Here is a 288,358-nt window from a genome sequence, read left to right as displayed (position 1 = left end):
ACTCAAGGGGACTTTGAACTACCCATTCAGTCGAAATGTAACAGAACAGTAAGAAAGACAAACAAGTGATAGGGTTTTGGGCATAGACTAGCTGAGTCAAAGACAGCAGTGCTACTGAGGGAGATCTCAGCTAGAGGAGTGTATGCAGCTGAAAGTGTTCAAGAAGGCTGAATTAAGACTGAAACAGGTACAGCAGAGGGTTGGTCACCATGTATGGGGGGCATGCTATTGGAAAAGCAGAAGAGACACCCTACTTCACAGAAGTTAAGAGAAACAACATAGAAAAGCAGATTGAGTATTTTCCTTGGATGAAGGGAATATTCAAAGAGAGGTAATAAAGGAAGTGTTCTTTGCTGCAAAAGTAAATGGATAGAATCAATGTGTATAAGATGTTCAGCATTTTTTCTTATATTTAGGCAATTAAAATATACTTAAATATAAACAAATGTAGAACAAAAACAACGTATATACAAAGACTTAAACTGTGCATCCCTGTAGCTTGCAGGTATATAAATAGTTAGGTTACTGCTCTGTATTACCATTTAATTTTTTTTTTTCTTAACGGTTCACTAAGCATTTTGTCACCTTGTTTGCAATACTTCACTAAGCTATAGAGGTTAAATTGAACACAGTAAATTGTGACAACAAATGGTGCCTTGTTTTAATATTTATTTGTTTTGTTTTTATGATTATGCTTTCATCTGTAACTGCATATTTTTCCACAACAAAGTATTACTCTACAGGAGTGTTGGTATATGCCACTCAACAAAACATAAATTGCCTTTTCATAGTGCTTTTTTGTCAAAGGTCATTTTTGGTTTAAAATTTCATAAAAATACACCAAAAAATCTCTAAGTCTTTTATTTCAGAACTGCTGAAAACTTGGATACAGATCTAGAAGCAATCTTACATTTTCATATATTATATATAAAAACTACACATGTAACATAAACAGTAACTTGTCAAGAATTAGTAAAGTAACTTGGGAACTACTTCATGTTGACTTTGTGTAGTCAAATGCAGCTTGTGCAACTATTTCTTAAGGTTCTTTAACTAGTAGGCTATCTGGGGAATGTATTGAAAATTGACAGTATTACACACATCTTTGAAAACATTTGAAAGTGTTCTGACAAATGACAATGCAAAAATCACTAACCGATGGGAAACTGCTATGTCCTTAGGGGTCTCTTGTTATACCTTGCATACAGTCATGACAGAGCATGGGAATGCAAAAGTTTACCATTTACACTCACTTCTTTTACTAAGTTCCTTATTAAGTCTATTAATTCTTGCCCTATTCTTATCCATTTTTCTACTTTTTTTTTTTTTTTTAAACCTTCCTAATTCTCAAACCTAATGATCAGTCCTGGTGAACTTCATATCACCAAAAAACACATGAAACTTGGTGAAAAAGTAAACAAAAAAAAACCACAATTACTTAGATTTGAATCCATGGTGCCTGGCAGAAATAGTAAAAACAATTATTTGGATTTCAACCCGAAGCATTGTACTTGGATTTGAAACTGCAGCATTTTATTTATTAAAAATGTGTTTTCTAATCCATGGCACTTTACTGTGGAAACTAGCCATACTGACACAGTAATTGTAAAATCTTATTTATTTGTGTAATCTTACCTCTAACCTTAAAAAGAATACATTTTCAAAAGATGAATGCTCTTTTGATGATAATGATCACCTTTAATTTACTGTAAACCATAAAAAATGTATACCTTTTTAATCATATCCATACCAATCCATAAAACCTTTTTTTCTTCAAGACTAAGCTAGAGAAAAGTATGTTATTCTTCACAGTGTTAAAAATCAGCAGGATTCAATAGCAAACACTGATGTATAACCCATATGGGTTATAATATTGAAAATACACAATATATGAGCATTTAAAGCAGAGGATGAGAATGTACAAATAGGAAGGCCACAATCTCCCCTGAAAAACTGTGCTGTAAGAAACTGATTTGAAAGGGCTATTATGAATATTTAAGTGTAAATATAAAAAATGGGAAAATTAAAACTGGTTGTTGCACATGATAGCAAACCAGAACAATATGCACGTGTACGTAATCTTAAATAAGATCAACAATGAAACTATGCCATCTTTCTAAAAATGAATAGGTGTGTTCAGAACTGCCTTTAAAATGCTTCTTTTGTCTGTTGACACTTAAACATATCATTAAGTCTAGAAGCAATAGAACACAGAATCACCTTTTTAGTCCACAAAATAAGCTTCTTAAGAGTTAAGAAACAAAAACTAGCCTAGTACATTTTGTCTGCTTTCCACTCTGCCTTTTAGAATGATGACCTCTTTTTTGAGGTTCTCAAAGTGAAAGTGGCTTATCAACCCTAGTGATTTTGTTTGTTTGTTTATTTTCTTTTAACTGCTTTACTCCCAAAACAGACTGGAAACTTTCATTTTCTATGTTCTATCACAAGAGTCACTCCCACTTCAAAAATTAACATGAAAGTGATAAATCATTAAAGTATATGTGACGTAAGGAAGGTATACATTTTAAAATGTAAAATGCTATTTTACTAAAGTATTAACTGAAATATAGACTTTTTTTTTTTGATAAAAATGGTCATTTGAGCATTATCTGCGGCAAATGTCCTTGTTGAATTGAGCTTTTAACCAAGAGAAAATTATTGTCATGATTATGAAAGTGTATTTTGTATCATTTTCTAGAAAAAAACTCATGGTTGTTGCAATTAACTGAATTGGCAGACAAAACTATATTTTTTTGTTAGAGATTAGATCAAACGTTTGGTATCAATTATTTCATCATACCATGTGAATGGTAGGAATCCAAAGCCCTCCTATTTTCACGATCAGTTCTCATCTACCCTATCCAGCAAACAGCCTATGTGTTTACCTATTGCGTCTACGGAAAACACCTTTCTCCTTTTTGCTCCAAAGTAATTCCAAGACAAAGACTAACGGAATTTAAATAAACCAGCTTTAGTAGGTCACTGATTTAACCAAGAAGTAGTGCAGTCATTGCCAGAGAATAATAAACACTTTTCTATTCTGCTGCCCCTAGACGCTGGCTAGCAATATAGTCTGCTACCCGTGTTGTCTGGTCCTTAACACGAGCTGGGCCCCAGCAGTTAGCCTGCACATCTCCTCTCCTTGTTCACATCGGCAACCCTCAGTCTCTCCTCCTCTCTTATCCCCTAGGCCTGAGCAGCATTCTGCCATCTCACAGCTGCCACCACCTTTCTGCACCTTCCACCTACAGCCCTCGTCTGAATAATCACTTTCCTCCTACTGCTACCTTCAGCTCTGTGAATCCTCTTGTCCCCAGTTCTCCACCAAGCTCTCCCACCAGAAACAACACTGATCTTGGTGATGCCAGAGTACACCTGTACTTTCTGAGCTCTGCAGCATGAAGGAATAGCAGCCTCCATGTGTTTGGATCAATCATATGCAGGTGAGATGCTGGATGAAAAAAAAAAAAGAGAAAGAGATCCTAGGAAAACAGAGGCAGGAAGAATCCACTGAGCTCTGTTGGCTGAATACCCTTAATCGCTGATAATTATTAAGGATAGGTGGATTCAAACTCAAAGAAAGTGCTGCACAGATATATCAGGAGCTGGCAGAGTAGTTCTCCTCTGAAGTCCTGCAAAAATTTTGCTTTGGCACAGTTCAGACACTTTTACTTGTAGGATCTGGGATCAAAGGATCTGGATCAAGAGGCCCTTTGTATGTCTGAGACAAAGCTGGAGATATTGCCTCAAACCACCCTCTGCTTTCACTGACTTCCATTCTTCGAGTTTTCTTTAAAAAGCTATCCTAGAATGGGTGATTACTTATGTAAAGGAGCCTTAAACTGTTAAAAAGAGGCATGTAGTTTAACACTCAAATTTCTTACACCCACATTTTTCATATATATTTTCGCAAGTAGAGAAGAATACTTTGAATATTGGGATTCAAAATTTGAGTAAAATTAGACAGTTAAACCACCAACTGATAGATGTGTATTTTTGTGCCCAGCAATCAGGTAGACAGAACACAAGGAAAGAAAAATGTAGGCAGATAAACCTCACACATGCACGAGCACAGTTTTATACAGACGCTTAAAAAGATCAACTCTTTATTAGAACCTAATAACAATACTGAACCTAACTCTTTTTCTATTATTATAAATTATTATAATTCACATGGAATTACTTGAATTGAGGCATAATCAATCATATTTTTCTATTGAAACTATAATTGATGCAACAGAGTATCAATTATAACTCTTATTAAAATGTCTGTCTTTAACTCTTATTAAAAAAAAAAAAAACAACAAACAAAACATGTTCTAGCATGTTGCAATCATGAAAATAATACCCCCAAAATAATGATATTGCATAAGTAATAAAGAGGTGGTCTATATCTAGACTGCTTCCTGAATTTCACTGTCTTCTTTGTTATTATCAGTCATCTAAATTTTATTTATTTATGCAAACTAAATAAGCACTTTTATATTTTTATGAGAGTAAATATACATTTGTATATTACACAAATATACTTGTATAAAAGTTTGTCTGCATGTTCTATGTATTCCTTTCTTGAGGTATACCAGCACCAACAGAGTTAAACCAGAAGCTCTGAAGTATTCCCTACCCATTCTTCGTGACTGACCAGTTTAAGATCAGCAGTTTTCACCTTTTTCAATTTTATCATAAACAGCATGCCACTTGATAGTATACCTATGTACTTTGAATTCTATTATCACAGTATTTTTAGGAACAAAACAAATAGATTTCATGAGAATTTTCTACAAGACTAGAGGACTGTTAAAAAGGCTTGAAAATGTGAATCTACTAAAAGCAAAATCAAAATGTAAAAACAACCTATTATTTTATATTTCAATCGCTAAGCATTGATGGGTGGGGGGAGGGTTTATGAAACAAAATGCAATCTTCTAGTTGTTCAGAATTTAATGTTTTCAAAAACAGCACAAAGGTATTTCAGCCACTGAAAAGGGCTGCAATGAATATTGGGCTTTTACCTTCTTCCAGGATAGTGGTATTCTCTATGAGTCTGAGACGCTCTCGGCTTTCAACCAGGCAGTGCCCAAATTCTTTTCTGCATGCAGTTTCTGTATATTTACACAAGTTGTCTCAGGTACTTCCTGCAAACACCAAACCTCAATTTGTTTTTAGGAAAGCTCATCACAAGGTAAGATGGCTTTCTACTCATCATATCTCACTAGCCTTCAAAAGGTAATGAACTGAGCCTTTTCCTGACATTATACCAAGAGCTGCTCCCGTTGAAAGGGTTAATAAGGGAAGTTGGAGTATTTGGATGTGAATGGAGCACTGCCTTTCAGTGTTCTTTTGCAATAGCAAGAGGTTTGCCTTAGACATAATAGCCTGACACATCAAGGCTCCTAAGGCCCAGTATATTTGTAAATACACAATAATGCAAAAGAATACAACTTTTGCTTTGCTAGCAGCAAAGAAATGAGCCAGGCTGCTCAGTGATGTGTTTCAAGACCTCCACATTATTGGCAGTTTAAGAATTGCATGCAGAGACTGAGACCACCTGCAGTTAAAACAGACACATTCTAAATTAAATTTGAGGTAAACGGAGTGTCTCAGCTTTGTTCTGGAAAGATAAGTCCTTTTGAAAGAAAAGGCAATGAAGCAATAGTTTTAAGTTTCTTTCTTTTTAACAATAGAGGCAGTTTTTATAAATACAGTGTTTTTCATCAACTCTGGCACAATGCAGTGACAAGTAACATCTTATCTATGTCCTGAAAGTGAAATATATTTCAATTAATGTTTTATTAAGATATAATTTTAAAGCAATTCGATGCAGATCCTTTTATGGGCATATGTGGCATTAATCTTCAACAAACATCATCTTCTTTGAAAAGCATATCCCTTTGCAATACACTTCAAAAAAAAAAAAAAAAAAAAGAAAAAGGAAGAGGTGTCTTTCCCCATTTTCAAGACTGTACTTGTGACTGTAATGTCGGTCATACTGCAATGACTTATATTTTATGATGTAAATCCAATGATAATGTAACAGTTGCAATGTTTTTGCTTGTAATGTGATGTATGCAATGGCAGGAATAATACTGCCCCCACTGCTGGGGGGTTGGACGTGATGTTCTCCAACTGACACCATTCTTTGTTTACCTGCTAGGGACAAGTAACCTCCTTTCAATAACATATTTGTAATACAAAAATTCTACCAGCTTTCCTATTCGTTTCATAGAGAATGTGTAGTTATACCTTTAGAATTACAGAATGCAAGAGAACTGGTGACATAAGCTCATTTACGAACAGTGGCAGTTTGGATAACTGCCTTCAAATCAAAGGGGATGAAGGATATTCAGTAAGATCATGGAAGAGACAAATGAGACCAGTGAGTTAACGTACCTCAGTAATAGGCACTACTCCATTACATACACTATTCCAAAAAGCACAGGATAATTCAAACGACTAGCATGCAAATATGCAAATGAATGGCTTATTCAAGAAGGACAGGTAGGGAATGCAATTCAACGCAAAGAATACACAAAGAGGTGTAAAATCCTTTATTTTACAAGAATGATATGGTACCATACACAGATATGGTATGAGACTGTCTAAATCAGCAACAGTACAGAAAAGCAATGCAAAAATGGATCTGGATATTAGTGTGCATCTCATGTAGTTCATCTAATGTAGATAAATGTAGTTCAACAGTGTCATGACGGTAAAAAAAAAAAAAAAAAAGTACCACAGAAAGGAGTACTGAAAGGAGTACTGTATCTGAGCTACACAAAGCCAGTATTTCTATTTATACAGCACAGCACTCAGATGAAGTGCTGAATCCAGTCTGGCATTTCAGAGGAGACAGGTATCAACTAGAAAGGTTCCAGAGAAAAATGATCAACAGGATCTGAGGGTAGAAAATTCAAAGTTTAGTTTAGCCAGAAGGAAAGCAAGGACAAATATGGCAGCCATCTTCAAATATAGAAGTACAGCTAAAAAGAACTTCCTCATATCCACTGAAGCAGACAAAGCAGTAAGGAATTAGGAGACAAAGGCTGATTTAGGGTAGAGCAAAAAGGCTGTTTAAGCAGTAAAACTGACTGCCTGGGAAAGCTGTGAAATCACTATGGCACAGGTATTCCATCTTCAGGCAAGGGGGACGGACTGGATGACTGCTCAAGGGCCTTTTTTTTGCCTATTTCTATGGTTTCCATGATTCTTCTCTGCCTCTAGCTCCCTCAAGGATGGGAGTAAAATGTGACATCTCTCTGCTGTACATGACATGAAAACTGACAAGTAACATGAATAAGGGAAGAAGATAGAATGCTATGCTAAGGAATACAGTAACCAATACAATCAAATTGTCCAAATATAGTGATATACATCCACTTCCCCCAGTCAGTACCTCTAGCAGTTGTAAATTATCAGATAGTTTAGTATAAAACTTCTCTGAATATTAGTGTGATCCCATATATTCTTTGTGCAGACACTATATAAAGGAAGACAAAATCAGATCGGGCTTTTAAATTGAATTTTAAAATGGTTTTAAATCACATAATCAATGAAAATATATTGTTCATTTAGTTTTTCTATCCATAACAAAATAAACCCCAAAACGTAAGATATTCCAAATACTCCCCTTCACCACTTTCAATTTCTATAATAGAAATTCTTTCAAAATATATTATTGTGAAAGAACGTAATATGGAAGAGAGAAACTGTGATAAAGTTACAGATTTTAATGTTATAAACAAACCATTACAACTATTTTATCTTTATCTTATCACACATAATTTTGTGTGTGTTAGACAACTACCATACCAAATTATGTGTCCCACTAATTTCTTTTCCATGAACTAGGAAAACTGTGTTCTGTTTTCAGTTATACTTTTTGTCTTTACTTATGCCATTTATGGTGATTATTTCCAGACTTAAGATTTTGCAATATTAGCAAACTTGAGAATCAGAATGTAAATAGTCCATATGTAGCTTGTATGACATAGGCTCTCGCTTTTGTCAAACTTCAAATAAAAAATTCACTTGTTCTGTCAAACATTTTTAAATACAAAAAATAACTACAGGAAAATCATAGCTTTAACTAGATCCTCAAAAATTTGGCCTCATAAAAAAAAAAAAACTTGGACTTTTTTTTTTTTTTTTTTTTTAAATTTACATTAAGGTTGGTACTTTAAAGGATCTCTGTTCCAGGAATTTTCAGAATGGTCCTTCCATTTCTTGCTGAAGCTTCTTATCCATCTTATTACAACTCAATAATATACTTCATATTCAAACTAGAGCATAAAAAAGTTGTTCCTGTATCATTTGCCATTTATCTTTTTTGTAATACTGTTCAGTCATTTAAACTCTTTGCTCATTTTAGTAGAATTTCTGATTGTAGTACTTAAAAGAAAAATTATTTAGTATTGAAATCGCATTATTCTTTTTAACATCTTGCAAGCAATAATTGATCTGCATAACTGCTACATAAAATAAGAAGATACCATTACCACAGTTGTATCCAGAAGGAAAGCTGAGTTTATATTCTTGCCCAATGCCACAGCTTGTATCACCTGACTGAAATCAGACAATAGTTCTGTACCAGTCTAATTTTAAAAGTTTTTAATTGTAAAATTCTTTGAAGGATTTAGGCATCTGTCTCAAAGGAGCTGTCTTACCATCTTGTTGGGAGGTAACGATTACCAGAAAGTTCTAGATCTGTGCTCCCTGAAAGCACACATATGATTATATATATGTGCTTCTAAAACATTTCAAAACAAGAAAGAGAAAAAACAAAGAAGTCAGTAGCTACTTAATATATCATCACATCAAAACAATTTTCTAACAAGCTGTCAGGCAGAGATTTACAGTGATAAAAGAAAAATTCAAGTTAACTTCAACATTTTTTTGACAGTTCAGTATCTTTGTCGAACCAGCACTATGATAGAAAATATTAAAGTACCCGAGAGAAATATAAAATTGTGTTGGCACAATTGATTTTATAGGGCTTTCTCCATTTCTGGTCTTTCTATTCCAATCCCCTTACTTCCAGAACAACTATCATCGTTAAAACAAATACAAAACATACCTTAATTGTACTAGTGTGTGCACCGGGATATTCTTTTTCCTCTAGTGTTGACCAACGCTGTATAAATTTTGACACCAAAGGATCATCATAGTCAACTATCTGAAATCCTGAGACATTAGCTCCTCCAAACTGAATTTTGGATAAATCTCCATCAGTAAATCCCTGAGCACAGAAAACATGTCTGTTACTCCAACAGTTCTGGCAGGTCTCAATAGCATACACATATGAAAAGTTACCATATGACTTCTACTGCAAAAGCGTAAGTCAAATATTTTCTTCAAACAGGATCCAAGTTTACAATCCTGGGCTGCCAGGATTAAATCAACCAACAATGGTTCTTGCTGCTCACTAGATATAGAACAAGTGCTGAATGGATCTATCTTTGCCACAATTACTTTCCTTAAAAAAACACTGTTAATTCCAATGCGACTGTATGGATTAGAAGGGCAGTAACAGATAGAGTAAGCTTATCCATGGCTTAGTCTTGTACCAGTTAAGGGCACAGTTGTTTTATTTTTTCATCAGGAACACTGAAGCATTTGGCAAGACTTACCATCTTCCCTGTCTCCCCCTCCCTAGTTCTTGATCTCACAACCTTTTCATGAATTTTGGAAGAAGGAAACAGTTTTTAAATCTCAGTTTTGTTTTGTTGTTTGTTTGTTTTTTGTTGTTTTGTTTTTTAATAAAATGAAAGCAGGTTAGACTAAAACAGTTCATTTTTGCAAATTAAATGAGGGATACTTAATTCTGTCTACCAATGTAAATATCAGATAAACTGTAAATATCAGATAAACTCATCACATAAGTTGTGTGGTGTTACTGAACACTTTCTCAGCCATTCCATTCAGATCAGCACCATTCTGAATCTTCAGTTGTCTTGATTCACTCCGAGTTATTTCCATATATCTACAAATGTATCTGTATCTAAATTATATATTTGTGGACTGGAAAGACTCTGCTAGGAATAAAAGCATGAAACACAAGTACACATCAAATTAAAGAGCTTTGCCAAAGTGAAAAGACAGATCTTGTTCACTCCTTATGAAACCAATAAGATTAAGATTGGATTTTTAAGTCAGCAATGAATGATTTGAACCTGCATTCTGAATAGATTATTTCTCATGTGTGCTCGCCTTTGTTGCTGTTGACCAGCACTACATACATTTTGATTTTTCATGTTTCATGTTTTAATGTGTCCCAAATAACCATACAAATGAATTTACAAGAAGCACTGATTTTAGACACTTCAGTTTAAATGAACCTTCTGAGTGAACACAAAAGTAGTAACCTCAGACCACATTATCAAACATTGCTACAATTGCTATACTAGGTATACTTCATCTTAGCAATGCTCATCAATGATATGTTGATGCTTGATAATATAGACACTTCTAAAGGGTCATTGAACTTATTGTGAGCTTAAAGTTTGCACATGAGCATTCATTTGACCCTTCTCCATTTATCAGGATGTTTTATTCTTAATATAGATCAATTTCTTGACTGACTGATCAGTCTGGAAGAGAACAACCTCACAGGAAGGAAGAAAAAAGATGGATTCAGCAAGACAATGATCAAGTACTAGGTACTTCTGACAGAAAGTAAACATTTTAAAAATCATTACCATATATATTTACATGATATTATACAAAAGATCTGCAATACTTGCATTTAAACTGCACAAACCTGTATAAGCAAATATAATACTAGGCTTTAAAATACGTGATTCAGCAAGTTTAAGATCTTATGGGCTTAAAGTTACAAACAAAGCAATGGCTACAATAACAACCAGTCAACATAATGAAATACACTAGGCAATTTTTCTAAAATATTTATTTCCTTTAAGGCCTAAAATAGTTGTACAACATATGCAAAAAATACAAATATCTAACAGGGAATTTTTCAAATTCTGTAAGACTTTTATGCTTGTTTAGTGAACATGCACTACCTTAGCTTTTCTGACCTAAGATTCATTTAATAAATATACAAATGAATCCCTATTGTTCTGGTTTTAAAGAGGCTTCCAGAGTATAAAGCTTCCTAACTGCTGTCTAGCAACATTCATGATTCCAGCCTTATCTGGAAGGGAGAAGTGTTTTGTTCAAAGGTTGGTAGGAGATGGAGATTATATGTGAAGCATGATACCTCTTTTAAAAGGACTATGGAAGACAAAGTGTAAATTAGAGCACTCCAAGGGCTCTGCTGAAATTTTTATCAGTCAAACCCTATCATAGTCCAAAAATAAAGAGATGAAAAAAATGATTACAAGGCACTCCCACCATACAACCCTCAAAGTTCTTTTTTAGAGTAGGATAACTGACATTCAAGCCTACCAAATTTGCTTTATCCGTTGGCAAAAAATGGATTAGATTCCTTGGCTGCAGTAAATAAGTATTGTTGACTTTAATGTCAGTAAAATGGCCGTTCATCTTTGGACAACTTCAAAAAATAACCTTGACAATTTAGTGAGTTTCCTGAACCTTCCCCCTTAGGAACAGCATTAGTTATACTGTCTGATTACCTGTGTTCAGAGAAATATTAAATCAAACTGATTGCCAAGCCAATGTGAGAAATGAGGATATGTGAAGCTGAGACTTACTAGTCCAGCAGTATCAGAACTGAGTGCTGTAATTTTTAAATACTTCAGAGGTGAAAGAAGAAACATCAGTTATCTGAATGAATGGATCAGCCTACAATCTGGAAAGCTGTTTTTTCCAATTTTCCTACCTCCCCTGACTTTTCTAAAGTAAGCAGGAAAATGGATGAACCTCTACTGGAGGTACTGAACAGTCTTCACTCCCATTGATGGGCATATAATAGGAAGCATTTAAGCACTGAAAAGACTGAGTCAATAAAACACCATCTGAACACATGCATTAATTTAGCAAGGATAATCACATTTAGCTTTTCTTTATTTTCTAAAACCCATTTAAAACAAAATACTAGATGATGTTCTTCCAGAAGCAGTAAAATGAGTATTACGGTCATAGTAAAACATATTAAAAAATTTGCTTACCAGATTTGCAATGATATAATGGTATCCTTTAACATGCTTACCGATTGTGATAACCTGTAAAAAAGAAGAAATACCCCCATAATGTAAATTCCATGTTCAGCTGATACATGGACAGACTCAAAAACTACTAAATGTCATACGATGTAGAAGTTAGTATTGCATCTGAAGCTCATAACTAAGTTTGTCCAGTGCTTTACTTTTTTTATTTTACTTAATGCACTACTGAATACACTTTCTGCTGGTAGAAATCAGTCATGTTGAAGTCCAAGCCCCAAAACCTGTAAGAGGAGGAGCTGAATGCCAATTACTGTGCTGTATATTAAAAGGCATGATCTGGACAGGAGGGAGCAAGTATTACACAGTAGAGGTACTAGAAGCACTGTATCTCAGACATTGCCGCTTAGCTGCTTAGATTTTGCTCTCTTTGTAGCAGAATTATAACACTCCTGGGGCTAAAAAACAAACAAACAAAAACATTTAAAATCCCACTGACATTAATGAAAATATCTGCATTATGAAGAAGTCTTCTGGAGTTCAAACTGTTTTTTGTTGCCTTAAGGCTTCCCTATAATCTCTCTCAAAGCCAGCTGGTAGTTTCCCAGAAGTCTCTGCTGGCAGGCAAGTAGCATGGATTCTTTCCCCATATAGTCTTACTGCGGATTATGTCTTCATGGGGAAGTTTGCATTTTGAAGCAAAACATTTCTCCAGAGAAAGGATATGGGAGCTAACAGGACTCTAGAGGTTTCTTCCATCTTTTGACCAACAATAGCAATTCAGAGAACAGGAATTTATAAATTGAACTAGTCTCAGGGAGCTGGTGAACTGAAAGTATTTTTCAATATTAACTTTCATTAAGTGGCTAAAATCTGGAGGAGAAACTATAGCACTGGAGAAAAACAAAAATGATGAAGCAACATTGAAAAAACATATTGTGTCAATACGATAATTCAAGAACTACAGAGCATTATGGGGAGAGCTTGAAGTTGCCACCACAGCTTAGAAAGTTACTGGGGTAAACCAAAACACTACTACATGCTTGTTCAAGAATACACATGGAAGAAAGCAAAGAATCTACTGTTCAATATATCAATATATCCTACTCCAATATTCAAGGAAAGTCCAGTCAACTGAAAGCCTGCCGCACTTCTCAGTAAAAAAACAGAGAAAAGGAAGAGAGATACTGATACTAAAGCTCCAGTTCAGAATAAATCTTGTAGCAAAGTAGGACCTGAAGAACCTCTTTTGCAGTTAGAGAAACAAATGAGAAGGACACACAAAGATACTCAGAGGACAAAAAAACTCAGATACTGACAAAAATCTTTATTTGGAATAATGCTTCACTTTAGGTGATGACGAGATAGAGAAAGTTAATGGAGAATGAGTTTTTAGATTTTATTTTAGACTAGAGGAAAATTAAAACAGATTCACCGTATTATGTAAGGAAGGGAAGTCAAAGGATCAGCAGTTTAAGAATAAAGTACTCTAAGACCAGACCAAAACTCCAGGGGCTGACAGGTCTTGCAAAGAGAATCTCAATGCTAAATGCATCAGAGAATGCACTTAGTAGTTCAAGAGACTATATTCCAGAACATAGCAGAAAATTATTTTCATGAGAACAAATAACTGGAATTATGTTAAATTACCAGTGTGGCTGATCCACAAGTATCTAACACTCTTACGTGACTTAGAAAGCAGATAAGCAGAAACAGTTTATCCATCCACATGCTTTAGATGTGGCACAGGGGATAAAATGATAAAATCTAAGTTTCAGAAAAAAAAAGAAAAGATTCACATCTATTAATGCACAATAAGAGCAAGAAAAATATCCTAGAGATGAAATCAAAAGAAGCAGCAGCCAAAGAATATCACAGGTTATTACTAAACAAAAAAGGAGAGTAAAACTGAATGGTAACTAAACCAAAGGGTTCTTGTCCTCAGAGCGGCAAAAGGAGAAACTGAAAAAAAATTACTCAGCCAAGCCTTCATATCAGGAAAGATATTATAATGAATATTAAGTATTTAATTTTAAAAGAACCTAGAGGATAATAAGACGATAAACAGCCAGTACAGTCTTGTCAAAATCAAAGTATGTCAAGGCTTTTTTTTTTCTTCCATTCTCTGATATGATAGCCATCCTAATGGATAACGAGGAAGCAGCAGGTACAACGCATCTTGAGTTTAATAAGGCTTTCATCCTGTGTGACATCATTACAAGCTCTTAAGGGAATTTGTACATAAGTCACCATAAGGTAAGCAAACAACCGTTTGAAAAGCTGTAAGCAGTATTTCTGTCAAGCACAGCTCCGTTCAGTATACTTACTAATTACATGGAATTAATCAGTATTTTTTTAATCACGATATTTATTAATGAGAAGTCTGAAAATATGATTGTTTAAAAAAAAATCTGCAGATGCTAACAGAGGGAAGTTGCAAATGCTGTGAAGAACAGGATCAAATTTAAACTGATCCTGAAAATTAGACAATCATTTTGAATTCATATCCACAAACTGTAACAGAGAAAAATACAGTGAACTCCATTTGAATGCTGAAATACAATGCTCATTGCCTGAGCCTCAATTACTCATATTACCCTCATAGCAAAGACCAAAATAACAACCCCCTCAAAAAAGCTTCTAACTAATATCCACCTAAATACATCTACATTTAGCTAATATATCCCTACAGATGGTGTAAAAGGTCAAGCTTAAACAAACTACCCTTATAATATTCCAATGTGCTCTGTATTAATAAAGAGGAAGCAAGATAAAGAGACAGCATGGAAAAGGACCTGCCTAGCCACTACTGTAGAGGTGGATATGGAGGTAACGCAAAATTTTGAATCCAAATGCTGTGATGCTGTTATAAAAAGAAAAACAAAAACAAAACAATAAAAAACACACAATTTTGACAAACAACCTATGTGGGGATGCAAAGAAGACATTTTTCTGTTCTGTTTAATGTTCTTAGGTCTTAGTTATGGAAGACAGCATCCAATTTTGGTTAAGACATTTTAAGATAGAGGCAAACTGAAGACAGACCCAAGGACAGTACAATAACAAAGAGCTTAGGAACATGAACAATGAAGAAAATTACATGAAAAAAGAGAAGCTGTTGAAACAGCCTTCTAAGATGTATAAGGTTTTTTTTTTGGAAAAAAACATTAGAAACAGAAATCATTGTCTAGTGTAAGGCGTACTAAGCCTTAGTCATTGTATAGCTATATTTGTAATGCACCATATATAATAGCATACAAACTACATATATGTATACTACCTAGACAGACTGTAAAGTAACCTTAAAGAGATTTTATTATTCTTATTATTTTTTTTTTTAATTATCAGGATAGTGAACCATATGGGATGATCCAGATAGAATTATCCTGCCTTTGAGTAGAGTGAGAGATTATAGGATTTGTATGTTCTCTTTCTGTCCAATGTGTATGCAGTCCTCAAATCTGTCACTTCCCAAATGATGCATAACTACCAAAAACATAGGATCAACTGAAATGATGCTTACGTTGGTCTTGCTTATAGAATATATCTAATTGTCATTGCTGAAAAAATGAGAATAGCAAACCTGATCAACAATGTCGTTGACTTTATCACGCTCACAGTCCAAAATCACTCGCCTTTCCTTTTTTACCTCTAGATCTTGAAATAGTGAACGGTAAGTTTCATCTTTTCTGTCATTGTTAATATTTCCTACGTTGATAGCAGTCACTTGCCATTTCTTTTCAGCTGCAGAATCCAGCACAGCTTGCAATGTTGATAAGCCTAGCAATGCACAGGAAAAAAACAAACAATATGACTGATAAAGATTCAGGAATAACAAGCTTCTAAGAACGTGATTTATGAAATTAGTTATTTAAGATTTCACTGTTATTCATTTCACCTATCATATGTTGTTAGGACTCCTCAGAAATGAAGCTGTGTGTGTGCCCAAATTGTTCTTACTGAGTGAAACTTTACTTAAACCATTGGAAGGGATCAGGATAGAGCCTTGTAAGGACAATCTTTTGATTTTGCTTCAACATTTTTCAGAAGGGGATTTTGCCAGTTCACTAATCCATTGCTGGAATTCTATAGACTGGGAAAGAGGTCTTCTAGGAGAAAAAACGATCCAATTATAGCAAGTGGATCAGTTATTTATTACAGAATGCTATTTAACTGTTCTGTACTTGTGAACCTATTTTAAACCCTGTTCTCACTGAGGCCTATGGCAAAATTCTCATGTCATGAAGTTATTATTTCTGTTGCCACACTCCCTGACTGTGAAAGAAAGCATTTCGATATATGTATTTTTCCATATAGATAAGCAGGCCCAGTGCCTGCAAGCAGTCTATAGAAGTTTGCTGCCATTTTATTCTTTGTGACATATTCCTGCCAGGAAGCTGTAGTCTCTGCACAGCTGAAATTGTCTGCAAAATATTGTAAAATCAGTGACAATTTTACATGACTGGTTTTCCTGTTCAAAGATTAAAGCACCAAGTATAAAAAAATAATTACTGCTAAAAAAGAGTTCCTGCTCTTCAACAAATACCTGTGTCCAACAGTAGAGCAACTTCAACTCGTTATGTTCAAATCCCTTCCAGAGAATTCTATAGATCTCTAGAGACAACAATTTTAAGGATAGCAGATAGTATTACAAAAAAAAAAAAAAAGTCACCAAAGCTGTCAGACTATTTCTCACAATCCAACTGACATTTTTGATCATTCATCTCCCCTGAAACCACAGAACACCAGGAGTAATTTCTTTGAGACAAATTTCTGACTTGGTATGTAAAGGAAGCTTTATGGATAACCCTCATGAGAAATATTGGTGGTTATGACCATAAACATAGAAAGTGCTAAGAATCAATTTGTTTCATAGCAGATTGGTTGGTGTTTAGCAATTCAGCTTCGTAAGTGAAAATGGTAATAACATATAGCAATATACAAGGCTGGTCATCAGCAAAGGAGGAAAATGGCAGGCTTCCAAAAACATAACTTCAATGATTATGTCAAGTAGGTCTGGCTTTTTGTACTGATTTTAAAGAAGACTGATATGAAGTTTCATATGTCACGCAACAAAATATTTTAAAATAATAGATCACTACATCCAAAGGCACATACAAACTGTTTATATATAAATATAAAGAGAAATGTAGACATCTGGTAAAAGGAAAAGATGAAAGATGTAGAGTGTACATTAGAACATTATAAAATACTAAAGTGGTTCCATACCTCAAAAAAAACAAACATTCTTAATAGTAATTTCCTACTTTCACCTTTGTTAACTCTTTCAGAAGTTCATGCAATTTCTGCTATGCCAGATTGTTTATTTTTTCCCTGACAATATAAAACCCACTGTCAATTCTGGTGTTAGATTTATGGTTTTACTTCCTGAATTCTTGCATAAGTTTTTTACTCCAACTTCAGAAGGAAATGTCAAGGCATTTTCCAGAGTAAGTGACAACATCTTTATTATTGTGCAACTATATGATCCTAGAAAGTCATCTGCAACTTGTTAAGTGGCTGAATAACACTGCTTCCTAACATCAAGAATAAGTATTATAAAAGGGAAATGTTATTTTGGGAGGAAAGAATATAGCTCTTCTCAGAAAAAAAAATATTTTTGATGCATTAGCAATGAAAATGTCAATGCAGAACTAGTAGGAATAAAAAAGATAAAGGGAAACTATAAACTAACTTTCAGAAACAAATGCTTCTGAAAATGCAAATTCCTCTATCATATATGGATGTATAGCTATGTAGTGTGCTAAGTCCTGAGGGCTTTGTTTAAAAAGGGATGTTTTGTAGTCTCTTTTCACTTCCAATAAGCTAAATTTCATCATCCTTCATTGTAAAATGTAATGTTGGCTTATCTTCATTTGCATATTCAATGAAATATCACCTTTCGTTACTATTAGCAGTGAGGACCCTATCAACGATCTGATAAATTTTGCAGCACATATTATTGCTTTAGTTTGCATTTTGTTCCTGTGTTTAACAAATTTGTTTATTCCACACAGACAAAATAAAATAGAAAAAATAAACATCAACAAACTGAAATGGATCAGGCAAAGACACTTGAATCTTGAATCACTTGATTCATGTAACATGAATCACTCTTTCAGATCTTATTGAGTAGATTTCAGGTCCTCCAATCTGTCTTTGTATGTCTCCTCTAAGACAAAAAAATCTCAGGCATGAATTTAAGGGCTATTAATGTTCATGCTAGGGCAAAGGGTTCCTCTGATCTTCCATTTTTCCTTGGGACTTTTTTTTTTTTTTTTGAGCACCCTCTGCAGACCGGTCTTCTTGTTCTTCAGAGGTAGGAGAGTTGTCATCCTCATCCAATTTAGTTTATAGTTTACTGTGATGTCAATAACACAATGAAAAAAAAAAAAAAAAAAAAGAAATCTTTCACAGCAATACTTTTGTGGATGTGGAATTATTTGGATAGAGGTAAAGGAAGTGGGACTCTGCAGAGAAGAAAACTCTTAACAACAACTGTTGCTGTTTTTGACTGCATGAATATTTCTGTTTGGGAACTGTGTGTTCCTGAACCTCTTGTGGTTATGATGAGACAAACTTAATTCAGTGAGCTCTGAAATGAAGGACTGAATAGAGGCTGAGTGAATTAGTGATTCTGTTACAAACAGAAACCTCCAATAATGTCATTACTTTTTCCAAACTGCACTGTTTAGTACTGGCAACACAAAGAAAGTAAGGAGGATAAAGGATGCAGTCACATTAAATGACATCAAGTGACATATTAAACCAGCAATAGCTTTGACACGCATATACTGAACGGCCTCACTTCTTATAGACAGGAAAAGATAGGAAATTGTCCCGCACTTCATCTAGTCAGCCTCTAACCATTGAGGAGCTGTAAAAGTAGCAATAAATTATTCTTTTGGAATAAGTCATTAAACTAATTTCTATTCGATTTCATGGAAACCATGAAGTCTATCTTTTATCTCACTCCTGGAGGAGGAAGTATCTCAAATTATACTTAATTCCTTAAATATACAACACAAACACTTATGCAAAAGTGGTGGAAGTGTGGACCCTGTATATTCAGGATCTGCTGTCAGAGTTGCTGCCTACACACTGCTCAACTCTGCAGGTTAGCCTTGTGTGGGAGCACTGAGGAGCAATGATTTACTCAGCATAAAGGTAGGAGTTTTATGCCTTGGAGTTCATTATCGCTGGGGTGCCTTGCCATAATTAAAGCATACAAATAAGGAAAAAAAAAGGCATAACCAAAAGGTGACTATAAGCAACAATTTCATGCTGTTATTCCTGACCAGATTCAGCCAGTGCAGCAACAAGGTGGTTTTCAGAATTTACTAAATATAAATCACATGCAGGTCATGTACTGCACACTGCTAGCTGATTGACAGAGGCTAAGCAACTAGCTTCACATCTGCCCTTTCTAAAAAGGCAGTGAATGTTTCTGATTCTAATGTGAATTTGGAAAGGATCTACCACAGAAATGAGCTTAAGGTTCATCATCACACATTACATTATTGTTGGAGGCTATATGCCTGCTTTAGTTTTTCTTATTTCAGGGCTCAGAACAGTGATAGAGAACTGTTTTTAAGAGGTCCCTTCAGCTTTTCTGAAGAACACTGGATAAAATGTCATCAAAAAGAAGAGAATCTAATGTCACCCCATAATTTAATAAACTATGGTGTGACAATATGAAATTAATCATCCTTCAAATCCAGCGGAATCTTACCATTTAATGTGCATTTAATTCTGACCAATGAACATGCAGATGAGCCACTAAATAGCCTTTTTAAAGAGAAGAGTTGAAGAAAATAAGTTAGCAAAGGGCTACTAGATAAGGAGAACTCGAAAAAACAGAATGAGTTCCGTTGGAATTCCAAATGGAATTCCAGAAAGGGTAGTCATAACAAAATGCTTTACAATGTTTCTTCTCAGAAAACTAGTATACCACAATTTTCAAGTAATTTTTCCCAGTTCATAAACTGTTACGCTATTATTACAACAGCCATAAGGGCATAATACTTGTGGAAGCTGTATCCTGGAGTAAGTTGCCTACAAACAGATGATTTGTGTTTATTAAAAAAAAAAAAAAAAAAAAAAAAACACACATCTAATCTTAACAGTGGAGAGAAATTTGAGTATCTGTCGAAGGTAGTCTCCAAAGGAGCAGGGACTGCATCCAAGATTCTTGTTTGCTTTGTGTCCAACTATTGATTTTGCATGTTGTTTGGAGTGAATCTGTGCTAGTAGACTGTCCTTGGTGTTCCCCAACTCTGTTGAAATACAGCTGAAGTACAACACAACTCAGAGGTGGTAATTAGGCATCCAGTACCTGGAGTCCCAACAGGGAGTTCAGGCAGTCAGCTGCAGTGGCAGTGTGAAAGCTAGCTGTTTGGTAAAATGAATGGTCTCACAGGCTTACTGATGTTTATGTTTGATTCTGTAGTTTTAAATACTTGGCATGCAACTCAAAAGTTAAGTGTAGATGATGAGCAACATGTTACATGCAAAAACATCCTAGCATTTTTATTAGCTTTTCATTTTTAAATCTTTAAAAAGATGATTCTTTAAAAAGAAAAAAATCATAGGAACCGTTTTACATATGAGTAATCTCTCATTACTTATCAGCATGCATGCTATTCTATTAATGCAAAATGTAATAATTTCATTCTCATATAAACAATTTTGTATTCTTTACTAAAAACTCATTTCTAAACCTAAGTTTGTGTTTGCTGCATGTAGGTATTCCTGTCCTCCTCTAAGACTGATTCAGTATTTCAGTGAGTTACATGTATATCTAGCAAACAGAATACAGGGAAAAAAAGTACCATATCTCACCTCTGTCACTGTCATACAAATATGCAAACTTGGTCCACTGATAGTATTCAATCAAGCTAAGAAGAGCTCCCTTGAGGTCAGGTCTCATCTGAATGACAAATGGATGTGTTCCATCTGTTGGGAAGCTTGGAGTTATGAAGGAGACATGAAGAGTCCCACAGAATGATGTTATGGTATTTACAGACTTCTTGTCATAGAATCCAAAAATAGCAAAGACTCCTCTTGAAAACTGGGAGCAGACTGGGAGGGAAAAAGAAAAACAGTTAGGTGGGAGAATTTTTTTTTTTTCAAAAAAATTATTGAAAATTCTATCACATATTTGAGAAATAATGAAGTTGTCTAATCACATACCAGGAGAAAACAATAATACCCTGCTAGGGAGATAATTTGTTAGTATTATCACTTAGTAATATAAAACTTCCACTAAAAAATAAATTCAGAGATGTATTTCTCATTCCTAGAAAATTTAGAAATAAAAGTTACAAAGTTATTCTTAAATTCAACTTATACAATAAAGAATAGCGGTATAAACATTATGGCAGCTGCAATTTATAAAATGAGTCATGACCACACGTACTATCTCAGAAAGATAACTTTTTGTCATTAAAAATAAATTGACTCTGAGATCAAGCCTCCTTGAACTTTTTTGCAAAATACTGTAAACATTTTTCTATTCAGGAAAGATAAAGTGAGAACTAGAAGCAAATATCTTAATAGCAGAAAAGAAGTTTCTGATTTGCTTTAAACCCCCTGATTTTCAGGCATTATTATAATTCCTGCATTTTTGGACTCAGCAAAAGCTGGTCTTTCTGGATGACGCTTGCAGTCATGCTGCACAAAGAATAACCTCATAGATGTAAATAATATGCTGATTCCTCTGATTCCTCTTTTTTTTTTTTTTAAATCACTTGAGACAATTCAAGCCAATTGATGAATGCTGCTGATCACTGCAGCCTGTAAAAGAGCTAGTTCTTCTAGGTCAGCCTGCTCTTTGACAATTCAGGTTATACTACTGCCTAGGTTTTAAAAGCAGAACAGACTAAGGAAAAAAACAACACTGATTAATTCTGAGATATCACCTATGCATTCTTTGGTTTGCATATTGTCACCTTGAACAAGAGACAGACCCTCCTAGAGAAAACATCTAGTCAGCCTCATTGCAATCCCTGCTACACCTGGCCTGCTGATAGATATAAATCACTATGTCACTGAGGCTAATTTTGCCTAGTGCACCAATCCTTGAATATGATTCATTGATAAGGGCAGAAATGAGTTGAATTTTTTTTTTTAATTTCTAAGATTTGAATGCTAACCAGTATTTTCTCTTTTAGAAGTTAATCACATTATTATTAAAAAAGACACGCCTTTGTACCTGTTATTATTAATTTCTATTCTCTTCTCATGATTTTGTTTATCTACCTTTGCTCCACAGTCATCTCTTACCATAATTATTCCTATACTCCTATATTCCTATATATTCCAATTAAAAGTATCTGAACAGCATGAGGGAAATTCTGGGTCCGCCAGTTTCAACAGTTATTTCCTATTAACTTTAATTAGGTCAGAATTTCACCTCAGGTGAGAGAACACAAATGATGGAAAAAACCTGACGAATAATACCCCTTTACAAAAACACACTGCAGGTATTCCAGAGTGAGAGTACAAGATGGTCAGATCTCTTCCACTTTAAATGCAAATCCTTACATAAAGTTGCAATATTTATCTTGAATGTTTATTAAGGGTATAGCTGCTCCTTGTTGAACAAAGGCTTCTGAAAAAAAAAAGCTGTTAATTTTCTGGATAGCTTTTCTGTTTAAGTTACTCCAAGTCCTTGTTCTATCCCAAATCACAGTGCTCTTGCTGAGACAAAAACAACACATTACCTCCCCACACACTCGTCAGCAATTGTTTTCCACCCACAGCAATGCCTAAATACTTTCTGAACTTGCTACACTCCAAGTGTTAATGTCTCATATCCCACCTTCAAACATGCATATTAGAATTAACCACCAGTTTACACCTGGATCCCTAGACAAGAAGACTTGGCCACCAGCACTCTACAGCAAGATTTTGTGTTAAACTACTTTAATGCCATGTGTGACAGAAACAATGATGCTGTCATCTCAGGATTGCTGAAGAATAAAGAAGCGTTATGCCAGTACTGCTGACTCCCAGGATGCTATTACATCTCCTGTCACAGGTTGCGTTTTGTCATTCACCAGCCAGTGGTCTTAAGCATAGATGAAATAATGCTGCATACCAGAAACTTGGAAAAACACAGACAGGGTCTTTCCAGAAGTACCCATGCCACTCCTATTAGAAGCAAGCCTGAGTATTTGGAGCCCCATACTCCAGTCTCCATCTCAGTTCCTCCCCTCATCATTCCCTCCCCTTTCTGATATAGGGGAGATCTGGACCCATCAGGCCTTGCCCAAACATTTTTGGGGTAATGAAGGTCAATCTGGCCCATGTTTGAGTTAAGGTTTCCAAGGTGGCAAGTTTCCAAGGTGGCTGCTGCTTGGAGACTGTTGGGGCATCACTCCGCCTGTGGGAGGGGGCATATGACTGCCTTCCCATCACTTGTTTTTCTCTTCCCTTCATTTATCAATCTGTCTGTATCTGCACCCACTAGTTTTCACACTTTGTCTCTCCCTATTCTCTTCTGTCTGCTGTGGGTGGGAGTGAGCCAGCAGCTCTGTTGGTGCTTGGCTACCAGTTAAGGCCAACCCAGGACAGGGCAGGTGTTATCCCACCTTCCACATACAGGACAAAGCTTTAAATAAATACCACTGGCCTGTGCTTGAATGGGTGAAGGAGCTCTGTACCCTTTCCACGATACAAATACGCAACCACCATACTTACTCTTCAGTAAAGACCTGCTTTTTCTTTCAAAGTGAATGCCCACCCTGACAGAGCATGAACTTGCAGCACCTCTTGCAGCACGAACTTGCAGCAGTAGTTACTGCTTATTGACAAAACAGCTTCCTTGGATTAGCACAGCAAGCAGCTCTCTGCTTACACCTGGTCTTTACACCTTTACACCTAGTACATCAGTCTATACATGTTATGTGTGAATCGGGGAAGGTGAGTGATGTCCCCTTGATCCTCCCTCCCACACCAAACAAAAGACAAATACCTTACACCACCTCTAGCTGAGTAAGTGATGTTGCTGCAGTTCCACTTCCAGCAGTAGCAGCTTAAAAGCTGAATTCCACAACATGTGTACTCAATCCCTACCAGTATTAAGATACAAGCAAAAACATTCTGTATTTTTAAAATGGTTAAGAAAAATGCACCACAGACATGAACTTTCATTTAATTCAAACAAGGCTGCCTGCATGTGAAAACAAAACTTTCTAACACAAATCTTGAAAGTAAGGACACAATGCACACTTCCAAATATTAAGTTATATCAATTACCAGAAAATCAGCATCAGCTTTAAAAGTTCATCAGCAGTGATCAGTGTTATGGCTGAACACTGAACATCATCAGTGCTAGTCTTCCCAGATGGGAAATTCCCATTAATAATCAGTGAGAGGGCACCCATGCAATGTAATAAAAGCTTGTTTGAAAATAAGCATTTAGACAGTTAGAAGACAAATTCTTGCAAATGTTTTGGGTCATTTGGTCTCTGAGGGCAGGAGGGAAAGGAAGGGAGGGTGTTTCTAAATATGTAACAATGATCTAGTGAATAATGCTGAATGTGTAGTTCTTTTGGGCAGGATTGCCACCTTAGATTAAGTCTACAGTCATTCTTATTGCTGGAAGATGTTAGTTTTTCAATAGTGAATCACAAGCAGTTCACAGTTATTAGATTACAAAAACTCATGATGATTAGGACTCATAAACCATCGAAACATTAAGGATATATTTAATCAGAGACATCAGAAACAACAGCCAGGATTAATTTCTTTCAAGCTCTTCTATTTCAGCTGTTACTTTTGGGGTTTATGTTGTCCTTTCTAGAAATAGTCATTGGCCTACTTAGCAAGAGAACAAGAATAAAATATGCCAGTTTTGTGACAACTTTCCTAGAGACACTTGCTTAGACTGGCAAGTATTTGGGAATTATGAAAAACAGGGTAGATAATTAAAGTTACCTGAAAAGTGTTATGTAAGAGTTCTCATTGCTCCTCTATTAACTAATAAGCAAAGACCTATTTTGCCCTTGTATTCCAGAACACTGAAAGTGTATCTTAGTCTCTCCCAAATGCTAAAGCCTTGATTTGTTAAAAAAGTTTATGCCTGGGATGAGAAATAAATGCCTTGTCAAAGGAGGGCCAAAACTACTTCACAGAATTCACTTGTGCAATTACTCCATTGATAACTACATTAACTACAGTTATAACTTCACCTGTTGCTGCTTAGGCCTTCTTTTCACCACGATGTATTCATAGCTTTCTTTCTTTAATACCTTCTCCATTATGCTATTCTGATTTGTCTATTAATTCTGTAAGTGGGATAACCTAATATTTAGCCATGGCCATTACTATCTCTCCAAAAACAAAGATATAAGCAACAATCATTCTTTGCCACCCATCAATGAGCAAATTTCTTTGATTTTTATACCTCATATAAAGAGACTCATATTAAGACTCAAGAAGTGTCAACTAAAGGGTACATCTGAAAATTCAAAATACAAAAACAACTGCAAATATAATTAGCTTTACATTATGAAGTGATCATCCCAGTTTAGGAATGACAGACATTCATTTTTGTAGTGACTAAATAATTGAATCTTTAGAGGCATAAAAATCACTTTGAAATAGTTGTATTTGAATTCATAGGTTTAAAACCTATTCCTAATCATTTTTTTTAAGCAAAGATTTCCTCTCCAAAGGGGCAGTAACAAACCCAATCATTGTTACATTCAAATACAAAGAAATTGGAAAAAGAAAGCTAGGAAAATGATTACTCATTAAACTTAATTATTAACTTATTAAAAGAAATGTCTCACAGTATTTTACCATACCTTCATGCAGGTAAAGATATAACTCTTAAGATTCTTCTAACACTTCCAATAACTTCTGTATTTGTAAATTCACTTTCATGCTCAGTCTCTGTCCAAAGGTGAAAGTTTTGAATGACTGAGAAGCTATTTGCCATTCACTGCTTAGATTTTAAATGCTCTTAACATGAAGGTGGCTTCACATGTTATTCTGTTACAGTATTATACATACTATATATATGTATACTATAATACAGTGTTATACTATAATACAGTGTTATACTATAATACAGTATATAGTTATTTTACTATAGTGCTAACAAAACTGTTCTAATACTAATATAGGGAAATAAGTCTTCAGCACATATTATTTAATCACATCCAATCATTCTCTTACTTTTAAGGGAAAGAAACTACAGCACTAGTGTGAAGCAACCATCAGGCATAGCCTCTGCAAAAGAGGAGCAACACAAAGGAGTGCTTGCTGGCCTGGGAAGATGACAGATGAGTCGGAAGCAGCCAGGAACAGGACAGAAATCGAATGCCCAGTTGTTTATTTCAGCCTCTGAAAGGGGACTTTAAGAACAGACAGCAGCAAGGAACCACAAACAATAGATTGAACAATAGTAGCAAAAAAAAAAAAAAAAAAAAGAACTACAGCTGCCAGAAGAATTCACATATGATTGAAACTGCATCAGAAATTCATTATGAGAATAAAAAAGTATGTATTGCTTCCAAAGCCATTTAGAAAATTGCAGCATAGCAGAAAGCACACTGTATGCACTTTTATAGACTACACAATTTTTTCTGTAGGGGTGTTCCATATAGTCTCCATGGTCTCTTTTACACATTCAGATTATTCTACTGCATTCTAGACACAAGTGGTAAATTTCTACTCAGAAGACTGAATGAAGAATAGGGAATCACTTAAGTCCATCTAAATTGCTATCTGGAACCATGGAAGAGTATGCATTTAACAGCATTACTTGAGATGCAGATAAGTTTTTCCAGGGGCATGGCAGGCTAACCAAAAATCAGGAAGACATAGCTCCCCAAGGCTCAAAGAAAAGCATAATAACCAAAAGATGAGATGATAGGCCAAAGCTTCATTCTAGAATTCAATACAATAAAACATGGACAAAGAAAACAAAGGCTGGCATTTTAAAGTCCTAAGGTATACTTTAGCAAAGCTGAGAGGCAAATCAATGCCAATTAAAAAATCAGTGGCAATCAGAACTGGAAATAGGCTATATTTCTGGATAACAAAACAACAATAAAAAGACATTTCTTTATGTCCTCCTTTATTATATTTTAAACCCAGCACCAAGTAGATTTTATTTTTTTTTTATATTTATATTTTTTTTATATTTTATTATGGATTTTTATTTTATTTTTCAGCATGTAAGAAAATACGCATGGCTGAAATCACAGTCATTCAATACTGATCCAAACTGTGTCCTCTTTGCAGGCTGTACATAAATACATTCTGGTAAAATATAACAAAAGTAAACTTCACTTGGACAGACGAGTATCAAATGAGATTGAGATCACACTGTGTTGGGTCTGTCTGAGCTGGAGTCACAAAAAAGGAATGGACTCAGTGATGAGTTCCTCATCTGCACATTCTGTGTAAAAGCACGAAGCACAGCTTCGAGCAGCAGCTAGGCCACTAAAGAAGCAATCCATAACAGACAGGAGGCCTCTGTTTTGCACAGACTAGGAAGGAAATTCTCACAGCCTTAGAAAGCAAAGAAAGCAAAATTTATATCCTGAATCTGGAATGTTAGTAGAGGACAGTTATGGCACAGCAGGCACCAATGATGCTTCTCCACCTTTTCTGGAAAATATGTGGCCTTCAGTTACTTACTGTGACCTGAAATATTTGGAGATTGTGTGACCGAATGGAACTTTCCGCACCATGTTATTAGCAAAAGAGGCTTTGATCATTGTGCAAAGTTAGAGTCAAAACCTGGGCTGCTGCAGTGCAAAACCAACTCAGAGACCAGGAGAGGCAAATTAATTTATTTCATCCAGTCAATCATGCTTCACACTGAGAAAAGAAACTTTGTGCCAATATGGGATATTTTAGGCAAGTACAAAAAAGCCTTCAAGAAGTTAGGGGCCATCTGTTAGAAAAGTACATGATCGTATGGCACAGCTTCTCTATATGCTAATGCTGCAATAATGAAGGTGGTAAATAAACATCATGTTCAGATTGAAACAACAGGTCAGAAAAAGCAGTCTGTTTCAATGACAGTTGCATTTAATTACATATTGCTTGGCAGTGCACTGTAAGCATTTTAAAATCTTTTTCATTGCTATGACAATTACCATGATGCAAAAGAAATCATTGCAAACACCACCGAAAGAACTATGATAAAACAATTATGCTTTTATGAATAAAATAAGATCTCTGTAATAAAATCAAAATGTAACACAAGTCTTCTTGCGAAGAAATTGCCCACAATCCAAGGAATCCTTACATAGCTCTTCCCAGAGCTGTTAGGATGCTAGTGTATTCATCTAAATCACCATTTCTAGCAGCCGAAGGGGGTTACAATGCTTCCTGATCCCTGAATCTGGTGACCTGGAAACTCTGTTGAGTAACAGAAATGTAATTTTATCTTGTCTCCAAAACACAGGACATTCTTCAGGATGCTTCTCTACACTGCCTCACTTCATTGTCTCCTCCCACCCCTCCCAAATAAAATGCATGCTATTTCCACTTGATGAAATTTAACTTTCATTTACTTGTTTCCTTCAGATCTAAAAATTCACCTTACAAATCTGTCTGCCTTTGTCATTGTAGTTGGGAAAAGGTATAAACACAACCTTTCAGTAACATAAAACTTGTCATTTTTCAGTGTCCAGCAAAGTATTACCTCCTAGATGTAGGGAGCCAGTAATCAAATCTAAGAGGAAGCTACTGGCTTTTTTGGCTTGCCACACTGTAAGCCATGGAGAAATCAGCTCTTTCAGAGTTAAGAAAGTTTAAGAGTTCTTAGTCTGCGCAATCAGAGTAATTCTACTGAATGTAATGGATCCAATATGATTTCCCCCTACTGAAAATGTGGTTCTCCATTTTCAGCATGACAATTTTCAGAAACGTTTCAAACCAGAAATGTTACGTACTCATCTCCTCTTCCCCTTAATCAGTTCTGTTGAACGCATCCCTTTTCTGCACTTCATTAAACTAATCATCATCCAGTTCCCATGAAAATTGTATATTTGAAAACTTGTAAAAGGATTTGGAAAAGGATAAATCCAGCTTGGTAGGTCCAACTACGTTTTATTAGAATGCCTGCAGATAGTTATTCAATTTATGAAAATTGTTTTCCTGTTCTTAAGCTAGAAGGGCCAACAGTCACTACTTAGATTGTGTCGTCTTGCTCAACAACACCCTATGCCATCTAAAAGGAATCACGGGTTCAACACTGAGTCCCTCTGTTACAGGACAAGGATAGGTATGGGAAAAGACCCTGAGGCTGTCTTCTAAAAGGAAGGCAGGAAGGAATCAGCATGAGTCTTATGGAAACTGCTAGAATGAATAAAGAGGATTTCCTGAGGCAAGGAAGGTATAGCTGAAAATATGTAAGAGATCTGTTACTCTCAGAAGACTTCATACTATAGTTTTAAAGGAACAAATTGTTATTTTCCAACTGGTCAATTGTGACCTGCAATACACATTCTGAGGAAAAGTCGGAAGTTTAGTCCTAGACATTTATTACTTATATATCTCCCTGAAATGTTGCAACTGGGAGCCTACCTCAACCACACAATACGCTGCAGTCTACACCTTGTCACTTCTGCACAGCTAGCACTGCAGGATCCAGCTTTACTGTGACTTGCTGTTATTCCTTCCTACAGTCTCTGTCCCCCCAGATGGCTGAACCTGATTTTAAAATAAAACAGATAACTGGAAATTTTGGCATAAGATACCTTTGCACAGAAGATCTTACACAAACTAATGGTTAATGTAATAATAAGCAAGCCTCATGAGACCTCAGTTCCCTGCCTAACAACTTTTACCCCCTCATAGCAAAACCTGTGGCTCTCTTCCACCTGGAACAACTTCCATCCTATAATGTTGCAACCTAAATCACTCACCCACAACAAAGGGTCAGTTACACTTGCATACGATGTTTTTCCCCCTGATTTTTCAGGCTGTAGTTCCCTATACAATATTCATTCGCTGTAATGTTACAGGTTTATGACATTCACTGGGATAATTAGCTGCTTAACTAACTGCCAGGCTTTATTTGGATTTACAAATGGTTTAAAACTCATCATTTAAAACACATCTTCCTACCTGCATGCCTTATTTTTCCAATGTGTGTTGAAATAACAGAAGCGTTGTTTATTTGTAGTACTGGTATCTGAAGTACTCAAATACCAGTCAATAAACATTATTAGTAAAGCAAATCAGAAATACAGTGAAATCCTCCTAATTAGGACACCCTAGTGAACAGCTTATTGTCCTGATTATACAACTCTTAATTAAGAGAAGAGTTTATTCAAAAATAAAACTGCATGGAGAGCTTTAAAATGATAAAGTAAAATGAGTACTCATTGCAAACACAGGAGGAAAATTCATATTCCCTGCACCTCCTCTGTTAGTTCCTTTAATCTTCGACAACTTGGTGCATTTCAACATACATTGAAAGTTCCTAACTTTTTAGCTCCTATTTAGGAAATTTCAATTTAGCATAGGTGGAATAAGTTCTTGTTTACCAAAATTTACAAATATGTCATAAAGTATATTACCATCTGCTTTAATAAAGCAATGATTATACCCCTCCTTCAGATGGAAACTACTACAATGCTTGCTTCACTGCAGCAGAGTTAATTAGCTCAGGTGAAGTTCTACATTGCTTAGCCTCTATGTTTTGCCTCTGTTACCTGAGCATCTGCATTGTACTGCAGGCTACGCACACACATGCACATACACTTTATCTTGAAATAAAATAAAAACAATTTGTAGAGGAAACCTGTGCCATGTCTGAAACCCAGCATGAAAACATCTTGCCACTTAGCAATCTGATGGCATCTGAGGGTCACAGTTTCTTGATCTCCAGGTTCTCTGATAGGTTCCGTGTAAATGTCAAAAATCTCAGTCTTTTTGCAGTTGACTTGTCTCTTTTTCCATTACAAGTAAGCCATCAACATCAAAACGCACACCATTGCATTTTGAACGTTGAATGGCAAACCACCTTCAAACTTCTCAGCTGTAGGAATTCTGCACTCGGAGATGCTACACTTAAGTACTTAAAACCAACAAACCCAAACAACTCTAAAAAACAAACCACTGAGAGGCACTGCTGTCACTCTGCTGGAAGTGTCAAGGAGCTCATAGCTAACTTAAAAAATGTAAACCTAAATAAATGAAAAGGAATCACATGAAAAATAAACAAAATAGCTCTGTTATTATTTGGGGGTAATGCAGAGAAAAACTCTTGCACAAAAACCTAGGTAGAATCCTGCACACCTCCAAATTATGCCCACCTGACAGCAAACCTTCTGTTATATTATGTATGCTCCCTCCCTGTGTAAAAGTTTTGCAGATGCTTTCAAGATTGGAAGAAGGTCCCATCCACACATTCCAACTGCTGTCTCCATGATGTGCACAAGAAGTCACAAAAAACTGAAAGACACTGCATGACTTCATAGTCACCAACAATACCTCTTCCTCTAGCTGAAGAGAGCAGACCTGAATGTCACAAAATTGTCTGCAGAGCATATGAAAACATACACATTTTTGGAAACTGAGCTTTTTCAGCAGAAGGATTTGTTTGCTTTAAAAATTTATCATAATTTAACTCAGATAAACAATCATTAAGACGTTTACCACTGCTACTGAGTAAATACTATAATACTTAGAAATTGCAAATAAAGCTTTGCCATTTCCCTTGCAAACAGTGATATGAAACTAACACTTAGGAGTTTCTAGACACAGTGTTAGACAAAACAATCTCTTTTTCAGGCACATTTACATCTCAGAAATGTAATCTCACTTTTCCCTTTGTACTAAATACTTTATTCAATACTTGATACAAAGTCTATGTTCCCACAAAAAAAAAAAAAAAAAGATGACATTCTGTTTATCCATGTTGACAACTCGTATGGTCCTTACTTTAGTGTCTGTTTTGGTGTTTTGAACTTCCAACTCACTGAAATAATCCTAAAAGGTGATATTTTAGAAATATTACTTCTCTTTTCCCCTGTTATTTTTAAAGACTCATAACATTCAAGCATGGGTCATGATTTGGATGTCTGCTTCATGAGTTGAACAGAAGGCAAGGGCAAAATACTGTAAATCATGCTGTAGATCTTGTAGACTAATTTGTTATCCTTACAAGAGGCTATTTAAAATCTCTATCATGAGCCAGCTGGAGTGGTTGCTGTGCACTGCAGACACAGTAGTCCAGTCTTGAGTAATTAGATTTCAGGGCTTTAAAACAGGACTGAGCTACTACAACCTAAAAAATTACTGTGCCGCAGCTCTACCAATATCCTGTGGTACTTTTGGCAAATCATATAGATTCTGTGTCTCAAACTGTTTTTACGTGCGGGCTGGAAACACTTCTTCCCTCCTCACAGAAAGGCACTTGTGGTGTAACTGATAAGCAAGCAGGTCTTCCCTACAGCTCTGCAGAGGATGAGAGTGACAAGCATAAAGAAAGGTACAGTAGAAAGCACTGAAGCAGGAAAAACTCACCCTTACCCCACCCAAAAAAAGAGTTTAGGCAGAAAGTAAACATATGAGGAAATGGATCTGTAGCACTCTAGAATTCCGTCAGGGATGAGGTCTGAACTCACTGGATGCATCCTGCCTCAGCATACATCTGACCCTGCTCTCTCCCATTCCTTTTCCCCACCTCTTCAGCCTCAACAAAACACTAAGAAAAATTTATATGTTCCAGGAACCAAGAGGGGGGAAAAAAAACTAAGGTTCTGTGCTGGGCTTGCTATTGCTCAACATGTCCATAATAACCTAGCAAAATGAGTAAACAGCGAAATGAAAAAAAAGTGCAACAACACACTATTTAAACTCCTCAGAATGATAAAGTTTTAAATGACACAGGTAGTATTGTTCCATTGAGGAACACAAGTTGCATAGCTAAGAAAAAACAGCTTGATCACCTGCTGAAGTTGAACAGTTAAGACTTTCGCTCTATCCTAATATTGAAGGGAAAAGCGTGCTTTCTAATGTTACCCGTACCTGAATTTTGCTAACTCTTTCAGATTTTGGAGAACATGGTCAGGAGACTGTGTTTGCTTGTTCCAGTATTTCTCCCATAGTTAAATCAGGAACCAACATTTAGATTGCTCCAAATGATGATGATTTAAAATATTATTTATTTCTGTAGGTCACACCTATTATATTTAATGGAAATGCTATCTATATTATGATAACATTGTTCAGGAAAATATAGCATCTCATACCGTTTGCCCAGAGTAAACAGTTTTGCACATACAGCATTCTAATGCATAGAGCATCAAACTTTTATAGTTGTTCCTACAAATACACCTGATCAGCATGTAATGCAACAAAATACAGCATTTTGTAGCATATGGCATGCAAAGTAGTGAAGTGAAGGGCGTGCCTAGATCTCAGCTGTGGCATGCCACCTAGTTTGCTCTGTAGCATTTATTTAAACATATGGCTCATCCTAGGCAGCATCCACCACTGAAGCACAGGTGTGTATTCTTTCACTTGAATTCATGACCCGTGCGACAAAGCTACGATCAGCTCTTTCAGTTGTATAATTTATGTCAATTCTGTTGTAGAAGTTTACTTAGAATTTACTACAAGAAATGAATGGAAATTCTGCATTACACCTGCATGTGACAAAAATATTTAATTATATCGAGCATTGTTTATACACTTTTCCCTTTAGAGAACAGGTCCTAATTAAAGCTCTTTGACTGTGCTATAAATCACGGAACAAGGATGCTGCGTTTTTAAAGGACAAATTTATAGTGCCTGACCAACAGCAAACGGGTTCCCTGACTTCCTCTGAAACAAAGTCATCAGTACGAAATCAAGATCTCATTTATTCTGGCTTGCTTCTAATGGTGGTAAACCCCAACATTTCAGCTCAGGTGTTTTCCCCAGTCTTGGATCTTCTATTGTTCTTTCTTCAGCACCATTTTGCGTTGCGAACAAGATCTGCCTTATTAACAGTCACCCTCACTTGCTTTCTACCTGGCTAGAAGCTGTTTAAAGAAGTCAAAGCTTACTAGGCTTTGTCCCCTAAAGGACCAGAAATTGACAGAGAGGCTTCTGTATTTCAGACAAACACTGCTGATTTGTTACACAGGAAATCTGCTGCTTCATAAATTAGAAAAGGTTCAAATCCACATAGACTTTTTTGCTGCTCTCTATGTTAAGGCACTCAAAAGATGTTGTAGATATTCTTATTTAAACTATTACCTAAACCAGTATTGGAACTTTTTTTTTTTCATCCAGCTCTTGCACCTTTTCATCAAGCATCATTTTTATCAAGCATTTTTTTTTTTTTGGAGATGCTGTGAAATGCTTTGCCCTGAAAACTAGAAATGCCCCAGTTCATCCTCTCTGAAATACAGAAAACAGACAAAGCTAATTTCAGAGCTGTCTTAAGCAGAGCTGGCATTTCAGTATCTGAGATTATCATTGGAAATGTTTGCTAGAACCACAATTTTATTATGCAAACATATGAAATATAGTAACAGCTTAATCTTATTCTCATTGGAGTCATTGGAAGTTTTGCTATTTACTGAAACAGGAAGCAGATCAAACATTAGAAGCTTAATAATGCAAGCTCACTCACCATTGTGCAAATAGCTCTTGATTAATTCAAAGTACTGCTGTAACACAGAGAAGAGCTCTGTGAAGGAGGAAGTGAAGCCTTACTCTGCACAGGGGCAGAAAGCTTTCCTACTCTGGGAGCTATCCCTCATGCTTCAGTATGCTGGTGCTGGTCAAAGAGCTGCAGAAGGGGCTCTGTGCCCAACACCCCCAGGGCACAGGACCCCTCAATGATGCATGAATGAAAGAAGGTCTGAACAGAGCAGTTAGAAGCCTAATTGTCTTGCAGGCACCCAAGGAAAGCCTGCTGAAAACCTGGTTCTCCAGCCAGCTCAATGAAACCAGTCAGTCTATACTACTGTGAGCTCACTCTATCAGGCCAAGCAAGTCGATGCATGTACGTTTGTTTTCAAGCTATCCAGAACAAAGTTACATTTTTATAGCCTTCAGCTTCATTAAAATATTTTACGTAACAGTGATAACAAACTTGTTTAGACAATGATAAATAACAAAGGAGATAACGTACATTGTGCTACCTTCTGTCAAATGCATGCTGGCCAAGTATGGCCTTTCTATGTAGACAAGACTGGCAGAATGGTACCAAAATTTGAACTTCTGTAAGAGACTTCAGCCATATGTCTTGATCAACTTATATGCAGATCCCTTCCCTCAGCAGAACTTCTTTGCACCAACTGTTAGCCCATATTGTTGAACTGAATCCAGAACAACAGGAATGAAGGAGTACTGTTCCCTTTTAATTTGAGGAGCGATAAAAATGCAAATCAAATAGAAGTATTATTTTTATAGCAGCCTGCAGGTTTTATATGTAGCCATCAAATCAGAAAAAGATGCATATTTACAGTTTCTAAAGAAAATAAATAAAGAATTAGAGACAAAAATAAACAGATTGTAAATTTAAATATAAATTGTGTGATATCTTGACATCTTACATGAAAAAGAACACGGGACAAGGGAAAAAATAGATCAAGAAAGGCTGCTGAAAGTCAGAAATAAGGCACAACTTTTCCTCCTTTCTACTTATCCTGAGGCTTGAAGTCACTACCTTGTAACATTTTAAAAGTCACATAGGTGTAACATTGCCAAGAATAATTCTGGACATTACTCATCCAAATATAAAGATAAGGTTTGTTTTCCCGATTACAAAATCTGCATGCAATGCACAGAATACATGCATACTTTGAAAATATTTTTAAATTTTCTTTTGACTATATTAATTAAGTTAAAAGGATTAATTTTTACTTGTTTTGAATTATTTAACTAAATACCATGTACATTGGATATGTATGGTTTATTGTACAGTTGCACACCAAAGGAAGTGTGCATTTTCCTGTGTCTAAAAATATAAAATATTTTATATTGCTTTTGTTACTTGGTTAAAAAGGTAGAACACACTGTAAAATATGCTAGTTATTAATGGAATTAACCTGAAATTTATGATTTATCTGTAACAAGAAAGCCAGGTTACTTTAACTTTCAGAGGAAACAAGTACCACACTCCACACTTAGCAATACAAATAGTGCTGCATTCCACACAATGCTGAAAGAGATGAATAATCCTCAGTGTAAAATAAAAGTTCAGAGCAATACAGAGCAGAAACAACGTAAGAGGTTAGCAACACTTCTGATGGCAAAAGGTTTAACCTGTGTCATCTTCTATTTTTTTCCACTACTAACACACAAATACAGGAGATGAGTGACCTTGTTTATGTAAATGCAACTAGTCACAGCCTTCCTTGACAAATTCAAATGACAACCATGAAAGTCAAATTTTGAGCAAGCATGTGCTAACTACCTTAGGCAAAGTATATCTCAAATATTATTCATCCTTTATGTAAAAAATATGACTTGACCTGTGTTTATCACACATACTCCATTAAAAAACCTACTCTGCCTTGGATTCCTTTTGGGGGATAGCAACTCAAGTGGTGAGACTTCATTAAAATGATGATTTGAAGAACAACTTATTCAAAGCATGGTTTAATGCTTGATTTTTGCCCTCTCTAATTTTTCAGTCCTTTCTGTTAATTACCATGGCAGTGCTGCAGAAACTGTTGAGTTCTAACCAAGCTGTCTATACGGCCAACTTTTTGATTGAGTCAAAAAATGGCCTACCACTTTTATACAAAGTCAGAGACAGCAGAGATGAGAAAGATCCCCAAATTCTAACCCAAATCACTGTCCTTTCAGGGCAGGATCATATATTTGACCCACTGGCATCTTCTGTTACACACTTTCACCATACAGGAAGGAGTCTCCCATCCACTATGAGAGCTAAGTCCAAACAATGAAAGCTGTAACATAATTGACAAAGCACATGAAAACTCTCCTATGATACTAACATACAGAAATGAATGGGGTTTAGTTTGCCAGAGCATGTCCTTGGTGGGAGGTCTTGAAATATACATCAACGTTATGACTTCAGCTAAGCTATCCTAATTTTGCTGTCTGTACCTACACAAACACACATATATATAGTTTTTTCAGCTACATATGAAGCATTATTTTTGCATTGGTAGACCTTCTCAGAGTTTCCAGTCACTGTAAAAAGGAAATCTTTTAACCTACTTATTACCCATTAACCTGCACTTACTGCACAGCATCTGCAGCACCTTTTACAGGGGAGGGTTTTACGTTTAAGTCCTCAGTAACATTTCATGAAGAAGTATTTTGAAAACAAATGTCACTTCTGGTACTTTAAAACAGTGGGTATATATATATATATTATTTTTTTTTTTTTTGAATCTAAGAACATGTATTTATAGAGAGATTACAAGCACAAATGATGCAAGAGTTACACCTTTTTTTTTAATTACAGTGTAACTCCCCTGTGCACTTTCTTATTCTGGAATACTCCTTACGACATAAAACTTCAAGTAAAAATAAAAATTAAAAAAAAAAAAGCTGAAATATTACTTACCTTCAAACACTGCAATAAAGGCCAAACAGTCATCATGTTAATTAGTAACCTAAAAAAATAATCAATACAGCATAGCCTAGATTAAAGACCTGTGCCATTACATGCTCATGGCAGACTGCACAAACTTTTCTTCCAGTACAATTAGATGTACCTTGTACTTATCTCATTCCACAGTGCAAAGATGTTTATGACAAGTGACTGAGTTAATACAGCTTTCTATAAATAAAGAAGAATCAACAAAAGAAAAACAAAATTGGACATGTTTTAATTGCAAAGAGGAAAGCAGATGAAACAGGACAAAAAAAAAAAAAAAAAAAAAAAGAGAATTCCTGTGACACCTGAAGGCAAAGCCAAGAAAGAACCGCATAATCATCACTGGAAAAGCATAATTTATCCACTTAAAAAACTTCCTTGCACATTCCTTATTGTTATCTCATGCCAGAGTTTAACCACTAAAGGTGTCCCTTTTCTCTTTCTCTACCTTAGCTAGTAAGACTGCTGTGCCACTGCTCTCAGAGGTGTTCAACTGAAAGTTCTGCATACACTGCTTTTCTGTCTCCCTTCACCATGACATGACCTCAACCTCTTTCAGTTGCAGCACCAAAAAGTTGCCCAGCCCTGTGTTACTGTTCTTCATCCCTTCAACTGTTAAGCTCTTTGGCAACCGGCATTTTTAGACTATCTGAAACTGTGAAGAATCCATACAACTTGATAACGATGCAAAGCACAAGGAAGTAGTGCCTTTGCTTTGCAATGCAGGAAAAAGACTAGTCTGCGTCATCCAGATGAGTCACACTAGCAGATTAAGTAAGGGCACCCACATCAGAGAATGAGGCAATGACAGTACAGGAAAAACAAAATGTTTTTCTAGATTTTTAAGTAATGAACGCAGCAATAATACCAACAATGGGACTAATGCCTTAGAAATCATTAAAATCACTGTAAGTCCTTCAAGGTGTGACTTGTACAACAGAGGAGATTAAGGAAAGGCTTCCCTTTGTGTAGTAGTTATTAGAAAAATCAATTCCATCTACAAGTGTAATGACAGTGGTGAACCACCATTACTATGATTGACTGTATAATCTTTAGTGGAGAAAGATATTCCATGCACAGCATATTTCAGTATCATTGTAATAAAAATGGAGGCATAGTTGAGTGCTTCAAAAAGTGGGAATCACAGGTGTGCTGTGAATAGAATTAAGATCCAAAAGAGCAAGTGTTTCAGGAAAGCCTATCTACCTATGACCATATCCCCACATCAGGTTCATATAAGGTACTAAGTGCTCGATCCAAACACCAACAGTTCAGTCAGGGTAGAAAAGCTAAAGACAAAAAGAGGGCATTAGGTCAGGCTCATATTATGTGGAAGAGGCAAAGCAGCTAAGAGCATCAACCCATTAAGTAACATAAGAAATGCTAAACTCCCTGTCAAGATTTTTATTTGCATTAGCAGAAATTTGCAATGAGCCTATGAAAATCAATAACACTGGGAAATGGAAAAGGGGGGTGATGAATATTTTTGAGTAGTCTTCTCAACAAGGTTTTCCAAAACTTCATGACTGTATACACTTAAATCCGAAGTAAGGAAACTGTATCAAATGCCTCACTAGAAGGCCTTGGGACAGCATGCTTAAAGATAAAAACTCCACTGGTAGAAACTACAGACTGTTAAAAATAAGACCCATGCAGCTAGTACACTATGGTCACATCAAAACCAGAAGTATCCACTGTTTGAAATTCCATTAGTATGTACACAGCAGCACTGCAACAGTTCCACAGATCATATCCTTGGCAATCCACACTAGTTTTTTCAGTGACAAGATGTTAGTACATGACCTTATAGATACAAATGTATGACCTTAAAGTGAAATACATTTGAGAGAAATTCCTGTCAGAGACATTCAGTCAATCCATTTTCTAGAAAGACGAAATACAAAAGAGAAGAAAGCTATGGAGATGTATATTTGCTGTTACAAAATACCAGCTGGCACCAGAAAATGAGCTAGCAGAAAACCAGAATAAATGAGACTTGTGGCAAACAACCTCTGAAGAAAATAATGAAGTGATAAATAAGAACAACACACTTCAAGGCAAACCAGATACTTCAAATGTAAGTAAAGGATTGAGAGTGGAGACCAAACTAATGGGGAAAAGATGAAGAGAACCTCAAAGCAAATCTGTCCAAACATTCTGGAAGATATCTGCAACTGATCTGTTTAAACCTAGAATAAATCAGTGACTGCTGATTTAGATAGAAAAGTAGAGTTACAGGTATACCTCCTGCTCTTCTGTCACCATCACAGGGTGCGTTCTGACCAGTGAGTCAAGGGAATTTTGGAACGTATTCTTAGCTTTACAGAGAAGTTGAGCATTAAAATCAACCCTTACTAATGTTATTTCTAGGAACACAGATTGGACATTTAATTCAAATCCAATTGCAAACAGGAGGATAGCACTGGTCTTTTTCATATCTCTTTTCTGTTTTACTGCCTGCTCCGTCTCTAGTGGTCCTTGTGAAATCTTTGAATTAGCTCCTTTTTTAGAATCAAAGAATCATCATCCAAGCTGGAAAAGAGAAAGGAGGAAGTAAAAATTAATTTCCCTAAGATAGAATTATTGGCTGAGGTTTAACATTGGGTTTGGAAAGTCTAAAAATGGAACTTGAATTAGCAGAAAAAGATAGCTCAAATTTGTATTCTCCCATCTTAGTCCATCATTTCTTTGTAGACTGCAGAGTACTTTTCCTCTTTCTCTACAAGCAGGAACCTGATATCCTTTGTGTCACTAACACACTGAAATAAATTTTATTTTAATCTAATCATATGATACTATAGCACATCAGGACTATCCTAGAAACATGAGTCTTGTGAACACTCTTCTTTATTCTTCTTTCATTACTCTTCTTTATATTTTGGAAGTAATACCTCAAATGTACTGCTCATTAAATGAGTCCCCTTTTTGCCTGATGACCACTACACTGTCAAACTACTTTCCAAGCTGACTGTCACACACAGAGAATGCAAAACTTTGGTTTAATAGCAACTATGCTATCATCTTACCTATACGTGGTTTACTGCATACCAAAAAAAAAATAGTTAATACAAAATACTGCCTAAGTTTTTTCAGCAATTAGAGAGACTAGAGAGACTACAGTATAAATTCTTACAGCTAGTCTTAAAACTGATTAGACTACTAGAGATTAGGTCTGAATTAACGTTACAGAAAACCAAGAACAGATGCTGGAAGCATCAGTGCATTTGAACACTTACATCTCTGAAATAACAACAGAAGCAGCAAATTTCTGGTTCCTGAGAATTCTGGTCAGATACTGGAAGGAGGACAAGATGGTACCAACTGAGGAAGATGAAGAGATCCCACTAAACAATGTTTATCTTGTTTAATCAGTGTTCTCCATCTCAAGTAGAAGTCTGGTTCCGTAACACTCAGCCTTTCCGATATGTGTATCACTATATAACACTGAATTCTTCACAGTTCCTCATTTATCAAGATGCATTTTAGCTCTGCTGCTTCTTACCACCTAACAGTTACTGTATTTTTAAGCTTCTAGTTATTACTTGGTTTGCTGACTGATAAGCTGTTCAACCTGCAAATGCTAAGTGGGAATCGAAACTATTCCCATTTTAAATGGGTGGTTGGATGATCATTTAAGATGATCTCAGTTTGATAAACTACAAACTGCAAACTGAAACACAGTTTCCCCCAAGACCACATGCATGTAATTTAATCACATTTTCTGTGATAAACAACAGCAATACAAAATAGCAACAAATAACAGGACTGACTCTTTCACAGTCAGCTTAATCCAGCCATGGAAGAAACCAATTTGAGAATTTGATTTTTCTTTTACTACTGAGAAACAAGTTGCTGATACAGGAACCAGATAAGCTCTGTAACCTTCTCGTTTAAACACATTGATCCTGATTAGTATCCTAACATTTACAGTAGCTTTCTACTGGGTCAACCAAAGGATACTGCTAACCTAATCAGAGGTCTATTGAAGACTATTGAAGAAGTCTGAGAACACCAAAAATGATCTGACGTCTTCCTAGACAATGAGAAAGTCGTTCAAAAATTAATGCAACATTGGTTAGCAGAGGAAAATAGTTCTGAGTTCTTTAAACTAGAAGGTCTTCTGCCATTTACATACAAAGAAACAAACAAACAAAAAAAAACACAACATACATTATATAGATATAGATATATATATAAACTTGTATCTTCAATCAGAATAATGAACAGCTATTGGGGACCAGAACATCTAGGATAACACAAAACATGGTAGGAAGCCTTTCACTCACTATGCACAACGGTACCAGAAGAGGACCATTTGTTAAAGAGAAGCAGCTTTATCTTATACAAAACAAGATTCTGCACAAACCCTTAAGAATCACATTTTTAGTGGTAGAAAATACATTCACTTCACTTGTTCTTTGCTGCTAGAAATACCTACTGACACCAATGGAATAAAACTGATAAGATCCATGCAAGATTTCCCAACTGGAAAATAAAGGCTTACATTTCATCTAGGAAGTAAAGGATTAACACAGATATATCATAGATCTTATACTATAGGTCACTCATTGAAAAGACCTTTATTCCATGGCCAGGAAAAGTCTATATTTAAGACCATTTCTGCAATAGTCTTGATTCTATGTTTGCCTTAATTACTTCTGTGACTTCATGGTTACCAGTAATCAATTCAAACCCTTGTTTATGTCCCCACCTGTAAACTCAGTATTAAATGGTATTGAGAAAGATTCTTAAAAAAATCATATTCATGGTTGCTCTAAAGTACATATACCAGAAAAATATATTTTATTAATTTTTTGTAAATCTTTTTTGGAAAGAGCCACACTGAGAGCATGTATAAGAGTTACTATTCTGCATGAGAGATAAAATTTTAAATGTCAGCAAAAATGGCCCTTCTACACATTGCCTGGAATATGATTCTTGACTGAAAACAATGTAATGCTTTTGTAAGCATTTATAAAACAATTAAGAAAATTAAGACTACTAAAATTCTAGAGTGGGATACAAGCATGATGGTGGTCGGAAACATTTTGATAGGACATTTTCTATCAGTTGAAGCTTTTTGTTGAAACGGATCTTCTCCCTAATTCTTTCTTCCCTCTCATCCCAAAAAAGAATTTGTAAGGTCCAGAATAGAGTTTTGGGCCAGACACAGAAAGGAAAGTGCAAGTGCTTCCGTAATTAGCACTATTTGAAACAACACATAGGTCAAGCACCTGAATCATGCAGAGGAGAAAGTGGTTCTGGTTTTCCATTTATACAAATGCTCTGGAGTATTTCTATCCCCATCTGTAATCTTCTCACATGTCCTCCTCCCCTCCCCCAACCCACCACCTTTTTTTTTTTTCTCCTTACCAGAAGATATTTCTAAAGGACTGCTTTCCCTCACTTATTAGAAAGGAAACCAATGTCAAAACACTGAATTTTTCTGTCAAATACAATTCTTGTTTTCTCTCCAGCCCTTAGGAAATCTAGACTCATTTGCGGCTCTGCTGTAACCATCCATTACAACCTTGAGCAAAAAAAAAAAAAAAAAAAAAAAAATTAATCCTCCTCCACCCCTTATTTGCACTGCATGTGAGAAGAGGGAAGAAAGTTCTCCATCTGTCTCGCTTGAATACTTCTGTTGTGAGCATTTTGGGCCAAGGACTGACACTTACTATACAGCTTTGCAACATCTAGTATACAACATCTAGTATAATAAACCTGTAATACCTCCTGGGACATCCAGCCATGAATGCAATGCAAATAAATGCAGATGATGCTCTGCAGCACGAACTAGATGTTATTTACAGTTGTTTCATGGTGCAAACCATGAAACTGTTTGCACAGTTGCTAAACATACAGCAATCACTCTTAATACCCGCTTACAAATACAGAAGTATTTTCAGGCTTTTGGAACACCACGCAAAGTGGTCTCAAATTAGCAATCTTGTATATTTTAGCAGTCTGATGCAAAAAGTAATTGATAAAAAGGCTATTTAGTTCAAATCCCTCAAAACTACTGACAGACGCAGACCAGTCTAAACTGCCTCTCATCATCTTCAGTACTCCCTTTGTCATCAGTGTATGACATGCTTCAGGAAATAATCTGGAATGAATACCAGGATTCCAGAGAAAACAGTGATACACAATCAGATCCTGAGCCTTTCATGTACACTGAGTTACAATGTGAGAGTAGTAATGGTGTGATTGATATGATGTGATTGTACATATGATTTATATCTGATTGATAACAGTGTGCATTCACAATCAGGATCCTCAGTGTTGTAATTGACTGGTTCATGCTATGCTGCAAGCTGACTGGCAGAAGCCCTTTCCTTTCATTGCATTTCTAGGAAGTAATATCATGTTCTAGAGCATATATGCTTCATTAAACTAGAGCATAAGGTAAACTAAGTCTTCCAGTAAATAATATTATAGAAAACAAAAACAAAGAAACAAACAAAAAACTCAAAAGAAAAAAAATGGCACACAGAATCACTGAAACCTGAAGACAAGTCCACTTTAAAAAATCAGTTAATTTAAAGCCTGGTGAAAAACACCAGCCCACACACTGAAAGAGAGTCTGTCTTTAGAGCAATGTAAGCCCTTGAATCCTACCAAACATTATTGAAAATAAAGGACTGGCTGATACTAAGAAGACCTCAAACTGGAGCTCAAAAAGCCTCTCTTCGCTTCAATTTATGTTTCTTCTTGAGGGGAAATATCAAGTCCCAGACTAGAAATACACACCACTGTGACAGTTAAAACAGAACACCAGAAAAATGCAAACAATGCTGTTCACATTCAGGACTAAATTAGACATAGTAAAACAATCAATTTCTTATATCAAACATTTAACTTCTGTTAATGCTGCACAAGACATAACACTGCAAAGACAACAACAGAGGAGTGCTCTTAAAATAGCAATGCATTTTTTCTCCCAGAAAAAGTATCAAGTCTATAACTTATACATGGATTGAATTTGGCAGCATGAGCATCCAAAACAGGCTCTGGGGTTTGTAATGACACTGGAATGCACTGCCAGAAGGTAACACTAATAAGAATTGCAGAAGAGCATGGGAAAGACTGCACCCAGTTTCCCTGAAGGATACATTACAATACAATCAGAATCTTTTGTGGGAAAAGTGTATGATGATTTTTTGGTAGCACAGTGACTTTTTTTTTTTAGTGAATTTTATTTTAAAATTAGCAGGAATTAGAATTAATGCAACTTGAAACCACAGAAGACTGCAACCAGAAAAAGGATTTTTGCATATTATCAGGAAATCAATGCTGTATCTTTCTCCAGCAATATATTTAGTTTAATGGAAAGAAAAAGACACTTTTATGGAATTTAAGTATTTTCATTTACACATTACAGAAAACATGCATGCTTGTATGTATTGGTTGCTACTTCCAAGTATTCCAGAGCAAGGGCCGAGTCATATAAAGAGAAAGCTAAGAGAGATACTTTGACCACCTTGCTGTGCTCAGCTCCTGGTGTGGATGGCAGTAAATCTGGTATTTTGATGTGAACTCAAGACTGTCCCTAATTATGGGAGGCTGATAAGGCTTGCCCTCCCCCACCTTGGTTCTGCAATGCAAACAATTCAAAGTGCTGCATTCCTGACACATGCCCATCCATTCCTGCCTGTGATGCACTTCTGAGAGACCATCTATTCTGGACAAGGAATAATCAGTGTAGCAGAAGATAAACCAGAAATGAGCATCTGAAGTCACCTACGATACACCAGGGTACTAATATCCCAGAGTACTGAATACAACAGCAATATAGCAAATACTTGGAGCCTCTACACATTCCCCAGCCATGCTGTCACTGGTTGGGCAGCTCACATCCAAATAACCAAGCACCTGTCCCTCAAAAGCAAGGTGGCCAACTCCAGATTGCCGACTGCCTGCTCTTCTCCTAACTCCTACCTGGACACTGGCTGTGGCACAGACCTGGTCCTGACACAGGTAGAGTAACTGAGGATATAGCCCACTACACAATAGCACCAGCACCTCCTAAAGTATTACTAGCAGTCAGAGTTTATTTGCCAGTTGCAAAATAAGTAGGAAAAAAATGTATGTAAAGGTGAAGTCACTCATGCTGGTCACTCATGCATCCTAAATGGTAACCCATAAAACCTTTATGCCACATCCGATCACTATGAATCACTTAATTATCATCACATATTTTTCCTAAACATATATTCTTTTCTATGCCATTGAAAAGTAACTTCAAAATATTTTAGAACTTAATTGCTCATCTTAGTCTTACACTTTTAAAAATAACTTCTAGTTTCCAGGACTCCACACATAAAAGATTAAGAGAGGTAATAACTTCTCTATCACCTCATGCTATACTTGCACGTATGTATTTTTTAAGCTGATGTGCCCTTGCAGTAAGAACCAACTATCTGCAACCTTCCACAGCCAGGAGCCAGTCTATGGCCCATGGTAAGGAACAGAAGAGCTCTCTTTTCCAATGCTGCTCTCTGACTTTTAGTCTTTCAATTACAAAACTGACAATAGGTTAAGCTGCTATTAAATGAGTATAGTCTTCCATGTTTCAGACCACACAATTAGAAACTAAAAAAAATAGTAATAATGCACTGCATCATGAGCATCAATCGTAATTTAAAAAAATGCATACAGTTTATAATGAATTACAACTAGATAAGACTAAACCTAAGCATTTTTCAAAAAGAAAACTTCCATGAAATTCACTTTCATAATAGATAGATTAATAGGAAGAACAAAGAAATCCTGAAATCCTCCCATAGTGCTGGGACAGTTTAGCATACCTCTATCTAGTTAATCGGTCTGGCATCAAGGTAATTCATGCACTGAACAGAAAGGTCATGAGAAATGACAAGAAAGGAAATTGGAAAGGAAGAGAAACTGGAAATAAAATATACATGTATTGAGAAAGAGAAGATGCTATGGAAAGAGTGAATGGGCACATAGATATAATGCAAGATAAATACAAAGAGAATCTCTCAGTACATAAAAAACGGTGAAAGAGATATAGACAGATGTATGGTTACAGATTATCAGTTAGAGAAGAACAATTTTAAATATAAAGATACATTTTAAAGCATACACAGTCCATCCTTCCTGCAGTCTAACCAACTCCAACAAGATTTCTCTTGGCTAAGTTCCATTTCAAACAACCCCTAGAATACTACTTCACAAACAAGCAACAGTTCAGTTTCCATCTTGACAATTCCCTGAATCGTTACAGGTTTTTTGTTGTTATTGCTGTTTTACTAACTATAGTTTATTAAAGCCAACTAGTTGGTATATGCCAAACTAACCCTTAAGAGCTAGTAGTATTGCTACCTACACAAATGGCATGATTTTAGTAAGGAGTGTGTGTCTACAGCTGGACAGCAGACCCAGGAGCCCTACTCAGCCCCTCATCTCCTGCCTGCATTCTGGGGGGTGCAAAAGCACTGAATGCCCCTTCAAAAACACCCTTCTGCACAGGAAGGAAATCCAGACACGTGAAACAGAAAGAAAGGTAGCACACACTGGTACCCAGTCTGCTTCACAGGATTAGTGTTATGGCCTCTACCTGTCATCAGCCTCAGTAATTGAGTAATATATAACTTATCATTTAATTCAGCCATCTGTGAACCCCCTGTAATGTCTATTTGAATACATCTTCTTAAAAGTCCAAAAGTTTTGCATATATTTGCTTTTTCATATTTACACAGCGAGCTAAAATGGGATGAACTGTTTCCAAATGCATGGAGAAGGCTGGGTCAAATCCTGTGAATCACAGCCTTGCTGAGCTTTTGCAATTCCAAATAACTGTTTCTGGCGTGCAAGGTACCCTGGACCTTTCAGGACTCAGCCTTATATTAGCTGTCAGGGAAATTTACATCAACTGAATAGAGAATTTGAAGGAAAATCTAGTAAACCTATTCCTGAGGGCTGCATAAGATTTTGCCATCACTGTTATTTCATTGCCTGTAAAAAGGTACAGACACACCAGAATAGGGCTGTTATATTTATCTTTGTCTTGATGCACTCGTTTGTTATTCAACAGCATATCACTACAGTTACTCACGCCAATTTGCTGACTTCCAGGTCTAAACTGCTCACTTTTCATGCTATTGATGAATAATCTAGATCTTCACAAGGTTTTTTGGTTTGTTAGCTTTTCTTTGTAGAAACAGGAAGCAAAACTTCACAGTTAATGAAAAATCAGCGTACAATATAGCATATATTAGGTGCCTCTAAAGGGCGATAGGAACGTATTTTCCTTATGCACATCACCCTAAATGGAAAAAGGGAACTTCCATTCTTTGTACTCAGTAATCCATGGAGAAAAAAAAAAAAAAAAAAACCACACAGGAGGAAACAACCTGAGTACTTTATTGGTATCACCTGTCTCCTTCATAGCAATGGATTGTGATATGAACACAACATTCCCTACATGAAGATTACATAGTTTTAAACAAGGTAATGTTATTTTATCTGGTGGCCAAAAGGAAAATGTCATTCCTACAAACAGTTTCACTTCTTATTTCCTGACCATCTTCTCAAGCAAATACTTTGGATGAAACAGAGCACACAGAGTTGATGATCCTTCATAGAAAACATCCTGTCAACAGCATCCTAATCTTTAAATCTAGTGACTATTAGCTTAAGTGTCCATGAATGCAGCTGCCACAGCAGTTAAATGAGAAGAAATCTCTATTGACATAGCCAAAGCTGAATATACATAGAACTCTACAGATTAAATGCCCTACCCTGAATTTAATCTAGAAACAATGCAGCCACCAGAGCCATTGGGAAAACAAGTACCATGTTGGTTGGTCATGGCCAATGAGGATTAAAAGAAAATGTTATTTTTTACTAGATAAAATATTCAGCATTGAATACCAACAGTAATTCCAAAATAGTAATGAAATATTTGAAAAAGCAAACAAAAAAACACACTGCAATCCCTCCTAAGAGTGGTGAAAAGACACTTCTGCTACAATATCAGGATGAAAAACATGGGTCCACCAATACAAGATAAAATGAAAAACTTCCTTCTAAAGAGAAATCTAGAGGTTAGTACAGCCATGAGCAAAAGTGATGTGATTGCATAATTGATTGCTTCTCTTTACAAACATTCAAGATATACTTCCTGCCCTGGCTGCAAATGTATTCCATTAAGTACAGGAAAAAAATCAGCTCTTCTTTCCCACCATCCTTCAAGATCCCAGACTCTTTCACCTCCTACTATACTGCTGGGCTATTCCAACAGAAAGGTGAAAGATATGCACAGTGTGCAGAGTACTATACAATCTGAGAGCTTAAATCCACAATAGTTGAGTAAGTAGCTTCTGGCCATTGATGCCACTTCCTTCATCTCAGAGCTGCAGTCAGTCACCCAAGACAAGGAAGGAACAGCTTTAGTATGAAAGCTTCAGTTTGAAGCTTCTCAACAGCAACTTTCTGTATTTTAGGCTAATTTATTATGTTTTCCATTAGGCGATAGCTGTTGCAGGTTTCACTGCTGGGCACCTAGCTCTCCCCACTCACTGCAGGTAACACAGGTGCTTTCAGCCTCGTTCAGTTCCAAGACTCACATTAAGCTCCTGGTTTGTACACGTGACAGTGTTATGCACCACTGCTACCAAGTCACTTTGTGGACTTGTATCAGCCTACTTTATGGAAGAGAAATGAAGACATGTCACCAGAGTTAGGAAGGACCCGCAGCAACCAAGGGCTACAGAACACAGAATTCCCAGAAATGCTATAAGCAACCTGACCTGCAATGTGCACACCTAACCACTGGCTTACAAGCCTAGAATGATGCGCAGGACAGACATGAACTGCATGAACTCCTCTTTCTGAAAACTCCCACAGTACAGCAGCAGTGAGATACGCCTCTCCCCTTCTGTCAAGCTATAGTCTCTTCTTTGGTTTGTCAGGCTCACCTAGGGAGCTGCTTTGGAACAAGGTGAGGTCTTTTGAGCTGTAATAAAGAAAGTGTTCATAAAAAAAAAATAATCAAAAAGACATTTTATACCCACCACTATCGTCATTATATCCCCACCTGATCTGTATTTTACATAAAATCAGTCCTTGAGCAAAGAGTTCTTAAACTGGAAACTGGAAAGCAGAGGACAATTCTAATGAGATGGAGGAGGGTTCCCGAACGTTGCATTTTTGGTATACTTAGCTGGCTGGCAAGGACAAAATAAAGAAAAGGAAGACTAAGGAAGGAACAGGGAAGGAGGAAGAAAAAAGAATTAGACCAAAATCAAAGACATTTAAATTGCAGTGCACAGAACAAAGCACACAGTTGGTAAGCAGCCTACATGGCTAGGTTAACCATGTTCCTACTAATACTGCTAGCTTCCTCAGAAAGCTTCAAGTGACATTTAGGAAATAAGACATTTGATTTTAAAGGCACTTTTTTTTTTTTTCCTATGGAGCCATTGTGTCAAAATTAAATAGTTAGCACAAATACTTTCACAGTCTTTTTAACAGCCCAGTAGTAGCAATGCTTGTTTTGGTGAACTGCTTGAGGCACTATGAGAACAAGAAAAAAAATTTGAGCATTAGGTCTGCGCTGTTGAAATATTTCACCTATATGAAGAGAGAAACAAAACAAGTGGGGTTTTTTTGTTTGTTTGTTTGTTTTTGTTTTCGCCTAATACATCTGGATTTTAAGGCAGTTGAGATGCACTTTGGAAAGTGGCTTGTAAATGATGCAACATACACATAGAAGTCACGTATCAATGAAATACAGTCTACGAAATTGTCAAAGTTTCTAAAAGTTGTTTGGGTCTCTACAGACATACTTTTTTCTCACAAGACTGATGAGATGGTTCATATTACTAAGCATATATACTGAGTGCTATTTTGGACACTGACGGATCTGAGGCATGCCTGTAGCTTGCCAGATGTAGGACTTAGAGGGGACAATTCTAGAGCATGAGGTCACCCAGGATAGACCAAGCATCACAAACTGGGTCTTAACATGTGTTAATTGCAAGTGAATTCAAACTGTCTCCACCAGAAATTGAGGAATATATTCTTTTTATCATATTGAAACAGATGTAAAGAGATAAGTTCAAACAAACATTAAGTGCTCCACCTGCTAAAAAGGCAGTATTTGAAGCTCGTTTACTTCTATAAGCTTGCTTACTTCTACAGTGGAAGTTCATTGCTGAGTTCTATGAAGTCAAGCCAAAACTCATTCTCTTACAACTAAAAAAGCAGATTAAAAATGCAAATTTATGCAAATATATTACCAAAGAATAACATCTATGATCAAATCCAATCAAAAACAAACAAAAAAATAGCAAACATGTTTTTCCTCTTTACCTGCACAAGCAGAGACCAAATCTTAGCCTTTTAACTAACAGTACCATTTGCAAATTTATAATAAATTTAGATGGACTAATAACTTTTCTATTTTCCATAATGAATCTTGCACTACTTTAAAACAAACAGACAACAAAACCCACGTACAATAGGGCCATATATGAGCACGTACCATAAAGTTTGAAAAACATTCTGCATACCCAATTGATGCTGAAATATTTCAGTACATTTCTGGAAGTGCTTAATCCCTCCCCTCTTTCCATAAGTCATCTTTCACCCTTATACATCATATGAATTTGGATTTGGTTTTGCTCCTACCATCAGCAGAAGCTTGACCATTTACATGACCATTTATATGAGAAAAATAGTGGCCTCATCACTCTGGATTCCTAAACTATTGGTAAGGCTTGCTGAACTAATCTAATTATTCTGCAAAAGGACTGAATGACTTTTCAGACAGACTTTCCAGAATTGCACCAAGATTCAGTCTCACCAAATGAAAGCACCTGAAAACCTGGCAGATGTAAGGCTGTGAGTGCAATTATAAATTTATACTGCAATTTATTATGTACGGTGACTTACTTCTCATTTATTTCCTGAGCCTTCAAATCTATCTAGTCTTTAAATATAACAATTTTATAACCATGACCAATATTTCCTGGTGTTTATTCAAAATGGCTTCAAAAGTTTTAAGCTATGTATAAATCTGGCCAATCAACATTTGTTGATTGAGTGATTATTTAAACTGATAAAGTTTCCCTAATGGTTTTATTTTCCTCTGTGCTTGATCATAACAACGATAGAGAGAAGGAAATTGTCTTCTGTTCTCAAAACCCAGAAGTTACTTCTCCCCCTTCCAGCATCAGGACAAAAGTAAGATGTTATATTTTCCCCACACACACCCCAAAAAAATAATAGAGTCAGGAAAAAGGACAAAGTGACAGAGAAGAAGATGGACGTCAAAATAAAAGTGGCCCAGGACTCAGGGTATTCAACAAAGATGTAAAAGGCAAAGGGTTAAATTCAGATCTTCTGCCTGACACAGGCAGGTATGAAGGAAAAGGGTTAAATCCTGGATGATTCTCCTAACCACTCACTGTAGCTCTGGTGTGGATCAATCCAGCTTTTGCTACAAGTAACACTGCTGTAGCTTATGTAAGTATCAGCCAGGTATACACTAGCCATGCAAATTGTTTACCCGGCTTTTCAAGTATTACAGCTGGAGTGAACTCCCTGGTGTCACCATGCCCACACAAGGCACAATCACACGGGTTCCCACATCTGTGCCAAGAACCCCTCTGAGGCTGTACTATTACACTGTTTTGGAATTTGTTACAGTCATATGAGGGAAAAACAAAAGCAAACAAAACAAAACAAAAAAAAAAATCAGCATTTTGGGTTGGAAGACATTTTGTCAGAAACTGACAACTAGTACCTGTGAGGAACATTCTCAGCAAGAAGACCCGCAGCATCCCAAATTTCTAAGATTCATGGTAATATCAAAAAAAATACTCCAACTTGCTCAGAGCCACACAGTCTGTTTTATTAGCATATTTTTGTAGACATTCTGAGATAGTTCACACATACACAAGGGAATGTAAGACATTCAACTATTTTAGATCCACACTACATGGGATTGTAAACCACGTTAGCCTCTTTGTGTTATGGATGTAAACCAGAGTCCTATAACTACCAATTTCTGCCATTCATAAGAGGCAGAAAACAAGAAAAATAATGTAAAAAAAAAAATCCTTTCATCATGCTGCAGAGCAATTGCAAAGCCATTCTGTTGAGCTCTCTGGCACGGTTGCTGACATGACCTCTGAAAGCAGTCTTCTCAGTAAGAATGACAAGAAAATCTCCACATTACCTATTGGGTTGCTGTTTCAATTACCTATCACACTGAGTGCTTTGTTATTCTGTTACTTGCAGTTTTCAAAGTGTGTAAAAGAAAATCAGTTCACAGTATATGCAATAAGCTGAGGCCTCTTTTCCACCCCAAATGGTGTTTTTGCACCTGTAAAGGAACACACTCACACTGAGAACAAATTACAGCGGTATGACAGCCTTAACCACAGCAGCCTGAAACAATGCAGCATCAAACCAAATGTAACATTAAGTACCTGAAGTCAAGATTAAGCTGAATAGGTGGGATAGCACAGCAAGCATGTGCTCATGTATCTGGTTTGAAGATTCTACACAACCAGCCACTGCCCCTTATTGAGCTTTGAAACTCTTGTACCAGTTGTGTGAGGATGCGTTGATTGAGTCAGGGCCAAGATGAACATTTTACACAATTTTGTCCTGCTCTCATTCATCAAAAAAATCATTCCCCAAAAAAAGGTGTCCATTCTAAATCACAAATGGCAAAGTACTCAGTTTCTTTTTCAGCAATGAAAAGCGCAAACCCATTTACCTTCTGCAGTTAAGTAATGAAAATACTATTTTGATGTGCAATAAAGCCGAGCAAGTCATTCAAGGACTAGCTCAAGTGATTGGTAATTCAGTTACACATCCAGCACCCCAAGCACACAAAGCAATCACACGCCGATTTAAGCTAATGAATACAGACCTGAATATCCTTCCCTGATATCAAATAAAAGAGTAGATTAGAGTTGAAATAAAGCACTTCTTGTGCCTGATTCTGTTGCCTTCAGTTGAACTGCATATAACATTTAAGGCCTCAAAAAGGCTCTATTGATTTCTCTAAGGTCAGGTTTGGAAAAACGTGTGGGGAGACAGCAGCAACTGAAGCTGAACCCTACCTCAATGCAGAACAGTAAGCAACTTTCTTGTAAATTTTTGAAATGTCTCATGAAATAACTAGCAATAGCTAAACACATTAAGTATGTGTAAATGAAATCAGATTCAGAACAAAAATGTTAATTCCATATTCATCTCCCAACTGGAAACTTTTGGGGGAGAGGAAAAAAAAAGTAATCTTTCCATAAACTGCCTTATTTGAGAATGTTTCTAAAGACAATGAAAAAAATAAAAAATTATTATTTTTTTTTAAATCAACTGCACAGAATTAAAGACATCTATACCACCCAGTAATTCCATTAAAAATTAACAGTTCTTGAGTGCAGATATTGATTTTAGGAGATACAACATGAATTTGCTCAACACCTGCTTATTTAAAGTCTGCTTTTACTTCTTGTTTAGCTGTTTTAAAATAAGCATTCACTGTGTTAGTCTGATGCTTTTTCTTGCTCCTTCTTGTTTATCCATAAAGAATTCAATATTGGAAGACCTTAGTTAACTAAATCAAAGCCCTTTTTCAGTTTTAGCAAGGTTACATCTAATATGTACCTGCAGTCAAGGCAGATTTTTCTGTAAACTTAAAGGAAAATGTTAATGTTTCAATACAAAATAACAAAGCTATACAAGCCTACATATTTCTTATAAAAACCCACAGATTTTATCCTGTACCTCTTCAGAAATCTGTAGTACAGAAGAAATTAATCTGCAGTCTTCTAAAAGCAGATGCCAGTGTGTTCATGTTCTCATAAATGCAATGAACAGTTACAAGAACACAGAAAAATCCTGGTCATTTCAGAAATGAATGCTCCAGTTAATTGTTATATGAGAAACTCATTTAAATATAGGTAAATACATAGTCTGATGTATACAACTGAAAAGATTACAAATTCAGGTATTTATAATAACAACCTTTAAAATAACAGCTTTTCAATGTTGTTTTCAGCCTGACCTGACATTCCTTGGCTTCGGTTGTAGGTTGGTTCCAGAATATAGGCATGACCCTTCAACATAAAATATTAGTAATTCATGCACTCAATTCACTTACAGGGGTGAGAACGCTGACTTGAAATGATAAATTATCTTACTAGTGAGAGCTCTGAGATAATCCTCTTCAGAAAATGGATTGTAGGGTTTAACCAATGTCCAGCTTTTTCTTTATGTGACATCCAAAGTGAATTGTTTTTCATTATATATATAAAATTACACATGAATTTACAGTTATGCATACACGTATATACAGACATACATATATGCACACATGCATTTATATTTACATTTATATTTTTTATATTTATTTATATTTATATTTATTTATTCCTTTTAGTCTCCTAAAAATTAGTACAACCAACACTTATTAGAGAATTATTAATTTTAAATGACCTTTTGCTATAACTTTTTTTTTTGAAGGAACAGTCATAGAATAGCTTTGCCTGTTCAATGTATTTTCAAAATAACACGTTACTCTTTTTTTTTTTTTTTTTAAATATATGCTTCCCCAGTAATGGCCAGCTATTCAAAAAGAATGGTATCTGTTTAATGTCAACAATATTAATCTCAACAATATTTGAGGTATAAAAAGCCTGATAAAAGAAATAAAGAAATCAGCAGTATCAATACTCCTTGATGCATTGGCCCTTGGTTTAGTATGTGTAACAAACACTGGATAGTACAGAAGTCCTATGCATGGCCAAGACTTAAATACATCCCCAGCTATGTGCACAATCAATAGTCCTGTTGAAGTCAGTGTAAATTAAAGCTTTTATTAGCATAAATGAAGAAAACTTCATACATTTTCATATATTAAAGATAAATAAAAGCTTATGTAAACATATGCATATATTGAAAAGGCTGACTGACATACTGGTTGATTTAAGAGTTTGACCGGAATATTTAAGGCTTGACTGAGATGCTACTCACAAACTGCTATTAAAAGGTTTAAGGTTTTTAAAAGGTTCAAGGTTTATAAAGAATATAAATCTATAGTATGTCCAAAACTGCATGGTAAATTTTTATTTCAGATATATGGACAACATTAATGCAGGAATCACGTAATAAAAATCTGAAAAGTCAAGTAGCCAAGCCAAAGCTGTCACAATTGTATCTGCTCACATTTTGGACCACATCTGTGTGAAAATTCTCTGCAAGCCAGGAGCAAAGAGGCACAGCAGGGACAGCAATGGCAGACAATAAATGCCTCAGGTTTCTTTAGGTATAACTCTCAGGAGAAGAGGAACGTTTAAGACTTGCTACAGAGCTTGATTTCAAGGGGAGAGATGTTCTGAGAGCAGCAAAAGCAAAAGAGTTCCTATTTTAGGCTACAACCTGCGTAAAACGTATCATTTTATTAAGAAAACACATTTCATCTTGTCCATTTTAATTACAGGGGAGTACAGAAACTATTTCATGAGTGCTCACTGAGCCTGAGAAATGTTTTATCATGAAAAAGAAATGGGAAGGACCAGGAATATAATTGAACTGAAACATAAGTATTTATTAAAATCCTTCTTTTACTTCAAAATTATTTTCATCATAAAATATGTTCATGCAAAGTCCATAGTAATTTTAATTCAAATAAACACACCTATATTTGTCCCATCACTACCACTACAGGATATGATTTTTGAGTTAATTTTTAATTATTTTGCTAGGAGTATACTGCATGCTTTTCCTTTAAGGATGCCATCTACAGCTTTATATTCCAAAATGGCTGGGAAAACCTTTATCGTGACTCACAAGTTGCAACATGCTAGATATTCATAGGTTTTCAAAGCTGCTGGTTGTAGATATAATGAAAGGATCTAAGGTTTATGCATGAATCAGCATCCCCTTGTCATAATGTCATGGTGCAGTGATCCCTGCAGAGCTGTAAGACTTGATTTAAGACAGAAAAGCTCAACACTGTCTCTTGAGCCAGCAGAATTAAACATCTAAGATCATTCATGTATTACATCTGCACTGAAACTACTATGTGAAAAACTTGTTAGAGTTATGGAGGTTTTATAGCACTCCATAGGAAATCTCTCTTTAGGACTCCAGTATCCTTTCAGTGTAAAGATATATGAGTACATGACACAACTATCTCTCGTCTGGTTGGTGGACTTAAGAGGAAAGGATTTCATCTTCACTAATTTCTTTTATTCTTTTGACAGAATTAAGAATTAAAAAAAAAATAAAATCCAATGCTACTTATGGTCAGCACTTTTCCAGTTAGACTAGACTCAATTACACTTTGCTGAAGGACAATATAGTCCAATTTCTGGATACCTTCCAATTCCACCCTGTGAATTAACTGCAGCGCTTGCTGTACCTTTGCCCCAGCCTTTAAAGGCCAAGGAGGCTCTGTTACAGTGATCTACTTTGTTAACATGTGCCTTTACATGTGCCTACATTGTAATCCTCTGAATCATCAAGAACTCAGAAAGAGGGCCAAGTCTAGCCCATTTCTCTTAAAGGATGCAATTAGAGCAGTGAACATTTCTCTTAGTTGTGCCATTGGGCTGCAGAAAGCACCATCCCTCCATCAAAACCATGAAGCCTCCTAGTGGCTCCACTCTGCGAGGTGGCAAACTGCTATTAGATTCCAACAGCTACTCCTGATGACCTGTCAGCACAGCTTCACGCAGGACTTGCGACAGCACAACAGCCTAAAGTGACTGTTTGTTACAGATATGCTGGGTGAGGAAAGGCAACCTATGCACTATGAAACAGGGAATCCACCCCTACTCTGCTGTACCTGACTGCTGGTACCTTTAAGTGACTGAGCAGCCTTACACCAATTCAAAACCTTCAGTGGTACATGAGCACAGCTGCCCTCCCTTCTGCAAGTTTAGGAACCTAATTTTAAAATAGTACCAGTAATAAGACTTGTTCATTAGAAGACCCCTTGCTCCATGAATAATCTCAGAGTATGTGCAGACAGTAAGGGTGAAGTTTCCTTGAGATAGTCCTACACCTTCTTTCTTCTTCCTCATCTGTTTTTTGAAGTGGCGGGAACCGCATGCCCCAGCTTTCCTGTCAGGATGGAAGCTCATCCTGCCAAGAGCCGTGCTGGCCTCCTGCAGGCCTCCTGCCCCATGAGTACGCCACAACAGAAGTGTTCCGCTTGGTGATTTTACAAAATTTGGTTGTTGTTCGTAAAGCAGAAAGAGGTCTTTACGTCTTTACTGCTGTTACGGTTTAAGCCTGTTACTGCTCAAGGGAACTCTTGGTGGAGTGAAATACCTGGACAAGCACTGAAGCTTTTTCAGCTCCATGTTACACCACATTTCTGTGACCTTCTTTTACATTGCTTAACTGTTGGTTGTGCTGGTTTTGGACACAGGTTTTTCATGCACTACTCTGAAATAACCACCTGCAGATTTTTCAATATTTCCAATAAAAATGAATCTAAAAGAAGAAAAAAAGAGGATGAAGAAAATGGATCCTCCTTAACCAGCTGCACACACAGGCCTCTGCAAATTTACCAATTGCTGAATTTTGCTTCTTGTCTTCAGACTTCCTTTTTCTCCAGCCACACCTTTCTTGGAAGGTAATCAAGGAAATACTCGACATATTTTTAGCATATAGTTCACTAGTTAATTAAAACCAACTGACAAGATAACTTCACTAAACCACCAGTAGCAACTAAGGTGACTAAAAAGCGAGTACCAGTTTATGTCTTAATTTGGTGCTCTCAGAACAGCTTGAAAATGTAAGCCTTGGACAACATTCAAAGGGAAACCCAAAACGTGGGCAGAAGACTCCCTTCTGCTGGAAGTACATCGCTGCAGACTACAGCCTACATGGGTCACCTGCATATTGCAAGAATTCTGCACGCACATATACACACGAGCAAAACTTGCCGGGGCTAGAGGAAAATGCAATTGCTTAACCTTCTCAAAGACACAGTCTTTGACACATATATGACACAGACATGTCAAGAAATACTCATCTCTAGTACCAGTGGAAAAACACACTCTGTTTTAAACAAACCATTTTCAGGATTTTGCTCACCACAGAGAATTGAGAAGCACAGACCATCACATTTTTGCAGAACGCCATGCAGACCACTACACAATACCCTACTTCACCGACAGACCTGGTAACGCATACTGCAGATTCAACCATGTGTCGTTCTGGTTGCTGGAAACCCTCATTAGCTGGGGATGGAAGCGCTCCCCAGCAGCTTGTGGGAATTAGCAGAGCAGCCCCAATGAGGCTGGTACAATGCTCCGACCTTTTCCGACTTGAGCCTTTCATGAGCTTTCAGCAACACGTATAAGGATGAGGAAAGTAACAAGGAGCATATTACCTTCTTTATCCCTCTGCTGCGTGCTACCCCCCATCCATGCAGCTGAAAGCTCCTTAGGTTGCCCTCTTGCACCACCTACCCCAGAGCCTGTGCCGAGACACCCCTCTTCATCACCGCCTCGCCTATCATAACGTGGCTGAATTTGGGGGGGGCAAAAGTAGGGGAAAAAAAAAAAAAAGAAAAGAAAAAAAAAAAGGTTGCCGGCAGGGGAAAATTGCTCTCGCTGTTAAGTAGCAGCCGGATTCAGCACCCCTCGTGAGGGACGCGGGGACGGGTAGGGGCTAGCAGGGAAGAGGAGCAGAGGGACCGCGCCGCTGGGGGGAGCCGGTTCGCGATGGAAACAGGGGCACGGGGGAGGGCGGCGGGGACCCCCGGCCGCTCCGGGAGCCGCTCGCGGCTCTGCCCGCTGCCGGCAGCCCCCGGCCGGGCCGAGGCAGAGGCAGAGCCAGAGGCGGAGCCAGGGTGCGGCCCCGCCGCCCGCCCACGCTGCCCGCCGCCGAGGGGGCTCCGGGGGGCTCGGCGGGGGGCTGCGGCCCCGGAGCCCCGGCGCGGCGCCATGGAGAGAGCGGCGCCGAGGAAAATGGCTGACGGCGCACCGCGGCTGCCCGGCGGGATGCGGGTCCGCCCGGCACGGCAGCCCCGGCTCGGCTCAGCTCGGAGGGAGGGCGAGCAGCCGGGCGGGGGCGGCGGGAACCATTTTAAGGCTCCTGCCTCCCTCCTTCCCATCCTCCCTCCCTCCTTCTTTCCTTCCTTCCATCCCCCGGGGCTCCCGCACCTGCCCGGCGGCTGCCCCTCGCCCCCCGCTACTCACAGGCGTTGGTGACGGCGAAGCTGTTGGCGACCTCCAGGTTGTCGATGTGCGGCGTGAGCCTGAACTCCGAGGTGGAAAACTGAACCATGCCTACCCGAAACGCACTGTACTCCTGGTCGGCGCCCCTCGGGAACAGCCCCCCTGCAGGGAAACACACGCACACACGCCTCGGTCAGCCCGGCCGGGCAAGGGCAGCGCCGGCACCGCCACCCCCGCGGGGATGCCCCCGAGCCGGGGGCCGGGGGGCGGCGAGGGGCCGGAGCGGGGCACGGCCGGCAGGAGGAGAGCCGGGCACCTACCGATCTGGATGCTGTTAGAATCCACCCCCCAGATCAGTCCCCAAACCACAGGCGCCAGGAAGACAGAAATATGCATAATCTTTTGCATTTCCAGGAAAAGTAGAGCATCCACGAAGCCACGGAAAAAGCCCTTTGCTTCCTTCTCTCCCTCTATCCTTCCTCCTCCTCGGAGCGCGCTCCTCCTGGGTGCGCAGCCGAGCTCCGAGGCGGGGAGCCAGCCCCGGGGGCAGGAGCGGGATGAAGCCGGTGCCCGAGCAGCCGCCGCCGCTCCACTGCTGGTCCCGGCTCCGGAAATAAGGCGGGGGGGGGGGGGCGGTGGTGGTGGGGAGTGGGGGGAGCGCGCCCGGACCGGCCCTGCCCTCGCTCGCGCGCGCGCCGGCGCGAGCAGGGAGCCCCGCGGGAGCGCGCGCGCGCGGGCACGCTCCTCCTCGCCTCCGCGCTCCCGCGCCGGCAGAATTCAGCACCGCGGACAGCGCCGGGAGGGGAGCGGGGAGAAGAAGGAGGAGGAGGAGGAGGAAGAGGAGGAGGAGGAGGAGCGGGGGCGCCGCGACCCGTCCCGATCCGGCCGCGGGAGGAGAAAATTCTATATATTTAACCCCGAATCCTGCTTTTTATTCGTGGGTGCTTTGTTCCTTCGCGCGCGTGTCGCTGGGCTTCACCGCGACGCGGCCGCCTCCCAGGTGCAGCACATTGCTCCGGCTGCTGGGCCCGGATAGAAAAGTTCGGAGGTGCGAGGCTGCCCGGGTGACCCGTGAGTCCTGTATCAAGGGGGTTTGCTTCTCAGGATGGGTCCCAGCGATGTTGGCTGGGCGCAGTACTTACTGCAAGCTAAATTTAGCCTTGTGCAGCCTGGCACACAGTCTGTGCCAGCACGCGCTGCACACACACGGACACACACGGACATACGGACACACACGGACACACGGACACACGCATCCTGGAGAAGGACAAGCAGGCTGACAATACTGTGGCTGTGGCATTAGATTTGCTATTAACCGACTATTTGCTGGAATATTTTTCAAAAAATGAATTTAGTGACAGAGGAGGAATATTCACATAGGAAAGAATGCTGATCCTGTATTGCATTTCCATTATTATTATTACTTTATTACTATTATTACTATTATTATTACTATTATTACTATTATTACTATTATTACTAAATTGTCCTTTCTAGAGACAAAGCAAGGTCTCAAAGCTCCACACACTCAGATACCAATATAAGTATATAACCTCAGTACATGGGAAGTATGCAGTTTGAGGCTTTTTACCCACCACCAATTCATGACAAGCCTAGTTTCACTCGAGCCATTTCACCCATAAATTCCGCACTAGTTTCTGTCTCTTCTCGTGCCATCACCTCTCTCTCACCACGGAATGAGATGAGCCTGAAAAAGAAAAGGAGGGAGAGCAGGAACGTGATGAGAGTGCAGACATTGTCACCTTGTTGGGGTGGCTGCAGCCCCAGACCAGCCCTCCCCATAGCCATCTTCTGTGCTCCATGATGCAACCTGCCACTGAGTCCTGTGAAAAGAGCAAACAGTACCACTGTGATGGCTGAAAGATTAAGATATTGGCAGAAAGCTTGCATTTAGGTCATCCTCACAGTGCATCAGGCAATGAAACATATAGGTATTTACTTCTAATAGGTGCTTTAGTGTGATATTGCCAATCTCCTTGAACAGGAGCACAGATACATCAGAAACTCGGGCCTTTTTCACCCAAGTCTAAGTAAGGAAGAGTCCCCTTATACATATCAAATGAGGTTAAAATGCAACAAAGATCTCGGCTGGAAAATTGTATTTTAATATTTTATTATAAATGGAAAAAAAAAAAACAAAAAAAAAACTGCCAATGTACATTACAGATGCATAATGAACTTAAATATACATATTTTTTAAATCTACAATCATGCCCACAAATAATTGAAATCTAGAACCCCCCACTCTTTGACCTAATTGTCTTTACAGGTATGGAAAGGATTTAAATCTCTAAGCTGGGTTTTGTTTTGTTGTGTCATAGAGAACAGTGCTATTCCACATGCATATCAAGACCTCCTTCAGAAACAGCAAGAATAATTCATGGCGATGCATGTTTTGTCTGGTTAGATGGTGAAATTGGATTTTATTATTTGCAGTAGACTGTGAATAAATGCTTGACTGAGTTTGGATCCCACTGCAGTAGGCACTACTCAGCAGCACACTCACCTGAGCCAGTATACAGGTGAAGGCCTCAAACCCACTTTCTGTTTTGTCAGCATCCTTGATGCACCCTTCAAACCTAAGATCTACACAACATAGCATAGCAGTTAGGTAAAATAAAGATGATCTGGATAAGAAGCTACTTGCCAATTACAAGTGGTTTTTTTGCACAGCTTATCTGTGATGAGTTAATACCTTCCATGGCAGTCACAGCTGATACCACTCCGGGCATTGATTTTCTAATGCGTATTTTTCCATTAAAGAATTGTGTGTATATATGTATACATCATGCATAATGTGCATGTGTCCGTGTATGTGCATGTGATATTCCAGATTTGCATCATCATGTTAGAATATGCAGAAAAAAATGTCAAGTTGGTAGTCACGTGGCCATATTCTACTGTTGGTGTGCCAGCAAAAACATAGAAGACTTCAACTGAGATGAGTAACTACAAAAGGACAGCATGGGCTAGTGAATCAGCAAGAAAACAGTTTAATCAGGATTTAATAACAAGGAAAAATGCCGACAATAAAATAAGGCTTTCTTCAGTGCTCCATGTTTTATAACAGTCCTGTGCTAATCAAAAAGATGCAAGCAGGCAATGAAGAAAAAAGAAATTTATAGGTGATAATAATTTATGACCATGTACTAAGAATAGACATACTCATTAACATTGTGCATAAAAAAATTAGACCACATTACTGAGAATCACATTCAAAACTTTTTTTTTTTTTTTTTTTTTTTTTTTAACAAGAAAAGGAAAAGGATCTAGCAAGAGGTAATTAAGGATTGGAATATTAAAAACATTATATTTTCATATGCATTCTTCTCAATCCACTATAAAAGCTCATATGAAAATGCATTAGTTCAGAATCTGAACAAAGCATCAACAGGGGAACTGTTAATAATAAGCATCAATCACTTGTTGAAAAGAACATAGCAGTGCAATAGCAATGAAAACAAAGACAGATGACAGAAGGCCAGATATCCAATAATAAGATGTCAACCTCCTAAAAAGGCTAAGTGCCTAATCCTGATTTCATGGAAGTCGAGGAGAGATTTGTTACCTATTACAAAGAGTGCAGGATCTGATCATAGCTATATTTGATCTAGTAGATTCCAGTCGACAATAGTCTGAACCCAAGGTAGAAGCCAGCGAGGTAGCTAAACGGGCTAATATATGTGCTAATCTGAATTAAATAGGAGTTTATCAGGAGCATTTCCTCAGCAATTCATCCTGGCACAATCCTGGCTGAGACAGTGGCTGCAGTTCAAGCAAATGTTCATATGTTTCAGCAGGTGCTCAGGAGACATGGACTGGAAAAGAACTGAAGAATGAGGAATTTTTGCCTCACACTCAGAAACAGCGTTGCTCCGTATGCTTATCAGTCAGGAATGACTTGGTGCTGTGGGGTATATACTTTAGGAAAGAAACTTGAATAATATAGAGAAATTAAAGAGACTGTAGTAGACTGCAGTAAAAAAATCCAGTATTTGAATGTTGATACTAATCATATTTGTATTAGAAATAAAATTTACATTTTGTTTTGCTGTTTTATCGGTGCTCAATTAACCATCACAACTGCATGCTGAGGGGTTTAGTGAGTTCCTCAGTACTACAATATACTCATTGAAAATCTGTTTCTTTTCCAAAAGTCCTTGTTGAAAAAGTTAAATTCTGACAAGACCCTTGGCTAGAGCTCAGACTAAATGGCTATGGTGAACCCATCTGGCCTTACCTGCTATCAATATTTTTATGCCTGGGATAATTTTCATAGTAAAAAATATTTATTACAAAAATCTTTAAATATGTTATTTTTGTAGATGCAAAAACACTGCACCAACGTGTGAATCCTTTCCTATTGCTGGTCATGAAATTCTTCCCTACCAAAAAAAAAAAAAGTCTTTGGATTTTTGAAATCTGCAGAACTTTTGCAAATACCATTAAATGTAAATAAAGAGGAAATACCAATGAAACTTTCAAGTTCCAAATCTTTCTTAATTTATTTAGTCCCATATGTTCATTTTGGATCTCAAGAGTCTTTTTAAAAATAAAGAGTACATCCTGATCTCCCATGCTCATTCTGCTTCCTCTGCTGATTAACAAACATGTACTGTTCCCATTAACAGTACATAACTAGAGATGAGGTGCACTGAGAAATTGCTTATGCTAACTCCTATTATGTGATTCTGGTGGTGAAAATAGCTACATCACTAGCCAGTAGTGTAACTAATTTAAATTAATTAGTGATAATCATACAATTATAAGTTCCTTTTGCTGAATAACTGAGACAGTATAGCTTGCTACTAGTTTAGCTGAAAAAAATATAAGGAATTTATATTGATTTGGGATTTATTATTATTTGTTATGTTTACCTGAGCTGCTTGCATTCTTACTATTTGCAAGAAATGCTATATTTATTTGGCAGATAAAATCACTTATGTATGTGCTGTCCACCCATGTGTGGAAAATCTCCTATAGATTACTTCACTTTTTTCCACTGATATTATAACAAACTGCATTAAGACTCCAAGAAAAAAAAAAAAAAAAAGGAACCAGGGAACCTTTTCAGATTAGACTGGATTCTGAATTACCATATTATACTAAATCCATGATTCTTGTCTGGTAATATTTTCCCTTTAAAAATTGCCAAGACTTCTTTTAGAAGTGCCATTTCTTCCAATAGGATAAAAAAACTTCCATTGCTTCATCTCAGTCCCAAGTAATACCTTTTTTATTCCTGTCCTAATTATTTTCTGCCTACCTGCTACCTCTCTTTTTTCTTGCTGTCTTCATCCTTGCCTGGTTTTCCATCTGTTTCCCAAGCATTGCCATCAGAATCTTTTTTTCTCTCCTGTTATTTTGATTTTACCGTCCGCATTTCCCATGTGGAGCACAGCTAATTCAAATGTGTTGGGATTTTTGCTTTAGACTGCAACAGTCAGCCTTGATCCTCTCTCTTTTCATCTGCCACCTTTCCCATCTGTTCCGTCAGCAACGCCAGCCTTGACTCTAGCCTTGTTTTTTATTCTCATCGTGTTCTTATTCCTTTTTCCACGTTGACATCTATGTTTGAAATATGAACCCTACATCCATTCTTCAGGTCAGTTCTTAATCATTGCAATTCCTCTTTAAGCCTCGCATCTATTCTGTCACCTGTGAGTAATGTATCACTCGTTATTCATAAAGAAAAGCCCCTTGGAGCTGACGAAGATGTAGGATTTCATATACTGGTGGACTGCACTCTGCCAAGGTGTGGTACTTGTCAAATAACCTCTCAATTTTCATTCCCTGCATTCATAAACCACACACTAAAATGTTAAAAGGCAAATAAAAGCCATCGATAATATTATAATGCACTGTATTTTGCTTTTTTGTTGTTGTTATTCATTTTTGTTATTCATATGTGCAGTTGTTGTTATTCATTTTTCTCACTTGTGACTTGGGCCCTTTTTCTGCAGAAAAGAAACAATTTTCCCAAAAGATGGGTGTTTTTCCCTCAGCTGTTGTAGCACCATGCAGTGGTCTCACATCTTCAGAATCCTAAACAATGCCTGTCCACAAATTACAGACAGGTTGAAAATCAAGGCTAGTATGTGCCACTGATGACAACACCTTGTATATGCTTGCTCAAACATTCCTTATGGCTGCACTCTGAATTACGAATAGCAGGAAGTTGTTTCTGTCATTACAGTAACAGAGTGCTGAGGCAGTATTTCGAGCAAGGATACTGGACAAATACTGGTCCGTGGGAAATGGCCCATGTAACGATCATCTATCTCAACATGGAGAAGGCACGTTCTCGGTTAACGTTTCATTCATAAAAGCTACCCATAAAATCCATGCCTACTCCATCTACCCTAGAAACATGGAGGAATCAGCTGATCTTTTCAGAAGTTTAACCTGTTACAGATCTGAAACCTCACCAAGGTCTAACAGCCTGAGAGATATAACTTCTTTTTATAGCCTGACAAGGCAAAATTAGTTTCTGAAGACTAAACTGTTCTGGAGAATGGAAGCCCTGACAGCAGTATTAATACACATCAATACAGTGACTTGTTTTGTGACCTCATGCGGGATTCATGAGGGCATTCAAATAAGCTTTGCAAAGATGCTTTCAGCAACAATAGAGCCAGTAATCCTAACTTTTATGCTAAACTCCTTAATCCAACTGAGGCAGCTTTTCTTAATGTTGCACAGTGCAGGAGCAGTTCTCTACTATGAGTTCCTCTTCCTTCATGAAACCACTACACCTATGCGATCTCCCTCACGTCCTTCTCACAATGCTGTGTTATTACAGCCTATTTTTTACTTCTATCATTTGATGGTTTTGTTAGGGCTTCTGTCACTAGGAAAATAAAGAGAAATTAAAGCCATAGTGAGTAACAGATTAAACACAGATCAATGAAACATGTCCTGTTTATATATATACATACATATATGTATATATATATAAATAAGAGCAAAATGATACCAATCATACAATATCTTTTCAGCAAATATTAAAATAATGCTTTTATTACATAAGTAAATAAAAGACAAATTGTGCTGTTGCATAAATTATACTATGGAGATCAAGCACCTAGCAACATTAAAAAGTAAATTAAGTTGTAGGAATAGATAGAATTGCATGAGACGAGATAATAATTCCTTTCTTCAGGAAATATCCAACAGACATAAAGATTTTTTTGTTTAATTACCTACTGCAGGCATTTTTAAAAGTATTAAGTATCACATTAAAAATAGGATATAAGATCAGAAGTCTTTTGTTGGAAACATCAGCTTTCTTATCCTAATTATTACAATCTTTAAGCAACAGAAATGTCTTTTGGGTTCCCTGTTTACTTGTTGGGCATCAAAAATTTTTATTTTCAGAAAATCTTTTTGTCAAGAAGCAGCTCACTGGAGTTATCACAGAAATGTGCAGAGTTGTGCTCAACTGAAGTTTATTTTTAGTTCTGAAAAGCTACTCCAGTGGCTCAGCCCCAGAACTAGTTCACAGTACAGATAAGAGATATTTTTACTCTCACCTCTGTATGGGCGTATCTTCCCAGAGATTAATTGTGATGAAATGTAGTATTAACGTCAAGCTTTTATAGAAGGAAAAAAATAAAAATAATAATAAAAAAAGAGAATTGTAAGGAAAGCCAAGCAATTCTCATGAGGTACTTAATTATGTACTTAGGACTAGAACTACATCTACATCACAGTAAATGCACAGAAAATTACTTTCTTCTAATTGCATAATTGCTTCAAATATAGGATTTAATTGCAGAGCTTATAATATAGAATTTTCTGCTTATATATATATATATATATTTTTTTTTTTTTTTCATGGAAAACAACCCAAATAATGCTGCTTGTCTTTACTGAAACTTAATTTACGCTGTGAAGGAAAGTTATCTTATACAGATTAACTGCTAGCCATTATTAGTGTCTATATAGATGTACTTTTACCTGAGGCTTACCTTATTCTTTGCTAATTGTATTGCCCAAATAAGATATATGCAGAGAGATGGTGTGCACAGATAGCTGGGTTCTCAGCATCTTCAAACGTACATGTATAGTTGCTTTCATTATGGGTCAGCATTCACAGCACAGTGCATCAAGGGCTTAAAAAGGCAGAGATCAAAAGCTAAGGCAGTCTCATGAGCAGCTCAAAGACAGCAGTTAAGACTACACAACAAAACCCCAAGCTTGAATTTAGCAAAATCACTTCCCTAAGTCTAAACCAACCAGAAAGGGAAACAACTTGCAGATGAAGAATGGGTTTATTCCACAGCAACAAATATGTGGCCAGCTTCTGGCATACTCCTACCACAGTCCACCCTCTATCCCAAATTCTGGCTGTCCCCCACCTGTCAGTAACAGCTGAAGCTACCGTGTGCTCTCTTTCACTGTCAATACAGCCTTTATGCCTTTCTGTTAACACAAACAGACCCGTTAATGTGATCTAATGATCTCAGTTTCTACAACTAGAACTATCAAAAGTGCTCACTGACAGTATCTGAAGAAAATACTGGTCCAGAATGGTATTTTCTGGAGAACCCTCAGCACTACTTGCATGTATTCCACTGGGTTGCCTATTATTCAGCAGCATAATAAAACAAAACAATAGCAGCAATTTTAGCAGTTGGTCAGTGATTGTGGCTAAATGTCAGGTGCAGTGAAATGAGCTTACCCAAAACACAGAAGACTTCCTCTAGGAAAACAAACAAACAGATGAAATGCAAACAAACCCAAGGGAAATTGAAAGAGAGCAGAAAGTTCTAGCCTCAACTGTGTCTCCATACTCTCCTGGTTCCTACCAGTGTTTGCATCCCAGAAAAGCGGTCATAGCTCTGACCTTCTCTACAGCAAGAGGAGTCCAGGTATTTGGGGCAGTTAGGGAAAACTGCGAGTTTCTCAAGCCCTCTGAGAGCTGCTGTTGAACAAGGCAGCAGAAAGGAATATTGCTTCTTTACAGCTGTTGCAGCACTGCACATAGAGAACTGGCTCTGGTCTAAATGCTATGCTTTGGAGCGGCATTTTCTCCAATCATCATCAGATTACTTTATAATTTTTTAATTACAGCACATCTCAAAACGGCATCTCATTAGGACAGCAACAACTTGGTTATATTGACAAAAGCTTGTGTGATACCTACGGATAATCAATTGCAGCAATATCCCATGAAACAACAGTGAACTGAAATGGATTGAAAATACCACCCATCTTGGGCTATGGGAAGCTTTTGATTATGGATGTAGGGTAGGCTTCCTTCATCCTGAAGAAAGCAGCAAGCTACCAGTGATTAATGTAAATGGATGGAATCTACTTCTAATTTCCAGCATATAAACATAGATTATATCTATGCTGGTGTGGAATTATTGTTCTATAAAGGAAAAATTGTATTGTCTAAAGTGGGCTTTCTATCTCAAGGATTGAGATAGCAAACCCCAAATGACGTCTATTGTTTTTGTTACCCATTTTATTAAAGTATTTTTTTTCTAGTAATTAACTTAGCAATATACTGGGTAACTACAATATAGCATTATTAATTTTAACAACCTAGTAAAATATTACCAACTTTCTTTTTTTAAAAAAAAAAAAAACAAACATCTAGCTATCGATTGCATTATATGTGACAACACTTGTTCTGAACTTCCAGCTGAAGGATTTACTCCAGTGTGTGATTTCATATCCATTGGCCCACATAGCTAACTTTATGCCATGGCAGCAGTTGATTTATTTTATATGGGACTGAAAAAATAAACAGTGTGATATTGATATACTTCAAAAATACTTGCCAAACAGTAGTAATGTTAACATGGAACAAGAAAATATTGCTACATTTTTAAATCCTGACAATCTGTTTTAATGAACAGATTCAGTCATACAAATGCTCCTATACTACATGTGGATATGAATTAATATATCCACCAAATTATAAATGAATAAATGTACCTTTATAGAAGATACCACTTTTTCATTTGCTATTCTGCAAATTATTCTGCAGAATTTGGATCCAAGGAAGGAACTGTTTGATTATGTTAAGAATTTATTTTGGAGATCAGAAAAGAGGAATGTTAAAGGAAGAATGTATACAAACATTCTTCCCTTTAAAGAAGTAAAGAAGAGTAAAGAAGAAACAAGTAGACTTTAAAACCATCATAAATGATGGGGAACATCAAGGACTTAAAATCAGAGGCAGACTACCTCCTGAAATGTTGAGGCTGGGGGACAACAAATACAGATGTCACTGCCGTATGTGACTGAAACTATTATTAATGATTAACATAATTTTTGTAATTATTTGTGTGCATCACAGTAGTGCCTTAAGGCAGTGTACAATACATAGCAAGAGACTCTATTCACACCAATCTAAGCAAAGGGCCCTTAGTGCAAAAGAAAGCAGCATTGTTATCACCCTTGATGCAGAGGAATGTAAGAAAACTGAAGAAATAGTATGCCAGGTTTGCACAGGAGGTCTGGGGAAGAGAACCCCCGGCTCTCTTTAGTTACTGGGTACTGTGTTTAGCTACAGACCCCCACTCACTAAGGATGTTCATAGTGTGGCTGCGCGGAGCTGTGCCACCAGTCATGCACCATGTGCCTGGCAGCTAGCAGCAGTCACCACACTGCCTGGCCAGAGAAGAGACAACTTCATCTGTTGCATTCTTGCATCATGAGCTGGTAGAAAAACCACACTGCAGGAGAGCTGCTCTCTTCTAGTAGACAGGACCGCCCAGTCTTTTCCATAAAGCTATCTTTTTCAGTTGCCAAATGAAAACTATTATAAGGTTCAGCGTTGTCCTGTCTTTAAAGGATGGATTCTCCTTCCAGCCAATATAATTTATTCCAATTGTCAAAGCTCATCAGCTTCTCAGCATGAGTCTTGCATAAATGGATTTATTCCTGGCTGTTTCATTTGCACACTCCATGAAATTTTTTTTCCACCTATTTAATTTCATCAAGACTTTCTTCACGGACAGTAGTAAACTTGCTGCAAGAATACTGTAATGTAAAATACACTACCTTCATCTTATATTCCTTTGAAAAAATAGGATAAACCGTAGTATGCTTTAATAACTCCTATGCTTAGAAATATTCCCATTTTAAAATGTTGTTCCTGAAATGGGAACAATATGGAAGTATATGATAAATAGAGCAATAAAGCATACTGATGGGTAACAGATGAGATAATAAAGTGCTGCCAACTTGGATATGCATTTTCTGTTTAAAGTCTCCCATGGTGAAATTCATAATATTCGGTATTCTACAGTAGTGGAATAAAACACTCCCATGAAACTGCAGTGTCTGGGAATATTACTATGGTGTTGTTGCTCTTATTTTTCTTAAGAAAGTGCCTCTCTGTTTAAAAAAATAAAAAAAATAATAAAAATTTCATCTAGTGACTGGTGACAGTCTTGAACATGCTATTGCTAAGGTGCAGGGTCTGGGAACTGCAGCCATAACTAGTATGTGGTGAGTGCAGCCACTCTCGGGAGGTACAAAGCACAAAATTCATCTCTGTGTGCTCCTGTATGGCAGCCACAAGGACTTAAGCAGTAGTAGATCCTCCAGAGCTTTCCTGGCTTGATGACCACAGGAAGGGAAGAGCTCTAAGTCCAGAGAAAACAAGCAGGAACTATTTTTTTTGGCCATGGTGGGCCAAATGCATTCTTCAGTTCTGTTATTTATGTGCGTTTATCCGTTTAAGAGAGTTTGTTTGTTTGTTTGTTTGTTTGTTTTTTAATACATTTTCACCTCAGTGAAACAGCCAACTAGAAAATAGGAAAAAAAAAAAAAAAAAAAAAAAGAGAGAGAAAATTTAGAAAATAGGAAAGAATAAAGATTTAGGTTTAATTCCATGAAGCATGAAGCTGATTAGAAACTGATCCATCCAGCTCATGCTGGATACTGTAAACTATTTGTATGTGCTTGAGAAAAAGATGGTTTCCACAGTTGCCTGACCCCGAAGCACCTCCAGAAGGTTCAACACCCCACAGAGGGCTGCGACCGAGCAGGATGGGTTGGAAGAAGGGGAGGTAGAAAGACCAGCTTTGTCTGATGCAGAAACAGATGTTGGAATGGTCCTGGTCAAAGACACCAGCTTTTACAGCCAGCTCCTGTCAGCATTATGCTTTTGAAATAGCCAGTCTGCAAATTAATATTTCCCAATGAGCTGGCCTTTGGGAGTCAAAGAAACAGACAAATGAATCTGGAAGAATGAGCTTGCCTCAGACACTGATAAATCTGTTGTGACAACGTAGTTAAACACTGAGAAATATATTTCCCTAGCCTCTGGGTCAAAAGCAAGTTTTAAGGTTAATAGAGAAAATCAACATTAAAAAAAAAAAAAGACAGATGATCTACTTTTTTATCCTATTCTGCTTTTGACAAGAAATTCAATACTCTGAACTAGAAAATGTAATGCATGTAGAGAGTTTTTATCCAGATTACATGCTACTCTGAGTTATAGGGACATAACTGAAATGGGGTGATGCAACTGGCATTAAAATTTGAAGAGCCAGGAAGCCCCAAGCCTCTTCATGTGTCCCCGATCATCCATTCTCGAGCACCGGGGCTGCATGGGGTCCTGTGCAGATCCTCACCTGGACTGTTTGAGATGAGAGGTGGGACAGCTGAGGCATGCTGGTGCAGAAATAACACCAGCTCGATGAAAGGAGTGCTTGGCAGAACAGAAAAGCTAAACAGTGCTATTGATTATCACGATGTACACTGCAGAGAAAGAGGGTGGAAACGCAGGGGCTGCCTACACACAGCTTTTCCTCTCAGCAGCAGCAGCAGTGTTTTCAGCAGGGATTTTTCTTGCAATTTGTGGCATTAGAGAAGGATTCCTCTGAGCTGGAAGGTCTTGTAGGAGGCAGTGGTACAGCAGCTTGGCCTCCTATCCTCAGGAGGGTTTATTGGGCCCCAAAACCTCTTGTCTTTGCTTCCCCAAGTGAAAAAAGACTCCCACTGTAGGTATTCATGGAAAGAAACAGACATGCACAGATAGGTATAAAAAACCAAGTTATCTACTGCCACAGCCCAAAGAACTTCTCAGGTAGAAAACAGTTATCCAAAAACTTACTCTTTCTACTCTACAGTCTTGAGACCTCTTTCTTTCAAAGTATATGATGACATATATGATAGCATATCTTTATATGGCTTAACAACTGCCTGGGGGGACAGCAGCTCCTAGTAGCCCGTGTTGTTTTACTGGTTGCTTTCTGCCCCAGAACCAGAGTTACGGGCAGCAATGGGAAAAGCCATTTAGGTTCTTGTGCTAAAAGACGTGGTTTATATGCCTGTTTTACATTTTGGATTTTTTAATGGTTCTTTTAACGTGTCAATGGAATAGTCTGTATGACTGAGGCTCAGTAGGCCACCACCTTCATGCTCAGGGGGCTGAATCCCACACATTCTTTCACACTTGCATTGGTTCAATGTGATGAGTTTCATTTTTGGAACTACCAGCGAACACTTCTGTCAGTACACAAAATCAAGTATGGCAGAAGTGCTGTATGACGTCAAGACACGTATCTTACGGTAGCATCTTTCACATCACCAGTGGGAAAAAATAATTCAGCTCCAGCCCACCGTGCGTCACACGGCATGCATCTACGTTTCACAGACACGAGCTGGCAAACACCCACATGAGCTGACTCCAAACCAAGTGCCTGAGCACAACAGGCAAGGCAGCATAAAGCTTTGTGGGGGTTAACACCAAAGTCTGCTTTTTAATTTCCTACACGAGCAGGTAGTCCTCTCAGCCTGGGCTTGCCGTTGCCATGGCTACGTTGCTAACGGTCCCCAAGTCAGTGAGTTTAAAGCTAATTTGGCTAAGCCTGCATTAGCTGCAGACATTTTAGTGACTGCAGTGTAGACATATTCATAGCATTGAAGGGTTTTCAGAAAGATTTCCAAACAGACCTGTGATTTTTATTTTTAACATCTACTGGCACTGCTACCACTGACAGAGTGAGGACAGGTTCTGGTAGGTGGGTAGGTGGGCGAGTTCCTGAAGTCAGCCAGAATGTCAGGGTGTGCTGCAAGCAGCCCAGATATTTTCTACAGCGGTATACACGTAACTGTATCAACGAGAATTCATGTGTTTAGAGATGAATTTGTTTTCTGTAAATACCATTGGCCCTCCTTTATTCCAGTGTAGAGTCTCCTATGGAAATAAATAGGTTTTGTGTCTTTCTGGCACCACAGATGAGATTTTTTTAATTTTTTTTTTTTTGACATTAATCTCTGTATTTTTATAAGGCTATAGTTATAGGATATTGTTACTACATCCAGCAAATTAAATTGTATACACAAAGAAAACTATTACTTAATCTCTCTGTACCTAAGTTCCTCTTTTTCTCAACATTATCTTCTTTAATCCCAGAATTAGTATACCAAAGCATTAAGTAATGGTGTCCTATCATTCCCTTATCTGCTATATACCACTCCTGTACTCATTTCAGCACTAAGTTATCTCTACAGCCTGACAAATCGCTTGACATTGCATACACTCAGGTTGCGCTCTCTTGGAAATAAATAATATATTGTTATCTATTCTATAAATATCCTCAGCACGAATCATCCAATAACTGCAATGGTAAGCTGCTTGAAGAAGAGACAAATGCTCTCAACTGTATTATAAAGTCTCTTAATAAATTAACTAAATATACATGACAGAATCTCTTAAGTAAGTTATTGTCTCTCTCCAGAGCAAAATATTTTAAAATAAGGTAGGATAACTGATAAGTGTATTTCCACAGGCAGATCAATCTTTGTGGGTCGTGCTCATTTTATCTACCCCAAAGGGCAACGTTAGTACATTATCTTTAATGGATAATAGGGCACTGAAGCAGCTTTCTCTTTACCCACAGATTTCCTGTTACCAAGTCCAAATTAATACAGAGACCTTAAAGGTTGAAACCTTACTTTCTAAGTAAGCGGTCAGTCTTCTTTAAGTTGCACTTACAGAAATAAGCTCCCTTTTCTCGCTGAAAAGCACACTGCTCGCTTTTACCATCTCAGCCAGAATTAACAGGAGACTGAAAAAAAGAGGTGCCCAAAGCTACATAGAGCTGCTCCTGCAACTGGGTATCAAATATGAGTCTAGCCAGCATCACAAAGAAAGGTGTAGATTTCCATCACACTTTGAGAATGAAGTCAATTGCTTCAGACAATACATTTCATGCATCCTAACAGGGTATTAATGCATAGCAGCTGATACACTTTTCAGGTCACATCTTTACTTACTGCATAGCTTGAATTTGTGGGTGAAGTTAACCAATGAAATAATTCATCTCCAGTAGCACTTCCAGTTGACAGGTCTGAATATGTTCTGAAAACCTGAAGCAGAAAGATACCTACAAGTTCATGACACTTTGAAGGAAAGGAGTGAGCCATTTGGATGCTACCCCTCCATGCTTAAGAGACAAAGAAATACTGAGGTTTATGTTAAGGGTAGAAATTTGTAACTCGCCTACCAGTCAAGAGGAGAACTTCAAGCAAATGTCAGCTGAAACACAGATGGTGTCTCCCTTAGAAACAGATTTTGCTATCATGCAGTTTGTTCAGACATCATGACTAGATAATCCAGTTACTAATGTGTTCTTCATAAGCCTCACCTTTGCTACTGCTTGAATGTCCTAATTTCTACAATTTTCAAATCATACTGCTGGCATGTTTCTATATCTTTCCATTGATTTTATGTCCATTTATTTTTAAATTATTAGCATTTTTACTTCATAATATAAAGTAGCATCCCTTACTGCCTATACAGTTTTATATTTGCACCTCTTCTGGAAATAAGTCAACAGGCAGAAATTAACAACTAGAGGGTGCTGGAGGACCATAATGTGATATGATACGTAAAACTTTCAATGACCTTTAGTGGAAAGAAGCAAAATAAAATAAATCAATTATTACTGCTCAGTAGGACAAGTTAATATATTCTGAGATAATACAAATACTGCAATATTATCTAGTGTAAGTAAAAATACTAATACTTTATAGCTCATACTGTTTTATTTTAAATTGTTTCAAATTTCCTCTTAAACTTTGTTTCTGACCTTAGTCTTTGTGCAGTAATGAAAGAAAAGCCTTTATCTTAATAGTACACATTCCCTTTGCTTCCTTTTGTGTGAGTTGGAAAGCAATTACAGTGTATTAGTGATCACATGTTTTATGATAAAACACAAAAGCCATCAAGTGAGCAGGTAAGCAAGAAGGAACAAAGATTATTTTAACAATAAAATCTATAATTGAGATTATACAGATAAAATGTGGACATTAATTACAGATAAATCATTTAATAAGAGTTCTAACAAGAAAATTATCTTCCAAAAGTCATATAATTTCTAACACAGGATCATTATTTTCTTGCCTTCCAATACTGTAAGAAAAAATACAAGTATGAGAATAAATAATGTGTATAAACATAGCACTCTGATTGTATATATAAAAGTTACCCCTCCTTTCCTTCATCTCTGTGAGTTATCTTTATTGCTTCTTAGAGTCTCTAACAATTCTGTAAATACCTTCAATAGGCAAAAATTCTGAAACTTTGAACTTAATGATATCATATTTTCCCCCAGTTCAACATGGAGTAATTTAGGATCTCTCTTCTGAAACATTTGGGATCTCCCTTATATTTCCTCTAATGATAAAGAAATCCAAAGGACAAACTGAGGCTGCCTAGCAAATAAATTCTTTGAAATCTCCATGAGAAAATGGCAAGGAAGCTGGTGGAAAGTGCGTAATCTTATTCTGAACCACAGATCTCTTCCACCCAAGTATGAATTGCTGTTTCTAGACTCAGGAATGAGAAACTTTTGTAGGAATTTGTCTCATGAGTTGTAAAAAGATGTTAGGTCAGTAATCACCAAGAATCTCAAAGATGGAAAGCCAACTGAAAACCAGTATTGGGCTATGGATCTCCATGTGGAGTTGGTTAGAAAACCACAGTTTCCATCAAATGAAAAACACAAACCAAGAAAACCACAGGATCCATCAGGTGCCTGGTGAAACCAGCATGACCTGGTTCTCTCTTTATATATTCCCAAGCTGACTTTCTGACTGTGCAAGTTTGTGGTACATGGACAATGCTCCATGAGCAGACAGCAACACAGAAGTGACAGGAGAGTCTTATGCCTTGCATGGGCTCAACACATAACAGTTAGAACTGCAATACAACACATGTGAATTTATCTGTTTTTACCTTATGGAATATTTGGGGTATGTAATTCAGTCATTTCCTCTCTTATGAGGAGCCAATAATCTGTATTGCCTTCAATGAATTGCCAAGTTAGTGAGAACTGGCATATTTCAATATTTTAACTTAATATTATGCCCCAGTTTTATAAATGGAAATGTGGTTCTCTATGGTATGTTGACAAGAGCTGAAGCATAGTCCCTATGTGTTCCCAAGGAACATATACTACTCAAATGCCTTACATACAAGAAGCTTTCATTTGGCTGTGTTTCACCTCATGACTTGCCCTTACAGAGGGGTGTACCCTGGCACTCATGCAAGACCACAGGTATGGATTCCTGCCCTACGCACCCTGGGGAGTTTGTGTTTCTGCAGTCTCCACGTCATATGGTTTCCTCTGGAAAATTGAGAGCAGCCTCTGATCAGAACTGTTGCATGCACAGGACCTTATTTTCCAAAAAGTAGCAGCCAGATAAATGAGCAGGTGAGGGCAGCCATTAATTAGCACATAGACACAAGCATTCATGATGCATTTAACAGTCTCAGGGCCTTAGACCTTTGGACTCTTTACTTCTACTGGTGGCTAGATGTTAGCTTTGGTCATAGGTACTACAACAGGCAAGCTTAAAAAGTATAACTAGTGTTAAAATGGGATTTCAACATGAAAACAAATAGTTTCTTTAAACTGAAGGCTTTCAAGACGATAAACAAAGCAAAATGAGTAACACATATCAGATTCAAAAAAAAAAAAAAAAGTAATTTTGACTTTTTTACTGCATGCTTGCAAGACAGTAGAAAAGATGGGCCAGAGGACAGACTAATGTAAAAATGAATAATATAACCTGATACTGAACTGCACCTTGTAATGCTTCTTCAACACTCTTGATACCTTTAGTCCAGAAAGCAGACTGTTTGTTTTTGAGATGCCATACCTAACTTGTGCCTAAGGAAATAGCAGTCAAAATTGGGCACAATGCTTTATTGTCAGCATATTCTCACACACTTTTGAAGTGTGCTTGCTTGACAGATACAATTTCTTTTTTCTTTTTCCTAAATGAGCTGATTTTACAAAATTAGCAATTCTCTGATCTTTATTTTTCCACATAGACAAGCTCAGCTTAATCAATGCTGCCCTCGCTTACAAGGACTAAATAATATTTCACAACTTAGCTTTTCCTTCAACAGCACCATCTAAAATTATACAAGAGCAAGATTTTTTTTTTCTCTGAAAGTCAGCAGAAAAGCTGTTAAATACTACATATACTAGAATACTGGTTTTAATAATACTTAACGTGCACATCAGTGTCATTGTCAGAAACACTTTAAATCTCTGTATAGTACTAACGACTGAAAAGAGTTATTCAGCTTTATAATGTCGTATGCATTATCTTTCATATATTCCTAAAGCAGGATGTATGCTGTACATTTATATACAACGTTGGCAGGAGCACAGACATTGCAGTGTCATGCTTTCATTCAAATTTCAGATGCCATATTTTCAGTACAATCGCATGGCATCAAAATGCAACATATTGCTTTGCAAATGCAAATAATTTCACACAGTGGCCTTCATGACTGGGAAGGGGTAATGAAATGGTATATATTTTACACATGAAAAATTTAAATAAAATATTTATCATAAATATATGGACCAGTATATGACATTGAAGAACAAGAAGCAAAAAGGAAACAGTGCTCTTGCATAAAGATCAATTCTCTTTGCTGCTGATGGAATGACAGGCTTGGGAGGAGGAGGCTTCTTGTTGTTCTTGGCTTGAGATTTCCCAAGCCCATTGTTGACTTCAATGGGCTTCCCATAACAGTCATAATTTGATAATTCAAAATCTCTTGGCAAGCTTCCAACTATGCTGAAATCGTTGGACCTCAGATCAGATTTCGAAGTGCAAACTTTTTTGCATCTGGTCTCACCAACCTATGAAATAAAGAGTGAGGGGAATCATGATCTACTCACCATATTTCATTAACAAACTTAATGCAGCTGCTAGAGAACACCACAAACAAACATATAGGAAATTACTTGTTGATAGGGATACATTACATCAGCCTAATTTGCTGAATGGTTGCTTTATAAGTACTTAAGGATGATCAGTCAATCATATAAACTAATCCAAACATTCATAATTGTGTAATTTTTCATGCACAAGGTGCCTCATGCTGTGCAACCTGCTATAGTTAGACTCCTTCATTTTAAGATGATGGAAAGGGAGGGAGTAATTTTGGAGAGAATATTTTTGGAAATAAGTCCTGTGCTGATGAATCTTCAGGAAAGATACTATTCAATACTTACATTTTTCTGAGACCTGGAAGATCCATTCAGAATTAACCCTAAAATTCAGTGTTTGATCCAAGAATTAAAATCTGTTCTGGTTCTACATACTACCCAGGTTGAGATCCTAAATCTCATCCTAGTGTGTGAAAGTACAAGGCGAGAAGGCACTTTCTTTGTAGTCCTTTGTGCCTCTCTAAAGACAATGAAGTAGTTGAGTCACCATTCAAGAAGGGACGTAGACATGTAGATGTGGTACTTAGGGCCATGGTTTAGTGATAGACTTGGCAGTGCTAGGTTAGTGGTTGAGCTTGATGATCTTGGAGGTCCTTTCTAATCTAAATGATTCTATGATTCTATGCAGCAAAGATGAGACACCTTTCTCCATGCTTCCCACTGGTACCCCAGAGAATGGTGTAACTGGGAAATCAAAATTGAGCAGATAAATATCTGTCTTTCTCACAGTTCCATCAACGATCTTGGTGATCAAGTACTACTGTGCAAAGCAGCAATCCCAGGTGAATCTCCCTCTGCTACAGACCAGACAATCCTACTGGCACATACAATGAATATTTAAAAGAAAAAGGTATTTGATGTCCTTCAAATGGAAGATTTTTTTAGGGGAAAAAAATAAAATTAAAAAAGGTTCTGATATTGCTTTCCTTGCATTTTAGAAAGATACTATTTCAAGTACAACAAACCTCTAAGAGGATCACCCTACACTGCTAGGTAGCTTGAAGGAATGTGAAGACTTCTTTCAAAGCACTGTGCTTTGTAACTTTGGTAAGTCTCTCACAAAGTTTCATTCCATTTGGAGTACACAGAAAAGCAGGAAAAAAAAAAGAAAAAAGACAGATACCAGTTATGAAACATAACTACATTATTAATGCCATTTGTTCACATATATAAACTGAGAGTTATTGCAAAAAGTGCTGGTGTACAAACCAGGTGTAAGACATGGGGAACTGACATTAAGATAACTTTATCCTGGGGTTTTCTGGAGTCACTGATCCACTAAAATTTGGTTCTTCCAAAAGCTCCCCATCTCTTGTTCCCAACAGTCTATCCCTCTACAACAAAGCCTTCAGGTATTCTTCTCTCAGCTCTCTCCACCTCTTGTTTCCTGCAGTTTTAGGCTGATGGTTCAGGATATTTGCATTAGCACATTTTGTAAGTTATTAAAATAATTAGAATGGACTATGGCACCAGACTTACATATGAATGAAAAATATTCTGGAGAATATTATTAGCTTCTCTATGACAACTGACAGGTTATCCTGAATAACAAGAACTGTGGTAGTTGGTGATCTGATAAGTTCCCCTCTGGTCTTAGATGTCTTCAATCAAGATGTGAAGCAGACCCTTGAGCAATGGAAGCGTAACTTGCAGGGCTGGACTGCATGTTAACTCAAGAGTCACAGGAATATTATTCCTTCACTACATATTTATCAAATTCCTAATTTTCTCACGGTCAAAACTAGTAAGATTTAGTAGGGCTGAAATGAGAAATATAATCATGTATGAAATTACAGGCTTTCTTTTGGATTTGCAAAAGTATGAGTCCATTCTTCATACTACTAGAGATATATTGTAAAACTCAGTGATACTAATGCCCACCTATATGCTCTCCTTGCACAACACAGAATATTCCTGTTCCCACTCCAGTATTAAAGCCTAAAGAGTATTCTGGTCAAGGCTTTGACAAATCAGTTCTCATTCACCTGCAGGAAGGAGAACTGAGGGAATAGCTTCTAGGTCACCTCTTCCTTACAAGTAGAAGATTGTTCACACCACATTCACACAGAGCTGTTCTTAGTTTAGTATCAGCTGTAATAGTGATTTATCAGGGTGACACAATTTTCCTTGTAAGAGCAACCTGGCCCAAATATTTATTTTCTAAGTACATGCCTCTTGTAAAAAAAAAAAATCCTTTCATTTCTCTGGGTTTACATCTCATGTGCTTCTACTTTCTATACTCAATTTCTGCCTGGACATATTTTTTTAATTTTGTCTTATACATCTCTTCCACTCCTCAGTATTTCTGTTGTTTTCATCTAAATCCTCTTCAGTTCACCTGCAGTCTTTCCTAAAACAAGTGAGGTAATGTATATTAAATGCAGTTTGACTGCTTTTTGTTAACCCTGTCTCTGTTTGTGCTAGAAGTGTAACAATATTCCTGATGCCTACCAAATGCTCTGAGGACCATCCTAATGGAAAATGATTCCATGGGACTTGATTTTAGAGTACCACATGAAAGATCTGTGTAGAAGGTAAAACACTGTTAAAGAGGTATGGTTTGTCACACCTCTTACATACTTTCAGCTTCATCCTGACACAGAAGTTGACCTAGGCAAACATTTGTGTAGTCTACCTCACCCTGCCTCAGCATCGTGACCTGTGGGCCAGGTCCAGCCTGCAGAATGCCTCCTCCAGACCTACTGCGCTGGGGACAGGGAGCGGCTGTCTGGGAAGGAGGGAGTGCCACTCAAATTGTGAATGCCACATCCCAGATAGAGGCAGGCAGCTGCTCTTCCTCCCACTGGTGCGGAGGTGGAGAAGGGCAGGAAAAGGCACCATGGCTCTTGGGGCCTGGCCCAAAATGCAGACGTAGTTCCAGTTTCTCACAGGAGTGGGCCACCTTGTCTGGGTTTATGTTTGACAGGACACCTACCCTTTGATGAACAGTTCAGAAATACCTAAAAAGGACTCCTAGAAGACAGAAGGTCTGTTGTGATGACCAATTCTCACCTTTTCAAAAATTTAGCTGAGGGATGCTCACTGCCACACTCAGCACCTGCCAATGCCCTGAGTGCTATGCTCTAAAGCGGCAGTGTGTGGACCACTTACACTAGATTTTCCTTCAAAAGAAAAAATCCAGGATGGGGATTTTTTTCCACAACCTTGTTCCCCTCAAACATATGTACCTTATTTCTAACCTGAATTTATTTGGCTTCAATTTTCAGTCACGAGGCATGACTACACTTAGCCTGATTAAGTGCTGGTACTTACAGATGGTAACAAATCTAGCCTTGATTTTGCATAATTCAGATGATGTAATCAGGCTGACAAGTGAAGCCAAATGTTCTTCAGAGTTTCTTACCTCCATACCCTTACCTCTGTCAAACTAACTGATAATCTTTTTTAAAAATATATTGTTTGATTAAATCAATAAACATGGAGATCATCTTTAATTTCACTGCCTCATTTAAATTTATTAGCTAACATGAGGCTGAATTATGAATATTAATAATAATACTTATGAGTTATTATTATTTGGCCCCTATTAGCTCTTCGATATTTTCCACTGATTGATGCCAGGCTTATAATTATTCACATAATTCCACTTAGCCTTTAAAAGTACTGGCACAAAGTTAGCTTCCTACAGTCTTCTGGAACCCTCCCTGTTTAAAAAGTTTTATTACAAAATCAACATTTATGTTTCACAGCAATAATGGACCATATCTTTAAAAAATCTTACAGGCAACTTTAGTTGACAACACGATTTTAAAATGTCTGACTTTAATAGGTACTGTTTAACATCCTCATTAGCTCCCGTCGATGGAAACTAGTTCATCATCTGACTGAATATATCTGGCTTTTCCCCAGACACAGACTGGAGTATTTGATAAACACTTCTGCCTTTTCTGCTAATTCTTGACACTTGCAGCACCTCTATCTAATACTGAGATAATACTCTTGTGGCTTTTTTTTTGTGTTATTGCTCTATACGTGCAATAACCCGCTATTGACCTCAGTTATGCTAAACATATATCCCTTTTGTCATTTTGTTGTTGTTATACTTTTTCTATTTCCAATATTTTATGGATTTCAAGTTCTATTATTTGCTATCCATTTCTCCTTTTGCCAGTAAGAAGAAAAGAGAAATGCTTGAAGCTGAGTTAGTTTACAGTCACTCAGTCACTGGGGAGTCTGTTTTCAGTTTTTCTCTTTTGTTTTGTTTTTAATTGGTATAGCTCTTCTTCTGGTCCGTAGCTGTCTTGAACGTTCTTAGCTCACCATCATCACTCATATTTTTTGTTTAAATTATTCCAGACAGGTGAGACAAAATGGTTTTCAAATTCATCAAATCTGTCCTTTCACAATACCAAGAATACTGCAACTAGACTAAATTTGTTTTGTGCAAACAGAAAAAAAATAATCAATTTTTCACTTGATCATTCATCCTGTGATCCCAATTTTGGATTTAGGAATTTTTGAGATGAGGAATTCATCGTATATAATTTCTAGCAAAGCTTTGAACATGCTATAGCACCGGCAGCCTCTCAAGCTCAGCACGAGCCCTGCAGGATGAATTGCCTGCCTGCTGCAACGCAGCATTCTCTGACCTACAAAGCACTTCTCCTCTGACATAAAATTTTCTCTTCTGTTCACCCAACCTCTTTTGGCATGCACATCTGTCTCTAGTCCTGCCACTTGTGCAAAAGTCCTCCAGATGAAGGTATAGTTGTAACAAATTCCATCATTAATCTTTCTTGCACTTGTCCTGTGCTCTTTTCCTGCTTTTACCATAATGATGGATTTAGATCATCAATAAAGTTAAGCATTAGTGGGTATTCAGACTGAGTATGTTTTATGGTGTAGGCAGGAGGAATTTGTTATCACATTCCAGATACTGTATTCCTTGTGAATTCTTATTACCCTACTAACTACAAACTACAGCACAAATAATACTTATACACAAAATATCACAGGATCCCAGCCTAGCTGAGGTTGGAAGGGACCTCTGGAGATCATCTAGTCCAGCCCTGCTGCTCAAATCAGGGTCAATGAGATTGCTCAGGGCTTTTACACTCATGTTCTGAATTATCTCTAAGGATGGATACATGAGTCACTAGAGCAGAAAGTACCTACTCTGTACCTGAAATGCTGTCAGCAACGATTAAAATAGACTGTAGCCTGTGGTTTTCCATACAAGATAAAATGTAAACTGGGTTTCTGGTGGTTCTACAATAAAAATCTGTGTCTGAGTCTCATTCAAAGTCAAAACACAATATGGGAAGATCAGGTCGTCGTGGGTCACCGTCAGTGGTCACGTATATTGTAAATCAGTTTGAGATGAACATAACACATATCAGGTTTCAGAGACTAGATGCAGCTCTGACAAGATAAGGCAAGCAACAACACTACTTCTCTTAAAAAATAACTGGGTTTAAAGCTAATACCACCACTTGCATATACCTATTCATCATCTGCCAGAGCCATTCTTTTAGCAAATGTTCACTTCAGTCATCAGTGCATTATCTGTGGGGGACAGCTTGATGGGCTTGATGAAAATGTGACTTTTCAAATGGAGGGGTATTGTTAGAGTTAACAGTGCTCCCTGTAATCACGCCACCAGTGAAAGAAAAAAGAAACTGATTCATCTTCAAAACATTTCCCTTTTTGCTTGTTTTTCTCACTGTATGGTGTTGCATTGCTAGGAAACAAACTCAAACTCCTACTGAGGATTCCCAATAAAAAAAACACTGCCTGCAGTTACCACCAGGTTGCATAATTTTCTCCTCTGCTTAGAGCAGCATCTACTTGCAGCCACTATGAGCTAAGGGAGCCAAATGGTTTACTTATGGCTTATTGCCTGTATATGCATAGCCATTACAGCTCCCACCAAAACTAGTACAGATGCTTATGTTGAATTTTCTCTTTTTTTTTCTTTTTTTTCTTTTTTCTACAGATTCAGGGCAATCTTGCCAGAATGTACCTGTTGGCTTTACTCAAAAAGACATACTGATAAACCTCTCTGAGCTGAAAATGGCACCGATCTTTGAAGGGTTTTTGCTGGACAGGGGTTGTGAGCCATGAAGCACTGACTCTGGGGTTTGGTGTATACTGGCAACAAACATCTTCTACCCCTGCCAGTACCCAGGACTTGGTAGAGAGGAGAAGCTATGCATCCATAGAAGGCTTTCTCCATCTTAGGCTAATTCCCAAATTGTGAACTTTGTTTTCATTCTGCCATCTTCGTTACCACTTTTGGTGGCCACCAGTCATGATCACTGACTGCTGACGTGGTGTCAGAAGTGCTTTCAGTTAAGAATTTCCAGGGAGACACTGACACACTTTATTACAGGGGACCTCTTCTCCTCACCTGGTATTACAAATGGCATCGAGTTTCTTATTTTTAGGATATATACTGAAAAGTTTATTCCTTTACCCAATTTCTAGTAATAAATGTATGTGTAAAAACATTGGTACAATCATGTCCTTTGTTTTGGCTCTTTTTTCAATAATACAAAATATGTCAAGTCTCCAGACCAGATGCCGTTTTAATCTTTCATAATTGGAATGAGCCCAATATCCCCCACTCATTTCCCTGTGCTCCATCAAATCCTCCCCAGGCCTGGGATCTTCCCACCCCAATACCCCTGCTGCACCTTACATACCAACCTCTTCCCCAGTGAGAGGCAGCAAGAGCATGACTTGCAGTTTGGGCAACTCCAGCAAACTCCTGGTCTTGGGTTCAGGTGAATTTTGAAGTGAAATAAAGCAATTTCTGTTTTTAAACTTTATTCCCCTCTAATTAAACTTATGACTATGTAACAGAATCTCTTAGTTAGTATCTTGTAATAAATAAGTGCTGCATTTAGGCTGGAGAAGCATTTGTAAATGGAATTATTCATGTTTTCTGTTTTCTCCAACTTGGAGTCTTGTGCTTTTAAGTTTTTCCTGTTGGCTTTACCTTTGAGCCCCATCTGGTCTATCCATTGCTTCAAGTCCAGCTACAGTGAAATTTCCAGCTATGCCCTTTTTCACTTTTTCCTTAGTACCACCTTCTGGGTTTCATGACATAGTGCATTTGGATTTCCATATTCCTCTTGTGAGGAAAGAATTAGAACATCCTTAAACATTTCTGAAGGATGCACATTCATTTCAGGGATGCAGTTCCAAGTTGTCCTTTAGGAAAATGTATTGGTTCACCTACGTCTTTCCAGATATTTATCACAGTATGTGCTCTCTCCTCACACAAAGTCCTACACACCCCTGATGAGAAACAGCAATTGAAGATCTGTGATGGCATTCTGGCTTTCCTGTTCTTTATGCCTTTCAACATACAGCTTTTTCCATTACCTGCTTCTTTAACATTTCCCTCCCTTGCATATTTGCCATATGACAAATGCATTCTTTACTTGATGGCCGCTAGCTCTCTATGGGAGCCAGCCAAATGTTGTGGGGCAGGCCTAGTTTTGGATTAGGAGTCAGAGCTACAGAAAGATTTACACCTGTTCTGATTTAGGAGTGTAGTACAGGCTTCTCCAATGTTAAGAACTTTCAAGTACTCCTAAGGGGTAGCTAGGTCAGAGAAGGCGCTTTCAGCTAGGTATATTTATAGTGTTCAAATAAATAGAACACTGTGCATCTGTAGATGCATGTAAGCGTCTAAAGTCATGTTTACCGATTTAAATGTATCATTCTTTTGAAAGTTGCTCCTGGAGATGTTCAACACCTCTAGAAGTCAGATGGCTTATTTATAACATCCAAGTATAGATTCAGTGATCCAAACATGTAACTTTGAGAAGTTAATTTCATCTTTGTCTTACTGAAATAAAATGTACTGGTCTGGTGGAGTGTTGCAGTTATAGGGTACATGCTCTATATGTGGTTCTGAGCCATTTAGCCTACTTTGACATATGCCAAATTGTTTGTATGTGATCAAATCTATGACAGTCAGAAGTATGTTAGTGTATTTTCAGTGTATACCTGAGAACAATTTCTACCTGAATTATTTCCACATCACCTAACCTGCCTTTGATTCATGTTCTCTTTTATGTTGCTGTGATGTACAGAATAATATAACCTGTTGATCTTCATTTCTTACCTTCTTCAGAAAAATTTTGTTCTTCTAAGCAAAAGGAAGCACTTCAGGAACAATATACTGCAGCCATTCTGTCTGTAAGTCATTCTGCTCCCCAGTCCTCAGATTGTCATTCACTTCTCATGTATCTCACACTTTAAAAACATCACTTCTATTTGGAACTGAACTCTGGATTATTAAGTTATCACAAGATGAATACAACTTTCTTGGAATTTTTCTATAATATAAAGCAATCCCTGGTCACATAGTTATGGAAATTGAACACCCTTCTTTGCCAAGTGACTTGAGCAGGCAGTCCCTGCCCTGCTGTTCCTTTGGAACTTCCACTAACTCTCAGCTCAGCTAGACTGTCATTGTCCCAGCCTTCCAATCTGTATCCTCTCCAGAATGCATCATGGCCATATAACATCCTGGCCCCACACAATTCATCTGTCAGGGCCCATCTTTCCTCTCAGTTTAGTGATCTCACTAAAGTGAGATCTCAGCAAGTCCCAGATCATATCACCCTTCCTCAAGTAGACTGTATTTCAAAGCAGGTGACTGGACACAAGCAATCACTGGCCATATGGGGAAGAGACCATTGAACCACATGGCCAGGTTTTATGTCATTGTGTACTTATTTCCAATATGCCTCAACAAACAAATGCTTTATATCTGTGTAAAGATCATCAGAAGCTACACAAACTCAGGACTCCATATAAATCGAACACAGATTACTGTTGCAGAGACTACAGATATTTGAATGCCAAAGGTCTTTGATAACAAACAGGGAGCACACTGAATATGGACAAATATGACATGCTGGACCTGACACTGCAAGATCCCAGAGGGCAGACTAAGGTTTGAATCTCAAAAGCCTTCTGCCTGCTGTTAAACACCACTCATGAGGAATGTTACTAAATTTTTGTGGGTAATGACTCCCCTTCCTCTGAGCCTTAAAATACACTGTATACTCAAGCTTACCTTCTTGGAAAAAATATTAAAAGATGACAGGATAGCAAAGATGGCAAAATTTATCACTTTATACTCTGTGTCTATGACAATGGTAAGCACCCTGTGCACCCATTAACGTGTACACACTGAGGAGAGTCAACAGTTTAGCAGTGTGCTTTAGTTCATATTATCAAAAGTCAAATTACCAAAAAAAAATTAATCTTGTCATTGATTAAGCTTTATACTTACACTTGTTAAATACTCCAAATAGGAATAAATAGATTTTATGCTGCTCTGCTGGACTGTTGCAACTATTTTGTCACAAGAAAGAGGTAAATTTTTGACCCACAAGTTGATAACCACAATTGTAACACATTCAGTTTAGTGGAAGCAAAACTGTGGCTAAGCCATCTTTCTACTCAGTTCCCATGTCACCTGGGGTTGGGGAATTACTTGTGATTCAAGTCAAAGCAGACAGTGGGTTGTTCTAAGCTGAGCCTGGTTGCCTGCCAAAACAGTTCCCAGGAGGCTCTATCAGATGAGAATTACGGTAGTCAAGTGCTCTGTGCTATCAGCAACTCCTCTGAATTGGGGGTAATTAGTCATGGGGCAATGCCAGATTTATACTAGGGCTGGGTTTCTGCCATCCTGGCATAAATGACTCCCTCCTTAAAGAAGCTTTAAAGTCATATGGTATGCTACTGATATTATCACTTGGATCTGGCCAAATAGCTTTAGTTTGCACATCTAAATTGTTGAGCCTTTGAAAACTATAAACCAAATTCATACTCCGCATATTTTAGCACAACGTATTTTCTTCTGTAGAATACATATCGACTAAATATTACTCAGGACTGGGGGCAGCTGGCCTGGAATGTCTGGTAACTCTTCGGGCATATGGAAAACTTTGGCCTGAGCTAAGATGTACATCTAATCTTTATCCACAGAACGAGCTCTGACCGATTTACCCATACTCTATCTGGCAACACAAGAAATGCAGGAACTGTTTGACAGACAAACAGATCGTCCTTTATTTACAGATGTCAAGACTTCTGAATCCCTGGCAATAGAGATTCTTCACATGCAATGTGGTGCAGCTGTGGCTGCTCCAAGGAAAGCAATGACATGTGTGTTATTTGAGTACGCTCTCAACAAATACTGACTGAAAGTCCTGTCCTCTGAATAGTTACAGTTTGACAGCTGCTATTTATTATTAAAAGAAAAATAGCAACTGTAAAGCTGCTTGCTGCTTTATTTACCTTAAGCTCAGCAACAACCATGGCACTAAGATATTAAAAGATAAATTTTTCATTTAGACATTTGACCTCAAATCACTAGGGACCAATTGGCCAGGTGGCTAGCCATTAATTACCAGTATGTTCTTAGTGTCTTGGCCACTTCTAAGATTAAGCACCATCCAAAGCTATTACAGCAGTGTATTTTTGGAACTACGTTAATAGAGGATAATGCTGATTTTGCGTATGCAGCTTGACAGCTCTTACCTGTAAAGTGCTGATGTGGACAGGAGTCCCCGTGCCGTTCACAGTGTTCTTTTTGGCAGCGTTTCCACCTTTCCCTTCAGCTTGCTCTGCCTTGGCAATCTTGGCTTTTTCAGCTTCAATTCTTTTGGGATTGTTTAGCATTACCTGAACCACTGCATACTCAACCAGTGATGCAAACCCAAAGAGAAGGCAAACAATCAGCCAGACATCTAAGGCCTTCACATAAGACACTTTGGGAAGTTCAGCAGCAAGAGTAGTACATTCAGATGCCAAGCTGAGAACTGAGAAAATACCTGCAAAGGGAAAAACAAGATAACAATTAAAGTGAACTTTCCCTTAATGACACCTGCCATGTTCTTCCTCTGAACCAGACAACACTGAATGATGAATCGTAACAGCAAATGGGACTTGACAAAGCGGTAGGCATATTTTGCAACAGGTATACAAAATGCACATGCCTTCAGTTAATGAGTAAGTTAAACTGAATATTTATGTAGAGTATTGTGGTTAATGATGAATTATTAATACTGAATACCGTCATTTTATAAATGGAGCAACAAATGAAGCTAAACTGGCTGCTGTGGTTCTCCTGCCCCACACAACTGCATCACACAACTGGGAAATGGGCTTTCCAGAGACTTATCTTACCATGCTCATCTAATTCTGAGAAGATGGAAGAGAAATATATGGTATTTAAATCAAAAAACTCCAAGTCCTTTAACTTAGACTTGAACAGCTACTGTTGTCCCAGAAATCTGAACTGTGCTTCAGCAGGAGACATCCTCTGAATGACCTGGTCACAAGTATAATATTTAAACTCAAGATGAAAGGGAATGTATCAGTGCATTAAAAAGTCTGTGTTCACAATTCACCACAAAGATGAAAACACTGAGGTGCCTGAGGGTCTATGAACACTCCTTGTTTGAGCTTCCAGTATCCAGAGAAAGCTTCCTAGATAAAGAGCTTTTGAGGAAGCCCTTATCATAAAAAAGTACATCTGCAAAGGCTGTTGAAAGGTCACACTCATCGTCAGTCTAGGTTTCAATAAACACTGCTCTTTACAAGGCTTCCAAACATCACCACTACCACAGGACTCACATCACAAGAGACAAAATGCAAGTCTGATCTCATAGATTCCCCACAGGCACCTGTGAAATGGGAATAGTAGCATGAACAGCTACCTTTTGAAAAAGCTAACCTTAGAAATGGTGGTCACATGGGGAAAACTTATTTTGACCTCCCAGCTAAGTTCCCTTTTTTTTTCTTGAATTTTCATGATAAAAATCACCTTCAATTATAAGTGGGTAGCTTCATGAAATGTAATCAACAACTACAGAAAATGTTGGCTGTAAGGAGATATTCACTTAGCCATAACTATGTTTCCTATAAAGGTCATACGTGTTATCCTAAACATTAAAAAAATTGTATTTCATAGAGAGATCATTTTCTTCAGATCCATTTAAAGTAAACGAGGATGTGAGAAGGTTAATAAAGTATCTGAATTGGCCTATACAAGTATTAAATTCTAGTTGATCATAAATATCAAGCTTTCTTTTGCTACTGTCCCAATTTAGATTTTAATAAGATTGGTAACATACTTTATATGGTATTAATCTCAGATGGGCAACTTATTAGCTGCTAAGCCACTGAAGAGGAAGTATAAAGAAATGACTACAGTGTTATGATTTTAAAATACAAAATCTTATGGTGTTTTATTTATAAATGTGTATTATCAACATAAAATTGAAAAGTGTTGGTTTTTTTTTGCCTTTTTTTTTTTTTTTTTGGCCATTGTGATCATAGAGAATGGCCAGGCGTCCTATGTTGGATCAGAATGACATGGCAAACAGTGTCCTCCCTGACTTCATTTCAAACTACTATATCTGATGCATTCAAGTACAAACATGCCTGGAAGTATAGAAAGTGAGCAAAGAATAGTCCCCATTTTTCTGTTTTCAGTGACCAACCAACTGTTTTTGGCTGAGCACTAATTATGGATCATTATGAACTGCAATAGTAAGTGCAAGTAAGGTTGTACTGTCTTTTAGCACAAAAAGGACATCTCTGCCTATGCCCATGTTTTTGCTGCTATCTTCTACTTGTTTGGGTTACTAGGATGAAAACTTCATTCTCAGGGTCAGAGAAACCACAGAAAACCTTCTGGGCTTCAAGGGAACTGTAAAGTAAGATAGAAATATTCCATCAAGCAGCCATCTGCTGCCAGATCAGAGCAGCCAGGCCTCAGAGACTGCTCCCTATAATGGAGCTCTAAGTTGCACCTCTGAGAGTGGCTGTACAAGGTACCTATCAAACACAATTCAAAGCTGAGGGCTCCAGCATGGGTGAGGAGAATGAATAAACAAACTACAAGATTAAATATTTAAAAAAAAAAAAAAAAAAAAAAGGAGGGTGGTAGGGATAAACTCCCTTTTCTTCTTTGGAAGCACTAAAGGGAAGGGACGTTAGTTCTTTCATCCAGACCTCTAATGTAAAGGGAATGTTGGCCTTTCTTGGAAATACATCTACAATTTTCTTCCTAATGGGGTATCTCTCTCAATGGTAAAGTACATTTGTTTGGTAGGATTGCACATAGGCAAAAACCTCCCTCTTTCTTTTTCAGTAGGTCACCAACATCCAGCCTTCAATGATCTCCTCACATACAACCAAACAATTTAAGTTTACAGGCTTATTTACAGGTAAGTTTACTAGATGAGACAAGCTGCCAACATGCAATTTGTAGTTCACTGATGTGAGAAAGACTGCATTAAATGCCTAATAACCAAATTATCCACTCAAAGAATTTTCTTCTTCATCCCTATCGCAAAAGTTAGTTAGCTCGCAGCTGAAAACATGATGGTGCAGAGTGACTATGTAAAAAATTCTACCAATGGTTACATATGCATAGTATCACAAAGTGCCAATCCAGCAAAGCACTTCAGCACATGCTGCCAGATAAATAAATCTCCCTTTTTTTGAATCCATCAAATTTAACTGGCCTCAGCACTATCTCTTGGCAGTGAATTCCACAGGTTAATTACATGCTGTATAAAATAGCGTTTTGTCTTTTATATTACTGCTTTAAAATAGTTCTGGCTCCATCTCACTGATGTTATTGGAAAATATAACATTCTGCCCTTCTTTCCTTATAATTTGGTATCTGTAATACATTCTCTTCTCTCATTAAATTTAGTAAACTAAAAGCCATAAGCTTGCCAATCCTTCTTCATACTACAGTTTACAAATACATGATCAGGTCTTCCCTTTGAGACCCTGTATTTGCAACAGTCTTATAAAATGAAATGAGTTGAACTGAAATAGCGCTGAGGGCAGGGCTGTGGAGGAAGGAAATGTCTGGCTGTCCTCTGCATGTGAGGCATATATATCACTGATCACTACTCCAAGCATTTAATTACTCTGTTGTACCCCCAAGTGCTCAGTCACAGGAGGTACTTTGTGGCATGTGGTTGCTTACAGCCCATGCTAATGCTCCATTCTTTCTGTGGTTGGATGGACATCTGAAGTCCCTCAGAAGCTTCCCTAGCTTCAGGGAAGACCTTACTCCCGTTGGGGATCACCAGACAATGAAGGAAAGAGAGTAGTTTTTTAAACAGATACTGGCACACTTTCCACTTTTAAAGAACTGGAGAGTCCTCTGTAGGGATCTTTAAAAGCTGAGACACTAACATGTAATTAAAAAGACAAACTCAGTGATGTCAGCCTTTATATCGCTTAGCCAGAGTCTCCAGATACATGTCCTTTGTGAGGATTTCCCTAACACTAGATGATCTAATTGAATACAGTGCTATGGGTAGAAAAAAGGCTTGCAACTTATTTAGCTCCTAGATGGACACACCCTTTTTCTTCAAACAGAAATACACCTTGTTCCCAGAACAGTAACCAAACTGCAAAATCATACTGAGGTTTCTTTTTTTTTTTTTTTTTTTTTTTTTTTTGCAAAGTATCTTGCATTCCTAAATCACCTGGAAACTTCTGAGATGAGACCTTTTACTAACTACTAAAAGTGTAATGACTATTAGTAACCCTTCTTTAGGGGTTCAAGATCATTCACTTGAAATGATTCACTTCACAGAAATGTTTATCTTGTTTGATTTCAAGGTCAAATTTATTCCAAGGATGTAGCTAGAAGAGTTAGATTGTTGCCCTCTTTCAAACTGCAGAAACATAAATCTTACCCCAGTGAGGGTGTTATCAACTTGCACTGCTAAGTACTGATGTATGACTAAAGGATGGTCAGATTTAATGTTTGTTGCTTCTCTGGGGATACAGAAAAAGTCACATAACCAAGCCAATGGTAAATATCTTTGAAAATGCAGTATTTCAGAAATGGTAATATATAAAAGGAGCCAATAAACACTTATAATAAATAAAAAGAGAGAAACACAAATAAATAAGCATGCATGTTTAGTCATAAAAACTTCAATGCTATACAAATCATCACCATGCCTCTTATAAATGTAATATATCTCTGATAAACCTGACTGGTCAGCTATTTAAAGTTCAGGATTACAAAAGCAGAAATACACTTCAGATTTTGATCATATTAGAGATCACTACATGAAAAATATTTTCAGTTCTTGTTTCTATCTTTTTAATTTAAAGCATGGTATATTTGCCTCAGACTGCTTTTTTCTTAAAATGCCTTATGTTTCACCTTGTGGAATGCATCCTTGCTACTTTTCAAAGTAACAGATTGTATTTGTTTCTTGCTATTAACTAATATAGATTGTGAGTCCTCCCTGATTACTAATAATTATTAATATTTTCAGATCAAGAAAAATAATCTTTGTATTTTGAAATAGCCCTCTGAAAAAAGAGATACCTATTAAAAATGTAATGAAAAGGTGTTTTTGTAAAAAGAAAAGAGAAAGGCAGCCAACCGTGGCAGAGAAGCCAAAAGAAGTACTCCAGTCATGGTTCTCCACATTTTGTGTAGCTCTTGGTTTATTTTGGTTGTTATATCGCTGGAGAAGGAATAGGCATGGCAGATGACCTGAGCAGCGGCACACAGACCTGGGCATTATGTGGGAACTTTTCAACTTAACAAAACTTGGCAGGAACCCTTCCCGCTCCCCAGGGATTACAGCTCCCCTCTACTGCAAGACTCTGCTGATCACAGACTGGGACGGTGATGGGGCAGGTCCTGACCCTACTGGGGGAATCATCACACGTTTGTGCATGTGAGGCTGCACAGGACTTATGTCCTGCGGGGATGTGCAGGTTAATGTGTAGGTGAGAGGTTTCCGAGGAAGGTCAGGGACTGGAGGGATGCTTCAACTTCATGCCTAGCATCTGGGAAATAGTTACAGTGAATCTCCTCGGAACATGGAGAAGATTTGGAAAATAAGGAGTATGGACTGGTGGAAGTGGGAATACCAGGTAAAGGGGGGGGACAAGGAGGTCAGAGCATGGGGAAGGAGCTGTCATGACATGGGGAAAGGATTACAAATAGAAATGTCAGGATGCCAAAGCCTGGCTCTACACATCACCAAGTTCCTGGGGACTGCAGGTTGGGCCACCCCCAAGCTGAAGTCCCATGTAAAATCTAATTAGTTAAGATAATATTGTTTTGATTAACTCTATGTCCTACAATCTCGTAATATATGAAGGGCCTGCCCACTGTGCTGTGCTACACAGCATGAAAGCAAGAGGCTGAAGTGCCTCATGAAATGAATCTCTAATGAAATAAAACCCATCAGGTAACAACTGTGCTAATTCTCTTCCAAACATCATTACATCATTCCATTTCTATTAGTCTTCAGAAAACCTGCTGCAAGAGGTAGTTATTTAGAGCCTTAATCATCATCCTGCTTTCTTACTTCAAACATTCTTTAAATGCTCTAATTCCTATAAACTGCAGTGTGACACAGTGTCTGCAGCATCACCCACACATAGATAAGATCAGATTTGTCCAGGTATCGAGAAGCAGAGAAAGTGTCCTCATCACATAAGTGCTGGAACCATTATCAAGCAAAGTTTCAATGTGGAGGTGGATTTTACAGGACTAGGAATGACAAGGCTTCAGTGAAAATGATGAGCGAATAATGGAAGTGAAGTTGCTTTCTGTGTCCAGTGTCATTTCAAAGCAACTGAGAATGGCTCGATGGTGCTAAGTGGACTGTGACAGTATGTGTGAATGCAGGTTACCCAGTGGGACTCTTGCAGCACTTGCATCAGGATTGATCCAAAATGATAGCCAGGACAGAACAACAATTAGCAGTGTAGGAGCATAAACACCCATCATGTAAAATCCAACTTGTCTTCTTAAAGTGAAGATTACTTCTACACAAGTGTAATAACCTTTAAAGAAATAAATGCATATTAAGGTTTAATATGCTTTGCAGGTCAACCTTTTCAGATTAGTATCTTCTAGGCCTTTTCTACTTATCCTAGGAGTAAAGGGTTTACTGATTCGATTTTTTTTTTTTTTAATAAAGTCAAGAAGTTCAATTTGAAAAACATTCAAAGTACGGATCAATGTAACCTACGACTGTGATTTGGCATGTCATACTCTCTGTAATCTATAAGGTACCCTCTGTCTTTTCACAGCACAGAAGTAAACAGCAGCTACAGCTTCATCTTGACACTGGCTTAAGCTCACCTGAAAATCCTACTTAGCATTAATTTGTGAAGAACATGGAATTAAAAAAAAAAAAAAAAAGTTAGTTTAGAAAGGTTAGAATGGAAAGAGGTGACCTGAATATGATTCTATGCAGAGATTTCCCCAGTACTGAAAGCTGGTATAGGTAACTTCTAAAATTGGTACAGACTTTGTACAAAAGACTCTAAAAGCATTAAATTTTGAAAGTGAAGAATATTGCCTCAAAGCTTCTAAAATGAGGAACTAAAGCACCAAATGTTTCCGAAAATGTCTAATAACATGAATTCAATAACAAATAAAGCCACAGATAGTAGGGATTTGCTGGAGATAACAAAAGGATTGGGTAGTTTGATAACCAGAAAACCAGCTGTGTTTCTATTTTCACTCGTTTAGCAGAACTGGCATTTTTATGTTAATATTAACACAATAACATTGTAAAAACATCATAAACTATTGTATTACAAGGAAAAGACATTTCTATGTTACATTACAACAATAAGAAAACCCAAGTCAGTATATATCTGTAAATAAAAAGTTTGTGCATACCTAATTTAAAATGTAGAATCCATCAAAAATATATTTATTTATCTTCTATCTTTTATCAACTAAGTATCCTCAAATGATAAGTCACCTTAAAATATTATTAGAAACTGCAATAATTAAAACAATAAAATGATAAAACATTAAGGACATATACCCTTGCTGTGTTGAAGACACTATATGGTATTTTACAGTTCATTCTATCCTAGTCAATGATCTGTAGTCTGGCAAATTCTACCTGTATAATTTCTGAATAGTTTCTGGGTGTTGGTAGGTTTTACATTCAAACAGGGGGTGATCTTTAAAATAGTTATTTCTTTGCTTTGTGCCAGAAATGCATTCTGTATGGCATTGTATCATCCTCCGTTAGGCAGAGAATATCCGTTGCCTTCACCATTCAGTTTCTGTGGACTTTTTTGGATCTGTCATACATTTTGGTAAACAAAGAATAGGCAATTTGCAAACTTAAATAATCAATTTATTGCCATAAAAAGTCACACCAAATTTGCTGACCCTCTTTCTACTTAGGCAGGTATTATAAAACATCAGTTGACATAAATGGGCGGAAAAGATTAAGTTCTTTGCAGCTGGCAAGAATCTCCTGCATAAGCTGTAATTTTGAAAACTTGCTTGTACATGCAACACTGCCTCTTGATTACCTGATAAAATCCTTAACTGATTTAATTTTAATTGTGTGCAAAAACTGCTTTTTGAAACGCCTTCAATATAAGAATTTAAAGTAAATCAAACAGTTACTGAATCCTGAAAATAGCCTTTGAAATATTTCAGCATACCAAAATGTTCAAATTGCATTAATGACATGTTAATTCCAGTCTTGATTATAAGATTAACATGGATAATCTCCAGTTTTAAACAAAAAGGATTAGCAACAAAAGAATTATGAAAACTTTGTTAAATGTAATGTCATTCCACTAGTTCTGATGGTTCTCTAATGTTCTTTCTTTAATGTTCAAATCACATGCACACACAACAATGTGACTATTGTGTTGAGCACTTTGTACAATGTCATTTTACCTTGTGACCACAAGGTGTTGAAACTTGAAAGAGCAATGCTAGTTTCTTTCCAGTTTAACTGTAAAGTGTGCAGTGATTAATTCTTACATTTTCCTTTAATGTACTAAAAATCCTAAAAATGCTTAAACTATCCAAAGATTTTTTAGATTTTTAATTTCAGACTTAGGACAAAACATAAAATAATGTTAAATTTGAAAACACAGTTACAAGATAGCAATGTGGAGTAAATATTCCCTTTTTCCCTCAAATAAAATGCAAATCTCTTTACATTGCATCCAATTTTCCCATGTTTCTGAATATTATTTGGGAACCGCAAGATTGATCCGTTTAATTTTCCATTATTTTGTAGCCTATTTTTTTCAGTAAAATCATTATTTATTTAAGACTAAATTATTTTTCTCACTCCTAAGTAAACTTCTACCTTTTCTAGACTTAGACTTGAATGCCTTCTAGTTATTGGTTATGCTTTCCCCAATGCAGCATTTTCCTGAGAACGGATAATTTCATACTATTTATAAATGTAAATACCTGAGACACTGAATTGTGTAGTTAGTAGGCTAAAAACTCACTCATTTTGCAGTTTAAAAAAATGAAATAAATTTTAATTATCTTTTTCAAACTAAATTCCGTAACTCCAAGCCCTATTAATGTTACCTGAGATCTCTCAAGAACAATTGCAGCTGAATAGTCAGCAAGAAAATTACAAAGATGCTTCAACACCACAGACACCTTTGTAGAGTTTTAATGGGAGATTTGTGCATATGATGCAACAGCACTGACTAAAATACATCCTGCTGACTTCAAGTATTATAGGAAGTCTTGTGTTTGCCACAGTATGTGAGCAGTTTGGATATAATTATAAGCAGGAATCAATCAAGGTAGAAAAGATTAATCATTAAAGCCAGAATACAGAAACCATTGTAGAAATTTGTACCTACTCCCAGAAAACAACCACAGGACTAAAGAAATATAGATCAAATAGCTCTGTGTTTAGACTGCAAACAGCTTTCTATAGTGACACACTTTCAAGAACACTTAGAGAAAGGAAGAACCTGCAGAGGGAAGCTTTTGAAGTTATACTCTAATGTTATCCACTTTTTGAACAAAAGTTTGACCAGAAAACCAAAATTATCCTTATTTGCTGCATATCACATAATTCCACATAAAATGTCTATCAGAAAAGTTCGATATTACAAGCATAAAAAGTTACCAGGACTATAGAAACAAAATGGTGATGGAAAGATCGGAAGATGTAAGCAAAGCCAATACAAACATTTAATTTCACCTTTAACTTAGACATTTCTGTATTTGAATTTGTTTGCAGTAATTATTATATGTGATTGTTACTATGATATGAACTACTGGTAAGTTACAAGTAATCTATTTCCTCCCATAAAATGTAAGGCAAGAACCCATGTTTATGGGTAATATCGATGTTTATGGGTATTAATCATTACCCATAAACAATAATTGAAGGATGCTTAAAGTTTTTACCAAGGAAAACACTTTAATTACTTACCTGTGCCTTTATAATACTTGGTACAGTTACCATATTCAATATCCTCCTTTTTAATATCAAACTGAGGCAGAGCAATTTTCTCTAATTGTACAGGATCTCCAGACTGCCAGATGAAACGTAAGTCATCAGTTGTGTAACCAACTACAAGAACAAAATGAAATAATAAAGACCATCTTAATCAATGTTTCCAGTATTAAAATCTAGCATGTATGTACCATTATTTCTTTTACTCTTTCTTTCTGCTTCCCATTCAAAAAATTAGACAAAACATGAAATAATATACAACTGAATTTTTATGTAGATCTAAATTAATAGATGACAGGTGTAATATTACGTTATTAGCAATATTACACTGATTAAGAGGTGTTCATGACAGTGCTCACTGTCCAAACAGATAAAGCAATCCACAGCTTTGAAGTTTACATATTCATTCACACTCTACTTCAGCAAAGCATGAAAAATATACTGAACTTCAACAACACTCACAAGTCCTAGGAACTTCAACAAAATGTAACAATGCACCTAATTACTGTGATGAATCTTGGCTTTTGTGTAAAACAACTTTTCTGCTTAGTTGTTAACATTAAAGGCCCTGATTGATGAAAGCACTGACATTTAGGAAATGCATAACCAGGAATTTAAGTAGATGCATAACCCTACTGAAATCAATTCAGTGCCTCTGTGCCTTCATGATCTGTCCTGAATATGGACGGACCTCCACATACATTTGAGTGCCTAAACCATGCTTTATACAACACCATTAAGTGAGAGGCAGTGAAAGTTAGGCTTATAATACTCAAACATAAAGCAGTATTAACTAAATATGCAGCCATAATCATGATTTTACATGTTGTTTTTCTGCTACCTTCTGTTTATTAAGGATTAACTGAATACAGAGATAGTGTGCGTTAAATGGGAACAGAGATGGGGAAATGTAAAAAAGACTAAGTTGGGATGTAGTGGTTCACAATTCAAAGACTCTGAGAAATGTTTAAGGAACCATTCTTGTTCTGGAGGCATTGGAGAGATGTTTTTTTATCTTTGAAAAATAGCTGTCATTTAAAAAATTAAACTGTCTATAATCCAACTTTTCTAAGATCAACAATAACTTAATAAAATCACATCTCAAAGCTCCATGATGAAAGTAATATAAAAAAAAAAATTACTTGTTCTAATGTTTGATTCATACAATCAGTTTCACCTCTTTACAACATGCAGCAAATCACAAACACACTAACATCTTTTATAATACAATTACTGGATAGTAAAAATCTCGTCTAAAGGGAATGTGTAGAATTGGTGATCATAACTGCAGATACAGGGAACTGTTTGGTAAAAAATGGCAGCCTCTTTTGTTTTGGAAATCTAAGAACCAGGAAAAAATGTGATTTTAAAATATTTTAGTGGAATAAAATTGCCAATGGCTAACAGAGGAAGCAGGCCCACCGCTGGAACTCGAAGGGAGACTGTGGGTCATGGGTACAATTCTTAGTTTAGACAATGAAATAAAAAGATAGAAGAAAGTTGAGTGCATAAAATCTTTGCAAATGAGCAGAAAATCCATTCCTCCTCCCAAATTTGAAAACAGTAACAAAGCATGGAGAGAATAAAGTTGTTTAAATAAAGTTGATTACAAAGATGATTAAGTTTGAACTAACTTCCATTGATATTACTAATTCTAGGTCAACCACAAGTTGATTTGAGTTTACTATAAGAGTTTACTTCAGCTAATGTATATACATATCAGAGACAGGCAAAACACTAATACTATGGACACATTGCACTTCTAAGGGTAAACGCTAGCAATTAAAAACTAAATGGTAGAGCTCTGATATCATTATTATTGCCCTGGTCCCCAACAGGATGCCTTGCTCTGCTTTGATTAACCTTGACGTTTCCCAGGAGATTCAAGTAATACTGTTCATCATCAATGCAAGGGGATAAATTGGACCCTGACAATGTACACAGAAGCACGGGTTGTGTAAGTTAAAACTGTTGTGTAAGTTAAAACTGTGTATTCTTTATTCCAAAAGATTTGTGTTTCCATTTGATTAAATTTAGTGTATACATTTTTGTAATACTTATCAGTTGTCATAGTCTTTGATAGCAAAAGCTAAACAAGTGCATGGTGCCATAGCCACAAGAAACATTTTTATAGGGAAATATATGTTGGTAGGAATCAGTGAATGCTAATTTCAAGATTCATTATAAAACACTGACACAAACAATACAGAATTGATCATTTTGGTTTGATTCTCAGCCATGCCTAGAAGACAACTGTTTTTATGCAGAAAAAGATTTACATACAGCTTTCCAATTGCATCTTGCAGCGCTGTGTATCCATAGGAAACAAGGTCAAATCCAAAGGGCATGACAGCGTAATAGACAATCTGAAAATACAGAAATGGAATTTAAAAACAGAGTGAGCTGCCCTGTAAGTAGCAGACTGCAAGAAGAAAAAAACAAAACAAAACAAAACAAAATAAAAGAAAACAAAAAAAAAAAAAAAAACACACACACCTTAGATATTTGACTTTCAGCTTCTAAAATAGTAGAAAAAATGAACAACAATTTTAAGTAGCAGTTTGCAATTTAAATATCTCTACCAGAAATTTTAAGTATCTCTAGTAGTCTGATAATACAGTTTTATATAGAGTGTTAAACATACAGTATTTCACAAATTATAGGACTAATAATAGATGGCAGAAGACATAATTTTTAAGAATAAACAAACCAAAGCTCCATACAGAACAGAAACCCATCTCCAGCAGTGGCTAGTGGCAGACTCCTGAGGAAGAATATGAGACTAGAGCAATCAGGAAATGACATTTCTCCAACAGCCTTCTTAAAGTTGTGCCTCAAGGACTTCCTAAACCAGAAGTGATGCTTTAGTATTTAAGAGAGCTCGACAGACTTTTGTCCTTCCAGAAGCTGCTTGCTTCCAATTGCTTTCTGGAATCCATGTACACTTTAATCATACACAGCATCCTGCAGCTAGGAATACACTATCCTGCACACCCTAAAGGTCTCCTTGCATCTGTCTTGACCCTGTCTCACAATTCTTTTACTGCAAAAAAAAAGGTGAATAATCAACATCCATCTACTCTTTCTGTGCTATTTGATATCTCTATACAATCACCTTAATTACTGTTTTTCCTGATGTGAAAAGACCTGCTTTGATTAGCTTTTCTTTATAAAGGATGCTGTTCCATATCTTTTCAACATCCTAGAATCCCCAGCACTTTCTCAGTGAATACTGAGCGGTTAGCTGACATTTTCAAAGAACTAAGCATTATTACCCTAGGGTCTTTTTCCCGCATGGTAATACTCAAACCCACCAGTTTATATATAAAGTTAGAATAACTTTTTCCCAACATGCATAATTTCTTAGTTATTTACATTGAATTTCATCTCTAACTTTGTTGCTTAGATTAGATTTCTCTGTTATTCTCCCTGTTGTCTCTTTCCTTACTATTCTGCATAACTTAGCACCATCACAAGCCCTCACCAATTCACTGTTCACCTTTTTCCAGGTGATTTATGTGGAACAGCAGAACAGATTTTTCTACAGGAGTCCACTACTTATTTTCCTCCATGTGAACACTGACTGCTTATTCCTACATTCAGTTTCCTAATTCCTCGTTATTTAGGCAGGCAACAACTTTCTCCCACATGTATCTTCTCATTCATATATGTTGATAATTGGAGATTCATTTATATGTGATAATACTTCTGTAAACTAAAAAGTCAAGGCATAGCAATATACATTTTTAAAAATGGTAATTTTAGTAGCATGCTACCAAACATAAGTATGCCAAAAATTAATCTTACCTTCATCAGTATCATTTCTGAACACATTGAATTAGTAAAATCAACAGAACATTTGTAGAGCTAGACATTATTGTCAAACTATATTGAATTTGATTTTGGCATATAGAAGTTTAAGGAGAAATATTTTTCCATCAGAAACACTTCTATTAGTATTCACTGAAAAATTTACAATCCACTAACCAAACACATTCACTGAAATAAGCTCATTTATAAATAGCTCCATTTTGGAAAAATGCTTGAAATGCTTTCATCATTTCACTTAACTTTTGCTGTTTCAAATGAGAAATTATTTTTGTAGCTGAAAGTGATTTTCCATTTTTGAAATAAGAATTTCAACAGACTTCAAAAACTGCAACATAAACAATTGAAATCAGAACCAGGACCTTTGGAGTGAGCCAAATGAAATGCTTCTGTTCTTCAATTTATTTCCTTTTCTGATTGCTGCCTACAAAAGTCTTGAGATTGAGTTTTCTCATCCTTGGATTTAGAATGGGCAAAAAACCACACCAGACTCTTCCCATTTTCTTTCTTTTTTTTTTTTTTTTTTTGGAGCCACTTCTACTATGGGAACAAAGAAGTAATGCTACCATAATTTCAGATGTTCCCTCTAAGTGGTAAAGTAGCAGTGATTTGGGGAAATCAATTCAATTTGTTCTTTTCAGTGAATGACTGTTTTTATGGCATAGTGTACACTGACAAATAAAATTAAAACCACAAAAAAGTACGCATAAATTGCAATAAAATTAAATATTTCAGGGCCTTCTATATCCACTAAGGCACAGACCTTAATCAGGATTATGTCCTAGTACTTTTACAAAACATTTATAATTCAAATTTTGTAATATCTGCCTTTCCTTATATCATTAGTAAGTAATCATCATTTTTATTAGTTGATGTAGAAATTCAAGTGGTGAGAAAATTACGTTGCTTTGCTGAAGGCTTTACTTCAGAGATCTCATCCATTTCATTATGCTTCCAGGAATCTTGTCAATTATCAACAGAGTTTAAATTTTGTTACTAATACTAGTATATTTAATGTGTTATTTTAACATGATAGATGAATGTATATACATTTCAAATTTTTAGCACTTGCTGGGCTATCAATTCACATTCTTTGAAACTCATTCTGGTTTATTTTCATACATTTCATTTAGTAGATCATTATTTAAAAATTGCCATATATATTTAAATATTAGCTAAAAACTGTAATGTGTTACTAATCTAACAATGTATGTATCTCACATCAAGCCATTAATTCACTAAAAAAAAGAAAGATTAAAAATATTTCAGTAAAATACCTCATGCTGACTAATACATCTCCATCCCGAAATATAAAGAGAAGGATATTTTCTTGAGTGACATCATGGAAGTTAGCATTTTTTTCATTTGCAAAGAACAAGTCTGGCTTCCAAAGACACTTAAACATTGTTGGGTCCACTGTCAGTGTGTCCGAACCCCTCCAATCATTGGGTAGTTTCAGTCTAGGGTCATTCCACTTCTGTCTTAAAAAGATGTTGACTCTATAATCCTAGCAAGAAAAATACATAAGTATTAGAGCAGCCAAAAGTCTATCCCCCCACCAAAAAAAAAAAAAAAAAGAAAAAGAAGACCTTTATATCAGATTCACTAAAAAAAAAATAATTTATGCCCTGATTTTTCTATCACATAGATAGTAATCACTATTCAAGCACCATTAATAAGTGTCAATTTTAATAAAATTTACTACAAAAAAAGTAGATTATGTCTTATACTTTGAATACAATAACTTTTTTGTTTGTTTGTTTTAAAAAAGGACCAAGTTGTCCACCCAGGATGCTTTTTGTATCCCCTCTGATAGTAGCCAAGTTACATAGGCATAAATAAAAGCAGGCAGCAATGCAGAGGGAGCCATAGCATGACTACACTGAATTACTGCAGCTGCAGGCACAGCATCACTTCTATCAACATATCCTGAAAGTGTAAATTCCAGTTTATTCTACAGTCAGCTAGGTGCCACACTGATGGTAATGTGCCCATCTATAAAAGCAGAAAACCCACCAGATAGATAGCAGATTTTAAACAACACACAGAGAACACATCCTTGGGACCTGTAATAGTGATTTGGGGCTATTTTTGTAGGAAAACTGATGACAGCATGCAGCTAAGGTAGCATGTATGAAAGCAGGTGAAGAAAAGGTCTCAAAAATCAAGACAAAATCAAGACTTTACATAGAGGAATTTTTCCTCTGAATTCAGCAGAAGTTTTACTCAAGTATGGACAGTAGTAGAGCCACGTTCAATGAGAACCAAATTTTGCCTTTGGGAATTGGAGTAGCATGTGTCTCAGGGCAAAACGATACCCACATGCGTTCTGTCCTCAGTGAAAGCTGTGTGCATCCAAAGGAAAAATCTGACCCAGTATGTCAGTTATGATTTTTCAGTCTTACATGTAAGTCTTTTTGCTTTTCACATTTACATTTAAGTCAATGCCTCTTGTTTATGTAAATGTAAACTAGGCAGATCACATACCAAGAAAAAAAAAAGAAAGGCATTGTTAAACAAAGTAAAACAAAAATAAAATTCTTTATTTAAGGTAACTGTATCTCTGGTCTTCCTATTCATATTCTATGGTGAGTTTTCTTTATTTTTTTTTTTTGTAATTATCTTTTAAGCACAAAGAAGCAACCTGAGATAGGAATTGCTACTGTTTTACAATTATAACAAAATGCTCAGTATCTGTGAAGGTTCTTGATATATTTTTGATTTATCAATGTATTCAACATGGCAAACTAATCTTATAAAGGCATGCTGTACAAGTTAGTGTCTTACACATTTTAGTGTTGATACAGAGCAAGTTCTCTTCTATAGTACTAACTATAATGCCTACATTTACAGTCCAAACCAAGTGCTGCATTTAGAGACTCATGCTCACTCCAACAGGAAGGATTTCATTTAGTTAAGACCTCATGTAGAATAGTTTACCCCACTGATTTATGTGGTTAATTGGAACACAGTGCCCACCTTCCCATGTCCAGTTTACCACTCAGATCAGCCCAGGTATTTCTTTACTACACTAAAATACTAAGCTGTGTAATGTGTTTTTCCACTACATTGTGATGAAAAGCAAAGGACAAAAACTAAGTGTAAAGATCTGAAGCAACATTTATTAATATGCATAGTTCTGAGAGAAATGTTACTCTTTAGCAGTCTGTTTTTGAAACAAAAAGTATATGTGGTCTGATTTTTCTTTACACAAAGGCCTATATCATCCTGTCAAAGTAAAGAAGCAGTATAAAATAACGGATGGCATAAACTGACTTAGTACTGGAAGGCTTTCACAGAGAAACTTCAGAATATGAGGGAATTCAGGTCATTATCTCAGAGTGCATCTTTTCAATTATATACAGATAATCAAAAAATTATTTGTTTGTTTCTGAAGTTCCTATTCCAGATGGACTTCTTGTCTCTGTGAAAACAATTATTTTCTACCATATGAGATAAATACTTACATACTGGTCACATTCATAAGCATAATATGAAAATCAATTTCCCCATAAACAAGTGCATTACCCTCATTTTAACAACAAAACAAACAAACAAAAAAAACTTACAGCCACAGGCAAATGATAAGCACTATCCAACACTTGCCTTCAGCTTAAGCATTGTGGTGGTTTTACCCTGCTGGGCATCTGAGCTCCACCCCAACTGCTCTCTCACTCCCCCTCCTCAAAGGGAAAGGGGAACAAAATATGATAGAAAGGGGTCAAGGGCTGAGATAAGGACAGGGAGATCACTCAACAACCATTGTGATAGGGAAAACAGACTCAGTGTAGGGAGATTAATTAAATTTATTACCTATCACTAGTGGACTACAACAGTGAGAAACTAAAAGCAAACTAAAAACACCTTCCCCCTTCTCTCCACTTCCTGAGCAGCTCAGGGGATTGGGGAATGGAGGCTGTGGTCAGTCCCTAATTCAGAAGAAGATGTTTAAATCACTGCAAATCAGAATGCACTGTCAAAATAAGAATTGGTAATAAGATCAGGTGGGTGGTACTTTACTTCTTTCCTTGCTCTATTACAAATGATCTTTAGTATACCAAACAATGGGCTGTAGTGACAGTTTAAGAACTTGATTCTATTCCCATTGGAGTCAATGGAAGAGAATTCCCCCTAAAATAGGTAGGTTCAAATCTACCTAAATGACTAGAAAACTGTGACACTGTACTTGGAAAGGAAGTTGACCCCATATTTGAGGCAATACAGAAAATGTCCAGAGAAGGAAAGAGATGTCAAGAGACAAAACTGGTGCTACAGACAATAATGTGCAGAAGGGCTTCTTTTTAGCAGAATACAAAATAATACAGCATATGGCAGGCTGTGATCTGGTATAATCCATTTTGGAACAAGCCTGCAACTAGTCCTCTAAGCCTTGGGAAACAAACTTTCAGATTCAGAATGTGCACTGCAGTTAGGCTCAATGTGTGCTGAAGAAATGTTCTGCATAAGACACATGGTCTTCCTCCTCCTATACATTTTACAGATGTTCTTTGAATATTGCAGAATGATCAACATTTTACAATAAAAGGGAGTCAGTCACATAACAACTGCAAAGCCTGAAACTAGGGTGAAAAAAAGAGTCACCATTGGAGTGAGGAGGACCTGGGAGGTAAAAAAGAATCACTAAATTGTTCTACGGGGCTTTGCTTTGCTGTGAAACTCCCAACAGAAGGCAAGTTGTTTTTCAGGGAGGTCAAAAGGGGAGGCCTTCTAGGAAATATTTCAAATGTAACCTACACAGTGGGCATATGGCCAGAAATACTCTTCAGGCCAGAATCTAGGCATAGCCAACACTTCTCTCTCTGCAAACTGGAGCAACACTAGACCATGAAAAGCTTTTTCTATATCAACTACAATGATACAAAGAAAGGAAGCATAAAAGCAGTCTCTTAACCGAGCAGGAGTAGAGCACTCTCTTTTAACAGAGCAGTAAAGTAGAAAACGGCATTTTTTTAAACTAAAGGAAGAAAACTGAAATTTATTTTAAGCACATGAATACTAAAATAAATAAATAAATAAATAAATAAATTAGTGAAAAGGTTTTAAAGTAAAGGAGAAAGAAGTGTTTTGCCATTTGAGTCTGAGAAGAAAGGTTACAGTGCAAATACAGACCCTGAGGATAGCCTGTGTAGACAAAGGGACAGATCATTAGTACAGCTAAAATATTATAGCTCATGGGTATTTATAACACAAAGGACCTATCCCTAGGAATCTCTGACTGGTCTGTAAGTTTCTAAGTGTGGCATAATCACTGTATTTTTCCACAAATCTGCAAGATCAAAAACAGAGTTAGCATGGGAATCCCAGACAAGTACTCCAAAGAACTAGAAGGAAACAAGTTACATGAGTTCAGTGAAGGGAGCTCACTGGAAGCTTTCCTCCATTTTAGCTGTACAAATTATTATTCACTCTGTAGTTAACTTTTTCCTTTCCTTTCCTTTCCTTTCCTTTCCTTTCCTTTCCTTTCCTTTCCTTTCCTTTCCTTTCCTTTCCTTTCCTTTCCTTTCCTTTCCTTTCCTTTCCTTTCCTTTCCTTTCCTTTCCTTTCCTTTCCTTTCCTTTCCTTTCCTTTCCTTTCACAGAATCACACAGAATCACAGAATTTCTATTCCTTTCCTTTCCTTTCCTTTCCTTTCCTTTCCTTTCCTTTCCTTTCCTTTCCTTTCCTTTCCTTTCCTTTCCTTTCCTTTCCTTTCCTTTCCTTTCCTTTCCTTTCCTTTCACAGAATCACACAGAATCACAGAATTTCTATTCCTTTCCTTTCCTTTCCTTTCCTTTCCTTTCCTTTCCTTTCCTTTCCTTTCCTTTCCTTTCCTTTCCTTTCCTTTCCTTTCCTTTCCTTTCCTTTCCTTTCCTTTCCTTTCCTTTCCTTTCCTTTCCTTTCCTTTCCTTTCCTTTCCTTTCCTTTCCTTTCCTTTCCTTTCCTTCCAGTTTACCTGTTTGATGCATGTATGAAAAGGTTGTAATTATCTCTACTACTCAACAATACAACATGAACCCTACTTTTTCTAGACATGGAGCAAATATTTCCCCTCCGGTTTCTTCATGGGAGTTTGCATAAAGCAATATAGACTTCTGGGCCATGCCTCCACTAATCTTGATTCAAGCTTATTGATGCTTTTGTACAGAGAAATTCCCTTCTCTCTTAAAACTAAGTGGACTCCACATCAGCAGAAGGTCATCTCTACCCTTTTTTGTTGATGATGAGCCAACTGCATAGCTAAGAAAACCAATAGTTCTGGGACTAGAAGGACAGAAAGAAAAAAATAATTGATCCCCATCAAAGGAGCAGAACAGGGAATGTGACATTAAGTCATAAAATCATTTCCCCTGTCATTAGCCAGTCAAAGGATGTTGATAATGACAATCAGTTTGATCTACTGCCGGACAACTCATGCCCACAGAGGACAGGCTGCAGAGGTCTGGTCCCAGTAAGACTGTTTCTGGCCTTCCTTGCCCTCAGTCTAGCCACACTTTTATTTCCCGTTTTAACCCTGAATGAGTAAAGTTCTTGTCTCAGCACCCACCTCTGCCTCCTGATCTGTCTCTGCTTTAATATACTGGCTTTTATCCAATGACTGCCTTGTTTTCAGCTGGAACAGATTGTGCAACCTGTCTAAACATGTAATCTTCAGCAGAATGCGCCCTTCTCTCCATGTCTGCTGTACTCATCAATCCCAGATGATGGAGACACATTATTGTTACATGAGGTAAAAAAAAGGAAATACAAAGCTAAGAAAAAATGCTGGTCCTTGTGTCAAAGATCAGTTGTATCAAGTTCTTATTGTTCATCATATTTTCTCTTAATGTCTGCAAAGAGCCCCCAGTCTTCAGCATTTATATAAGTTTAATGACACTCTTGAAAGTTTTCTAATACATGCTATTTTTGAATACATGTCATTTGGGATTTTTGGCCTGGCTACAGTTGGTGAAAAGACTGAATCACTGGTTACTGTATTTTTTAGAGAAACCGTGTCTGTGTGAGATTCCTGAAACTTTGTGGGATTCCTGAAATATGCAAGGAACCAGCCACCATGATATGATGACAAAGAACACTGCAGGGGCCTCTTTACAGGTTAGAGGTTCCAGACATTAATTCCATGGATAGAGTTGCCTATTTCAGAGAGTGGTCTGAGAGTGGATTAAGGTTACACCTTACTGAAGGTTATCTCCTTCTGCACTTCTTTAACAGCCTCCCGAACTGAAAGGAAATCTGCATACCTAATGGCCTTTTGTAACAGGCACTGCACCCATTTGTTTGTTGGGTCCTCCACCACCCCCACCACCTCATTTCCAATCACCTGGCACTCATGGTTATTTTCCCCCACCCTTCAATCACCCAGCAAAAGGAATACTGATATGATGCAGAATGTGCCTTTAGCTTGGTCAAACAGGATGTTTTATCCCCATGCAGATTTTTGCAGAAAAACTGAATTTAGCTAGTGCAGCCAGAAGTGGCTACAGAGCCAAAAATCACAATACATCATTCACTGAATACTTACAACTGTATTATTTCACAGCTTTTTGTATCAGTAGTGATATCACTTCAACCAGTTTAGTAGCTGCTGATAATTTTAGAGAATCGGTCAAGAAATCAATATTCCTCATGACTCACACTAATGCCCAACACAGTAAAGATGCAGACAGCTACCTTCTTCACCAGCACTGAGGAACCTTTTTCAGCAGTTCTATTACTGTGTGCAAATATCTCTCCTTTCTGAATTCAGGTGGCTCCACTGGTCTTTCATAGAACTGAGTACTCAGCTCTAGGAAACACTTTTTCTGTGATTATGGAGGTACCAGTTGTCTCCAAGACCGAGGGACTTGTTGCTGTCTGGTGCATTATCCAGACCATGTGAAGACACGTACCAGCCTATGCCCAAGAGAGCAGCAATTCCTGTATGTCCATAGGACCCTATACTCCAGGACAAAAGGCTTCCCAAGTGATATATGTAAAAACAAATCAACTAACTCTTTTGTCAGTGCCTCTGACAATGTCCTCTGACACATGAAGGGAACCGAGAAGTAAATCAGGCTTCACATTAACATGCTTAGATATCACAATGATGGGCTGGACATAGAAATCTAAATAAAAGCGTAAATTAAATTGAGGTTGGTGTCTGAAGCTCTGAAATATGAAGGAGCGCATGACTTATCTTGCTGAACATCCTAGTAAATTTGTGAGCAACGAGACAGGAATTCACAGGCAGGCATACATGCATTGCAGTGGAAAAGATGCTTAGTTTGGGGGGTCAAGGCACACCCCTTACACTCATGTTTTGTTACTATTTGGATGTGGGTGAATTGTAAAAAAGCCTCTGTAAAAGTCACTTTTTAAAGCATGTAATAAATTCAAAAAACTTGAAAGGGCCATCTGGCCTAATATACCTGCCATCTTAGACATGTATCTCACTCCTACTTTCCTATTCTTCCTCCCTGCTCCTTTAAACTTCAGTCCCCTTTTTGTTTTCAGGAAATAAATCTCAAAGTATCTTCAGTAAACTTACATTCTTTGTTTTAATATCACTTCCTGCTAATGCCATTTGCTGACTTGCTATCATTTGCAATCAAATCTAAATCCTTTATTCCCTCCTAGCACAGAAACAGAAATCTCTGTCCAAGCTGCTCAAAAGCTTCTTCAGCCATTGCATATGTTTAAATTCAAGTAACTCTGCAGTCTCAGTGAAACATCATTAGCGTATCGTGAGTATTTACTTCCATGTACAACAAGAGGTGGTTTATTATTTATTAGCCATATTATGGCTTATTGCTTCTCTGCCACTGGTACTAGGAATGCTGCCTTAACCACTGCATTAAAAAAGCAAACTGATTTGGGTAACTTTCTCAATGCTGGACACAGCAGATCACTGCAGCTGTTTCTACACTGGATGGTCTGGAAGTGCCTCAGGACTCTCCGGTCTCAGTACACACGTTGGCTGTGGCTTCCCACATACTGGTAAGACATGGTGCACTCCCATCTTTTTTACCCAAAAGAAAAACCCTGATCAGGTCATAACATCTTCAATAATTGAGTGTATATTTCACAATATTTTTGACAGCATTTATTGGAAAAATCATTACAAAAAGATCTTTAAGTCCCAGAATACTGGAAAGTGCTTTGCTGGAATTACATTTATTTTGAAATTGATTCTACTTTATATAACAACAACAACAACAAGTCAAAAGTGCAATGTGGATTATTTGGTGCTGTTATTGGCATGTTGAGATACTTTGAACTGAGAAAACTCTTTTAGAAGCTTCAGTCTATCTTTTTGTTTTCAGTTTATCTTTTCTCACACAGCAAATAAACAGGAGGAAGAGTACAGTCATTGATGGTCTGCTCTTTTTTTTCTTCTCCTTGTATTCCTCTATGATTTACTCCAGTTCTCAGACCAACAAAGAACCTACCTATATGCTCGAGACTTAAGCATGTATGTTCTTTCCCTTCTCATCTACAGTCCAAGTAATTCCTTTATTAATACACAGAGCAATATATTTATTAACTGTCAGGCATACTTTCCAAATGTGTTCTTCCTTTGAACAAAGTATGGAAAAAAAGTTCTTTTCTTGCATCTTAGAAACCACAGATTTCTTTTTATGTTCATCAGATTCTAAAAGCTACGGCAATCTGTGAGCTAAATGGATTAACAGGTTTACGTTTACAGCATAATGCACAGTCTATCACTAGCCCAATTAATTCGCTTCTCAGTCCGCGCAGTCAAAACAATCATTTATACTTTATAGTTCATAATCCTCACCCTGAAATTTAATTTTATAAGAAAATCTGCATGTGTGCTCCATTCATTACATTTCAGTCTTACCATAGTTGTCTCTTGAATTGACCCAAAGCTGTTAATGAAGATGTTTACTGCAACATCGACTGGAATTCCTTTTAAAAAAAGGAGAGATTTCTAGTCAGCTGCACAATCCAGAAAAGGCACACTATCCTTCATTTGAGGCTTCTTTGTACTGCTATCACAATAAGAATATTTTTCACAGCTTTATATTTTCAAATTAATATATACATGCTGTTTTCAAAAGCTATGGTTAATCTGTTGCCACTGAAAGTTAATGGAAATCATGAGAATTATTTTCATCCTAGTGATAAGGAAACATAAAAAAAAATCTCAGTCTAGAGTGCTAAGCTTAAAGCATTTCATAGCCCATAAATATGAATCATTTTCAAATTCCATGATTTTCAGCTATCACAGAATGCACCATCCAGTATTACTTTTACACACAGTACAATGAATAGAAGTAATTCACATTTCTAGCAGCAAACACATTTAACTGCCAAAGTCATGATGATGATCTATCATCCTAAATTACCTGTATGTGATTTATGATGACACATTTACTTACATTGTGAGAGGATACTACTTTGCACAAGTCAAGTGCATAAATGCACAAGTGTGCATACGGGGAGATAAAAATTGTTTCATGCAGCTTTCCCAGCTACCAAGCAAGAGAGAATCAGAAAGCTGCTCCATTTTACAATGATTACCAGTTTGCCAAGAAAAATTTTGAGAAGCCAGCAGCTGTGAAGATATCAAGATGTACTGGATTTTTTCTTCTTTTCCACAGCCAGGATTCCTGTAGCTCAAGAGGGATCGTGTGACAGCTGCCACATGTGCCCTCTGTCACCCCGCGGGAACTGATAGGCAGTCATTTATCTGGTGTTAACAGCGGGTTATCATGAAGCAGAGGGAAGTGGCCTGATGGTTTTGAGAACTAATTATGGTCCACTAGTTTTATTTAGCACCTGTATGTTGAGAGTGTCAGTACACACATCAGATGCATGCATCTAATCTCATTTACACTGTTACAAGTAATTCTTTCTGTTTACCAGAAAATAATAAAATTCCACTTGAAAAAAAGTGAATTTCACTGAAAAAGTGAACCTGTTTGTTTCGTTAAATCATATCAGTGAAGTGTAGTTCTTTCTGTTACGCAATAAACATAATCATTTAGTTCCTGATGTTTATGATGGTATACCCACTATGCCACTGGTAGCCAGGACTGTTCTGTCTCTATCAGATCTAAATAGGAAGTGCAGTCCAAGAAAATCAGTCATGCATGAGGAACGTTTTAACATGGGCAAATCACTTGTCAGAAAATGTTTTTTCTTTTCCCAGCTCCCTGTGAGCTAGCATTACATCTCCTCCCTTTTTCTTCAGTCTTGATTCTTAACAGACTGCCAGCAGGGATATCAAAAGTATAAATCAATCTGCAATATGCTTTGATATAACTAGCTTATCATGCTGAAGAACAGGTATAACAGAGGCTGGACATTTATTTTTTGTGACAATGTTCAGTGCTGAAATCAAATAAATATGATTCTACAGAGAATAAGAAGAAACTTGCTGAGAATCGGGTTTAATGAATTTATAAAATTTAGTTAAATAGAGCATCTGAAACTGATTTCTTCAAAAACACAACAAAGATTATAGATTTCACAATTTCTCAATATATTGATATGTGTGTTACAGTATCTCTTAACATATGTATAATCATGTATAGTTTTTTAAAAGAAAGAACTGATTTATGTAAACTGCAGTATCTTTAATGTAATAAAATTTCTGTCTTTTTCCAGCAGGGAAATAATCTAACTCCTGGAAAGTGTAATTCACAGTTGTATGATTACTAGAGGTTTTCCAGAGCATATGTATTCCAGTCTTTTTTGTACATGAAAGGAAATTACATTTGCCTACATGATTCCTACAACAGTTATCTACAAGAAAGGTATTTCAAAATCACAGAATATGTTTAAAATCATTACCTATTTGAAATCTCATATATGCAAGCTGTATTATTAACATATCTTTAAAGATATGTTCTGCATCAGTGTTATGGCTGATCCCAAATTTTATAAAGTCATCTTAAAGAACCTTTATACAGAAGTTTAGTGTTTTAAAATACTGTAAAACAGAGATACTATTTAAGCCAAATTAAAATGTAGGCATAAAAAGATATTTTAAAAACTTTTCCTACAAAACCTAATTCAATTTCAAAAAAATCTTTTACAAAAATGCAAGCATAATAATAACAAAAGCATCAGACACTATTATGATCATGATGTCCTAATATATTATCTTTCAGCCCCAAAGGGTAGATATCTCCTATACTTTCACACGGTAGGGAAATTTCCATTATTCTTAAAAAGAAACATAGACTGTGAATATCATCATAAACTTTTTATGTGTGAAAAGAGCAGAAGTTAAATCCCAAAGGTTAAATACAAAGGCAAAAATTATCTGACAAACCTTTGAAATTTGGTCTTATCCTGGGATCATAACTGAGCAATAGCCTATTCAAGATATTGCTTGTAGAATTAGCAGGTACCCTTGCAAGGTCTTCAGCTGATTGCTGGCTGTAAAAAAAGAAGTGTATTCGTTACTATTTAGACAGAAACAGCTACGTGCTTGAAGTTAAGTCATTTCACAAACAAACATTTTAAGGTTCCATACTGGATAGTCGTTCTTTGTGATGCTTTAGTATTTCTCAAGAAGCTGTAACAAACATGACAGTTCTCCTACATACTCTAACTGTAAACTCAATAAAGTCAATAGATAAAAAAATAAATCCTGTCAAATAAGTAAGAAGTTCACTAATTGCTCCCTTCCCTCTTAATACATATCCAGAGGGAAATGATTTCTTCATTAGGAGAAAACAGCCAGCTTAACTATTTTTAGTGACTGTCATATTAGGAACACAAGAAAACTGACAAGCACTTAGGTGACAAAACACGCAGCGCCTTTTGGCAGCCTCTTGCTTTCAAATGTCAGAGGCAGCTAGTCCACTGAACTGCAGCCCTTGCATAGTCTTATTGGTAAGTACTAATTGGGGGTTTGTTACAGAAAACAAGGCTTTGCACTCTGTTTTTTTTTCAAGGCACTTTAAAATATTTCCATTTATCTTGATGTCATTGTCTTGGGTGTTAAACTAAAGCCATCACGAAAATTAAAAAGAACCTGTGACAGGTCAATATGGATACAAGAGTAACATGAAAGTGAGAGGAATAAAAAGCAAGAGAAAGGGTGCACGGTCCCCACCCCATGCACTTTAAGCACCTGGCAGGCTGATGATGTCCTGTAAATGAATTTCTGTACTGTCTATAGAACCTGTTCAGTGATGATTTTCAATTTTGAACTCTGTCTCATATTCATCTTTCCCTCCATTTTCTGAATACTCTGCTAACCCTCTGTCTTTATGTCTTAATAATCAGGATGCCATGTAAAAATAAGACAAACACCCTACAGAGGCATGTCATATATATCAACACTATTGCCTCCGGCAAGCAAATGTACAAATTTAATTTAAAAAATGATCCAGTTAAATTTCTAAATATTTTCCTTAACTAGTATCAGCTGTTGTTGTCTCTATTACCCCCCTTACCCTGCTTAATTCTTCTTTTGCATTATTGTTTCTCATATCTCATATCAATGTCAGCTTGACAGATCTATGGGTGATTCTTTATCGCATTTTGGCTCACTGCTAGTTTTCATCTCATCCTTCACTTTTCTTCATGTCCCCTGGGACTTCTGCATTATTCAAACATTTATTGAAGATAATATTAACTCTCCAAAAGGCTTTTGGCCATTTTTTTTTTTTTAATAAAATACATCCTGATTTTAAGATGTCTATATTCCAGTAGCTTCTGTTCAGCATCATTCTTATTGACTACTGGAAAAAAAAATCATTAAATAATTAATTAATTTCTGAATCACTAAAACAAGGAACTTTCTCCTTCTTGCAGTGTCTTAACTTCCACTAGTATGTCCTTACTGTGTACTATAAAACTCTGATAATTTAATATCGGGGAAATTAAATACCAAGAGGGTTTCTCATTTCTTCAAATAATTCATAAATTATTTGATAAATAATTGATAAATAATTGATAATTTCACCTTCCAATAATTTTACTAGGCTTTTTATATTTGACTCAGATTTGAAGCATTAAGTACATATATGTAAAAGAGATGATTTACTTCTGTCACTTTGAGGTTTGTTTTCAGTTTGCAGTGTTGACCTTGACCAATGAAGAGGCTACTACAGAAACATCATTCACCAGCTTTGTATGCTTTTCTCGCAGTTGCCAATAATTCAAAAGAAAAACACAAATTTAAATATTAAGATTATTTTCCATTTTGTAGCAGAAACAGGGTTGAAAAGAATGTTCATTTTATTGTAGAAAAAGAAAGGCCAACATTCTGTGCACTCTCTCTGACACAAAAAGGTTCATGGCACTGCTTCCTTGCAGTCACACATCTTAACACCTAACACATCCACATCAGGTGGCTACTCAAATTTTATTTATTGTATTCTCTGTAACACAAGCAATGCAATAGGGTTCATTTCTAAAACATATATAACCAATATTAGTGAAATATCAAAACAAAACCAAACAACAACAAATGAACAAACTTAAAACCCAATTTGTTTTATATTTCTCTTATGGATTGTTCAAAGAAGTTCATTAAATAGTAATAACGGTAATAGTCATTAAATAGTGATGATCTGAACCACATGGGACAACTTGACAAAAATTAAATACAGATGCTTGCAGAATGTATTTGCAAACAAATCCAAAATAATAATAAGAAGAAAAAGAAATTAAAAAAATGAGCATTAAACAGCGATAGAAAGCCAAACACAGATGGCATTCTGACAGGTTTATTTGTCTCTTTAAGTAAAAGGAATAAAGCTGTAATTTTGTGAGGTCTGTGTTGCACTGCAGAAGGATGTTAATACAAATATGTGCTCAGATTGTTTCCTCACAGGTCACACAATGGACATTTACTGCAGTGGGGGAAGCCACTGATGTGAGGAAGAAACGTGGCAGCACTGCTTTCTGGTGAAGAGCATCACATTTACTGCAAGTCCTTGGGTAGTGTTTTGAAGTTGTGTCATATGCACACATTTTTCCTCACTTTAGGAACCAAGTGAAGTACAACAGCATTGGCTACTTTGAGCTGGGAGAAGAAGCCTGGAGTCAGTAATCACTAGTTTTTTAACAGTGACTTTGAACGAAGTGGTGGAATGGAAAAAGGCTTTGCTAAGTACTGGGTGTGTTTTCACTGCAGTCCTTCACAGTATGCTGTAATTGAACTACCATCACTGAGTAGCACTTATGCTACCAAACATCTTCACAAGGACTGGATTTCCTTCAGAGAGCCCTGCTGATCAAAATTTCACTTGGAAATCAATAAATCATAAGCATAACTTCTGGTAAGCTCAGACATTATGCCGCTTGCAGAGTGATAAATTAGCAGAAGAACTAAACGCTGAACAGGGTGGGCTGGGCGCATGGAGTAACTGGCTGAGATGATTCATTGAGATACCCATCTAAAGCCACTACCACCCCTGCCTACCTGGCCATTCTGCAACAGTGAGCTTTGAATTGATGTGTAGGCAACATGACAGAAAAAGAATTGGAGCTCAAACCTTCCTTCCCAGAAGAAGCAGTACTTCAGTTTTCTAAAGGCTAGTTCCCACAAAACACCACTCACTCCAACTGAAGAGTTACTTACCACCTTTCTTTATCTGACCTAGGATTTTCATATGAGAAGCTGATAATGAGCCAAAGGTTCCCCTTAAATTTCCACTAGTTGCAGCACATGTAGCAATTTTAATACATTTATTTCAACCTGCGAGGAATGCATGTGTAGCTGCTGGAAAGCATTAGGAAATGGAAATGTAGCAATGTAGCAATATTTTTCAAAGTAATTTATCAGTTCTAGTCAAGACACAGTACATAACAAGCAAAGGGTAATGCAACTGAAGTCTCACAGTTGTTATAAGAGGAATTTAATAGAAAGTAATAGTAAAGCTAGGAATTGCCTTATCAAAATTTTGCCTAAACCACATTTTTTTTTTTTTTTTGTGGGGGAAAAAAGTAAATAAAGCACAATGTCTTCTGATTTTCTGCAAGAAAGGAGAGAGCAATCAGTGTTCTCACTTTATGAACAGTGCTCTCTAAAGCCAGAAAGAAAACAAAATACACTTAGTCTGTCAGCACAACATCTCAGTGGGATATGACTGGCCTCTCTCCAGTCTACTTCTGGTATCGTTGACGAATAAAAGAATGACTTTAAGTACTGCATTGCATGAGATACACAGGGAGGTGTCCATCTCGTCTTTCTTCCACTGCAGCTGCACACATTTTATTGCAGCCCTTGGAGAACATGATTAACATTTTAAATTAATGTCAATAGATAATTATCTTCATAATTCCTTAATCAAAATCCAGAAGTTTTGATAAGTAGATATGCATGAAAAGAAGAGGCATACTCCTGGTTGAAACTGATATAATAACTTCTTTACATTTGTGTCAAGCAAATGTGTCAGAAGACATTATGTCTCTCTCCGTTGGGTTATCATGACATCTAGCCTCCCAGAGCTCACTGAAGTTACAAGGAGTCCTTATCGCAGACAGTGCCACATGAAGATGGCTGGAAAAAAGAATATCAACACATTTATTCTACACAAATGGGGATGGAAACCTTCACTGCTGTTGTTTTATTTCACCTATTGCCCTGATCCCTGTTCTTAATATGCCACTATGCTGAAGAATCTCTCATTTTAGAAAAGCACATTACTATATTTTTTACTTATGGCATGGCAATCAGGGAAAAAACAGGCACATATCAGAGGCAAGCTAATTCACATCCCATCTTATAATATACTGCAATCCAAACATGCTGCATGCTTTTTCTATTGTCAGCATTTACTTAGAACTCATAGCTTGGATAACCTAGCATCAAGCTTTGCCTTTGCATAGATTACTGTCTGACAGATAAAAATACATATATTCCAACTCACCCTGTGATCTCCAGCAAAATGTCCTACATAATGCCAAAACAAGAGATTTTAGTACAGTTTATCTAATTTATGTGATGGAAACTGACACTTTAGTCACATAACGTGGCAGTAGATATCAGGGAATGATAAGAATAAGTTTGGGGAAACACAGTACCTGTCATCTTGCCATACACTGCATGTACTACTTCCTTGATACCTATCAGTGTTCTGATTTGTAGGCATTTGGTTTTCGGAGTGCAGTAACTCAAAGCACAAAAACAGGTTAATACAAATCAAAGAGATACTATATAATTCCTGTGAGCAATCTCTATGATCTCAAGCATGCTCAACAGCCACATTTTCAAACTGTAGCACCTGAAATCTCTATTACTAGGGAGAATAATTATGATGCCTCCAATGCAAAGTGATGTCATTCAAATTACATTAAAACTACAGAAATCTCAGTAACTTTTTATGCATGCTCACAAAATGCAGTTGACAGCTAAACACTTACATTTAGGTATGTAACTTCAGTCCCTGCATTTGGAAGTAATCCAGTATGGTGAACAAAAAGAAAGGTTCCTTCATAGTGCAATACAAAACATAAACCCTGCTAGGACAGACTGAATAAAATAACTCCTCTTTCATCTGCTGTGGTAGAAAGCCCAAAGAGAATAGGTCGCAATGGGCATGCCAGCAAGATTCCTGAAGCTGGGTGATGTGAATAGTTCAGCTAGGGCCACTACTTCAGTCCTTGACTAGCAGAACCCTCTAAGTTCAGCTTTGGTTTCACATTCAACATTGGACACGTTGAGGAGTGTTTATGGCATTCCTTGTTATTTTTCTGTAAGCTTGAGAAAGTAAGACTATTCATCTGCCCACCAGAGGCTACAGCCCTGAAACCCACAAAACCAGGTTAGTACAGTACTTCATCCAACCCAACTCAAACTGCTCACAGCAAGTGAATGGTGCTTGCTTGCTCCCTGCTTAGGGACCTCTGCATCCTACTGAAGTCACCACCCAAGTGACTTTTCCGCAGAAATGCCGTTCTGCTGTGTGCTGGCATCACAAGCATGCATGAAATATTATCGGCATATGATAAACAGAACTACAGACATTTGTCCACCTCAGTCCCAATGTCCCTATTTCTTTTCTAAATAAACACTGAGACGAACAAGACATAGGTCTTGATAAGAGCACCATCTTGGTTAGAAAGCATAAATGGAGAGACATTTTTGGAATTTGTCTTTCAAAGATTCATCTGGTGGCGCTGGGAACAAAATGTAGTCTTAAGGTTTTCCTCACACTTAGGCTCAGGGGAAGGAATTTAACCTGCTGATCCACATTTTTTCAGTCTGCAGGCCATATATGAATTAGAGTGCTCAAGTCTGTAACTCTTCTGCACAGTTGTATTGTCTCATCACTACAGTGTTCAGAATGGAGTGAACACTGCTCACTTGAGAGGAAGAATTACTGAAAGTGAACCAACTTACCATAGTTAATTACTGTTTTACAAGATAACTTACATTTTGCTTATACAGCTTTATCTTTTACTCCCCAGCATGCTTATCCACTCTGAATACAAATTCCCAGACCTCCTGGAATGTGGCCCTGTCTGTCTGGGATCATGGCTTTCCATGAGAGTTACATGCTACAGAATAATTAAACCATTGACCAGTTGCTGTCGCTATGGGGCAAAAGAATTTTTACAGGAACCAGACCTGGGCTCTGCAATGTCTTTATCTTCAGAATGACTGTGAAATATAACTGCCTCCACAACTAAATTCAGGCTGTTGTTTCAACTTTCTTCCATCTTCCCCCACAAAGTATATCAAACCTACCATCACATCTACAAGTGAAGACATTCACAAACCATCAACAATGTCTTCTACAAGGCAGGAATGACAACAGAGTCGATTCCACTTTCCCACCATTTACATTTGGGGGATGATTACATACTACAGATAGAGAGGCCATGTATACCCAGACACGTGGTGAGAAAAACAGTCTTTGTCCACAGGAAGGTGGAGAGGATCCAAGATATAAGACTTTGAACTTGCTTTAGTCTTTATGGGAAAAGCTTGGCACAAGCCAGCAGTTAAGCAAGAGAAATGTATAGGACAGACCTTCATACAGTTCTATGCTTTGAACACATCAAAGGCTTTTTCTCCAGTTCCACTGTCTTTTGTTGTTATTTTTTAAAATCAGCTGTTTATTGAACCTTGGCATTTGTGACTTTTCTAAACTTCTGCCCTGGCAGATGGCACAAGCCATGTTTTCTGGAGGGCTTCGAGGGCCATTTTGCAGTTTCTGAAGTAGCTGATATGCTTTATTGAACACAAGCCAAAACACGATTTGTACTCCTGCTCTGTGGGTAAAAAAAAGGCTCTGTAGATAACATACAGTATTTATTTAATCATTTACGTGTATATAAATCCCCACGTGGGAAATGCACACCAGTGGGGAGGGATGTTATTTAAAAGCAGCCTTAAGATCAAGAGAAAGGAGTGAGATTCAGTGATCAGTGCTATACTCTCAGCATTAGACTCCCTGTGGGATCATTGGCAATTAAGAGCGTGCAGGTGAACAGCCGAGTCATACTAAAACTGTAATTAACAGGGATAGTTGGGATTGTGAGCACAGTTGTAACTGATTTTGTTAGCTGCTATTTGACACACACGTCTCTTTGCTTTCTCTAACAGTCATAGCAAGCTTGCCTTTCCTTATAATTTAATTTGTCTAGAGATCTTGCAAGTGGCTTTGAGGAGAGAACTTCTGGCTTGCCAAGGACCGTGGGATAACAGCAGCAGCTGGAACACTGTAAAATAACTGAAGTATTTATTATGACATAACAAAAGGAAAAACATTCTTTCAGCAGTGCTCTTAGAAAAAAGTCACAGCTGCGTGTCCAATATGTTTACCAGAAACAGGTATTATGAGGAATTATGAGAAAGTTACGCTAGGGAAAAGTAATAGCATTAGACAAAATCTGTTTTGACCACATCTTCCATCCCAAACATGTCTGTCTATATATTTTATCCTCAACGTTAGCGCTCACCATGACTAAAATGAAGTATCTTCTTAAACTTCCTCTGCCATCTGGCAACTTTTGCAAAATAATGACAGTACTAGAAGGCAAATAATACGTACCTATTCAAAAAGCTGGCTGGGCCTGGGGCAACTGTTTAAACAAAATGCTCATTTTTATCTGTTCAAATTGCCTGAAACATTCAAATAAGCTGAATTCACATTTACAAGAAACATGCAAAGCAGTCACTCTTGTGCTTACCCTATGTGACACACTCTGATAAAGAGCTGTAGTACTTAGAAACAACTACCCATTCCATATTCTGTTCCAGGCCTTAAACTTCAAACACTATTTCACCAGAACCTGCAATGAGACTTCACTGCTCACATTTTCCATTCCCCAGGGACTGGTAGATCACTGCAGAAGCACAACAACTTGGAGTGACCTCCAAACAGTAAATAACAGTGGTAACATGGCTGATGGATGGTTTAAAACCAACAAACAGATCAAGTGGCTAAATTCATCAAGGTCATCTGCATTCAGTATAGTGAATTTCAAAATAATCTTTGTAAAGAGAATACTGTAACCCTGTTAAAGGATTTTCTTGAAGAGGTGGACCTGTCTCTTTCTTGTTTGCTTTCTTTTTTTTTTTTTAAAGATATTTTCCATGGAGACAAAAGGCAAGAGTTTTGTTACATTAAAGCTTCATATTTTATTGCACTACGCATCTGTGGCAACCAGCTTCCCAGACTTATGCTGCAAAACTCCCTGTTGTGGGCTTATAGGTCCAATATATCAATTTGTTTCTTAATCAACAAACATTCAGGCATAAGACATAACTACTCTCTGTTCCACTAGGAAAGCCTGAGGTAAGAAAGAAAATGATCTAAATTTAAGATGTGAAATTTTACATCTGTCTGAGGAAGCCTTAAATCAAGATAAGAACAAGTGATTAAGCATCAGCTTCTTGGAACACCTCAATAAAAAAGCTGGGAGAAACAGTTTCAGAAATAAATGAAAATCAGATGGCCTATCAAGCCACTGTCACACAATACGCAGAGATGCATTATGAATAATCACAAGTAAGAGGTTTTGCTCCCAGATACAAGATAGAATTTTCCTAATTGAAGGAAGTACATATCTGTTTATGAGACAATAATGAACTTTTTATGTGTTTTTTAATCAGTTTGGTTTCAGCTTTTTCTGTTACAGTTAATTTCATGCCAGAGGGGTATACTTAGCTAAAAGCTTGTGTGCTTGATATGCATAAAAATTCAGGTGTGCTCATTCTTCATACAAATTCATGCTAAAGTCCAAAATTATAATTTATAACAAGTGAGACACCAAACCAGTCCTAACACCATCCATTTCTGAATGTCAAACTAAAGAACCTAAGCAGTATTATTAGGCTCAGCATAAATCTTTCCTAGGAAATTATTTGCATACATTTTAATTCCATTATAAAATTTGTAAAGTTTGTTCTTTATGTAATTACCAGTGGTTTTTATTTTCTTGCGGAGGTAGAATTTAACTTTTCAGATGTTGTAAGGAAACAAGCAGCAATGTATTCTACAATAAAGCTTTAAGCCGTACGGCACTAGTAACCAAAGAAAATTAAAGGTAGATTAAGGTTTTAACTTTTGTATGTTTTCATTAGGAATTTGTACCATTCAATCTTATAAATGACATAAAATCCTATAAACCTTCTTGAAAAAGATAAAATGCTTTCTTTCAGAAGAATTCCTCTGTGCTTTACAAGTGAATTTTTCATTCAGCCACTTTCTCTGAGACTAATTTTGATCAACCCTCACATTGTCACTTAATTCCCACTCCACTGCATTGCGTTTTGGTTTGTTTCTGAAGAAATATTCATCTTTTTTTTTTTTTTGCACAGGAAAGAAAACATTAAGAGTAGGCTTCCTCTTTTACAATGTATAGTGTCATCAACTACAGAAGTTTTGTGAAAGGCTATAAAAAACATGTTGATGGTTGAAAGTTTGTCCTCAGCAGCCTGAGTTATGCGAGCATGACAGAGCTCATTCGGATTGCTTGTTCACCTCAGAGGCTGTCTATCTGCCAGCCACAAGCCCAGTGATCCTGCAGCTCCACTACCACAAGTGACTGTCTCAAGCTGTGAACTTCAGCCAAGTGAGACACCAACAACTTGTTCGCTATTCAGAAAATGATAGAGCTCAGTGCTATGGCAATTAATTCTAACTAGCAGCACGGCACACGCGGTATGTTAAACAAACACGGGATCACACTAGGATTTTCACAGAAAGCTTCTACTGGCTGGAATGTAAAAACTTCACCTAGAAAATTATAGCACTTATTCACCAAGTATAGTGGTGACAAATGAAGTCATATTTATAGTTTGTAATATTAACTGGTATCAAGAAGAACAGAATACCAGGAAATCCTGTGTTGAAGAAAAAACAAACAAACAAACACAAAACAAAACTTCTGAAGATAAAATGCCATCAACTTTCGGAACTCTAATTAAGATCAAGTCCCAAATGAGGAAAATGCGGGCTGCTTCGCTGAGACCACGGCAGATCTGGACTCTGCTCCCAGCTGTGGAACTTCCTTCCTAAGGACTTCAGTGCTCATGTCTGTCTTGGAACCATGGTGTTTCTCTCCTTGCCAGAAGTCCTTATAGTAGCTCACACTGAAAGCTCCATACAGAGCTCAATGTAACTTCACAAAGGAGACAGAATGAATATGGGTCATTTCAAATGAGTCACAATCACATTAGAGACTTGTATCTTAATGTTTTCAAATACAAAGACATATCTCATTTTTTAGGGCCAGTATAATAGATAACGAGAACACTCACTGCAGGTAGAAACTTTCTACAATTCAATGTTACAAATAAACATCACTGTTGATACTTAAAAAGAGTGGGACTTTTAAAAGTATCATTCAAACAGTGCTTCATTCTGGATATTCCATTATTTTTTTTCTTTTCCTTGCAAAAAGTCTTTTAAATGTTAGCTAGCCAGTCTCAACTTCCAGTCTTCTTCTTTTATGGTCTCTGAAGAACTGTGTTTTAAACCTGTCTGAGGCACTTCCATCATTTAAGGCACATTGCTTTTCTACATGTATTCATAAATCATTATATTCCATCCATCTTTTCTTCAGATATTTATACCATAACACTAAAAAGATGACCAAGGATGGCCATGGAAATGACAAAAAAGACTCTCCAAATAAAACTTTTGCATTGTCCTACGGATCAACACAAAATGTGGTGGGTGTCAGAAAGAGAAATTCTATTTAGTGTGAAGCAATAATGGGTGTCCTGAACATGGTCTCTATTCAGCTGGGCAATCATCAATCAGTGATTAGTTTTAGTTTCTGTATTTTTACAGAGAGATTGCACTATAAGGGCCTTTTTATACCAACAACCTATCCACCTCCAGAAAAAATACAGTACTGTAAATCACTGATGGAAGATGCTAAGATATTAGTTCTATTCAGCATGTAATAAGAATGTGAGTAGAACAATCCCTCTTTTACAGAACTAAGCTAACCAGAAACTGAATCTCAGTAAGATAGTATACTTGCAACACGATGCTAGACAGCGTAACATTACAGAAATACATTACTCTGTGCCCACAGATAGCAAGATACTGCATTGGAATCTCCCCCAAATATTTTTATTCATTGTTAAGAATCTGTTTACTATTGTTTAGATTTCTCTTTTCATTGAAACAAAGGACCTGTTGCAGAAGAAACAGACCGGTTGACAGAACTTTGCTATGTCACGGGTTAAGCCCTCTTCTCACTTCCACCCCCAAAATCCCTCTTTTAATGGAAAGCACCACCTTCCACTTCAATTCCCATGCAATGTCCAGTCTTAAATATATGGCAGGATCACAATCATGCAAGAATGCAAAAGAAACACGGAACGTACGATGGGCAAAGGTATTGCTTCTTTTTCCCCTTTCCTTTCTTTGAAGACTTCTCTTTGGAATATACTTCTTCCATCCATAAGGAGAATGAGACCAAAAAGAAAACCGCTAGTAAGAACTTCATCTTGAAGGTTAAGCTTCAAAGAAACCTTCGGTCTATGGCAAGGGAAAAGAAAGAGGTTTATGTTAGTAGGGTTAACATAGTAGGTTAAACAGCAAAGGGAAACATATATGTACAAAAAGTAAACATTTTGTTTTAGAAATTCAGTTTGACACAGGAAAGTCTGTTGAGGTGTAAATCTGATATGAAACCACTTTAGGTAATTTTGTGAGTGTCAAGGAGCTTCCCAAAGTTAGGAGAATCACAGCGAGGAACGGATTTAAGTGTGAGTCCAGTGTATTGAAGACATAAATGTGATGTGATGACCTTCAAAGGCTGCCTAACTCAAAATCCCCAGAAATGTGGAAGAGAATTCCTCACCAAAGTACCATCTATCGGCTCCATTAAAGGTGGCCAACCAGCCTTTGAGAAGCTAGAGAACTGAGAGGCCTCTTGACCTCTGCACACCTCAAACAGCAACAATTTCAACGCCGGTTACGAGAAAGGGTTGCAAATTTAATTTCATGGATGAAATTACCCATAGATGACTACTTTGCACGGACTGTAGATGCAGCATCAGCACTAAATGGGATCTGCAAAGGCGGCTTCTGGGCACAGCCCGGAGCCCTGGGCACTGTCCCACTGCACCCAGTCCCACCTGGTGATGCCCCAGGGGCTGCTGCCCCCCCAGCCCCCGACCACCACCACCCCCGGGCTCCTTCCACGCCTTTCCTACGGGCATTCCCAGGCCCCTTCCTTAGGCCAGGGGCACTGGGGGCTCCCTCAGCGCCAGCCGCATTCCGCGTCCCAGCCGCTCCCCGGAGAACGCCAGCCCCTCTCCCCGCGCCGCCCGCAGGCAGCGCCCCGTCCCCGGCCCCAGCCGGCGGGGTCCCGCCGCCCCCTTCCCGCTCCCTCGCCCCCCGGAGCCTCCCCCGCCGCAGCGGCCCGGCGCTGGCCGAGGTGCTGACGGGGCCCTGCGCTCACCGCCGAGCCGAGCCGAGCCGAGCCGGGCAGAGCCGGGCAGAGCCGGGCAGAGCCGAGCGGGGCCTCCCGATGCGGGCGCGGGGCGGAGCGCAGGAGCGGCGGCTGGCAGCGAGCCCTGCCTCCGGCCCTGCCTCGGCGCCCAGTGAGCATGTGCGGGGCCGCGCCGCCCAGCACGGCTCGGGCACGGCTCGGCCCCGGCGCACCGGGCACTGGGGTTGTTCAGTCTGGGGACAGGAGGGTCAGGGGAGGCTTTGTTGCTCTCTGCAGCTACCTGAAAGGAAGCTGTGGGGAGCTGCGGGTCGGCCTCTTCTCACAGATAGCTAGTGATAGCACCAGGGGGAATGGCCTCATGTTGCACCAGGGGAGGTTTGGGTTGGAAATGAGGAGACATTTCTGCTCAGAAAGAGCAGCCAGGCATTGGGATGGGTTGCCCAGGGAGGTGGTGGAGTCACCGTCCCTGGGGGTGTTCAAGGAAAGGTTGGACGTGGTGCTTAGGGACATGGTCTAGTGGGTGATATAGGTGGTAGGGGGATGGTTGGACCAGATGATCCTGGAGGTCTTTTCCAACCTTAATGAATCTGTGATTCCCCATACACAGCCAGAGCTTCTGTCTGCACAAAAATAAAAGAGCAGCAGGACCTGGAGATGTATAAAAAACACTTCATATTCTTCAGAACAGGAATGGCAATTAAGTGTGATGCATCAGTGGATGCTTTCTGCAGTGCCCTGTAATCCTTATCATGCTGCTATGAAGCACCACTTAAGCTGGAATATAAGAACAAAAAGTGGAGAAAAGCACAAATTTAGCAAATGGAAAAGGGGAAAATGACCTGGTGAGTTAGGCCATGGCAGGCAGCAAGAAGTGCATAGATTCAGTAATACCCAATGCCAGGGACCCTCAGCTGCACCTTTTGAGCAATGTTCCTATCCTAACTGACTTACAGACACTCTCATAATACTCCCATGACCTTCCAAATGTGCTGCCAAATGGTGTACATACACAGCCATACATGAATACAGCAGGTGCCTGTTGGTTGCTGTTTCCATTTTTCTGCATTTCTGTTGTGTTGCTGAAGATAGGGCCATGAAAATTAAGAGATAGGCTTAATCTGAGAACAGATTGGCCCCAGTTTATGTTAAGAAAGCATTAGCACAGAAGAGCAGAACAAGCATTTACAGAAAGGTGTAGCGGCAGCAGCAGCAAATCACTATGAGCACTACTGCAGCCACGACAAGCACGTCTTTCTGCACTCTGCGTCTTGCAGCCACAGAGCCTGGGTGCTTTTTACCTCCTTTTGTACTCAAAGTATGTAACTGCCTCTGGGCTTCCTGCAAATCTGCTGGTATTTGCAAGTGCACCCAGTTGCAGCCATCAGCATAGATACCTAAGGATGGATGAATATTTGTGGTACATCAACAGGACAAAGCATGAAATAGACATAAGTATTATCCACCCCCTGGAGTCACAGAAAATAAGATCACATGGCTAATATCTTTCCAAAGCTAATAAAAGCGAGATACATGTGACACAGACTAGATAAAGGAGATGCTTCAGTATGATATCTGTGTAATATCTTTACATGTCCAACACCTCACAAATAATACCAAATATTGTAAGAAATATTTCAGTAGCTCTTGATTTTTTTAAATGCACCTGAATAAATTAGCTGTCAGCTATCAGAGGAGTGCTGATAGGGAAGGGTCTGTGGGAAGAAGCCTCTTCTCCCATCTCCCCCCTGTAAAAATCTGACCAAGGTCATAGCTTATTTACCTAGCAGCACCTTCTTGGCAAGCCAGCAGGGCCAGGATAATCACACTGTTCGCTCCACCGCCTCGCACAGCACCTGCCAGGAGAAGCCAGTGCTTTCATGCATGCAGGATTTTGAAGGACAGTCTGTGTTTGTTCGGGTGCTGTATCGCAGTGCTGGTTGGCTTCACAATGTCCATATAGGAAGTAGTGGGGAAAAAAAACTCCTGCTCCTGGGGCCAGGGAGCCAATTGATCATGAATAATGGGCCAGGTTCTGTGGATTGTTTTTGGTGGCGTTTTGTATTTCAGAGATGCTATTAAAGAGAAATTTAAAAAGTAAGCAGAAGTTTTACTAGTTAATGAATGTGTAAGGGCAAAGCCAACTCTCTGCGTTCATTGTATTACTAGAGCACAGGGGTGTACTTGGCTATCTTCTGCACACAGCTGCTGCTGTATCAACTGTTGGGAATACTTGTGCACATTTCTCTGATTCAGGAATAATCCCCAGGAATTCCTGATCTTAGGCATTATCCCGATCAGTCAAAAAGAGTTGTAAAACACAGGCAGAATATAGCAAGACCTCACCTAGTGATCAGCCCAGGGATATTTGTCTTGACTTTATTTTGCAGTAGTGGAACACGGAGACATGAAAATCCATCAGTCACTCAGAAAATATTTCACAGTTGTATAAGAGAGAATTTCTTTGGCTTTACTGTTCTTTTTAGTCTGCTTTCTTAAGGTAATGAGTTTTGTGAAGTCATACTCTGTATGCATGCATATTTCAAATGGTTTGTTGCAATCCTTTTTTTTTCAACAGATTGATATCACATTAAAAAAAATAAAAAAGCTAAAAACTCAGAGATACTAAGTCCTGAATGTTTTGTAAAGACAGCTTGCTGAGAAGAGAGATTCAGTTAGTGCCTCTGCAGAAGGAATAAAAGGAGGAAGAAAGCAGACTGGCAGGAGTGATTGGTAGACATCAGAAAATCTGCCTGAGAGAGAGTTTGTATAAATTATTTAAACACAAATATATTCATTCATAAAGTATTTGCTTTACCAAAGAAGAAGTTATGACCGAGGAACTTCTACTGTCAAATAGACAAAATTTTATTAAAGTCTTTGTCAGGATTTTTTTCAGAAAAGTATGTATTTTTAAATTTCTAACAACAGAAGAACCCATGCTGCAGCTTTCAGATTAATTTAGTTTAAAAGCCAGTCAGCCACAAGAACCACATGGATTGGAAATCAAGTTTTATTAGTTTCAAGGGTCGCAAAAGATGCATTTATTTAATACACACAGTTGGAAAATACTGTTTTAAAAAGGACTTCATGTTCTGCAGCCTTTCCAATTACAGGTGTTTTTACTTCAACCTGTCAAATCTTGGTGACTGTGGTGATCATCCAGAAGGTGCTCCTTTACAGGGCTCCTAAGAAAGGCAGAATTCAGAAGGATGCTAGAAGCTTTTTTTTTCTTGTTTCTTTTTCTACTGTTGTAAAGAGGTGTATATACTCATTTCATAAGAAATAGAGACAAAATATGAACGTAAAAGGTTTTCCTTCTGGTACCAATGATCAGATCTATGAAATCTGTGATTTTCCTCATTCTGAAAAGACTGGTGATTGTCATTCCATCTTGAATTACAAAAACATCAAGTAACAAACCCAGCACTGAACAAATTGACAAACAGATGAACAAGCAGATGAAAAACATCATAATCTGTCCTCCTTCATGTTCCAGTCCCTCATCTCTCTCTCTGTTACAGGTACTGAGTATGACCAATGATTCATACAGGGGGGATCTGAATGCTGGCAAGTTCAAACTGCTGTGCTTTGGTGGAGGCTCTAAAATGAAGACTTTAGAGAGAGATGTATGTGCTCTGAAGTGTCTCATTTATTAAAGTTGAATGAGACTGCAGTTAGAAACGTGCACCTTCAAACATGCTGGCAAATGTAAGAAGCCTGGTGTATACTAGGCTTTCTGTGTTTAATGGATAAATAGCATATATTGATTATATCAGACACAATCATACTTAATGCTTGTACTTTACGGGAAGCAGCTACATGTCTTATCGCTGTTGTGAGCATGTATAAAATCGGGTCATATAAGATGCCCAAAACATATGTTCCTTGAAGGCATGATCATTGTATTACTTAAATGTCCTATGTAACTGCCTTTAGTGACAGATCTCCACAAGCAAAGCACTGCTAAGCTGTGTATATGACTTCAAGATTTTTCCCCCACTCTGTTATTGGTAAAAACGTATGTACCTTTACAGTGACCCCAAAGCTGAGATGAAACATAAAGAACAGGGTACATTTCCTGTAATCACCGAAAAGATTGTTCCATAAGAAAAGCAGAGGTGAAGTAGCATACAAACAGCCATGTATCACGTGGAGTTTCCAGACAGGGAGGTGTAGGTGAGTAGTTGTTGATTCCATGGTTCTGTGGTGTTATCACTAAAGAGATTAAAGTTTAATCCTAGGTCACTGAAGCTAATAAGATTTTCATTACTCTTATCAGTGGATAAAAAAATTGTAGAGAGTTTTCAACATAATAAACCATCTCCAAAGTGATTAAGTTTATAGTTCCTGTTGTTATGCAAATAAATCTGGGGCCTAGTACTAATTATATTGCTATGTTAAGTTCTGTGTGTTCCTAAAACAGCTTCATCTGTCTGAGAAATGTAATAACTGTCAAAAAAAAAGTGTGTTTTTCACCTCTCCTTTTGTTGGAATATTTTACAAGTGACATTGAAGTAACTTTAAACTCTCATTATACATTACAGCAACCACAGTACCTTAAAAAACTATTTTACACAATCATAGAAGTGTTAAAAGACCAGCTAAACCTCTCTTTAAAATGATTCGTGCTCATTTTCTACATGCAAGGTAATCTTTTAGAAAACTTAGAAAGATTGATACACCAATCTTGGGTGAAAGCATTAATAACTCCAAAAATGCCAGTTTGTATGCATCCACACTCACATTTTTCAATAGAATTGTATAACTGTGTAATTAATTGGCTGAACGCACTTAGTGCCAACTTCATTTCTCTCGTGGATTATACCATCATTTAAGAATTGAGATACAAGTCAGTGGGGAAAAGGATTAGCCTGTCAGCTTTAAAGCTCTTAGCGTCAGTGTTTGTTCATGCATAAACGGTAGACATAAATGACTTGTGAAGAGTTAATGCATGAGTAGTAATTGTTATCAACATGCTACAGGCATGAACTGCATGCCTCATGAATAACTGTACTGCACCTATGTCTGTATAAATGAGTAGAAGAATATAGCTACACATTGAAAAGAATTTTGAACAGGAAGACAGTTATTATTGAAATGTCATTCAACAATGTTATATACTTTCTGCAACATAAACACTTTCTAAAGGCACTTATAGCATGCAATGTGCTACACGGGATTAAATGCCTGTCATTATTTTCTCGACTTACAGGATCGAAAGAAGAGAAAAGACAGATGCCTGGTTGTGCAAGTCCAGGCAATTCCAGCTAATAAAAGTTTTAAGTATGACTTAGGATCCCTCCTGGCTGACGAAATGTAGATGTTGCTGAGGACAGAACTGAACATCCTACAGCGTCATGTTAACATTTCCTTTTCAGCCACCACAGTGCATGCATTCTGCCTAAATCACACTGTTGATGTGCTTTACTGTACTGCTCCTTACTTAAATTCTTCTTGATTTGCACTGTCTGAACAGCTGTCAGCTACCTGCTAGACATATGGTGCCAAAGGCCTGCAGGGCAAATTTCTTACAATCCACAAGATGCTCACATGCAGTCTCTGGAACACTTCTAGCACACTGTCACTGTCTTATAAGGAATGGTGCTTGTCCCAGGCTCTGACTCCAAACTGGACTAGAGCCCCAAAATTCATCACGTTTCTGCCACCTAAAAAAATACTTTATTTTTTCCCTTTCAGATAGCTGCTTCAGCAAAACCTCCTTATAAAGGCATAGTTTGATTCTTAGTCTGGAAAGATGGTATTCTCTACATCTATTCTATAATCAATCATAACTTCAGGATCTCTTTCCTCATCCAGATTTAGGAATTCATAAAAGGGACATCATTACAATAAATGCAGTTTCTAGGCGAATGTCTATATTCACACAACACCAGGGTGAAGAATCTGTGCAGATAAAAGGATCTGCCTTAGTAGATCCTGAAAGTCACTGTTAAATTTACTCTGAAATTAAAGATCTGTGTTTTTTTTATTTGTGTTTGTTTGTTTGTTTGTTTGATTGGTTGGTTGGTTGGTTTGGTTTTCTTTCAGAAAACCCCAATGCCCTGATGATACCAGACTCCTTACCAGATTCTCTGGATAAGGAGTGAAATGAAGACTTTAGAAGAACCATTATCACAAGTACCGGAGAATGAATACACTCAGCAAGAAGAACAACGCCTAAGGCACAAATGTAGGTATGTGAGACCCTATTTAAAGGGATATTTTTCAAGAATAGGGAATGTTTGAGAAAATTAGTAGTTGGAGCAATCACTGTTATATGAACCCTCTTGACTGAACATACTTCTGAGAGGTTTGAATACAACTACGCACACAAGAAAGGTCATGTCCTCCTAGTTTGAAAAATACATGTCAGAGTAATCATAATTATACAGTTGGTGCCTAGTTATTACACTACATGGTTTCTCAGCAATTATAATAGCAATTAATAATTTCCAAAATAGAAACTTCCAAAACCATGTTACCCAGAAATCCCTGTAGAAATTCCATTCATGCTACAATGGCAGCTTGTTATGGAAACAAGTATTTTAGACATTATGCCCACCCAAAATGTACACTGTAAACGATGTACCTTACATTGACATTAAAAATAAATCTAACACTGGAAGTTCAAGGAGCTGTGGCGAAAGCTCTGGTGCTGCTAATTCTATTTGCATGTCTAACTGTAAACAGAGATGACAGAGGTTTTAGCATTTGTGGTCACTCTGTTAAAGAATGTACTGACCTTTTGCTGCATCCTTAGCATAATTTTCTGTCCTCTACAATATTGCCCTTCCTGTCTTGAACTAGGAGAGACTCATACCTCGTTAACCTAACAGCAGTGTTGCTAGGGATAACTTTTCTTTAGTCTGGAAACAACCTGGTTTTGAAAACATATTTCCTCCTTTTCAAGTTATATCTGATTTTTCTTTTATTTTTGCTTTTATGTATGTAAAATACGATATTGGTTTAGTCCAGTCAGGAGATCCATTGTCTTTAGCAGAGCTAAAATTCATATCCTTTAGTGTGATTTGAAATACTTTATTGGATTTGGTGTCTGTATTTTATGTTAGTCCTTCTCTGGAACCCAGTGATTAACATCACAGATCCTGTGGTCACTCTGAGTGCAGAACTCAGTGGAAACTTGATTTTGAATATTGCCTGCCCAAAAATATAGTGCCAAAGTACCATTCTATTATTCTGTATGCTATATAATTCCATAGCTGTTCATATAAAGACCTGACAGTCATAAGATACTTGATGAAGATTGTCAAATGACTGCATAGAAGCAGCCAGGCCCACATTGTTCCTTCCCCGGCACTAGGCCCTGGTCCCTCTGACACCGGATTGTTTGGACCTTGTCTACTGCATAAACTGTGCTTGCTTTAGTCTCTATTTTCATCCCTATGGTCAGAGTAAGATTCCTTTTTGTTCGGATAGGTAACAAAGGCCTCCCTGATTAAAGTCAATTTGTTTTGCTTCTACTGTATTCTCTTGTAGAGTAGGTTGGCACCTCTGTCAAAGAACAGTTGACTTGGCAGATTTTGACAAGCCTGTATTGTGTGCTTCTTAGCTCCTCATCTTTGGGGTGTATACAGTTTATGCCCTGTCCCTGGATACTGAAAATAGTGAGCTTCCTAGGATTTCACATTCCTCCTTTCTTCTCTTTTCATGATAGTTTAATAAAGTAGAACAGGCATAGGCTTCACAGTTCCAGCACTGCATTTAGGCCTGTTCTCTACCTTCTTGTCTAAATTTGTAGCTAACTTCCACAAGTATTAATAATTGCGGATTCTTTGAATTTTCAGATCAGTAGCTAGGTTAGTCATGCCAAAAATGGAGTGACTTCGTTTTCTTACAGTCTTAAGTCCACTTCATGCACTAGACTTTTTGCATAAAATGGATGCAAGAACACTGTGACAATGCTTGACTCAGCTGTTTATTTTGGTAAAAGCATGTAAATGAACGGAACACTTTCTGTTAATAAATACCTTGGTGTGGAGTTTTATAGAACTACAGATCATAGCAAAATGTAGAAATGTTGAAATTATCATTGCCATTTCCTACGAATGGGAAACCCACATATAACTGATACATTTCTATGCAACATGCTGCCATTATCTGTGAAATGCTCCACTGAGCTTTCCTAACGAACAACAAACCAAAAGAGACTTGCTGACTAGTTCAAAAGCATGGACTGTCCTTGCTCAGTCACAGTTAATGGAAAGAAATCCCTTTTAGTTTATGTGGATCAGAATTTTGAGCTCTAATTATGGAATATCACTGTAGTGCATTTTAAATTATTTTTATTGCTGTTTTCCTTGTCTTTCAAAACACCGTGGTTGCCAGTCAGCTATTTACTGCACAAGTTCAGAGTAGCAGTTTTGTTATTAAAACAGAAGTAAACTAATGCAAACATAGAAGTGTAATGAAGTATAGCCGTAACCTTTTATTAGATTAACTAAAAGTTAGGCCACATATAAAAGATCTTTATTCTAAAAACATGTTTTTCCCTAAAGCTCGCCACTGATGTTTACTGATGATTCAGTTCAAATACGAGCTGCCTTTGAACGTTGATTGACAAAACACCCAAACCTGGCCTATACCTTGGCCTGATCTGGCCGCATAGCAATTACATGGAAGAAGATCCAGCCATCCAGAGCAGCACCAGCTCTTCTCACCCAGTAATTTCCCACCCAGATCTGCTGGGAGACAGGGCTGCTGGTTGCTGATTTCTGGTAAGAGATGATTCCTAGCCCTGAAAATACTGTGGAAGCCGGTGGAAGGCTACACAAAACTAAGCTGTTTGACTTTGCTTTAGGACAGAATTGCAGTACTTGTATATCCCAGCAGTGAATTCAACTCAGAAGTGAGGTCAGGTTTTGTCATCTCCTGAATGAACTTGAACCCTGACTGAGATCTAATTTAGACAGTAAAGGAAAAAAGAAAAAAAAAAAAAGAGAGAGAGAGAAAGTAAACAAAAAGAAAAAAATAAAAAAAAAAAAGAAAAGGGAAAAGAAGGAAGAGAGAAAATGAGAAAGAAAGGAAAAGGAAAAAAATGTATTCATCAAAAGGACCTTTGAAGAATCTGAATGATTTGAATGGACACCCTATACTTGCCCTTTTTCCCCTTAACTGTCACCATTAATGGGGAGAAAGACTCAGGTCCAGGCCATTCTTACCTGTTCTGTAATATTTCTCCATATACTTTTGACCCCTTTAAGGCATTTCCTTAAATCTGGCAAAATATGCATCTCCCTTCATGTTTATGGACTACGCTGAGATTTGGGTTTCGTTGCTAGGCTGATGCAAACTGGAGCCATTCTTTAGACGTGTTGTTCCTCTCCAGTGGCTGAAGATCTGATTTTATTTTAAGGGGCACAGAGGTTGCAATTATACTGCTGACTGGTGCAGAGCAGAAAGAAAGGAACATGGTTTTGATGTGCTTTAATTCTGTGTGGTTCTAGGACTGTACGTGCACACAGCATCCTTACCAAAAATAAGGGGTGTGCTAATAATCTGATTGAAGGCACTCAACACACATGCATGAAGGGGTAACTACATCCTGTATTGTAAGTGTGATGAGTCAGTAGCACTCCGATGAAGGACTTCTACCTTGGTTCCACCAGGAGGGAAATCATTTCCCAGCACAGCAGTTGTACAGTGTGGTATCCTGCAAGACTCCAACTGCGAGTGCAAGGCAAATTCAACCCCTCTGGTACACTAAATCACAAATGTGCAGCCATTCTTCCCCTAGAGCGAAACAGTCATTTTGAGTTAACTTCACGTAAGCCACTTAGTGTCAGTAGAAGAAAATAACAGTTCTTTATCTGTTTCTCTCTAGGCTGTGGGATAGGAATAATCTATTAAAAGTCTACCACGGCAAATGGTTTTCTCTTTCAAGTTAGTGCAGTCACAGTGACCCATACACTGGGGATATAATCCCAATCTTTGTGAACACTTCTCTTATTCTCTTGATGGTTAACCAAGAGACACATCATGCTCCTCCAGCAGTGTTGCTCAATAAGAGAAACATAAATGTGCACAGGCACTAACTTCATTTTTTTTCAGCCTAAAGAAGAGAAGGCTTCAGGGTGACCTTATTGCAGCTTTTCAATACTTAAAGGGGGCTTATAAACAAGATGGAGAGCAACTTTTTGCTCAGTCAGATATTGACAGGACAAGGAGAAATGGTTTTAAACTAAAAGAGGGGAGATTTAGATTAGAGGTTAGGAGGAAAGTCTTCACTCGCAGGGTGGTGAGGCACTGGCACAGGCTGCCCAGAGAATCTGTGGATGCCCCATTCGTGGAGGTGTACAAGGCCAGGCTGGATGGGGCTTTGGGCAACCTGGTCTGGCGGGAGCTGCTCTGCCTATGCCATGGGGTTGGAACTGGATAATCTTTAAGGTGCCTTCCAACCTGAGCCATACTACAATTCATTTTGAATTATTTTGTTTTAACAGATTTGTTTGTTTAGAATTCATATTAAAGTTGTGAAAGTCTGTTCTTTTGGTCTACAAAAGATTGCATCCTTCCCGATCTATACAGAGACTGTCTCTGCCCTGCCACCAAACTCATTTTTCTTAATGGGCTCAATCCACTGTCAGTGAAATCAATGAAGTGCATTTTTCATCAGTCTTAATGGGAGCTGGACAAGGGCCTATGTTTCTAAATAAAGCTGAATACTGGGCAGATTCTGTATTCAGTTATACCCATGTAAATTGGAAATCAGCCAGTTGGCAACTTCTTTTTTCCTTTATTCTCTTTTGTGTTTTGCAGTAGAAAAAAAATATCCCATTTTATTAGGGTGGAAAGAGTACAACAGCAAGATTACAAGGATGAAACTTGCAGTTTTCTTTTCAAGCGATGTACACTTGATCTGTATTCCTTAACTCAAAAGGAGCTTTATAAATTATCCTGAGTTCAGCATCCTGAATAATTTACAGAAGCCTTAGGGTTGATAAGACTTAAATTCAGCTGCCCACATATTAAAAAAGACTTTTCTATTACTGACTATTGGCTAAGTATAACAACACTCAAACTATATGTCTTATGTGGCACCTATGCATGAAGCAGGGAATGTGAAGTAAAGCTATCACATCTGTTCTATTCACCCCATACCCTCAGGGATTTCCCTTCATTTATTTGCTTTGGCAAAGTAAAGAGATTTTTTGCAGTCTCTGGCATCTCCATGTATCTAAGGATATTATAACACAACCCCTGAATCTGACATACAGGTGGATTATGACAATGGCTTATACAGTGGAGAGCTTTAAAAGCAAAAATGACAACCTGTTTAGTTTTCAGAGTGGCAGTTTTCTCTGCAATACCTTACACATAAAAATGACAGAAAAAAAAAAAAAAAAAAAAAAAAAAAAAAAAAAACAACTGTGGTTGAGAACACAGTGAGCATTGCCAATGACCTCACTCCAGCTACCTCAAAAAAATTGAAAAGACAGTCCAGTGCCTGGTGAAATTTCCTTTCTCCTTTATTCTCTGCCAAAATTACCTCTCCTCTTTAGCAAATGTTTAGTTCTCACATATTACATCTAGAAAGCCTGATAATAGGTTTCCCTGCTTTATGAACTTTACTCAATGAGATTAAATCATTAGCGGCAGACTGATAAACTATAGTTTCATTAACTCTCCTCCATCCTCTGAGTTCCTCTTTGAAAAATGACGGATGTCATAACAAGTCTAACATCTCACAGGAAAGTCACGGCACTTAAGCACTCTGTATTTTTAACTCTTTCCAATAGATGCAGATGCAAGGATCAGTTTTGACTGTTTCTTGATGTGCAGCTTATAAAAAGAGAAATGGCAAAGAATTTAAAGAAATTATCATTTAAAGGAAAGAGCAAATGATAGCAATCACAAAAACTGGCATGGGAGATAAGTGACCAGAGAAAAGCAGCCCTCCATGGCTGGCAGGCATTGGTTAATCCTGTAATCCTTCCACTCAACAGAGAGGTGTGGACAAATACTTTCTACCATCCTTAAGACCGTAACTCCACTGGCAGATTCTTTCTGTATTGTTCTGTATTTATCCATTAAAGTGTTTGCAAAACACAATATGCTAAGGGCCTTTTTTTTCAAACAGGGCTAAATAAAATAAGATAAAAATAAGCCCCGAAAGTATTCTCTCACTGCCCTGTTCCCTGCTCCTGAGCTTGCAGGCAACTCCTGTTGGTTTCCATGGAAGTTGTAGTCATTGATAGAGCAGTCAGAAATAGCATACACAGAGGAAATGACCTTTTCTTCACCACCTTCCACAGCCTCAGTCCTTTTGTGTGGGCTACAGGCACCCATCTGGTTACAGACACAAAGCCATGTCAGCTCTCAGCTCCATTCAGTTCCATTCACTGGCAGTGCCTGGCACTGCCAAGTGCCCCAGTTGCAGCCCCCATGCTCTGACCCAGCAGAGGGATGGGTTCACTTCAAATCTCCCAGGCTCCAGCGGATCAAGTTTTGACATTTAGGAGGCAAACACAGCCCCACATTTTAATTATTTGAAGAGGAACCTGTGCAAGAGATTCTGCTGCAATGCTTACTGGTGACTTATAGGGGTCAAAGCATGTTGAACAAAGCTTCTGGAAAAGTTTTGTAATTGTGTTTCAAAGGATTGTGATAATTAAATAAGTGACGAAAACATTAGCATGAAGTATCAAGAGTCATTGTCTTTCTTCCCCATAGGAATTAATCACAAGTTAGATAAACCCTGAGGAATAAAGAATACATACCTTTCCCAGTAAGAAAGTGAGAAAAAGTTTTGACAAAAGGATAGCCTAGAAATGCTTCCCAAAATACCTACCTGCAGGGTTGCAGGCTGAAAAAAAATCTTTTCCGGCAGTTGTCATGATGGTGATAAGATATGTCATTGACCTACAAAATGGGAGTTTACCAGTTCAAATTACCAAATTTTCTAACTTCTGTCTTGAATGGAATTCAAGAGAAACTAGACTCCTTTTAGAGATAAGTCATACTCAGGCAAAAAATATTGTTTGCACTGTCACCCAAGGTGATGGATTTTGCAAGAGTTGTGTTTCATCAGTTTGTATAATTCTTCCAGTGATACTTCACTTTTTAACCGCGATATTTGCTTTTCATTCACTGTTTCTCCTTGATTCCTAACCTTCTACTAACTATTTCTTCTGTTTAAAAGTGAAAACATTTTACTTATAGATAGGCTGAGTTTGACTGCACATATTTAATTGACAATACATATCAATATATACCCCACTTCTTTCTTATTTGAGGAATTAAACCGACCCTTTCCTCCTAGTCAAACCAACAGACTCTCATTATTTCTTTTTGTTTTGCACAGAAAAAAGTGATGAATGATGCAAGGCCCCACCAGTGAGAGAACTTTTCCATATGGAAATTCTATCTCATGGCAGCACTTTCTAAGCTGTGAGGTAACATTTTCACAGCCACACAGTTTAGCCACATGTTTTCCCTGTTTTGTAAGCTAAAAGTTTTTGAAAAATCACATTGATGGGTGTGTCCCTTATGAAATCTAATTTCATTTAGCATTACTTGTTTTTTTTTATTCAAAAGCTCACACATGGAGAATGGCTTCTGGTGATATGGAAATTTGAAGTATATTTTGCCTATGTTTTGCTGATTATCTTTAGTTGAGATCATATCTACAAATAATAAAATAATTATTCAGTGCTTAAATTTTATTGGATTTTTTTTTGTAGGAAAAAAAAGCAAACAACTAAACAAAGTCACTTTAATCATTCATGGACTTTAGAGGTACTCATTGGAACAAATCTTTGATTTTAAATTATTTGAAACTAGTAGCTGAAAGTATAATCTCAGATTTTTATTATATTGGAGGCTAGCTGACTTTTTAACCATGATAAATAGTGGGGTATACAGAGCGGTCTGCTCTAGTATTAATTATTGGTCTTGGACCTGGTGCCAAGCATAATCTTCAGTCTGAACTGAAATGTTGTGACTTCAGGGAAATTTTGCCAGGAGTTCTTTATGAGCAAGTCCCAAAGTAACATCATGAAAAGAAAAGGATGTAAGAAAAATGAAAAATGCTGGCTAAATTCCCATCACTGCTTACTAAAATTGCATATACTCCTGATAACCATGCACACAAATACTCTGCACTTCCCTACTTTTACTAATGCACTCCCACAGTATTGTGCTTGTACAAGTAATTATTATTTACTTTTAGGTTAAAAAAGAAAAAATGATTTTAAAAAGATAAAAAAATTGCTCAAGCAGGTTTTGTCCCTGCAGGAGAAACACTGGCCACATGAAACCTCATGAAAGGTTACCATAAAAGCTAAAAACAAACAAGGATTACTCGAAAATATAATTGCTCAACATACCCAGAACTGCCAGCAGCAGTTTCCTCTTTAGGCTATTGACTTCATAACCTTACCCAACCCTTCAGAAATTTCCTGGTCAACAAGACTTTTCGGAAGCTTTGTGGAAAAAAAAAAAAAAAAAAAAGGAAAGAAAGAAAAGCCATTGGTTTTAATCAGTTTCCTTAAGACTGAATCACCTCACAAGAAGTCAGACTAAACAATTGTAAAAGTTACTAAAAGTAAACTAGTTTATCCCTGTAGAGCAATAAAAACAAACAGGCAGACAGGAAAGCTTGTTGGAAACGACCTCTTTAGACTACCAAATCAAGGGAAGATTGAGATTACCTACTGAATCTGTTTCACTGTGTTACATTTTTCAGAGACCCTCACTGGTATAAAACAGTTGAAGGATTTCAGGCTGAAAGGGTTAATTCTTCGTGAAAGTTTGGGTCATGATTATTCTTTTTTTAACAGAATACTATATTTACTGTACTTAGAATCGTGATTATATAAACTCATAAAAGTGGTTCTAAGGATAACAGCACAAAGAACATTTTTTAAAAGTGTATTCAAATTATTACACAGAAGAGAGAGGGAAGATATTCTGTCAGACCATGTCGGCTCTTCACTTACTGCTGTTAGTATATTCCCATCCTCAGGGATGGCCTTGGTGGGATTATTTACATGAAGAAGTTCAGACAGACATGTAAATATTAGCACTACTGGACTATGTGTCTGTAACAAACAGGGCCCAATCTCATGCTTAATTATAGTTAGCGATTCATATTTGAAGGAGTGGCATAATTTAACAAATAAAATTTACCAAATCCAGCAGATTGTTTAGGTTTAGATGAAGATGTTGGGCTCCCTTTTCAGTAAGGATGCTGTAATCTTTTTATTTACATAGCAACTTGGACAACTGGCCTGGCTGCAATCTGTTTTGGAGATTTAAGGCCCAGATATCCATATATCCATATGGATGTATGTCCATATAACCATATATATATATATAATATGTATATTATTATATATATAATTTCAGCCCTAGGTTGTATGAAATTAGTCTTACGAGGTACGGTGAAGAGGTCTGTATGGAACAAAACACAGGAGTTACCTTTTATTTAAAGGGTTTCAATGATTTGTAGAAGTCCTCCCATCCTTTACCAATGGGAAATGGTCAAGATTTCACAGATACTTCTTTCCAGGTTTCAAAACTTAAATTTGACTTTTAAAAAGCCACAGAAAAATTGCCATAGAAATGCTTGTAACCCATAATGTCTAAGAGAGCATTATTTTCTTTCAGCAGAGGCCTTTTCAGTCATGGAAGAGGCCTCCACTGTGCTGAATAAATGTGATAGAAAAGGCACCATACTACACTAGTTGAAGTCTAATGAAGACTAAGTTTCTTTCTCGCTCTTTTCCTCTGCTCGTTGGCTTTTGGAGGGATCATGGAAGAGTCGATAACTCAGTGTGTTTCATGAAGAGCTGAGGGAACAGATGATGCAGACCTTCCTTCTCCTTTGGAGTGTTATCTGCATGGTGCCTGATATAAAACAATTTCAGGCAAGGCCTTGGCTCTGTGCTCAAATACAAGCCCATGCAAAAACATTCATTTTCTAGCAACAAGTCCCCAACTGTTGTTTTTTTTTGTTTGTTTGTTTATTTCATTATTGGCGTTTACTACCTATTATTTTATTTGAGAGAAGTGTAGGATGTTTTTAAGCAAAGAAAATAATAGTTAAAATAAATGAGAAAACATCCTACCAGCAACCTGTAAGCACAAATAAAGTTAAATTTGTGCATTTCCATTGAAAGTGCATGTCTTATTCTGGCTCCCTTTGGGTCTAGCAATTACAAACTGTTAACTATGCTTATAGGACTTTAACATAAATCACTGAAGAGAGCCAATCCCGGTGCTCACTTTATCTGGGATTTTCATTTTAACAAATGTTTGACGTTGTGGTTTGAGAACACAAAGCAATTTCTTACAGGCATTTTGCATGACAGACAAAGCTAATCCCTGTCTGTGACTTCTCATTCTTCTCCCTGTGGAGAGCATGGCTGCAGAGCCATCAGCAGCTAGAGTGCTGATTGAGTTGCAGTAGGTGCTGCTCCTTAAAACACGCTTTGAAAAAGTTTTGTTTTTCTTTAAACCTCAAAGTCTTTTCTTGCTTTTCCTGCTTTAATAGCCTATTGCAAACTTCCTGTCTACCTGCCACAGGCATTTGATTATAGCTTTTACACCCCTCCAAAGTATACTGAAATTCCTGCCCTGAAAGCTGGCAGTTGTGAAATGAAGGAAGAAAACATGCTATTGTTCAGCCTGGAAGTGTCTGCAGCCAAGAACAACAAAGGTTCCTCTCCAGCCATTTCTGTCACCAACATTCACACTCCTTCCTATTCCACTTTAGGATTTTATTTGGAACAGGGCTCCAAAATACATAAATAAAAAGATAAAGTCGGAGGGCCAGCACAGACGACCAGGGGTCAGGGAAGGCTCTCCTGGCAGACCAGACGGAATAGGAACAAATGGGAGTAAACAGATGTTACATAACAACAATTTTTCTAAAATTATTTTAACAACACAAGGGGAACCTTGGCAGTCTTAAGACATTTAATCAGTCAGACTTTCTATAAACAAACATGTGATTTAATTTTAAATGTCGTTTTGTGCTAGGGTTCGGTTTCAGGTTGTTATCACACAGGCCTCCTCAGGGAGAGAGTTCAAGGACAATTTCTGAACACAAAAGTGAAAGAGGACAAAAAGTTCACTTGATCCTGAAAAGTACAGTCCCATTTTGAATAGCAACGTATAAGCCAGGGGAAGACCAGGACTTTCTATGTAATGGTGATGGATTGAACAAGGCTAGTTCTATAACTAGATAAATGATGCCCTGAAAAACTCTTAATTAGCCAGAAAATGCATTTTCTATATTCTTAAGATTCTGTATTATAGAACCTGAAATCTTTGAGGATTTGAATTACAAAAACTAGCAGGGTACAATAAAGCACTGCAACTCAAATAAAATATCTTCACGTATGGTAGAGCAAATTCTGGAGTAAAAGCTGAGGAGCATCCTTGTCTCACTGTGTAAAACAAGCCTGTTCCTGCTGAGGGAATTTCAACTCATAGGCTCAGAATTAGAAATGCAAGACTTTGTACTGATGCACAGCCTTTTTCTTCTAGTTCAAGGGCATCACAAAGACAGAAAAATGTCGTGGAGAGAAAAATACATTCATTTTCGTCAGATAACTACGTTATTATCTGCTTGCTCACAAGCATCCTCATTTTTTCTTGCCTTTTGGAATAGAACCTCCTTCTGGGCTACTAAAACCAGGGCACTGAAACTCACATCTGAACCCAAAACCTCTAGGGTCAGCGGGTAGTTTGTCTCCTTGCATGGCACCTGGCTGCATTCATCCTGTATAGGTTAAGTTATCCTCTATTGCAAAGTGACTTTTTTTATCAGTTATAAAATAATAAACAGATTACACATCCAGATAGATTAAAACATCAGAAAGGCACTAGGGAGCTCACTAATAAATTTATGCTCAGATTAACTGAACTGCTTGAAGACTGCTTCGTCCAAGCAAGGTTTCAATGCAACCAGTTTTCAGGCAAAATTCATGCATGTCCCCAAAAGAAGAAAATGTATATTCTACACATTTTACAATCTTGAGGCAAGGTGCTAAAAAAACCTGTCTGCTACCTCTGTTAGTACTTTAAGTTTTGATACCATTAACGTGGTTCATATGACCTCATTCTTTTAACCAAGGGGGCACCTAGCAGTTATATTTTACAGCTTCCCTAGATATACAGTGTGACTTTCTAATCGGTTCTTTTGGTGAAATTAACACACGTCCAGACAGGATTTAGGAACACTAAAATTGGGTCCATAGCTGTGGGTGGAACGGAAGGAAGTTGGAAGATATTTTTAACATATCATGCTAAATTGCTCTTAGTGCAATACTCCAACTGTAGTCATGTTTGAGCAGAGCAGATTATAAGTCAGATATCTGGATATTGGTCAGTGCAATTAATACCTTCAAACAAAGGATCATGTAGTAGTAGTTTCCAGGATATTTTTTTCTAAGCAACACTAAGGAGGTTCAAATTTTACATTTTTGTTGATGAACTGGGCATGTTTGAAGTTTACCCAAATTAGTCAGACATTGTGCAAATTGATGTGGGCTAGAAACCTGTGGCAATAGCCTTTTTTTTTTCTCTCTCCAATATATATTCAACATTATAAGCCACAATTACAATATGTTTTCCTTAAGGTTTTTCAGGATAACAAATTATGTTCTTAAAGTGTAGAAGTGAAATGAGGTATAAGGAATATGCTAAAAAAATAGATTTGCAAACCAGACTATGCCCATCCATAATTTCAAAGGGTATATACAGTTATATAAAATTGGTACCATGTGGTATAAAGATGTATCCTCATGTGTAATCAGAATTAAAATGCACATTTACTTTTCTGTCTGTATGTTAAACTCATTAGTACTACAGACCAATCTGAGAGTAAATTAGATTATCCTTTGACCTCTGTTTCTTCCAGAGAATTAGTTTAGCTGCATGATCATGTTTACCAACACTTCAGACTTTGAGATATTACTGTTTTATACTCTACTGGTGATGTCTGAACCAAAAATACCACTCAACCCTGTAGGATTTCCCTGTAGGATAGTGGATTCCCTGTACAGATTCCCTGTACAATTCGGTGATAGGATGAATGGGGAAATTTTCATATTAGCATTGAATATGAAACCACTGATGCAGCGCTTCACTGTCAGATTGGACTTTATTCAGGTGTCCAGTTTTGTAGAATCCCCCAAATGTGAGAGTCATTCCTGTTGAGGATGTTGCCCTATAGTGGATATACCAGAAAATTTCCCAAGCTAGAAAAATGATCTCAGACTTAATGCTTTGTTCTCATTATAGGAAGGAACCTACAGACGTTCAACACTGCATTATAATAAATCATATATCCTATATGCCCAATCTACAGTAAAATAATTTATTTTTTTTATTTTTAAGTAATTTATTTTGTAATTTTATTTTATTATAGTAATTTATATTAATTAATATTATTTATTTTAATATATAATTAATATAATATAATTTATATTAATTAATTAATTTAATAAAATTTAATTTATTAAATTTTTTAATAAAAATTATTTTAAAATTTATTAAATTTTTTATAAATTATATTAAATTAATTAATAAATTAATTAATTTAATGTAATTTATATTAATTAATATTATTAATTTTATTATAGTAATTTTATTTTGTATATACAGAAAAGAATGATTTTATGTGTACTTAAAATTGTCCAGGTGTTTCCAATTTCAAGATGTCAAAGCAAGGCACATCTAAACATCTAAACAAAGATTTATTTAAATTTATTTTTTGTGCGTGTGATGGAGCTGGTGTCATCTTAGAGTACTTCAGTCCACAAGGAATTCATAGTTCTTATGAAATTATTGAGAAACCTACGATGGAAAAAGGAGGAGACAGATTTCTGCTACTTAGAGACAGTAACAGGTTTCCTAAGCCATAAACTACCAGAATTTCAGTCTGTGTATGGTTTTGGAAAGATTTTCTAGTTTAGAAAGCGGTCATGTTAAAAACAACCAACCAAACAAAATTACACATTTTTTAAAAGCTGTTAATACTCATTTTACTCTTAGTTTTGCTCCTCGTTCTGTTTTGTATTTAATTCTGAATAGGCATGTAGGTATCTGTTGCAGATCAAGATGCAATTAATGCTAATACTTTTCTTCGTACATCTCTAAAGTCTGAGTATCAGATTCCTTTTAAATGTGAGTGGCCCTTTTCCCAAGAGAAGCGAAAAGGAGAGACAGTTCATATTAGTTATGATTCTATTCTGGCAAGAAGTTAAACCATTTCACTCTGGACATCCCTTTTTTAGCTCAAGTAATAAAGACAGGTCTGGAAATCCAATTACTGTCTCTTGTCTGTTTTTTTTTATTTATTTATTTATTTATTTATTTATTTTTTTTAAGGACTTAGAAAAGGTCTCAATGAGGGTGAGAGAGACCCAGAAAACTTTTTTAAAAGGTTTTGTTTTTAAAGTGTATTCTTATAATTCTTATATCCTTACTGTTTAGAGCTTGGATTTTAAGCGATGTGATTACAACATAAATACACTATATTTTAGGACTGTTAAGCCTTTTTTTTTTTTTTTTTTTTTTTTTTTTTTTTTTTTTTTCTGTCTGCAGCACCACAGATCACAGAAACAAGTTACTGGTTTTCTGCATTCTCTTTACTTCTCTGGTACTGACCTGCATCTCAGTCCAGATGACAATGGCAAAATTTTATGTTTATCTAGAAAAAAAAAAAAAAAAAACGCTTTTAAGAATAAAGAGAGAGAAGCCTTGTTTCACAAAATTAGTTTTGGCCATACATAGGTCTCTTTTGATTTTATTCCTAAGATGAGAGTGAAGGTGTGTGACAAGAACAGGTGCAGAAATCCAGGGTTTTGTAATGTCTGGAAGGCCAATTTCAAAGCATGGCAGAAAAAAACACATCAAGCTTACAGTTCTTGTTCAGTCAAAACAAAGAGGCACATTTTAAACAATAAATATTAGCAATAGCTATTTCACACATGACCTGGATAAAAGGTCACTGAAGAAATAGATTCAAAGAAATATGTTATGCACAGAAAATGTAGGAAGAACAAATGGAGACAAATTCATTACATGGAAGGTTAATGTCATTATGTTGAACATTTTTAAAAAAGAAGAAAGTTCTGCAAAAATGGTAGCAGGACTGATAATATTACTTGACTTGAGCATCTCTGAGATGCTAACATGAGGTTTTGACTCTCATTAGTCTTTCACTTCCAGGTCTGTTCATGACATTTTTATGTATCTCTATTCTAGGGGAAGAAAAAAAAATCCCGAAAAAGTGGTTTCTTTCTAACTTCAAATTACTTTTGGGATCCACTTCTTTTGACTCACAATGTGAGTAAGACTGGGAAGTTCCAACATTTTGTAACTTTAATTTCGTTCCAGTGATCTGCAAGCAGAAATTCCAGGAAAGTTCCCTATTGGAAACTGTAGTCGTGGTGTTTGGTAAGCCAGCTGGACTCCCTCAGCTGTTGGTTCCCTGTCCCTGAGCCCATGTGTGGGTTAGGGCTTTCAGAATGGCTGCTCACAGGGGGAGGTGGCAGAGTCACCACATTTCTCCTTCTCCTCAGAGGCTGAACCTTACGCAGAGCTACTGCTGCAGATTACAGCTGAAAATGAATCTCTAAGCCAGCCTGGCTGTGTTGGTGAGACAGAGCTTTCTGATCCCCTCTTTGAAGCTATGACATTAACAGCAGCGGCCAGGCCAGCTGCCCTGTGGTTTTATGGCTCTCCAGCAATGGTGCTTGAACACATCCTGGCAGATCTGCTCTGGACCTCTGGACCCTGGAAACCCAGTCTGCTCATCAGCACATGAAAACATCAGAGATGTTGCTGTTGCTGCTGCCAACCTGCCTGGCAGATCCTGTAGGAACCCTAATAACTCCTACTTGATTAAAGTTAAGGGAAGCATATACAGTTTCATCAAGAAGAAGTTACGAAAATTGCTGAGTTTTGGTGAGAAAATGTCAATCTGTCTTAAGTGAAGGTTTAGTACCTAACTCATGTCTGTGGTTCTCTTCCAAACACTGGATAAAGTAAGATTTGGTCTCTTAGAAGCATTCCCTCAGTTTTCCCTGAAACACCTTTTCAGTAGCACAAGCAGCAAGCTGATATTTAGGTAGATGAGTTCATTATTGGCTTGGATTTTTAAGAATGACTGTATCATGTAGTAGTTATGAAACTACTTTTCCAGACCTTTGTCTAATCCAATTTTGCTCCTTGTTAAACTGCAAGCCCTTTAGGAGCAACAATCTTTTTCTTCATTTGTTCTGCTGTACATTATTTTAATATAACATGAATCTGGTATATACTATTGATTTTTTTTAATCAAAAAAACATTGAAATATATCCTTCTGAACAGAAATATGAAGCTTCTGGAATGTTAATTATGTATAGCTCATTTAAAGGTTCCAAGATACAGCTGTAAACAGCCTGGTTATATCCATCCCATAGCTAGAACATAATCTGGTAACTGGCAAAAGGTTAAAAAGATAATTACTTATCCTACGGTGTCTTAAACTAACTTTAGATATGTGCTTCAATAAGGTTTTGAATAGATATTTCCCTTGAATGTTCTCTATTTCCTTAATGACTTTGGCTATGTGTTAGCAAAAATTGCTGATGGAGTTGGGAGGAATTACTAAGAAGGGACAGAATAGCTTATTATACATGAAGAATGACCATGAGATTTAGAAATATAATCGTGAAAAGAAAAACAGTATGAAATTGAAACTCGGAGAAAAAGGCATTAATAAGAATTTCTGTTATGAGCCTATTAGGATTAGGACTATTAGGATTTGCATCACAGAAGAGATCTGAATACATTAGCAATATAAAGGACTAGCATTGTATAAGGTTTCCAACTAGATTCAATATTTCAGGCAGTGATGAAGAAGTATTAATAAAGGAAGCAACAATCTCATCTGGAATACTGGGGGCAATGTTGCAGAAAATTAATTCTAAAATACAGCCCTCAGATAAGGGAGGTCATGGTGATGCAGGGAGTCTCTTCCAGGTACACATTTCTATGCCTCGGGCACACTTCACTGTATAATTTCATTATTTTATCTTCATTAAAAACCTGTCCAGAAAAGCAAGGAGAAATGGATCTGGACTTCTGACTAGAGCAAGAGAGCAGGCAACACTGATATTAAAATAACTCCTTATTTTCCTTATGCATGTGTTTGCCCATCTGAGAAACAACAAAGTCATTTTCCCAGTATTGTAAACATAATTAAGCTAATTAAATACTCATCAGTCTGAATGATGAATTAAGCACACTTTGCTCTGTCTCTGTCCGGTATCATGACTCACAACTGTCTGACAGTACAACCGAAGTAAACAAAAACAACTAGCTTTAATCTAGGCCTTGGCAGCACCTAAAGTTACTGTTGCCTCCTTTTTTATGAGATCTTCAAGCACTTCAGATGCCCAGGGCACTGCTTCTGTCCAGTATCATTCCTGACTTAGTAGATTGCAGGTGTCCCAGGAGAACAAGCAGGAGACCAAGTGTTTCTCCAGCAAAACCCATGGAAGGGGCCCAGCAGTACAAAGGATAGTTTCCACTAAATTTTAGCAGGAAATATGCAATTCTAGCATGAATATGGGCTTAGTATTCTCCTGTCCACACTGAGCAATGTTAACTAGACTGAGGGAGCCAATGCTTCTTTCCTCTCATCCAGTGAAACTGTTTTTGTTACTACTGCTAGCATCACTTTAATAGGCAGTGTAGAGAACGTTCTCATCCTCATAGCTTGTCTGATGAGGAGAGGTGAATAGGCCACCATCAGCTAGCTTGAGAAGACAATTAAACCCAGTTTTTCTGATTACTAAGTACTCAAGCCACTAAGTTGGCAGCAGCAATAACTCCCTGAGGGGCAGGCAGGTCAGACATAATCCCTTATGCTCGTCCTTTGGGTGATTCACACCATAGGAGGACATGTAATGTACCATCTAATATATCGAGACAAAGAGCCTGAAAGCTGAATGATGCACTGCCTGTTTCCTCGGGCCCTTAGCTAGAAAATATGATAGGATAATCTCCCAAATCTCATAAATTCATGAATCCTATGTGTTTTTTTTTTGCAGTATTCCAGACATCCTTTTGGACATTTTCCAGTCATTGGAATGTCTTTTTATCCTAAAATACCACAAAAGATTAAGGTGATTGAGAAATCCTCTCTGCAAAGTGGGTGTTTATTTTTAGAAAAACCTTCAGATGTCAGCTTTAATAAGTACATGATGCCTGATCTCCATGGTCACATTGTGATGAAACTTAAAAAGACCTGCTAATCAAACAAAGTATTTTTAGAAGAATCCTGATGGGAATTAAGTATTTCAGCACCTTATTAAAATGTTCTACCATGAGGTGGTCTTTGCAGTCCCGAGTTAAGTGCAAAGGCTCCCCTTCATGATGTATGAGAAGAACTGCTACCTAACATTTGGATTCCCAACCGTGCATATTCTAAAAAATAAATTGATGTGGATAGCTAGTAGGTAGATCCATAGAGACAGATAAGATCTCCTCTCTGCCTCTGTACAGAATGTCAGACAGGCATGTTTACAGCTGAAAGTATTTTCTCTCTCTCTGTCTCTCTCTCTCTCTCTCTCTCTCTCTCTCTCTCACACACACACACACACACACACACACACACACACACAGAGTCTTCCTAGGGCCTAAACTCCTTCTGTTTAACTGCATATACATTTAAATGATGGATGGAAGAACAGCTGCCCATACTTTCTACTCAGTACCTCAGTGGTTACCACCTCCATACACCACGCAGAGGCCCATGTTCACCATGTTTCTCAGCCTTACTGAATTTTGACCTATGACTCCTAGTGCAGAGCTTTAGTTACCAGGCAAGACTATTTTGGGGGGGGCACCTTCATGATTATTTTTATATTCAAGAGCAAAATAATCATGAAGGTGCTCTTGAGAGGTACGTTCAAATCCTTGGCTAAAGGGCTTTGTAGGCATTGTGAGAAAAGGGGGACCAGGACACCATTTTTTTGAATTGTCCACTCATTCTTTGAGTCCAAACCAGCAAGATTCACAGCACCACAGCTGGTCATACAGCCAAAGTCAGGATTTCACTGAATTCATAGGATACAGAGGTGGTTCATCATAAAAACCTATTTGCAGGTGTGGCAGCTGTCCCTCTGGGCACTCTCTTATTGAGTAGACCTTAGATAGGAAGGTTCACTCTCCTGATTTGTAGATAATCAATGCGGTTTAATATTATCCTAATTTGGATGCCAGTGTGATTCCAAGTAATTAAAGCTTCCTACCTGGTTGGAAGTGAACTCTCCTCAATGACAGGTCATATTAGATTCTGTTTGTAAATATGCAGACTGGGACATGTCCTGTCCTCATTTCACAGCTGTAAGTAAAATGATTCTAGCTTTATAGCAGTGTCGATGAGAGCAAGGTTCCTCACCTAGTCCTTCAAGGGTCAGATTTTAAATGGCGTCATTTGGTATTGCTCCTCCGAGTCCTGTACAAATGTGCTGAATCACGAAGCTGAGCACTTATTGCAAGATGCTCTTCTTGCCTTCAGCCCCAAGGCTCCAGACTGGTCTACCTTCTGTTTTTTGTTGATTTTACATTCCAGTCTTTTAATCAAAATGCTTTGCAGTACCACATTGTACACTCAAACTTCTGTGAGGCATTTTACATCAACACTATTACTTCTAGCAACTAAGTGTGTAATCTCATGAAAAAAGGTTGAATTAGCTTGTTAAGCTCTATCTGCCATAAACAGTGTTGAATGATTTCAATTAATGGATAGAAATATAATCACCTTTATTTCTCTACTAATTTATCAAAGTCACATCTCTTCTTACTTGTATCACTCCAGTCAATCTTTTTAAGTAACTGGGGATTTACCAATAAGAAATTCAAATTCACTTTGCAGTAGGTCATGATATGGCAACGACTATGTTATATCCCATTCCCACTGAAACAGAGCTATAATCACTTGCTTTTTCCAGTTTTCCAAAGCTCCTCTACTAGTCCAAGCTTTACCGAAACTTAATACAAATATTTGTAAGCCCTTGAGACAAGGTTGGGTGTAGCTCATTGAGACCTGCCTCTTTAGGTGGTTATTTTTCGTACCTGTTGCTTACCAACCTACTCAGTTGCTGTTGGAATAGAAAGTATTTAATTGTAAGTATTAACATTGACTTTCCCATAACAACAAAAGCACTCATTTTTTCCAGCTGTTGAGAGTATCTGGAGGGATAAATAAGCTAGAATATAAGCATTTTGCAGCATGACTTAGACAACAGTAAACTAAAGTCCCATTGATAAATCCAGCTGAGGATCCACAGGAAGCCAACACAGGGAGGGAGATGATTAGGCTGGATTTAAGCTGAGCTGGACCAGAGGACAAAACCTCAGACTATCTGAGGGGACTGATATATCCATAAGGCAGAATATCATACTGCAATTATCTACCAGTTCACATGCTAAAAGTCGCATGGCCATGCTAGCACAACTTTGCATGCAAATTGGCTAGCCCTTGTTTAATCAGCCCTTAGTGGCTTTCTCTGGGCTGAAATTTTCCATTCTGCTCTCATTTTTGTAGCTGTTTTAGCAGATCTTAGTGAATATATGTCAGATGTCATTTGGTGGTTCTTACACTTCACTCACTTCACTTTCTGTCCCTGATATACTAGGGGATGAGTGATGAGTGACTACTGAAAAGGGAATGTGTTGCTGGGAGGGTTTATTTTTATTTTTCCTTTTTTTTTTTTTTTTTTTTTTTCCTTCTGGGTGTTGCAACCTGCTATACATTAAAATGAACAAGTTCATATCTGCAAAGTGAGGCGTGAATGTTTATTTTATTCACTGTTACTTGACAGATTCTCAAGATTATTAACTTCCAAAACATTATACACTTTATTATATTGCTTATTGTCTTTGTATGGTGTCATTGCAAGTTAGAACCTGAGTTAATAACCTTGAAAATCAAAATGATATTATTTAACAGCTGTAAACATCATTCTACAAGCATATTTACCTAAAATAACTCAAAATACTGCCCTAAGCTATTAATGCACTTTGTACTGAAAAAAAAAAATAATATATATATATGTCTGTGTTTATGCGGTATTAGAAAAAAAAATACAAATCAAAGCTAACAACCTTGGAAAAAGAAATAGAAGTTTGCAAAAAGCATTTAGAATTTTCCACTGTTTCAACATGAAGCTGCTATTCCCAATGTTATAATATGCACATAAGAATTAGCTGATACAACAACTCTGACTTCAGCCTGATAACTATATTAGCAGTTTTGAATTAGCCTGTGCAATGAATAATATTGTTCTAATTTATTCAATTAGCATTAAATTCTCTATGTTACCTAAAGCAATATATTTGTCTCAACTAAGATTGTGGATGTTAGAAGTACATTTGCAATAACTAGGTTCTTACTGTACATGGATGTTTGGCTGACCATGGTTTGCAGGAAGAAAGACCACGATGACTGAATTATCTTCTTTCATGCAGCGGCTAGAGTTGTCCTAATTTGATTGAACTGCTCTCACAAACAGCTCTTCCATAATATGAGAATCTTCTGCTGGAAGAATAAATATGGCCCATGATGATAAAATTCGTAGAAGAGATTGAGAATGACCTTAAGATAGTAATTAGTCTCTACTACAAAATGAGCACTAATTTCTCTTTACATCAGCAAAATTCTGTTGAACAGTGGCATGTAAGGGATAGATAGACTACTGGCTGTCACCTGCTGTCTTTACCTAATAAAATGCCTACTGCTTTCATAAGATTTAGCTTTCCACTGATGGAAAATCTGGTATTGTAATCACTTGTTTCTGCAAACAAAATTTTTCTTCTCGAAAGGTATGAAACATAGCAAACAAGTTTATGTGACAAATATAGGTTCTGTAGGGAGCAGTAAGTACAAAAACATGCAGTTAATAAGATGGACAAACCAAACCAAACCAAACCAACCAAACAAACAAAAGAATAGAAATGCATAGGTCCTGAACACTGAGGGGGGAGATACAAACTGAAGAACAAAGAAAGGCAATAACTTTTCCTCCATAGCTTTACTCAGCTCTCAGAATGATCATCCTGCTTTGGTATGATTTACTTGATTATGACCAGGTGTAGCACTGAAATGAGAGGTCTCATTATTTTCTTCATCAAAAAGGATCAAAATCCATTCATTATGCTATAAACAAGACAGCTGAACAGAATGCAGAGACCTCACCATCAAACTGTCTTTCTCATTAATTTCCAATTACATGAAGGACTGAGCATTCTTTCGTAGCATTATTTTTGATTTTTTAATGAATATAATGGAACTAACATTATTCAGTTCAGTGGTTCACAGGATTGAGCAGAAATGTGCTGAGCTACAGAGGATCAAGTCTTATTTGCTTTATTTAGGCATGAACAGGCTTACTGATCCTATGTATGTGATAGGATTCCTCATGCAGCACAGTTTTTAGGCTCTCATCCAATAGTGTAGTGGGCAGGATCACAGAATTACAGTATCACAGAATGGTTGAGGTTGGAAGGGATCTCTGGAGGTCAGTCACTTGCACAGTATAAATGTGCTTCCTTAGATACACACTCAGGCACATAATTTGTTCTGGGCATTGCTGTGCTTTCTGAACTGCAGCCTAATCCTGTGAGGTGCTTCCAAAAAGATGCTAACAACTTCAGATCCTGGTTAAATTGTAAGCTATTGACAGTAACTAACATGCTCATGAAGCACTAGGGGATGACATCACTACTTATGTTTACAAACCCACTCTGTGTACCTAACTAGAGACAGGTCATTTTCTAAGGAGAAAATTATATATATATATAATTATATACATATATTATAATATTAATCATATATACAATATAATGTCAATTATAGTTATAATTATGTATATATAATTATATATATTCATATTTGTAAATTTGGACTGTAATGGAGTGGTATTCTTTTCAAAATGGATTGTGACAGGGCACAACATACAACAGTAACAAAAACACAGTATGAAATAAGTACTTCAAAGACTTACTGTCAACCTGAATGCATTTTATAGGATGATCTGTGATCCAGATGGTAGTGAAGCTGAAGTTCTTATTTTTTTCCTGGTGCTGTGGGAATAAAATGCTGTGAGTTGATGCCAGTGTGTGATCAATAAAGAAAAATGTTGGCAATACATCGGAATATTGTGCATTCTTAGCTGGATGACGTGAACTCCAATGATTAATAGTAGGATAGCTTTGAAGAATTACTGGAAAAAGCTTTAAAATTATTTTCCTTTGTAGTACATTTCCATTTAGTGAATTGGCAAGGAAATAACAATGAGAATTTACTGGTATGAATACTGTGTCATTTGTACATTCTTTATAGTCTTGTCCAACTGGCAGTTCTTAAGCTTTAAATTTTCTGCAGCATTACCTGGATTTCCAGATATAAATAGTAATGCTTTATTCAAAATATTAATGCTAAAGTATGCTTTTGTCTATGATTTTATACGGTGTAGTTAATGAATATCCACATAAAAAATTAACTTTCTTCAGTATCTCACATCATTCTAATCAATTTTTAATCTGCAAAAATTCTACTTACTTACGTAGGAAGGGGTAGAAGGAAATTGGTAGAATTAAGCTCCTAAGCCCTTGTCTATAGCATTTTCATATTAAAAAGTACCTGTAGAACCTATACCTGCTTTTGAAACATATTAATGCACATGTTTATGGATTCTAAAAATATTAGAATTGTTGCCATATACTAAGGTGACCTGATTTTTTAAAAGACTTTTCCAATTTCTGAATTTGGAAAAATGCATGGGATGAAAGTCTCCGTGCACCAACTTGAACCTTGTTTCTGCCAAAATAATTCAGATAGTTCTGTGAATGAGGCAGCTGATGAGAAATTCAGTGTTTATGAGTTTCTATGCCTCCCCCATGTTAGAGCTTTTTTTTTTTTTTTTTTTTTTTTTTTTTTTTTCCCAACAGTTTCCATTGATTCCAGGCTTTAGAGAGTGATTTTTTTTTTTTTTTTTTTTTTTTTTTTCAAAAACACGTGCTTACTGCTGTTTTAGGTAAATTTAGGTAATGTGGAAAATTACAATTTGCATGTGATCAGTAAAGACATATTTTACAGATTGGTTCCTTGGAAGCTCTTCACTTCTTCTCTGGTAAAACTCCAGATGGCCTGCATAAAATTTTGGTGTGCTTCTGTAGATGTTGCCAAGCCTAGATTGGGCTGAATTGATAGCATACATTCTCTCCAGTTGACTCCATGTAATGTGGAACAGGGAAGCTGCCTTAGTGAGAGGCAGAAAGAGTATGTCAGTGAAGTGACATACAGACCATAGATTAAAATAACAGAGGAAGGGCTGGGAAAAATCGATGTGGCAAATGAGACATTGGGTATGTTTGCATTAGGGTTTTATTTCAGATAAGGATGCTTTTGAAGTATCTCTCTTACCATTGATTACTGTCTCACAGTGGCCTTGCAGCATTTGAACTTTCTTATGAGAGTGTACTGAAAGATCTCCTCCAACATCCATATAGTGGATGCTGGATCTGTAGTACCACCTCTTTTGCTCTACTGATTTGCTTCTCCTGGCTATTGCAAACTATTCAGTGCCACGAGAGCCTGACTAAAGGTGTGGGAAATTCTCATTCCATGAGACTGGCAGGAGATAAGACAGGGCAAAGTACAAAGAGGAGACAAATCTGGCAGTATTGGAGGACTAGTTATGAAGGCAAGAATGTGGATTAGGAAAGCTAGTACTAAAGTGTGGTGAGATAAGATTAGGAGGCCAAGGCTTTAATTAAATAATTAATTGAGAGGAAGAGGTGAAAAAGGGGAAGAATAAGGAAGAGACACGACTAGGTCAAATGAGAGGAAAGGTAATGTAATGTGTAAAGACATTTTTTTTTTTTTTGAATTTGAAGTTAAATACATACTTGTCTCATCAATACTCCTGCTGTTTGTAGAATTGAGTACCAGAAGAGTAACAATGAAGTGCCATATGCATATTAAAAACATAGTTCAATTAAGCATACTCATGGGTCAAAGTTATTAGTATCAATAATATCCTTTAGTATATTTAAAATAACTATGACACCAAAGCAAATGTTATTTTTCTACTCAAAACTCAATAAATGTAAATATTCTATTCAAATAGCTAATGTGACTGATCTTAATATACATATTTGATAGATAGTCTATACATTTTGATAGATAGGTACGTTACAAACATTGGCAGCAAATTATGCCACTGCCCCTTCAGCTGAGCTTCATTTCGCTGTAGAGCAGCTTCAAAGCCATTATATTCATATATAAATAGCTTAGAAACATGTTGGTATGAAGAAAAAATATCTCATAAAGCTCTAAGAGTTTTTACAGGTGTATGAAATAATTCATTTGTATCTACATATGTTTTGAACAGCACAGCGTACTATTAATTTTACTGAATTTGGATACAACTGTCTTTGTGATATGTACTTTTTTTTTTTTTTTTTTTTTTTTTTTTTTTTTTTTAAACAGCAGTTGTTAGGAATGTCTGGAACTACAATCCAATATTTGTATTCTGGTTGCAAACCTGTATCTTGCACTGCTTATCAGACAGACAGAGAGAGACAGGCAGAAAGACTAAATTCAATAGTTATTCAGAATTCAGTAGTTATTAAGAGCCATCACAGAGAAGTCTTATGCTATCTTCAGTTGTGATCATGACAGGATTTCATGTATGCTGATAGACCCTTAGACGTTATTGATCAATAATTGCTGGAATCTGAATAAAAAGCAGCCAGAAAATGTATCTGCCTTCTGACCTCAGCAAAGTCATCAGACACACTGTCATAAATAAGCAAATATTCACATGTGCATGAGCCAGACTGCCATTTGGGCACAGGCCTTTGTGCACTTACTCAAGTATACTCGTAAGAGCACATGGTGTTGGAATACTGAGCAGCATCAGAATCAGGTGTAGGTCCTAAAGATCACAGGAGTACTCTACTCTGAGGGCATACAGGAGAAGAAAGTGAATATTTTGAGTACCCATGTTCCCAGCATGCCCCATGAGATGATCCAGACTTCAAGACTGGCTACTACTACCCATTCAGGTCTCTGTACGGCTTGCATTGAAGTTCAGCAAAAGTACTACAAGGCCCAGGTGATTTACCTGCATTGTACTTCCTATTCTTGCTGACTTTGGAAGCCCATCAAAACCCAAATAAGCTACCAGGTGCCCGAGGTATGTATAGCATTCTTTTAGTTTGGGAGACCTCTAGTGGGCCTCCTTCCATCTTGTCTCTGGTTGTAGCTCCCACAGTCAACGTAAAACAAAGTTAGAGTCTGCACATAGCTTGGACTAGATACATGTGTATGTATTTATTAAAAGAATTGTAATCTAAATGGGACCACTGTAAACCAACACTTTTAAAGTACAATAATGAATTTGGTTCTCAATGGTTTGAGTTGATTTGAAAAATGGTCACTTAAGGTATGCACATGAACACATACCTAGAAGTACGTGTTCAAATACTTATCTTTAGGTGTATTTATAAGTCACAAATCACATTTTAGTATTTGCAGTACAGAAATGGCATTTTATATGGAATTGTGATCCAAGTGACTGAATTATCTTCAAAGCTCTTGTCTGGCTGTGTCTGAGCACTGTATAACATCAACATTACTGAAGCTTCTTTGGAATTCATTCTTATATATATGTGTATATATATACACACATATTTGTTTGTACATTTTTATATAGAAAGAGGATCACAAGTCTCCAATTTGTTTACAAATTCAGTAGGAATGGACAAGAAGTCTGGAATACTAAAAGTAAGTAGATAATGAAAGGAAGGAAGGATCATGCACCAATTACAAATGGTTTAGCAATTATGAGAGTTTCATAACAAAATTTGATGAAAATTGTCAGTTGTTTAATGGTAAATAACGTCACGTTCTGACTTGCAGTTTTGCATTGTTCCTCAAGGAGCAGTGTTCCGTTATGGACATGAAAGGACAGCTAGCACTCTGCAAACCGTCTGGTATACGACAGAAACCAAAGCAGCCAGTTGTATTTTCAGCAGAAAGAACAGATTAGTCAGGCTGCTATCACGTATGTAATAAACTAATAAAGTGCATAATAAAATAAATAAATAAATTCATGCAAATCCATTGCAAAATATTTACTGCTACCTCCTTTACAGGAGTACTTTCTAACTCAGGAATTATTTTCTGTGTAATTGCGTATGCAGCCTCTTCATCTGACATTTGTAAGATCAGGAGTTGTGTTTATTTGTACAAACGTCTATTTTTTACTGGTCAGTGATCATGAAAGCAGAAAGTTGTATTGTTTTTCTGAAAGACAATTAGTGTTTCTACTGCAGTTGCAGTTTTCATGTTTATCACTCATCCATAAAAGATTTCATACAAGCATAACACTTAATAACTGTTTAAGACTTCTCTGCACAGTTACAAGTAACTCCATAATGTGATACAAGCATTTAAACATCAACCCTATTATGCCAGCAACCAGTTCATATGCAACTACACTGAAATCAAGAGAACCTTGCATGAAAGCAGACATTTGACTGTGTTCCTGGATGAGAAGATGTACGTTAGTTATAAATGACACGCTAAGCCTTTCAAAATGCTTGCTTTTCTTTGGTATGATCTCTCAAAGAATATATGGGTACTTTCACAGTATACAGGAATACATGTACATGTATACAGGTACATATACATGAATTTCTTTTTCCCCCATTCATGATAGAAAATGAAATGAGTGGTGGGGAAACAAGGGAATCAATCTTCTTTTCCTAACAGTGGATCCTAATCCTGCCAACAGTTAGGTAAATACCTAATTCTAATTCTCGTGAGACAGGAATTTGATATTGTGTTTGTGGAGCTACACATGTCCTGAAGCATTTTCCTTTGGTTGTACATCATGCATAAAAATGGGTTTATGTCTTAGCCTTTTCCTGTTTTTCCCCAAGATATGTACTCCTCACCCTGTACCTCCTCAGAAGAGAAATGCTTACCTCATAGCATACCTTGGGGGGGAAAAAGAAAGAAAGAAAAAAAAAAGGTATTTCTGAAGACACCCTAGGGGAAAAGGAAATACCTTCCCTACAGAACTCACTTGGGATATCTAAAGCCACCTGAAATCAGTTGGGGTTTTATGGTATAATTTCAACTCATAAAGGACAGTGCATGAACTTCTGTGCATCACACCAACTCCCATCCATGCCAGTGGATAACTGTGGTGAGACCTTGTTGCAAAATGCTGATGGAACATTGGGTGGAATGTACATAAGTCACAGCACCTCTGTTGGTGCTGTGATGGTATTACGGCACTGGTGTGGGGAATTATTTTTGTTGATGAAAGCGTAGTTTGTGAAAAGTGTGATGTGTATACTTTAATGATAATTCTTCAAGTTAATAATCAGGGAGAAAGCTTTCTCATTCCAATGATTTTTGTAGTTCAGGAATACAAAGACTGCACACCATCACAACGGGTTTCTGGAGTCCTAACAGGCTAAATTCCCATTGCTTCCTCTGGTTGCTTTGCCTCAACAGCATCATTTCTGGAATTGGTGCAAAATAAATTCTTGTGGGATAATCCAGATAATTAAATTTTTATTCGTGTACTAGAAAATCTGCTTTGAAAAGTTCTAAATGAGGATGTTGAAAAAATAACAACAATAAAACAATCTGAAAATTTGACAAATCATTGTGGCTCCTCTACAGAGCAAAACTTGTGTCTCAAACTATTTCAGGATGACAATTGGAGAATTGTGTGTGGCAATATTTGAATGAAAAAATACATGATATACAATTTTAGACTGTATTACAAAATCTGTGATTTTTTTTTTTTTTAAAGGAAAAAAATCCTTGATACACCATCAAAAAGACTACATAACGTAAGCTAAGTAGTTGTCACATGAGGTATACCATTGTTTTGACAAAAGTCATAGAAGCCTGAAGTGTAATTCTCAGCATGGAGAAAAGTCAAGAATAGAAAGCTTTGTATAGCTTAAAGCATTTATTAGAGATGAAGAAAATAAAGTGAATGCTGTGGTAGTGAAATATGGATGACTCATAATAAAATCCAGAGAAATATGTCCTGGGCACTGGAATCGCTGTAACTCTTAGATGGCTTGGCACTGTGGTCCCATGTGAGCTTCAGTATTGGTAATGCTATGTGCACTGGCAGGAATGATCTGAAGCATGCCTGTGTTGGTTTTCTAGCCATTCAGAGTATTTGTAATGACAATACTTCTGCAGATCTTTGCAAGTGTAGATCCAATAAAAAGATAAAAGCATGCATAAAGAATGCTTTATACAATAAAATACTCTATGTCAACTATATATGTTAAGAGTAGACCTTCACTTGAATTTTGTGTTCTGGTGTCCTACCCCAAATAAAACATAACAAAAAAAGATGGGACTTTGAAAGGCATAGAGGTATAATCAGACGGAAAATGTAGTAAAAATAGCTAGTTGGGAAAGGATATGATAAGGCTGTAACACAGAAAATGAATGGAGAAGTGAAATATTTTTTATTTACTTGTTTTCATAATTCAAACATATAAATATAGCTGATGAAACTGGAGAGCAATAAAATATTAATATTTTAAATATTTTAATATTTAAAATAACCATAGACACCTGGTGATAAATGCTCAGCATGAATTTCAGAAAAGATTGGACATTTATGATGATAGGGATTAACATACAACATTTTGGATGTGATTAACAATATTAGCATTTTTGAAAAGATGTAGAGTCTTAATGATCAAAAATATACCCTGATTTGTAATTACAGGAGGTTTAGAATAAAGTTTTCTCTTCAGTGTTATTCCATATTCATCCACTATGGGGGTTCTTGCATTTTCCTTTGAAATGTCAGAGCCAGGATGCCAGATGAAACACTGGTCTGATGCAGCCTAAAGCTCCCAAAGCTATGGAAAATGTTGGATGCTTTAGCTTTCATGTGCATAGTTTGAGACATTAGGTCCACATTTTTTGGAGGAAACTCATCATCAGTCCCCTGAAATTAAAAGAAAAAAAAAAAAAAAAGAAAGAAAACAAACAGCCATAAAATCATCAGGCAATGGAGGTTAAATTACAGTGCAACACAGTGAAACACTTTATTTACTTGATTACAAGAAGCACTACTTGTAATCATCAGTTTAGGAGACCTGGAAAGCTGTACTTCTTGTTTTTCTTTCCATTTTAAAATGACAGCAATGACAGCCAAAAAATTACTAATGACAACAATAATAATAATAATAATAAAGTTAACTGCCCAGCCTGTTTTGTGCAGTCACTTTATTTCTTCACACTCTGTAAGGGAAGGGTTGCTATTTATGGTATGCTCCAAGCCTGCCTTTCAGAACACAGCCCGGCTTGGCTGGACAGCTTTCAGTTGCTACTAGAAATATGTCACTTATTAGGAACAGAGGGGATGTTTATCACTGTCTCAAGGGTTACTTTGGCTGAGGCAAAGAAACAGCTCAGTTATATAATGGAAAGAGCCGGGTCAAAGGATAAGACATCTACGTAGTGTGTACTCAAGATTCCAGTAGTACAGACTCAGTTTCTCTTCCGTGTCTTTCTCTGACAGTGAGACCATGGCTACACAGTTCTTCCCACCTGTCCCCAAAACTACCTCAGAGTTATGGGGGCTGAAGTCACTATTAAAAAACACCGCCACGACTTCTCAGCTGAGAGAAAAAGATTCATCCTATTGCTTCTCTTGCTGTGATGGTACCTAGTTAGCATGCAGCCCTGTTACCCTGACCCATCACATAGTCGTGGTTCAAACCTGAGTCCAAACCAACTGGAAAGGTTTCCAGCTCCAGCAAGGATGTTTGAACACTGTCTTAATGGTTGCTTCATGTCGTCAGTCCTTGAGTCCTCACTAGTGGTAATGGGGGGGATACCCCTTGCTGTGAGCTCAGTTCTGACTTCTGAAGCCAAGTAGAAACAAAGACCAAAACAGACCCTGCCTAGTTTACAAATAGAATAAAGCAGACAGTGTGCTACGCAGCACTTCAGCAAAAGAGAGCTGTGAAGTGCCAAAGAGAAGAAGGCAGGGGCTCTGTTTTTTATGTGGGCACTACAGGTCTCACTAGAAGGTAGCTCAAGCCGCAGGTTCTGTCAGAAGATAAATCATCTGCACCCAGAGTCTTTTGAGTCTTTTTAAAACATTCCCTTCGTGTTTCACTTCCCAGGATCAAGGGAGCGCCCTGTATGAGGTGTTTAACCCAGCACCAGATCTTAGGGCTGCAAGAACCTGCAGGACCCCCAGACCCTCAGCCACAAGCCCCATCCCCGCAGTACCACCCTCGGGCAGACAGCCCCGGGCAGCTCAGCAGAGCCTCTCGCCCCGGTTACCGAGGCCGGGGGCCTGGCTTTTAGGCAGGCCCGAGCCGCGAGCAGCCGGCTGTGCGCGGAGCCCCGGCACCTGTCGTGCCTCCAGCCGGCCGCGGGCAGGGGGCAGCGGCGGGGGCCGGCTCGGCTCAGCCCGAGGAGGGCTCGTCCTCCCCCCGGGCTGCCCCGGCTTGGCGGGCCGGGGGCGGGCGAAGGTGGGGAGCGAGGAGGACGCGGGAGAGGAGTTTAAAGCTGGGGAGGGGGGGGCTGGACAGGACCGAAGGGAGGAGTTTAGGGAGAGGGCTCCTGGGAAAGGGAGTTCGGGAGAGAGGTGCGGAGGGGGCTCCGCGGCGGCAGGACGGGCGCCCGGCGGAGCCTCCCCGCTCGCCTGTGCCGGCTGCTCGCCCCGCCGCCACTTCCCGGGGGCGCCGGTGGCCGCGCCGGGTGCCCCGCAGCGTGTCCCGGCGGCGGTCGGCGGGGGGGAGCCGGCGGCCGAGAGCCCGGCCCGGCCCCGCGGCGGGGCGGGAGCCGTCCCTGCCCGGCGGCCGGTGACAGGTGCGCGCTCCTCGGCGGCAGCGGCCCCGCCGCCCGCCCCGGCTCCTCCGGCCCCGAGTTGTTTAGTCCTCGGGAAGCTTGGGCTGGGTCCAGGTTTTGCTTTGATCCTTTTTTTTTTTTTTTTTTTTTGAAAAAAAAAAAGCCCAAGAAAAACAAAACCTGGAGACGCAGAGAAGGGCTCTAGGAAAAAGTTTTGGATGGGATTATGTGGAGACTACCCTGCAGCTCTCTGCCGCCGGAGCAGGCTCGGTGCCGCCTTCTCCCCCGCGCCCGGCGCTGCTGAGAGACGCCCGGCCCCCGGTGCCGCTCCGCCAGCGCCCGCTGCGCGCAGCCCCGCGCCCCGCCGGCCCAATGCTCCTCCTCGGGCTGCTCCTGCTCACGTCTGCCCTGGCCGGCCGGAGGCAGGGGGCCGCCGCGGAGTCCGACCTCAGCAGCAAGTTCGCCTTGTCCGGCGCCAAGGAGCAGAACGGTAACGGAGCCCTTCGGGGAGGGTGCGGAGCTCCGCGGAGCGCGGGGCTCCGGCGGTGGAGGGGAGGGGAGGGGTGGTGGCAGCGGCTTTGCTGCCCCCGGGGAGCCCGGCCGGTGCCGGTGCTGTGTGTGGGTGAGCGGGGAGTTGTGGTGCCTGGGGAGCGGGAGCCTCTCCCGGGAGTACCTGGGGTGTTTGGGGAACTCTCAGGCAGGCGGCAGCTCCCCCCTCCCCGGCTGGAGAAAGGAGCCTTTCATGCAGCACGGGCAGCTTGGGGGTGTGTGTGATTTGCTTAGCCTCTGAACTCCGTGTGATTTACGGTGTTCAGCTTTTAAAGCGCCTTTCCTCTCGATCGGCTGTTACGGAGCCCTTTTAAAGGGTATTTCACAAAATGAAACGCTACATACCGCGTGAAACCACTCTTCGTATAAAATATCTAAAGTTAAGGCCGTTAGCACACACTTACGGAAACCATGGTGCTTAACGTAAGGGGAAAAATAATAATAGTATTTTGCATGTCAGCTAGAATGAGCTCTCTGCCTGGGCACAGCCAACACAAAAGGAGAAGCTGGGAGTGCTCAAACTTCTGCGAATGGTAATGAAACGCAGCAAATACACAGACTTGAGACCAGTTCTGTCAACTTTGAACTTGGGACTCCCCTGATAAAAGCGCTCTATGTCATGTCTTTAATAGAAAGCAAAGATTTGGGGATGTCTGCAAGCATTTTGCGAATTAATAGGACACACAACATGCTAGCAAATCTAGCAGGAGAGCTTAATGCTGCTGTGGCCCGCTAACGTGATGATATATGGCACCTGCGGGCTGCCAGCACAGCTGATCAAAGAGCAGCACCGGGATCAATCTCTAATCAGAGCAACTGTGCAGGGCCAAAGGAAAGTGATCAAAAGACCCAGAGACCCAGCTGCTCTGACAGGAAACCAATCAGACTCTGTGCACAGTACAGGAAATTATCTGCTCTGTGTGAGAGAAATGACTCCCTCGCCCCCCACCCAGTTTACCTGGTGTTTGGAGGATTTGGGGCACTGGTTTGTGACAAAAGGGCTTGGTGCTAATGTGCTCAAACTTTGTAATGCTGCAGTCCATTCAGTAGGCATGGTGTGCGACTGAAGCATCTCAGGATGCGCAGAATTACCCTTGTTTTGCTTCAACTTTGTCAGGACTGGGAGGAAACCTGCTGTGCGGTCAGCCTTCTGTAGGAGGCCTGGTGCTTGGTAATGCAGCTGGGCCTTCACAGGTCACCGGGGCCCAGCAGTGAGAGTCCAGCGATGAAGTGCCCAAGGGAGATCGCGCTGCTTGGCAGCAGGACTTGTGTAAATGGGTGTAAGTGTACATGGCAGTGTAAGCTGGATTCTCTTCACGTGCATCAGAAATGCAGCTGCCTTGGGTCAGGCTTCAACTGGTTTGCAATGCGATTTGGCATGCTCTGAGATACCGTCACTGTGTCTTACAATAAATGCAAATCCAGGAGAAATTAAAAGTGTGCTGAAATTGTGTTCTGTGGTAGTTCATACTTCCAGACAACCCAGGTTATTGTTGTAGTTTACCTGAAGTTTGTTTTCTAGTAGTTCAACTACAAAACTTTTCTCAAATATTAGTACAAGTTTAAGTACAATTAAATACCAACTCCTGGCTTTTCTTAACTGACTTTAATTATTTGGGGGATCAGTAACACTGGTCAAACCAGTTCTTACTTGGTTTAATTAGAGTGATTTTTACACTCTACTGCAATCTGAAGATTGTATAGCTTTTAGCTAGAGGCAGGTTAAAACTCCCTGGAGTTTGAGAATGAGATATTGCTGTTCGCATGCCAAATAATCTTTGGTCAGGAGAGAGGGAGCTTTTCCACTCACAGTCTACAAATAAAAATTCTGTCCTCTACTTGTAAAACTGCTAAATGGCCAAGAAGTTTTGCTGTAGAATGGATTACAGCGTTGCTGGGCTGTACTCAGGGGTGCTGTAGCTGTTGGTTTGAGGTGATACCGAAGATGTCTATGGTCTGTTATTAAATCAATGGGGCTACTTGTGTTACAGAAGGTAAGCATGTGCTTAAGGGCTTCTTTTTTTCATAATTGGAGGCTTTTTTATTTATTGGCTAAATGAGTGTTAACTTAAGAATCAAGGTTTGACTCAATTGGCTATATTTGCTAAATGCAGACATAAGTACTCTTGTTTCTCTTGCACAGTGCGTGACATTTTGGGTGGCAATTTCCTAGGATAAATATTTCTTTGTACTTCTAAATTAGATATACTTAGAACACAGTCTTTTGCTGGTACCTTCTGAGAGTTCAATGTGATGGTTGTTGTGGGGCTGGTATAGCTCCATCGGAAACCACTTAAAACTACCTCCTTGTTTTTATTGGACCTCTGTGATGGTCAGAGTTCCTTTAAGAAAAGGTTTATTTGTAAACTCTGCTCAACAGTAAGGGAGTTTATATGATTTTATTGAAAAAATATTTATCTTTAATGTTTTTATTTGTAATTCAACTGAGTAAATATTCATCTGGAGGATCAAAGGAGTTTATGCAACCATCTTCTGGAAACTGAAGTAGTAGTAGTAAGTGGTGCATGTAGTGATGGCTCCCAGTTAACGGCTTGGATTTGACTTCCACAGTTCCTGTGTTGAAAAACAGATTATGCTTGAATGGATTTTCAGACTTAGGTGGCTTTGTCAGTACTCTTAAGTCTGTCTGGCATATTTATTACCGTTTTTCCATTTTGCAGTAAGGAGTTGAGAAAATTGGTTCTTAGTTTCTTTTGAGGAATAAATCTCAATCTCTTGTGTATTGAATTTGATTACTTGGATGGTTTACTTATTTCATCTTTCTATTATAGTTCTTATTACTCATTCTATTATTCAATACTATGTTTGTATATCCTCTTCAGTCTGTTTCTGTAGTTTCAGCAATGTCTGAGGGAGCTTTATATGAATGACCTAACTCTAGCGGCCTGAGTGTACCTGCTTATGTGATGCTATTAGTTTAGGCCAGACTTGATTACAATGTGAGATGGCAGGAGAATCTAAATTCTGTTCTCTTGGCTGTCTTAGGAAAGATGTGATAAATGTCCACAATAATTTTACTCAGCTACAGGCATCAGGTGTTAGAATTTCTATGAGAAATATGAAGATGTCTTTTAGATAAGATAATGTAAAATCAGGTGCTATAAGAAGCGGACAGTATAGCTTATGTAGCATGTATGTTTAGAAAGTAGCAATGAATGCCTTCAGAAGACCAAAAAATTGAGGTCAGTTAGCAGTTCACCAGAACCAACTACCTACAAAAGTTAATTTTCCTGCAGTCAGTTTCAGGTGAGAATCACAGAATGGCTGAGTTGGAAAGGGACCTCTGGAGGCCACCTAGTCCAGTCCGTGTTCAGTCAGGGCCATCCAGAGCAGGGTGCCCAGGACCACATCCAGGTGTCTTTTGAAGATCTCCAAGGAGGAGACTACCGCATCTCTGGGCAGCCTGTGCCAGTGCTCAGTCACCTGCACAGTACAGAAGTGCTGCCTGGTGTTCACAGGGAACCTCTTCTATTCCAGCTTGTGCTGAAAAGAAGCTGTCTCCATTCTCTTTGCTTCCCCAATGCAGGCATTTACAGACATTGATGGGATCCTTCCTAAGCCTCCTCTTCCCTAGGCTGAGCAAGCCCAGCTCTCTCAACCTCTCCTCACATGAGAGATGCTGCAGTACATTCAAAAAAGTAATAATAATAATGATGCTGGAGTTTGAGACATGCCTATCTTAGGTTGTCCCTGGGAAGACTTGCTGGATGCAAGTAGAACTTAGCAAAGCACTGAAGGGCCAGAGGGACCTTCTGTCTTCTCTTCAGCTTGTGCATGGCCTCACAACCACCTGGTTGTTTGAGCATCTTCAAAGGAGCTTGCAGCTAATTCATGGACAGGCACAGAATCATGACTTGGGGTTTCTGATGAAGATCATTTAACTCAGGCTTCAACACCTTAAAGAGCATGTTTATGTCTGAGGGATGCAGTTCACTCAGTTCTTGGAGGTGAGAATGTCAGTGCTTTTGCTGAATTTGACTGCAAAATTATCTCTGATAAAACAGCATACTTGAAAGCAGTGGAAATCAATGCCACTACTGCTGAGGCTAGCTGAACTGATGAGTGCCAGTACTGCTGGGTAGGAGAAATTTCCTTTGTTTTGAGAAGAAAAGGAAGAAGAAAATATGAACACATCATCTGAAGGGAAACATGATAGTGATGCAATTTGTCCCAAGTTTAATCTATTTCTGTTTAATCCAAGACTTGTTTTGAAATGTTTTAAAGCTCTTTTCCTGGAGAGTGAAGAATTGTACCACATCCTCTTTTGACTTTAAGCAAAAAGATTGTGGCAAATTAGAGAAGTTCTTCAATGCTGTGATAAATTGCAGTGCAAGATGGTTTTAAAAACAGGTTTGTGCCTTCTAGTTGCCTTTTGGCATATTGCCTGGCGCTTGGCAGAATCCTGCTTGGAACTGCTCTGTAGTCCTGCTGCTTCTCTCATTTTTGTATTGCAGTTAAAAGAGAAGGTATTAAAGGTACAGACTATTTGCTACTTGTCCCAGAAACGTAGGCGTTCTTGCCTTTCTTTATGTTTGTTAAATATTTAAATATTTTGAGTTTAAGGGAGAAACATGCAAAAAAAAATGGATTTTACAGTAACTATTTCTTATTAGGTTTGCAGAAGTGATTTCAAGGCCTTGTTGCATTGTTTTGGGGTTTTTAGTTTCTTTCAGTCATATATGGTGTTTTATAACAGAAATAGCACGGGATTATACCTTGAGAAAGTGACAGTTATACAACCAAAGGTGTTATGTTAGACTTTGTCTTCATATAAACATAACATCTTTTATAGAGGCCAAACATTATCCAAACTGTTTGTATCTAATTATTACATAGTCAACAAGTAATAGCAAAGTGGTGGTTTGCACCCCACACCAGTGGTTTTGCTTTATAGCTGGGTGGTTTTGGGGTTCTTGTTGATGTTGGGTAGTTGCTTCTTCCAGTTTTTGCTGTGCCTGGCAGATCCTGATTACTAGAAAGAGCACACACTGTCCAAGCTTGATTTGCTTTTCTGGAAGTAAATTGCTTTACAGATAGCCCTTTGCTTTAATAGAGAGCCGTGCTTTTGCTTTTAGTTGCAATATGTGTGTCATGGAAAGTACGCTTCCCAGTGTGCAAGTTTCTTAGAAATTGTCCTGTACAGGAATAGATTTTTAGAGGAAACATGTAGGACTTCTTCAGAGTTACGTAACAAAATGTGATTAGCACTGCCATGTAGAACTGCCGTTGGTGTTGTAGCACTTATGTATTTGTGTGAGTGATTAGTTTTTTAGGAGTTACTGAGAAATGAGGAACTTAATTCTGTTTGGAAAGCTGGTGTAGCTTGTGCTTGAATGTGAAATGCATTTTTCAAGTAGCTGAGTGAAAATTTTGTAATGTGCTACTATGAAGATAAAACATAAATGTCATGTTTCCTAGAGGCTTTGTTAGATCGTAGGATATTATTGTAAGGTGGCAACATCAGGAAATATTATTCATGCCTCCATCCACAGACATCCAAGCCTTAGGGTTCATCTGTCTTCTGATCTTGTCTTCTGAACATCCTTGTGCTGAGATTCTATAAATTTCCACTGTTACTGGGTTATCTGTGGATGATTTTGTGATCCTACAGAATGCTGTGTGCTAAGCAGTTTTTCTTTATTTGAAGATACCCATCTTACTTAGCATGTGTACAGTAGCACCTCTACATGTTTCCATAACTAACCAGTTTCTAAGCAAGCTGGTGGGATGGGTAAGAAGGGAGAAGGCCAGAAAGATTGCCAGACCCTTACGGAGAAAGTCTTGTACACAGAGAGTATAAGTAGTATCAAAAACATTGATGTGAAGGAGACAGCCCAAATAATTCCTTGGTCTTGGATCCTTGAGGCCTTCTGAATCAAGGTTAGCAAGGCCTGTCTGTCTTAAGAGTTCAGAAGACTTGTTGAGTTTGTGAGAACTGGTTAGTGATTATATTAAAACAGTATCCAGATGTAGCTCTGGTTGAGCACCATTGTGCTTGATGCTCTATGGATGGCATGGTACGTGCTGAGGTTGGCCAGGTGGTGGTGGGATGTAGGCTGTGTTCCCTGCTGGCCTCGCCATGGGAGGTGTGGCTTGAGGTTTTTGGGTGAATGGTGCTGTTAGCTAGGTAGCCATTGTAAGGGGACCTCCTGTAGAGAACCTACAGCACTACAGGCCTACTGAGAGTGAGGGAGAGTGGCATAGCCTGTGATAACTTCAGATGCTGGATCAAAACTCCTATATCACCCTTCCTCAGCTGTTCTTGACATGTGAAGCCTGTCTTGCAGAAAGCAAAAGATATCTTGGTAAAAGGAAACACTGCTGCTTGTGTTTCCTGTACTTCTAGTCTTGTTTTGTATTGCTTTTGACATCGAGTTGGTAGCACAAGTTGGTAGTAAATTACATAAGACTGTTAGGGAGATGCCAGTGATGCAGCAGGTCAAATGCTGCAGTTAACGAGTAAGTTGGTCCTGTAATCTGATAAATTGTCTTCAGATTGGGCCCAGGCACTAGAAGGGGCAGGAGTGGTGCCCTTGTAGTTTTTGGTACTCTACAGCTTTAAACCATTACTTGATTTGGCATGTATCATCAGCAAAGCAGTAAACTTTTGTCAGGAGAAAGTCCAGGTGTAAAATACCAGGGATTGTTATACTTGAAGAGTAAGTTATGCTGGAAAAATGTTATTGGAGAAGCTTTGGCCATACCTTCAATGTTAATCCAATCCTGTTAATTCCTCTGCTGCCTTTTAAGTGTCATTTGTTTAAAAGCCCATGAGGTGGGGAAGTAACTTGGCTGGAAGAGGTTCTATTTTGTGAAATAATGGATAATGCTATTGCTGATCCTAATCTTTGGCTTTAGTCTTTCCCAGAAAATTCCAGTCTGTTATTAAGCTGTTATTTGGGAAGCTTCACTTGCTTCCCCCCGCTCCGTTTATTTCACTACATCATAACTGTCCGACTGCCTTCATACCTGGTAAAAGCAATGGGAGACCCAAGTCCAAGTGGCTCTATGTTCCTCCTCTGATGGACAGGAAACCAGCATGCATTTTTATACAAAAGTTAAACACTTAAAAAAGACATATGGCACAGGAAATTCTTCTGCTGTGTGTGAAGGTATGGCATTTCCAAACTGAAAGTGTTCTTCTGACTCCTTTACCGGTAGTGGTGAATTATATGAGGCCACTTCCATCTGCAGAGAGTCTGTTTCACTTGCTTGTGGTTCTGGGGCTCATTCAAACGCTCTCAAACAAAATAAAAGGAATGGATGTAATAACTTCTTTATGGAAAAGTCATAAAAAAGCTACAGGGCCATGTAAACAAATTGGGTCATTTACAAGATGTTTAAGTGATGGATATTCAGTCCAAATTCAAAGGTGTGGATTAGATTTTACAGTCATCTTGACTGAATTTTGCCCTCAACAAGACTTTCTTTTTCTGCCAAAATGTCTCTGACACTATAGATGACAAATTCTCAAACAGTATTTTCAAACATTTCAGTGCATTCAGGCTGAGGCAGAGAAATAGAAGAACAATTCAGTAGTATAAATTGATCTTTTTTTTTTTTTTTTTTTTTTTTTTTTTTTTTTTTTTTTTAAGGTAAATGAAGGCTCTTTCTTGATACGCCTGGTTACACTGTAAAGCTGTAGTGGAACTTTGTAGTGTTCCAGGGGAAAATAAATTAAAACAGTTTCCCTCCTGGATTCAAACATGCCTGAAGTAATTACAAAGCAACCGTTTTGGCTCTCTGCTCTGTTCATATAAATAGGCTTGTACAGAACAGCAGCAACTGTGGTCCAAGTTAAACTCTACTAGTCGCAGAAACTTACATTGGACCAAATTTAAGTACTGAATGTTGTATCTGTGGCACACAAACTCACAAGACCTTTGTGAGCCATTTAATCATGTTTCAGAAGGTACTGAGGAAGTGCAATCAAATGCGAAAGAAGATAACTACTATTTTTGCATATTAAAAAAAAAAAATGTAGACTTATTTACTTCAGTGTAAACGTAAGCTTATCTCTACAATTTCTTCAAGTTTAGAGAAGAGGCATTGGTGTCAGTTACTGTAGGGTGCCTTCTTGTGTGAAGTAAAGCCTTGTCATTGAGCTAATAAGCAATAGCTTCAAAACAAACCTGATTCCTAGACAAGGAGATGAAACTGTTGTATCTCATCTTACCTAAATGCTACTTTTAAAAACGACTAAAGATTCTTGCTGGGTCTACTTTCTGTTGTGTCAGAGCAAAATTGCAAGAAAATAGGAAAAAAACAAAACAAACAAAAAAAAAACTTTGTTTTATTAGCATTTACTGCCTCCTCTTTAATAATTTCTGAGAATAGGCATTCTCTTATTTCTAGTATAAATCTCAAACACCAAAATAGCCTTTCAGTCTCCATTGTAAATGAACATCTTTCAGTCTCCTTCAGACTTTTCCCTTAGTGTGGGGGGGGAAAAAGGAGGAAGGTATTTTAGTGCCATGTCTTGCTATTCTGAGCTTGTTTGTTTCCATCCCATATTTAATAGTTACGGGGAAGCTCCCTCACTGGCTGTCTTCCCAATTAATCTTTGTCAGACTTTCATCATTCCAATTTCTCTAGAGTTGCGCACTTTAAAATTCATCAAATAGAAGAAATATCTCTTTCTCTTCCCTCCAGCCTATCAGCTGTGGTGTTTCTCCTCCAGTAGATGCTGTAAATGCTGTGACAAACTTAGTTCAGGACTTTTATCTTGCTTAATATGCATTACAATCCTGTATGTACTCCTAAATAGATAGGAAACAAACAACAGAAATGCTGTGTGTTCTGTAGGAGATGAGTAGTGTTTGTGTTGCTTGATAGTTAAAATTGGTAATATCTGTTATCAGTTAAAATAGTCTGTTCTATCCTTGGAAGGCATAAGAACTAACAGACATGGGCTCTTTTGTAGGAATACACATGCTCTCGCAACGTGAAATGACTTTCAGCTCTCGTGATGCTGACTGTATTGTTCTCACTCTGCTTTCTTGGCAGATGTGATGAAGATGTTTGTATGTTTATGCATGCCAGCATTGCCTGCAGTTTATTCATAACACTCAGAAATGCCTGACCCCTGGGAGCACTGCGCATCTATAGTCAGATTAGAGTCTACAACTCCAATTTCTCTTAAACTTCTGCTAAGCAGTCCCTATTTTTCTGGTAGTACTTGCTGGCATAGAAATTCACAAAGTATTTACCTGCAGTGCTGGTTCAGCCTTGTAGTTATTTCTTCTGAAGTGGAGGTTGAATCTGTGCTGAGCAGTATCATTACTGGTAAGAATCTGTGCCAGCAGAGTGTTTCAGAGGTCAGTACATCTCTACGTACTCTAATAAGTCTATTGCATCCTTGATAACATAAAGACTCTCATGAGATGTTGGGAACAGCCACCTTTTATGTTTTTTCAACTGGAGATTGCTACTTCATACCAGATTATCAACAAGAAGCAGCATGTGGGTGGGGAGGTGGGTGTCCTGAGTTGAGTCCACCCAGAGCTGCCAGACGTTTTGAGTTCCTTAATTTTCGTCTCAAGGGAGAGCTCTGAGGCTGTTTGCAATCTCACCTAGCACCTCAGGTGGGCCACATGTTGGTTCTCTAGAGCACAACAGCGAAGAGAGCTCTCTTACTTAAGCATCTGTCTGCTTTGCAAAATCACCTTACTGCTGTGGGTGGAAATAGGGTTTTGTGTTGCTGTGAAGTAGAAATATAAACATCTTTCTGATGCAGGTGCTTGCTTTATCAGTGAGAATCTGATTCTCTAATTTGTCTCATTAGTCAAGTTACACTTGAAGGTGCTGTGTAACAATGATACCTAACACCTGAAACAGCTGGGAGATGTTCCTGCATTGTAACTGCTTTTAACACAATCACATTGCCAAAATGGGGACCTGGTAGAGTTCTTTGCATTAGGGAAAAGAAACTAATGTTGTGGTACATCTGATGCTGTCGTACAGGATCTGTAGTGTCTCTTTTCAGCTTAAGCTTTAGAGTCTACACCACTACCTCTGAGAGTACTGGGTTGGGATGGGAACAGTGCCCTTGCATAAAGCTGAGTTCTCTTGCTCATTATTTTAAAAACAGAACAAGAAACGCCTGATCTTGTGATTTGTCTGAAAATGTTTAAAGCACTTCACAGTGGAATGGATGCTTAGTTTCCTTGTGGACAACTGTAACAACAGAGCATTTATTTCTAGCAGCAGTTGCCTAATGGATGGTCTTAAGTAATTAAAATTTATAGCTATGTGCACTTGTATGTGGTTTATTCTGACATTTTTATGTATGTGTGTGCTTAATATTTGTTTGTTCTAATTCTTTTTATTGAGGTATATTCTTGGGTTAGATTGACTTGTTCAGCATTTTTCACTTTCAGGAAGTGCTTATTAATCTTTCTGTTCAGTATGTGCATTTCAGATGAGAATGTTCTCTGTACCTTTTAAAAAGCAAGAACTCTTGGTTTTAGTTGATGCAGGCAAGCAGTGGTAATATTGGAGCTAAAACTATTTTGACCATATTAAAAGTGAATTAGCAGTATGTTAAACAGATGCCCAAACATACAAGAAATGAAATAGTGTATGGGTTAAGTAGTAGTCTTGCTTGTAGATATGAAGATCAACTACTGCTAGGTAATATGACAAACAGTATTTACATTTCACTTTCATTTTCCAGGGTGAGGGAAAAAAGGAATCTTCCCTGCTCTTCTGTGTGTCAGCTGTTCTCACGTTCATTTATTTCCAGGCAGTGGGGGCTGCTGAACATGTGGATTGTGCCCAGCGCGCAGTTCGGATGTGGCTGCTCTGCTCCGCAGAGGGATAATGTCTCATCTGTGTGCTGCAGCTGGCTCGCTCCATCTGGCTTCGGAATTTGCATCTGCACCCAGATGTTGCTCCTGAGCGCAACTACTTGAATAGAGTAGCTATTGATTTCAGAGCCCTGTCACCCCTGCCTCTCCTCAGGATCTTAGAAACCAATGTGGAAGAAGTTTTTAAACCTTTTCATTTCTTGTTGTTCTTTAAGTGAATGGTCTGATAAATAAATCACGATACCCTTCATCTTTCTCTTTTGATGTCTACTGCCTTCCCTTGGCAATGCAGTGCCAAAGATAGCAGTACAATGCAGTTATATTTTAGTCACAGGTAGCTGATTTTTCAGTAACACTAGTTCCTTTCCATCTTCATTTTCAGGATATTCATTGCTTCAAAGTCTACCCTCGGAAGATTTTGTGAAGTAATTCCTATCTGTGGTAATAGACTGCATTTAGTTAACTGCTGCCACTGCTTTAGTCAAATCCTTAACATAAAGGCAGCTCTAAACATGCTATTTCCTGTAATGCGCAGTCCTATGCACTAGCAGTTTACTGTACTTACTGTTCCCTTAACAATGAATATTTCCTTACAAATAGTTTATTACTGGTTGACTAACTCTAGTCTCTGAATTCGTCCACCAACAGCACTTTAGGTAGGTGTCAAAGATGCAAAGAGTTCCTCACTAAGGCACCCAAGAAGTTGCCTCAGTGTATGAGGAATTGCACTGAAGCTGGGAAAGCATTGGACCTAGTTACTAGGAAGAAGTGACATGATGCAAATTTGCAAGATCAAGCTGCTGCTGTTAATTCAAAGCCTGGAAAAAGGAAACATCTAGCAAGACATCTTCTTTTTCAGACTTGATTATATTCATAGAACATGAAATTAAACAAGCTTAGCAATTGTATTCATGTTTGCTACGGTGCTTGTAGTTGTCTAGCTATAAAAATCAGTTACAGCATGTGGATTGCTTTCTTATCTGAAAAAATTAAATCTAATAATGATTGAAATGTAATAAAGTTTATTTATGGAAAGTAGTGTTTGAAAGATAAAAGCTAATCATACTTCCATATTTCGAGCATTATTTTCTTTTATAGCTCTTCCAGCGCCTTTCCTAAGCTGTATGTAGGACTTCTACTCCATTTACATTTTCACTGATTAAAGCACTCAGACAGATGTGAAACTGCAGCTGATAAGAAATTACACAAATTTGTTTTAAGTGTTTCAAAAAACAAAACAAAAAACATTCTTTGTCTTTGCTGAGGGAGGAACAATCTCTTCTGCGGTTTGCAGGACAGTGAGAACATCACTGGCTGTATTGTAATGTAGAGAAGTGGTGTATGTTGAAAGGGATGGACAGATGTGAAAAGGAAATTAATGTTGAAAGCTATCTACTGGAGAAAAAATGTTAGCAGTGAACCACACTGCGTAAGAAACACTCTTTCTCTGTAGCCTTTTTGTTACTATAGTAAATGGCTGAATGATGATTACCAAATGTGGTCAAATAGTTTTCATAACGCTGTGCTTGAATATCTTTTATTTTAGAAGCCTGCTAGACACATCACCTGATTTTTACATCATGCCAGAGTATTGAAAAGGGGAGTGGGAAAACTTTTTGCCCTGAAAGGATGCAAAGCTGAAAGTAGCAAAGATTGCAATCTGCTTTTCATATACAGTGCAGAATTGTGGTGTGGTTTGTTCTCCAGCATGGGTAGCTATGAGATCTTCAAGATGCTGCTCCTCACAGTACAGGATTTGTGTGTGACAGACTTCTCATGCTTCGTTAACAACATCCTGGGGCAAGTCATGGGCTTTCGCGTTACTACCCTATGATGATCAACCTGAGCAGAGATTTACCTTTTTGAGAGGAAGAAATGAACTCTTCATGTTAATCAAAGCACTCATATCCAGGGAATGGAAGAGCAATCCGTACTTTGACTCTTTTTTATACTGAAACATTTTTCAGTGTTATGCAGGTATTTTTGTCTGATGAAGTACAGAGAAGAGTTGCAGCTTCTTAGGCTTTTTATCAGCACCAGAGTCTCAACATGAGCAATCTCCATGGTTTTTCCTATTTTCTCCTTGTGCCCAACAATCAAAATGTCAGATGTGGTCTTCGAATTTCTTGTCTTTTATGTGTCTTCAGTGTAGTTTTAAGAGAGAACTTTGCACCAGTAGTTTTCATTACTTAGAGCAAATGAGAATAGTTTTAAAAATCTGGATCCAAGTGCTGGGGTGGGTAGAACACAACTTAATGGCAACAGAAAAATCATGCCCCTCTCTCTCTCTGAAAATTGTCCCTGTGAATTTTCATCTGGCACATCCTTATGTGGCCACTAGGAGCTCCGTCCTTAAAGCAAGACGAGAGAGCATAACAAGCTGTGCAGTGGCACCTTGCTGCTTAGATGGGTGCAGGGCAATCACGTTTTGTTTTTGTTGTTCCTGGCACCTTTGAAGCATGTCATTTCGTAAGGATTGAAATATGTCTGAGGAGAAATGAGGTTGCCACCAAAACCTCTTCCTTTCCCTTAACTTTTAATTATTTGCAAGGGATGAGGAGCTCTGCTCAGAGTTTGTATTACGCATGATTCTGGTAAGCAGTAATTTGTAATTCGTCTGTAATTAAAATAAATAAATAATAATAATAATAATAAAAAAAAAAAAACAGTGGGACCATAATGCCTTCTTTCAAGAGTTGTGTTTACAGTTAAGAGTGCCTGTATTTATAAACTCTAGGGAGGCAGTCTTTGTGGACATAAATTGCAATTTGTAGGGCTGCAAAGAAGCTTGTGAGAATGTAAACTACACTAATTACTTAAAGTCTTCAGTAACAGTAGTTGTTGTTTTGTCACAGTGAGCATTGAGTATCACTGCACACCAGTTTCTAGATACACAGGTGCTTGGTCTAAAACTCTATATTATACTTGAAAACTATTTGATTTTCTGCAAGTAGCAATAACATCTGATAAACTTTTTTTTTTTTTTTTTTTTAATATTTTCTGATCTCTTAAATGAAAGACCATTTTATGCCTGACTTCATTTATTGAAAGCCTTCTCCCTGTTGTGATGCACCAAGTGACTATACAGGTCAGCGGGTGGTTTGGTTAAAGAGGGAGTAGTGGAATACAAGTGTGTTCCTGTGGTAAGATGGTGGGAGAAGGAAAAGGAAGTAAAAATGCAAGGGGAGCCATTTTAAAGCTCTTGGGAAAACTGTAGCTTTAAGTTTTTTTTCTTGTTTGTTTTGTTTTTTTTTGTTGTTTTTTTTTTTTTTTGGAGTGGTGGTGATGTGAGACTTACTATTTTAAATAAACTGAGCCCTAAGGGAAAAGAGTGTGATCCAGCCAGTGGTTTCAGTGTTCGTTTTTGGGTGGGAAGGTCAGCAGCTTTTACCTGCCAAGAAGATTCCTTTCAGAAAGGGCTGGGTGTGCACTTACGTACAGATGGGGTAACTGGAGGAGGAAGAGGAGCTTGGATAACTTCTGTGAACTGTCCTGAAGCCCCTGGAATCATCTTTTGCAGAAATAAACATTTTAATGGTCAGCATAAGGCTTTCAGTGCTCAGCTATCATCTGCCCATTGGTGCAGCTGGGTTAGAGGGAAGAGTCCCGCATATAGCCAGAGTGGTCTACATTTTGGCTGCTGAAAAATGAACTGAACAAATCACTCCTTCTCTCCAAGATCTCTTGACTACGAAGAACATGCTGTCGATATAATGTAATCAGTTGCTCAGGGGACCAAGCTGTTTCCTACTACTACCTTTAGTAGGAAACAGTAGAGAATCTCTATAGGAAAGCTTGTTGAAAATAATTATAATGATTGGATCAGAACTTGAATGTGGTTTTTAAATAAATAATCAAAAAACCCATGTGTGTTGTAGAGATGTCAATCAAATGTTTACCATATTCAGCAAGTAATTTTTCTGCAGTCACTTTACATTAAGAAAAAAACAAACAAACACCTGATTTTCATCTGGGTTTTGTAAATAAGTACTTTCTCTGCAGTGTGGGAAGAGATGCTATTAAGATGCTGTCTTCTGCAGTTCCATTGATACTAGCTTGAAGTGGAAGTGACAGAAGCCAAGCGAAAGACCAAGCAAAAGAAACAGTATTATAAGAAACTTAAGCCTCTGTAAGACAATGAGATCCAACTTGAAGAATCAGCTTTCATTCTCTGACATTTAGGTTTCTTTTTCCTTAAGACAAGGGAACACATCTTAAAAATTCTTGCTATTCTGGGATTTCTTTACCTTATGGAATTGTTCTTGAAGTCTTCTGAATATAGTACAGATACGGCTAAATGGCAGCTTTTGTACAACCCAACTGCCTCTAGCTCTCTTCCTTCTCTTTTTCCCTTTATGTACACAATACCATATTCAAAGAGGTTGCATCTAGAAAAATTCTCTAAGTGGCTTCAGATGATGATAACTCACCATTGCTCTTACAGTGATTTCTATGCCAATAACTTCTCAGGCTTGGTATGGTTCTCTTTTTTTTCCATAGCTTTCTCACACACACAGGAATTACTTAAAGACCTCAACTGAAACTGGTAATGCCTTAATCTAACTGCAGGGTGTTACCGAGTGGTGTGAACGCCACCCCAAGGACTGACTTGTCACTCTACCAGCTACATTAGGTGTCAGGCAGCGTTAACAACTTTCTTGAAGTACCTGCAAAAATCATCCAGGATCATCAACTAGAAGATGTCTTTATCGTTTCCTTGATGCAAAAATATTCCCAGGGGCTTTAGGTAATGACCATCTATCAGCATAACACTTCAGTTGTATTTCGTATTACCTGAGTGATGCCATGATATTGATAAAGCATGAGCAGTGGATAGCACAAAGTCTAGTTATTTATCCTGTTCTGTTCTGTAATTTACTTGACATTGGGTTTCATTGCTAGTTGAGCAGGCTGAAGAAATATAAATTAGAGTGGGGATTGGAGATGCTGTGATAGTCCCCACTGTACCGAAAGTGACAGGGTGGTGCTCCTGTAGTTGCTGGTTTTGTCTTGTTTTGTGTGTGCTTTTCTTTCCTTCTCTCAGGCAGGAGGATTGAGATGGTGGCTGAAGTTGCCTACCATTTGCAGCAGGGCTGGCATGCTGCTCTGACCAAATTCAAATTGAATAATTGCTCTTAGGTCCCATGAATTCCTTCCTAAATGCTTAATTTTCTTGCTGTACTTTTCATGAAAGTGGTTTAGAGCAGTCACTAATTAGCTACTTTTTGAGTTGATTATCCCCCTGTTGGATCTTTGAGAATATAATTGCTCTTCTGTTGCCCAGTCTTACGCAACTTAAGATATATTTTAGAATTGTTTGGGATCTTTACATGAAAGATGTGATTAGAATGATGTGATTAAAGATAACTATTTATTATGTTTCACAATTAACCTGTTGTGGAAAGCAGAGGAGAAGAAGCTGTAGCAGTTGTGGCATGGGGATTTGAAAGTATGGCTGAGATCTTTAAGAAGAAGAAGGGAAATGGATCTGAGTTATGGGCAGAACAATTAAAAAGCTTGCTAACATTTGGCTCCTATTTAATAAGAAAACTTTAGTTAAGAATTGCAAAATTACCTTCTGAAACTGGAAATTTTTAAAGATGTAAAACTGAGGGTTAATTAGCTTATTAAAAATTAGGCTAAGGAGAGCTCAAGAAAACTATTCCAATTGTACTGAAAAAGAAGTGCTTTGTATTTGAGATGAAACAATCTTATTAAAGGTAGGCAAGGAAAAGTAATTAAAGATATGGAATAATATGTGCATTTTGAATATCATCAATGGTAATGAGGCCAAAAGGAAGAGATAAGGTTAAGTATAATTCTGTGATCTACAATACTGTAGATTAAAAGAAAGTACTAGTAATGTGGTCTGTGTGCCAAGGCAACTCCCTGAGAAATATCTAGAAGGTATTAACAGGTATACCAGGCCAAATAAGAGGTCTGCTTAGCTCAGTGTGGTACCCATCCAGGATATAATGATAATTCCCTGGTCTGTTATCCTATTCCCTGATCTGTTATTCTACCTTCTACTAATTTCACAGACAGAATTTTCTTAAGAAAGGTGTAAACAGATTTTTGTTTTTTTGTAACCCAAAATATTTCAAAATGTAAAGTTTTTCTATCTCTGTTTTCTGGTGATGAGAAATTCTGTAATCTAACCGCATCCCAGATAAAGAAATAACTTATTTCAGTTGCTTCACATATAGCCTTGGATAATTCTGTTCAATATCATCTAGCTCATTTTTGCTTGCGATTTTAAGATTTGACCTGCTGCTGTGGAGCCTTAACCTGAGATCTGCTCCAGGCTTTGGATTTTCCACGTTTTCCTCCTGTATAGTGTGTGTGTATGGTAAACACTCATATGTGTGTGGGTATAGTAGGTAGGAATAAAAATGCATATAAGGTACGTATTGTCTGGCTATCCAAGCATCAAAAAATATGGGAAAGCAATGCTCAGGATAGGAGTACACTGTTAGTCTTCTCTGCAGTAGCAGTCTTTTCTCTGGTTCTCTGTGTATTTGTTGCAGGTTTGTTGTACTCGTTTCCCTTTTGGCAGTGTTATCCTGTCACTGAAGGACAGGCAGCTCTGCATGTGGAAAAGATGCTGAGAAACTGCTTTCTGCTGTGCTCGGACCTGGGAGTGCTGGGAATGACACTGATACGAAGCCACAAATTTCACGGGAACAAGGTGATTCCATGTTCTGCTTCAAACATAGCATTGTTAGTGCTGGTAAGAGATGTTGGCATTCAGGTGGTGACTGTAAAAATGGGAAGCAAACTTTGTGAAGTGTTCTTTCTTGAACGCCAAGTTGTGGTGTCAAGTGGTGATTTGTTTGTTTTGGCCTTGCTTTTTTTTTTTTTTTTTTTTTCATTTGGTTTGTAAACCTTCAGGACCCGAATATACTCCTCCATTAATACTCTAAAAGCAGTGGAGACTTTCTCCTACTTTATCACAGGTCCAGTTCCTCTACTAGTGTGTTTGAAGAGTCCTTTACAGTACTGGCATCAGTGAATGGCAGCTTTCTAAATGAAATGTGCAAGTGGCATGGAAATTGTGACCCATTTGCTATTAATGTGAGAGAAGGACATATAGGTGGGTGTAAGAAAGTTTCTGTTGCAGAAGACCTGGAGATGCTTGTCTTAATCATAATGACAATAAATAATTTGTGCTTTTGATTATTTCAACTTCCCAGTGTAGAAGTAGTCAGGATCTTCAGTGTAGCCAATGATACTTAGATCTTGCAAAGGAGGTGCTCTTTTCTCACCCTTTTCCTTTGCCCTCTATCCTACCTGAATTATATGTCATAGAACCACAGAATGGTTTGGGTTGGATGGGACCATAAACACCACCTAATTCCAAACCCCTGCCATGGGCAGGGACACCTCCCACCAGACCAGGTTGCCCAAAGCCCCATCCAGCCTGTCCTTGAACACCTCCAGGGATGGGGCATCCACAGCTCATCTGGGCAACCTGTGCCAGTGTCTCACCACCCTTACAGTAAGGCAGTTTACCAGTGAGTTTAATGCTAATGTCATATGTTCTGTCTACCTTGTGTATAATGGTGAATGAGATTTTTCCCCTTTTTAAACTAAATATTTTCTAGGACTCTTCTTTATTTCTAAATAAAGAGAAGCAGATCCTTTAGATTACCAGATGCTTCACCTGAATGTACCTTAATCATTTCTCTGAAATCATCACTTGGCTGCCATTCTGTATGTGCTTTGACTACAACTGAAGTAAATACATGTTCTCAGAAAAGTATATTAAAAAGGAATCTTGTGCATTTGGTGGCTTCTCTGATCTGAAGTGCTGGTGATCACACACAAAAAATAATACCTACTTGGTGGATAATTTCCATTAACCACATGAGGTAGAGGTGAAAAGAAAAGCACAAGATAATAGCAGCTACTTGTCTTCTGGTAGTATTTTTAAATTCTGCAGTTCTAGATGTAATGTTGATGACATAGTTGAAACATGATATGCTTTAATTGTAGAACTGAAAGCTCAGCTTTAAGCTTACACTGGGAAGTTATTTGGTAAGCATTTTTGCCTTTGTGATGTCTTACAAGAAATAATTTTCAAGATTGCTTTCTATGTTTAAAGATAGCCTGCCAGCTGAATTTCTAAATTATTAGTTCTCTTTTTTTCCTTCTTTGTATGGATTCCTAGAGGAGGAACAAATGTGGGGTAGGGCCCCCCTCGACTGCAGCCATCCAAGCCTGGCTCCTCATGGGGACCATGAGCGATGTCCCCAGGGATGAGCTGGTGGTGTGCTGTTTGCCAGCAGGTCTCATCCTCAGGAAACTTCAGAGGGGAAGGCACTCACCATGAGATGCTTCTTGGTTGCTGCTGCATCCAATACTGACCAGCTGGGATTTCTTCCTTGGCCTCCGACGAGGGGCTAAGGGTTTTGGGGGGATGAAGGAAGAGAAATGGATGTCTGTTACGCTAACTGAAATGTTTATAAAGCCCTTCCATGTTTTTTTCTTGATTTGGAGACTATGATGTGGTTTCATTCACTAAAATAATCAGACTTCTATGAAAATACAGGCCAAAGTGATCCCATGCGAGGGGAAATGTAGTGGAAATCTCGGATCGAGTTGCTGGTACTTCCTTTTCTGGCTGGCTTTCAACTGTGCCTGTGAGCGCAAAGGAATGGCATGTATTTATACATTTGTAAATAGGATCCCACACATTTTCCGCTTGAGAACATGCACTCGGACCTTTTATGGTCAGGAAGGGGTGTTTCCCCCTGCCTGCGAGCTGCCCGGAGAACTACACATTTCCAAGTATGCCGCTCCGAAACTTGGAGATAATACTTCCTAAACTTGGGTTTAAATAAAGAGCTTTGGGGGGGGGGTTGAAGGCAGAAAAATCTTTCTCTTTTTGCAGTAGAAGTATACTTTAGAATAAGAGGTTTTTCATTCTGTGCTCCTGGTAAGTAGAGGTACCTCAGTCAGCTTTACTTCTAAAAATAACACTTAGATCAAGCTCCCATGACCATGTTTCTTCTTTTCAAAATGTCTGCTTATCAGGAGAGACTCAACTGATAACTGCTTATTAGGGGATTGAACTCTTCCCGACTGTTCAGTGTTATTTGATCATAGTAGATCAACATACTCTAGCAGTAATGTGATTTTTTTTAAAGTTTACGTATGAAAATATTCAAAAAATAGTAACTACTACCAGGCCTATACTTTCACTTGTCAAAGAAATCTTTGATTCAGTTTCTGATATCCAGCCCGTTAATTTGGATGCAGAACACCTCAATGTCAGTGCTACTTAAAAATGAAAATACTACAACATTCAGTGATTATATAGAAGGCACAAATGAAACAGTATTGATGAAACAAGTTAGCTGCAGAGGGCATAACAAATGAAATGTTTTCTTTCTTTTGTATGAAATGGTGAACTGCTTTAGGGAAACTGTAATGTGCAATACAAAAAATGTGCCCAGGTGGAATTTCATTTTCCACTGACTGTATGACTTTTGATAATCACAGCTTTGAAGACTGCAAATAATCTGGAGTGGATCATTTAAAACACTTGAAATACCCTTCAAGACCTATAGCTTTTTTAGCTATTAAAAAATGTTTTCAGTGCTCGTGCTGTGACACACACAGTGCTCCACTCTGGCTGGTATACTAAAAGGTTGCAAATAGCTTTTCCTTCAACCAGTTGCTTTCTGTCTTCAGATAAAGCTGTGAAACTTTAATATTTGTTGGAAAAGAGGGAAAAAAAATGCCTACAGGAGGAGGAGTAATCCCTTGCCAGTTACTGAAAGGGGTAGATTGCCAAATTCTCAGTTAGTTTCCTGGAGGTGCCTTACACTGGAAGATGTGAGACTTGCCATTACTTTTTCAACTTCTGGCCTGTTTAATTAGGTCAAAATAACAATATTCAGCTTGCTGTGATTTTAAAAAACAGTATGTCATTATAAATAACAAGAATATATTTTGAATTCTAGTGCTCTCAAACATTTTACATATTCAGTTGTGACGTGAGATTAAGTGTTTTGGTAGCTTGCTTTGTTGTACTTAAAAAATAAAATAAATATATCTTATGGCTCTGTTTCACTTAAGCTGTCTCTGATTGTACCGTTCTGCAAATGCCCAGTTGGCTCATGCTTCAGTTTAGACCACAGAAGTCTAAATCTGCTGTGTGTGTGTGCGCAAGTTCTCTGAGTCAGCCAGTATGAGTGGGGATTCAGGCAAGAATTAAATTCCTGAGGTTACCTTGCAGATGCTTTCATGATCTAGGGAGCTTTCTCTCCAAGGTTGTGTTCTTGCATTGCCCAGTGTTTATGTAATCTTTTTGAAAACATGTAGTTAAACACTTCTCAAGGAGTGAGAAGGTAGTGCTTGTATTTGCTAGTCCTTGCACAGGCCACAAACTCTTAAGTTTTGTGGGCCGTTAGTCTCCTCTTTTAATAAGGAGTAAAGGGTTGGCTATGAAATAAACTTTGTCAGGTTGCATGCCACCAGGGGATTACTGAACAGAGAAAAGGGCTGGGGGGAGGAATGATGGCACGACACCCAAGAAGACTGGATTTGCCAATTCTGTCCTATTGCTGATTTACTTCCAGGTGAACTCTCACCTGCAGCTTGCCATATCTTGCTCGCGAAGCAGCTGGTAACACATGTTCTTGTCTAATTTACATGTGTGAAAGTTGGGAAAGCTTTACTGGGGAGAAAATAGTTACGTGATGATCTCTTGCCTTAAGATGAGCCAAAAAGGCGATTTCTGTTCTACAGAAGCAAGAATCACTGACATAATAGGCTTTCTAGGGCACTTTCTCAACTTAGCTCTTCATTACTTTGTGTAGGCTAAAAATCCCAGAGCCACTAGTTAATTAGTGGCGTAATCCTGAACTTTGCTCAGCCAGAGGCAAGAAGCAAAGCTATTATTTAAGTGTGGAAATAAGTGAGCCAGATTAAAACAGAGAAAATTGGGCCTCAGGGGGATCTAGTGTATTCCTAGAATTCAGTTATTGTTGTCACTGAGGGTGTTCCAGTATCGCTCCAGCCACAAGGTGTGCCATGTGTCGTTAGCTGGAGTTGCACGTAACTTAAAAAAACAAAACAAAACAAAACAAAAAACACAAAAAAAAACAAGATGAGTTAAATGCCTTTTTACTGATGTTAGACTTCTGTGAAGTCTCACTCTACGAGCCAGGACACCATTTTGCTATTTTACCTTTTTTTCTTTTTTTTTCCCCCCCCTCCTCCTTGCCTCTGCATATCACATTGATTCCCTGTTGTACTGTTTTTCCTACTTATAGCCTGTCGTGATTGTTCTTGGTGGCTGATTATAGGAGCTGTTATTTTCTGTTCTGTGTGGTTTTGTAGTTGATGGTTAATGATGTTGTTGCTGAAGGCAAGAGGATGGACTGGGGACTACTCAAAGGTCATATTGATCTGTTTCCTGTGATTGTCTAGGAAACTCGCTCCACAGTTAGCCATACACAGTGTCATGGAGCCCATTAATGTTTTACATGAGTATCACAGTCATGTACTATACATTCATACTATATAGGTTTGTTACATTAGGGCATTCTGAAATAGAAGCATGTGCTGCACTATACCATTGAGCTTCTAGTGTAGTCAGATCACAAACTGGGACTACAAAATGCTAGTTTGCACCCGACTACCTGTACTTCCTGAACTGGAGAGCCCTTTTCTGGCTGACTTATAGTCTATCTCCATTTAAAATCACTTGTTTCTCTGAACTGCACAGGAGTGGGTTTGGGTTTGGTTACTTAAAGACTGCCTCTTGCTTGGAATGACGTTGAGGCAGATGACATTCTCTATAATCATTGAAGCTGAAAAAGTGGTATGTAGAAAATAAAGGAGCAAAACTCTGCAGTTCTGGAATTATCAATCAAAAGCCCCACAGACAAAACCTTTCCATAGTTCAAAGTCGTGTTAGAAATTCCACAGGCTTTTTGTAGCCTAAGTTGCGATACTGAGCTATATTTGTAACTGCGGGAGCTCTGGCTGTAGTGACACCAAAGGGTTAAAATTCAGCCTATTTTCAGATCTCTTCACCTTTAAAGCAGTAGGTCATTAGTTTTTATGTTCCATAGATGTTGTCATTTTTACCTGAAATTAGGAGATGAATAATTCTTTGCTGTCAGAGCCCTGAAATTGTTTGCACCGCCAAAAAAAACTTAATGCAATTTTTGTGATGACCGCATGTGCTACTTTATTGTTCTTTCCAACAGCAGTGTGATCTGCTTTTTATTACAGCTTTAGGATAGTCTTAACAGTCTTTTTATTGTCATTGCGGTTAGTTATCTGAAGTCCTGCATTTGAGTGAAGAGAAAGTAATCCAAAACCTTCCTTAATAACAGGAAATATTTGCCATTTCACCTCCAATACAAAAGAATTCATGTTTGCTAAAGAGCTGGGTCCTTCTAAAGGTCAGAACTGTGAAGCTGTTGCATCTTTTGCTTTCATAACTTCTTCCAGTTCTGTCTGTTTAGAATCAACCTCTTGTATTCACAGCAGACAGTAACTTTTTTTTTTTTTTTTTTTTTTTTTTTTTATTTATTGTATTTTTCATAGAATATTAAATAGGATTTTTAAGCTTTTGGACAGGAAAACTGAAGTACTGTTAAACTCATGAGGCAGTATTACTAAGTATTAGCACATTAGACTCAACTAAAGTAGATTTTATTGCCAATTTTACATTTATAATAGTATGTCTTGGTTACTGCTCAAGTTCAGGACTAAGGCTAATTTATTAAAATTGTGGTGAAACAAGAATATTTTTGAACTTACATAGTTCAAAGTTAATGTAATCGACAGAGGTGTTTTCTCTGTCTTTGTTAAAGTTTGTGTGTTGCACAGGATGAGCATGAGGGAAGGTGAGGTTTTGTTATACTTAAGGCACTTGACCTTGGGTTGGAAGCCTGCTTCATTCTCTAGATTTCCCAGGGTTTTTCTCCTGTGATTCTGGCTAAGTATTTAAGGTCTTTTCCAAATATCACCTTCAACATCTTAAAATGGCTGTCTTACATCTTCCTGCTGAGACATGAGCTAGCCCTGGAGGTAGCTGACACCTCTTGATGCCCTAAGTAGCAGTAGTTACTGACTGCCTAAAGCTCTGCTCTCGTGCATATCCAGAAATACCTCACCTCCAGCAAGCTGAGGTGATGCTTTGTCATCACATGAGCTGTCTCCCAAGGCAGGTGATGCTCCTTGGCCGAACTTCTCACCTGGGCTCTAACTGGTAATCATGCTGTATGTCATGCTCATTTTACATGCACATGCTCTCCACAAAGCAGTGACTGCCTATTTCATTCATACAGCCCTGAGTGAAGCTGATCTGCTAAAATAACAGCCCATACTGGGGGAAGAAAAAGCACAGATCTGTGGAATATGGTTTTGAGAGCTATGTTTATAGTGCTTCGTTATCAAGGAGCCTGTGAAAATATATTCATACAGTAAAGTATTTAAATTCTTAGACTTTGATAGTTCACATATCAGTATCAACAGATAGTATTGCTGCTAACGGGCTGCATTTTTAGCATCTTACTCCACTTGATAAATACAAACTTAGGAAAGCAGCTGTACTCTGGGCAGAGTTAGTCAGTTCAAACTCTTGACTTCATTTCACCGTTATTTCCCTTCCTTCAGCATTTGTCTCAATAATACATCAAATTTAAAAGAGAATCTTATATGGCTTTAGTATCTAGAAGCATGCAAACAAAATAAAACTGAGATATAGTGGGATACTTATGAGACCCCTTTATGTATCCCTAGTACGTAGGATACATAGTGAAGTCCCCTTCTCATTTAGGTACCTTGTGTATCAGTGGAGATAAAGCAGCAAATGAGGTCTAGTTTTCTGTTGTACGAGCATACTGAAGCATAATGTGTGAGTTTTGTAAACTCATAAATATAAATGTGGATAAAGAGCATCATAGCTGAACAGCTTTCACATCCATAGTTCTGGAGGACAGACCTCTAGAAGAGAGGTGTTGGAAACTGTGGCTTGATGGCTTTTCTGCTGATTTATTTTCATTACACACACACACACACAAAATAATAAAAGTAGTTTTGGCCTTACCTAAATGGAAAGAAAGTAAGCTAAAACAGTGTCCGCTGGGACTTACAAGATTTTTTTTTTTTTTTTGTAGTCCATGTGAAGTTACAAACGTACTTGGTTGAGTTGAATTTGGAGTTGGGATCGACTGTCGTAGTCTTTTCCCAATTTAGTGCTGAATGTAATTGCCGCAAGTTTGGAAAGCTCTGTTTTTATATCAAAAAGAGTTGCAACGTCTAGTAAGGGTGACGCATAACTCCATTTTCCAGTTGTTACTAAAAAATTTTCAATTTTTTTCCATTTTACCTTAATGTAAATACATCCAAGTAATCTAAGTATTCTTAGAATAGTATTCTAAGATACTTCCATATTTTTTTCTCATCCCCCTGCCCCCCTCCCCCGTCTTTTCCAGTGCAAATCTTTTCTGCTTACAAACCAGTGCAAAGAAGTGTACTGTTAGTACAACACTACTATTAAGAACTGCAGCGTGGATAAACATGTAGAAACTCAGTGACCACAAAACTCTAATTGCATGACAAGCATGAGAAAAGCTGGATTTTCATGTAAGCAACTTGTTGAAGGCTGTTGCAGCCAAATTCTCATGGAAGGGAAGCCATCTATTATATAAACCCACGGCGTGATACCATAAAAGGAGAGTTTTCTTGCTTTAAATTGAGGAGACATTAAACCAGAGCGATAAGAAGATTTAAAATTGAAAAGGCTTTTAGTTTATCATCAAAGGCATGCTGTCAGCATTAAAATACTGTGTGGACACGAGAGGCGGATGAGCAATGTCCTCTGGATGTGAAGCAGTGCAGCACTGTTCAACCAAGCTGCCTTTTCCTCCGTAAGAAGGCACAAGCAAAATCCTGTTGGGTGTGTGTATGGAGGCAGAACTAACCCCTGATCTTTGGCATGCAGCTTTGTACAAGAACTGGGGTCAATCACAGCCAGTGGAGTCGATCCCGATGAAACGCCGAGGAGCTTACAGGCTCAGCGTCCTAATATCTTATTGTTGAAGTGGTAAATTGTGGCCCTATGTTATGTCCACACATCTAAAAGACCTCTCACATTGCTGTGCTCTGTAAGATCATTTCTACCCTATAGGTTTAGACTGAAAGCCAAGAAATAGTTTGGAACACCTGGGGATCTTAAGAGCCCTGATGTTACGTGTGAGTTGAGTTTCTTTTCCTGTGCACGAAGGTGAAATGAATGACACTGAATGCACTGAACTGCCATGGCTGGTACTTCTTATTGACACCATTACTCTTTTTATTTATTTATTTATTTTTTTAACTACTTCTCTTCTGAGTTGGCAGGCATCAGAACGTGGCTGGAGTCCTGAAGCCCTGACCCTTGCTGACACCAGCGCTGAGCAGTTAGAGCTATTTACAAATTGGACAATGTGTTTACATCTAAAACATGAATCATAGGAGTCTCATCTTTCCCCCCCACCCGTGCCCCCTCCACACTTCATTATCTTTCTTTCTCTGTGTTTTTTTTTTTTTTTTTAATGCTAGTTTTATTACTAAAAGTTGAGCTCACAGAGGTGGTCCTCTCAGAAGCTCTAAAAGTGGTTGGTTGAGCAGTATGAGGAGACTACTTGAATTATGCTGTTTTTTACATTTAGTACTGATCTTGCTTAGAAACCAACAGATAGGATGTATGCAAGACAGCAATAAATTACACATAACTTTTAAAATGTTTGGGATATGCATGAAATAGAAGATCAGTGCGCGGGCACAGATTTTCTCATGAGGGGTATGTTTCTAAGGTATCCGGTGAATTGCTTCATCAATCTTTGCTGTTTACCCTTTAATAACAGTAATAGTTTACTCTACATATTATTTCTTTGGGTAAAACTTGTTGAGTAGTCCCCAAGATCATATAAGTGGTTGATGAAGTTCCATTTCTAGTAGTAACAGCTTTCCTGGCCTAGAAGTAAAATCTGAAAGTTGCTGAGATCTAAATTTCTGTCCCACACATTAACTTTGAACTGTTGCTCTAGTTTATAGCATGCTTGTAATGTTCTCTGGCCCACGAGCTTGTGTTAAAAATCTATTTTTGCATTCCTACACTTCTACTGTCAGTGAAGTGTATATATATATATACATGTATACATTAAATATATACTCATCAGAGAAGCAGCAGAAACAGGTTCTGCAAAAATCATAAATGCTGAAAATAATAGGAAATTAAGAAAATGTGCTGATGGAATGGTCCTGCAATGTAGAATATCTTGGACAACTAAACTGGAAACTGAAAAATCCCAAATATTCTTTTGCAGATATTATTGAAAGTCAATGAAACTGGTAATATTTGCAGAGCTGACTACTTTGTTGGTTATGTAGAGCATTTTGTCGTGATTTGTAGGCACATCAAGATGTGCTGTTGCAGTTGCCTGATAACCTGGTGGAGATGCAGATCAGTTTGGAACCTGACACACAACAGAAAATAGAAGCAAGAGACATTTTGAAGCATAGTTATCATGGGGGGGAGCTATTTTTAGCTTGTTTTTAGGAAGGGGTATTTGGTTTTGGCCAAAAAGGTGATAAAATAAGGCCTGGATTTTTTCTTTGACTGGTGTGTATTTTTATGCATGCATATATGTGTGTGTGTATATATGTAAGCATATGCATGTATATACGGCATTTCTGTGGAAAATGCTATAACAGCAAAACTTGGTATCACCCCCACACCCAACAGCTTTGAAGAAAAGCCTTTGAAGATCCCTGGAACCAAGCAAAACTCTCAGAAGTAACAAATGTAGTGAAGTGACAGGTGACGTGTAATGTACTATAAATTTGGGGTCACAGAATCTTAAATTTGTGCATATGGTTGAATTTTTAGTCCCATAAATATGCTAGTGTACACAAAACTAGCAGTGCTTTTGAAATTAAGTGTTGCAAGCCATTCCATTCCAGATTGGTTACAAAATATTAATTTCTATCCCTATAAAAGCAGGAATTCACTGAAAGAACATGGACAAATCCTTAGTGCTAGAAATCTGAGCAGCATCCGTATAATATCGTGCATGCTATTTAAATAATCCGTGAATTAGTCACACGTTTATCAGTTTAAAGTTGCGCTATTCAAAGCTTCACACTGGGCTGCAAACATTGAATCCCATGCACACTTTTCCCAAAAGCTAATATGGAAAGCCTTGCTGCTTATTTTAAAATAAGGGAGTGCCCCTCTCTGGCCCCCACAAATGCAGTGAAATAGTACAAGGCTTGTTAAGAATATTTTGAACTGGTTTTAAATTCTTATGTCTGCATTAATCTCAGCTTTCAGTAAAGTGCTGCTGTTGCATTATGTACTCCATTACTTGGGATTTAGACCTGATACTGACCTGATGTGGAACAGATAGAGAGCTCTTTCCCAGGAAATAAAAAGATGTCTTTTTTTTCTCGCCTTCTGCTCTGCATGGGCACAATTGCTGTGGTGACACAGCAGCAGTTGTGCTACCTACTTTGCCAAATCTGTAGCTGTATGGCTGGGTCTGGTCCGAAGGAAGGTCTTATGAGCCAACAGAGGCTGAGATAGTTGCAGGTCAGTGCTAGGTGTTCCTAAAGCAGAAAACTGTCTCGCCACGTGCTGCAAGGAATGGTTCTGCTTTTGCTCTGTGCATTGGCTGTGGCTGTATCTGAGGTGGGTTCTGCTTACGGGCATGTTCACAGCACCAGAACCATCCTCATGACCACAGAACGCATGCTCACATCAGCAGCTGATCATCACCACGGACTGCATTAAATTTCAGGTGCCCTGAAATTTACAGATCTCATAGTCAATGCCTGTGATATAAAACACGGAGCAAATTTGCAAACCACAGTGGATACAGCAATGGGCATTTATCTTTTTAAAGCTGATACTATTATTCCCTGGTCTACCTCCTAAGTAGCCCTTTCCAGAAGAGTTTAAGGGACAAAGGCCAGAAAAAATGTCAAAGACACTTGGTTTAAAATGACTGCCTCAGCAACTTGTAGTGAACAAACAGCAGCCTTGCCACCTTTGCAGAATAAAATATGGAACGAGTGTCTTGTTTTGATGCTTTGATTATTTTTTTTGTCACTTGAACTTGAACCTGGTGTTTTCTACATAATTTCAGGCTTGTTACAAGAATAAAATTGCTGTTTTTTTCTTAATTTCATAAAAGTCACAGATTTCTTCTTACTTCCAGAAGTTAGACTATTAAGAGGCATGATAATTTCAGTGTCACTGTAACACTGCCTGTACTATATCTTCTGCTAATGCTAAAATGCTCTGAATCGTGTGTACTTGACTCTGATAGTAATGACCATCTTCTACATGTTGAAGCATGGTTCGTATCTGTTTCGATTGAGGGGGCTGTAGTTCATCTACAGCATGTGTGAAATTGTAGTTAATTCTCTTGAAGATGCAGAACCACAAAATTCTGTTCTCAGATGGCTTTGAAAACCATTTCATATTTCTTATGTGAAAATAAATCATATATAAATCATCTCAGACAACTGTTTTTTAAAAAAATATACATCCAAAAACAGGAGGCACAAAAGGGTGGTCGAGCCATCAGCTACGCACAGTGCCTGTGGGCACACAGAATCCTGCTGAAGTCACCGGGGATCCCTTCCTTGACCCTGAGTGGTGCTTGTGCTGCTTGGCCCTCTCTGATACCATGGCTCTGACAGGAGGCCCTGCTTGTGAGTCCCTCAGGCAGCAGTGACACAGAGAACAGATCTTAAAAACCACTTCTTCCTTAACGATCACAAGGGGATTTTATTTTATTTTATTTAAATTTTTATTAAATGAAGTTGCTGTTTGATCTCCAGGTGTGTTGGCTGGCCTTGGACAGGTCATGGTGCTCAGCTCCTGTCAGCAGCGGGCTCTGCAGCAGAGGCCCACCAGGCATGCTGCAGCAGGCCTTCCTGGGGAAGTGTTCCCTGCTGGTTTAATCTCCACAGAAACCCCAGGTTTTGGGGAGAAACATTTTGGCTATATATGCATTAAACTGTTCTCTCCTCTTGCAAACAGAGTGTTTTCTTCCCATGCCTTGTGAGGGGTTTGTGATGTTCCTCGTTAGCGTGGTCAGTGCCCAAAGTGAAGCTGAATAATTTTATTTTTAATTTGCTTTATATCTCACCTGCCCTTGTTCCTGCTGCTCATTATTCCTTCCAATAGCTGGTAGTACAGGACTTCTTTGTCTTTCTTGTCCTGTATAAAGGTTAAAACACACATACCCTGTATTTTTATTTTCTCAAATAGTGTAATGGGAAATTCTTGTGAGCGACAGGGTAGTTGCTTGAGGAATTTTGTGAGAACATTGAGTCTGAGTCTTTAAGTGGTGAAGAAGAAAGAAGCTGAATTCACAGCAGGAAAATGTTCTTAAGAGAAGTAGAGCATTAGCAAGGGGTACTGTGGTGGTTGAGGGTAATTTCTGTGCCTTCCTATAGAGAGGAGAATACCCATCTGTATTGAGAGATCGGGAATAAAAGGAAAAACTTAGTTCTCATGTTTCCTTTCCATCCGATCAGAGAGGATGTGGAAATCAGAGGAAAGAGAAGGTTTATCAGTTCCTTTCCTATTCTGTGGAGGAACAGAAAAATGAAAGAAATGGCAGATTCAGAAGAACAGATGCACGTGCCGATAAATTCATCTGCTTGGGAACAGCAAAATGGTAAATACTCTAGGATGGCTGGGAGAAGACTGCAACTAATTGACATAATTGGTCCTGTTCAGTCTAAGCTTGCAGTGTTTTTTTTTGTTTGTTTGTTTTTGTTAGTGTTGTGTTTTTGTGTTTGTTTTAGTTCTTATAAGCCAAAGTGTATAGTCTGTTTTTTTTTTTTTTTTTTTTTCCTTTGTTTGTTTGTTTGTTTTAAAAAGCTGCCAGTATGCAGCCATACGGTGAAGAAACTGATTGTCAGGTCCCATTTTGAAAGATAATGTAGACTTGCCTTTTTAGCAATGCAATTTCACACTTTGCTTGTTACTTCAATGTCTTCATATCACAAACACTATTAATCCTGCTTCCCTTCTTTTGTGTCATCCTTTTGCAAAGGCAAAAGACCAGCCAAGAACTACACGCAGTTTCACATGTACTTCAGTTACTTTATTATTATAGTTATTCAGTATTTTCAACTAATATGTATTTTTTTCTGTAATGTTTATACATAGAAGTTTTCTGAATAACACAAACCTTAAAAATAGAATACAATTTATGATTTCCTCAGAATGACAAATATAAACCAGTTGTTCTTAGCATCAAGCAATCATTTTTTTTTTGGCACTGGAACAAGTTTGTTAAACTTTGTTCAAGGCAGACCAACTTCCACTGCAATGTATCTGGATTTTTGCTAGATACACCTGGTATGTGGAGGAAACGTCCTTGTATAGTACATGGCATGACATTGTAAACCTGAATTTCCTTTCTTTTAAAAATGTTTAAGTTGTTGTTTCCTGGCAACATTTGAAGGAATTGAAGGAATCCACTTTTTTTTTTTTTTTTTTTTTTTTTTCCTCCTCTAAGAACAAGGAATACCAGGAAACACACCTGAAATGTCAGTGATACTTCTTGTGAGGTTAGCTGCTGTCTTCCAGTGCTCATATATTAATGACTTTTTTTTTTTTTTTTCATAATCCTATAAATAAAACTACATGGGGGGGGAGAGAGGATTTGTGTGATTTAGTTTTTTTCTACTCTGACAATTTTTGTTTTCTATGGCTTAAGTGTACAGTTCAGAGACCACAAAAGCTTGCCCTACTGCATAACAAGGATAAGGAACACTACAGTCAAGTACAGATATGTAGACTTGAGCAAATTTCTGAGTTATTCAATATTGTATGTTTAATTTGTAAGTCCTAATCTTGGATTACGGCAAAATGTTTCCTTAGAGTGGACTTGCATGTGTTTTTAGTCTTGAAAGGCTCCAAAGTCCAACTAACGTAAACCATTCATCTGTACTGAAGGAAAAACTTTTGGCTGAAGCATTTATAGAAAATAAAAGGATTTGGAGGACATCCCAAGCTGAAATAGGAAAAACAGCAACTTTTTTTTTTCTTTAAATTGCTGCATAGTATTTTATGCAAAGATATATATTAAAATTCACATGAAAAATTGTCTTTAAAAAAAAAGTTTCCATTACATGGGACGACATTTTTTCAAAGCAGTACTTGATATTGAGTTGTTGTTCTAACATGTTGTTGCTATATATTTAAGTTGTTGTATTCTTTATGTTTAATTTTCTGTATTCATTTTATTTTTTTTTCCCCTGTGGAGCCTGAAGTTTGTATGAGAAGAAATTTGATAATGTGCAAGTGAAGGCAATTATGATGCCTTCTGCCAGCTTTCCCCATGGAACATTATCAGTGACAACAGAATTTTTAATATATAAGGGGAAAAACTCTGAGCACTGAAGTACTGCTTAGTCCTAATGCCTTACAGTCAAGTGTGAAGTGAGCTGATTAATTTATATTTGCATAATTGTCTTAAATGTTAGAATGAAATAATGATGTTTTGTGATACTTTTTTCTTTTTAACCTATTTTTACTGATAGATAAGACAAATGAATATATGTTGGTGTCTTACAATTAATTCTTGAAAAATCAGGAGTTGCTTTAAAAACAAGTTGAAAACATTGAATTTTGTGAGTGCAGGATTAGATTTGGAGATGGTGGCAACAGAGGTTTATATAAAGGGACCTGCCTTTGCTCCATTAGAAGCATTTTAGAGCAGTAACAATGATAAGGTTTTATAGTCTGAAACTTTCATGAATTAGTTTCTTCTCTGAGCAAAACAGCAAAAGGTTATGCATCTGCAAGACTGCTCTGTTTGCTGAACCATAGAACTTTATTAATGAGCAATTCACACTTTTTGTTGCAGCAGGATAAACTTTTAATATCTATATTTAAAGGTTCTTTTTTGTCTCAAATTCCTGTTTGAAGATTGGAGGGAAATGGAAAGTAGAGAGGCTGTGAGGAAGGATATAAGGAAATAGAGCGAAAGGTTGCTACTCAGCCGAACTTACTTCATGCAATATGGAGATCAATGTTTTACTCGGACAGATAATGACTGGACAAGGAGCAATGGCTTTAAACTTAAAAGAAAATAAAAATTAAAAAAAATGGAACTGGATGGGCTGTAAGGTTCCTTCCAACCCAAACCATTCTGTGGTTCTGTGAATATTTAAATTAGGAGTCAATTCCAATTCAGTTCTTCAGTTCACCTGAATCTTGGAAGAGCAAAGCTGACACAGTGTTGACATTGCATTGTGGTGTTTTGATACTGTTCTCTTTCTAGTAAAAGTGATGAAAAATGTTATTGCAGTAACATAAATAACATAATAAAATTTACAGCAGAATCCAACGTTAAGAATGTCTCTGAGTATTTCCCAGATCAAAAAAGCTCACAGATTAAAAGATGGACACCAAATAGCAAAGAACTGAGAAAAGTGGATAGAAGACAATGTTGCTCTTTGAATGGCCATGTTCCAGTCATATCAAGCCAAGGAAGAAGCAGTGAAAATAGCTGTGTCAGGGAGGACTCTGAAAAGTAAGTGGAAACTTGTGAGGCTATATGGTAGTAAAGGAACACTCTTTCAACTTAATGTATGAAAAGCAGAGATGCTGGGCAATTGTAACTTTACTCTAGAGCATAGCACCCTAGGGAGCTGGGTTTTGGAGCTAGATACTGTTATGGCTTGGATAAAGCTCAAAGGAAAGTTGCAGAGTTATTTATAGGGAATTAAGAGTTGAATGTGTGCATTTTAGCTAAGCAATACCTAAGGCAAATGTAATAAAGCTTAAAAAAAAAAAAAAAAAAAAAAAAAAAAAAAGTTGAGATGACTGAATTTCTAAGGGAGAAAAAAAGTTATTTAGGTATGTGTGAGGAAAAACTGGTAACTAAACAGCCCTGTGCTGCATCCACCCAGAAGGTACCGAGGCTGAGGAGAGTGATGGGGTGAACTTCTGCCATGCATTGCATATGTTGGGCTGTGTAGTTTCTGTGGCCTTGCCAGACCTTTAAAACTGATTTCCTCTCCTACTCCTGTTGATTTCTAAATGGTATTTATTTATTAAAATTCAAGCTACCTTACACAAGTGCACTTCAGAGTTCCCTCTGGTTACAGAGAAATAGAACTGGAGACTGCCGGCTGGCTTAACTTGTGCACTAGCTCAGTGAAAACCTCAAGTTAGTACTTCTTTACTTGCATGCTTGTTCTGAAGACACAGCTTTATGTGCTACCAGTGCTGTTCAGAATTGATCCAGAGTCAGTTCACTAACAGTTCTTAGTCTGGTTTTCTAAGTCAGGTTTATTCTAAGCTTTTTGATTAGCGTTGCGAGGTTCATCGCTCACTGCAGCTCCCCAGGAACTGTAAAGAAAATGATGATAATTAAGAGTTGCAAACAAACTAAAAAGCTTACACAAACATTTTTAAGCTGGGAAAATCATTTTTCTCCGCTGCCTCTTACTCTTTAGAGGTTAAGAAAGTCTTAATATATATTTTATATGTATATATATTATATATAGTTTTTAATTTTAAAGAATATTAAAGGGATGCTGAAAGCTGTGAATGCTGATTTTTTTTTTAATTTATTTCGTGTGTGTGTTGTGTTGTCATGCCCCATCCTGTCCTCCTGCCAAGAGTCATCTAAGATGAAAACTACCAAGGGACCTTACAGAGTGCTTATTCCCAGTGTGAAGCACTGGAATATACATCAGCTTTCTCTTTTTATCAGGCATTGCTTTCAGGGAAGCTGCTGATAATCATTTAAAGACCTCTTACTAGGACAGGGATACATGATCTGAGAAATGGCTGGTTTACATGCTTCCCTTGAGATTTCTGTCAGTTGCTTAGCTTCCTATGCTTCCTGCCTCTGCATTTTAGAAATACAGAATGAAACAGTATTTTATATACACTGTTATGCTGCAAAAACACAATATCCTACAAAAAATGTATTATAGCAGGTGTTCTAAGGCAGGTGTTGTAACCTTTATCTTCCTAAAGGAAGCAGAGAGGGGAAAATCTAAAATACGTTGTGTTCATTAAAGACAGTTCAGAATGGTACTTACACCCCCATTAACATCCCTGGTACAGGGAAGGAGGGAAGGCAGTGCAGGCAGCTGAGCATGTTAACCCATGCCTTTGAGAGATTTGGTGAAAGATACTGTTGAGGCCTTGGTCCCTGGAGTGCTAAGAATGACTTACAGCTTTATATTTGTTTTAAACTTCTGTCATTCAATATACAGTTAATTAGAAAGTGCAGAATGCAGTACTGCTGATGTTCATCCTCATTTCATGATAAAACACATCAAGTTTTCTTTAAAAATAACGTAAGATTGAGCCATTTTAGTGGCCACCACAATTTCAGCAGTGGTCACTGACTGATGGTGCTGGTTTTGGAGCATGCTCATGATCTGGGCAAGTGGGGCACTGTCTTTTCCAATGGAAGAAAGCAGTAGGGAGAACTTGGTGATGTTTTACCTCCATGAGCAGCAAACCAGGTGTGAGTTGCACTTGAGCCACTGTCCTTCAGTGTAGATATTCTAAAGTTCACACCATGTGAAGTCTTGCTTTAGGGGAACTAACGACAATCATATTTTTTCCTTTTAAAGAGCAGCTGAGTTCATGGTCATTTGGAATAAATTCTGGTGTGGCTGTTTTATTATTTCAGCCCCCAAATATGCCTGAGTGATACCTGCATTCTCCTTTTTTAAGGAATGCTGCTTTTTAATTTACCTCTCCAAGAACATCATAACATCCACGAAACTCTTGTTTTAAAGCAATATCATTAGGTAAGTAGTAAAATGCAGGTGTTGGATTTTAGTTGTGTACTTTTCAGTCTTACAAACCGCTCATTGGTGGAGAAAAGACATTTGATTTTTGCCTTTAAAGCTATGTGTAATTTAGATTATTGCTTATGCTACATGTGAAAGTATGTAAATGGATTCAAATCTTTCTATAAATTAATGTTTCTCTATTTTTTTAGATGTGAAGTTTTCTAAAGATGGTTAATAATTAACATTAAGGTAGTTTATAGCTAGAACTAAGAGGGTTTGGTGACTATTTTGGCATTGCAGTCAGCAAAAGTATTCACAAAGTTTTCTATCTGAAAGCTTGTTAAATATTTAACAGAGTCTGAACATCTTCAAAAAGTGTTATTGCAAGGGAATGTTTTATGAAATAGGTATTTAAAATCATGACATAAGCTTCACGTATATATAGCATATTGGGTTCCATTTTCAAAACTCGGGTTTGTGTGTTTTACATTAACTTACTAAGTGGAATTACGCACTAGGTTTCTTTCCTGTTTTCAAGTTGGATCTGGTTACTCTCTTGTTCTGAATCTCTTTGAGAATTAAGAAGCTTCTTAGGCTTATTTGAAGGTAGTTGATTCAACAGCCTTCTGGAAAATACATTCAAGTTGTCAAAAAGGAAGGGATTAGACATCATTAACGGTTCAGTGGACCATTCAAATTTAATTTGAACCATTTCAGGTTATCCTACCTTTTATCAGTAAAACGCTTAGATACGCTAAGATTGACTTGTAAGACAAATATGACTACTTACAGCAAAGCAAGAGTTATTGAAGTCAAAATTAGAGTGACAGCTGCGTTCCTCAAACTTCAAAGAAAAACCTTTGTCCTCTCTGAAGATTTACTAACTATAAATCAACTTGTCTTTCCTGTATTTTCCCCTTAACTGCTTACTGTGTTTAATTATGATGCAGTTGAGTTTGAGAAATTTACCTTGCTTCTTACCCACCTTTTCTATTTAGAAACGTGTAATGGTTGTGTGTGGTATGGGAAAAACCTGGATTGTGAATGGCTCCTTCCTTTTTAGAATACATGGAATTAGACAAAACCTTTTGAAATTTAAACCTAATACTTAGATACACAATGACTAAACCTAATACTTAGATACACAATGACTGAACACTTAAAAAGAAATGACTGAAAGGTAGTGAAATGCACCTGCCACTGGACAAATTGCATCCTCTAAGGAGGTGTGTTTCTTTGGAAGCAGACGAAATAAAATGAATAAACGATGTGACTGATAGAATGAATCTGGGATATATGCAGGTTGGTCAAGAGCTTCATGTGGAAACTAGCAGTTTAAAACGCATTGAATTAAGGACTTTGTGATGGTGTTCAGTTCAAACCAAGCCTTCTAATAGGTACCGCGTTTCTGTTCTTTGATTTGTCTGTAATACAGCCATGTTTCAGATACTTAACAGGACTGAAGCAGTGAGTCTGAAACTTTTTCTAGTGTGTTTGTTTTCCTTTCAGACATAAGTGTTTTGTGGAAATCCTCTTTATTTCTCATTTTGTGAAGTTATGAGATATAAATTCAGTCTTTTGCTTAATGCTTTCTTTGTCTGATACGTGGTAAGTGATACAGTGGTCGTGAGGCTGCAGCTCTTAATTCAAAGTTGCATATCACAAATCATGCGGGTTGGCTATACTAGGGGAATGAGCACATGTTTTAACACACACCCACAAACAGTTCCTGAGAGATTTGAAAACCACAAACAACATGAAGTGAGGTGCAGCAATCCCCACTAGTTGTATTTTTTGTAACAGAACTTCTTCCTTTTTTTCTTAAGTTCCACCAATTCTGTGCTGTAAATGAGGAGAAAGGAGAAGGGGGGAAACAAAATACTCAACACTGTCCTTTTAATTTCCACTTCCCTTAAAGTGAATTACTTACGCTGTAGAATATGGTGGCTCAAACTGCACGTTTCTTGAGACTTCTTTCTGAAGGGATGCTGTTAAGAATTTATGGATATTTGGTGATGTTGAGGAAACTCACAAACTCTTTGTCTAGTGACTTGGATTTCTATTGCAAGGCTTCCAAAGAGCTCCTGAGTACAGTTTGAGCAGCTCCTTGCAGACAGGGAAGGCAGAAGTCCTGCTACTGGCTTTGGAGGATCTGAGAGCTGTGGGCTGTGGCTGGAGGACATGGACATGCCTGGAGCACTCTTGAGGCCAGAATTAAGATTCCCAGCTCAGCCTTCCCTGTTAAATTTAGACAGCAGCTTAGCCTTGTCCTCTAATTAGGAGGAGCTGAGATAGGCGAGTTTGCTGCTTGAGGAGCACGCGGTATTATAGTCAGTGCTTACAGTGGGAAGAAGAGCTTCAGCAGCTCGGGCTAAGAATGGATGTTTGTGGTTTGGGTGCACATGATCCTCGCATTTGAAAGTGGTGTGCCCATTGTTACGGGTTGTAAGGAAGATGTTCGGTGGCGTTGGATGTGTGCGTAGCAAATCTGAACTTGCTGCTGTGTATTACTGTTTGAATTAGAAAGTAATATAATACATTTATGTCCAAAATAAGCTTGCATTCTTCAGATTCTGCTCACTGTGGCTTCTTCGAGATAGGTAGGTTATGTGCTTTAAGAGGAAAGTCTCTATCTAAAGAGACATGGGAAAAAAAAGAGCAATACTTCCCATGGATGTTGGAAAAGTAGGTCTCATCGGTGTAGCTGGACCACAGAAGGGGTTTTGAGGGTGTTTTTTTTTTCTGTGGGGGAGAAGAATGCAGATCTGGCTAGCCTTCTGTATATGAAGCAATGTGAATCTGAGAAGTCTTTAGCAAAGTTATTTCCACTCTGTATATTGTTAATCTGGTAGTCTGTGGGGCAAGATTTTCTGCATTGGCCACTTTGCCCTACTGAGCAGTTAATGCAGGGCTCTGTATGCTGAACTGCTGGAGCAAACCTATTTTGTTCTGCATAAAAGGAGCCCGTGTATTCCCGAGAATACTTTGAACCCAAGCTCGAACATCAAGTTTGCACAGGAGACCACCACCCTTATTAGTCAAACACTTCTTGAAAGAGAAGAGTTAAGATTGTTTGCTGTCTCCCTCCCCCTGTTCCGCAGAGGTTTGAAATATCCTTATCTTCAAAGCTCGGGGTAGATTTGAGGCAAGCCCTCTGAAGGGCCCTGTTCCCATCTGCGCTCTTCTTCAACACCTGCATTCCTCGCGCTGCTGCCAATCGCTTGGTGCTGCTGCAGTAGTAAAACTGCAGAGGTTGCAAGCCTGGGGAATTTATTTTTAATGGATTTTGAATTAAATAATTTATTTTAAACAACAGTTGGTTAAAATACTATAAATATTGATCCAGGGCAGTCTGCCTGAAATTAATTGGCTATAAACAAAGTGTGGTTCTTTTTTATGTTTTTAGGTTTTTTCTTTTCTTTCTTTTTTTTTTTTTTTTTCTTTTTTTTTCCTAAGAAGAACAAATAACAACAACAGAAAATGATTGTTTCTTAGCCTAGAGTCTGTAGTTCATTTTTAGGACCTTTTCATGTACTGGCGGCTAAATGTCAGTGAAGGAAGCCAAAGTCATTTGTATCGCATTTTGTTTATAAATTGCATCTCAATTTCTTGTCAACACTGGCTGTATTTTTGTGGTTAAGTAATGCATTTTTTTCATCATAGGCAGCAGGAAATATGTAGTTAGTTATCTGCATCAGGCTGAAAAAGAACAGGCACTGTCTGCCCTGCATGGGTAAAAATAGGACCAATCAATTATTTCTTTACTGTTTCTGATCTTCCTTCTCAACAGGAGGAAAAACCTAGTGCCTTGACCTTCCTCATTCCAAAACGTAACAGTGATCAAATGCCCGCTTTAGCATAGGAGGTAGTTTTAGATGCAATTTTCTGCTTTTCTCCTAAGAGAGAGAAGGCTGGGGAAGTGGTGGTCCTGCACCTTTTTTTCTGTTTTTCTGTAGGGGCACCAGAGAATGCAATGTTGAGGTGCTTGGAGGGAGAGCAGAGAAAGGAGCTCCGCTGTGGGCAAGCGGGGAAGGTGGTCCTGCTGAAGGCAAAGAGAAAACAGAAGGGAGTGCATATGTAGTTTGGAATATATTAGGCCTCTAACTTCTGTGTTTAAGCATCCTGCGTTTGTATTAGTGACTGTGATGCAGTTTACAGGATGGTACTTAAATAACCTGATGGTCATCCTTTTTCTGCATTTTGCAATGTTATTTAATGGAGTTATGATAAATAATGGCAAGGTACTCTTAATTCTGATTTGATCTGAAACAATTACTAATGTAAAAATCAATATATTTCATATCCATTACGCTAGCCTCTCATTTAGGATAATGGAGACGGTGGAAGTTCAGTGGTGATGAAAATGTGGAATATTGGAAGCAATTAAAAGAAAAACCAGCAAATATATAACTCATTCTGCAAAACATGGTCATACGTGTGTTCAGCAGTCTGCACAGGCCAATGTTCCCTGTCTGATCAGTGTCCAGAAGTAAAGAGATTGGGAAATCTATAAGAGAGTAAGTGTATACCATCACTGAATTTACCCCCAGGCTCTAGTTGTCTGTAGTTCAGAGACTTTGTGAGTCGTAGGCAGTTTCTCTGCACAGTGGACTTTGGTTACCAAGTCCAACTTGCCCTTTAATCTATGTATACTTTCAGTATTCATAGTACTCAGTGGCAAAAATGTTTACAGGTTAGCCATGGATTTTCATGAAGAACAACTGTCTTGTGCATTTGCAATTGCAGTTCCTCAGTGGCTGGACCCCTTCTCACCCATCTTTCTGTGAGCCTCCTGCTCTGCCTGCTACCATTTATTGTGACTTTTTCAGGCTGAAAAATCCTAAGTCATAGATTTACTTCTTCCTTGGATAGAAGCTGTTCCATAGCATTCTTGTTGCCTTTTCTAAACTTTTTTTCTGACCTTGCAGCACACTAGCAAGACAGGAGCTGTAATGTCCTGAGGACAAGCCAGGGTGTGCTTCCCAGGGGGGCTGAAAGCAGCCCCTTGTACTGGTAAGGGCAGTGGCTGGAGAAATGGTAGTACCTGAGGAACGCAAACCCTGCCTCCTCTTGGCTGCTGATGTGTCTGGTGCTGGTCTGCAGGATTTTGGTTGCTTCCAGCTAACCTGAGAAGTGACTAACCCAGTGGCCCTTGAAAGAAAAAAACATTACTCACTTTTTTTTTTTTTTTTTTTTTTTCTGCAGATGTACTTGTCAATCTAGTTGAACATAGAGATACAACTGAATCTCTTTAGTGATTTGTTGGGAAGGAACGTGAGGTGACTGAAGCATAGGCTAACTTACAAGGTTTGACTTGTTGAAATAGCAAATGGAGGTGCTGTGCAGAGAGAATGTAGGAGTAAAGGAAATGAAGGCTTCCTGCAGGGCGCGAGCTGCTGAAGTGCTGTAAGGGTAATTTTGCAGTGAAATTCTTGTGTTTGAAATACACATGTATTGAAAAAGGGGGGTTATGAACTGTTTGTGTGGGCTGTTGTGTGAATGTGTTTGCTGGTCTATTTCTTAAGTCCTTCACAAGAGAAAATTCATTTGGTGGAAATGCTTTTCCTGCAGTGCTGGTCCCAGGAGCAATGACCACAGCATGGCTTTGGGGAAAATGTGTTAAAAGCTACAGTCCCTAACCTCATTTGGCCATCCTACTGTGGGACAGCTTGAACAGCATGCTGCTGTGCAGTGCTGAGGAGCTGGAGTTTCCATTGCTTCCCTCAGCCCTTTCACTAACAGGGAATGAATGCATCGAATGTCTGCGGAACGACAGATGCCTTCCTGCTAGAATCCTTTAGTTACCTCACTTTTTCTTTTTTATGACCAATTCTATTTCAAGGAAGCAGAAATCTAACAAAAGCTTACTGAACAGAATTATACTCTTCACGTGTTTAATGAAGCGTAGTTTACTATAGCTGCCTCCCTAAGCCAGTTTGTTTTGTCTACCTTTAGGAGTACTACCCTGTAAAGAAATACAACACTTTGCAGTTTCCTGTTGTTCATTTTGTTTAACTTTGGCTATAAATTACCTTTGGCTCAATTACAAAGCTTTCAGAAGATAATCAGAAGAAAAGAGTCAGGAAGAAATAATACCCGTTTGTTTTTATTCTGTAAATCTGCTTTACTGCCAGTTAGCTGGGCATAGCGTTAGAGGCAAGAGGATCCCAAAGAGCGACACTGTTTCATGTTGGCAGCACGCTGTGGCTGATTTGGTACACTTAGTCTAGAGGACTTTGCCCAACCACCTCTGCCAGAGTCTCTGCTGCATTAGCAAAGAAGAATCTTTACTATCATATATTTTTATTGCTCATTTGTCTTCAGCCCTGTTGCATATTTTCAATACCTTTGGTATGTCACATTAGTATTGATTGATTGGCTATTCCTAACATTATCTACGGAATCATAAAGTTTGTGGCTCCATACACTTACTTTACAATTTATCATGGTAATCTAAGGGCCCATTCCTGTAGAAATCAGCCTGTGAGAATAATGGTATAACAACTGCTAGCAGGAAATGTCTGTGGTGTTAAGCATTAACTCAGATATGACATAAGGGATTGGAGGACGTAAGATAAATGGAAAAAGACAGAAGGTAACTTGAACAAACTGATTGAACCATCGAGTTGAGTGGATATTTCACTTAAAATCTACTTGATTTGCACAGGCATGTAAGTCACTGCTAGAGACTATATAAAATAATGAGTTAATCCATGCCTGCAATGTCACTTTGCAATTTCTCATCAGAAATTTGAATATAGAATATTGAATATAGAAAGATGACATCTTATGCAAACTAAGATTTTTTCTTCTCCATTTTGGCTCAAGAAGCTTCACACCTTATGAGTCGAGAGAAATATAGCTATTTTGTCTTCTTTTAGATAATTTTGGATGTAATCAAGCAGTCTCTTTTTGCACTCAGGTTCAGTTAAATGTGAAAGCCATGCAGAAACTAAGTGAAAAAATATGGTAATTAAAGAAAAGGCATAGTTAGATCACACTACATTGTATTTTTTTAGTTATTAAAAATAAAAATTGACTTGCTTTTTTGAGGGGAGGAACTAGAATGGTGGCAAGAAAGGTCAAGCTGTGCATATTGGTTTCTTCTGCAGTTTTACTATCTATCTATCTATCTATCTATCTATCTATCTATTTATCTATACAACTGGCCTTTGGGAATGTCTCAGTGTTGATATGTAGGTAGGAATCTTCCGGCTGGTGGAACCAATAAATTCATCCTTTTGTTTCTTTGGAATATTTCTATAGCACATACATCTATGAATTCTGTATAAGGGGGAACTTGTAATCTTTGATCCAGCTACAAAGGTTTGATGAATATGCCTACATCATTTTTAAGCAGCATGTGCAAGGAATGCGTCATTTCTTGCATCTTGCATTGTCTATTGTTTCCACAAAAGGAGTTGAATACTTGGAGGATGTCTTTTTGGAAATTTTCAGAATAGTTTTTTAAGCCTGATGAGAGTGTCAGTTGGTAGAATTTGTCATAATTTTGTCATAATTCTGAATCAAAGTATTAACATCTATTAAAAATTCTGTGAGGTGTAATCATAGGGCTTCTGTTCACTTTTCTGCTACAATACATTGTAAAACATGTTGGAAATATATTTCTGAGTTCATGAGGGAGAAATGCCAAGGATACACATTTTCGTACTCTTCTACTTAATTCAATTTAAGGAGATTTGTTTATTTCAAAGCTGCTGCATTTCAGTAGTAGTTTTTTAGCAGTTTCTGTTACTGTTCTGTTACTGTTACTTAGTAGAACTTTACAGACTATCTTGCATAATTTCTGTACATGTTGCTGCATGAGATAGTGTAACCTTAAATGGGAATGAATGTCTTGTTCTTGTGTTTTTCAAAGTTGTCTTCCTATAATACATGTTTTACTAACTTTCTCAATATTCAGTCCTATGGTAAATCCTGTTTGTGCAAAATTGCAGACTTCAACTACTAAGCATAATCCTGTTAATGCAGACAATACTGCTCAAATGTCATTCGCATTATAAGCAACACCTGCTTTTCTTATCAGAGGGACAGCTACATTTACTAATAACTTGCATATAGGATTTTATGGTTTTTCCTTTGAAATATAAAAGTCAAGTCTGTTCCCTCTTCAAGATTTGGGGGAGGGAGTTGGGAAAAAAAAATCATCCCTGATTTTGATTGTTGCTAGTGTTTATCATTAATACATAAACACAGATTTTTCCATGTATGCACATATATTAACATATATAGTATTTCCATGCTATGTAATTATAGCTTGTTGCTGGTGTTTCATGTGAATTTTCAGTGTTAACTGCATTGTTTTACTCTGTTTTGCTATAACACAGCTTGTGAATGTAGGAGATATGACTTCTACTTTGGAAAGTGTAAAACAAGGCTTTCTGCAAGGTTTTGTGTTCCATGAAAACAGACCACTCAAAAGTTCAAGATTAAGACTTTTTCCCCTTATATTTGCTTTAATATTGTGGGTGTTAAAAGTAGAAAGAATCAAACCCGTGGACAGAGCCTTTTAGGTACTTTATCTTTTTGGATTCACTATTTAAATTCCTTGTGTTTTCTTTCTTTCTTTCCTTTTTTTTTTTTTTTTTTTTTTATTATGAACAGAATTGATGTCAAGGGTAATCTAGCTCCGTATTCGTCTTAAAACATGCCTTTCTCAGTAGTTCGACATACAACAGCAGTAGCATTTCTGAATGGCTCTTTGTATTCCGGATTCCCATTTATATTTCTTTATGATAACAGCCTGGAGCATACAGGAAAAGCACACATGAAAAGATTTGGCCTTACATACAGTCACCTACTTAATCATCAGATGTTTCAGAGCTTTGTCCCTATGCCGACAACACCCCTAACACTGAGTGTCTTAGAAGCCGGTCTGCAGAGGTAATGGGAAGATGTGCCTCAGAAAGCAGGTCTCAGGTATAACTGTGCTGGAACAGTTTGGAGTCTGAAGAAATCAACTTTGTTGTATTAATGAGTATGACAAGTCCATTTGTAGCTTTTGAAGTTGTAATCTGAGTCTTTTCTGGCTTCATGGAATCATACTGAGTATGTTACATGTTAGTCTTCAGAGAATCATGTACTCGTTTAGTCTGGAAGACAAACGTAGAGGTTACCTAGTCCAGCCTCCTGCTCACAGGAAGAATTTCCTGGGGCTGCTCGGGGTCCAAAGATGGAGATTTACAGCCGTCTGGGAGACAGTCCCAGTGCCTGACTGCTTCATGTGTTCAGTCAACATGTCTTGTTGCCGTGTGTAGCCACTGGCTTTTTTCCTGCTATTTGCACCCCTGAGTCATGGTCTCCTCTGTCACCCCACTTTAGGTAGTGGAAGATTGTGTCTTGATGCTGCCATGGCCTTCTTCAGGCTGACCAAACCCATGTCCTTCCTTCAGCCTTTCCTCCTGCAACATATGCTGCAAACACTCCTGGCTGTTTTAGTGGCCCTCCACCAAACTCCATGCAGTTTGTCAACATCCGTCACACTGGGCACAGGTCTCTTGATGCAGTATCATGCACGAATGCAGAGTCAAGGGGAGTGATCCCATCAGCTTGTTTGGCTGGGTATGTGTTTAGCTCTCAGTGCATCCTCTCATCAGGAGGTTCTCAAGGGGCCATTACTGTAGCTGGCTGAAGCTTCTCTGGCTGGCAGCCCTGCCCTCTGGCCTGCCTGCACTTTTCTTCCTTTTGTTTTAATTTTTGGATGTGGTGAGGACCTGTTGCTTCCTTTTGCATAGGCTACTGGTAGAAATATTAAGCAGCTATCAGCCCTGATATGAATTCCTTCATTGACCACTACCATTTGAGCCTGAAGGCCCCGTCAGTTTTTCACCCACCTTGTGGGTGAAAACTGGATGGGTGATACCCATCCAGTCGGTATCTCCTCATTTTGACCACAAGGAAAAGTGCAGTGTCTTCTTTGTTGGAGAGTGTTGAAAGCCTTGCCAAAGTCCAGGTAAATGAATTGGCCTGCTGCCTGCTCTTCCACAGAGCCCACCAAGATGGGTTGCTTGAGAGCATGCAGCCTGCGTAAGGGCATAGTTGGTTCTGTGAGTCACTTTCCTGTGTCTGCAAATAATTTATCTTGGGACTTGCTCTGGTCGTTTCCTGGGAATTGAACTGAAGCTGACTGCAGCTCTCTGGATCCTTCTCCTTGCCTTTTTTATTATTATTATTTTTTGGCATAACATTCTTACTATGTTGCTTATGTTTCTGATCACAGCTCAAGTTTGACCTGCTATTTTCAAAGGGTCTCCTTAGAGATACTGTTCCTGAGTGTGCCTAGATGCTTAATATATCCAGTTTTATCATTGGCAATTGTGAACTATCATCTCAGCTTCTCATGCTTTTGGTGTTTTTTATAAAAGTTGACTGTTCTAATTAACCTTTTTTCAAATCTTTTTTATCCTGCTTCATAAAATCACTAATACACTGTCAGCGGTGCTCCCAACACTGTTTCTTGTTTTATTTTTTTTTCTTAAAAAAATAAAAAAACACATACCTGTCCTTCATTTTCTGTCTTTTACCAATTATTAATCTTTGCAGGAACCACTACTGACCTGAGGCACTATTTTATGTCATCTAAAAATATATATATTTTTTTAATGAAGGTTTCTATAGATACTCTATTAAAACAAAATATATTAAAAGCAATTTGCTTGTGTGCTTTTTTGTAGATATAACTGTACATGCATGATTTCGTTGGCCTTTGTGGTACTGACTGCAGTTTTTAACATGAAGCGCATGAATAAGTGCTCTCAAAACTGAGGTTGTAAATAACGAGCCCTTTCACAGGGAGAAAAGTATCTTATTGATGTGGTTTTTTGTTTGTTTGTTTTGAGGGATTTTGTAAATTTACAGTCCATATAAAGAACTATTAAAGTTGCCATTAACATACCAAGGTGTTGCAACATTGTTTTCTTATTTCAGAGTGATCAAAATTAACAGCACAGAATAATCTTCAAAGAACAAAAACCTGCACTGCCTTTTGCTCGTGGTTGCTTTAGAGAAATAAGACCTGCAAGTGAGGATCCCCTGCTAAATACCAGACTTCCCCCAGCTGCTGCATGCCTTGATATTAATTTACTTCAGTACCTTTCAAAGACATTGTTGGGTGTTTTATATAAATAAGAGAAACGTTTCCAGTAATGTTTGATATTTTTGGCTCAACTGTTCTTTGTCTGTGTCTGTCTCATTATTAAAATTATCTTATGCTGGAGACATTACATTATGGATTTGCTTCTAAAGACTATGATGTTTGACTGCTGTTGAAAGCAATCTGTCCCATGTACAACTGGCAGGCTTTGGAAATGTCAGCTCTTTTCATATGCAGTCTCCTGGAGACCATGTGTGCATCTTGTCCAGCTAGCTGGCTAATTCTGATCATGACTGTTAACCTGCATTGTTTTATAAATGCCCCCAGAAATCTAAGAAAAACACAATTAGGAACGTTGGATTAAGCTTATCCCATTTTTATCAACAGGAGCACGATAGCTTGATAATAGAACTAAATTTTTTGCTTCAGTTGAAGCAGAAAGGGGAGAAGGAGGAGGGGAACTCTTTCACAGCCAGGATGGTGTCATTGACCATTTCTGTTGCGCTTTCTTTGTGTAATGGACTTCTGAAAAGTTAATCGATAATTAACGGCTTTTGTAAATCATGTGCACTTGAAGTCTAGTTCTGTACATTATGCACTGATTCTCTTATGTATCCAGCCTATCAGTCCTTAGTGGTAGTAGCCTGTACCATTATTCACTGTTTGGTTTCTTTTCATAAGCAATTGACCAGATTAGCCAGGAAAATGACTTAAAATTAAGCACTGCAGCTTTTACACTTGACATTTATTCTACCAACACAGTTCCAGTTGCATCAAAGTGGATTAGATGTCATTCCTCTTTGTAGTGGGTAGAGAGAAGGACATTGTCAAAGTACCTCCTTTACGTGGGATATTAATTTTTTTTTTTTTTTTTTTTTTTTTTTTTTTTAAGCACCATATTCTTATGTTGCTTAAATTCAGGCATTAAACTCAGACATTCAATTCTTCTGCAGACAGTACTTCTAATAGCCTTTAGAGACTTCTTTAAGAGATTTTGATGCTTATTCTTAAAATCATGTTTGCAAGTGGCAAAAAGAAAGGTAAAGTGTTTGTATGCAAGACTAGAAGCTATGTTGGTATTCTAACTAGAATGAGTCAAGAACTTGAAATTTTCAGCATTGTCAGGACTTGATTGGGATGCATTAAATCTCCAACATCTGATTTTGAACTATTTCTTTAGAGTCTTAAACAAGATACTCTATTAATGTTTAACTAGTCTGTCACCTAACTACGTATTAATTTCATGTGAAGACTGGAGACTTATTAGACAAAAAGCAGTCTGCCTTGCATCATCTCTAAGCACGTACACTTCTTCTAGTAGAAATATTCTATTGGTCAGAAGGAGGACTTCATATGGAAAATAAAAATTTTAATGCCAGGGAGCCATCCGGTACAACCAGGACTATAAGACTTCTGAATAATGCCATCTGGTGCTCCTGAAGGCTGCTTCAGAAGTATTTGGCAGTTTACTGATCTGAGAGTGACATAATGACCTGATGAAGTAGAGTGGAAGAAAATTGGGCTTCCTCCAAGATTCTGTCTTTCTATTTGGAAACAGTATTTCTATCTGTTGATTTTTTTTATTGTATTTTATTTTTCCCAGAACTAGTAAAAGAGGATAAAACTTTGTCAGATGTGCTTGCCATTCTGGTAGAAGCTTGGCAAATATCAAAAGATGGATTTCTTTTTTCTGTCCCCCCTTGGACTTGGTTGTATGCACAGTAAATTATGGTCTTTACAAATGAAACACTGTCAGAGCACATGGATTAAAAGAAAATAAATAGTAGTATAAATCTTTTACTGGCTTTGGTAATTTTTACTCGGAAACAAGAGATGGTGGTAGTCCTCTTTGCATGGGATTGAGGAAACTGGTTGGTTCCTAGCTGAAGGAGACTTTCCCAGGATTTTCCCCATCTCTATTTTCCCGGGAAGAAAGCAGTGCTTAATTGATAGAAGTGCCTAATGCTTAGCTGTAGTTCAAGTGTTCGCCCCCAGAGCAGGAGCCGAGGCTTGGCCATGTAATCGTGTGCGCCGTGCTTCTCCTGCCAGCTGCAGGCAGTGCTCTCCCCTGTGGCAAGGACCACAGGCAAAGCAATCTGCCTCTCACCATTGCCTGATGCTGCTCAGCATGAGCATTCAGCTGGCACTGGGTGCCTGTGGGCGTTGTGATGCCCAGGACCAGGTGAGCAAAGTAGTTTCCAGGTTGGCATCACTGGGTTCCCCCTCTCCTCACGTGGGCCGTGGTGGGTCTGGAGTCTTTGCGGGATGGAGCTGATGTGCCCACATCACTGCAGGGCTGGGGTATCTAGTCTGTTGAGAGTACACCCAGAGTGGAACAATACCAGGCAGTCTAAAGCTACAACTTGTTCATAATCTGTTATCCAAGACAGACATCTTTTTCTTCTTTTTCCCTCTGCTCAAATTTAGGGTACTTTTGAACTTATGCCTTTTTTTTTTTTTTTTTCTGACTTGCAACCTCATGTGAATTACTCTACTATGCTTACTCTTGGAAGCCTCAGCTGCTGTGGAGTGAATGCCAGCCTGCCTGCTGATGGGCACATCTGTTATATTTTATCTGTTTTGTAATCCAAATCTTTCTGAGACCATTTCTGTCCATATACAGTCAATCCAGTTGCGCCATTAGCATTTGAGTACAGATGGCAAGTGTGCTTATAATAACTTTCCAAACTGTAACTTGGATTCTGTGAAACAAAAGTTGACTCTTTCCATTTGTGAGCCATGCAAATGCAGGTTTTACTTCATTTTTTGGTTATATTTTTTTCTTCTGGAATTCAGGCAGATGTAGTCTGAAAGAAAAGTTTTACTCTGAAGAATTATTTTTTTTTCTTTGAAAATGTTGCTAATTCAGCCGCTCTGATACTCCTGAGGAGCACATCCTGGTAGGCTTAATGATTATGAATAATGTGTTATTCTGAGAGTAGACCCCAGGGAGGTGGCAGAAGCTCTCTTTGTGCGTCATTTAGATTTTGAGAGCTGTAAGTTGCAAGAGTAATTACAGAAATCAGAGACCTCACAAATAGTAGTGAGAATAAATACTGGGATAGTATTTAGACTGGGTAAGCTCTCAGATATTTTATACAGATTTATTTAAAGTGTATTTACATAATACAGCTATCAAAAATTATGAATATTTACATACAGCTTGACAGAAAAAAGGAGGTAACAGCAGGATGTTAGAGTCCTACTAGGTTACCCCCGCAAGGGAGTAGAGACAGCACCACTGCATAACAAGGCATACGGATCTAATAATTAATCTTGAAAGTTTGGGAGGTGTTTTTTATTTTATTTTTTTCTCTTACTAGGAACTGTTTTTTTAAAAAATCTCCTTATCAGATAGCACTGCAAAAAAAAGGGAAATGACCTTTGTTGTTGGAAGCATCTACTGAAAGTAATTTGTCACTATGGATGCACATTAGTTAACACTGTAAGCGCCATTCTGATGGACTGAGTATCACTTGTTAAATTACCATGGCAGTTATTTTGTATATTACAAGCTTCAGAATGAAAGTGACTGATTACATCTTTTAGGGAGGGGAAGAAAAGTGAAAACAAAATAGTTAATTGTCGTGGACTTCTCATAGCTTGTCCAGCTGTAGTGAGAGCATGAAGACAGCTGCAACAGTAAGCTGTACAAACAGGTTGTTTAGCTGCTCTGTTCCCTAACTGCATGCATGTGGTACCCTGTCCTGCAGGCTGACCCTGGGTGCCAAAATGGTTCATCTTTCTCTCCAGAAAGCATTTATTACTCTTTCATGTTTGCTGCACAAGTGCCCAGATAGTAATAAATGAAATTAAATGGCAAAATACTCAAACACTGTAAGCACCTGTGCAGATGAGTTATAGTCTACCCTGATACTCTAAGATAATTATGCCAATATTACTGCAGCTCTTAGGAACTTTTTTGGTCCACTGTGTTTTTAGACTTGTCTTGTAGTTATGCAGAAGGAGGAGAAAAGGTAAGCTTGTAGAAGAAATGTCTAAAAAAAATCTTTCTGAAGCAAAGACACAGCGAATAAACTTTGGAGTGTTATTGTTTTGCAAGCTGTAATTTGGAGTTGTTTATGATGGGTAAAGGTGTTTTGATCTATATTCTGCTGTTGTCTAGATTTTTATCTTTCTGTAGAGATGAAAGTAGCTTAAATTAATCTGCTAAAAAAAATGGAAAGCAACTTAGTGTTGGCTTTTTATTTATTTATTATTTTAGAAAATGGGGTTATTCTGCAGAAGGTAGGACAGTACATCTCTCCCTTTGCTTGCATAAGTTGGTTAAAGAAAAGGCCTTTGACCTCTATGCTGAAATGAGAATATCTAGGATTTTATGTGCTTTCCATGGAAAGCTTTAAATTTGTCCCTGTAAGTGGAAAACAACAAATGTACTGAAATTTATGCCTTATAGTGAATGTTCATGCTAGTACCTTTATTATTCACTGTGTCAGACTGCATTCAGCTTCTTATTTACACAAAAGTGCTGTGAGAGCACCCCGCGGTGGAAAACAGGAAAGGGTGATACAGAGCTGGGCAGCAGCACTGCGGAGAGCCCACGCGATGGGGTCTGCCTCCAAATTCCTCCTGGGTGCGGGTGGGCTGGGGCAGGCCATCCTCCACAGGTTAGGCAGAGCAGGGTGCTCTCCTGGGGTGTGGTGTGTCCCCACAGATGCCCTCAGAAATAGGGTTACTTAGAGTCATGTGTAGGATAATTCATGTATATGCCTGTGTGTGTGTGTGTGTGTATGTACATAGAGAATGTCTCTTAATTTGGCCAAAAGCATTGACTAGGTTCTGCATCGTAAATGGCAGATCTTCTTTACTGGTGGCTTCCCCTCCCTTCTTTGCAAAGACACCAGTCTTGGGAACAAGTATGATGACTAGTAATTAAAATTTGGCAAAGTCCATAGTGCCATTCAAGATGAAATTGCTTAATCACAAGTGGATATATTTTTATTTTTTTCCCCATAGTCTTTCCTGGCAATAGAACTATAGCAGTTAAGTATTGCTTCACGTTTGGTGTCTGTGTTTGGGCATAAAGAATTGGAATCATTTTTTACCATCCGGATGTAAACTGTCAAATATACCAGGTTTAACCAGATTGTATCCTAATCTGTCATTGGTTCACTTTCTAATTCAATATTGGTCAAATACTATTTTTCATATTTAACATGTATGCAAACACTGATATTTGATACTTCTTATTCTGTTTCACAAATCTGATATTAGCATGGTACTAAAAACAAAACAAAACAAAACCAACAACATGAACTTTCTGTATAAATTATGCTTAACATGGTTGTATGCTGTGCACATATTAATGTTCAAGTTTCATTTATTTGGGGTTTCTTTTTTTTTTTTTTTTCATACTTTGACCAGTCAGGATTTCCACTCAGTCTATCTAAAAACTGTATTGTGACTGGAAACAACATGAGTTCATGTTGAGGCAATGGAATGGGAGAAAAAATAGACTTTCATTTTCATTAATGGACTAGGATGGCAGGTTTAAACAGGATTTGAAGAGGCTTGCAAGAGAAGGGTTGATCAACTTGTATGTAGTGCTGTTGTGCATGGATCAAAATGAAAAAGTCAAATACAGTGAAAAATGGTAATTCACAGGAAAAAAGCCCCTGAAGTGATGCACAAAATAATACAATTTTTCATTAAATGAATAACTGGATAACCAACTGGTACCCAAGTTTAGGTCAAGATCATAGTTTGGCTGAGGGTTCCTTTTGGCTGCTGTTAATAAGGCATAGCAGCTGCCTATTTTCTTTTTTTGGTGCACTGCTTTCATAGACAATGACAATATAAGCATTTTCTGTGTATGAGTAAAAGCACTGGAGGCTTAGATAGAAGTACATTTGCAGCTGTTTTACATAACATCTGGATTTCTTCCACATTACCAGCTGTAATGTAAATGGAATAAAAGAGGGCAGGAGCAGATGAGAAGGATTCCATTAGATAGTGTCATCAAATGACTGTGGCTCTCTTAAACTTTCAGGTATTAATAGTGAAAAAAAGTCTCAGATTACTGTTTTTTTGTTTTGTTTTGTTTTTAAATAATAAATAATTTTAAAGCGTGTTGAATATCTGGTGTTCTGATGGTAAGATAATAGTAAAATCTAGACTTTAATGCTGAACTGTTTAATACACATAGAAGAGCAGTTTAATGTGTGTTCTTTAGATTTGGAGGTCATTAACTGTTTTAGGTTAACATTGTGATTTGACTTAAGACAACGAAATCTTACACCATTATTACAACTGAATTTATGTTAACAATGTAAGATTGGTCTTCTAGCCCAGACTGGTTGGTAATACGAGCCTGGTGAAAAGATAATTACGTGCTGTGTTGAAAAAGGGGATGGCTCTCATCAGCTTTCAGGATTTATCTCTGTGAGTAGATAGACACAGCAAGTATTTGTCACTAGTTGTTTTTGTCGTTTATATTTACACGGGAGTTAGAATCAAAGGTTTAGAGACATTCTGCCTTTTAACATGGAGAGACGATAGTTTTGGCCCAAAACCAGAATTTGAATAAATATTATTAAAATGAAATGTACAACAGCAGTAAGGAAGCAGGTTTTTCTCTCCTCTTCTTACAGTAACTGTAAATACTGAAGCTGTAAAAGATGCATTTAACAAGTCCCTGGGCTATGTAATTGGGAAGTGCTGATAAGTATTGATATGGCTCGATTCTTCTGTGCATCATTTTCCAGAAATACCAGGGAGGGAGTTACAAGACTAGGAAATCCGAATGGTTGGAACTGAATGCTTTTGATTCAGGAAACAAGGAAGGACTTGGGGCTGAGCTGTGAGGGGGTGTCCAGTTTGCTGGCTCTGTATCCCCAGTGATGCTCTAGTCCCATAGCAGGGCACAGGGGGCTAGGGGAATGGTGCATGCCTGAGAGTGAGTGAGTGTTTTTGTTATCAGCTTGAATTTTAGCAGTGATTGCAAGGAAAGCAAGTGATTTTGTAAATGGATAAAGCAGGTTTACTGTCGTCTGCAGGATGTACTAGCAAATGGAATGAAAACTGATTTTCTGACTGTTGGGGGTTGGAGAGAGCTGTAAGTGAAAAGCTGCCAAAGTAAAGAAAGGAGCTGTGCTTCCAGCCCCTTTATTAATCTATACTATTTTTACTTTACAAAGGTTACTTTGTTTCAATTGGGCTTTTGCCTAATATTTCCCTAGATTAGTCCCTAGAAGTAGTAAGGATAATAAGCAACGCTGGACAAAGTGCAAATGCAGACTTTTGTGGAAGCTTTCAGTCCTTGTGGAAAGTCTCCCAGAGGAAATACTATCAATAAGCTAAATGTATGAAATGTCCTAATACACATTAATTCCTCTATCTGTTATCTCCCGGTTAAGTAGCATCCTCTTAACACAGTAGGTAGTTAGGATGTGGCCAAGGAAAATGGTGCACCAGAAGAGCCAATTTGTTCTTTGCTTGAGAGTGTCAACACCACTGTAAACTGCACGTCCTGCTTACTGTTTTGACCAGCAAGTTTAAAGAAATTGCTTTTTACCATGGTATGAAAAGAAAGATACTGACTAGAGTGCTAGCCCAGACTCTGGTTGGATCAGGCTGCTTCATCAGATCTGGCCAATTTCAGAATGAGATGATAATGTGGCACTGGTGTTCTTCTTCATTACTTTCTCATTTGTGCTGTGAACTCCCTGGATCTTACAAGTAGATTTGATACTGCTCCCAGAAGAGCACTTAGCAATAATTAGTCAAGCCATAAACATGGAAAAGATTAGGATGAGATCCTACTCCTAGAAATCTTTTCTTGGTTGGTCAAAGAATAAAACCTGAGAAGACTTTACAGATCACAGAGCTATTTCTGCTGAATACAACAGATATTAATTGCTTGAAGAGCCTAAGTATTTTTCATAATTTTTCAGTCAATTCCCATATATAAATGCACATGGTTTCTCTGTGCAGCTGTCAACTCAGTATGCCTCATATTCTTCATTCAAGAATGTTTAAATAGTTTAGGTGAAAGTTTTGTATATAGGGATTTTTTCTACTTTAAATTGTTATTAAAATATATAAATAAATCAGTTCTTCCTATCTACATGTGTATGTTACTGCAGGATGCAGTCCATGGTTATTCTAATTATCTTTAACAGGTTGATAGTTCAGGTTCTCTCTGAAATAAGGTTTTGGTGGAAATGAGAGTTGAAACCAGAATCTTAAAGTTAGTACCATATGAAGGAAAGTGTTTCTTTTAGCAAGTCTGTATTTAGTAGGGTTAAAAGAAGTCCAGTTTTAAAGCAAGATTTATTTTCATCTGTTGTGTTTCAGCCTTTCTCATTTTAACAATGATGTCTCAACTCAAAGGCTTATTTGAAACTTTTCTCAGTGCAAAGGGTCTATGACACTCACAGTGAAAAGAACCATTTTAGTAACGTGGGACTCGTGCAATATATTTGTATAATATTTGACTATGTATTGGAGCTTATACTTTTTTTCAGTACCTGACTTGGGTGTCTGAACACTTGTTTAGACACGCAGGGCCTTACTGAGAGACCAGAGCATTGAGTATTATACTCTCAGAAATGACATTGATAAGTTGGTGTTTGCCTTATTTCTTTTGTTTGAGCTTAGTCGTTAAGCATGTAACAGGCATGAAGCATGTAGCTTCATAGCCAGCACATTACCAGCTATGTACATGTTTAGTAGTACATAGCTGGTAATGTGCTGGCTAACAGGGTTGATCATGTTGAGACGGACTGCAGTACATCAATTGCACTACCCTGGCCACAGACAAGGACCACAGTGGCAGGATGAATAGCAGCACCTGAGCCAGAAGGAGTGTAAAGTGCGTAGAGACATTTAATCTTATGTAAATAGGTAATACCAGAACATACCAATCCTCCTCCTCTTTCTGCTCTTCGCCTTCTTATGCCCTTAGGCATGCTGAGGACCTACACCTAAGTGAGGTGAACGAAAGACAGCTCTGGATTTAATAATTGCCTCTGAACCTTGCTTGAATTTTTGTTTTGTTTGGTTGGGTTTTGTTTGCTTGTTTAGTGATCATCTTCAGGAAAACTACGTGTAGTGCCAATGTTTTAAAATACTCTTCTCACAGAGAGTTATCAGAAGCTAACTGCATCATTCTGTCACTGTGCAAGTGAGTTGTGCTAACTTAAATTGCAACCAGCAAGAGGCAAATCAAATCATTTCCCTGAAGCCAAGTCAACGAGGCAGGAGCCTTCAAACAGTAAAATCTCCAGTTATCAAGACAGGTTTATGAAGGGCATTGTTTAACTTGTCTGCTTTTGCTGCAGCAGGCCAAGACTCTTCACCGTACTTAGTTATTTGAAATACTTCTAAAGTGTTAGTAATCTATATATTATTTTTTAAAAGCCAGGTTCTCAGTTGATTTTTTTTTGCCACTCAGCAATCTTTGCTCTCATTCAGTTTCAGAGTGGAGACAGTCAACATTTGGCATCCAGCACTTCATATTTCTTTACAGCAGTGAGGCTTTGATGTGCAGATAATACTTTACCTGTGGCATATTAAAATCTTAGCTTAAAGCCTTCAGTTTCAAACAGCTGCTATAGCACTTTGGACTCTTTTTATTGTGCAAGATTTTCATAAAATAGACTTCAGCTAATGTGTTTTAGGAATAAGGAGAAAAGATTGACTTGGCTGGAAATTTCAATAAATGTTGAATTAACAAATTTCAGATTCATCTTAAACATTGTGTGTATATATAATACTTTACGCAGTGCTATGGTAGGCTAAGTAAGCAAAATTAGAGAACATCAAAGCTTGTAGATATCGGTATTGCTGAAATTCTGCAGAGGTGAACTTTTTAGATATGAAAAATATTTTTTCTTCAGCCATCGTGTGCTTCAGATCTGCACACTTAGCTATTGTAGACTGTTTATCACCGAGCAATTCAAACAGCCCATTAATTTTGGTGCTGGGTTAGACTTTGTATATATTGTTTTGCTTGTTCTAATTTACGTGAGAGCGTAAGCTTGAGGGCTTGATGTTCCTATCTTGTTTTGCAATTGAATCACCAGCTTCATCTACTTGCATCATTGATAAACACCTTGTGTTGGGAACACATTAGAATTCTCGGGCATAACGTTATAAATGAAGTGTGCATCAAGATGTTATTTATTTGCTTGGGGAGTTTTAGGTTGGATGTTAGGAAGAACTTCTTTACTGAAAGGGTTGTTAGGCATTGGAATGGGCTGCCCAGGGAAGTGGTGGAGTCACCATCCCTGGAGGTCTTTAAAAAACATTTAGATGTAGAGCTTAGGGATATGGTTCAGTGGAGGACTGTTAGTGTTAGGTCAGAGGTTGGACTCGATCTTGAGGTCTCTTCCAACCTAGAAATTCTGTGATTAATCTGTGATTATAAAAGCTGTTCTCTTCTGCATGGCAACCTGCTGCTATGCACTGGAGAAATGCAGTGCCTTTCTATAAGGCACAATTTCAATCCATTGAAATTATAACAGCTTTCTTCTATCTTAAAGTACACAGTTCTCTTATAATTACAGCATGGGGTTTGAAACTTAAGTCACTTTATAGTGTGCGTGGGCAAAATCACTTTTACTTGTTTTAAGAAATAGAGTCCTGGGATTTAATTTCCTCCTTAGCTTGAGATGCATGCAATATGACGTGAACTTTGGATTCAACTTGTTCAAAATACAGTTAACAAATGCAGCTCTATGCCTGTGAAATTAATAGTTCCACCTTCAACCTTAAGGAGTTCAAGCAAGGATATTGACTTAACCATACTAGGCATCCAAAACCCAATTTGAAAAGCATGTGAAGGGACTGTGAAATGTTTTTCATCAAATATCTTGACCTAATACACAGCTGACCTAATATAAGTAATCAGAGAAGCATCTCTTATTTATTGGTGGACATGTTCCCTTAGGCCACTCAAGCCAGTCATGAAGCCATACCACTAAGACAAGGGGTCTGTTTTCATTTTATACCCTTTGCTTTTTCTCTAGAATTGCAGGGGAATTAGGTAAAATGCATTTTAACCCTTGATTTCCCCAGCCCTCATCCCCACCATACCCATGTGCGTTTTCCGAAGAAGTTTAAGAATGCTGAAAACTTTTACAGATGTTTTAGCATGATTGTAAGAAAAAATATAAAGTGACACATCTGACTGAATATCCATAGATTGATTAGATATGATTCCAAGCAGTACTGAAGCTGAAAGACTCTTGTGGAAAGTGGCATACTTGGAGGTTGCACTGGGTTTCAAACCGAACAGTAGCTTTTGATATGATGCTGTGGACGATCAAATTACATTAAAAGAGGTGATCTCTGTACAGCATTGCCAAGACCCTTATTGGGAACAATATAGTTCCCTTGTGTAGTTTTAAAAAGGCTTACAAATTGGAAAGTTATCCTGAACTAGGGATATTGGAGTGATTTGAGAGTTCCAAGTCTCACTTTTCATTTTTACAATTGTGCAGCTTTTTCAGATTATTCCATGTAAGCATTCTGGAAGATTTCGGATATTAAAAGTAGGCAGAAAGTAATGTTAGATGATCCAGTGATAAATATTTGAGCTTCTGGGAAATGGGAAATAACAAATTGTATGTCAATAAATAAGTTAAATGTGAAATATGTTGAACTGTGGTCACTCTGGGGACTGAAGCCTGATTTAGTATACCGTTGATTTTCATACAGCAGGGCTTATAATCTTTTTAGGGAAATAAGTTGCGACTGCGATGGTCCTTGGCACCCTGCTGTTAGTCCTCCTCAAGAACACCTGCTACACTAGATTAGCAAAAGAGTCATTTGGAAGTGATTTTGCTTAAAAGTCTACTGCTTTACCCATGCCATGAGATACTGGTCTTTGTGGCTGCTCTCGGACACCTTTATGGTCATGCTCACTGAAGCTGGGTTCTTTCTGCTTAAATTTCTTCCAGTTCAGTAACAGTTGCACTATAGACATTCCTGTAGATTGGTACTTATATTGCATAACTATTTTCTTCCAAATCATCTCGTAGGAATCAAATTGTAATGAGATGAAGGCATTATGGTCTTCCAAAAGTTTTGTTTTAGCAGGTTAGTAACGGCTAAAATATTTTTTACTTTAATAGATATTAAAGATGGAATGGTTTGTATCTCTGTAGCTGAGACTATGGTGTAGTCCAGTTCCGAAAATAACCTAACTAGATCCCGTATAAATTTGTTATAGTACTTTCTTTGTTTCTTGCCTTTCTGACATAGAGATATGCCAGAGGTACGTTTTCTGTACATACAGCGCGAGCCTCGGGCAGCTTTAATCTGGCTTGTAGAGTTTCCAGTAGCAATGTTATTTCTGTACAAAAAGTTTGGCACAAACTTGATAAGTTTGCTTAGGACCCTCTGCATTTCTAACAGTGAACTGAATGTCATATTGGATTCACTTATAGTTGGTTAGTCTTGCTATATAGTTAGATCTAGCTCTCGATGTGCTGTAGTCACATTTCAATTGCAGTGTACAAAAACCCCTTAGATCTTTGGTTTTCTTTTGTCTCCTCTTACAGAATTTCATCACTGTAATTTTCTGACTAAAAATGTTTACCGTCCTTGAGAGTTATATTTTCCTCTAGTTGAGCAGCAGTATTTCTGAGAACAGTTTTTTGAAGAACAGTTTATTTTCAGAACTTGAAATATGATTGGTGATCTTTATAAATACTTGAATCACTATCATTATAGTGCTGTACTGTGGAAGAATTAAAAGCAAAATCCACGCAAATACCAAAATAATGGAAAAAGCAAAGCAATACACTTCAGGACTGGTATTTCTGAACATTAGGGATTTTTTTTTTAATTTTTTTACCTCCTGAAACCTGTTAAAGACAGGTTTATATTTTTTCACTCTGAATAAAAGCTAAAATGAGATGTAGCTAGTTAACACATACCATATCCATGGAGTCTATTTATTCAGGCTGAATTCCACATGGACCATGGATAATCTTTTTCCCAAATGTTTACTAGTATCTGCTCTTAACAAGTGCTGCACAATATAAACTGAAGGAACCATAAAGAAAAAGGGCATAATAAAATTAAGCCTTGCTTTTCAACAAAGTCTGACTTGAGATCAAGATTCAACTGGGTCAGATTGAGGAATTTTTTGTAAAGGACATGAATCACATGAATTTAAAAGCATACTGGCAGCCATATCTAGTACCAGAAAATGAGATACAAGGTTTTAAGAGCTGGCATTGAAACTAATGCTTCTAACTGAGATTAAAAGAGATCCAGATTCATTTAGTGGTTTTGTTGAAGTTATCTTTTTGGACTTGTAACCTTTCCTGTGCCATGCACAATCTAGCAATGCTGCTTGTTCCCTTGTTTCTACCTTGCTCAGACTGTACAGTTTTTCAAGACAGACTGATACCGTGTGTGTGCATGTGTGTGGTCTCCAGTACTAACAAAGCTTATTTTGGGTGTAGTTTTTAAGTTCTGTCTTAATAAAATTGAAAACAAATTCAAAATGCCAGGTCTGAACATTTATATATGATGTTGTTCACGTTCACTTGAGCCTCTGTTGTTGCCATAGGTACCATTTTAGTACTCATTTTTGTTGTTTTGATTGTGTTTAATTAAGAATTTAGTTTGCTTTTTTTCCTACCGGAAACTGATTTAGCAAAGCTTTGAAAAAGGTAACTGTTTTGAGTAGCAGAACTATTGGAAAGATTTCATATTCAAAAATATTCACTAGCTTTTCCACACAAATTTCCCAAACATTTAAGATTTTTTTTTCCTTTAGAGTAAATAAATAACTTTGTTATCTCTTAGTAGGTGTAAGTATATACAGCTGGACAACTCTTTACTAGTTTACTGTTTGTTCTTGCTTTCTGCTCTCTTTCAGCATTAACCCTTACAGCATTTCTCTGTTATTGAAAACGTTTTCCATGTACATGTATAGTAAGTTATACTTTTTCAAGGAGACTCACAATTCCTCCTGTCCCAGACTGTTAGTGTTTGTTAACACTTGGGTATGTAGCTTTCAGAAGTTCCTCCCTTTCTGAGCTCCATTATCATCAAAGACTACTCATTTTACCTGCTTATTATTAAAAAATACTGAAACTCTTGCTGTTTTGATTTTCACAAGATACCTGGAAAATATACACTGTTAGGCTTTGTTTCAACTTTGTCTGACAGCTTTCAGCATCAGTTCATGTCATTTTATATAGAGGGATTGAAGTGCAGAATATGTAAAACTTCCCTATTTGTCAGTGAAAGAGAAAATTTTGAAACTGATTTTGAAAACATCTAAAATATTATGTAGCGCATTGAATATATGGATTATGTAACGCATTGAATATATTCTCTGGAATATAGAAGAAAAGACTAATGTTAATAAAGGTTTTGTTATAAGAAATTCAGGAAGTGGAAGAGGTTTTGTTGTGGGAAGATGAGGAAGTGGTGATGACCTCACACTGTTGATGGATGAAGGTCAGGTATTTAGGTTGATTGTATCTGCTGTCTGCCCTTGACACTTGATCATGAAGCTGTTTACTATCTGCTAGTCCTTGAGAGGATAAAGGGAGTGACTCACTCAGAATGGTGTTTTTTCCTCTCCCCCCCCCCTTTTTTTTTTTCCTCCTTTCCCTCCCCTTCTTATGCCCCTCCTCTTCTAGGAATAAAAAATAAATAAAAGAGTAGGTACAGATCATTATGGCTTTTTTTTTTTTTTTGTCATCACAACAATACAAATGAATTGCAAAGCATTTAAAGAAAAGAAAAATAAGGATATAAACAGCTGTTCTTCTGCTGTGCATACAAGTACTTTTATTTCTATCTCATTCACCTTGACTGATGAACTTTGAATAATTCTTCCACTGAATCTAATACAGTAGTGACATATAGATGAGTTACATGCCTAGCTGTTATCTAAACCATATAGACCAATGAAATAATCTTCAGAAGAAACAGCATAAAGATACTGCTGAAGTTTGTGCTTCTAATGATAGTCTAATGTGCTTTCTTTTTGCTTAAAAATTACAGATGTGGAATTGGTCACTTCTTAATGTTTTATTCCATCTTCATTTGTCAAGTGGACTCTTTTATACCCAGTCTGTAGTCTTTTAAATATGTACATTCTTACAATTATCAATACCTTTTTTGATCTTAGAGTGGACAGTTGTAGTGTGCATTTTGGAATAACAGTGCACCCACGAATAATTGTGCTCTTCCTGGAATCAGCTGTAGTGTAGTCCTCATTAAACTTTGTGTTGGAAATACTTTCTTCTTCATTCCCATCTCCAGCAGAAATCATGATTCTGGTTTAATTCACTAGCTATCTAAAGGGTTTTGGGTTGAGGAAAGAGTGCAGAATTTTCTGTCCTTAATTACAGCTTTATCTGTCTGAGAAGATTTGGGTCACTCAAAGTAGCAGCTCTGTAGTTTAATGGAAGAGGATGGCACTAGGGCGCAGTCCTTGACTGGAATCCTATTTGTTAGAGGATTGTTGGTATTTTGCATATTCATATTTATTTCAGGATAATTGTTGGCCCATGACTGAAGAAAGCAGATGATATTATTATCAGTCTATTATAAAGTAATTATTCCAACAGCATTAAGTATTTAATAGAGATGGAATGCCTTTCATATTCAAGCCAGCTTGAATATTGATTCCAGTGAAGCCAAGACTTTACCTGTGGACGTTGGAATAAAGTGCTTATTGAAACACTCCAGAGTAATTAGATCTTAGAGCATGTGATAACACCAGAAAGTTACCTCATCTAACATTTAGCAAAAGGAATTCTTTATCTTGGCTAAAATACAGTATTTATCTAGTTTTAAAAGGTATTGAGAATTTCAGAACCAAGATTGCCTTCCAAGAGTGATTGGTCTGAAAAAAGATCTTAATAGAGGTTTCTTTTATTTTTGAAAAGATTTGCCATGCACAGGATGAAGAAAACAAACAAAAAGCAACCAACCAAACAAAAAAAACACACACAAAAAACTGTTTAATTGACATCCTCATCTCTGAGCAGAAGCCAGAGCACTAGGCAAAGGGCTGGCAGAATACTTGAAGGTTATAAAGTATAAACTTGTAAAATAAAGTATAAACTCATTTTTGTTTCTTGATGCAATTTGGAATCAAAGAAGGTTTGTTAGTGTATGACTAGTCATGATTATCTTCTGCAAGACATTAAGTCATGCAGCTGTTTGGAAACTTCATTACATCTGTTACTACAGTTCCTCGCTTGGCTCTCCAGTGATGTCTGCCCCCCTCGCTTTCTTATCCTTCCTTTTGTCCTTTCTTCATTGGTCAGCTTCCAAAACCCTGGCTTCCTGAAGATCAGTTCTGCTGTTCTTCTCTGCTTGTCTTGTCTGTGTGTACCTCTTCACATAATGTCCTAGCTGCAGGAGAAGGACTAGCCAGCAGATAAATCATATGTTATTCAGTGCCTCAGGTAACACTAAAAGTCTGAACTCAAAATGATAACTGAAGGAAAGAAGAAATAGGATAAATTGTAGGATTAAAAAGTGATAGTAAAAACAAATACAATTCTGTATTCATCTCAAGTTGTGTGAGCTGAGTTTTTTTACATGCTTTTTTCATATGTGTAAGTGTGTTAGAGGGAGGAATAATCTGAACAAGATGTAATATTTCTCCTGCACGTCTCTGATTCGTTACTTTAAATCCATATAGTACTTTGTAAGTTTGTATTTGTTATGTTTGCTTAGTTTTGGTGGCAAGTACTTGTTTAAATTAGCAGATTTCTAGTCAGAAGGTGAATTTATGAAGTGACAGTTGACAGCTCATACGTGTATATTGTGTTACAGGTTTGTACACTTCTCTCTGTGGTTTCTTCTTAGTAATAGCTGAAGAATCACATCAGCATTTCAAATAGGTGCTATATCAAAGCATCGAAACAACTCAGAATGGAAACTCCACCAAAGGCTTGATGTGTCTTGGAGATTTAACCCAGAGAAGCCACAAACCATACTACTTAAGAAAGCTATCTTAGTAGATACAGCAAGCCTGTGTGAAGTTTTCTTTGCTCGCTACTTGAAAAGGTGATAATGAAAACAAACCCTATGTGCTTCAAAAGCATTTCTTGTGGTACTTGAGGCATTCTGGTTTGGAAGAGCTGACTGCTTGCTGGGTAGCCTGAAAACTGGCTGGGCTGCCAGGCTCTAAGGCCCAGGACTAATGGTGGCTGGCAGCTAGTGGAGGAGGGTGAAGAAGCTGGGCTTGTTTAAGTGGGGAAGAAAAGACTTAGTGGCAGTCTGATAGCAGGCCTACAGTTGCCTGAAGAGCGGTTACAAGCCATGACCAAGTTAAACTCTTCTTGCAGGCCACAGTGCACATAAAAACAAAACAACCTCCTCCTCCAAGAGAAACACAACTCGAAATTGCAAGTTGAGAGGTTCAGATTGGACATTAGGAAAACATCTTACCCTGGAAAGATAGTATGGCACTGGAGCAGGTTATCCAAAGGAACTGTGGAGTTCCCATCTATGTAAGTTTTTGGGTGTTGGCTAAGAAATGCCTCAGTGGAGTGACCTGCTGTTGTGTGAGCAGTTGTAACCCAGCCAGGAGCTTGGACTGGAGGTCTCCACAGCTCCTTTCCAAGCAGCATCCTTATGATTTTGGGTGCTTTTAGCTTGATACCTATCTTACACATTGAACAATATTGAGCTGAGGTATTTGTCTTCGATTTTCTGCCAGTAACAGATCATCTTCCAGTTTTTCCTTTGTACCTGACAAAAGAGTTAAATTTCATTTCAACTGCTACATTCAGATAATAGCTATGAAATGCCTGGAGGCAACTGAACCAGAGACAGAGGATAGAAAGAGGTATTCCTGTATTCCCTTCCTTATTACTTTTGAAAGTGGGCTTGCTGCTTTTTCAAAGTTTGCTAAAAAGGAAAAAAGAGCATGTTATGTTACATTTCAAAGGATTTCTTCTACAAAGTCTGTTTCTGTACATGATATGGTGTTAAAAAAAAAAAAAAGTTATGGGATTGTTGCAGGAAATCCTTTCAAATAATAAAAATGCATCCTTTTTGAAGTTCTGTGGTAATGAACAAATAGTTATTGTCATCTTTTGTTACTGAGTTTTGAGTCAGAGGACTCTCACATACTACAACATTACTGTATAGCAGAAAAAGCTCTAATCTTAATCCATAAATATTTAGAGTTGAGAATTTTCTTCGAATTTGACATTGTTTTTCAAGCATTGATAGTCATATATGGTCTAAGGTGATTTCTGAAGGCCTAAAAGCTGCTATTCTTAATTAAGGGCTACTGAATAAAATCAATGAAATATCTACTAATAATCTGTGATTAGCAGGACTTGTCCTATTTACAGAAAAGTTGCTTTCTGAACTTAGTGGAGGTTTGGCAGAAAGCTTTGGAAATTGCTGTTATCAGTACTGCCCACCTCAGCAGCAAACCTGCCCTCAGCACGGCAGCACCCAAGGCCAAGGCCGTTTCTCTGCTCCTTCCTTGGTGCTCCTCTTCAGTCTCCAGAGCTGCACTCGGTTTGTCCAAGTTTTACCTGTGACCCTCGCTAAGATGTAGTGATTATAACGTACTGAGAAGAGGTATTTGCTATATTTAAGAAGTGTCAGCGCTGATCTTTGTGAAATGTATTGTGCCCATGGGGAAAGAGGCCTACTTTGAAGTAGGCAGGAATGAGCTTGTCTCGTCGGTGGGTTTAATTTCAGTTTACAGTGGCATCTGCTGATCTGCTTGGTGATACTGTGGTTTTTCATCTGTTACCATTGCAGTGAAAGGGTAATGCACTGCCGTGCATTCAGAATGCCTGGAATCTTGTAATTTTCAGGGACAGGCTCTCTACATTGATAGATATATAAATCTGGTGATAGCATCTTGCACCACATCAAAGACAACTGCAGCGACTCATTCTTCAGCTTCAGGCTCTGTGAAGTGTGTGCTGTCCTTCCCTAATAACTGTAACCGTGTCATATCCCAGGGCTGGCTTAGGGGTTTGTTCCCCATCCGGTGTTCCCCGTTTCCAGAACCTTTTGCTGCAAGTGATCTCTGTAGCCCATCTCTCAAAGAAGCTTCTCACTGAAGCCACTGTCTGTCTTGTTGCGCTCAAGTTGTAGTGCTGCCCCCAAGCTGGGATGGTGCCTCTCCTGCCTTAGTCTCACCCAGTCAGATGCTTCTGAGTTGATCAGTGCTGTCTGTGCAATCATATAAATGTTTTTTTTCTTTTTGGGGGTGGAGATTGCTAAACAGAAAGGCAGACAGGTCATGGCAGCAGGGACTGATACATGTATCTTTGGAGTTACACAGACGATTGCTGTAAATCTGGCTGAATTTGTTACTCCTTTTTAAGAGTAAGGTGGATTGATTTATCCCTAAAAATAAAGGCAATAATTGTAAAGCCATTCCACACACGCGCACACATAAAAATAGGCACTATAGTGTCAACTTAGCCAAGTTCAGGTGGCCGTGCTCTTTAGACAATTTACTCAAAAGAAATTTTCAGAACATGCATGAACTCAGAAGGAGAAGTCTAGCTTTTTATGGTATGGTGGCACAATTTGTTTACGTAGAATGGATAAAAAGGAATATTGCAGCTTATCTGAAGACAAATAGCAAGCTTAAATCTCCAGTGACAGCAATTACTTGCCTTTGTAGTCATACAAAATAATTCTTTTGTAAGAGAAGAAATTCCACTGTGCGAGAGCAAATATTTGAAATGGAGCAAGTGATGTGTGTGAGAATGTGATGTTTTTGTGGAACAACATTGTATGTAAAACACATTTTTCCTTCACAAATTAAGGAGTTGAAGGCAAGTCCTGTTCACTAAATTCCAATATGCCTTTTTGTTCTTTTGCCCTTTTTAGTGACTTCTCATTTGATATGCCTGGACTACTTGCAGTGCTGTGGTTATCATTGTATCGATGATAGCAAATGAAACGCTTGCTATGTTGTGAGATACAACGTGATTTGTAATCCCGCATGTGCTTTTAAAGACAAAAAGAACCACTGAATATAGTGTCATCAGTGAGATGGTGTTCCTCTGCATACTTTGGAAATAACACTCTGGTGTACCAATCTCTGGGAAAGTCACTTATTATTGTTGGCTGCTGTGTTTAATGTGGAGCTCTTAGCTGACATGCTATACGTTGGAGAAAAAATGCTTGTGACTCAGCTAACAAAAACCCAGGGAAGTGTCTAAATTAGGAACCTTGTCTCTCATGCCTCCTTTGTTTGTGCTTCTTTCTTATTACTGCGTGCTGTCCTCCCTTATGTGTACACAAGACTGTACTGTCAGTTCTGTGTGTGGATACTGGCAAAACCACACTCCATCAAGCTTATATAACCAGCAATTCCACTTAAAAGAAAAATTTCCATTTTCATACCACAAGTAGAAAGCACGAGTCCATCAGAATAGAAGGCAAAAGTCTGACAGACTTTAAAGTACATTTAAGTATAGATTAATTCTTTTAAAATTGCAATGCTGTTTCTGTGGCCTTCTTTTCTTGCAGTACATTCATTTAGTTGTCAGCCTTCACATGTAGTTATAATAAGGAACAATTGCAGTGTATGTTTTCATTGTAGACTGAAGCATAGACATCTTACATAGCTCTAAATGTGTCTTCATCGTAATGCTGCTTATAAAACAAATGAAAATTAAGTAACTAACTGCAGAGTGAAACAAATTGTCAAAAAGAATGTGAATTATTTTCCAGTATAAAACTACAAGCATATGTAGTTAATAAATTAATTAGGTAACTGATGATTCCTATGATTTACTGCCTGCAATGTCAAACCTGCCTGTACCCAAATTTTAAGCGAATGTTAAATACAGTAGAAGCTTTGTGTTATAGCTTTTTTTATATACTTTGATGTGCTTATGGAATTAAATTTTGTCAATTAGGGATCTTGTCATTGCATGTCATGATGTTGAAAGGTATGCAGATTAGGTCAGTGCCTGCTGTTTGCAGCTAAATCCCCCCTATAAGCTGATTCCAGCTGCTGAGTATGAATTCCTGGGAATGTTGGGCACTTGGGAATGAGGTTGTTTGAGGTATTGTGAAGAGAGCTGTTGTGTGTCCCTGATAGTCCCTGCTACTGCTGACCAAAGGAGTCCTTTCTGTTTGGTAACCACTCGCAGTTGTGAATTCATCACCTGAAGAGTTGTTTTTTTTTTTTTTTTTTTTTTTTTTTGTTTGTTTTTTTTTTTTTGTTTTTTTTTGTTTTTTTTGTTTTTTTTTTTTTGTTTTGTTTTTTTTTTGTTTTGTTTTGTTTTGTTTTTTTTATGAAGTAGTTTCATAGTTTCTGTGTGCTTTAAAATCAAAAGTAGTTGGCTTATTTCTTTTGAATTTTTTTGCTGCCACATAAGGCATTTAATTTTACATGTGTTTTGTAGTCTAACAATACTGAAGAATTTTGAGGAATGCCCTCTATTGGGGCTTGTCAGTAAATGTCTAATTTCATATACTTGGTGGCTTTCTCATAGCATGTCCCAGCTTTGTTCCTGTATCAGGGTAACTGTTCTGATGTAGCCCTCAGCAGGGAGGCTGCCATCAAAATCCTTATCACCAGACCCAACAAATATAAGTCTCCACTCACAAGAGACAAATTGAAACCAGTCCTTCTGTGGCAGTTGTAAGGTGTGAGCAGACCTCTCCCTGTACCTTGTGTGATCTCTGCAGTTTCCAGTAACAAAGGACTGAAGCCATTGGCAGCCTGTGTGCTGTAGTCCCTTGGGTTGCTGGGTTTCTGTGCGACTCTTATCTTGGGTTCAAGTCTTGGCAGTCTAAGGAAATATACAGACACATTTCTCTTACCTCCACTTGAACTAGCGTTCTGTTTTCTGAACATCAGCTGAGGCTTGGGCTTGAATAACTTTTTGCCAGCAAAATGTTATTTATCTCTTTGTCTGTTTTTACTATATATATTTTTCCATGCAGGAATTCCTTTGAAGAAGCGAACAAAACAGAAGGCCTTTTTCTGTGCATGCTATAGAGACACTTTAGGAAAAGGAGAAGAAATGTAATATTGACGCATGTTTTCTCTCTTTATTGTAGGAGTGCAGGATCCTCAGCATGAGAAGATAATTACTGTGACTACTAATGGAAGTATTCACAGCCCCAAGTTTCCACATACATACCCGCGCAACACTGTACTAGTGTGGAGATTAGTAGCAGTAGATGAAAATGTATGGATACAGCTTACTTTTGACGAAAGATTTGGGCTTGAGGACCCAGAAGATGACATCTGCAAGTAAGTTTACTTTTGCTTAAACTTGTGCAATATCTGAAGGAAGGTGTGGGGGATGGAACAAGAGTATTTCTCAGCTTTTGCAAAAATGACACCTGCATGTCAATATATTTATAAAAATGCATCTCTTAAGCTATTAGCTTCTGATTTTATTTGCAGTGCTAGAAAGTCATTTTATGCTTGAAAGCTTTGGAGGCCCCCCATTCTCCATCTGCATTCAATATCAGTGCCCCAGATACACAAGGATACAGAAATGTGGAATGATTAATATTGTTATGTCTAAGCTGAAGGTTTTGACATTTGGGAAAATACTACTATCAATGTTAGAGGAACGAGTATCTAATTTTACAGAGGAAAAAATAGATAAGCACGTTACATGATGTGTAATTCAGGTCAAGATGCAAGGTACAGCATCCCTGTTCAAACAAAACTACCAGACAATACTTTAATGGCCTTTAATGGTCAAGTTCTCAATTTTCTATGAAAAACAGCACTTAAAGTAATTCATTGTTTGATATTCTCCAACGGTATTGTTTTTTTCATGACTTCAGTAAGTATTCTGTCCGCTAAATGACTAGCACAGGTTTCTGTTGAATCTATATTTCCTTCCAGTCATTAGTATTTGAAGGCTGCTTAGCTTGGGAGAGAAACAACCAGAACACTACGCACATGGATGGATGTAGTTCTCAGCCAAGCTGTCTGATTGATCACGTTGTGGGTATTTTGTGACAACAGGGGCAGATGTTGTATGAGCTTCCTGTGGGTGGGTGAAAGAGGAGAGATCCTAATCTCTTTTATTCCATATCTATCGGCCATAGAAATAACAGATCGTAAAAAAAATGAACATATGAATAATGGTGTATTGTCTGAACTCCTTTCAGTAAATTAACAGATAAAACATGTCATTTGGTATATCCTGTTTTGATGTGTTCCTGGGGAGGTATTTCACACAAGACCTTCTTTTCCAAATAGTTCTGTTTTTTAATTTAATTTAATTTAATTTATTTTTTATTTTTTTTTCCTTTTTGGATGCTTATTTGATGGTTACTTTCAGTTTTTCTAATTAATTGGTCTTCACTTGTTTTTATATCTCATATCAATGTTTGATTACAAATTTGTATTTCTTAGAGGTTACTTTTGCGCTTAGCTTTAATGTGGAAGCTGAGGTTCACAACAGATGGACAGATATCATCTTCATAATAATGAAGGGAATAATTGTCAAGGCCATGTCAAATATAAAATACTAAGAACTATAAGCATACCTTTGCTCAGATGAGTGCACTCCCTTTGCACAACTTTTTTTTTTTTTTTTTTTTTTTAATGAAAACGTAGCTTTTTCTTTTCTTTGCATATGGCAGAGTGAAGTAGCAAATGAAAGAAAATCCAGGTTGGGTGACTCATTCATCCACTTGCAAAGAAAAAAGTGAGATAAGTTAAAATATTTTAAATATTAAACTTGAATAGTATTTTAATGGGAGTACATTTACTTTAAGTAAACAAGGTGACAAAAGCACTATTCAAATCGAAAAACAGTAATAAGTCACTCATAATCTTCACTTGTAATTTTATCATGCTCATACATGTGTATGGATACCAGGAAGTTGTATGTATGCAAATCCTGGTATGTGCACTTTTGAGGACATACTGTGCTTTTTGGCTTGGAAGATATGACCCTCTGGGAGGGAAAAAAGATTTTGTTTTTTTTTTTAACCAAAAGAGAAAGCACAGATAGGGTTCCTGCAGTTTAAATTCAGTAACAATCTCACTAAAGGAAGGGAAAGTGTACCTTTTTTTGATGCAAATTGACAAGTGGAGGAAATAACTGAAGTGCAGAGTTTAATTGTGTAAAACAATTTACACAAGCCAATTAAGTTACTGCATTATCAGTAGTTATGAAGTTATCACAATAGTATCTCTTTATAAGTAATGTCTTGTATTTCTTAGCTGTTCTAGTGCTTAGTAAAATTATTTTAATGTCTTTCCAGTACTTTCTGTGGAAAAGCTAAGGATTTTTAACTGCATTCCATGCTATTTATGACTCCACTGTGTTTCTGCCTTCTTGAAAGGCACAAATCAGTATTGTTTCTGCAGAGTACTCAACAGTTTCTCCAAAGCCAAGTTTATGTGACAAAGAAAGAAAGAAAAAAAAAAAGCATGACATTTAATGTGTTATTGTGAGTGTAACTCTAGAGCTTACAGTGGCCTGATCCTATAGTTCTAGCCTATGACTGAAACCAAAATCTGCAGCGCAGAGATGGTAGGCTTTCTTTCCAACATCCTGCAGTTTGTAACAGGCTATCTTTCTCCCCCTTCTGAAGTGTATGACAGGACTTGATGCGTCACCTACAGTGGTCCTTGTCCCATATTCTCAGTTCTTCCACCTGCTTCTCAAGATGCATGTTCTGTGCAATGCAAAAGCCTTCTCTGTAGGTAGTAGGGCTCTGTAGTGTCAGTTTATTTGACCACTGAGAGAATACACTGGAGTATCTTTGTTTAAGATAATTAAAAGCTTCTTAAATGTCAGTCGTTCCAATATTGCTCATACATAGGGGGAAAAGTAAAACAAAAGCCCATCTAGCCATATAAAACACTTCTTTTGCTTGTTCTATAACGAGAAAACAATGATAGGTAAGAAATGTCCTGGATGCATCCTGAAGCTTTGGCAAAATTTTTGTCTGTTTCTGTGGCTAGAAACCTACATCTGACTGGCGTGGCCTCTGCATTTGGATTTCTCAAAAGTCAGTTCCAACACTTCAGCTATTCTGTGAGGTCTTTTCATCTAGAACGAGCATAACACCTTGCAGATACCTTGAAAGTACCAGTTTAGCCTCCACTTTAAGTAGCTTCCTGAACCTGGATCAGAGTGATCCTGCATGGCTATTTTCTACTCCATGTTTAATTTTTTATGTGGAAACTAGATCCGTGCATTTATTTCTGAATAGATTTAGGTTATTTTGTTGATGGTATGGGTACATACATCTCTGCAATATTAAAGTCAATTCAGTCTTGTGCACTTTGATTTCACCTTGTGTGCTTTGATTTGAAAAAAAAGTTATGAACAGACAATTCCCCACCAAGCCAAACGAATACAAAAGAAGGACTCAGTCTCCTAGCTGTTTCATGGAGTGTTGTTCAGATGACAGAACTGCTGGTAAATTTTCCTTACATAAGGGAATTTCTAGCTAGCAGAGGGACACTGGATTTACATTCTGCATGTCCGGCTTTTCTGGTGAAGAAAAGCAACTCTTCTTTTGCTGATGTGACAGTTCATTATTTTCATGATGCTAGCCCCTCAACGCTGTTTTAATCATTAGGCCATTAGACTTCTGTGCCTGACAGCTCCTATCATCAGGGAGGTGCCATAACTCTCCTTGACCAGGAGGGACTGATTTTTTGCTCAATTGTTGCTTGTTTCTGAAATTGTTGATTTCTGTCTCTGAGAACATACATGGTCTTCATGGAGGAAAGCTATATCCATGCCTTCCTGACACAGAGGCATTTATCACAAAGCTTTTATCACTGTATGCTACGCTTGCCTTTACCAGGCAGTCTGATGTTGTGATTAGGTTGTGCATCGCAGAGTTACATCACAAAACTGCAATAAGAAAAGAAAAAAAGTATTCTGCTTACATTAGTAATGTGTGCCAAACTCACTCTTGCTGTGCACAGAATGGGAACAGTTGTTCATCTCGGTGGTGGCGGCAGCTGTTCTTTCTAATTATCAGGTGATTTCAGTCTGTTTGACTTTTATTATATCTAATAAAAGAGAAATGTGTCTCAAATCCAAAGTGCAATTACTGTAGATAAGATTATATGGATTACAATATACAAGTGGAATGTGGAACTGACAGACTGTTGAATACTCGATGTCACCTGAACATCATCTTCATTTTAGGATAGGTATATTCATTTCCATGTCTCTTCAGTCCTCTAATAACTCCAAATATGAACTGTAGTATGTTCTGTAGGCTTTTCTTTCTTGTTGGTTGAGGCTTTTGGCAGCTGCAAATGTGAATTTGTTGATGCAGGTAAATGCTTCACCTACAGAACTATAAAAGTTTTGAAAGAAACCCCCAAACTTCTCTGGTTAATGCGCAATATGTTGAACGTTTGCCTGAAGAAAATTAGGAAACCGAAGGAAGCTGTCAGTGGTAACATGGTATAAAATCTTTGAGTAGTACTGTGGCTCTTGCACTCCTTTCACATGAAATTAAATAATTAACTCTTAAAGCCAGGAATGTTCTTCCTTTGAGGTTACTTAAGATGATGCTTTAAGATGCAGAGCCATGTGCAATAAATTCACTACCTCTCTTTTCCATGACGTTTCTGAGAGCTGCTTGACTGAACTGCACCCAAGCTACTCCCTTCCATTCTGGGAACATCAAAGGTCTTTGGTAGAAACCATCAGCCAAACTGCTTAAACAATCCTGTGTGTTCCTATTGAATGTAGTGTTAGGAAAGTGTTGATAAGGGTTAAAATTTTGAAGATTTGGCTCAGCCTAAGGCTGAAACAAGTGTATTTAGAAGAAACATAAAGACATTATCCGTAGTCAGTGGCTATGAAGAAGGAAAACATTTGCTTAGCTGTCTTTTTGACATAAATTATGTCAGATGCATACTATGCAGTGGTGAGTTATGGTAAACACAATAAAAAGACTAAACACTTTGTTATATAATCTTCTAAAGGGAGCTTTCCATGTAATATAAGACCCAATGAGTAACTTAGAGCACATGGAGCTTCCTTTCTTGTGATTACAACATCATCTCTCCATCTAACCTGTAGAGTAAAATACAAATGCATAGCTTCAGCTCCAGTGTGATTCAGTAAAAAAAGATGATTGATGCTTCACTTCTGTTTGGCCCACGTCTTGGAACCACCTAACTGCATCAACAGCATGTGCATGAAAGAATAAATCCAGCATCTTTTTCTTCTGGGATCTGCAGCAGGGAAAACAAAACAAACAAAAACCAACCTCATATTATTTGTTTTTGCTTTGAGAACATTGTAGCGGCAGTATTAACGTACATGTATGTGCTAAGAACAAACTATCAAGCGTAGATTCCAAATGAAATACATCCTCTCAACGTTTGACGTGTCCTTGCTGTCTGACAGTCCTAAATGCTTCTGTCAGACATTTTTATTTCAAGAAACTGTGATTACAGAGGGTGAAGTTATCCCTTTGGTAGGTACAAAGTTCAAGTTGGCATTGAATAACTGGACAAAGACCTTTAAATAACCATATTTAAAGAGGAATGGGTGCAGACAATGTTCATGGTGACCCATGTCACTAAGTAGCTGGGCTTTTTTTTTTATCTTTTTTTTTTTTTTTTTTTATCATTTCAAGGTTAGAGGGATTGCTGCTGCCACCTCTATTTGAAAATTCAGAAAACAGTGAGGAGTACCCCTAGAATCTCTAAGGCTTCAGATGTGTTACAGTGAAGATCTTAAAGCTCTTACCACCGTTGCATTGGAATTTCAATGTGTTCAACTGTAGCCACCTAGTCCTTATGATATTCTGTGCACATAGATGACATAGGGTTCTGCTTAGATGACTGTACTTATCTGTGATACTTAAATGTCTCCTTCATCACTATCTATATAACAAGCTCAGCAAAAGTAAAATCATTTTAAAGTTAAAATTCATTGTAGCTGTATTCTACATTCAGATCTATTTGGATAGGAGCTATTCCATCAATAGCTGAAATTATATATATATTAAAAAAAAGCGTATGAGCTGTCATTCTTCAATACACAATTCCTTTTTACCCTTCTTTCCCCCCAACATATAAATTCCTTGTTAATTATTTTTATTCAAAGTTTGAAACAGGGTTATATAATTTAAATGGCCAGGATGAGTTCTAGTATTCAAGTGCCTTAGATTAATTGAAATACTGATAGGAAAAAAATGTTATGAAACGAGTGATTTAAGCTGAAGTCCTTGGTAGCAACATAAAGGTTTTACAGCTGGCAGGAAGGTGGCATTTTAGGAACAGTGTGTAGAAAATGCCATGAAACTCCAGTCAAGGTGGAGTAATTTCTCTGGTGATTGATTTTTTGTTGTTGATTTTTAGTCGCCTGTTCCAGTTGATGCAAGACAACTGAATAGTGGTACCATTTCAAGAGAGGCTTAAATGCTGAATTGATTCAAAGGGAGGATGAGAATGGGCTGTAGGAATCAAAGTTTTTAAGAACTTAAATTAATTTGGGGCCAGAGTTCTTTGTTTATCCAAAACTTGTTCTTTTACATAAAAAGAAAGAAGATCAGTACTGCAGAGGTTATTTCTTTCATATGAGTTCAATTGTAGCAATATAATTTCAATTTAATGAATGCAGAGGAATCCAATACACTTGTGCATCCTGCTTTCTTATGTTTTGTAGAAAAAATGAGGGTTTTTCTGCATCAAAAGAAGTAAATGGATCTGTTTCTGTATGTCTGGATTAGGCACATTTCTGAAATTAAATACAAGGAAAAATGTTTCTTATTCTGCATTCATTGGACACAATTGTGGTTCCTGTTATTTATTTACTTTAGAAAGGACTTTCTTTTGCCTTTCCCATGGTTCCAGTAAAATTGTCTCTTTGATTACTAAGTGATCACTTGTACAGTAACTCATCTTTCAGCTGGTCCCGTTTTGCCGTTTAATTTCTGCCAGTAGTTGATGCTGGCAGAGGTGTGTACCACACCCAGCAGAGGCTGCAGTTGGTGGAAGTTCTGGACTGGTCAAGGTTGAGTGAAGCCTTTCCTAAGCTCCTGCCCTGCTGAACCTCCGCAGTACACTCAAAGTAGATGGATTCACAGAAAGGAAAAAGAATCATGATTAAACTCATGGCACGAGACAAAAATAATACCAGATTTTGTAATCTGAACTTGGCTTCTAATTATAAAGCTTCTAATTATAAGCATTCTTTTAGGTTCTCTACTGCATATTAAAAGTTGCTGGATACCATTTGTGTGATAACAATGTAAATGTAACAATGTAAATGTAACAAAGCAGACATCAAAGACAGTAAAAGAAGATTAAGAACTTGAAGACCAAAGTATAGTACAGTTATAACTGAGACCGCTCTATAAAACACAGTTCTTAAGTTTCTGAAAGATTACACTTGGTTCCACAGCAGTGGTTAAATACTCTCTATGCAAATCAAAGCTCATGAAGACAGAGGGAGTTAGAACAAGTTGCTTCCCTGGTCTGAATGGGAGGGCAGCGGATCTGGCATGCCACGATCAGGAGCACATGCTGCACAAACCTAGGGGCTGTGACGGCATTCTTGCCCACCCACATTTTTCCTCTGTTAATGTAAATCCAGTGTTCATTTTTAGAATCTGCCATTGCTACAGGACCCTATAATGGCTATTATTTCACAAGTAATTTAAAATCTATTTTCACAGCCCAGTTGAGTGTTAGGAGAGTGATTGCTGACGAGTGGGCAGTTGACATAATCCCTTACTCCTTTTTCACACCAGAGACTACACTCATTGACTTAGAAAACATTTTAGGCTCCTTAAAATTCCTTCCTGGTCCTCTCAATCTCAAGCAAACTGTTTGAATAAAGTAAACTGTGTCCACAGTATCAAAATATTTTTGTAAACGATCCTAATCCTAATTTATTGCTTCTAAAATTGTTTCACGTTACTGTAGTTGGCTCTGTTTCTGACGGCGTGGGCTGAAGTTATTTTCTTTGAAAACGAGCGTGGCACTGCCGGGTCTTGCTTCTGTCTGGGGTGCTCTGGGAACAATTACTGTTGATGGAGTTCCCTCGCTCCCTCCCTGCTGCTCATGAACAGATAGAAGTAAGTGAGTGCTGGGAGCGCTGCATGGCCGCCCGAGCTGCGGGATGGGGGCACACCGTGCAGCCACCTGCACTTCCCAGCGTGCTTCTCCTTGGTCCCCAGTGTCAAGAGAAAGGCAAGCTACAAAGGCAGGCCCCACAGCGCAAGATGAAGTTACTGTGGGTGGCATCTCAGCATTTCAGTTTGTGCGTAGCATGCACTCCTCCCTGTGTTGTTTTTTTCTGGTTACTGGAGGTCTAAGTATGGTTAAGCCCATAGGCTCGCTGTCAGATTTATGGGCAGCTTTCTCCTGCCTCATCAGTAGGAATAGCATCAGCATTCCTGCTCTCCTATTCCAAGGCAGACAGTTGTTTCCTCACCTGTTACTCAGCTTTTTTTTTAATTTTATTTTTTATTTTCTCTCCCTGTCTCTTCTTCCCTTTGTTTTCTTCATTCCCTCACTCCTTCTCACTACACACTGCGGTTGCCTTCTTTGCCTAGCATCAACATTTTAACAAAGTTGTTCAAATGAAGTTGTAGTTAGGGAGCAGCACCAGCAAGTATATAATACAATTTACATTCATCTGTTGCTGTCAGATCATCAGGATATTGGAGAAGATGCATGTGAGAGTGCAAAAAGTGGGATTACTTATCCTGAAAAAGGACAGATGATCATGTGTGAGTGTCCTGGGGTGTTTACAAGGTCAACTAAATACATCTCTTCCCCTTTCTGACACTAACAAGAACAGGGAGACCAGTAAACTAGCAGCAATTATTAGGAAATACCGTTTCATACTAGCCTCTGATTCATATGCTGTGGATGGATTAAAAGTAGGTCTGCATAATTTTATGACCATAAACTTATAACTAGGTATAAACCAAAGTGAGAGGAAACTCCGTTCATGCTTTAGGTGTAAACTGATCTCCTGCTAGGGTTGGAGACAGGTTTTTTCTGCCTTGTGCAGTATTTTGCAACTCCTCAGTTACATTACAGAGATTTTTCACTTTCTTTTCAAGTAGCAATTATGAGCCTGTCCTGAAGCAGGATATTGGACTTTGTGATAAATGGTCTGTGCTGGATTGGTAAATCCTGTGTGCTACTGTAGCAGGCAGGAGACCATATGTAACTGCATCACCGAACAAAAGAAATAAGTGTTTTAATTTAAATACACATAGATATTCCATTGAGGCAGCCAGGAAGGAGGGAAAAGGAAGAGAGGGGTAACGCTGCTGTGTCATTGGGGGTGCTGGAGGGAAGGGGTGTTGCCTGCACTGCCCTGGGTGAATCTTCGCAAGATTAAAATGTCCTTTAGGAATGTCTTTGTTGGTGTTTTCTAAAATTTACTCTTGAATATATCATTGACCGGAGCCAAAGGTGCATTTCAGGATATAAGGGTTGTGCATAAAGGAAAAATTACCATTCAGGATACTAGACTAAATATTGAAAATGCTGCTAGAAAAAAAAAAAAAAAAAAAAAAAGACAGAAAAACGTAATCATAGGTTCAGAGAAACTGAAAGAGGTACATTGACTGTGGTGAACAGTGTGAGTACAGGTAGAAGCTTAAAATAGACTGGAAAGAATTCTTTACAACATTGACTGTCAATATGAGCTCTGAGCACCACCAGTGTTGTTGGTTTTGTACAAAATACTTATCTGTGTAGAAAGAACATGTGATTTTTATGATCACTAAGCTAAAGTGATTCCCAAGCTAAAATACTCTTTAGGGTTTACAGAGGAATAGCAGGTAATTATTACTAAGGAAAAAAATCCAAGTTACTTCTTGGCTTTGGTGGATTTTTTTTTTTTAATTTTTATTTTTTTTATTCCTTGTATTTTAGATGGAATCAGTCTTTTAAAAGGAACAGTTGGGAAACCATCTTCTTCCTTTATTATGTCCACTCTTTATATGCATGATTATAGTGTCATCTTCTGTATCCTAGGATACTTATTCAAGTGACAGAGAAAAAAGTATCAGTAGAAGTTATAGCAGTACAAACTAGGTTGCGGCACAGGCTATCTAGGACTGAATTCTGTGGTTGCTGTATTCCTGAAAGTCCATATTTGATCTGTATGACAAGTTTAACATATGCTTAAATAATTACAGGGTTGCTTTCTGAATGCAGAATTGTTTTGGTTTAGAGTTAATGCTGCTTTCTCCCCAGAAGGCAAAAGTTACCTTTGGTCCGTGGTATTCATGGGCTTCAGCTGGAGATGCTCAAGCACTTACCAGTGCATGTAGGTGCCAGTCGGGCTTTATTCTTTGAATGTATTTGTGTGCCAAAGTGCTATTTATCAGGGCAAAGACATGCTTTCAGCAGTTGTTTTTTTCTCCATCCAGTGTGTTGTCACCAAGTGGCAACAGCTACCCTACAAACAGTAGGTATCTCAGCTTCACATGCTGCCCCAAGTTTTCAGCAGATCCACAGAAAATGGAAGCATTTACTGGTAGGCAGGGGTATGGTTATGCAACAGTTAATTGAAATCGAACAACCAGTGCATCCTTTTCACAAAAAGCGTTCAGCTGTTCGAAGAGTTGAAATCTGGGGTTTAAGCCCTGTCTCATTTTTCCCTTTTGCTTGCAGCATTGTAAATGTAAACCACTTGGATTATGAGTGTATACAGTGAATGAAGGGGAAGAAAACTGAAACCTAAAGATTAAACTTTTTTTTTTTTTTTTTTTTTTTTTTTTAATGAATCATAAATAACAAGGTAGAGATACTGAAGGAGTTGTGCGGTTATGGTAGGAGCTTCAGGCTGTTACTAATCAGTACGAGGAAAGATTAGAGAGAACCATGGCAACCCTATAACATTTGTGAATGAATCTGTGTTTCCATAAGGCACTTCCTAGTGTACAGGGCTGCATATTCTAAAATAGATGTATTCAGAGTGGGTTGGCGCAGAAACTACAATCCATATTTGGTGAATGGCAGTTAGAAATGTTCTCTGTTTATACCTTGAGTATCTTCATTTCATGGAAAATGTAGGCATGGCAGGATACTTGTTTTTTTATATAATATACTCATTTGCCGTATTGGCTGCAAGTGATTCTTGTGTATAATTAAACATCATTTTCTGAGAATGAAAAGCTGACCTCATCACTTATTTATCTGGATTATTTCTGGGTATGCTGTTTCTTAACAGTGACCATTAAAACACAGTATGTGTAGGATCAGCAAATACAGTTACAACTGTGGAAGTTTATTGCATGTCAAATCATTACTGTGTCTACATCTTTTCTGTTTTTACGTTAAAACATCAAGCACGACAGAAATTGTCAGCTGCTAAGTGGAACGTGACTCATTTCTCAACTGTTGGATAATCTGCAACCTTTGCAAAGCAAAGGCACTGCCAAGTCCTCCTTGATGAAGGATGAAGGCTGGGGGGAATTGCCAATGCTCTGGAGTCCTATGCTTTTGGAGCCTTTTTTTTTTTTTTTTTTTTTTTTAGAGCTTCCTGTTGGAAATACATGATGGAGAGAAAGTATTTTAAATATTAAAAATTTTCTATCTGGTAGTCTTTGACAGAGAGTTTTCTTCCAATATCCTTTTGTTACTGTTGCTCGAAGTAGCCCCCAGTCAAAATTTTCTGTTAATGCAGAGTGGGATCAGATTTACTGAAGTTTTACACTGCACTGAGATGCTGCCACAGGGTCAGCACTTCAGACAGTGAGCCCTCTCCCTTCCCTTCCTCCTGGAAGTTTTGCTTTCTGTGATAGAAAAGTTTTTTTCCTCTGCCACCTGGGTGGTGAGTTGAGTTATTAATAGTGAACTTGCACAGATGTGCGCCCTTAGAGGTTTGTGATTTCAGGAACTTTGCATTTACTTCTTGGTGGACTGATGGGCCTTGGTGGACTTGCTGGACTGATGGGCCAGTCCTTTCTAGTCCTTTCTAGCCCATGTCCTTTCTAGTCCTTTCTAGTCCTTTCTAGTCCTAGATGGACCAGTCCTTTCTAGTCCTTTCTAGCCCATGTTCACCTTCAGGTGAACATGGTGTACTGGCGATAAATGCAAAACAGTATGAAGTAAATTAATGCACTTGGAATGCAAACAAATTAAATAACCATTCCAAAGCTTGCAAATTTGGGTGGCAGGTGGTTGTACTGTGTGGCCAAAAGTAAGATTTCCTCTCACACAAATTGAAAAATAGTGCAGAAGTGCCTGTACTGTAACTAACTGTTTGATTTCTTATCTCATTTTGTTTTTTATTTCACATGATGTATCTTGTTTCTCTGAGCCTCAGTCTTTAAGGAAAACTACCTCTAAGGGAGCAGCAGTAAGGGTAACAGCAAAGAACTTCTCCTAAGGGTCCTCACATTTTCTCTGTTCTTTATCATGAGCTTTTCATTCTTCATGTCTCATCATCCATTTTTGCTGGAGATTTTACGATGCATCGATCTATGGGCAACGACAAGGCTGGTTAAACAGATTGGGTCTGCTGTTAGATACCATGGACCTGACTGCCTCTGTCATGCCCCAGTATTCCCCTTTCCATCCAAATAAACATGAATTTTCCCAATTAAGTGTTACTAGAGATCTCTATTGCTTGAGGAAGGCTTCCAGAATTTATTACAAGTGAGGCAGGCAAACTTTAAAAAATAAATATAATAAAAAAAGAAACCCTTCAAACTAAATACTTGGCCTTCCCTTCCCTTCCCTTCCCTTCCCTTCCCTTCCCTTCCCTTCCCTTCCCTTCCCTTCCCTTCCCTTCCCTTCCCTTCCCTTCCCTTCCCTTCCCTTCCCTTCCCTTCCCTTCCCTTCCCTTCCCTTCCCTTCCCTTCCCTTCCCTTCCCTTCCCTTCCCTTCCCTTCCCTTCCCTTCCTTCTCTTTCTCTCGTTCTCTCTTTTATTTCACAAAAAACAGATGATTACTTGCAGCTGTGATTTAAGTGATCTAAGAGGTAAAGACCATATGAGGTTTTGCCAGCACCTTGACACTTCTGTCTATACAGCCATGCAGTCTAGCTTGAATGGTGGAAACTAAAAATTCTATTCCATAGGAAATTTAAATATTTCAGCAATAAAAATGAAAATTATTTTAAATATTAATGGCAGAGGAAGAGGACACGGAAACTTTCCTTACAAAATTTGGTTTGGAAAAAGATAAAAACAGTATTTTCATGATGACAGTTTTTAGTAATTTCCATTGTTTCCAAAACTGAAGCTGCCCAAATATAAACCATCTAAGTTCTGTTCAGTAACAGTTTGTCTGGTGAACTGCCAGAATACCTTGGATGCTTTTGGCCCAAGTCTGAGGTAGGTATTTTATTTTGCTGTCACCAGGAAAACCTTGAAATTCCATATGCTTTAAAACAAACTGGAATAGAAATAATGCAGCATCCCACAGGGGAAAAAAATGACAGGGATTGTTATCAACTTCCTTTTACTTAATTGAAAACAAAAATGAATTCAGTGCTTATCAAATGGGGAAGGTAAAATAAATTTCACTTTTCTCAAGCTGTTCTGATGGGTGTGCTAGATTTTTGTCTAGCACATCTATTTGAAATGGAAAGATCCAGTGTCACTGATACAACAAAATGTTTTACCATGTGGGTTTCTGCACCTTACATTCATTGATATATTTGTGGGATTCTGAAGGCAGAGGGAGGCTGCGCAAAGGTCACAAAACTGTAAGCCAAAGTAAACAGCCTGTCAGAAAACGTTTAGCAAATGACAGTGCAAACCACAGAAAAATAGAGAAAGGAGAGGAAAACACATTCCCTTGGAAAATATATTTCCTGGTTGGAAAGGCATTGAAGTTCAGAGCTCCTTACATTGCTTCTTTGTCCCTTTCAAATAAATTGTTTTGTTCGGGTTTTTAATGCAATTCAGGGTCCTGGGCATCTCAGCCTTAGGGAAGAGGAATACACATTCTGCATCAAATATCCAGGAGGGCATTATCGACATTGTGACTAAGGGCAAAAGCATCTTTCATCATGGGAAAGGAGATGAGACTATTCAAGTTTAATATTTGAGTAATGTATTGAACATAGATGCAGCACAAGAGCATTTTTTTTAGTCATTGTGCCAAAGAATTTTGGGTTTTCTGGTTTGTACACTGCACAAAAAGGAAGGATTTTTGGTTTCAACATGCATTTAAACTTTTTTTTTTTTAACTCCATTACAAGTAGAAAATGTATTTTCAATTCTAAATTATTTATCCTGCTTTTCTTGCTTTTTGAGGAGAAGCTTCTCTTTATGGGGAGATAATTTTAATGGCTGTGATAGCCCTGCCACTCTTTAGCCCTGTGACACAAAGCCGCAGCACTGTGCACAGCAGTCTTGTAAACACTAAAGCATCCAGACCTCTTTATTTTGTTGTGTTTCACAGCAAGTTCAAACTTCAGTCAACATTTGCAGTGCTAGGGGTTCTCAGGTGCACAGAAGATCCTTTTGGCAGTCTCTTGCAGCACATTCAACCTAGATAACCAATGGGAATAAAGTTAGGGGCTAAAAGTGTCATGATGTCCAGGAAATGTGTGAGAGTCTCTCTTTTTTGTTGATGTAGACTAAGTTCCTAAAGATTTGCCTACATTTCTGTCCAGAAGTAAGAAACCAGTACTCATATCTCATATTTGCTTTTGAAAACAGAAAGTTTGTCTACAAGCACCAAACCTGTTTGTTGAACAAACAAACGAAAAAGGCAAAACAACAAAACCCATAAATCATCTACATGTCCTGAGGGAGACTTTAGAGAAAGGGAACAATCACTGTAAACCACTTAGTGCTGTATGCACTGTATCAAGTTACCATGAGAAAGTTATGTTTGATTGGCTTATAAAGTAGGTTTTAGTAAATCCTTCAAACAGGGATTTTGGCAGTTGTGCACACTTGGGTGCAGAACTTGTGAGTGCTGTAAAGTGCTGAGGGTATGTCTTGATCGATCCCTTGGAAACACGTGGGTTTCTGAGGGTTAAAAGGGTGTTAGGGTGGGACAGGGTGACTGAGAAACAACACGGCCAAGGTGGGACTGATAACACTGAAAAAATTGGAAATGATTATGATTACAAAAGACAGATTGCTTACAAATACCACATACAGAGATCAAGGAGAGAATGACCGAAGTTAAAAAACACACAGAGAAACAGAGTTATCTGGACCTGGTGTGTTTTTCAGAAAGCTGAATTTTGTTCAGGTTTTTCAGAATCTCCTCTAACTTATGTCTCAACTAATAGAATTAGAGTTTAAACTATGGAATTTGAATTTGTCTTTTACTTCAGGGGTCACATTAGACCAGTGGAAGCAGCAGAAAGTTGTACCTTGCGGTAGCAGCACTGATGCCTGTACTATGGCTGAACCCCCAAACATCTTAAGCTTAAGTTGATAAACATAATAATTAACTTACTCACTCCTTACAAATCAGAAAGTAGCTAGGGTTATTTGATACTTTTAACTAGAAAAATAAAAAGGTGGTTATTGTTGGAAATTTTGTAACCTGATCTGAAGAAATAAAATAAAATTTAGTGCGCAAAATCAGTTTGATAAATATGGTGAACTCTGAAATCTTAGTGCAATTAATGTACAAGTTGCCTTTGTGATACGTTGTATACCTGATCATAAAGTAAAAACATTGGCGGACCAGTTAAAGGAATTAGTGGTTTGGGGAAAAAAAAAAAAAAAAAAAAGACGGTGATGAAGTAATTAGTATCATAAGTTCAACAAAGATTTAAAACTGTGGTACATGGCAGTAATACATTTTGAACACAGTTAATGAGCATATTCATTGCATTCATTTCTAATTAAGTGGAAAAAATACTGGTCCTTTAAATGGAGAAAATAAATGTGCAAGTCAGTCTTGCACAAACATGCAACACAAGAATTTATTGCCTTCTGTCTAACTAGGGAACTGGGAATCATTATAAAGATTAGCTTTACTGAAACAAAAAAAAATATCCAGGAAAAGCTTCAATACAAAACGTTTAAGGTAATAATTTTCACGTTGCTTGGCGTGTTTGGCAGAGTGCGTGTGTGTGTGTTTTCCTTTTCAGAGTGTGGATGTTTGCTGTCATCAGAAGTAGGTCTGTCAGTACCCTTGGAAAGGACCGAGGGATATTTATCAGTTTAGATTTCCATGAGGGGTGTCCCCAGTGCATGGCAGAACCTGAGAGAGAGTGCAGCTGGGGAGGCTTCCCCCAAGCAGGCCGCAGCGGGGCAGCGGCGGCGGTCGCCTTCCCAAAGCCAGCCGCACTCTCGCCAGCACTCTCCTGCCTTCCTCAGCCTCTCTGAGTGCTCAGTTTTTCAAGCTCCAGCAGGGGAAAAGTGACTGAAATTCCTACTGTTTATTCTGTCAGTAGGCAGCTGGGGAACTGACATGAAACAGGTTAAAATATTAAAACCAGACATGCCTTCTAGAGCAGTGGCTTTCAGTGTTTTTATGACTTGAGAAGCCCCTAAACATTCTGCAGTGGAAGCGAGGACCTTTGCGGGGCATATTTAAGCTTATGGATGACAACTGACTGGCGTTTCTTACTTACCTTTCATGGAGCTATTTGAAGTTCACAGATCCCCAGGGATACTCAGACCACACGTTAAAAACCAATGAAACTAAATCAAACCGTGTACGTTTCATTCTTTTAAAGCTCCCAACCCATATATCTCTTGTCAGTCGTACCAAAATAGCAGGTTCTTTCTGACACGTGGTACGTTTAGGTCTTTGCTTCACCAGTGTCTCACTGGGGTATGCATAAGCTTGAAATGTGCTTCCAAGTTTCCCTAAACCACCTTAACCTCCTGGAGCCTGCTCACCACTGCTATTACAAGAGGACAAGGTTTCAGTAGCAAAAAGCCACTGAATTTTCCCTGGTAACATGCAGTATATTTCTAGTGATATTGCAGTATGAATTACTATGCCAGGCTTAAGCAATTTCAGTTTTTTCTCTGACTTCATTCTGCTCTATCCTGTATATTGTAATTGTTTCCCATAAAAGGAACAAGCAGTCGTACTCATGGTCTGTTCAAAATGCTAACTTAGCTCTTATTTTTTTTAACCTCACTGCATGATTTTATTATGTATTTAAGCCGGTGGCAACTTGGAAGCTACGTTTAAAATAGCTGGCTTTGGTAGCATACTTAAAGCATTAAAAAAAATAATAAAAAATGCAAGCTACAGAGTCACTCTGTTTATTAAAAGAGGAAGTTTACAGAAATTTACCAGTAAATAAACATGTAATTTTCTTTTCTGTTCAGGTATGACTTTGTAGAAGTTGAAGAGCCTAGTGATGGCACTGTTTTAGGGCGCTGGTGTGGTTCCAGTAGTGTGCCAAGCAGACAAATCTCCAAAGGAAACCAGATCAGAATAAGATTTGTGTCTGATGAATATTTTCCTTCTCAACCTGGATTCTGCATCCATTATACACTTCTTGTGCCAGTAAGTAACATGTTTCAGGATTGGTGCATTTCAGAAAAACAAAATCTTTGAAGTGGTAGCTCAAAAGAATCTTTGAAAAGTTTAGGATTAATTACTGTTTATTTCTCAATAATAACAATAATGAATAATCTGTCTGCCAGAATTTTACATTTTGTTTCTGCCTTTTAACTAACCAAGTGTTCTTGTGGTTCATCTTGGATGGCTTTGGACTGGGAAGTTGTGGGCTTGGTTGTTTATGTGGAAACTTGAATAAAATGTTTGTATTCCTAATACAGTACTGCAAAAAAGCCACTTTTTTTTTTTTTTCTTCTTTGAGAAGAAGAAAAATCAGCATAAGAAAAATCAGCTGCATGACACTTAAAGGACATTGGGAAGTTACAAAGAAGATTGAAGAAATTAATGTTCTTGTTAGTCAGCTGCTTCATACACAGTCAAATGATTATACCTGGTTCAAAAACAAAGTTGTTATTTTGTTTTACTGTAGTGATAAAGTAGAAAATACATAATACTCAGTTTCCACTGCATTTTTCCTGAAAAATGTACTTTAGACTTCTCTTGAATGTTGGTTAACACTTGCAACTCACAGGAACTAAACATTAGCGGGTGCATCAGCGGGTGCAGAGAAGGGCGACGAAGCTGGTGAGGGGCCTGGAGAACAAGTCCTACGAGGAGCGGCTGAGGGAGCTGGGCTTGTTCAGCCTGGAGAAGAGGAGGCTCAGGGGTGACCTTATTGCTCTTTACAGATACCTTAAAGGAGGCTGTAGAGAGGTGGGGGTTGGCCTGTTCTCCCACGTGCCTGGTGACAGGACGAGGGGGAATGGGCTTAAGTTGAGCCAGGGGAGTTTTAGGTTAGATGTTAGGAAGAACTTCTTTACAGAAAGGGTTGTGAGGCATTGGAACAGGCTGCCCAGGGAAGTGGTGGAGTCACCATCCCTGGAAGTCTTCAAAAGACGCTTAGATGTAGAGCTTAGGGATATGGTTTAGTGGAGGGCTGTTAGCGTTAGGTTGGAGGTTGGACTCGATGACCTTGAGGTCTCTTCCAACCTAGAAAATTCTGTAATTCTGTGATTCTGTGATTCTGTGATTAGTCACTGCCTAAAATATGGGTATTTTAACCATCAGCAAATTCGTCACTTGGTGGGAAAAAAAAAAAAAAAAGAAAATGTAAAAGATCTCTGATAGCAAAGCAATGTTTATAGATTTTTGAGGATGAGATAATGTTCTGAAGCATCAGGATGCAGTGGAACAGGAGTTGACATGTTTTTACAGAATAGATATTCTGTATTTAAAGAGAGTGAAGAATATTTTTAAATTCCTCATAATTCACTTTTTGAATCTCCTAAGTCATCTTGTGGTTTGTGGTATTTGGTTGGTTGGAAATATCTGCAAACTCAATAAAAAATTGATCAAAAGAATCCATGTTCTAACGTTACTGACATGTGCTTCACTTGATGCATTTGGCTTGCTTACTGCTTCTGCCGCTTTGCATTTTCCCCTCTTTTCCTCCTTTGCAAAACTTCAGTTATGGAGAAGCATAGAATAATTCTGTGCATTTATTCAACAATACATAATCTTATAGATAATACATTTAGTGTACTGATAATGTAAGTGAAGCATAGTAGTATATATACATGCTATTTCTTGTTGTATTCCTCTAAATGTTTGTAAATATTTAGGCCTAACTAAGTATTATCCCTGAAATGATTAAGGGCTTGATCTCCATGATTGTCTCTTTTGTGAGTTGGGCACTTTTGTTAGTAGAATAGTATGACTGATAGATGATGAATTTTGAAATTAAATAAAATGTCAGTTGGCATGCAAACCAGCTTGGGTATGGCTGGGTTTAAGCTCTTTTTATACCAGAGAGCAGAAGGTAATAAATATGTTACTTTTAGAAAATGGTAAAAGAAAATCCCTAAATAGATGCTTTGTTTGGGCTGAGGGCAGATTTCATTGTAGGTGCCCTCCAGTATTACATCTTATCTGCTACATGTCTATCTGACTTGTGTATGATACAATTTTTGTGGAACGGATTAAAAAAATGCACCTAAAAATACCAAAATCTAAGCATAATTATCTTCAATGCAGGACTCAGTTTAGCCTCAAAGTTGTGCCAGGGGAGGTTTAGGTTGGATTTTAGGAAAAATTTCTTCACTGAAAGGGTCGTGAAGTATTGTAACAGGCTGCCCAGGAAAGTGGTTGAGTCACTGTCCCTGGAGATATTCAAAAGGTGTGGTGCTGAGGGACATGGCTTAGCAGTAGACTTGGCAGTGCAAGGTTAACAGTTGGATATGGTGATCTTAGAGGTCTTTTCCAACCTAAATGATTTTATGGTTCTATGATTTAAATTATCAACAATTCAAAACAATTTTAATCTTCAAAATATTTAGATCGTTAACACTGAACATTTGTTCAGTAGACAAAAAGAGCTGAGATTGTAGGACGCATTTTTTTAGTCCCTCTTTTCCTCTAATAAAGTTTACATGCATCAGAAGTACACATACAAACTGTTACAGAAGCCAAGCAATTTTCTGTCTCACATATGTAACAGGCAAGAGCAGCCCCTTTCCTGTCACAGAAATTCAAAGCCAGCTTCAAAATGCACGGTATAGCAACAGGTTTGTGAGAATTAATTTCCAAGTCTCTTTAATAAAGAGATTTTTCATGAAAAGTTCTGTTTTAATAAGCTATACAAAATACAATTTCATATTTCAGGTTGCATAATTAACTGTCTGGATTGTAAATGCAGTCTGTGTTGATAAGATTCAAGATTAGATCTGCTGCTGCTTGTACCTAAAGCAATTGAAAACTGAAAGTTGTGTTTTCCTTAAAATTGTAAGGATACGTCATCCTACATTTCAAGATAAATTAAAATTTACAGTTGTCAACCATAGGAATAAGTGTAAATTTTAAATAATTCTTACAAAAACAACTGATTTGCCTAGTGATTCACTTATATAAATTGGTCCTAAACAGTTAATAATTTTTTCATTTTTTGAAAGAAAGGGGGAGGGGTAGATGCCTGGTAGACTAGCAATGAGAGATTGTTTGGGGAGAAATGAAGCAAAACTGAAATAAAACAGTGCAAGCTTGTTTCTGTATTTGGAGGCCACACACAGAGAGGGGCACCGGACACATTTTCAGGTCTTTTAAAGAGCAAGAGGAATGGCTTTGTTTAAATCTCCTGTAATTTATCGTATATATATATTTTTACTTTGTATATTATATTTCAAACGAACTTTTCACATGATGAATAAGTAGGGGGAGACCGGCTATTGATCTGGTTACCTTACTTGTAGGATTTAGCCTCTGAAAAGGACTCCCAGCAGTTCTTATGTTGTTAGATGCAACATCATTTTACAGAATGGTTTAACACAGCATTATAAGGCACTGTTTAAAAGTGGTGCATATACTGTATAAAAGCAGAATGCTTGCTGAGAAAATCATGAAGATTTCTTGAGGGTCTAGATAACTTCAGTTTAATTACTTGAATTTCTTCCAACTTAAATTGTGTGGTCTGGGCGCATCTAGAAGAACGTTCTGCAATTTTGGTTAGCTCTCTTTGTTCTATAGCTGCAAGTTCATTTAGTCTGGAATACTGTAAAGTGGAAGGAAGTGTTGAAAAACTTTTTTCTGCCATGAAAATTTAGCTTGTGTTAATTTAAAATTCTCCTGCTACTTTCGGCGTGACTGTTATTCTTAGGCACTCTTTTCATGCTATGCCCTGTCACTTAGTCAGCGCTCACTGGTGAGCTGCATTATTCACTAGGGGCTTCTTAGTGGTTGTTCTGCATTTTGACTGTTCAGCTATGCATTTATTAAAAGTCATGTATTTGGCACCAAAACCTCCTAGAAATTTACTGCAAAAAGCAATCCGTATTTCATTTCTTTTCCTCTTCTCACTTGTCCCCAGTTACAACTCTAACCCATATAGTAGCCACATGCAATTGAGGGAAACCTTATAAATTCCTACAATGTGTTGGAGCTTCAGTCTTCCTAGTGACTTGTTTAGTTTAAATTATGTCAGTTACAAGTTTGGCATAGAAAACTTGATGTAATAAAGTCCATTGTTACTTGGAGGAGCGGGTGAATGGGATACTTGATGCCTGAGGTGCCATTAAGGAATGCATGACTGATTGCCAAAGTAGTTATTAATTATTCAGGGCACTCAGAACAAAGCAGCTCCAGTTAAAGTTGAAGCTGGGGGTGACCATATTCCCCCTTCTTTTTTTGGCATATGGTAGCATGTCATTTGTCATGAAAGATCTTGCCAAAGATCTTTGCTAAGAACAGACTTAACCCTCTTCTATGCAAGTGAAGATGAAGAGCAAAATCCGAGAAGGGTCTTAAATGGCTGACCTGGTTTAAAAGTGATTTGGCAGGTGTTCTGTGATTTTGGTGCAGTACCAGTATGGCTACCTAGATTTCAATCCAAGAGAGGTGTGTTTTTTTTCTTTGATGGAGAGATGATGTTAGTAGTGCTCTTGCTATTAACAGTAATACTTAAGATTAATATTATGTTTATATATATATATAAATTAATTAATATAGTAATATATTAACTGTTAATATATTAATATTTATGTTTAATAATCTGTTTATGGCCATCTAATAATTGTTCCTCTATTTCATCCAAATTAGCCAAGCTTTGATTTTTTTTGATGTTGAGCATGTTAGTTTTCTTTGTAGAATCTTTTAAAGTTGAGCTTGTTTAATGAAAAAATGCAAATAAAATGAATAAAATAAAACTTCTACTAATAGAAGAAGTGCATACTAAGAAGAGAAAAAAGAAAGCTCTTACCTAGCATTCGCTTCCTTTGAAAAGCCCACAGATTCCAGAGATATCAGATGTGTATCTCATGTCAGGACCAAAGCCCAAGAGAGGCCTAACTTTGGCTGCAAAAACTGAAAATCCATCCAGAAACATCACAAAGGACACTGTTGCTCTCCTAAACAAAGGTGAAGAAGGGGCTTTAGCTGCACTTTCTCAAGAAGAAATCAAAAGTATCTGGAAGAGAAATAACATGATTTCAGGGTAGTTTTAGCCAAGGTTGAATGAAGCAGTGGGAGAGTATAAGTGTTATTTAGCACATTGGAATGCCACATGATGCTAAAGAGGACTGAAAATCCTTCATACGTTGGGAAGGACTCTTAAAAAAAAATCTGCGTTCAGAGTTTTCACTGATTATGTACAGTGAAACCTAAGCCCAGATGAATCGATAAACTTCTAAAGATGCTCAAGTTTGCAAATTTGATCATTGAATTTTTGTGTGTGGCTAAGAATGATGCATTGCCAGTCAGAGGGGTTTTTTTATACTAATTCTTTCCTTGAGGATTTCATTAGGTTTGTGCTGAGGACTAAAGAATTCTGTTTACTTTTTTTTTTTTTTTTAATGTGGGATGTTAAAGATTACCCAAAAATACATAGATAGAGACAAGCTTCAGGTTCAGTTCATGTAAATCAAAAAACTACAAAGAGTACACAAATGAAGATGCCTATTATCCATGCGGCTACAATGAAAGGAAAAGAAAACTTTGAAGTAGACAGAACCTTTGAAGGGTATTTTCTAATAAAATCATAATGTCATGTTTCCTTGTGACTATATCTCATTTTGTCACATGGACACCATAAAAAAAAATTAAAGCAGTTACTAGGACAGCTCAGTGCAAACACTTTTTAACCTCCTTAAATGCCCTAAGAAGTGGAAAAATGTTGGAAATAGATTGGAAAAGTATTTCAAATTCATGATGCTATCTTTCATCTTTCATGTCTATAAGCTGCTAAGACCTTTTATTAGGTTTGCATTTAGTAATAAATATTTATTATTGTAAGTGATTATTTTCATTAATTGCAAACTTTTGGAAACTTTTTTGGGGTTTCTCTTAGTATTTCAATCAAGATCATGCATCCATAATTAATTAATTTTAAAATACATATTTTACATGGCTTATCATTTAGTTTATTGTAGTATTCTACAAGTAATCTTACATAAATGTTCTGCTTTTGTGTGCTCTTTTTTTTTTCCTTGTTTTATATCAGAAAGTCTGAAAGACAAGTTAAAGGTAGAAAGAGGAGTGTTTGTGTCTTTTCCAAAGAGACAATTCAAAATTCTCCTGGAATGTGATGACTCTGGGAGCGGTCTGACTAGTGTTTGTGGGATCTTACGTAATATTATTTCTGTTTGGGAATTATCTGAAAGAACTATATTTTGCCAACTGATGAGAAAGCAGAAATAATAATAATTTGTATATTAATCTAGGAAAGATACTAATATGGAAACTCTAGTCTGCATTAATGATGCAAAGAATAGAATATATTAACATGGAGAAGATGGGCTTGGGGGAGATACCAGCCTTGTGGATTACCATAGCAGTTACCTTTGGTGTTACTTGTATCATTCTACTTGATTTAATAGACAATGAAGTTTACACATGCTAATAAACAAAGAGCACATCAATAATGAAAATAATTTTCAACCATTGTAGTCCTGAGTATATTGTAGGTATGAGATTGTGTACTTAGGGTAAAACACAGTTAAACATCAAAACTGAAAATTTAAAAATAAATAAATGGTTGTCATTCATCTCATTTTGCCATTTCAGACTGAGTTCTTAATGAGAAAAATGGCTCCATTAAACAAACTGATATAAACAAACAAACAAACAAAAAAACAGCTCTCACATTTTTCATTAGTATTTGAGTATTTCTTTTTTTTTTTCCCCTCCTGGGGTACTTTTATCTGTATGTGTGTGTATATGTATATATATTATATACATATACACACACATATATATACACACATTATATACATTTATATATATGTATACATTATATACATGTATATATACATTATATACATATACATATATATATACACACACACACACACATATATATATATATTTCTGTTTCAATCATTATATAATTGTCTAGTTGACTATCCCTTTTCCAGTTTCCAGGATCAACATGTTATTCACAGCTTTTGGAGAAAGCATGCTGATGGCTTCTCTACAAATCCCAAACCAAAGTGATTCTGTCCTATTCTCAATGTGTAACTAGCACAGTCCTAGATTTGTTTATGGTTTCAAATACTGAGATGTTGTGTCTGACATGCTTGATAGTAGAAAAGAGGTAAGGAAATGTACACTTGGCACTGGGTTTCAGGCAGCACCATAATTTTCAGTTTTGCTATTTTAGTTACGTTCAATGACACGTCCCTATCCATTTTACTGTCTTTAGCTTAGTCATGCCACAGTCCTATCCTAATAAAATAGGGGCTCAGTAACTCTTTATTTGTGTGTACTGTGCTACTTTTTCTTACCATAATTTTGGTAGGGAAAGATGAAAACAGAAATGAAAGGAGAAATTTTGGGACAGAACAAAGAGAAGTTACTTAGTGTAGTTTATCTGTCCATCTTTTTAAATATGGTACAGATCTGAAAGGACCCTTAGTAATTGCAGAATTACAAGCAAAACAATGGAATAATGGAGGTGCTTTTGTAGATGTCTAATGCCACGAACTGGCAGAAGCACCTCTTTAAATTCAGGAGAAAAATTCTTGACAGGGTAATAACACTGTGTAGTAGCTTCAGGGTGGGAGTTTGCTTGAGGAAAGATTAATGTGGGGTATTGGTGGTGGCGTTAAGAGAAATCGTTTCCTTTCTAAAAAGGTAATAAGCACTATGGGAATACCAAAATTTGCACCTGTCTTGTCTTTGCAGTACCTGGCCTCTGGTGTTACAGATGGGGATTATGAGCTGTCATTTGTTAGCTTCTCATAAGTGCTCAAAACTTTTTTTAATGATGATGATAAAAGGCTTGGCTGAAGAAGCCAGGATATTTGTTGAAAAGTTTTGGGTTTTGTTTTCATGGGAAAGTCTAGATAATCACAAAGCTGTTGAATCTGTTCTTTCAGTTATCTCTGACTAGGGTGGTGGAGAAAGAATTCAGGAGGGTTGTTTCCATGTTGACTGTTGATAGCTGGTACAAACTGATGAAGAACTTTTATTGCTTAAAAAATGGAAACAAGCAAAAACGTTGCACGTGAGAACAGAGGGCAATTTCTGTTTGGCAAAAGACATTTCCAGGGGCTCAGGCTGCTTGAGTATTCATTTCACTCTAGTTTTGAACTGGGCAATAAATTGTAGGAAGAAAAATGCTAAGAATCATTTACGAGGAGAACTAAACTGCTAGGCTTCAAATTGAAGGGAGCAATTTAGTGCATGAAAGACCTGGCTTTAAGGCACTTGAAAAATGGATGTACGAAAGCAGATGGCGCACCCTTTGGAAGAAATTTTGCATGTAACCCTATAGACAGTGTGAAGCTGATATTTGCTAATAGCCCTTCCCTCTCAGCTGCAAAAGGATACCTAGGGGAAACTCCATAACTCTGCCCTGACACCATGTGCAACAGTTCTCAGGTCTCACTAGAGCTGTTTGTTAAGTGATCAGGGGAATTTCAGTGTAGTGATGTGCACGTTTAAATCAACCCAATGCTTTATTTTCTAGTACGTAGCCCTGATGTCTTTTGGTAGCACTTAGCTTGAAAGTTTCTCAGGGGAGATCTGTTGTTCAAAGTGCTCTTCTAGTAGCACAGCAAATAGCTCTTGAACAACCTGACAGTTTTTAGCAAGACAGATGCTATGCTATGTTAATTTTGTTAGAAGTCCATATTTTCATGCTTTGGTGAATAGTTGGTGTAGTGAGTACAATCGAAGAATTGAATTGTCAAATGTTTTGTTTTCAGTAGGTTTATTTAAACTATTTTTATGTCAAAAGAAACAGTCTAAATCTGTCAGTGAGACATTTCCAATACATTTCAGTTTGGATCTTTACTGAGAAGATCATTTATGTATCAAATATATGTGTGGATGTAAATATATATATATATATATATAAATGAAAAAATAAAATTAAATCAAAACTTCAAAACGTCTAAAATCGTTTTGGAGATAAATTTTGCTAATTCTATGCAACTGACCCCAAACTTCCCTGCTGGGTGACAAGACTGAACTGACTAGGTAGCCAAGGAGAGTAAGACGACTGAGTTGACCTGAGTTATCAAGGTCATTCAGACACCTGTATTTCTTCGGGAAGAAAGGGCCAAATGCCACAACATTAAAATGTGTTAGTTGTAAGGCCATACGTATAGGATTTTGATATGTAAGCTGTTAATAGGGTTACCCTTGCTTATCCTTTAAAAATCACTCTGATCTACTGAACTCTTCTGAACATGGTTGTCTTCAGGTTTTTCAGTGTGAGGTGTTCTGGGTAATCAAAGGTTAATAATAAAATGCTTACATTTCTTGAGTCATCTGTGTAATGTCTTTTTGGTTTGGAATTCATGTATTTTAGTCAAAGTAAATTCTATAATCCTTCTCCTCTTGTTCGCAGTCTGTCCATATATGTAACTTTAAATACTGTACTTACTTTTTTTAATTGCCTTTCTGCTTAAGAAAGTCATAGGCACCTTTCATGTGGAAAAAAAGAAAACCAGCAATTAGGTGCTCTAAAATAGAAGTATGTCTCTTGATGCAGCATAAATGTAGAGTTAAGGTTCATAACTTTGAAACCAACACTTTGCTGCTATAAAGGACTTCAGAATACAGCCCAGCTTTTCACTAGGAACTAAAAGACAGATGGTGAAATCAGCAGTACAATGAAAAAAGGAAAAATTGTCAAATGTTTTTTCAATTATATTCCCAATCGTCATTAAGACTAAAAAGTTGAGTTACATTTAGAACTAAATATTTAGATGGATGAAAAATGATAAACAATTTGGAATTAATTTACTACTTTTCTAACAAAATGCATCTAAAAGTACTAGAGCTTAAGGGTCACACCTGCACATCTATGATACGGTAGAGGGGATCAGAAGGTGAAGCTGAGCCTTGTGCAAAGTCCACTGTACAGAGGTAAAGCAAAATCTCTTTTGAATCTTGCAGGCTGTTACTGGACACAGAACACCATGTGTAATAGGCCACTGCTTCATTGCTCCTTCCACTGGTATTTTCTGCTTCAGAAAAGGATGGCAGCTTTTTTTTGGCTGCTAGATATTGAGGTTTCAAGGAGAAAGTGAAAATTATGGTCAAGTTACCTAAGGAGGGAAAACTGTCCAGACTGTCTTTGTTGGATCATTCAGTACAAATGATATTCCCCTAGTTTTTGTCAGGGAGAAAAAAAAATAAAATAGCATTATTCTGACAGTGTGTCATCTTTGGTTTTATTATTGCATGTAAAGTTAACATTCTTTACTTCTATTCATCTAGTGATAAGCACACAGTTCAAATTGCAATAATAGATAATGTTACCCTTTTCAATTTATAGGCTTTTGAAATATGTGGATGTTTTGATTAGCTCTTTTCTGTTGTACAGGTAGCATGACTGCTGACAAACAAACAAACAGATCCCATTGCCCTCAACAGGAAATATTAGGTATTGGACTCTGAAAAATAGTGAACACATCATCAAAGCAATGGCCATGTTATCCAAATATAAATAGATTATTTTAAAAATATATATCAATTAATTAATTGGCAAATAATCGTGTCTCTGTTTATTAAATTGAGAATAATGTTCTGTCCACGGAGGTGTAACTTCACTGTTGCTACCTATTCCTCTAAACTTCTGAGTGAGTGAAGTAAAGATTAACAGGACAAATTTAACTTTGATGGAAATTGTGTTAAGGATAGCATTGATACTATAATACTGAGCTCACAATCAGTGTTTATCTCAAATTTCATACTGGTTTAGTTTGCTGTGAAAATACTGATATAGTAATTTCTATAGGAAAAAAAAAGATATGTCAATATGTAATTTTGTTGCTTACTAAAACATCTTTTTCTCTGATTTTTTTTGTAACGCAGTTCTTGTTAAGGTAATCCACATCCCTGTTGTTTGAGCAGACAATATAACTTTAAATGTCAAAATGTTCTCTTCTGACTTTTAAACTCAAGTATAATTTTAGAGAGGGAATTTTTAATCCATATGAATTCAGTCAACTTATATTAACTTTATAGTGATGTACTTGAAATGACAATTCTTCTCCCATTCCCCAAGTGGATTATACTGACATATCCTGTTACTAATTTTCATTCATGCAAATCATCATGTTTGTCCAGCGGGACTGCACAGATAAAGATACAAAACTGTTTTAAATTAAGTTGTGTATTTAGGTAATATTTAGATTAGATATTGGGAAGAGATTCTTCACTCAGATGGTGGTGAGGCACTGGCACAGGTTGCCCAGAGAAGCTGTGGATGCCCCGTCCCTGGAGGTGTTCAAGGCCAGGCTGGATGGGGCTTTGGGCAGCCTAGGCTGGTTGGAGGTGTCCTTGCCCATGGCAGGGGGTTGGAACTGGATGGTCTTTAAGGGTCCTTCCAACTCAAAGCATTCTGTGGTATATGAGTATATAATGGAGAAAGCTAAGAACATGATGATAACAGCACCTCAGCAAACAGGTCTTACCTATATGACTGGTCATATAGGTCATATAGGTCTTACCTATATGACTGTTTACAGAGAAAAGATTTTCTCAAAGTAGTAGATTGACTCTTTCTTCATCAAAGCACAGTAGTCGTTGTAGTCATTTTAGGTGACTTGTTTGACATGGCTTCTTAAGTATAATTTTTGCAGTACCTCTCAATTACACATCATCTTTGGTATTGAGAACCTTCTGAATTGGTTTCTGTTATCTAAACAAAAGATTATTTCGTGGGGCTTCAATTTGCAGGTCATGTGGAAGAAATCCCACCTGCAGTACTTCTAAAACATGCCTTTTTACTATCACTTCAATTCTTTTACTATCACTTCTTATTTGTCTTGTATCTGAAACTGTTTTGTCAAGCATTCAAGTGATATCTGTAGAGAAAAGGTTTGGTCTCAACCTTTGTGATCATATGGCTCTGAGGCACGCTTTCTGTCTGGATCAATAGATATCTTGTGGTTTGAAAGATCTCACCAGATCTTTCAGTCTGGTACGCTAATGCAATAAATGACTTTATGTAACGTTGGATTCAACAGAATGTAAACAATGTCTGCAGTTCACAGAAAACCATGTTTTTTATGGGCTGGAAAATTCAGGTGGAATCAATGCTTCACACTTTGACTATTTAAACTGATAATAAACCCCACATTGAACCACTTCCTAGGTTGTGATGAATAGCAGCCCATGAAACCGCAGTTAATTAAAGCTTAGAAAACCACAGTTTTTGATGTCTGTGTTCTGTAATTAGTTCCATATATTCTCCATGAAATCATCAGAAACACCCAGTATTCCTGATTCATTGAACAGGAAAATAGGAGACTGAGGAAGAAAAAAATGTAAGTGTAAACAAACTCTAGCAAAAAATGAAAGCAGAAAAGTATGTTTAAGTGTATAAATATTAATTTTCAAACAGATGTTAACAACAATTTTTAAAAGGGTCCATGAGAAATTAAATGAACAATGACCTTGCAGAAGGCTTTGCAACTTTTACTAAAATTACTGCTTTGGAATAGAACAACTCGCTGTGTTTATATCATAGGACAGTGCTCTGTTAAAGGATTAGAATTAGTGCAGTGTTATGTCAGTGTGTGGCACATCCTTTCTTGTGAAGATAACTGGTGTGTTACAAGACACGCAAGTGTCTGGGAGTGTGCAAGAATGGAGAACTAACCTGAAAGGAGATGCAACCATCTGACAGACAAGATCCCATGAAGTCAGCATGATAGTACTAGCAATTCTGCTTGTAGGATTGGGGCCATAATCGATAACCTGAATAGTCTCTCTTAAAACTTGATGAGGAAAATTAATGGCCTGGTTGACAAGATAACATGATTTTTCAAACATTTTTGTTAGAGGGTGCCAGTTTTACTCATATTACGTTAGCAAGACCTAGTTAAAAATAATCAAGACTTGGTCTTGTTGACCAGAAAAGTTGGGAATAATTTGACCACACCTGAAGACAGTGGCAGTGTTATAACCAAACATCTGTCAGGCTTAAATGAAAATTGATTGATTTATTAGCAGTCTTCAGGAGAATCAGACTTTGCTCTACAACACATTGGATTTGTTAATACCATAGGTTTACTACTTGGCAGATTTCCCTTCCGTCTTTGTTTACATGTCTAACAGAAAGGGCTGAGAAGGAATTGCATGTGAAAAAGAAAACATTGTATATTTATGTATTATAATAAAAGTAATTAGGCTATTTATTTTAATATATATATATATTTTAATAATACCAAGAAGCAGGTTGAGGCAGTTACTTGCAGCGGTGCCTTAAAATTCAACCTATTCTAATTTAATGGATTTGTTCATGCTGCAAGCAGCACAAAACTTCATGGGACAGTACCTGAAATAGAATGAAGCTGTCTGCTTTCAAACCATCTTTCAAGGCTCTGTTTTAAGTAGCAGCCATTCAGATTGAAAAAATAGAGCATGGAAGAAATGTGTCTACTTTTACTTTATGGCTGATGCTAAAACCATCTTCTTAAGTGGGTTATATTACATACTATTTTGAGGTTTCAAAGAAATTGTAAATGATACTGCCAAAGGAACTTCTGCTGCTCCCAACCAACCAACTTTTATTAAAAACCTGTTCCTCTGAAGTCCTGTTTATAACCTGTGACTCTCTCATTTTCTTCAAGAAAAAGTAGCCAAATTAAAGTTTAAAATTGGAAGTAGTTTTATTAATTTCCATATTCTCATATGAATAAAGGTGTGTGAGCTGACATGCAAACAAAAAATATATTTTTTTTCCCACCAGATATTCTATGTTTAAGTATATAGGCATGCAGTTACTGCTTTTTATTACAGCATTAATATAACAATTTTTAAGGTTTAAAATAGGTTAAAATGTACAAAAGGAGAAATAATCACTGACAGGAAAAAAGTGCAGTATGGTTTGATTGTGTATACAGAAGAATTGGGGTTATATCTAGTCAACGGAGTAAATATAAAAATGATTTAGCATTAGTTTGTTTCTAAAATTCAGGATTTTCCTCAGCATAATCTTACATGTTTTGTTGAAACTACATGGTTACCAGATAGATTCTGTGTAATACAGAATACAGAAAGGCAAGGCTAGAAGGGAATTTGGGTAGGATCTTTTCTGAGCCATTCTCCCACTCTTAGAAGGGATTAGATAGACAGTTTATTATTGCTATATATTTATACTGTTCCTGAAGTTCAGGGGTAAAGATTTCACAGATCTGCTCAATCATCTGTTGCACTGCTTTACATATTATGATATTTTTTTTCCCAACATAAATCTTATTTCTTGTCATTGATGGACTAGGGAACAGCTGATCATCTGATGCCCTATTACATGTTTGTTATCACATCTCCTGTCAGTCTAGATTAAAGAAACTTGTATCACTCAATCTTATCGTATTTCATGTTATCTTTTTCTTCTTCCTTTTTTTTTTTTTTTTTTTTTTTCTTTCTTTGAGTGTTTTCTGTCTGCCTGTATCTTAAAAATGCTGTAGATAAAACTGAACATTGTATTTCAGCTAAGACACCTCTGGCTGCTCAGTAGTGTAGCGTTATGATGCTGTTCTGAATACATCTGAATGAGATCTGCCTTCTTCATTACAGGTTCACATTGTCTTCTATTTCTTGTTACAATTTCTGGTTTCCCGTACCTCTCTTTATTCTACTCCAGGACTTCTACTAGAGTGCTTAGGATTTCAAACTTCTGTTTACAATTATTTTTTTTACTTCTAAATGCAAGTTGTTTTGGAATACGTTTTTCTTAGGAAGAGAAATTTCTCTATTTAAGCATACATTTCCAAACTATTGTGCCTTTTAGTTATTGTGTAATCACACATTTTGTCTGCATAATTTATAAAATATATATATATATTGAAGTCACATTAGATGAGAGATATAGTAGAAAATATGGAGGTAAGAGTGATACAGCTGGACATTACAAGCATGTTAGAACACTATTACAGCTAGTTGTATAGGACTGCAAAAGCTAGCTCAGATCTGAAGTCTGGCTTATTCAAACAGTGTGATAATCTCTACATGGTCAATGCAGTCATAGCCTCTACCTTTGGGCAGAGGGTCATTAGATTATGATGTATATAATACATATAAAGCAAATTTATAGAAATTACTTTTCTTCACAAATCTTAATATGCTAAATCTATAGCATGTTTGATGACACTAAGGAATGATACATGAGGACAGAGCTGAGGTTCATTCCTTGCAAAGTAATTTTTTTGTTCAAGGACTTTTTACCTTCAAGGCAGGACAAGCTCTGATTTGCAGTATCTGCTGTACAGGAATGTTGGGTGTGTTCCTTTTATTGTGATATGAAATGAACAGAAACCTGTTGTGGAATGCAATTTAGTATGTATACTGAAGGATCACCTTAAAATTGCATATACTGTGGAAGTCATTTTCATTGCCCTTGCCAAATACACTTTCCAGTTGTAATAAACAGTCATTCCTAGTGTTTAACATTTGATGAACCTCCTATGAACTTACTGGGAAAAGTAAACATTTTCTTAAAAACAACTACCCATTTCTAATACCTAAGGGGAACTTAGAGAAAAAAGTTCATTCCCTGACTCCAAACACTTGCTGTTGTTCCGTTTGGTTAATCTTTTTATAAGCATCCACATATTTTGACTTAAACGAGTAATTAAAAAAAAAATACATCTGCAAACATGATGTCCTTTAATTATGGCTGACCACATCCTCTATTCAGAACAACTGCACTTGTGTTGACTGTTTAGTTCTTGTAAACAACTGTCTGTCAAGCAAGAACTAGAGCTTTGTGTACAGAACAACAAAATCCTTCTATAAATCATAAATGTAACAGATGCAAGTGCGTTTCCTGTATGAATTTTGGGTGTGTATATAAATGAGGTGATTAATAATCACAGTAGCCCAATTTGCAGTAAGAGCTAACGTTCCGTCTGCTATGTCTAAATGCTTACTGAACAGTAAGCTTGTGGTTATAGGATTTTTTTCATTGACTTGTTTGTGCACTGAGACTTTACATTACTGCTTGTCCAACAATAATATTCCTCCATTTAGATGATAATTTCATATCTAAAGCATAATTTGGATTGTTCTGTTGCAAATCTTCCCTTGACTTGAAGAGTAAACTTTTCCCCATTTCAGCCTACAGCACGTATGCATACAGGACTTGCATGCTTTCAAAGCTTCAGTGAAATAAGTTAATTTGAATTGGTATTCTTTTAGTTCTACCTTTCCACAAACATTCAGCTAAATATTGGGGCCAAGGATTTCTGTGCATTAGATTTGAGTTTTGGTCTGAACTGAAAAAAATAGTTTATTTATAATGAGATCATAATACTCAGAAAAGCATTTTTTTTTTCTCTCTCAGTATTTGATATATAACATAATTTATAAGACTTCCCTTGTAGGAAGGAATTGCAGGTTTAAGATGGTATTCATCAAAATAGGACATTCCAGAGAATAACATGTAATGAATAAAAATATACCAAGGGTTATTATAAGGGTTTATAAGGCTATCAAGGGTTTACAAAGGGTTTATTTATTCAAGTGTTAAAAAAAAAACTTATTCAGCTTTCTAGTCTTCCATTCAAATATCTTTGTATGCCCAGGAAATAATATTTTAGTCCAAAGTGTCGCTATGAACAAAAGTACACTACTATCTTAATCACTATTTGAGCACAAGAGAAACAGAGAGATTCTTTTTCTTATGGCTCTTCTTGCACGGAGTGAAGAGAGCTCACTGTAAATTTACTTTAAAGTCTTATTTAGAAGAGAGGGATTTATAAACAAGAAGCTAGTGCTTACAAAGGATTAAGGTTTTGGGAGTAGTTATGGTTTAGATATTAAACTTTCACAAATATACTTTATAGGAACAAAACCCCAAGGATTACATACCTTAAGTTAGTTTGCATATCAGCAATAATCTGAAAACAGGAACAACAACAACAAAAAAGACAAATTATTTGACGGAAGGACTGCAGATGAAAACTGACATAGCGATTTGACTTTGAAACTTTCTATGTCATGGAGATAGTTTGTGCCATGACTTGTTCTGTCCTTCTAGGCCTGATTCATTGCAGCACTGTGTTTGCTTTTAAATGCTCTTTGTTCAGCTCAGTATGTCAGGACACACGTTCAACATAAATCTGAGCGTTTGGCTACTGAGTCAAAATACATCTGAGTCACAAGAGATCTTACATTTCTTTGGGTCTTCTGTCTAGAATCTTTTATCATTCAGTACTATGGCCACAAGTAAGCAAATATGGTAAAAACCCACGGCAAAGGTAGAAAGGTATCAAAATTGACTCCTCTTGTAACTACTAGCAGTCTGAGTCTGCAAGCTTTATGGATTCTAGGGCGAGCAGACATTGTACATGTCATGGTTTGAGACCTCTGCATTTGCCAGAGATACTGGTGATGCAGTTTCAAGTAGAATGGCCTGTCTCCTCTCCTTAACTGAAAGAAAGAATAAATCAGTGAAGTTCTTGCCCAAAAGAATGCAAGAGTCACGGAGTTATTTTGTAGTAATACCATCAGAGGATTTTGGTAATTTTGTAATTTTGTACTGGTTATGAATTCCTGATGAAATACTGTGTGCTGCTTCACTGAGACTTATCCAGATACACTGAAAAATTCAGTAACTCCATGCAGCCAAATCCAAGAAGGATACTTTGTGTAGGCACTTCATAAGAGTAGGAGACACTACAGTTCCCACAACGAAGTGCACTGTGTGGAAGGCCTTATCGTGAATACAATACTGTGAGCTTTAATTTTCTTCTTTTTGCCACCTTCTAATTTTCTAAATGAGTTAGTGTGGATTATTTCTGATACATGTGAACACAGGAAAAAGCAAAATGTATTTTTGTACATATATACACACGTATATACATATGTGTTTACAGATAATTAACGTAGGAAGAGAATAAAGTAAATCAGTAAAGTTTTTTTGAAAATGGCTTCCAGAAATTATTGTTATCGATGTCATCCTCTGAGAGTTCACGAACTTGCTCTAGGTAGGTGTCAGTTTTGGCTTCAGATAAGTGATTCTCTCTCCTATGCCATGTATTTCAAAGGGTGTGAAGGTGCACAGGCTTCAGGCAAAAAGCTGTGATTTGCAGGAAGAAAGCTGATGATTAGTGACATCCTGTGCAATTTTCATGCAGCCAATTTCCTTGAGAGCACGTCCCAGTTGTTTCCATCACCATTACAATTCTGTGAACGGCACAGAAACTCTGTTTGGGGGAATATGTGGGACTTTTCCAAATATATTTTATCTCAACACTGTCAGCTAACCTGAGGAAATGTTAGGCTGCTCCCAACACTACTTTTATTTGTCTTTATTCCTTTGTTCACGCTTGTGACAGGACAAGACAGACAGGAAGCAATCCATTCACTTTCCCTTGTGACCTTTCTCCTGTTGGAGATTATGGAAACAAGAGTAGAAATGGTGTACAACTTAAAGACCATTTAAAAAAACTACTGATGTAGAGTTTGGAAAGCCTTCCCTGGATACTCAGAAAGTAAGGGTCTCACTGAGATAAAAGGAAAGGCCTGGATGCATATGAAGAGAGGCTTAGACGAGAAAAATTAGGGAGCTTGCGGGAGGCTCTGTTGTCCTGTGTCAATATGTATAGGTACCTTAAAGGAGGCTGTAGCGAGGTGGGGGTTGGTCTGTTCTCCCACATGGCTGGTGACAGGACGATGGGAAACGGGCTGAAGTTGCGCCAGGGGAGGTTTAGGTTGGATATTAGGAAGAACTTTACCGAAAGGGTTGTTAGACATTGGAATGGGCTGCCCAGGGAAGTGGTTAAGTCAACATCCCTGGAGGTCTTTAAAAAATGGCTAGATGTAGAGCTTAGTGATGTGGTTTAGTGGAGGACTGGTTAGTGTTAGGTCAGAGGTTGGACTAGGTGATCTTGGAGGTCTCTTCCAACATAGGTGATTCTGTGATTCTGTATTTAATAGCAACTTCAGCAAAAGCAGCAAGTGCTGCAATGGGCAGGAACTGCCCCAGCCTTCCTGGCTTATATCTCTGTCACATGCAGGTTAACATGATTGCCTTACTACATGGCTTTGGCAGCCTAAATGGGTCACCTGCCTTTCCTCCTTCTTTTTCTTTGCTGGATGCAAGAGACAGATCCTGGAACCTGCTTTGGTGGTTGCCCACCAGCCCAGATACTGAGCATCCTTGCTTGACACACTTTCACAAAAGGATTAGCTTTCTTGTACTATTTACATGAGCACAAGTAAGTTTATTCTTTTCAGATAGGCAATGATTTGTAGATGGTTTTTGGAGTCACTACTGCATCTATTTATGGGAGAAGAGAAAGAAAGAGTTACTATTATGCCAAAAAGCTTCTGTGTCCTCAGGGCAAACTCTTTCTGAGCTGGATATCTGCTCTTCCTCTAGCTTATAATGATGGTAATAGGAGGGCTACCTGTGATTATAAATGAATAAAATAGCCTTTCTTCATTGTGTTACAGGAATGTGCATGTACTTCTAGTTTTAATAGCATACTTCTGAATCTGTTCTTATATAATAATAATAAAAGCTGTAAGGATATTTCATTAGAAGATATATGTTATTTCCTTCGAAGTACTGATTGTCGTTGATTTTGGGAGGAAGGGAGATTCCTCTGAATTCTTTTTTGTTGTTACAGAGTGCCTTCGAGCCTGATGAAACCATACTGATATTTAATAGTTTCTCCAAATTGTGCCAACTGATGAATGGGTTTTCACTCAGGAACTTCTTGACAATGTTTCCTTCAAGAAAAGAAGTGAAAAAAGGGATTTCTTCTGCAGAGAGGGAATTTTCTGTAGACACATTATTCACTACTTGTAAATGTCCTGTCCTGCCAAGTATTTGACTCACTTGTTTTTGTTGTTCCAGTCTTAACTCAGTGGTTGAATTGTTAAACATGAAATTCATCACTCTTGGCAGCAGCAACCTAACAAAATTACATCTTTCTTCTCTGACTGGAGAGGGGCAGTACCAGGACCTTGACAGTCAGTGCCTATGAGGCAGGACCTTTGAGGAAGGCTTTGCTTAGATTGCAGGTGGTGCTTAAGAGCTTCTCTGGTGTAGTGGTAGGCGAGTGCTGTTTTGTTCTGAATGGTTGATCCTTGAAGCAGATTCTGTGCAAGGGAATAGCACATGGATAGCAGCAGAAGATGAAAGGCTGTAACATACTGTTTAATATCCAGAGTTTTGCTCTTCATCTGTCTAAAATACTTATGGATTCTTCAGATAAAATGCTGAGTATCTAATAAATGTTTATTGTATCCCTTCTCTCATGGAGCTTGTGATACCAAGGAATTGCCATTATGCTTACTTTAAAGATTTGATGAGGCTGTGAGGCAGCTTCCATGGTATGAAATTCCTGGGGCCAGAGCGAACCTAATAATGTTTGTGTTAGTGGCCACTGTGCTTTTGGTTGTGATGGTTTAGCTGTTGGAGGTCTTCACTGTGAATAAGCTTGTGGTTAAAGAAAAATGGAAAGGAGAAATGTTCTTCTTTAGAAAGATCAGTTCTTGTTTATGATGCAGCCACATACACAGTCATGCTGACATAACAAGGAGCTGCTGCTGCCAGATGCTTTCCGCCATGAAGCTGTGGCCTAAATTATATGCTAAGGAAATACATGTCAGAACAAGAAATGGATCACAGGTATTTAAGTTAGGCTGCACGCTACTTCATCCTGTAGGTCTTAGCTTCAGCTGGGTAATTTCAAATTCACATGTTGCAGGGTTTTATTCAGATTTGCTGCTTCACTGATGGGTGCTGCCTTGTATGTTCCATGTATGTGTCATACACTTTTTTCTTTGGGAAAGGAGGTAGCTTTGATTCCTTCAACAGGGCATAACTTGTGTTCTGAGTTCAATAATGTGAATTTTACTCCCTAGGTTTCTTCCAGAGGCCTATTGTTAAATATAATTGTCAGGGCTGGATACTTCTGTGAAGACTTCATATTATTTCCTACTTCTTTTCCAAGCCAGTATCTTAAACTGTTGCCTAAATTTGGTCTATTTGCCTTTCTTTCACACTTGTAAACACCTTAGGGAATTTCTATAAGGTGTTTGTTTTGATAGAGTCAAGTACACACACAGAAATACAATATAAACAGACCTACTGAAAATTCTTTTTGATCCAACACTAATTGTCGTCCTTGGCTGTTCTACAGGGTAGCAGAAATCCTAAGTTTTCTGCTCTGGTTTTCATCCTCAATCATTTTTATTAACAGTAAAGACACAACTCTTGGCGCTATCTTGGTTTTAAGCATCTTTATTCATATTAAAGTAAATTGAAATTGTTTCCTGGGCACAGAAACAAAAGCTGTAGAGTGTTTTGTTTACAAGAGGAATCACATTGAAATAAGAACCTTGTTGAGATGTTTTTCAAAATCTGTCTTCAGGAGAATTATGCATCTTCAGGCATAAAAATAAAAAGGTGGTCTCAAGCCTAAAATATTGAATCAAGGATGCATGGGACAGAAAAAAACTTTGAGAAAACTGAGTGAAACAGTAAATTGGATAAAATTCCAACAGATCACTTTAGTCAAAGGAAGGAGTACCATTTTTGCTGTCCTTTTCTGTCCAAAAGATTTAACTAACAAATGTAATACTTATTAGCAAGTAAAAGGAATGTAGAGTATATTTTTAATTAACGTTTATATTTAAGTTTATCAATTGAAATTTCATAAAGGCTATTATGTCATAAATTACAGCATGTAGTTTTACGATATTGATTATCTATGATAAGTTTTAACTATTTGATTTAAATTGACTAGGATTATTGGGAAATACATCATTAATCTTGATCTTTATTCAAAAAAGCTGTGCAATTTTACTGTTTCAGTTAATTTTTCTTCATGTTTGGTTTGCTATGAGAATGATGAGAAAGTGATGACAACTTTAATTGTGCTACTGTTAAGCATGATGATTCACCATTTCCTCATAATATTTTAACTCTGGCAAATGCCTACTGAATCCAGAATAACATAGACCGATGGATTAGTTTCTATGTATATATTGCTAAGTGTGCATGTTTGAGGTTGTGAAATGTGAAAATAGATTCTAGATCAACAGATTTTCATCCGGAATTCATCTGTTTGATTTGCAAACAAAAGTTGTCAGTATAGGTGAGACACTGTAGTAAATTCATCATCTGGAAACAAAATAGAAGAATTTTTTTCTTCAGGTACTAGTTCTACCATTTGTGCCTTACTTTATTTTTCCCCTTAGCAAAACCCCGCACTTTCAAACCAGGAAATGTGCCTGCTAACAAATACAACATTGTGGAGAAAAACAGGAAGAAAAAATGTAATTTTTTTTGACCAGCTGAATTACAGTGTCACAGCACTATTTTGAAACTTGCTGAGTAGTATGTTTTGCCACGAGCAAATATTTAAATTATAGACCAGAATCTGTTGCTTTATTATCATAACCTAATAGAGGTATCAACATGTTATTTTTTTTTAATACGGGCATTGGATAGAAGAGGGAAAGAAATACTTCAGCGTTTTGAACTCCACATTCATCCAGAATGGGAAGCAACCATTTCACTCACACTATTGAAAATATGATTAGAAAAGGAAGATGAATATACACTAAAGTTACTAATACCACTACATTAGATTTATGTTTTGTGTTATCTTTACAAGACTCACAGCTAAAAAACAGAACAGATCATTCTAGTCCCTGTAGTTCCTGAAGACAGAGACAAGCCCTTGAAGCAAAAAATAGGAAGGGTGTGGTGGTTTACTTCCATTTGCTGCCCCTTCAACCTCAGATTCAGCCAAAAGCAAAAATGTATGTATAACAAAACTGAGAGCACAGAAAGGAAAAAATATTTATTGGTATGAAATACAGCTATGGTAGGCATATGTATTTTAGAAAACTGCTACCTAGTATGCAGTGCTGCGAGGGTTATTTTATTAAATATTTTTTCTTGCCTAGCTGGAAATTCCTTATCAGTCTATTTCTGTGATCATTTTGAAAAGGTAAAGAAACACAACTGCTCTTACAAAGTATGTTTACACTTCACATTGGAGTACCAAGAGTGCCATTTAGACACTAAGTCTGCTGAGGAATTATATACGCATATTTATATTTTTACTTATATTAAATAGATATAATTTAAATTATTAAAATAAATTAATTTAAATTTAAGATTTAAATTAATTTATATATTAAATATTATAATTATATAGAGAGATATGTTGATCACAAAGCATGTTAGTTCACATATTGGAGGAACATCCAGTTCATCTTTCTTAACGTGATGTTCTCGGAAAATTCAGGAAGGGACCTCAGGAGGTCCCTAGTTTAACCTCCTGCTCATAGTAGGGTCAGCTCTGAGCTCAGGCTTTCAACCCTAAGTCAGGCAGTGAAAACCTCTGGCAGTGGGTACTGCATGGCCTCTCTGGGCAGCCTCCTCCAAAGCTTGACTGTGCTTATAGTGAATAAATTTTCCCCTCTTGCATGCACCACAGTTGAGGGCAGCAATGCACACATAACATTATGCATTTAACTGAAGATTCCTTGTCCTTCCTGTCTCCTAAATCAGCAATAGGTTCAAATCTTTACTCCTCCTTATGCAGTCCTTAGATAAATTGCCTTAGGATGTAACGTTTGTAGAGCTTTCTGCCTAGGTTTCCCTTTCTGCCTTTTTCTATTCTTTTGAAAAATGCAAATCAGTAAATAGTTTTTAAATGGATAGTAGAGTGAACAAAATCAGAAATCTCACTTTGCTCAAATTGCCTGCTGCTGAGTGCCCCTGAACCAGCAAGTGCAAGTTTGTCAGTAAGTTTGTGCTGCGGGAAAGTACAGAGATTTTTATAGTACTGAATTTCAGCATATAAGTACCTTTGATATTTTTCAGAATATTTTTTTTCTTAGGAGAGATACTTATAGCAATGTCAGATGTTACTACTGTTAAGTATTGTTTAACCAGAAACATAATTCGTAGCATTGTATGAAACATAACTGGTGCTTAATGGGGCCATGTTTTCACAGTCACTCTTTGTTCTGTTTCTAAAATTTTGTCCATCACTTAGTGAACTTCTTCAAAGAACAGGTATAGCAACATGCTATCTTTAAGGCTAGGAATGTAAGAAGTGGGAAAGCTGTCTTGTGGAAGGTTGTTTACACTTATCGCTGAAGAATAATTAGGCACTTTTTGACTCTTGTCATTTGTCTTATTAGGTAAACTGTGCATTGGAAACAAACTAGCCACTTATAAACTTTCCCAGCTATGTAACTTCATAAAGTACAATACTTTATCAAAGCAGATCCATTAAACCTCTGACTGGTACTCTTCTCTTGGCTTTGATTGCAGCACCACACAGAAGCACCTAGCCCATCATTGCTACCCCCGTCAGCTTTACCATTAGATGTATTAAACAATGCCGTTGCTGGATTTAGTACTGTGGAAGAACTTATCCGGTACCTTGAGCCAGATCGGTGGCAGCTGGATTTGGAAGACTTGTACAGGCCAACGTGGCAACTTCTTGGAAAGGCATATATTCATGGAAGAAAATCAAGAGGTAAATTACTTTTCTGTTTGGCCTTGCAGTTTTCTACAGGTTTGCTTTTTGATGAAGAAACAGTAATTAAGAGCATTCTTCAACCTCAAACATTTGATTCTAAGAAAGGAATACATTAGAGATCATTATTGTTAGCTATTCTTATGATCATGGTATCTGAGAAAGGACAATGGCTAAACATAGAGCTTAAAGGAACTTAACAGTATAAAGTAACAGAGTGAAAAAAATATAAGCAGAAAGGGTACCTTTCTGTAGGGCACTGAGAGCTCTTTCTTTTCCACAGAGTGGCAGGGCATCCTGGCTGAGTGATGTAATCTAGCTTTGTGGATTTCTTTTTTTATGGAGGATAACATTTTTGCTTTGATTGATACATTTACTGTATTGTATGAACAACTGTTTTGTTTTGTTTTTTTTTTTTTTTGTTAGAATTGTTCCAGTCCCTACATCACGTGAACTAAATATTTATCTTTGGTGATACCTCATGAAGTCACTGTCCTTGTCCAGTTTGACCATAGAGATTTCAACTTCATTAATCACATGTAAAATAGATTATGTATTTTGAGAGTTGTGGAGCTGTTTCTTGTTCAGCAACTCATTTTCTTCCATCTACATTTGACATTTTTGCATTTTCCACAACATGTGATCCAGATGCTGCCCACTATTTCATCTTTATGGATTCCATGTGCATGGATAGCACACAGACAATACCTCCTTCCTTGCTCACCACACAGCAAGAAAATGATGACAAACGGGAGTAACTGAACAGAGTCCTCTCTTGGCAAATGTAGACTAGATTATTGTCTGATCAGCAAGAAAAGGGAGGGGATGAAACCTTTCGTAACTCAAATTTAATTTTCTGACAGCTGATTCTTGGATCAGAGCCTAAAAATCAGTCCTTCATCCCTACCTCTGTTGCTACAGCTATGCACACAACAACTAAATCAAGAGTCAAAGAGGAGGAAGTCTCTGTAAAAGCTTCCAGCAGTGGACTATGTCTTTCAGATAGTCATTTAATGCTTTCCTAATTAAAGGGTTTCCGTATTTACCAAATGTATGCCATGAGCATACAGTAAGTGGGAGAAAAACAAAATGTAATCTGTGAAACCTTACATAAACTAAAATGCAGGTGTTGGATAACATCTATATAGACAAAAATGACTCCCTGCAAGACATATCTTTGAAAGAAACTATCAGAGTAAATCTTTTAAAGACTTCTAATTAGACGCTGAAATAGGTTTTTCAACTGAATAAACATATCACGCTATTGCCACATTCATCTTGAAGAGACCACCCTCAGACTGCATTACTGTGTAATTTAATAGCTTGGGGCAGAAAATATGTCCAGTTGAGATGACATAATATTAACTGCTAGGTCTATTCAATTGATAGGGAAAGCAAACTATTTATTTGTCTTGTTTTGTTTTGTTTGTTATTCCTTTCAGTGGCATGTTTGCTGTATTTTAAAACTTTCTTAAGAAATGTTTGGGAGAAGTGCATGCCCTATTTTTTTTTTTTTGTGTTTGTTTTGTTTTGTTTTCTTCCTTATTCCTAATTATAGGAAATTACTTTCCTATAGTTAAATATAAGGTTTTTTTGTTTGTTTGTTTGTTTGTTTTTGCAATATTTCAGTGTAAAAAACAAATTACTGTACTGGTTAACTGATAAATACCAGTTTACATCTAGATCAGATGAAAGTCTAATTGAAAGTGTGTGTTATTTTATGCAGAGAATAGTATTGTCCTCTATTCCTACTTAATAATTTGTATGAAAAACTATATTTAGATAACCTAAATTCCACAGAACTTCTACGTCTGATGTTTTCTCTGGATAAAATGTTTCCAAAAACTTATAGCCAGGAAAGAAGAAGCACCAAGCTTTGATGTCTAAGTATAGTCCTGAATTCTTTTATAATATTAAACATACTTTAAAATAAAATATATATTACAGTGCAAAAAAATGATTGCATCGCTTCCCACAGAAATATTTGCATAATCATCAGGCCATATTCTGCATTTTTTTTACGAAGAACAGAGACAAAATACAACCATGGTACTTAGTAGATATTTTTCTAGCATAAACGTTAAGTGATTTTTATTCTGTACTCCTTGTTTGCAGTCCAAAAATTGCATGGGAACCAATTTTGTAAAATCCCTGTGCTATTGTAGGAGCCAGTAAGAAGGTACACTCCCAAGAACATCTCCAAGATGCTTCAGAACTCAAACCATTCTGTTACTATCTGTGCCCACACACAAGTGTTGCAACCATGATTTCCACCTGGAAAAAATAAAAATAAAAACTCGGGAGAAGAAGGGTTCACTGTGGTACTAGATACAAGTCCAAGAAGATGCTAGACAGTTGCACTTACATTTTTCTCTGCTCCCCCCTTGTTGCTCCCCTTATTTTTATGTTAGTGTTTTCCATTCATGTGCTACTTCAGAACCTTCCATTCCTCCTGAGCTAGTGCTGAACAAAAGAACTTTGACTGTTCTGTCAAACGTGATACATGAGTGGAAGCCAAGTTGAAAGAGTGTTTAAATGTTCACATTATAACAGGTACTGTAACTCAGTGCACTTGGGAAATCCACATAACCTTTTATTGTGGTTAAGTAAACACTTTTAAGGGAATATATACATTCTCTCATCTAGCTTCATGCCCACAGTGTGTTAAAATAAATTTTGGACAGACAGATACTCTTTGAAAAAATAACAGCTTCATTCACACACTTCAAAGAAGTGATTATATAAGCACTAGATAAATTTGCCACAGACCTTTTAATAGAATTGAATTACATAAGGTAGGGCAAGGGTTCATTGTAAGGTATAATAGCAATATACCTTTATACACTATAAAGCATGGCAACAAAATATGACATTTTTCATATCTCCTGAAGCCCATCGTTACAACAACAGATGCTAAAAGTTAGTGGCCAAGAGCTGAATGAGTTCTTGCACAGAATCTTTTTTAAAATTTGGGCCTGTAGGTCTGAGGGGGGTCCATTAAAATTCATTCCAATTCTGGGGCAAAATGTGCAATACACTTCCTGCTTATTTTAACACATTGCCCTTTTCTCTATTATATTACTGTATCTAGTTCCAGGAAATTGATGCATTCTTTTTCTGTTGTGAAAAGACAGGAGTTATCAGGAAAGCTGAATGCCACACAGGCATCCCTCTCCTGTGGATCAGCTGCCTTGCTGGAAAAAAGGCAGCAGTGCCCAACTTCTCCTTTCAGCTTCTCATGGTGAAGGGCCAACCAGAAGTTGTGCTGGATACATAAGCGTAGCCTCTTGAAGTTCACTGTACCAGGCAACTTCAGCCTCTGTAGAAATCTACCAGTAGAAAGCATAACAGAATTAGCATTTCTCTTGTGTACGAGGCATTTTATCCTCATTCAGACAATTCACTTCTTACACATTTGAAAATGTAACAGGAGAAAGTTCTCCATTCCACAGTCCTAGATTAATGGAGGTAGGCATGTCCATCCTCTAAATGACTCAGCCTGGAGCTATTAGTTGATCAGAAGAACTTAAATCATCTTTAATTTCTCACAGCAGATCTCTCCCCAGTAAGTTTTGTCTCTCTTTTTCCCTGCTCCCCTCTCAGCTTTCTCCAAGGAATGCTCTTGCAGTGTGGGAGGCAGAGTGGTGCCCTATCAGTAACTTTATTGGACTTATTACACACTCCTCACTTTTAAAAATCAGATTGTTTATTTAGGAGCCTATGTTAACCTGATAGTGATGGAATGAAGTGCACCAGCTTGGCATTCACTGTAAATGTCAGCAGAGAAAAGGCTTCAGTGTGTTTAACTTACCCTTCACCACAGTAAACCCTGACTTATGGGTGCCAGTGTATGGATATGGTCTGTGAAGAAAATATTTGAAGAAACATGGAACGAAATTGCTGCCCAAAGATCTGCTCCTGAGACAGTACCTGTGAGCATGTCTACTCAGGAAGTGCATCTTCTAAATTCTACTCCCTATGTGTTTAAATAGAGCTGATAGACTGAAGTTTCGAGAGGCAGGAGACCTTTTCTCCATTAACACTAGTGACAGGACCCGTGGGAACGGGGTTAAGCTGAGGCAGGGGAAATTTAGGCTGGACGTCAGGAGGGGGTTCTTCACAGAGAGGGTGGTTGCACACTGGAACAGGCTCCCCAGGGAAGTGGTCACTGCACCGAGCCTGTCTGAATTTAAGAAGAGATTGGACTGTGAACTTAGGCACATGGTCTGAACTTTTGGGTAGACCTGTGCGGTGTCAAGAGTTGGACTTGATGATCCTTAAGGGTCCCTTCCAACTCAGGATATTCTATGATTCTATGATTCTAAGTTCTCCTTGGTGATCTATGGGCTCTTCACATGGTTAGTACAGGGGAAAAAAAGGTATTTCTCCAAAGGGTCATTCAGATCAGGAACATATTTCAGCTTTATTTGATAGCATTTTATTTATGAACTATTAGCAATAACTACAAAGGATTTCTGAAATAATGTTACTGGTTAATATGATTTTTAAACTGCCCTGTGTTATTTTATATTCCTAGCTTATTCTTGAGTTAGTTCAGAAGCAGCTGGCTTCAAACTCTCTGCTCTTTCAAGACATATATTTTCACAGTCTCAAAAGCCGTATCACCATAGGGTTTCAGTTTTTTTCTTTTTGCTCAGGAAGATAAAATCATACTAACCAGTTGGAATGCACATGTGAACTGGACACTACTTCTGTTCCTTAACGGTGATAGGTTTGGAAAGAAGTGGTTCAGATGAAATATGCCACATCATGATAATTTTAGTCTGGCTTTTTCGAAAGAAATTAAGTTGCACTGATTTTCACAAAGCTAAAAGATGTAGGGTTTTTTTTTTCACTAAACCAATCCCAATTTTTTTCAGTCTTAAATGCCTCTTTCAAGGTTTGTTATTTCTAGGCTATGCAGCTAAGGGGAACCTAAAGTAGTGTGCCCTCTTTCTGATCTTTTAATGAACTAACAGTTTGGATATAGTGAAAGTCTAGCATGATACAGTGGAACCAGATTATAGGGAAACTGGTGCCATATATGAATAACTTTATTTTGTATTGCAAGGGAGGTGCCTAGAAAGAGGAGCAATATTTTAAGACACATGAAATGAAGGCAAAGCCTAAAAAGCAACAGAAATTCATATATACGTTACTATGAAGGAGAAGGGGTCCTCTGAAAAATGGTGTATACTAAGATTAGTAACACATACTTGGACAGTTATTTGTTCTCTATACAGTATTCAGTGGTGATGATATAACTTCTTAAATTTCTTTGTCCACAGAAGTGAGAAAGTATTTATATCCAAGAGGTACTTAATTATACTTATACCACCCTTGAAAAAAAGTTGTAATTGACATTTTTTTAGTGGGGGAGAGGTTGGAACGGTTTATGCAAACTAACTCAAAAATGTGTTTGAAGTTTTGTAGTGTTCTTAAATGTCACGTGTGTTTCTCCAATCCATAATTAATATAGAATAGCAACACTCAAAAAACACTCAAAGCAGACAAAGCTTATTTTATTTAATGTGAACCAACCCCTCTAGAGTTATGAAATAATTGTTGAATACTCCTAAACAAAGATCTTTCAATTTAGGTTTCATATTATTCATACGACTGCAGTATTACACCCGTGTGCTGAACTTGTATGGCCTGCACAAAATTGAGTTTTCCTCAAGGGTTTTGCAGTGTTCAAGTTGGATTACCACCCATGAAGTTGTATTATGAATCAGAAAAGCACCCGTTTGTTTATCTCTTTGCAGTGGTTGATCTCAACCTCCTAAAGGAGGAAGTACGACTGTACAGTTGTACCCCTCGCAACTTCTCAGTGTCACTGAGGGAGGAGCTGAAGCGAACTGACACCATTTTCTGGCCACTGTGTCTTCTGGTTAAACGTTGTGGTGGAAACTGTGCCTGTTGTCATCAGAGTTGCAATGAGTGCCAATGTGTACCAACAAAAGTCACCAAAAAATATCATGAGGTATGCACTTTTTTTTTTTTTTTTTTAATTTGCATGTTTGGAAATACTAAAAGCAAATTAAATAATTTCTTTTTACTACAGGAATGTGCCAATATATATCTTAACATTGTGCTGCATTTATAGTAAATATATTTTTTTAAACTACTGTTAATGAGGAGTTACATAAAAAGAAAAGGTATCTTTCTTGTTAAAGTACTTTTCTGTGGAACTGTTAAGTCATTTCTGAGGTATTTGTTAACCGGTGCAGTTTGGATACATCACAACCACACCTCCTTGTTCAACTTTCTCTACTGGTAAATATAAACTCCAAGAAGGAAGAGGTATCTGTCTCATTTCTATTGTTATAAAGTTATAACTAAAATTATTCACAACTGAATTACCTAACAATTCATTTGGTTTAACTGTATTATTAGCCTTTAAAGTTAATGAAGTAGAAATATGAAACTGCAAGACTCTTTTCTTTGATACAAGCAAGCATCTGTTCAACATGTTTTAATCACTTTTGTGAAGGAATCGACGTAAAAGCAAAAATAAAAATTAGTGGGTGGAATAAATGTAGAAATTCAGCTGAGGAAAGCCAATTTCTTGCTTCCTGTCATCCTGTGTGCTTCCACTGCAGTCTAACTCATAGTCTAGGTGTCTGATAAAGCACTTGCTGTTCTCTTGATGCTTTCCTTCTTTTCCTTCAGGTTCTTCAGCTGAAGCCAAGGACTGGTGTTCGGGGATTGCATAAATCATTGACAGATGTACCCTTGGAACACCATGAGGAGTGTGACTGTGTGTGCAAAGGGAATACTGAAGGATAAACATGATTTAATTGTGCTCTTTTCTTTTGAAGCACATTCAATCAATGGCTGATTCTATTATGGGGCTTGTGCATTATCTCCTTCTGTAATCTCAGTTGTTTGCTTTGGGGATCTTCCATCTTCAAGATTTACAGTGAGCTCTAAAAAGAGGAGAAGCCAAGCTGGGATTATATGTTGTGTGACAGCTCTATTTGGAGGCCCAGTGAAATGATGGGAGAAAGGCATCAATGAGGGATTTAAAATATATGTATTGTTTTTGTCCCCCACAGTTTTTTTTTGACAATACATGGATTTATAATTTAGGAGAAAAATAAAGTTAGAAGGCTCACATCATGGAGACTTGATCCTGCAGGCTGGCTCATTTCTACAGCTCCAGTACATCTAGCCTCTGGCTGAAAACATCTGAAATCTTTCTTTGTGTTCAACAACTCCTATGTACTCAAAGCATTCTCTGTTTTATAAACTTGGTTTATAACAGACTGTCTTGTACCGAATTAAACTTAATTTGTCTAATGCTGGTAGGAAAGACTGGATTTTTCCATATGCTCTAGCAAAGCTCCTGCCTTTTAGAAAGAAGACTGGACAATAACATGAGCTAAGGAAGCAAACGTTGAAAAGAACAGCGCCTTTATTCTTACTACTATGGCCGATGATTTCTTGTTTGTTTGTTATTTTTTATCGTGTACATTTTTATACTCTCCTTTTGACGATATAACTATTTGCTTTTCTAAACTTGTTAAATATATCTATTTTTACCAAAGGTATTTAATATTCTTTTTTATTACAACCTAGATCAACTATTTTTTAGTTTTGTGAAACTTTAAAGCCAGATTTGTACAGTTGAAGGAACAGAGATGTGGTTAAAATGGGATAGGAGCACTATATTTTTACAGTTTGTTGCTACACAGTGAAAAAATACATTTTTTTTTTTTTTTTAACCTGGAAGCACAGTAATAATAAACAGAGATGTGTGGATGAAGCTCAAAGCTTTGTTAGCTCCGTGATACTGAATATACAAGAGAAAGACATTACTGTAAGTGGTTTCAGAAGCTGATGTTAATAATTCCCTCTCTCCATTCTGGCCTTTGTTCCAGTAGAAAAGAAATGAGCATAGATAGATGCATTCTGGCTTGTTTAACTGTTTAATTTCTTTTAAGTAGGACGATCTACGACATAAGAAGCTCAGTGATTTACAGCCTTCGTGATGCATCACGGTCATGGGAAGGCAGCCTTGTTAATGTTGAAGTGTATGGTTTTCCATTGACATTTATAGCTGTTTAAATTCTGTTCACTCACAGGATCATAACACTTTGGTACAGTTTGATGAAATACAGTTTTATTTCTTCTGTACTTTGTATCCTTTAACCAATACACTTATCCCACCCTATGCAAATTGAAAAGAAAACAGTAAAGTATTTTGCTTGTAAAATGCTTTAACATTATGCCTAGTTTATTTTTTTTTGACTATTGGATTTGCAGATTGTAATGAATCACCAAATAAAGTAATAATGCTAATTTTGGGAGAATATATGTTTGTGTGATTGCATATTTGTATCTGGTCAATACACAAAAATAGAAAAAAGTGAAGAGGGTGATTCTCTACTTAGTTTGAAAGTCAGTTAAAAAATGAAAGTCTTCTATTTTCAAGATTTTCACTTGTTTTATTGATTCTGCTTAACTCTGAGACAAAAAAAAAAAGAAAAAGAAAAAAAGGGGTGGGGGAGAATGTGGTGGTGTTTGTATAAACATTTAAAATGTTAAAAAGTGTGTGGATGAGAAGCCATCAGTTAGAATTAACATCTGTTATTGTTTCTATTATGAAAATGCATTTTGATGGTGGTTTTGCATGTTGGTATGACTTTCTGATACCAGTTCTGGAAAATTCTCAGGTGAAATCTGATTCTATCTTACTGGCCTATTTTACCTCACCCTTGGTCTCCTACTGAGTAAGACAAATATCTGGTGTAAATGCAGCATATAATTATCCAGTCTGAACATTAGCCCTATTTCAGAATGCAGATTGTGGGCACACAGGAAATGTGGTTTACTTGAATTTTGAGTCCCTGACCAGAATAAAGTGTTTTGAAGAGATTTTTTTTTTTTTTTTTTTTAGATTAATATTGTGATTTCTTTGTGATGTCAAAAGCTTTTTTAAAAAGCAATTTGGGATAAAAGCAGAAATTATAGCCTCTGGTACCATAATTCATTAGAAGAACTGAAAAATGTAATTCCCCTACAGAAATTTCTGCTGTAAGAAATGCAGGAGGTCTCATCCAGTCGGTTGGCTTGCTAGTGAAAGAAGGCATGGCATGCATTTTGGGGTAGGTATTTAGTGGAAGCAGAGGAATGGGCAGCTGCTGGAAGCATAGAGGATTTGGGGGCAATGTTTTCCAAAAGTGACAAGTATTTCTTTTATTGCCTCCTGCCTTTGGCTCGCTTCCTTCCTTGCCCATACTTCCTGTGCCAGTTTCCTTCCCAGCTGCTTGCTGTAGGCCCAATGATGCTGCATCTGAACTTGTTATCCCCATGCTCTTTACATCCCCATTCCCAGCACTCTCTCTAATGTGACCCAAAATCACCATCGCTCTTACTTGCCATTATTGTGCCAATCCCTACTGAGCTCTTTCCATCCTCAGCTCCATGTTGAAGCTGTGTCTTCTCAGTGCCACTGCTAGTCTAGTGCACTGTCTAGTGCATGGAGGACTATAGCAAGTCGTGTGTGAGACAGATGTGTGAGCTATAGGTTTTGGGACCTGCTGCCACCCCTGGAAAGGGATCATGGGCATGGAAAGAACATGGAAGCGCAGCACACCTGCCATGTGCTGGGGCACACTCTCGTTTTCCAGGACAGCTGGGACACATAGTGGATGCAGTTGTTTTAAAGGACAGGATTTGGGAAACCTGCTAACAAGCTAAGCAATGAAGGGTGAAGCTTTCCTGCTTTGTGCTACATTCTCTTTCCTGTTTAATAGAGCAGCTGCCGCCCCCCCGAGCATGGATAATTCACCCTGGGGGCCTGATGGCGGGGGGCCTTGCTGCACCCTGCCCCTGTGCAGCAAGCCGGCCGGGCTTGCCAGGGGCCTGCACCCAGAAAAGTCTCAAGAAGTTTTGAAGACGCCTTTCTGACAGCACAGGGACGCTGGTGTGGAAAAAAATAAAATTGGTAATTTCCAATAGTAGGCGGGAAGAGGTGGGACTAAGGTAAAATCAAAGGGGTGGTGGGGGTGTGGGCAGCAGGGCTGCACTGCCGCTGCTGCAGGCCTGGGTGGGCCAGGCCGGGCTGGGCCAGCGGCACTGGGGTAAATGCAGCAGAAGAGGGCAAGAGCAATGCTGCTGATGACTACAGTCTCCTGATGTACTTAAAATTCCTGTTATAACATTTTAGTTTCTTCCTCTGAAGATTTTGTTGCCTGAGGATGAAATTTTTCAGTCAGGTTTTTCTGAGGAGTGTAACTCCTCATGGCCTCAAGGTGAGCCAAGGTTTCTACATCCACAATTCCACAGAACATTCTGGAAGTGATCCTCTCAGGGTGTTTTTTTTTTTTTTTTTTACTGTAATTATTTATGTCTTGTTGTTTCTAAGCAAAAAAAAGACAGCAGAGAGGTAAAAAATAACTGAAGTTATTTATCTTGAATTGTGAACAAGCAAATAGTGGTGCCTCTTCCACAGTTATAGATCATCACAGCTAAGCACACAGGATGCCACGTGTGTAAGAAAAGACTGGCAAATGTGGATCAAAAGTTAATGATTTTAAATGTGAAATAGAGTAGTGGGCTTCAGTTTTACCTCTTTGTTTGGAATTTTTTAAATGATTGCTGCCTATTTTAGGCTATGAGTTGCTGAACTGTATTAATGTAAGCATCAGTGTTTGGGAGTAAAGAGGGAAATGACTGTTTCCAGTAGGCCTACAACAAAAACTGAGGCCAACAACGGAGCGGAATAAAGTAGCTCCTGTAAATAGACAAAATCCAAATAGTATAGTCTGTGTTTGTCGGTTGTATCATATTCACAATAAATGCCTTAGGCTAAAAGTAATTAATTCCCCCAGAGGAATAGGTAGGGAGTTGCCAACTGATGCTGAGCCTTGTTTTTACGGATTTTGTAGATATTTACATTCCTGGAACCTTTCTGTCAGCCTTTGTCAGCATGGGAGTGATGGGAAGCAGCACAAGAACTTTAGTCACCAAGGGCGTTAACTACAATCTGTTGGCTCTTAAACTCTTGTAAGTTTCCTTGCTCTTTGTCTGCCTGGTTGCACGGGCTTGCAACTCCTTTTCAGTGTAAGACGAGAAAAAATTATTTGTGGCTCATACAACAGAGTTCATGGAGGGGAAAGAAAGACAGGAGCACAAAGCTACCTTATTTAGCAGATATTGCATCAGTTGCTGTAAGCTGTTACCTTATTTTCTTTCTAATGGAGGACTGTGTTGAAGCTCTTAAATTTGCAATTCAGATACTACTGCTGCTCAGATATTTGCTGCTCAAATAGTCTCATTTCAATTGCAGCAAACTCTGG

General features: G+C 37.7%; 3 protein-coding genes across 8 annotated transcripts in view; 1 reads left to right on the top strand and 2 right to left on the bottom strand.

The window, feature by feature from the left end:
• Positions 1-60,414, bottom strand: part of GRIA2 (glutamate ionotropic receptor AMPA type subunit 2) — an 89,865-nt gene extending 29,451 nt beyond the window's left edge. For both annotated transcript variants that reach the window (XM_084517549.1, XM_084517548.1), the window contains exons 1-6: positions 60,137-60,414; positions 59,838-59,978; positions 20,922-21,161; positions 15,664-15,860; positions 12,087-12,140; positions 9,074-9,235 (exon numbers count right to left, since the gene is read on the bottom strand). In XM_084517549.1, coding sequence (XP_084373675.1) covers positions 9,074-9,235; positions 12,087-12,140; positions 15,664-15,860; positions 20,922-21,161; positions 59,838-59,978; positions 60,137-60,224 — 882 coding nt within the window. In that variant the 5' untranslated portion in view covers positions 60,225-60,414. The remainder of the gene's footprint in view (positions 1-9,073; positions 9,236-12,086; positions 12,141-15,663; positions 15,861-20,921; positions 21,162-59,837; positions 59,979-60,136) is intronic.
• Positions 60,415-78,007: 17,593 nt separating this feature from the next.
• Positions 78,008-128,294, bottom strand: GLRB (glycine receptor beta). 4 transcript variants are annotated; one of them, XM_084517545.1, is made up of 10 exons: positions 128,276-128,294; positions 126,923-127,076; positions 115,442-115,548; positions 113,000-113,067; positions 104,439-104,668; positions 101,617-101,699; positions 99,310-99,450; positions 95,762-95,914; positions 89,597-89,889; positions 78,008-78,976 (listed from the first exon to the last, which is right to left on the bottom strand). In XM_084517545.1, the coding sequence occupies exons 2-10, from the start codon at positions 127,042-127,044 to the stop codon at positions 78,680-78,682; spliced, it is 1,494 nt and encodes a 497-aa protein (XP_084373671.1). In that variant the 5' UTR covers positions 127,045-127,076; positions 128,276-128,294; the 3' UTR covers positions 78,008-78,679. The 4 variants fall into 4 exon arrangements, with proteins under 4 accessions (XP_084373671.1, XP_084373670.1, XP_084373672.1 ...); XM_084517544.1 differs by lacking the exon at positions 128,276-128,294 and adding an exon at positions 128,005-128,121; XM_084517546.1 differs by lacking the exon at positions 128,276-128,294 and adding an exon at positions 127,559-127,577.
• A 37,173-nt stretch (positions 128,295-165,467) lies between these two features.
• PDGFC (platelet derived growth factor C) lies at positions 165,468-285,369 on the top strand. 2 transcript variants are annotated; one of them, XM_084518126.1, is made up of 7 exons: positions 165,468-165,571; positions 166,054-166,380; positions 235,203-235,398; positions 252,351-252,531; positions 276,845-277,052; positions 282,818-283,035; positions 283,725-285,369. In XM_084518126.1, the coding sequence occupies exons 2-7, from the start codon at positions 166,263-166,265 to the stop codon at positions 283,839-283,841; spliced, it is 1,038 nt and encodes a 345-aa protein (XP_084374252.1). In that variant the 5' UTR covers positions 165,468-165,571; positions 166,054-166,262; the 3' UTR covers positions 283,842-285,369. The 2 variants fall into 2 exon arrangements, with proteins under 2 accessions (XP_084374252.1, XP_084374253.1); XM_084518127.1 differs by lacking the exon at positions 165,468-165,571 and adding an exon at positions 165,701-165,911.
• The last annotated feature ends 2,989 nt before the right edge of the window (positions 285,370-288,358 follow it).

Source organism: Aythya ferina (assembly GCF_964211825.1).
Source record: "Aythya ferina genome assembly, chromosome: 4".
Lineage (NCBI taxonomy): Eukaryota > Metazoa > Chordata > Aves > Anseriformes > Anatidae > Aythya > Aythya ferina.
This window is presented reverse-complemented; position numbering and strand designations above follow the sequence as displayed.

Coding starts and splice junctions, on each gene's coding strand:
- GLRB (XM_084517545.1), bottom strand. CDS start 127,044: ATGAAGTTCTTACTAGCGGTTTTCTTTTTGGTCTCATTCTCCTTATGG. Junction 113,068..115,441: donor GATAAGACCAAATTTCAAAG/GTTTGTCAGATA, acceptor TTTTTTTAAAAG/GAATTCCAGTCGATGTTGCA. Junction 89,890..95,761: donor TGCTGCAAGAGTCCCACTGG/GTAACCTGCATT, acceptor TTCCCTTTGCAG/GTATTTTCTCAGTTCTCAGC.
- PDGFC (XM_084518126.1), top strand. CDS start 166,263: ATGCTCCTCCTCGGGCTGCTCCTGCTCACGTCTGCCCTGGCCGGCCGG. Junction 166,381..235,202: donor CGGCGCCAAGGAGCAGAACG/GTAACGGAGCCC, acceptor TCTTTATTGTAG/GAGTGCAGGATCCTCAGCAT. Junction 277,053..282,817: donor TCATGGAAGAAAATCAAGAG/GTAAATTACTTT, acceptor ATCTCTTTGCAG/TGGTTGATCTCAACCTCCTA.